The sequence below is a fragment of the Nilaparvata lugens genome, chromosome 4, assembly GCF_014356525.2.
Source record: "Nilaparvata lugens isolate BPH chromosome 4, ASM1435652v1, whole genome shotgun sequence".
In the NCBI taxonomy this organism is placed as follows: Eukaryota; Metazoa; Arthropoda; class Insecta; order Hemiptera; family Delphacidae; genus Nilaparvata; species Nilaparvata lugens.
In genome coordinates this window covers 67485339-67765356 of record NC_052507.1, presented here as the reverse complement: position 1 = coordinate 67765356, position 280018 = coordinate 67485339, and the positions used below count along the sequence as shown (strand labels likewise).

Sequence of the window (280018 nt, the reverse complement as noted above, 5' to 3'; positions counted from 1 at the left end):
AATTGGAACCGTTTTGGGCATGAATCCTGTGATACTTTTCTGTAAGTTGTGTAATTCTGAATGATTAAATGAATAAATAAATAAATCTATTGAAACACGCAATAAAAATTATTCCATCAACATTATCCTCGAAAGAACAATCAACCAAATTCCAATAAGCCTTCCTCCAACCCCTAATGTCTACCAAGTTTACAACTTGATCCTAACAAAATTGCTGTCTTACATGTTTCATCTGTTACGAAAATATTATTGGACAAGTCGTTCTGTGTTCTAGTCTATTGTAAAAACACGGCAAACGCCTGGTTCTTATCCATCGTGGACAACATGGGTTGCGAACATGTTTGTCTTCTGTCGCCTTCATCTTTAGGGAACGAGTGAGTTACCCTACATGATTTCACTTCAAACTGTCACCATTGCTTGAGAGGGGAGCATTGACGATATATGTGAGAAATGCTGACAGTCTGTCTATGCCCTATCAGTCTGTTAGGCTAGCTTCATACACATCGATTTTTGTTCGTACGATATTTCTTCGTCCTTATAAATTCTATTGGATTAAACAGTGATGATGTTTGTCAAGTCTCATTCAATCTGATACAAAAATATCGTACGAAAAAAATCGATGTGTTAGCAGGGCTTGAAGCCTTGTAGTTAGTAGTCAGTAGTAGTTGATAGTCTGCTCTATCATAGTCCTGCGCGTGTGTTTCAGCAGCTATTGAGGGGGCGTAGCTCGGATGATAGCGGCTCTTTATCAAACTAAAATCCAACTGGAATATTTTATAAATTCACATGATAAAACTCAATGTTCAATAGTTTTTTATTATAGATGAAGCGCGAGCTCTGTAACAATCATGTAACATTTTCTTAAAGCTTTACAATAATAATAATAATAATAATAATAATTTCTCTGGATGTTGGACGACACATCCAGAGGAGTTTATTCATAAATTCATACATTACATATTTTTTTTCATATATTTTCAATAATATAACAATATTCAGTGTTTACAAAATGATACCTCACTATATAATATATGTGTCGAGGTTATCATCAAATTAATACTAATTTATGCTACAACAGATAATACAAAAATTCCAAAAATCTAAAACTATATCTATACCCTAAGCATCACCTAGTACAAAGATACTAAACCGAGGTACTATTTTCTACATATAAATTACCTTATTTAAAAGAATACTGCTTAAATCTAAATCCTACTTACTATTAGTTCCTCACTACTTTGTATCCCAATACTGAATAACCAATGTCTAATTTTTCTTTTGAACCTATTGAAATTTTCCTCTCCTTTGATTTCTAATGGTATTCTATTAGATATTGTAGGCCCTAAATATCCTAGTGATCTTTGCCCAAACGCTGTATTCATTCTTGGTACTTCTTGATTGTAACGTTCTCTTATTCTAGTATTATGGCTATGATTTATGATATGGTTCCTATTTTGATGTTTTTTCATATACCCTAATAACAACAATATATACAATTGCCTAACGCTGAGTACTCTATTTTCTATAAATAATTCTACAGTTGAAAACCGGATTTCCCTGTTTCCCATTATTTTCAAAATGCGTTTTTGAGTTTTAAATAATGGATCTATAAAACTGAAGTTAGCTGCACCCCAAACTAACAGACCGTACCTTAAAAGAGATTCAACTAATGTTAAGTATACAGTTTTTAACATTTCTTTGTCTATGATACGCCTTAATTGATAGAATTTGTATATAAGCTTCCTTATTTTGGCAGTTGTATATGTTATGTGTTTGTTCCATTTCAATGAATCATCTACTATTATTCCTAAATACTTTATATTGTCAGAGCGTTCTATTAGTGGGCAATTACAATTATTGTTACAATTTCTATCACAATTATGGAGCTTCATTGTTGTCATGTGTGGTTTTGTGTTATTTGTTAAAGAAAAAGCTAAAAATTTTGTTTTTTCTGAATTCAATGACAATAAGTTATTTCTTAACCAACTAGTGATTTTTGTGAGTTCTATCTCTGCTGTTTGGAACACTTCTTCCCAGTTTTTTCCTTGAAAAAGGAGTGCTGTATCGTCAGCAAAGGCTATAACTCTACCTTGAATTTGAATGGAGCACAACTCATTTGCAAAGATCGAATACAAAATTGGTCCTAAAACTGTTCCTTGAGGTATTCCAAACTTCATGGAACCCTCTGCACTCACATGGTTCTCAACCTTTGTTTTTTGCTGTCGATTGCTGAGGTAGGATTTTATCCAGAGTTCAATTTTGTCATTCCAGCATTAAAACTATCTCATCATTCATCTAGTTTCATTTAATCAATTTCAACATAGGAAACCAACAAATTAAATTCCTATAAGTATAAAGATAGTTTCAAGAACTATTAAGTTTTTTGTTGAATATTCCCACGTAGTAAGAGTTTATCTAACCGTGGGCAATGCCCAATGAAAATGAACACTGCCATGGACTTGACACAACTCGAACCCACGGCTGTTCCAACAGCAGTTAACCAAAGTTGATCGAAGCAGTAATTTATCCAAGTAACCTTATAGTTTTTCTCAAAGTTTGGAATTTTCTGAATATTTGTAATTGATTTAATTCGATTTAGAAGTATTTTTTGATTAAAGAATGATTTTTGTGTGTTTTGAATTGTAAATTGAGTGTGTAACTGAAGAATGTTAAAGTGATACACTTAACCTTGCTCCATTTGGACTTTTGTATAAAAAATACAGAATTTATGAAAAAAATAGAATTGGAACCTTTTTGGGCATGAATCCTGTGGTACTTTTCTGTAAGCTGTGTAATTCTGAATGATTAAATGAATAAATAAATAAATCTATTGAAACACGCAATAAAAATTATTCCATTAACATTATACTGGAAAAAACGATCAACCAAATTTCAATGAATCTTCCTCCAACCCCTAATGTCTACCAAGTTTACAACTTGATCCTAACAAAATTGCTGTCTTACATGTTTCATCTGTTACGAAAATATTATTGGACAAGTCGTTCTGTGCTCTAGTCTATTGTAAAAACACGGCAAACGCCTGGTTCTTATCCATCGTGGGCAACATGGGTTGCGAACATGTTTGTCTTCTGTCGCCTTCATCTTTAGGGTACGAGTGAGTTACCCTACATGATTTCACTTCAAACTGTCAGCATTGCTTGAGAGGGGAGCATTGACGATATATGTGAGAAATGCTGACAGTCTTTCTATGCCCTGTCAGTCTGTTAGGCTAGCTTCATACACATCGATTTTTGTTCGTACGATATTTTTCCGTCCTTATAAATTCTATTGGATTAAACAGTGATGATGTTTGTCAAGTCTCATTCAATCTGATACAAAAATATCGTAAGAACAAAAATCGATGTGTTAGCAGGGCTTGAAGCCTTGTAGTTAGTAGTCAGTAGTAGTTGATAGTCTGCTCTATCAGTAGTCCTGCGCGTGTGTTTCAACAGCTATTGAGGGGGCGTAGCTCGGATGATAGCGGCTCTTTATCAAACTAAAATCCAACTGAAAATTTTTATCACTTCCAAATAAAACTCCTGATGAAACTCCATGTTCAATAGTTTTTTTTTATAGATGAAGCGCGAGCTCTGTAACAATCATGTAACATTTTCTTAAAGCTTTACAATGTGAGCACACGGGAAATCTCGAACTCTACGTTCAGATACAATGACATTAGCTAATTCACAATCGATTCTTATACAAATTCCAAGCTCACAGATTTCCTGAGACTCCAATCAATACTAAGTATACTGAATATAATTATATTTTGTCATTGATGTTCATAGGAATAACTGCATTCATGAAATGAAATCATCACAGTCAATGACGTAGATGTTCATTTTACTGTACATAAGATCACAAATTCATCATTGATTGGAAGCTATTTTCATTTTTAACACAAACTTAAATTGTTTTGAGCTTGAAAGCAGTCATTGAGAGTAGAGTGAAAGCATATGAGCATCAATTCAGGCCCACAGTAATAAGTGAGATATCAGCAATATAAATAATAAATTAAATTGAATCCTACTAACTCCATTTGATGAATTATGATTTTCATATGTCTTTATTGTTATGTAAATCAAATATAGCATCACATTATTATCGAGTGATCTTGTGATAGAAATCTCACAAAATATTTACTTTTGTTTCTTATTATTCAACCAAACCAATTTTCCTAATAATAGATACATAATCATCTATGGGGTTTTCAATATTTATGTAACTGTCATCTATTCGCATCTGAGAATAACCGAGATATGTTTTATTCATTTGATAATGGTTTCTCTATAGAGTCAGAGAGTATATTTACATTATTTTATCTATTCATTGTCATAATACACCAATTTTGAATTGCACTCATCTGATTGGCGACTTTACCATCGCTATAACTACATACATAAATGGTTATTTTAGATTAAAGCAATAATTATACTTAACTTACCGATTAACTAGATTCTACCAATCACAGTTTAGATTTGTTTCAATCCAAAAATAGAAGTTGAGAGATCAATTCATAATCTACTATACAATCATAGTCTTGGACTGTGTCATCGCCCGAAAAATAGCACAAGGACTATCGAGCCTTCTAACTATCGAGCACAAATCTACCTTATTATTTTATCTACCAATGTTATTACATCAGTGTCATTTGTATCGTAAATACAATAATAATAATAATAATAATAATAATATAATAATAATAATAATAATAATAATAATTTCAATTTATTTTTCAATTTATTCAATTTATTCATTCCTTCAAATTACATTACAATCATAATACACTCAGTGCTTTTAGTTACTCCTCTAGCTTATAGCTAATTGAGGAGTGTCAAAATCATTTACATAATAATAATAATATATTCACATTCAATCATTACTGTATTTATTCTACAATGAGGAAATTCTTGAGAGTTTGACATACAGTAAGTTCCGATTTTCACCACTTGAGTCGCTCTTTAATTCTTTGACTGTTCATACACAAGTAACGAAATTCAGATGGCCGTAGCCGTCAGCCTAGAGATTACACAAACGAACACAACACAGAAGCACAATCAAATAACCTTCAAAATTTATAAACATCAGTAATAATTCATTACAATATTTTTTATAATCTTAAACCTATCAGCATATTACATTTTACATACAATACTTTCTTTCTATTTTCCATATTAAAATCAATCTAGCCTATTGGAATTTTTATTTTTATGTTTCCTTTTCTTCTCTGTTCACTAACTTTAGTATGCTACTAACTTTACATATTTATAACTTGACTACTTACTAACCTGACTAAATATTAAATATTAAATATTATAATAATAATAATAATAATAATAATAATAATAATAATAATAATAATAATAATAATAATAAAGACTGCTGAGTCCAGACTCCTGTTGCAGCAACATAAGGACAAGTCATTGCATGGTGTTTTCTACAGGCATGTTGAGGAGCAAGGCTTGTCCAAACCACTGACTTTTGCTTTTCTGAAGTCAGCAGCCCTGAAATCTGAGACTGAGGGTTTCATACTGGCATGTCAAGATGGTGTCATCAACACATTGTCATACCGCAGCAGAGTAATGCACATGGATGTTGCTGATATCAGTTGCAGGGTATGTCATAGAGCACCAGAGACGATCATGCACATCCTGTCTTCTTGTTCTGTGCATGCGACTGCAGGCTACATCCATCGACATAATGCTGCTCTGCGAGTGCTCTATCACCATCTTAGACACTCATATGGTATCGACAAAACACCAGTGCCGCCTTATGCCCCAGGGGAGATTGAATCTGTTGTGGGGAATGAGAGGTGCCGAATTTATTGGAATTACTCATTCTCCACCACCAGGCTTTTAAGAGCCACAAAGCCTGATGTTGTCCTCCTTGACATCACTTCGAAGACAATGTATGTCATTGAGTTTTCAGCACCAGCTGAGAGTAACATTGTCACCAAAGAGGAGGAAAAACAGACGAAATATCATGACCTACTAATGGAGCTGCGCAGGCAAAACCCAGGCTACTCTGTGAGAATGGTGGTGTTGATTGTAGGTGTACTGGGAGGCATGAGACCCTCATTTTTGGCCAGCCTTAGAACGATTCCAGCCTGTGAGAGACCTGCTGCTGTGCTTGCAGGTCAGATGCAGAAGGCTGTCATCCTTGGCTCATTACGTCTACTCAGAGCGAACGATTTAATGGTAACGGACCCAGTATGATTGTTTACCACATGGACATGTGGAGCAGTCACTCTGGAAAAATCGCTTGTCACTCTTCCTTGGGGGTCGGAGCCCAGGGAAAGGGTGGTCAAGCAAAACCTCAAACAGGGAATAAATAATAATAATAATTACATAAGTTATATTGGAAACGGTCGGTGCTGACAGACAGAACAGTTGCTCATAATAGGCCAGATATCATCCTCATGGATAAGGTAGCCAAGGAAACAACACTAATAGATGTTGGCATATCATGCTGCCACAACTTGGACCAGTATTATAATGGAAAGGTCTCCAAGTACCTTCCCTTGGTTACTGAGATCAAGGATGTCTGGATGCAAGAAAAGGTCACAATTGTTCCTGTCATTATCTCCACGGTTGGAGTTGTAACTAGAAAAGTGTCAGCAAATCTTTGTCAGATGGGAATATCGAAAAGTGCAAAATATGCCATGGAGAAATCAGTTGTTCTCAGCACAGCATCCATTGTGAGATCATTTTTGAACATTTCAGTTTAGTAATGCACCAAACTCTTGCAAAAGGCCGACTTTGACTGCAATAAACACTCACTTGTCATGTGATGAATGAAATGAATAATAATAATAATAATAATGATAATAATTTTTTCCTTCTTCCTTCGTCCTGGTACTCCCAGAAGAAGGGAGTTTATTATAGAAAATATAACAAACAAAAATGAAAAATACACTTATAAAAAGAAATCTTACAAACAAAAAAAGAAGAATAATAGAAAAAAAACCAAGAATGACAAATGATAAGAAAATTCCATTTCAGTGGAAAATTTCAAAAATTATAAACCAGACAAAAATATATTATTAATAATATAAATTTTAATAATAATAAAGATAATATGGAATTTTGCATTCAATGTTCTCTGGATAGAGTAGGTGTGATAGTTGATGGAGTGAGCCTAGTTTATGGGTTGAACTGTTGAAGGAAAGGTGCATTGATAGGTGAGCATAGCATAGCATAGCTAGCAGGATATTCCCGGTGGGTGGCGGCCGGGCGACACTCACTTCATTCCATCTCATTTCTTTGCTCTGGCTGTGCACTTCTTTCAGTTTCGTTCCGTTCTGTCAAATGTTTTATTTCTCGGGAGGCGTGAAGCGGCTCGGGTTACAACCGCGAGAGCGAAACGACAACAGTAGAGGGTTAACCCCGGGGTTGTGGGGGGAGGGGTGGTAGGAGGAGGAAGTGAGCACCTTGCTCGCAAACGCGTCTCGTGTTGTCTTAAGCGCATTAGGGGAGAAGAGAAAAGAACTGGTGTAAAAGAGACAGCCACAGGGAGATAAACCAAAAAGGTCTTGCGAGTTCCGAGTTCTTCTTCACCCGTCGCGAATAAAAATTCAAATCTAATCGGATTTGTTCTCGACGCATATACAAGATCTACCGTGCCACCGAGTCTCTCCTCACTTCTAATCCTCTTCGCTCCATTGTCGCTGTTATTATTTTGTCGGTCGATAATTATTATACGAGCCGGCTCGAACATTCTCTGTCATCTGCGAACGCTGTTGCTTTTCGGTGATCTTTCTAGTCTTCAAAGGGAGATGATTTCACGCCTGCTTCACACTTCTTGTTAAGACCTGTACGATAAAGACCCTCCTTGAGACGGTTAGTATTTAAACTCCTGAATCTATAATTGTCGTGCCCAGATCGATATTATTCGGTCGCTTGATCTTACGTGAATTGGATTCGAAAAAGTTCAACCGAGAATCTTAGATTTATTTATTTTATAGATTTCGAATGGATATGTTCAATGGGAGCAGATAGATATGATACCTGTAGAACAAATAAATCTACGTTTCTCGGTTGAACAGTTTCGAATTTAATTCACAAAAGATCAAGCAACCGAATAATATCGATCTGGGATGAAAATGATAGATTCAAATAATTATATTTGAGTTCATTTACAGATTTATAACTTTATTTCCAAGAGAGTACGTCATGGAATGGTTGTTTATTTCTTGTCATATATGATGAGGAATCTTATTACTGTGAGATTATCTCCTATTATAATATTTTATAACTAGAAATGCGTACCTTAAGGTGCGTGCAGTCTTGAGCACCACGAACATTATCTCCTATTATAATATTTTATAACTAAAGATGCGTACCTTAAGGTGCGTGCAGTCTTGAGCACCACGAACACTCGCATTTCATTTTCAGCAGCTGATCCTAAGCGTATTATATCTGTATTTGTACAGAAAAAGTAAGATACAGATATAATGAACTTTCATAGCATCAGCTGATGAAAAGTGAATTGCGCGTGCTCGTGGCATGAATATGAGTCTGCAAGCACCCTTAAACCGGAAGTTTGATTGATAAACGAACTACAGTATTGTGGACTGATGAGATTCATTTATTGCTGTTGTTCACAAGTATCTATGAGAGGAAAAATTATTGAAAACTGTTAACATGGTATATGATCGAATACTCCATTGTGTGAATCAAATACAAGTAATTAGATTCCGAATCGTACAAACCTATTACCATCAATCTTGCCATATTCACTATTACTCCATTAACACATATTGTAAATTCATTCACCAATTCACATCCTATTATATTAAGCGAGCGATTCATGTATATCTGTTTATATTTTTATATCTTTGTGTCTGGTTATCTGGTTATTTATGTTCAACGTATCTCGAAAACGGCTCTAACGATTTTCACGAAATTTGGAATATAGTAGGTTTTTATGATATAAAAATTCGATTGCACTAGGTCCCATCCCTAAGCAAACTCGCTGAAGGGCATGAAAAGGATAATATTCATCCTTCGAAAAACAGATAATTTCGTTGTCTGTCGATAACAGAAGATGCGTGTGCCTGTGTAGGAGATCAGCTGTGTAATAAATTACCTTACCGTATCTCGCGAGAAATCTAGAAATTTTAATTGGCTCGATCAAAATAATCTGATTTGTTGACATGAGATGGTATATATCATAATATTCAAAGTCAATCTTTATTTTTCAGTTCTAAGTGATTAGTGAGTGTTATTTTGTTATTCAATTTGGTATGTAAACAATCTAAATTAGAACTTTTATGTTTTCAAATATTTGGACTGAAAATTTTACCTGAATTCAAGTGTATGGGTTCCTACTTTTTGGAATATGTATAGTGTATAAATCAAAATTCAGGGAAGAAACAGTTTTGGGCTGTGCATGATTGCCTTTCCCAATCATTTTAAAGAATTGAGTTCTGTTTATTAATAAATTAATAACGAACGAAGCTCGGTGCCCCAATATTGATATGTAATTAGGGAAACTAATCCACACATGAGATGTGAAATGCGTATTAGGTCTATATGCTCCCTCATCAATTATGATTTAATCATGCATGATTTGAGATGGGTTTCTTTCTGTTAGCCAAAAACCAATCATATTCCTGAATGAATTTGAGTGAAATTGATTTGTCGACTGAATTGAATATTGTCTTCAGATAACACAACCGAGTATTTTCTGGGTAGATAGGAAGCCAGACTGCACGGCTGTATTTTGTTGGAAAAGACGTGTCAAGTGTTGCCAATCTTTGTTGAAGCATGTAATTTAAGTTGGCAATTGCAGGTCGGACTAGCCTCGCGCCATCCGACCGGAACCCGAAGAGAAGGTGGCACAAGCGCCTTGCAATTTCAGCGAATTACAAAGCGCGCCGGTAATGACGTTTTTAACGCAAGAGCGGTTGATTACTTTGCGGCGGTCGGCAGTCAGAAACCGCACAAAACACAAGTGTTACCATAGTCTGCCATTACCACCGCCGATTCAATTCCGATATTTTTATGTGATCTCATTAAGCGCCGCGCTAAACGATTGTTGCAGCGAATTCGCCAAACCGCAGTTCTACTGCAAAACTAATAAGATTAATGCAATTTCAAAATTCGACTCCCCTTTCCAACACCTCGCATTCAGTAATATCGATCAGGAAACTGTTATATAAATTGCTGTACACATTGATAAACCATGAATCGTGTGTGTTGATTATCTTAGCTACTGAAAATTCTGTACTCAAATCCTCATAAACTCAAGATATTCCTTCAGATTCAAAATACTATACCTCCAATATGAATATTACTGAAAATCGTGATTTAGCAACTGCAAGGCGAAGGATTAGATAGAAATATGTAAATAAATTAATAGATAAATGCGGTCTGATCATTGTGGACTGAATTTGAGATATAGAAAAAACATAAAGAAGTAAACAAGAAATTCATTCACAACTTCAAAATTATCGAATCTATTGCAGTTGTATTTCAAGGTGATATTAGTATTGTAATGCAGAAATGCATGCATTGAATGCATGATAATTCAGTGTTGTTCTGTATAACAGACCTCTGTTGTTCTGAAAATTCATCAGTTGTGAATGAATTTATTGTTTACTTCTTTATGTTTCTTCTATATCTCAAATTCAGTCCACAATGATCAGACACCGTTTAAAGGCTGTAACAACTTTGGTGGGACACCCTGTATAATATGTGGGTCTCTTTATAACCTATATCCAGTAATAAATATTATTTATTGTAGATGTACTTTAAAAAAATAACTTGATACATGAAATGTATTATTTGAAGGTCATTTATTTCACAGATACAGATTTGGTAAGGGAATTCTATCTTTTCCGTGACAGCTTTTCTCCTCAGTATAGCTATTCAGGGCCCAGCCACACAGAGAGTGATCTGCGATCCCCCATAGCTTTCTATATATCTATAGATTCCATATATTAGATACATATATTGAAACCTATAGGATCGCAGATATGGATTGTATCCATATAAGTAGATAAAAATATAGAAACCTATGATATTTTAGATATAACTTAGCTCCCTGTATGTCCTAGCACTGAAAGAGTTCTTCGCAACATGCTGCATTATCCAAGTTGGAAGTAAACGTTGCTAGGGCATCGTTGATTCTACACTCTTGAAAATCTCAATGAACTCTAGAGAGCAGTTTGATCGAAAGCGTCATAACAACAGAACTGTGAGCTCGCTGCCCAAGTCTGAAGAAGGTTTTCAAGCAGGGTAATATCGGGAGGAAGATGTTTTTGGTGTGGCCAGTGGCATGTTTGGCTTGTAACCGGACACCATTCTGCTTTTAGCTTGCAGCACCCTCCTGGTTGCACCCTCCTCCCCCCTCTACCATCACTGCACCCTATCATTGTGCACCCCATCAACCCGCCAGCTCTCATTATGCAATAAACACATTGTTCCTTCCTTCTCTACCGTCGAGTGCTTCTAGGGACCCTCCCCACTTCAATTTATTAATCGTAATGAAGCCTGTTATTCGACATTAGAAGTAACTGTTATTTGCGCCAAATCGAACATACATGAAACTCCCCTGGGGTCGAAGTACTTGCGGTTTGGTGTCCCATCACTGCTAAACTCGTTGACAAGATCATATGCAATGATAACACACATCAATGTCAGCTTAGCATTCAATTATTGAATTTTTAGGAAGGAAGTACCACTTGCGCTCAGGTTTGTCCGAGCCATGCAGAGACTTCCCGTTCAATATATTTATATTTTATCCTATTTGATGTTATTTCATTTTTTATTGTGTTTTATTATTTTGTATAGCCATTATCATGTAATTAATTTTTTTGGGAAAAATGTAGGTTCGATATGAATTATTGGTTTTTCAATTCAATCATTGGGATGGACGATTTGGTCCTGTATAATTTTGAATCTTGACTCCTAATCAATTTTGACTCCATCAATTTTCCATTTTCAAATAGAAGAGGACTTCCTGGATTGGTTTTCTTTCAATTTTCGATCACTGGAATTTTTCTTGGAACACTGATATGCTGGCCTTTTTTCAACAGTAAAATAACAGAAGGATGTGCCAGTGTGAATTTGGAGGAGCATTTACCAGGAGGGTGTCGTCCAATGAGCGATTTTCAATGAGCGTTCATGGTTATACGCTACATCGAAAATTGACAGTTCTGGATGTAGAATTAATAGTTCTACAATTCCTGGTGAGTTATAACAAAAATTCCATGGAAATATTCGAAATAATAAATGGGGTTCAAAAACTCCCTTCCAATATCTACTAAGAAAATGTATTTTCGTTAGAAGAACACAAAAGAATGCTTATAGATGTTAAATTATGAGAGTTCCAGGAAGAGGAGGTCATTCTGGACTCAAAACCAGTGAGTTTTAATTGAAAAATTGAATACGACATTTTTCCTTTTGATCGGCTATTTGAAACTTGGAAATCGAGATAATTCACGTTTGCACCAGAAGATCACAACATTCGAATATTTGAAAGGTGAAAACCACAGTTCTAGGCAGAAGAGATCATCCTGATTAAAGAACTGGTGAGTTCCGAACGATAAATTCATTGAAAACGTTTATGGCTATTTGAAACTCGGAAATCGAGATAATTCACGTTTTTGATATCATAGATACAACAGGAGAGTTATTCTAACTTTGCAAATGAAGATTATGAAAAGTGGAAGTGATATAATTTATTGTAATTTTCTCTCCATTCCTATTTTCAACAAATGGTATATGAGAATATTGAATTTTTCCTTTTGATCGGCTATTTGAAACTTGGAAATCGAGATAATTCACGTTTGCACCAGAAGATCACAAAATTTGAATATTTGAAAGGTGAAAACCACAGTTCTAGGCAGAAGAGATCATCCTGATTAAAGAATCAGGTGAGTTTCAAACGATAAATTCATTGAAAACGTTTATGGCTATTTGAAACTCGGAAATCGAGATAATTCACGTTTTTGATATCATAGATACAACAGGAGAGTTATTCTAACTTTGCAAATGAAGATTATGAAAAGTGGAAGTGATATAATTTATTGTAATTTTCTCTCCATTCCTATTTTCAACAAATGGTATATGAGAATATTGAATTTTTCCTTTTGATCGGCTATTTGAAACTTGGAAATCGAGATAATTCACGTTTGCACCAGAAGATCACAAAATTTGAATATTTGAAAGGTGAAAACCACAGTTCTAGGCAGGAGAGATCATCCTGATTAAAGAATCAGGTGAGTTTCAAACGATAAATTCATTTAGAACTTTTATGGCTATTTGAAACTCGGAAATCGAGATAATTCACGTTTTTGATATCATAGATACAACAGGAGGAGAGCTATTCTAACTTTGCAAATGAAGATTATGAAAAGTGGAAGTGATATAATTTATTGTAATTTTCTCTCCATTCCTATTTTCAACAAATGGTATATGAGAATATTGAATTTTTCCTTTTGATCGGCTATTTGAAACTTGGAAATCGAGATAATTCACGTTTGCACCAGAAGATCACAAAATTTGAATATTTGAAAGGTGAAAACCACAGTTCTAGGCAGGAGAGATCATCCTGATTAAAGAATCAGGTGAGTTTCAAACGATAAATTCATTTAGAACTTTTATGGCTATTTGAAACTCGGAAATCGAGATAATTCACGTTTGCACCAGAAGATCACAAAATTTGAATATTTGAAAGGTGAAAACCACAGTTCTAGGCAGGAGAGATCATCCTGATTAAAGAATCAGGTGAGTTTCAAACGATAAATTCATTTAGAACTTTTATGGCTATTTGAAACTCGGAAATCGAGATAATTCACGTTTGCACCAGAAGATCACAAAATTTGAATATTTGAAAGGTGAAAACCACAGTTCTAGGCAGGAGAGATCATCCTGATTAAAGAATCAGGTGAGTTTCAAACGATAAATTCATTTAGAACTTTTATGGCTATTTGAAACTCGGAAATCGAGATAATTCACGTTTGCACCAGAAGATCACAAAATTTGAATATTTGAAAGGTGAAAACCACAGTTCTAGGCAGGAGAGATCATCCTGATTAAAGAATCAGGTGAGTTTCAAACGATAAATTCATTTAGAACTTTTATGGCTATTTGAAACTCGGAAATCGAGATAATTCACGTTTGCACCAGAAGATCACAAAATTTGAATATTTGAAAGGTGAAAACCACAGTTCTAGGCAGGAGAGATCATCCTGATTAAAGAATCAGGTGAGTTTCAAACGATAAATTCATTTAGAACTTTTATGGCTATTTGAAACTCGGAAATCGAGATAATTCACGTTTTTGATATCATAGATACAACAGGAGGAGAGCTATTCTAACTTTGCAAATGAAGATTATGAAAAGTGAAAGTAATATAATTTATCGTAATTCCCTCTCCATTCCTACTTTCAACAAATGGTACACGAGAATATTGCATAGACAATATTGTATTATTATTTTGAAATATTCATTCATTTGCTTTGGAAGGGAAGGAAGTTCTTTATATTAGTGTTAACCTGTTTGTCGTTGAAAGCTGTATTATTTATATGAATGAGTCAAACGTAACCTTCTATGTGGAAACTGGATCCCCAAAAACAAAGAGGGTTTAAGAACCCTCAAAGAGGAATTGAGAACTGAGTTGGCTGAGTCACCAATTTTGGCAATATAACTTATTTATGGAAGACTACGGTTGAGTAGTTTTATATTCGTCAAGTCAATTGAATACATTTGCTAGATTGCATGATATGAATGCAAATGAATGCATTGATAGATTATACTTATTTATTATTGTGTAAAAATTATAAAAACTCAGCAATTATTTTTTCTGTGCATTTATTTTTTGTTTATCAAGTACTTGGATTATTGATCAAATTCAACATAAATAGATCATCATCCATCAACAGAATTGTTCCATTTTTTCTGCTGTTATTAGATTAAAAAATGTATTTCTTATTTTTAGAACTCGTGACTGGAGCTCAAGGCTTCTTTTTCCAGTCACGCCTTAAACTATTGTATTTTCATGATCATTTCATGAAATATTTCTTGTATTTGGCAATAAATTCAATTTACTTACTTACTTTTCAGAGGTTCAAACGTATTTCATAACAAAACCTTTCCTTGCTAAAAACTCTTTTCGGAAGAAACATGGTGCTTTTCTTACAACATGGTATTTCTTACAAATAGGAGGACTTATTGTCTTCCCAGTCTGCAATCTGGAAGGTGTCGAATATTCCTAACAATAAGAATATCTACAACAATAGCTGACCCCCATACTATAGTAAAGCTATTTTCTCCGGATTTTGGAAGTGCAGATGGGACTATTGTTTCCCTAGGCAGTCTGCGAAAATTCATTTCAACTTTTCCATTTATTGAGAAGTTTTGATTTGTAATAATAGGCAACATCAAAGTCCTATTGATATGAATACATTGAATACTAGAAAAGTCTCTTATAATGAACCATGAAAATGAGGCGCCAATATAAAGACAAGTAAACTCCAAAACTTCACTAATGTATGGTCTGTTCCATACTATGGTCACTATATACTATAGTGCTCTGATGTTTCCGAGTTTCAAATTGCAATAAGAAAATTTGTAAGAAGTTTATCGATTGGAACTCATCAGTTCTGTGAGCAATGTGATCTCCCATGCCTAGAACTGCGGTTCTCACATCCAAAATATCTGAATTCGATGTTCTTCTTATGAAAACGTTAATTATCTCGATTTTTTAATTTCGAATAGCCATGGAAAATTTCGTATCACATTTTTCGATTAGAACTCACTTGTTCTGGGTCCAGGATGACCTCCTCTTCGTAGAACTCTCATAAGGATCTATAAACACTTATCTGTGTTCTTCTCACATAAAAAATTATTTAGTAGAACTTAGATGAACACTTTTTCAAATCCATCTATTTCGAATATATAGAACTATTGATATAACTCAACAGGAACTGTAGAACTATTGATTCTGCATCCCAGAACTGTCAATTTTCAATTAACTTCTGGAAAATGCTCTTCTAACTTCACACTGAAAGTCGCTATATTTTATTTAAAAACTTTGGAGCGTACTTGTAGATATTTGACAGGATTGTGATACCTAACGAGTATTCCAACTACAGTATCTTAGTAACTCCTTCACACTCCTTTCCAACATCTGAACTAATCGGAATGTAAGCTTGAAGAGGATGGAAGAAAAAAGACCAAATAGCTTATCGATGCTCATCCAATTTGTTAAGGTAATTGTAGAATGTTACTATAAAAGAAAAAAAGGAATGAAATGTGACGTTTTTTAGTGACATTTTTTAAATTATTGACATTTCCTTTTTTGAGTTGTTGTCTTTTGTCTTTTTGCTAATGGTCGAAATTCACATCCATGATCATTTATTTCTTTTCAATCATGAAAATTCCTTCTCAATCTTCTCTAGGCTATTCACTTTTCTTATTAAGTTATTAGTAGTTATAGTTCTTACTCATTTCAAATTATACCATCTGTCCCTTTTAAATAAATCCCGTTTATGATTCATCAACCAATTACTCTCCCTCATGCTCTTCCATCAGAACTTTATCATAAAATCCATTTATTTTTTTATTAATTTATTATCAATGCCCTCTTTTCGTCATCACTGGTCTATTTTGCTGAATGTTCACAGATATTTTTATTGTTCATTGCTATGTCAATAATTATGAAAATGATTGAATGACAGTTATGGAGCTATCTAAACACTACAATATAGATATTATTTCATCCATTGGCTCAAGAAAGCACAAATTTAGAATCTACTGATTGCACTATAAAATATAGATTCCGAAAATTTTCTATAAAATGTTAATGCAGTTTTTGACTGCTTGATACAATATTGTGCTCATAAATTTCAATCATCATGGAGGAAATATTGTTCAGATGTAGCCTAATAAACTAACTGTATGATTGTATCTGTAGAACTACTGTACTTGTGTTTGGATTTATTCGTATTCTTTCTTAGTCAAAGTTATAACACAGACATGTAAGGAATAATCTTGTAAATTATGCTGATATAACCTCTGTTCATCCAGAAATTCTCAACACAAGATAGTTCAATTGCTTTTTCCAAGTTAATGTGATAAGTTAATGGTGCACTTCATTTCGTCTCATGAATAGTTTTGTGTGCCGGTTTTAGCTGACTATTTTTACGATGAGCAGACAGAGAAACAGAGTCTATTTATCAGAGTTATTGAATAATGGTCATTGCCACTTTCCATTCATAACGAATAACAAGGAAGGGATGAACCCCATACAGAAAAAGGGTTGTAATCATGAAATTCAATCCTCCCTATTCACTATCAAATTCTAATGACCTTGCCAAATGGAGTCATTATCATATCTCCATGGGGCATCCTACACTCGAGGAGAACTCTCAATTGGTGATGAGGAGATTTAATAACTATTCGGTTGGATCCGTCATCGATATTCAACAACCAATCTTGTTAAAAACGATCACTTACATTCTATAAGTCAATAAAATATATTTTTAATGTTTTAATAATGAATTTTTATAATTGAGATTGAATTTTTTGTTAGTTAGTCATATTTCTACGTTATTGCAAAGCGATCTGACAACGTGGTGGAGGTAGAAAGGATAACACTAACTGCTTTATCAAATGAAAGACAAGGATAGCATCACTGATGTTAATCAAATGCTGCCATTACCAGTATATAAATTTTATAAAATAAATAGGTTGGACCTAACAAAGGTAATTTTTCAAAGATAGTAGCCTATGACAAAAAATCAAATCACAGCACTATATTCCACTTCAATCCTGAGTGGCAGAATAGGATTCTTTAGTCATTTTTTCAACAAGTTTGGCAAAAGACTGAATCCCAACAATTCTACTTCAATCCTAGGTGGCGAACTGAAATCTTTCTAGTCATTTTTTCAGCTAGTTCGGCGAAAGACTGAATCCTCTCGAGCAGTTGTATGCATCCTGTTCCCCCATTGCCTTCGGGACCCCACTAGTGCTATTTGTTCAGCAGCCGGCTTGTTTATCTTCGAAATGCGCTCTGCTCGGCCTTATTTGACTAAGTTTTTCATTTGTTTCAGCACGGGCAGTCGTAGTCCCGGTGACGTCACGGACAAGGGAAGCTCGGCTCCTGCTCTCGACTCCAGTTCGTCAGAGTCGGTTGATGGCGTCGAACTCAACCACAAAACGCCCTCCATTGGAGTCCCTCACACCCTCCTACCACAGGTCAGCAATCAATTGAAAATTCATTCACAGATAATTCAGAAAACATTACAAAGAGACAAAATGATTCAATACACAAATTATTCACAAACTAGCATGTAAACCATGCTCTGCACTGAGGAAAATTTGGTGTTGTAAAATGCAATCTCCTTATGTCTAGGAAAAATTTAAAAAATAGAATAATTATCTACTATTTTGTTCAAAATTATGTGGATAATCTTTATAATAGTTTAAAAAATCCATCAAAAGAAACATTGATTTGATATGTCTCGAACCCGCAACTATTGATTCATCAACCGCGCTTGCTACCAACTAAGATACGGAGTCACTATCTTGGAGAAAACCCTGCTTGATTAGATGAAATTGTTTTAATTATCAAATTAGAATTGATTAATAGTAATAAAAATAAGACTATGTCAATCCTTGATAAATTCAGAATCTTTATGCAAAATTTCAAGATAATCAGTTCAGTAGCTCAGACATGATGATGCGTCATTCGTGAATCTCCTGTCCGGTACATGTTTAAGACGATTCTCTCCTTTATTATATTATAGATAATTCAGCTACTTTACAAAGAAACAGATAAAAATACATAATAATTAATAAATAATTATTATTTCCATAGGTAAAAATGTATTCCATACATACAGTAATTCGCATATTTCAGTAAAAAACTGACAAGAAAGCAGCCGGAACGTCTGTTTAGTTGGAAGAGAAGTCAAAATCATTACATTAGCTTTGTGTACACTCCACTGCGATTTGCATGATGGCCACGTGATCGGGACAATTTTTAAGCCGTGGTTGGAATTGCCTCCGCTGTCGCCGCATGCGAATCATAGAGGTGTGCACACTGGATCCTATAACAGGAAAAAAACAGAATATGGAATCATCTGTCCAATGTACTGAAAAAACTTGAGATGATTGAATATCAGAACATTTTAATCGATGAAAAGCATTGAAGTTGAAGAAGTCAGTTGATTATAATTTCCAAATATATTCATTTTCCAACACTGTAGTTTATGTTAAATTCTGGATACTTGCCCTAGCTAATCTTTACAACTAGATTTTGGTTGAAGATTTTTTCTATTCGTTGAAAACAAGAATTGTATATTATTTGTTTTTTTTGGAATGTATTTTTTATTCATTCATTTGAATGAAGAAAAGAAAGAAAGAAGGAAAAATTGATAGAGGATGTGAGTAGTCTAATTACTTGAGAATCATTTTAATTTCAAAGGGTATTATATTAAAATGTTAATTCCATTAAATTCTGTAGATGATTTTCTCAGAACCACTCTTCTATATTCGAAAGTTTATAATATACAAATGTAACAGAATAAATTTTTCTACAAAGGTTAATTCAATTTCGAAATATAACTCAAATGAGTGGATCAGGGAATAAACACCTCCTCTAGAACTGCAAATAGCCTGCTTTGCAGGAAGATTTATAAAGCTATATAAAGATTAGTAGAATCTAAATTTTTATTCGTGTTTAATTCAAGAAAAAATGATCAAACTCCAAACATTGCATGAGAGTCTTCGTAAGAAATCCTCAATTGTTTGACAAACTTTTTCAATATTCAAGGTTTTTTGTATAATTTTGGTCTTTAATGAATTCAAATAATGATGTGAACAGAACAGAGCACAATATATTCAAATAAGAGCATGAGTGAGAAATGGAGTGAGTATCAGATTACACGAGAGAGTTCATTGTAATTAACTGATAAATCATGATAATGAGTTCCAACTGCAATTTGAATTTTTTCATTAAGAGTGATAGAGCAACACTAAATTGTAGTGCTATGCGGGTGTCGTTTCACTCATAAGTAAAATTCATGCATATTATAATTCATTCAATTATAATGATTTTTTGCATACCTATTTCGTGAATTGAAATTTGTTTAAATTCACAAAAAGGCAAAGAAAAATATTGGTTGAGTAAGTTGAGCTATAAAATTAATATTACCTATTGATTCTTGAGAATATACAATGAAATTGGATGAATGGCAAACTTGAATTAGAAGTCAATTCGTGGTTTGGTTTCTCGCTTCACAACAAGAAGTATGATCAATGTATTATTCACACGGTTATGTTTACAGAACAAATATCGAATATTCTATAACTCCTATGATATTAGGTTTTTTGATAGATGGTATTCATTCTAGTCAAGTGACAATAATTCAGTCACATGTTATCGGATGGACACATTACATTTTTATGCTGTGGAGGTGATGTAGGTAACTAGGTATCCGTATTGAATGGAATGGGACTGATTTTATACTTTCAAAACCATTAATTCATTAAAACAATGCGCAATACTAGTTTTTTGTTACACGGTTATCAACCTCCAGCAAACTGAAAGCTTAAACATTGAACAGCAGAATATTTGTAGTGCGGTCGATTGGTCATTAACTGTGGACCAATGAAGGTTGAGTTCTACTGTCATTGGCCAAACTAGAAATACGTAGGTGTATCCAGTTTCAGCTAATGACAGTCGAGCTCAACCTCCATTGTTCCACAGTTAATGGCTGATCGTAGAGCTTCATCATCACTCAATATTCTGGTGCTCTATGTTTAAGCTTTTAGTTCACTGGAGATTGATAATGATGTAACAACAGAGACCAGTATCTCAAATTGTTCCAATAAATTGGTGGTTTTGACCACATCAAGACATTTTTATCCAATATGAAGTCCATCCTGATAGCTAGCAGTCGTTGAATAACGTGAAAATAATAATTACAAATAATAGTGAATAATTCAGCTGCCACCTGACTAACATTGACATAGACATGGTCTGAAATGGCAGCTGACAATTCATTCACAAATTTATTCAATTCATCAGCCTATCATTCACTCTATTGCATATTTAAGGCCATATTATCCATTTTAATAATTTACCAAGTTTTCAACTTTGCTTGTTGATAAAATAAAAATTGATTTTTCAAGCCTCACGTTTCAAGCTAGCTTTCAATAGCATTTATCAGAACATTTCTCAAGTATTGCAATTGTTGAGGGACTTGTTATAACAAGGTTTGTTTGAATGAGTTTTTTAAACAAACGACGCTATCTCAACAATATCCACTTGAAAAATATGGGATATTTACTGATTTCCGGACGTGATTTTAAGTGAGCTAGAATAAGCTTCAATTATTCATAAATAAGAATTCCTAATAAACAACCATTTTTTGTCGTTCACAGAAACATGCAAGAACTGTGAAAAACCACTACAAATGTTTAACGTTCTGGAGAAATGAAGGTTCTGCTTCATTTCATATTATTCTCAAGTGAACATTGTCGGCAGTTTATCTTTTTTAAATATAATATTGCTTCCCAACTCGGTCAGGATCCGTTTCAACAGTCATTACTTTTTTCATCGTTTGAATATCATTTACATTTTCGCTGTTCACAATGAAACATGTTGAGCAATTCGAAAGTATGTCTCACAATTAGTGAGACTACATTTATATACGTATTTTAAAAAAAATGTCAATTACTTTTTCTTCTCCTACTATAGCAGAATTAAAGGTTTTACTTTAGCGGCTTAGATGGTTGGACATATCTGTAGAATGAACGAAAACAGAATACCTAAAATAATATTCAAGGAGAGGCTACATTCAAGAAGAAAGATAGGAAGGCTGAAAATAAGATGGGAAGATGAAGTGAGAGACGATCTGCAAAAAGTGGTATATGGAGAATGGAGACAATTAACAGAGGACCGAGAAGTGTGGAGAGCTGTAGTGGAGGCGGCCAAAGATCATATTGGGCTGTAGTGCTGAAGAAAAAAAAACTTTAGAGAATTTGATAGCTTTACTTTTGAGGTCGATTCAATTCAATTCAAAAAGTTATTTATTTCAACAAGAAATTACAGTAGTACATCATAAAATAAGAATACAGTTTACAATAAAAATAAGACAATGTCAGCATCACAGAAATGACAGCAGTTATATAACTATATATTAAGAAATATTTACTCTCGCAGAGGCATTACTGCCTGTGTGCGAGAATGAGGCTTAATGTGCGTACAGATATACGCGCCGCGAACATGAGCAATTCACTTTTAATCAGCTGATTATATCTGTATTTTTACAGAAACGGTAAGATACAGATATGAAAAACTTGGCATCAGCTGATTAAAAGTGAATTGCTCATGTTCGCGGCGCGTAAATCTGTATGCACCTTAAGGTAGGAATAGGCACATATATATCTTGCTGTACAAAAAAGGTTGAGTGGCAGAGAGGACTAAAAAGTCCTAACTCGGCCAAATAAAAATTTTTCCATTTTCAGAATGTCCTTCTTCATTTACAATAATCTTGCATGATTGCAATCTTCATCATAATCATTCATCTTACGAATCATACTATTTATGATTGCATTGATCATACTAATCGAAGACATTTTTGTTTGCAGGACCCTCTCTCAGCACACCACGATCTGTTCGCGAGCGGAGTGGCTGGAGGCGGCGGCCTCGGAGTGGGAGGCGGAGGAGGGATGCTGGGAGGTGCCACGGCGGGAGGGATGGGCAGCATGCTACCCGGACTCGAGATGAAGCCGAGCGTAGCGAGCCTGCAGGCGACCGTCATGTCCAATGCAGCTGCCGCTGCTGCAGCTGCAGCCTACCCCGACACAAGTTTGCTGCACGACTATCACTCCTTGTGACAGTGGGCCGCTGGCTATAACTATGGCCAGTGACAACGCTTATCTAATCATCTGTCTCCTCTTGGACAATCCTAACTCTAGTGCTACTGCTCTCTTGATCGATTCAAGTCACAACCTCATCATCCTTACATTACAACTCTAACGACTTTGTCATGAGCATCTAAACTTGTTGCATTGAGTATTAATGCTCAAGACATCATCACCTTCAGGTGGAATTCCTACGCGACTACTCTAGCCGCACTAAAGTGCTTGATTACACTACACACTACACTGTATTGTAGCTACAGCCGAGCACTCTAGTGCGTTACAGTCGTCACTTTGGAATTCTACCTTTTAAAGGTCCAATTCCAAAGTGACAGCTCTAGCTGCGCTATAACTGTATCAACAGCTATAGTATATCATTGTATATTATTGCGTAGTCTAAAATAATATTCATTTTTTCGACTATAGCAGTCAGAGCAGCTGATACAGCACTGGTACAGTCGTTGCTTAGGAATTGCACATGAAGATGGCAACTTACGATTTTGTCATGTGCATCTGAACTTGATACACTGTTCTTAATGTATCATTAATTGTAATACTCAAGGCATTATCCTTAGGTGACAAGTTACGATGCTGCTAAGAGCATTTAAACTTGATGTTTGTATAGGTCAAACAATATCAAATAGATTATTCCACGATTTCTGTCGTGACTGAGGTTATGAACTTTGTATTGAACTATGTGATTTGAATTCAATCTTCATTTGAATGTCTTGTTATCTAGAGCCCTGCTTGACAATAAATGTCTACTTTGAGCGAAGTAAGAATAGCATTAGTTCTTATGGGAGTGTTCACACTATGGTAAACTGCAAGCGTGTGAGCACTCCCATATTATAAGAATCAGTGGTATTCTCTTTCTGTATAACAGAACATAAATGTATTGAAAAGCAATTTTCAATTTAAAGATTTAAACTTTACTTCCAATTGAAAAACTTTCCTTTTGTATTGCTGCATAGTGGAATGAAAACACGAAAAATGTCTGGTTCTACTTGCATAGCATGATTTATTGGAATAAGGACATGAGTCTCAGATGACAACTGACAATATGAGCCAAGCCAAATAAACAGTTTTTGCACTGGAGTCGGCAGGGCAGGAAGCTCTCCGATTGGCAGATTATCAGCCAGTTCCAGAGCGCCAACCCCATCAGCCAATTAGAGAGCTTCTTGCCCCTGCGATTTGTCCGCCGCCAGTGCAAAAACGGCTAAAAACGCTTCATGTGGCTTGGAAATTAGTCATGAGTACTGAAACATGATTTTTCATGAAAATTAAACTTTAGTATTAGAGAAATTAAACATAATTTTACAATTGATTCATTTAGAAATCAGAAGAGACAACTTGATATATTGTGATATCAGATTATTGAACTCTCTACTCAAACTTTTCAATTTCTACAACAGCACGAATCTTCAAATCGTCTATATAATTATCAAGAGCTTTACATAGTGTTACAAGTTTTTTTTGTGAGTTTAAAGTAGTTAATGAAAGGAAGGTCTAGCCACAGCGACAGCTGAAAGACTCACTCATTCTATGGTGGAAATTTTATGATTTAATGAATTATTGTAATAGATAAAATATATTCACGGTTCTATTCTAATAATGTAAGTTTTTTTTTAATTCAACTGAGAGAGATTCACATTGTTCTCATCCGAAGACCAATGATGTTTCTATGGTGATTTTGTTTGGGAATTATGAATTCATAAAAAACCGCAAAACATCAACTTGTTTCTTTGTTATATCTACTCGAATCAAGCATGTAATATTGGCCAAATTTCATCAACACATAAGCAAAAATCTCTTTGTAATTTTAGAACAGTAGGATTGGTTCTGAAAAGTAAACTCCTATGGCTTATTGTTGGTGAGGGATCCTTTGCGGGATTCTAAAAAAAATGTTTCTGATAGTATCATTATTATTAGGTAATTTCTGTTACTAGCCAAAAAGATTTCACTCATTTTAAGATGAATCGTTTCAAGTGATTTGGGAGTGAAACTTTCAATTACTAAAGTATTTATAGTATTAATACGAATGGTGTTTTATGCAAGAGGTTCAACTAATCGTTAAACGATGGTTATTTTATTGCTTTAAACGAAATAATATGGAGTGTCTGAAGCCAGAGTAGGTCAAAACCAAAGAGAAGAGGGGACAGAAACCAGTGAATGGACTTTTGGAGTGGAATCTAGTGATTTAGCTTTAGTGAACTTTACCCGTCCTGTGAGATCAAGTTGGAATGCATTTTAGCTTACATGTAAAGTACTAACTCAATTTGTAAACATTGTGATCTTGTTGAAGATTTAGCGAAATAATCGATTGCTATTGTGTTAAGATATATATTTAAACTTCTCTAAGTTAGCTTTGAAGGACAATTTTTCTCAAGGACTCAACCGCTTTAAAGCCCGCTCAACATTCATGACTCAACTGTAACAAGGAATGTAATTTGCCTGTTAAATTATATATGATTATGAGTAACCATAATAGATGTTGATATTTAATTATTTTCATTGATCTTCCAATAAAATTCATAGTCTATTGAATAATATAAACTTTTCGATCTCAACTTCTCCTATATTCTAAGTTCAAAGTACGTTATTGTAAATAGCTTGATAGGTATTTTAAGATTGTATTATAAACCTATGTTCAGCACTTTCGCTGTTATGGATGCAATAAACAAGCTAAAGTGCATTTCGACTTTTGTATACTATTTATAATTTATTCATATTGTAAATACTGTATAGCTTTTAAAAGAGAAATACGAATATATTATTAGTAGAATGTATGAACTGAATGTGTTATTTATATAAAATATAGACGCGTAATAAAGCTTTTCAGACCCTGCTTCTCTACACCTTGGATAATTGGTGATTCGAGCATAATAATGTATTGATTTGAATTCGCTGTAAATATTTTTGAAGAATAATATTATTGTAAATTGATTACTAAATACGAACAGCGTTTTATTTTCATATCCTGAACTTTGAAAAAGTATGCTTAGAATGTGATTCCCACTCACTTCCGAAGACTGGTTCGAATTAAGGAGGATTTGAGTGATTTCAATATAAACGAATTGCTTGTAATCGATTATGACGTGCGTCCAAGGTTTACTCTAGTTTCGACTCTTACGTAATTTGTTGGAGGTGGTAAAAAAGCATTTCATATGTCATGCATGAACCGGCAAAGAAAAACTGGAATGGGAAGGAAAATTTTTCATGATCTTGCATTTCTCATATTTGTCAATAAATAACTGGCATAAACCAGAGACCATTATTATTATTATTATTCTCCACATCTATTATCATATGAGTAATCAGAGTAGATAAAGGCTACTGTGCCAGAGTAAAATTTATATTGTAGCATTGATAACATCAATGTTCGTTTTATTATCTTCTGAAGGATAAGAATTCTCCCTCACTCACAACACTACTCACGATATCGAACGTTGAATCGAATGAAATATATAATACCGTATATAACATTATTTATTTTCAATAATCTTAACTTTTAGACAATAATTTCAGTGCGAGGTCTTCGAAGAGTACCATAGACGGACTACGGTTTTAGAACAGAGTTTTGTAAGAACAAATTTCTCAAATCTTATATCCATTTACCGAAGCACGAACTAAACCAATGAAGAGCAAAATCTGTATTGACAATATGAATAAATGGACGGCAAACTGGTTAATGTTGAACAGTAGATATTATAGATGCTAAAGTTAGATGTAAGGAGTTTTGGAAGCTAGTAGAATAAGTAATTCCTTCGGTTAATATTAGGCTTTTAGTTCTATGAAATCTGCTTTAGTCTATTATTATTATTATTTATTATTATTATTATTCCCCACATCTATTATCATTATGAGTATTCAGAGTAGATAAAGGTTACTGTTCCAGAGTAAAATTTTAATGATGCGCAGTCTTATTTATGAAAAAGAAGTTTCTTCAATAGATTTGGATTTTCAATGTCTTTTTCCGATCAATAAGCACGAAAATCAGACCTCACTAAGATTGTTAGATTGTTAAAGAAGATTTGATAGTGTCTAAAAACTTTGATATACCCACTCAATTTTGGCACTACAACAGTCGATAATGATAGAAATTGAATAAAAATTGACACTTCATGCGAAAATCGTAGGTGATACCTAGTAACTTATTCAAGTAGAGCAGTATTTTCCCACATAGCTCGATTTTTAATCATTTTCTCATTCTGCACCAAAATATATTTTCAATTTTAAATCATTAAAAGCTGAATTGTGGGAAACTATCATCCTAATCAGTGAATTACGATGAACTCGATTTCTAGGACATGCAATAAGAAATCTCCTTGGAAGAAAAACCAATTTGTCTACTTATCATTGCATCCTTATTTCGCAAGGCTCTTGTCTCGTTGTCTGTATAGTAGATTACGATCAGAAAAGGATGAATGGAAGCGACCGGCCAATGAATGGTGCACGAACGAAAAAAGGTATTTAGTAAGGAGAGGAGAAGGAGGACTGAGAAGTATTGAATAACAAAAACAAACAAAAGCTGTCCAACGTGAATTGATGTATAAAGTGAAGAAGGACAGATACAGGCCTATTTCGCCTCCAGATTACAATCTAAAACTAACATACGTGCCGAAGTTTTAACAGGATGGGGTGGAGGGGGGAGTCGACAACAATGGATGTAAAAAACAGGTCAATTTTTGTTCAGTGTAGATATCTGTTGGGATTAGAGTCAAGTGTGCATTGAAAACATTTCGAGTGGAAAGAAGGAGAGAGATTTTGGTGGAGAGAAGGATGGAGCACACAATGGTCCGCCAGAGAGAGGGGGCGCTTTGCCCCGGGGCAGGCTGTGTGGGCCCCAGGACCCATGCCCCATGCACCAGGCCCCAGGGCCCAGGCTTCCGGCTGATTGACCGGACGCTGATTCATGTCACTGCGATCACATCTTCGCCGATCACCCATCCAACAATGCAACACTACAACACTGCTATAGAAATATTTTCGAAATACTAAAAAATAAAGCAGATTACTTAACATATGCCGTGAAAAGCTTCCGTAATCTTTCCCAATCCGGTACCAACAGTCCATCAACCTGTTTCCTTTAGTTTGATTAGCATAATAAGATGTTCACAATTTATTAATAATTTGTTGAATATTTCGGTTTTGGTTGACCTTTTACAGTGTCAAGGCACTTCACGTCTTCCAAAGATTACTCAGGGTACGAACAGAACGGTCAGATCGATGTTCAGCTTCGATATATAATTGTATAATTCTTCTATAGTTTTAGCTTTGGATCTCTGATAAGAACTGATTGATGGTTCCCAATGTGATGAATTTTGAGCATATAGTGTAAAAATAGTTTATAATTCATGAATTTATTTTTGTGTTTGGATGACATTTTTATAAATTTTCATTTATCTGGTAGTTCAAGAATCAAGTGAATGTGTATCCTTTTATTTTTATTATTAAATTTTTTTTAATTGGTAATGAACTGTTATCAAAAGGATTACTTTTTTTGTAGATACTCCCATATGCGGTCAAGCTTTGAAGCTTTGCATATGTGTAATTTAATCAGAAGGATTCATTAACAAAATATTAACTTTTAATTGTTTATTTGTATATTGTATTATTATAAAAATTGTATTATGAGTTTTTTGATCAATAAAACCATTATATGAATGGAAGCTCGTGTAGAGCACATTAAAAATACGGTCAAGTCTCGGATTTGGTTCAGTACGATGACATTCGAATGTTTCTGACATTGCCAGCTGATTAGGCATCGATCGAAGCCGAAATCTACACCGCAACACACTCGTTCTGTTCGCACCTCTAGAGTTGAATGTTTGATGTTTCCTTATCCAGTAGGCTAGTTTGAGATCGATTAATACGTAGTTCATCAAAATATTCCATGGAATTACGACTTCAAAGTAAGAAAACATTAACTCACTGATAGCCTACCTGTAAAATCATCATAGGACTAATCCAGTTGATCAGATTGTGTATCATAAGCGACCAGAAAACTCTATACAAGGTATAAAGTATGAACTGGAGGTATAAGAGGTTTGAAACATACTAAACCTAAACTCTCGCAATAGGGTTATTAAGGATCTTCTGTTAACCAGCAAAATGTATTTGCTAAATGTATTCGTATTCAATGTATAATATATCAAGTAGTATTTATCAAGTAGTAGTATTTTACTAAGTACTATTCAATAGTAGTTTATCACAAAAAAATGTAACAGCTAATTCAAATAGCAAATAACACGACTTTGTGCTGGTTGCACAGAAGCCGGTTAAATTTTAATCGTGAATTATTTCATTAGAACCAATGATGGAAGCATTGTTCTCGAAAAAGCCTTCTCTGATTGATTATCATGAAATGAATAAAATTGGAGTTTACCGGCTTGGGTTTCTTAATATTTATGTAGTTGGTTGGCTATCTCAAAAACCATGAATACCCCAATCAATGAATCTGTTTGAAACTGTAGTATTTGTGTTATTTGAACTCTTTTCCAAATACTGGAATACATTATAGCTTGAGAGATTCATTTTCTTGAATTCTATATTTCAATCTTTATTTTGATAATCAATAATAATACACTATAATAGTATCTATATAAATGATCGCAATATGCACAATATAAATAATCGTAGTATGGAGAAATTCAAGGATTCAGGCTGACTGCTCTATCTCTGAATATTGTTTCATTTGGTAGAAGCCGACTCATTTGTATCGCCTCAGGTCTTCAAAGCACAGAAAGTATCAGCTTACAGTTTCCAAAACAAAGCTTACTGAAACAAATTGCTTGTCTCTACCTTTAACACTTTTTTAAATGATACATGCGAGGCTTCTACGGATTCGCTGCACCCAATATTATTGTGTGCTTCTTTCGAGTGAAAATATATAGTGATCCTTCCGAGTGTTTCTCCTTGAACAAAATCAGATGAGAAATTCATGTTATCAAAATCATCATGGATCAAGCAATTTTTTCGAACAATATTTTTTTAGCTAGTTATTGCAATGTGGAGAAAATTCAGCACTTGGAAAAAATTGATAATATTTCCATTGAGTGTCCCTCCTATTTTTTGTGTTCATGTCCTTGTATAAATATCAAGCATTGGTAATTATCACTCTATCTTGATGATATTGAGATTATTGAGTAGTGATCGCCACATTCATCCAAATGAAGAAGATTGATCTTTTATCTGATTCTGACTTCTCAAAAGGTACATCGCTATTATATATTTTTATAGTTTAGAACTACAGAATGGTAGAGTTTGAGAAACTTCAAGCAGGTATATCATAATAGTCATCTTTATTATCCCATAATGATATTATCCAAATTTAAAATAGAAAGAACTGATTATCATAATGGAGAAAAATTGTAATTATTAACGAATAAACTCATTACTATTGTGTCGATACTCTTTCAAAATAATCTTCCTAACTTTCTTCTAAACTCGAATCGTCTTTGAAAGTTCCAAACTTTTAAACGTACCTGTACAATCCAGAATCATCTCACAACTTCGACATCAATCCCACACATCTCTCAAAAATCTCCAAATGATAATGTATCAATACTGTAATATCTCGGGTAGATTAGATATTATTAACTGCTTTTACCAAAGGGAAGACGTGGTTAAAGAAAGCTAATTTTTCTACTCTATGAAAGTTTGTTATCATTAAACATTTTCTCTACCATTATTTACAACAATTTCGACTCTTCTCTGGCTGCCTAGCTTAATACAAAAAAAGCATTGAAAGAGATCTGGAATGGTACAATAAAACAACCTATCTTTATGCAAATAAAGTTCGATCGCCCCTTGTCATTTGAGTAGGATTGATTTCGGGACTCACCCATAATGAAGACGTTGAAGAAATCCATTAAATGATGATTTGGGTGATCCACACTTCCGAAAAAATTGGTGTCTGAATGCGCTCCGTTCGCTTCAGCGGTTAAAAGAAAAGTGCAATTTTGGAAAGAATGCAATTTTTGTCTCAGGTCCAACCAACTCTTCCTAGGCCTACACGTGGAAAACTAGACTACGGCAGGGGGGAAGAATAGCCGGAATCTGTTGATGAGACGAGTGGATGGAAACTATTTTTTCGCCACACTGCACAGAAAGCAGCTGTTTTCCAGTCCCTACGTAGATCTGAAAGACCTTGTTTGCAGACGACGTCAGAAAAGGGTTTCTTTTCCGGGCTAGGCCAGAAAGTTGTCTCTTTCCAGCCGCTCATGGAAGTAGTTAATAAGTCATCCGCTAGATCGGGCGAGTGGCCACTTTCATCATCAGCTGAAGTAGCCATGATTTCAGTTCCAGTTTCGAATCAAACTAATTCGCTTCGCAACCAGTTTTATTCAATTATTTATTGTTGATTAGTGCATTCCGAATTTTCAAAAATGCTTGAAGATGACTGTGGTATTCCAAGTGAAATTTTAAAAGAATCTGAAATCCGGACTGCAAATCTTCTACCACTAAAATCAAGAGATAGGTACGATAGCTTAACGAGTATTCTTTATTTTGTATTCTTTATTTATTTTGTCAGCAATACCTGTAGTGTGGCGAAAAATATCGTTCGCACCACGGGCAAAAATGTTTTTCCAGCTCTCAATCTTTTCTAGTCCTCGGCCTACGGCCTCGGACTTGAAAACCGATTTCGAGCTGGAAAAATCTCATTTTCTGCTCTAGGTGCGAAATATACTATTCCCAGGCTGGGATGCAAGCTAGGCAGTTCCCAACCCTGAGAAAGATCCTCACCTCGTCCATCTGTTGAAAAAATGCAAGCTTTCCGTAGCCTATGCTAGGCAGCCAGCAAATAAAATATTACGTTCTAATTTTCACTAATTTCATTAACACTACTTCCAATTGCTTCCATTACAATACGATATCAAAAATCAACTCACATCCTACGTCAAAATAAGTAGTATTTCAATAGAAAATGAATTTGTGACGATTGAGAAAGTTGAAAAATATAACAAATGAGGTTCGTCTATTGGAAGATTAAATTTGAAACGAGGATAGAATGAAAAGTTATTTTTTATCGGTTATAAAGTAGTGAATGGTAAAAGAATTGGAAAAGATCAAATCCCTCTACCTCTATTACTGGGATATCCCAATTTATTTTGGATATTTCAATAGCGGCTGCGGTCTTCTACATGAAATTATCCCATTTTCTCATGTAGGTATTCCATTTTTGAAACTACATTCGCATTCAAAACTCCACTTTATTCAACTCAATCTGATTCGCTCTGATTCACATGACAAGGAAACTTCGACTGAACAAGAAGAAAAATGTTGTAGGCGACAGAGTAGTTGGGTTTTTGTTCTTTTTTATGTTCTAAATATGAGGTTCTTCTAAAATTGTCAGCTAGATTTAATTGTGAGTTTATATCAAATGTGAAGTGATTAATCGCCAAATTCTACGTCGGGCAAAGAAAGATTTTGGTTCGTGAATAGCTTTCAACTTATAAAAACAGCCAAGGCTGTAAGAGTGATCTCATGTTCTACCGTCAAAAAAAGGTATTTATCTAAAATTATACATTATAGAAAATAGCCTGTAGAAAATGGTTGAAATTATAGAGAACATTATACATAATAGAACATCAAAGGAAATGGTTGTATAGATACAACTTATATAGAGAGCGAATGGGAAAAAACAATACAGAATATCTTCCTTTGTCAAATTGAAATGCTGCAACATTAAATTTCCACTCCAAACTTCTTATCTCAATAAGTTGTTCAATTTCCAAGGTGGTGAACGTAGACCCTATTTCATTCAGAATGTTTATCAGAATAATTAGATTTGAAATCATGTTTACTTAAAATATCTCCCTCTCCAACACTTTTACCTTCTACTTGTCTATCAAATAATCATGTAAGTGTTTCCCAACGAGATCAGCTTACATTCGTCTAATCTGTTTGAACTCCAAACAGAAGTTCACTTTGATAGAAAAAAAGAGGGCCAGAGTTATTGTTTTTAGAAAAGAACAGCTAAAATAATAGAGAGAGCCTGAGTGGCTCGAGACAAGCGACGGTCGACGGTCGTAGCGAGTCTCGACGTATTTTCGATCTCAAAGACGTTTGTCTGAAAGAGTTGTAGCGTAAGAATAACAAACAAAAGGTCCCTTTTCATCTCTTTTCTCCAGTTTTTTATCGGACAGGGCCGTCGAAAACTATTTTTACAGCCTATATCACCTGAACGCGATGCGATTCTACCGAAAAGAGGGCTGTAATGGTTGTAAATACTCCCACAAAAGATGCGGACCACCTCCCCGCTTCGTCTAATTCTATTATCTATTCATTGGGGGTTGCAGCATAGACGCCGGCTGCTGAATACACTGCTATTATTGCTTCACTACCTTCTCATTGTACCGGCGTGAGTGAGGCCAAAACTGAAAATCTCTCATCTCAATCCCAAACCCTGTAGGCAGCTCTCCCGCTAAGGATTTAGAGGCCGGCTTAAAAAGTCCTTCGGTTATTTTGCTTTATGAAAAAAAATCACAAGGGCTCTTCCACTCTTGTTAAGCCGTCTTTAATAGCTCCCATGTCCTCTTGATAAACACCCGTGCTATTGAGCAGAGACCCGATTCAAGTGAGTCTTGATTTATCGCCTCTCATCATTGTGTGGCTCTGGCTCTCCTACAATGCTTCATCCTCGTTTAATCTTATCAATCAGCTACTTGGAAATATCTTTGATATCTCTTTGAATATCCCGGGTTCTAGACTTAGCTATAATAATCAAATCAATCATAATGCAACCCTTTCCTGATATATTTTTCTCGAAAAACAATTAAATATGAAAACTTTCCATGTAACCTTTCTTTCAGGTTCAAAATTCACTAAAAACTTTTAAACTTTCTTGGTATTCCCCACTAAGCAAAGCGTGATTTTCTCACGGTTTTAAAGAGTGTGTTGAATGATTAAGTCAAGTGTTATTATGGATTGATAATATTATTCAAGTTTTAATTGCTTGTAATACAAAATTCTTAATTCAGTATACTTTCAAGTTCAAACTTCATTAACAACTTTTTGGATCTTCTCCACTGAGTAAACAGTGATTTTCTCGCGCTTTCAAGGGATGAGTATAATTTTAATCCTATTATATATTAAGCGAGCAATTTCTGTATTTATATATCTGGTCATTTCTATATCTGGTTATTTTTATATCGGGCTATTTTTATATCTGGCTATTTATGTTCAACGGATCTCGAAAACGGCTCTAACGATTTTCACGAAATTTGTAACATAGTAGGTTTATGATATAAAGATTCGATTGCACTAGGTATCATCCTTGAGAAAACTCGCTGAACGACATTGAAAGGATAATTCATCCTTGGCTGAAACAGTTGTGGATAGTAAAAAAGTGGGGGCGCGACAGTCGAGACCAACGACATTCGAGGCCTACGAATGTTTTACAGTCCTCTACGGTCGTAGGCCTCGACTGTCGGGAGTGTACGAAAATTAGAGTGGCCTCAACTGTCGCCTAACGCAGGCGACATTTGAGGCCACTTTTTCAGGAATCCTCTCCCGTCGTAGGTCTCGACTGTCGGGGCTGTACAAAAATTAGAGTGGCCTCAACTGTCGCCTAACGCAGGCGACACTTGAGGCCTCTTTTTCAGGAGTCCTCTACCGTCGCTGGCCTCGAATGTCGCTGGTCTCGACTGTCGGGCCTGTACAAAAATTAGAGACTCGCTTGCAGCAGGCGACAGTTGAGGGCACATCCTACTGCGATTCCAGACAAAATACATTTTATAATGATTATAACTTCTGATTTGTTGAAAACTAAATAATGGAAACTTCCTTCATAAAAAAAGCATATGAACTTTATAGTGCTTATCCTTGAAGGATTTTCAGAACGATCATCTTAGTGAAGAATTACCGCTTAATCAGTCAAGTATTTCAAGCGTGATGAGCTCACATACAAACAGACAGAAAGACAGACACCATCTCGTCTTATAGATGGATAGAAGATGGATAAATATTTATATTTGTCAATGAAGGAGGAATAATGCAGTAGTAATGGATTCCCATTACTTAAAAATATGTTTAGGGACCATCATCCAAGTACTGGAATGTATATGACTTGACCACCTTTGTTGACGAAACTCAATTGGAGGAGTCCTCTTTTTCAGGAGTCCTCTGCCGTCGCAGGTCTCGACTGTCGGGGCTGTACAAAAATTAGAGTGGCCTCAACTGTCGCCTAACGCAGGCGACATTTGAGGCCACTTTTTCAGGAGTCCTCTACCGTCGCTGGCCTCGAATGTCGCCGGTCTCTACCGTCGCTGGTATCGACTGTCGCAGGACTCTTCTGTCGTTTGCCTCGTTTGACATCGACCCAAAAAAGTGAGTATGTGAAAAATAAAAATACCATATCCCCGAAATTCATAAGATGACGTATAGCCAGCTGTGAAATATAAACACGATCACTTTTAGAGAATATTGTGTTCTGTTTATCAATAAATAAAAATAACGATCGAAGCTCGGTGCCCCGATATTTTTTTTCAAATGCGAATGCTGAATGATTACTAACCTGATTCTGTAATAATTACTTATAATTTTATAATAGTTCTAATAATGTATATAATAATAATTGTGCTTGTGGATAATCCTGATCACATAAATTGAATAATTATGGGATCTGGATTATCCACAAGCACACACAAAGAGCAATATACTTTGAATTATATCTTGTACTGGAGTTTATATTATGGTAATGGCTCAACGTGGACCACTCGCTTTTGAAAATGACTATCTATTCTGCATTATTCTCATTAAGCATTGATATTCACTTAAACACTAAAACAGTCATTTTTCCACTTCCCACTTTCATTTCAAAGTGATAAAAAATGGAACGTGTGCTTTTTACTTAGAAAAATTTCAACTTTTGATGGATATATTAACTTTTGATTACATCCATCAAATATTTACTTTTGATTATAAGATTAATCTTTAAAACTTTCACAAAAACTCACATAACCTTCCCTTGGCGATTCAGTTGATAAGTTGTATACAAGTAAACGATATGTCATTCTTTGTTGTAAACCGCTGGAAGAGTATGACCAACATTTCTTCTAAATAATTTAGTCAATGGATGTCAACAATGGTATCCTCTGAGGAGGTATAATACTATGGAAAGTTGAGAAACTCCACTTTTTTCAATATTTTTTATTCTCAATAATATATACACTTAAACAGCTTAACTGGTGAATGCCAAAATAATAAATTTGATAAGGTTGAGTTAGAAAACGGAGAATTAGACTGTGAACCGCAAAGCGTAGCTGATAAAGTAAATAATTATCTCATGAATGTTGTACTGCCTGATAATATCGCACCTTCTTCTCTCGGCCTGGGTCTTCATCACCAATGTCAATCTTTCTTTATAGAGCCAACAACTATCGACGAAATATTGATAACAATACGCAGTTTAAAAAATAAAAAGTCATCTGGTTTTGATAGCTTTAACGTGCTTTTGATTAAAAAGATCGCCCCTTTTATTGCACCCGTCCTCACCTATATTTTTAACCTGAGTTTTAACGATGGAATTTCCCTGACTTATTAAAGCAAAGTATTGTCACGCCAATCTATAAGAAAATCAACTCTTTGAAATTGAATAATATTAGACCTATTACTCTACTATCTGTTTTTTCAAAAATTCTAGAAAAATTAATGATCAAGCGTTTAGCTAATTATCTCAATAAATTAAATTTTTTCTCCCAAAGCCAATATGGTTTTCAACGAGGAAAATCGACAGAAGATGCTCTTTTCAATTTTTCCAACTTAATTTATTCTAGTTTTAATAATGGCAATAAAACAACCGGGCTATTTGTAGATTTCACAGAAGCTTTTGATCTTTTTGATCATGAAATTTTATTGATGAAGCTCGAAGCGGCTGGGATAAGGGGATTAGCGTTGCGGTGGTTCCGCAGCTTCCTGACTGGTAGGGAGCAGCGGGTGAGAGTGGGCAACTGCCTCAGCGAGCCTCTTCCAGTCACTGTCGGTGTACCTCAGGGATCCGTATCCTCTGCTATTTTATTCATTTTATTCATCAACGATTTGCTTACAAAAAAACTTTCATGGTCACGTTCAGGCTTTTGCTGACGATATTGCCTTTTTTTATTCCAATAAAAATAAAGAGACTGTACAAAATAATATTATCTATGACTTGAAAATCCTTCAAGAGTGGTGCACATTAAATAGAATGAGAGTAAACTTTGCAAAGACAAAATATATCAATTTCGATTTTAAGGCATTCAATTTTACAGGCCCAATTATATATCATACACAAAATTGTGACAATCGTGATAATTGTGACTGTGAAGAAATTGAAAAGGTCAAGTCATTCAAGTACTTGGGTTTAACTTATGATGAGAAAATGTCATGGAAAACTCATATTCAAAATTTGCATGTAAATGTTAGAAGAGCAATAAGAAAGTTCTATTTCCTGAGAAGCATCTGCGATGAGCAGCTAATGAAAACATTGTATTATGCTCTCATACACTCTCAATTACAGTATGGTTTGGTATGTTGGGGTGGTACTTTTAAAACTATTATTAATAGGTTAAGAATAACCCAGAATCATTATATAAGATTGATAATGTTTAAAAATGTAAGAGAGAGTTCTTTTCCTTTGTATGTAAATTTGAAAATAATGCCTATCCAAAATTATTCGTTTTTTAATGTTTTAAAATTGTTTTATTCGAAAAGCGGAAACTGTGGTACGGGAAATCTTTATTACAATATGAGAAGCGTTAACCAGCTACTATGTAGGACGCCAAAGGTGAGCAGGGAAATTTTTAGGCACTCGTTTATGTACTTAGGACCTTATATTTACAATAAATTGCCAATTGAATTGAGAAGGTGTGATTCCTATATTATCTTTTGTGAGAGAGCAAAGAGCTGGTTATTTACAGTGAACGACGTATGGATGGTTAGAAATGTTGTTAGATAATGGTGCAGGTTGAGCTAGCATTGTTCAACGGCACCATTCTCATAAAAATATTATTATTCAATTGAATCACTATTCTACTAAGGCATGTACGGTATTATATTAATAATTAATTATTACATTTAAATGCTTTTCATTTATTCCAGTTTTTGGTTTTCTGGGCTGTTTCAATTTAATTGTTTTTTTTATCTCATGCGCTACAGGCAGTAGTTTCAGTATTGTTTTAGCAATCTTAATCACCTAGACTAGACTCACAGCTTTTATTTTTATCTTTTTTCTTACAAGTTTATTTTTATTATTTATTATTTAAGTTGATGATGTTTTTACCTTGTTAATTATACTTTGATTATCTGATCACACAACTGGATACATGGTCAGTATAATTTCCAAGATACTATTTAATTTCTACTTTTGTAATTTGTAATTCGAGAAGGAAATAAATTCATTTATTCATTTATTATTCATTCATTCATTCATTTATTCATATAGATAATCTATCATTTTTTGAGAATTCATGCTATATTCCCATAAAATTATTCCAAGTTAATCAGATACAGAGTAGGCCTACTCAACGCAATGAAACTGAAATTGAAACAGAGTGTAGAAAAAACCATAGACTGACTAAACTATATCACATTTACATAAGAACGATATTTTGTGTAGTAGAATCTCCAAAAGGGGGAACTTGGCTCAAAGTAAACTTATATCTTGACGATCGAATATAGAGGTATTGTCACTTATGTTGGGTGATACTCAGTGCGTGTCTGGAGCAACCCTGCTTTTGGCGACATATCCACTATATAAAGAACCTGCACCGAAGACTGCACTTAGCGTTATCCTTTTGCTCTTTCCACGTGCACTTTCCTTTGTGAGGAGGGTAGAACGGGGAGGGGGGGGATCTCGGCAGATCCTATCTGGCCCGTTTAGCGATCTGATAGCGCCCTCATCTATTCCCTCATCAAGCCCTTTGTCATGGGGGGCCAAGGGTCTAGGCCTAGGGTCTACCTCCGACACAGCCTCCGTTCTTATAAGGCACCAGACGTCTTTATCAAATGCCACCTGTCAAGAGCTCTCCATTCTTGGTCGGTTTGTTATAAATGGCGTTTTCAATAATGAAGTGGGCCCGCTGCTACTTCATTTTTTCTCCTGTGTATCTGGGGTCCCCACTTTGTCCATTCATGTGAAACATCAGTGGAACTAGATAATATTATTGAGGCTTCAATCTTAAATTTTCGGGAAACTACAATAATTGAATTTTAATAATATTGAATCTGAAATCTACAAAGTGATTGAATAATTCTCCATTCTAATCTCATGAAAAACCTAAAGTACATCACCTAAAGATGCGTACAGACTCATGCGCCACCAACTCGCGCAGTTCACTTTTCATCAGCTGATGCTACACTTATATATGTATTTGTACAGAAACAGTATGATGCAAATATATAATCAGCGTCAGGTGATGAAAAGTTAATAATGTGGAAAGTGATTATATCTCTATTTGTACAGAAACAGTATGATACAATAGTTATTTGTGCAACTAGTTCTCAAAGTGACAGTTTGCTGCACCGAAAGAAACGTTTACTTTAAAAACGTTAGAATGAAACGTTATGAAAGAAATGAAAGAAACGTTAAATGGTTTCTTGAGTGCAGCAGAGGAACTTTGCTCACTTATTTCACATTAAATTTTTCCTTAAGTTACCATTGAATATGAGAAGTGGTTGATTATGGGTGAAATCCATCAAATGTTTGACTGTATAATTTTGTTATTAATAACAACTTTAATTTATTTTAAACTTGATAGTACAATTGAAAATTAATAATCGATAATTTATTTGAATTAAAAATCAAATTAATTTGAATATTTTGAGTAAATCTTAATTTCCAAATAATTTTTCAACCAATCAATTTATGAATGAAAAAATTATTTTTTGAAATAATTAATAATATTCAAAATGTATAATTCAATGAGTTCTTATTTTTATTCATTTGAAAATCAGAAAAAATATAGATAGAACAAATTCACATTCAAAATACACGCCAACAATGTCAACAGCTGATTGGGATGGCTGCAATATAATACACAAAGTATTAAGAGTACGCAAAGTAATGTTTTGCGCACTAGAGCGGAAAAGTGATTCTTTGCTTTCTGTAAGCAGTGCAGGAATGGTCACTTTTCAAGGTAACTGTAAAAATATGATAAGCACAGCTGATGAAAAGTGAAATGTACATGTTTGTGGCGCATATGTCTGTATGCACCTTAAGGTACGAACAGATCGAGAGGATTATGGTTCAGCTTTTGGCTTCAACCGATGCCAATGGTAAAAAATGATTAAAAAATTTGGATGTCATCGTGCTGAATATCGATTGTCAATAGCCATGAAAATAATACATGGTTAAGAAATAAATGAATAATGTAAGTCTTCCTCCAGGTATTTGCAAAATAACTGCTTTAGACTTGGTTGGAAAATGTTAAGAATTTCTATGTTTGAGGAATATGTAGAAGTAATATGAAGGATGACCGTAACTTGTTAGTCAATTGGAAAGTGTTCGTGACGCTTACATACACATTAATTTCACGATTCCTATTGAACAATTTCCCAATTCAACAATTATTATAAAAAAAATCTCACCCAGGAATGAAATCTTCAGAAAAAAACCTCAATAAAGAACCCAAACTAGATAAGGTACTCAATGTACTAAGGCTTTGCTCTATGAGGAAAAATCTGCTGTTAGAACTCTATGATGACTTATTTACTCTGAAAAACTATTTAGAAAGAGAAGTCTGATAGATTTACTCCGTATTTACAAATAAGTAGTGAATAATTGCAAGCGAAATATATTATTATAGGAGGAAATAAATAGGAATAATAAAAATTGAAGTATTCTAGCAGGATTGATGTGATATACTAGGAAGTTATTGGTTTATATTTTTAGAGTGAAAGGTACAGCATCTGGAACGGGAAGGATAAGGATGCGACTATCTGTGAAGTATACAAACTAGAAACTGGAATGGGAAGAGACTCTGAAGGCGCAGCTCTCCAAACATTCAAGTACGCATAATCACCTTATTAACGTTTGCTGTTGTCTTGTCGACTTATCTCAACTCGTCCGTTTGCCACATGTCATACTATCATAATCGATATTATAATCAGCAATCAAGTAGAAAACAGCCCACACCCGTATCTCGCATGCAACAATATAATAGCATAATAATAATAACAACATGATAACTGCAGTTTGAGAATTTAATCAGAAGCGAGAAATTTATAATTTACTTCCTCTCACTGTTCCAAAGATACGTTCATCCTAGTTTGATAGAATGAGATAGTTAGTGCGCATTCAGAATAACCTGAAAATATTAGTGTATCAGAGTATTGGGTTAGTTGTACGAGAAGAGGATCGCAGTTGGTTGAGTTAGTTAGTATCGTAGTTAGTTGGATTTACTCTGCTGCATGCATGAAAAATAATATAATTGTGCAACCTAGCCTGCTCAAAGCTCAGGTCTGGTATGATAGTTCATCAACAGCACTCGAATAATTTCATATCTAAAGTCTAAAGTGAGTGCAGCTCAAAGTACTTTTTCAATTTAGTCAGGATATCCTACCCGGGATTTCCAGGATACTAAAGAAGTGACAAAACAGTGGGTACATGCATCATATTTCTATAGCTTGAAGAAAACTTCCTTATGACGATGATACAAGACAATTCAATAAATTTAGAGAAACTAAAGCCCGTTTCTCATATTAGCCTACAAAGTGCCCTGTAACCGAATCAGATTCTTGAAAGAAATCGGAGGATCGAATTAAAAAGACTGTATCGTTTTTGTTAATGTTGGAATATGCATGATTAATCTAATTCAATTTAGAAGTATTTCTTTTTAAATTAAAAATTAATTTTGGGTGTTTCGAATTGTAAATTGAGTTTGTAATTGAAGAATTTTGAAGTGACACATAACCTCTAGATACATTTGGACTGTTGTATAAATTAGAATTGGAACCGTTTTGGGAGAAAGTTAACCTGTGGTACTTTACTGTCAGTTGTATAATTCTGAATGATTGAATAAATAAATAAATAATATAGCATTCATATATTTCCAGCAATATGTGGGCTTGAATAAAATGAAGAAGCTCGCTTGTTTCTGCTGAGATATTTAGGATCAGGAAAGAACATTCATATTTTTAGCAATATCTGACCTGAGTTCACTTGTATTCCTTGCCAAATTTCTATAATAGCCATTCCTATGAATAATAATTGAAAAGACTAACTGTGAGCAATGAATATAATCTATGTAATGAACATTCATCAACCTAGCTTGTGTTTCATGAGCATGAAATCTTGATGATGTTTGCCATTCATATTCTTTCATGAGTACTGCATCATTTTTCACTCTAGATAATACCTATTTGAAAACAAAGGCCATCTCCCTCATCAACATATTGAACGATTCCTAACGCACAAGGATGATCAGTCGTATTAGTCTTCACTAAACATGAGCTGTTGAATGAGACGAGATGGAGGAGATAATAGTGTTGTTTTTCAGCTTCTGAGGGACACGAATATTGGTTGAGAAGATTAGCCGAGCTCGAAAGCGCGTGGGTTGAGGATAACATTTTCTAGGCGAAACAATAGGCAATCTTTACACTCCTGACAGACCATCAGGCTACCTGTGATAGTGCCGTCTTCTTCAGGAGCGCTCTCATTTCTTTTCAATCACAAACTATAAAACAAATAATTTGCCGGCAAAGCCTCAGTGAGCGCCGACGGTTAGAAAGATTAGGCCAAATTGAACATTATGATTGCTGATACTTTTATGTTCTTCCCGTTTGAGTTGTACCGTTGCCTGCCAAACCTCTCTATACCTGATGCCAGAATGATGGTGGACTAGAAACTTAATTCTCTGAGATCTATTTGAAATAACGCGCATTCATTCTTTTATTGATAAACTAGCAGGTAACCCGTGCTCCACAAGGGTCCAATATTAAAAACTTATCAAACTGAAAACTTGACGAATTTTAAATAGGCATATAACCATCATATATGTAAATGAAGAATCTATATACAAATTTCTAGTTAATCATTCCAGTAGTACAGATGTGATGATGATAATTCGTGATTTTCCTATCCTGTACTTGTATAAGCCAATTCTTTTCTTTATTATATTATAGATAGATAATCTCTACTAGTAGATACTAATTTACAAGCGAATTATATGCCTGCAATGGATATACATTTATTTATTCATTTATTCATTCATATAGTAATACAATGCAGGTAAAAACATCAGGCATTCGCCCAAAACTGCTCTGAACCTTAATTTGGAGTACACAGTCTAGAGGTTATTCTACATTCTCATATCAAGTAGGATAGTTGCAGTGCTCGTAAGTCACATACATTGTAAGTGAAATCATTATTTATTTACCAATAAATTCACTCTTTATAATAAAATTGAACTTTCGATAAACATTACTTCTTGCTTCAGCAAGCTTTCGAATTGCCGGCCAGTTTGCAAGTTGGAATTTCTTTGATAGCAGTTCACGCACTGAATGTTTTCAAATTATAGGCAGGTCTCATCAATAAATGAGGTGTGTTAATGTTTGCGTTGGGGCTGTCCATATAAACAGACACGTTTAACACGTTGGTGCTATTGATTAAGCAGATACAGTGGTTGCCGGCATGATTGATGATGCAGATAAGATCAGGCAGATGCTATGAGTAATAAGCATGAAATAGGACTTGATGCCATCGCTTACCACCATGACATCCCTCCAGCCTTGCAAGTCATTCACTCACTATATTGACGGTGGAAACACTTTTCATTTCACATTTCACCACCCAATACTCAGCTTGCAGTTATCTAACCACGACTAAATGATCGGAATAATTTATGGCACAGAACATTTTTGTCAGGAGGAAATAATTATTTTTCGCCACACTTGGATGTAATGAGCTGGTTTACGTGCGTCATATGGAGGCCGAAAGTGATTGTTTTCCGACCAGGCCGGTAAAACTTTACGGCCCTAGGGCTGTAAAATGACCTTGAATAACAGCTGATCGTGTCCGATCTCACAAAAATCATAGAGAGATAATCTCATAATGACTGTAATAATCTATATAATTATGTATCGTGAATCGCGGTATTATGTCTATAATAATATATTTTATAAATTACTGTTTCATAATTTAATATTTATTATTGTGTTTTTGATATCAAACAATAGAATACGATGATATATCTCCATAGCCTCAACAATATAATGTTGGCTACATTGTCCATTGTCAGAAAGGTACGTATCGCAAGTATTTAAAAGTGAAGAATCGAATTTGAATTCAAAGTACAATAATAATTGTATCAATATTTAAAAGTGAGGTAGAGTAATAATTGTTTCTTTTTTATTATCGAATTCCACTTCTTAATGCAATACAATCAACAATAATAATAAGCAAATACAGCACAGATCTGAAGTTTAAGGTAAGCCTACTGGTGAAACTCAGCCTTGACTGAAAAATTCCTAGTATTTTTTCCGTAATTCATTATTAAAACTTTTAGATAATTTTTCTTCAATATTAAACCATATAGAGAAACATTAGGCCCACTCAAGATTGAATCTTCGAATGTTTTCTCTATGATTTAACTATTTTCAGAGCAATATTTTGTTGTGAAAATGCCAGCAAACCGGCTTCAAATTTGCGCTATACTCTATTATTATAGTAGCCTACATAGCCTACGTTATCTGACTTAATTCAGAGTGAAAATTTTATTGTGAGACAGATAATAATATTAATTTTAATAATATAAGTCATGAGCCAAAGTCTGTTGTACGGTACGCTTTTTAGGAGTGAAGTAAACTTTTTTAGAAGTCTAGTATTACAGTATTACGTGTATGCTAAGGGTTATCAGTCAGGCCCCAACATTTAACAGTACGGAATGGCCGAGAGCATAAAGGCCTCAGTCAGAACTCAATGCTCAGTGAATAAACAAACATGATCTAGGTTCGGATCTCGGTCAATGACTTTTTTTTTTGTCGATGAATTTCGACTTTTATTACCTATTTTTTATATTAGTTACCGTAATTTAAATTGCAATCAATTTTTTAGATATATTTTGAGACAAAACTGTGAAATATGCAATTATATTAATTTTTTCATCACATTATTTCAAAATAGTAATGGAAATTCTATTCATCCATCTATCCCATGATATTGCACCGGGCGCAAAGCTCGCGCCTAATATTAATAGTATAAAAATATGGTCATTATTGTGAATTATTAATTAGTAATATTGAAATTAATTGACAGTAAAAGTTGTCATAACCAAGATTCAAACTATCAAAATAGGCTGTTTGAATTTTATTTATTTTTTAATTTCTTTTAAATTGGGAAGTTTTTTTTGGGTGTGGCGAAAAATAGCGTTCGCACCATGGGCAAAAATGTATTTCCGGCTCTCAATCTTTTCTAGTCCTCGGCCTATGGCCTCGGACTTAAAAACCGATTTCGAGCCGGAAATATCTCATTTTCGGCCCTAGGTGCGAAATATACTATTATGGAAAGTCCAACCGCTGGATTTCCAAGCTGTCGGAATTTTAGGATTGTCATTGAAAAAATTGGAAAACTGTAGGAATATCGAATAATATTCCCAATCGGTAACGTCCAGATAAATTGAACAAGCAAGGTGATGTATTTCTGCGTACAGTAACTATATAACCATATAGTTACTGGTTAACCATATACAGTAGTTACTGGTTATAGTTACTGTGATTCTGCGGTGTCGTAAGAATTATCACATACTTAGGCCCGCCGCAAAGTAGACCCACGCTAATCCACGAAAAGCAACCCACGTCGTTGGATGTTTTGTAAACCATTGCTAGGCTTCTCCAGACATCTGTATAATGATAATAATACATGCAATTAATAATCCACTTGTCAGCTGATTTATTATGAATAATTCTATAGCAATGGTTTACATAGCGTGCCATTTTTGCACAGTGTCAGTTTAATCTGAATTTCATATTAAACTGGATTAAATTCATATCAAGTCTCATTCGTTATAATGGGGCTCATTTTTAGTTTAAACTCCCAGCTGATTGAATTCCGTTCAAGCTTTGACTGTGCAAACTGCCCTAAATATGCCAAGTGCAAATATTTTTCATCATTTTTTACAAGGGCTTTCCATCTTTTTAATGTACACTGTTGATGAATTAATATGGAGTAATCACATTATTATAAAGTATTGAAGATTGTGGTGATGTGGACCGCTTAGAAAATGTGAGCAATGAATAGTAGAAGAGAATACTTTGAACAAGAAACACTTTGGCCGAGACGAAGTTTCAACCTGATGTTGGTCATCTTCAGACTGAGGAAAACGAAACGTCATCTCTGATAAAAAGTAAATGTTTTCACTTGAATTTTTTTTAATTCAAAGTTTGAATTAACTGTAGAAAATAATGGATTTACAAGACAGAAGAAAATACTTGTTGAGATGTACAGAAATATTGGTATTGGTTTAATTTTGCAAGGTTGAATATTGAATATGCAATCAACAAAATTAAAACTAAAATCTAAACTAAACGTACTCTCACAGACACTGTTTTATCGTATGATGATAATAATTATAATACTATAGAATATGGTGGTGTAAATTACTCTATAGACGTTTGAATATTTTAGGTATTTATAAACAGTGCATACATTATAGTATAGTCTCGTATATCTTTCAACAGGTAAGGTGAAATGCGTACAAGTTTCATGTATGAAAAAAAGAAAGCACTTTTCCCATTATCTCAAACTTTTGAAAATATAAATTGTATTCTTAAATCCTTGTGTAAATATTTTTCCACATTTTTTCGATGACTTTCCATCTCTCATGCTTGATCATCTTGTCGTGAATATTTTATTTGATTTGTCGTAGTATATCATTCCTATTTTCCACAGTAGAGATTCTTCATTTTCCTATCGAAAGCAAATCACTCCATTTCCCAAATTACTGAAGACTCACTCATTCTTCATTTGAAAATTGTATTATTAGAAATGTCGTAGTAAGCCTACAATAGAGAATTTTCAATTGAATCAGAGAATCCAGCTTTGCAGTGAAGTTCATAGAGATTCAGCTACCGTGGATATACAGAGTTATTTTCCCTTGTAGTACAGAAACTTTTCATTTTTCTCTGTAAAATTCAATCGTGACAAGTAATTTGTTTGTTATAAACTTAACACGCTTGATACACAGTTTTACGACAGTATACAAACTGTAAAAGTAATAGGCTGGAAGATTCCAGCCATATCTCAGCTCGCGCTATGGAATGCCGATGTGTTCCTTGGAACAAAACGGTTCGAATTAATTTTGAGTTATTCATTTTGAAATTGTTTGAGCGGTGCGCCGCTACGTTGAGATCTGATAGGATGACCTCCCATGAGACTGTTTGGCTAAACCAGAGAAAACCTATACTAGATTTTTTTATTGTCTGGCTAATCGTAATCTTGTCTGCCGCCTAGAATGAGTGACAGCTGAACACCTCAAACCCATAGGTCACTCCAGCTTCGTGAGTAGCCGAATAATTTCTAGACTGCTGCTCATTACCAAAGCTGTGGACAGGCTCCATTAATAACCCACAGTTGAGAGTTGACCACAATTCATCAGCCTAGGATAACGTCTGCCTCTTGACAACAATCGCTCGCTTTGGTGCGCCTGCGCATTTATTTTGTTGACCATGCGCCAAAGCCATTTAGTAGAATTGAAGCCGGCCTAGACGCCGGTTACCAAGAGACTTTCAAGACTTAGTAATTAATCATATTATAAAAATTTATTTTTATTTCTTCATACTTCTATTCATATACAATAGATACTGAAAAACTTGGAATTTTCAGAATTTAGAAGAGTAGACAACTAAATCGGAATTTAAATAAGAGAAAGGGGAATCGAGAGAGTTATTTTTGTTAAAATGCGATATAGGAACATTTTTGGGAGAAATAGCTTGCCAGAAAATACCCTTATTGGAGTTCAAAATAGACTGAAATTAATTATGGAGAGGGTAAAAGACAAAATCCTGGAGCAAAATTTTATCAGAGAAATAATGAAATAAAGGATGTAACATTACAGTAGTGTTGTGTGTGATTTTTTAGTACTTTTCCATAATGGAAACACAAAATTGAAAGTTTTCATTCAAAATAAAGAATGGATGAACTATTTACTCAATAGTCGAAATCTTGAATGAGACAGAAGTTTTGTTCGGCTATGCTTGAAAGTTTTAAGAATATGTTATCTCTGAAATGAACTACCTTTATGATACTGTAAGCTACGTTTCATTTCATTGCAAAATACCTCAAATTTCAACGTGATTATTATTACTATCATCGATTCTTCATAATAAATTAGAGTCTGAGACAAATTAATAAATTAGGGAAACATGTATGGTGCTATTCTATAGGAGTGGTTTACCAGAGATTGATAACAACCGAGACTGGTATTTTCTATCTTTAATAGATCTGTGGTTGGACATCTAGTCTCTTCAGTCAGTATGGATAGCTACCACAACTTAGAATTGAAAACACTTTGGAAGTGAAAACACTTACAGAGGTGACTTTTCGACCAGTTGTCGGTCATCTTCAGACTGACGATACTGACTCTTGTTTCAAGGTTATTAATGGTATCTACCATTCTAATGCTAAAAGATGAGTGTCTCCACTTTAAAAGTGCTTTTAATTCAAAGTTTTAATTGAAAAGGAAAAGAATGGGCTCACAATACACTATAACTACCATAATATCACCTTCACAACTACTGAGAAAGTGTTACGGTACTCTGAACGTTGTCTGATTGCTGGTTACATTGATAAAAAATAGTGGTTAGCGATGTCTCAGGATCGACCAATAAGCCCAAAAATCATTATAATATTGCCTTCTAATTCTCGATCGAGATGGAAAATCTGAATAAAACATTTTTGGACATCGCTGGTCCCGACTCGAAGAGGATCAGACAGTGAATATGGTCTATCACATACAATCAACACTGAAATGAGTCCATACTATTCGACACGCATCATTGACGAGTTCAACTCCATGTTGTTTATTTTCTGGGCCTCTGAACTCTCAATCTGTCCTCAATATATTACGGCCAGGTAGTGTCGACTGGAACAAAGGAGTTTGGACCAGAGGTCCAAATAATATCGACCGTCAAATGCGCTTAGGACAAAGGTTTGACGTAAATTAGATTCAATATGTAATGCGTGATAATGTCTGTGTAATCGGGGTGGCATGCCTGTCGCATCTTTTCATCCGGCTGAACGATTTTTGTCGTTGTTTCGACTATCCTTCTTCCACGCTGCAGGTTTGTTCTAACCACTGTCATGATTTCAACCTCGTCCTTGCTCTCTTTCTCCTGCACCTCCTCATCCTCCTCCTCTTCCTCCTCCAGCACCAAGACCATGAATGTGTCCCCAGCACAGTCCAACCAGGTGTAGCGTTATTTCCGTAGCCGCCAGCTCGGCAATGACAGGCAAGCACATAACACAAGACATGCCCAAAATCGAGCGACCTGTGGAAGAATCGAGGCTCAAACTTCACTTTCCAGTTAGTCGTCCGCATAACGGAAAGGATTCGCTGGAGGAGACAAGTGATAAAAAATTAAACTGTCAAAATTTGTTCACAGAAGCATCCCCGTTTCAAAAGTCGTTAGACTACCGATATCGTATAAATTGGTTGAATGATGAATGCTCTGAATAGTAACTATTAACTGTTAATAATATTGAAGTATGAATGGAATGGAAGTAACCACAGCTTAAAATTGATAGACTAAAAGATTGATAGTATAAAATGATTGATTAATTAGTATAGATTGATTAATTGGTTGAATGATGAATGCTCTGAATAGTGTGAAGTTGTGCTCCTGGGGGGGTTTATCTCTTATGATAGAGTCCCACGTTATGAAGCTATTGTGAGAAGTTGTGGATTGCAATTCCTTCACAGATAATACGATGTTTCTGGTATTTATAAGAGCAGTCTCTAAATTCCCTCTTTTGCGAATAAATTCACAAAAAATTAAGGCCTTCCGGCTCGCAAAATTACTGGGTTCAAACCTCAGCTCTAGCTCAGTGGTAGAAACATGAATTTTATAAGTACAAATAATCACCATAAGGTTCAGTGATCGGTAATTGGTAATTCTTACCGCTGCTTCTATGAAGTTCTTGAAGAATACCAGTAAGGAAATTAAAAGAATATTTGATGACTGATTATCAGTAACCATGTACCACTAGAGAATAATCAGGATCAACTATAGTTGTTTCTAGTTGATTCTTAAAACGCTCGTCGTGAATACAAGTACTCACCAATATACCCTTTCAAAATTCCTTAGAACTTACAACGCCAGTTCTTGAAGCTCTCTGGATCCTTATATGATATAACTGGAACCTTATTAATATAATTTCTTAATATACTTGTTCTGGCTGATAAAATGAATATCATCAAAGGATGATAAATATTGAGTGCTTTGAATAAGGTTAATATAATTGATTCAATAATTTTAAATGCTGCTAGATATTTGTTGGTACCAAAACAGCTCAAACTATATAACACGAGATGAATTGGGATATAATAAAAAATTCTATAAGTTTGTATGCTGACATAAAACACAAAATATATTCCCACAAAAAAGATGTGCATAAGATATTCGATATAACTATAATTCACTTAAATAATCTACTTTTAAAATCTGAATAATTATCACAGGCTTTGCTAATATTCACAATAATGAGTTTCAAATTCATAAATATATTATATTTAATACTGGTACTTAGACTTCCAATCAATACAAAATTCTACCAATAAAAACCTGTTCGGTCTATAAGTTTGATATGATATGCTTGGTTCAATTACAAAATTAATATTTAATAAATTAATATTCAAACATGAGATCTCAGGGCTTTTAATATGAATTCGGGCAGTGCATGGAAGTAAGCTTCCTACATATAATAAATAAATTTATAAAATGTTCTTGTGAACTATGTGATATTGTTCAACACGTGGTGACTCTTATTTTAATTCTAATTAATTGGAATAGCGCTTTTTTATTAATTATTACCCCACTGAACGTAGAAAAAATGAGCTCATTTGGTTTGACTTATCACTCACTGACTGAAGTTCTGGATGTTCTCGTGGATTGAATTAATTATTTCCAATAATTAATTAGGTAGGCTCCTTTTCGTCACTGCTGGGCTAACGCGTGATCCAGATTTTTATAAGTTTCTTTCGAATTAAAGCTATTTTTATGGGAATCTTTACAATTACGAACTCCTTGACAGCACTGAGTTCACAAACAATTAACATTCAACAAACATACATTACATTTAAAAAAGGGTTTGGCTTAATAATTCATTAAAAAATTTTTAAAAGGAAGAAGAAAAGACCCTAGACTCCATGTGCATCCTCTCGGGTTGGGATCTTAAGCCAGAAGAAGGAGGTTTTTAGAAAAATTTGCTTCTTCCTAGAATAATTCTGTAAGCTACTCTCTGATTGGCCTTCAATTTAATAGACTCAATACAATTGGTTGCCTTGGGAATCAGGGCTTCCTCGGCTTTACAATAGAAAAAATTAAATAAAAGAAGTTTTCATACAAATATATGGAGTGTTTATCTTAAATTGAATTCATAAATAAATCGTAACATACGATTTTAATAGATAATACATTTAGTTTTTATATGAGTTTTGTATACTCTTGATTTATCATGCTTTTTTAGATTATAACAAATGTTTATACAGAAATAATAGTTATTTGTATTTCTACACATCGACTTCCTTTAGTATACATAATATATCCTTTATGAGTGAATTTTATATGATTCAACCGGTCATATGGGTTGATCGAATAATCAGCTGATTCGTTCAGTATTGGTTCTAATAATTATCGATTTATCCAAGATCGACTAATTCTTTTCAAAACGTAAACAAGTAACTCTAACCTCAATGTTCATGCATTTTATTTTATTTTCTTTTTTTTTTTGTAGTCCGCCAATAATAATTATGCCGCTTTATAATTTTTTGATCTTACCAATGGGTTCTCATAATTATTAAATCACAATAATACATGTTTTCTTATCGTTGTTGATAATGCTATTACTCCTAATCGCTAATAATACTTGATTTGAGTTGATTTACTCTTTGGATAGGTCTAGCCTTCTTTCCAATTTTATAGTTCTATTACATTTTATTGGCTCATTTAGAAAGATTTGGTGGTTTCAAATTACCACGTGACAATAGTAACTATTAACTGTTAGTAATATTGAAGTATGAATGGAATGGAAGTAATTACGACTTAAAATTAATTGACTAAAAGATTGATGGTATAAAATGATTGATTAATTAGTATAAAATGGTTGAAAATAATATGAATCTTTGACCTCTGAATAGTGAATAACATATTGAAATATGAATGAAAGTATCCCCGACTTCTATCACTACCTCCGTAAACAAAGCCATAGTGCATTCGTGTGACGTCAGCACAGGTAGGGCTCCTACACCAATAAAAACACTAGCTGATATAGATCAGCTGAAATCAAAGAATTTGTATTGGTGCAGGAGCCCTACCTGTGTTGACGTCACACGAATGCACTACGGCTTTGTTTACGGAGATAGTCTATCCTATAGTTTGGCTGAGTATTCACTTTTCGTTTCAGGGCTCCTGATTATTGAAACACATGGACATGAACTAGCATGGGTCGCCGCCAACCTGTCTCCCCGACAACTTAGCTCCTCGCAATTTTGATCACAGGCGTCAGTAAATTCCCTGGTGAAATATATCATTGTTGTCAAATATAGTCTCCCCGCCGAAGGAGCTCGGTTGTCATCCATTTAATGTTGTTCATTTATTTTATTTACACTCAAAAATGGCTCTTGAAGAGTTGAAACTATAGCTGTGTTGTAATAAAATAGAGGGTACTCTTGAATTGTATTGTGTTTCAGTTTGGCTGAATTATGAATGATCTGAAGATTAATTAACATATTGAAATATGAATGGGAAGTTATCCAATATAAGAATATTACAGTATGAACAAGTGAGTGAATGAATGAAGAAATCGATAGAAGTTCCCAGGCACAGTTTCTAGACCACTTTTAAAAATATAATGAGCATCGAAAATTGAGGATGAATGTGTATGAAAGTAATAGGAAATAGAAAAGAAACATAAAAAGGAAGACTTCATAACATGACGACGTATAACGACCTCTTGCGTCATTCTATCATGTTCATTGTGTCAACCCTGTTTCCTTCACTTTAGGTTATTATATTAGGCCTATCATTATAAGTAATTTTGTATAGTTTTAAAATGTTAAAAATTAATAAATTAGGTTTATCCAATTTTCATTATTTTTATTCATCCTTGTTTTCTTATTCATTTATTTTTTATTTCATTAATTGACCCGAGTGAAGCTGAGCTGTGAAGTTTCGGCTCGATCGGCTTTTGTTTGTTTGTTTGTACCGCAGTTACAGTTGCAGTTATTGTCCGATTTGGATGAAATTTGGTATGCAAGCTCTTTGAAACAAGCCGCAGAAACTTATGTGTAACGATTTTTGATAAGACCTCCGTTTTTTTGTAATTAAAAAAACCGCAGACCAACCTCCTACATGAAAGTAATAATGATACAGCAATTCATGTTCCTACTTTTTCGCCTTCAGTCTCACCAGCCCATAGTGATCGAGAGCTCTGGAGCGTTGTATCTCACACTGTTGGACCCAGGTTCAAATCTCGTTCCGACCAGATTTTTTTGCAGATGAGAGGCATTATTTTATAAGTACGGTGTCCCTGGAAGTAGAAACAATGTCTCTAGCACTTTCAATGGAGAAAATAGTAGATGACATGAATAAATCTTCACAATAATACTGTACTTTCTTAATGCCCTTCTAATTAGTTTGAAAGTTGTAGGCTATACATGAGCGAGGTCTACTGTTCGCAGAACTACTAGTTGAAATACATTCATCAACAATTGTTTGACACTCCTCAACTTTTTGAATTTCAAGCACTTATATTCTAAACTACTGACATCCCACCACTAGTGTAACAAATTTGAGTATTGTGAGACGTAAAGTGAAGCGTACAATTTCAGATGATGGCCGATCGAGGTGGGAAAAGTCAATTGAGAGCGCACTGAGCGGGAAAGCGATGGTGACTTGTGATTGGTCAGTGCGTGTTTCCGGCGTGGCGTGACGTGGCGTGGCGTGGCGTAGTTTCCGTTCTGAATGAGTGTGCCTCGCTTCACTCACCACGCAACGCCTACATAACTATCCTATGGATAATGGATTCTCTCCGTAACTAGCAGCAGTTAATGGATTTTTACCGGCCGTCGTTGGCTTTTGTCGCTGAACAAGGCTGACGGTGACTTGCGTAATGTCCTACCAAACAATACCTTGCCTATTCGGTATAGATATGCGAATCAGTTCAATACAGCGAGGAAGAAGCAACTACTAACAAATCAAAATTCAAACTTATTTTCAGAATAAAGACATGTTAGCCAAATTATAAAAATCGAAATACTTTACAGTTGTGTTGTGTGTGATGTGGTTCTTATCCGTAATGAAAACACAAATTCAATGATCAACCACTTCTATTTTATTTCACTTTACTTGACTAGTAGTTCTGTGAACAGTAGACCTCGCGCTCAGTAAGTTACATTAACATGTTGCTATGTTTCCTCAAAAATTAATAGATAATTTATTAATTTAAAATGTCTAGAAAAAAACCGAAATAAACATAGAGCTTTCTGTCATATCGTACCGTGTCGTGTCATCCCGGAATGTGAGTGTGAGCGCTGTTATTAGGTCTGGCTGCAACTGTCTACAACGTTGATGGAAAAATACATTTCCAAGATGTTCGATGTTTTTGAACGGGTAGTATTATAGTCCACTAAACAGCTGATTTATGATGAATAATTCTATAGTCTGATTTTTTTACTCTAATATTGACGTATGCAGGAGGCTCCTTTTTCCTTTTATATTAACCTTGGAATGAAAAATTTCCAAAAACCTTGTATATACGTCGACGCGCAATTTAAAAATGAACATACCTGTCAAATTTCATGAAAATCTATTATCGCGTTTCGCCGTAAATGCGCAACATATAAACATTTAAACATTCAAACATTAAGAGAAATGCCAAACCGTCGACTTGAATCTTAGACCTCACTTCGCTCGGTCAATAAAAGTGGTTGAAAATTTATTTCAGTTTGTGTTTTCATTTCAAAATCGAAATACATAATCAATTTCTGATAATTTGAGTTGTATTCTCTGACAAAAAGTTGCTATTGATCCTTATTATACATTCACTACTCCAACTAAAGTACTTTCCAATTCAATTTACATAGAGCATAATATAAGCTACGATAATTTACAAATTATTGATACAAAATATTGATTGTTTGCTGATTTGAGAAAATGTGCCATAAAACAATTTTCAAAACAAAACAACTATAGTGAGGTCCACGTTATAATGGAAGAGGAGAAAGACACGACAATAGTGTTGCCCATTCTCAGCCTTGCCACTGCCTTCTATGGAGGATAGCTGATACCAGTATATCTGATGAGTTTTCAAAATTGAGATAAAATATTTTTTAAATTAAGTTAATTGTATTTCTAAATGGTTGAAATACGATCTGCGGTAACGAGCTAGAAAAAGGATAGCGCTATCTTCTTTGTCGAATGATAGAAGGAAAGCAACACCAATGTTAATGAAATACTGTCATTATAACGTGGAACCTACTATATTATAGTTAAAATGATAAAAGTTATACATGAGATCCAATACATTTACTTTAATTATTATTTATTTATTTGAGAAGGGACAGATTTGGGCATAAGCCTACTATGCCTTCTCACTTAAGTGTAATAATTGTACATGACTGAAGGAATAAATAATAATTAGTCTTAAAGTCATCGTCAGCAAAACTGAAGATTCAAGAATTTAATTATACATCAATCTAATGCGCCAAAACATATTAGAGCGGCGAAGGTAGAGGATAGCTTAGAAGGTGTTGAGAGTGTTGAAACGTATTGCAATTCATTCAAATGTGAAGCATAGTGGAGCAGCGAAGGTAGAGTGCAGCTTAGAAGGTGGGAGGTAGCTGTCAATGAAGTGCAGCTCTAGAAAAAAAATGAAGGACTAGCTGGCTGATAGGTGTTTTTATGACATACAGGACTTGTGACGATTGCCATACAACTTTATTGTTGTGAATGCAATGAGAAATAAATTCAAATTCAAGGTAGAAAATTATGTAGAATTTTCTATCTGATTATGATTTTTATGCTTGTATAGAAATAGACTACTGTACCCTCCTAGGACATCAGCACGTCTTCATTGGAAATACTTCTATCCAATCCAAGTTTTATCGCTGTTTGATTTGAACCCTTTAAGTACAGGCCCTACGCTTTTTTAAAAATCATAAAGGGATGGAGAAAGCAGAGGTCTCTAGTTATAAATCCCTCTCGCGGGATTCGTAATCATCCATCAATAACAGCCTGAAGTTGCGACGCTCCGAACCACTAGGGTATACCGGCCGCCCCGCCGATATGCATTCAGTAGGCTATTATCTACATATACTAGGCTATTATCTGTATATACTATAATAAATAATAGAGGAAAGAACTGGCTTATACACGTACAGTATAGGAAATTCACGAATAACGCATCATCAAGTCTGAACTACTGGACTGATTATTGCCTCAAAATAATACACAAAAACAATACATTAAATATTTATTAGAAAAAATATCACCTAAAAATACACAATGATTTAAGTTTCTTAAAATTGATTGGTTTGAAAACTTGATTAACTTGAAAATTTTCAAATAGATTCTCAATTTACCTAGGATGGTTATAGGCCTTTTTTCAATTCTCCAAGATTTCATTACGTAAAGTTTCCAGTTTGTCAAGTTTCCAATTCGTCATGCTTCCAGTTTGTTATACTTTGCTTGAGAGTGGTCACAGATAAAAAGTGTATTCAAGGTTTTTATTTCTATCTTCTCATTCTTCTTCGATCCATATAGCCTCTTTTTCCATATCTGCACTGTGATATATAGAGTTGGATAAAAGTATGGAAATAGCTGAATATTTCTTTTCAAAGGGAAATTTGACGATGGGTGTGATTGTGGATCCTATTCTAGTAAAAATAATTACTTGGCTTCTTGAAGAGAAAATGGACACCCCTACAGTAAGTAAAGCACTTTAGTTGCACCAAGTACATTGAGATATATCTATCTCAAGGGTGTACATGACGGTCACCCATCCAAGCGTAGTCTTCAGTCACTATACAAAGTGCATCATTTAGAAAGTCAATTTTGTGCCGTATTTCGCGTTGTTTGTGATGTGTAACAAGTCTTGGGGAAAACAATAGGAAGCAGTCTATTAGTTTGTCAATTTCCTGTGAGTAATTGCTTTTTTCTCATAGACAGACTAGAGAAGTGGCTGTTTATTGATCTGAGACCGTTACGGGAGCGGGAGAGTGTAGATCCAATATCCGATCGTTTAGTACAGCCTACTCCCTTCCAAATAGACTACCGTATACTTTCCACCTGCTGAAGAACTCTCAAAACCATAAAGATGCTCATTCAGTATCAGTCAACTCCCTCATGCTCAATAAAAATCATAATAATCATGTTGCCGCAATGCTTAGGTACTTATCCAATTAAATGATAATCAAATGCCGGTTATTATACAAATTGTAGTGAAGATAACAGAGTAACAAGGTAGTAGTCCTACTATGCAATTAAGTGTTTATTCACGGAAGAAGGGAATGGGCCATTGACAACCACCCTCTAGCTGTACTATATTATTAGGCTACGAAAACTAATAGACCCAGCCACTAAACGTTGAATGTTCAACACTGTTGTTCAATTTCAGTTTTTTTATATATCACTGCTACATTTCAGCTCAGATCACGGAATATTCAAAAATAAAAACTGACAAAACCGCAAATACAGTAGGCTAAAGCTGGGTTTACACCAAAGTTATTAACAAAATGTTAATAACTTAATTAGGTTAATAACTATACTAACTATACTAACTATACTAAATATTAGGTTAATAACTTAACCTAATCCTTATAGATTCTTTTAGATTGGACGGAACTTTACAAACAAATTAGTTCATCATGTGTATGATAAGTTATGTTCAATAATAGAGAAACGATAGCATAAGATATCCCATGGTATAAGGCGTTTATGTCGCAACTTTTACTGTTATCCCAAGCCGATGGTTCACGTAGTCCTTTCCCATGCAGCTGTGTGACGCTGATAGTCTCTCAAATTGTGCCGTTCATACACTCTCACCCCAACAAAACAGTAAAAATTGACAATAATCGACAGTAATCGGCTTGAGATAACAGTAAAAGTTGCGACATAAATTCCCTATACCATGGGATGTCTACTTACGCTATTGTTTCTCTATGGTTCAATCTAATAGAGTCTATAAGGATTAAGTTATTAACATTTTGTTAATAACTTTGGTGTAAACGCAGCTTAAATAAGCTACAGGGCTCAACACACAAAAAGTAAAATTAAGTACGATATGAGATACTAGCAGGTAACCCGTGCTCCGCAAGGATCTAGTTTAAAACTTGACCTACTGAAATCTTGAAGTATTTAAAATACCCATATAACCATCCTCGATAAATTAAGAATTTTTTAGCAGAGTTTCGAGTCAATTAGTTCAGTAGTTTAGACGTGATTATTCGTTATTAGTGTATTTCCTATTCCGGACGTGTATAAACCAACTCTTTCCTTTAGGCCTATTATATTATAGATAGATGATTATAAATATTAAATAATGATTTTTAGTAGCCTATAGCATAGAGAAACAATAACGTAAGTAGATATCCCATGGTATAGGGCGTTTATGTTGCAACTTTTACTGTTATCTCAAGCCCATAGTCAACATAGTTCTTTCCCGTGATGCTGTGTGACGCTGGTAGTCTCTCATATTGTGCCGTTCATACACTCTCACCCCGCCAAAACATAAAAAGTCAACAGTAATCGACAATAATCGGCTTGAGATAACAGTAAAAGTTGCGACATAAACGCCCTATACCATGGGATATCTATTTATGCTATTGTTTCTCTATGTCTATAGTCTAATTGAATAATAATTTTCTGAAGAGAAAGTGGGACAGCTGGTGACAGGACAATAACGCTGGAGACACACGAGGTCTGCTATCTCCTCATAGTGAATGATTTAATAGAATCAACAGTTTGCAATTGTATAATCACATTTTCTAGAATTTCAAGCTTATTTTCAATTTTAGGTGAAAATGTTACTGGAAATTAATTGCAGAGATTTTCATACTCAATCTTTTCCACTTGAATTTTTCGTTTAAATTGTATCTGAAGCCTGATAATTGGGAATCTAAAATCAAACTTTGCATAGATGAGGCGGAGCTCCTGAAATTTTTACAGATATGGGACTTGTGGCAGTTGATGGAGCTTATCAATTACTTTATTATGTATGAATTTGATCAAAATTGTTGGAGCCGTTTTTGAGAAAATTGCGAAAACCCATGGATAATCACATTTACTCGAATTTGGAGCTTATTTTTAATTTCAGGTGAAAATGTTACTGATCATTAATTGTAGAGATTCTCATGCTCAATCGTTTCCACTCGGAATTTTTTGTTCAAATTGTATCTGAAGCCTGATAATTGAGAATATAAAATCAAACTTTGCTTAGATGGGGCGAAGCTCCTGAAATTTTTACAGATATGGGACTTGTGTTAATTGATAGAGCTTATTAATGACTATTCTAGGCATAAATTTAATCAAAACCGTTGAAGCCGTTTTCAAGAAAATCGCGAAAAGCCTTGTTTTTGACAACATTTTCGTCATTTTAGCCGCCATATTGAATTGCATTTGATCGAAATTGTTCGCGTCGGAGCCTTATATTGTAAGGACCTAAAGTTCCAAATTTCAAGTCATTCCGTTAATTGGGGGATGAGATATAGTGTACACAGAGACACATACACTCATACACACACACACACACACACACACACACACACACACAAACGCAGACCAATACCCAAAAACCACTTTTTGGACTCAGGGGACCTTGAAACGTATAGAAATTGGGGTACATTAATTTTTTTCGGAAAGCAATACTTTCCTTACCTATGGTAATAGGGCAAGGAAAGTAAAACCGAGACCAGTGATCAGAACTGTGAAAATATGCTCCCTAATCAGTTTCAATAAATAGTAAATTGGCCCAAACGAGCGAGTAGCAATAGTTCAATTAGAAATTATGGGAGTAATATTCTTGGGTACATAATTATACATTTCAGTCACTATAATATACATTGGTGCTTGCATATTCTAGTTCTGATTTTCTAATATATTGTTTGGACTCATAAGAGAAGTACAGAACCAATTTCTTCTTGCAAAATTGCTTTGTTCTAAATACAGAGTGCCCCAAAAACCTCGTATTTTCGGTCCATTTTCCACTTCTCAGCTACTTCAGCCAAATCCAGTCATCGGGCAGGAAAATTCACTTCTGCCTTTTCTTAGATTATGAATTTCGGATAAAATGAAATCATTTAGAGCTCTCTATCACCAATGAGTACCGAGTTACAATATTTCAAAAAAGAGTGAAGCCAGTTAGTTACACACATCGATTTTTGAACGTACGATTTTTTAAACTATAAATTCTATTGGATTAAACAGATGATTTCAAACAGATGATGTTTGTCAAGTTCCGTTTAATCTGATAGAATTCATAAGGACAGCAAAATATCGTACAAACAAAAAACTGATCTTTGTCCACTGCTATTATAATTTGGACCTCACTATATTCATCTCATAGTGAGATACCTCACGATGTGCCGGTTGCACAAATGACGGTTAAACTTTAATCGTGATTAATTTTACGAGAACCATTCAGAGAAGGGTTTTTTTTGGAAAGGATGCATCTCTGATTGGTTCTCGTGAAGAAAGATGAAATTATTACAACGTAGTGAGAGATTAAAATACGTTTTATTGGTAAAACAACTTTGTGACAATTAAAAAATATACTGTACTATTTTACATGACTAAAAACAAATTATAAATAAATTTACAGTATTGTCTAATACTGTTTAGCGGCCTACTAATATTGAAATTAGTATCCGCCCAGTGCTCGTCTAATTCATTTTTTATAAAATAACAAGAATATTATGTTCGCGGGCTGAATGATTGATTAATAGAAATAATTTATTCCGAAGCGAATGACATTTGGTGAGTTTAATGAACAAAAAGTTCTTAGATATTCTATAAAGATTCAACTGGGAGATAATTTTATCGAGATTTCCCACATCCTTCATTTTCTCTATACATTATGCAGCATTAAAACATGCCTCTCCGATCACCTACTCTATAAACAAGCATAATCAGTTCTAATCTAACTTACACTAATACTGAGATTTCCGGTTAAAAATTCACCTCTCTTACAATATTAGTTTATTCTATTATTATATAATAGAATATTAAAATATAATATACTGTATTTATATTATGTCAATATTGGTATCTTAGGAATAGACAACTTCAGCTGTTGATCCCAGACATTCGCTTTCTACCACTCATGCATTAAAAATAAAAATGCATTAAAAAATGGTATTAAAATAAAAATGCATTAAAAATGGTATTGAAGAACAATCCCTACTTGCTTCAATATCACTTACTTCAAAATGTGAATAAAAAGCAGATAAATTTCAAGATAGATTTCAGGAGAGAAATGTAAGCAATGAACCAATTCCAATTATCTGTAAAAACCAAGAGAAACCTTAATTGCGCTGATGCAAAAAAATATATAAAATTGTTATTTCCGGGGTGATAACGGCAAGAAAATTGACATACACTGGTGGTAACTCCACTATATTAAATAGTAGGCCTACTTTCAAATAGATTTCTGTTCTAACACACAGTTTATAGCACATAATTATGAAGCAAATTTTTAATATCATTAAATTTATTAGAAGAGGAAATGAAGGATCTCATAAAAATATAAATGACAATTTTTGTCAACACTAATCGACACTAAATTCGGCTTTAACCAAATTACAATCAGAATTTTTCTAGTTTTACAATAATCTGCTCACCATCATGGAGGATTGTGAACCCTGAATTCTATTCAAGTTATATGAACATTCAAATGCCGTTTATAAATCACACTAGACGTTCAACTTTAAAACCATCCGGTTTTTTGTCGGTTTTATACAATAGTGTTACTGCAACCACTGATCAATAATTATAATTTATCAATATAAATAATTTCAAAACAATAATATCACTGATAATCAATACCACTTCACAATAATCAAATTTGAGCTGTACTTAGGGTATAACCACACTGAAAGCGAAGCGGAGCGGAGCGTGGCGTGGCGTGGCCAGAGCGTTCATGATACACACAGGAAGCGTCTGAGCGTCAAGCATCTGGAAAATGGCGTTGTCCAAGTTTGCACGGACATTACTTTGTGAAAACAATTACTTGAAGTATTGGATTTTAGCTAAGCCTGCTAGGACAGAGTGGGTTAATGAAATTAACTTGAATCGTAGATTATTAGGTCAATATCACCATCTATTTAATGTTTTAAGAAAGCAAGAGTCCCGATTTTTCGAGTACCTACATGCGAATGTCAACTTCAACCTTTGATTCCATTTTAACAAGAGTGAAGCCTGATTTTGAAAAACAAGTCACTAATTGGAGAAATCCAATATCTGCTAAAGAAAGACTTGTAATTGAAAATTAATTACAAGGTTTAAAATTTTGTGTTTCTTCAATGGTTCCAAATGGTAAATGGGTGGAAAATGGTAATTGAGTGGAATATTTCTAATAAATTAATGGATTCAAGCCATCAAAGAACTAACCAGCTTGTTCCAAAGTTTGACGACACGCTCTGCGAGTAGACGCTTGCAGTGTGTTTTAGCTCATTACTCAACATTGTTGTGTTAAAGAAACATATTTGGGCCATTACCTGTTGTTTCCGATGTGATATTGTGAATAAATAAATAAACATGATATTGTTCACGACGCTCCTTGACGCCAAGCCAAGCTCCGCTCCGCTACGATTTCAGTGTGGTTGTACCCTTAGAGTTGTCTTTTCAGATCATCTCTAGTATTCAAATCAGAAATTATCAATACAAATACAATATTACACTTATTTTATGTCAATAAACAGGAAAACGGAGATTGGAATTATCGGAGTACCCGTTGAAGATTCAATTTCAATTTTCTGATGTCTGACTGATTAATCTACTACACAATAAGATGAAACATTAATTCTGAAAATAACTCAGACAATATAATATATTACATAGGTAATCAGGTGCATTTCACTATGAAAAACTGCAGAAGAAACCATTTTAAGTAAAAACAATATACTGTATATAAATCACACAATTACTGAATATCACAATAAATTATTCATACACAGAGGTTCAACACTATTGCAGTGTTGGTTGGTTCACAATGTCTTTTAATGATTTCAATCGGCTCCTCATCCATTCCCATTCTTATCGTGCTTCTTTCCAACGAACTGACCAAGCGTATCGAATAAGTAAGCCACCTGAAAAATAAAAAATCATTTATTTATTTCCAAAAAATAACATACAAGACGTACACACTACTAGCCAGGCTGTTACATTATGTTGAGGTACAATTTTATTATAATGTATGTTCAACTATTAAATAAGCAATTTGCGTTTACGTTCAACATTCAATCAATAACCAATAATTCTATACCAATAGAGGAAATTTATCCCAGCAAAGGTTATAACAATATCGTTAACGTCTGTACTCAGCTGTCAATTCATAGCGATTTCTAATCAATTATTAATACATTACAATAAAGTAGCCATTTATAATAAGTTTTTAACATGGACGAAGCCATGTGGCAGATTTATGGAAACAATTTATTACATGATTCCATTGTCAATATTTATGTTATGATCTTGAACGCAATTCCAATCTCAAACCCAAGATGGTTTGTTTTTATTTTCCTTGGTCTACTGTGTGTATAATATTGAACTCGAATGTTTGGTCTGAGATCGGATTTGGATTTTGTTCTTTTATTAGTCGCCAAAACATAAATCCAAGTTTTTATATGTTCAATATTTATTTATAAAAGCTATATAAATGATTTTAACTGGTGATATTGCTGTCAAATGAATGATGCAATGCAATCTATCACAAAGGTTTTAGAGCTAAGCAAAATACTATGCCATGTTGTCTATTATATATAATATGAAGCCATACAATATACAAATACTGTACAGTAAAATGTATTACAGTTCGGAGAATTATATATATTTTATATAAATAAAAATATGAATCTGAGTACGCTTTTAAATATTATTTTGTCATTTTCAAGTCTTGGAAATGGTATTAATGTCCGAAACATGTTGTGACAAAATAGTTTGAAAGTGTACTGAAATTTATATTTTTATTCATAATAAAAGTAGCCCTGAAGAAAAAATACAATATTTTATATAGGTATATAATATTCATACTATATATTTTATACTCTCCTAACTGTACAGCCCGTGAATTTAACTAGTTCAGATATTATTGAAGTTTTTCATGAATATTTTCAACTCAATGAAATATGTATCCGATACTATAGTGAGGTCCACGTTATAGTGGCAGTAAAGAAAAATAGGAGAACAGCGTTGCCAATTCTCTCCCTTGCCACTGTCTTCTATAGAGGACAGCTGATACCGGTAATTTATTAGCTGTTCATTCTTGTTTAAATGGATAAATGGCATTTAATTCGTCGAGAAAATATATTGTTCAATGTTTGAATAGCTAATTTTTATATTTAAGATGAAATATTTTGTTGATTAATAATATTTCTAAATGGTTAAACCCCGATCTGGCGACGTTGCGGAGCAAGTAAAGAATAGAGTCATCTGCTTAGTCATAGGATAAACAAGGATAGCAACACCAATGTTAATTAAATACTGCCATTATAACATGGACCTCACTATAGTATACAGAGTGTTTCAGAAGTAGTGTCGAACATTTTAGGGTATTGTCCTGGATGATAGGAGACTACAAATGTCGTATTTTAAGTGTCCAAAACTCAGCGGTTATCCTTATAGCTGCCATTGTGTTTTTTCCACTTATGAATATTTATCTCAAGAACGAAATGTTGCATTGATCTGAAATTTGGCATGAATATTTATGCAATAAAGGCTCAACTTTAAAAAATGAAATAAAGCATTTTCGATGTACATATTCATAATGGCGGCCATTTTAAATTTGTTATTGCAAATTTCATGAAGACCGTTGGAAGGATACCTCATTTATTAAGATTGGTCAGAGAAATTAATTATTTTTGTACAGCATGCATGATCATGAACGAAAAAGATCATCTGAAAAACATTGTAAAATCAGTTGTATGGCCATATGGAGCCATACCGAGTTTCAAAGCTCCATCTTAAATTAATACAATTGGAATTAAAAATGTAATATTAATGTTTAAATTGTGAGAAGTGGTCATGCATGCAATACGAGAATAATTAATTTCTCTGTTATTCTTTGACCAATCTTAATAAATTAGGTATCCTTGAAATCTTGATAAAATTTTCCTACTTTTTTGTCTCTTGTAAATTTTTTGTAAAGTGAACGGTTTTTGTGAAATTTGCAATCAACAATTTAAAATGGCCGCCCTTTAGAAAATTTACATCGAGAAGTTTTTATTTTATTTTTTTAAGTTGGGTCTTTATAGCATAAATATTCATGCCAAATTTCAGATCAATACATCATTTCGTTCTTGAGATAAAAATTCCTAAGTGGAAAAAACAAAATGGCAGCTATAAGGATAACCGCTGAGTTTTGGACACTTCAAATACGAAATTTATTTTATAGTCTCCTATCATCCAGGAACAAAACCCTAAAATGTTCGACACTACTTCTGAAACATCCTATAGATAAATATGAATGACGTTTTTTTCAAGAATATTTTCAGCATAATGGAATATGTATGTATTCGATAATAATAAATGTCAACTGTAAACTTACATTTTCTTCGTTTTTCAAATCTTCAACAGTGGGCTCCTTATCCTCATCGTCATCATCATCATCGTCGTCGTCTCCTTCTTCTTCCTCTTCTTCTTCCTCGTCATCATCATCGTCATCGTCATCGTCGTCATCATCATCTTCTTCTTCTACTTCTTCATCGGATTCTTCCACATCCTCTTCTTCAATTACCGGTTCCTCAGTGCCCTCCTGCAATTCAATTGACAGTAAACAATTATAAATAATAGATAAATTTTAATTCTTACAATTGAAAGAAATACACAACAATGTTGAACAATAAAAGAGAAAACCATTTTCAATAATGTTAGACAATTCTTAGGGTTTGTGAGAAGTCAAGTTGATAAGTAAAGAAAATAAGTGAAATGGAGATCAACCCATTTCACTATGACGAGCCATTTACTGAAGTAGGTTTCAAATTGTTATTGCCAGACCATAACGTGATGACCTGCAGCTTCTAAATGTTAGCTATGCTTTGATCCACCACATTAAAGTAATTCAATCATTGTTTTGCAATTTTGATGTATACAGAAGCTTGTATGAGCTTAATACTAAGGTTGTACAATACACGAACCAATATAAAATAGAAGAAAAACGGAAATACCAAGTAGAAGCATTAAGAAGACATGAAAACCCCATAACTGATATTTATTGGAAATGACCTACTACATCCAAGAATTAAATGCATCGATCCTGATATCTTTAAATGAATGATCCGTGGTTGCGTAGCAGCGTAGAGATCCCAGGTTCAAACCCACTTATCACCAAAGATTTTAACAAGGTCACTCCCGTGTTGTCTAACGGGCACGTTAACTGTCGGTCCCAGCTGAAGTATGACAGCCGTAAGGCCCATTGACGGCTTGAATTATATATTTAGGCTGGGGGGACCTCCCCGCAAGGTAGTCGCCTCCAACAAAAGCCATAGCAATGTAATTTTTGTCTAAAAGTAATAAATGCGAAATGTGAAACCTCTTTTTTCAAATACTGACAAACATCAAGCAATTTAAAAAAAACCTAAACCGATAGAATCGAATCAAGTCGTGAAAGTTTAATACTGGGGAAATGAAGTACCATCATAACCAATAAGATAATCGAGACTCCACCGTCATTTAGCTTGAAGTAATAGTATATTTCCCACGTAAGGAAGAAATGTGTGTTTGTTTGATAATCAAAGATTACTAAAATCAGCAAACGTACAAGAGCGTACGAAAATTCAGCAACTATGGCAAAAGTATGAAAACAGCTGAATAGAGATGAATACAACTATCTCGATAAGTAAATCGTTTGTTTTACAAGTTAAATGATAGAACAATGATATAAAAATACAAAAATCAATGGAATTGTAGCCCTGTAACTCAGTACTATGAAGTGCAATGATCTTTATAATCCAGGAATTCCGTGGATTAAATGGGATGCAAAACATGAAGAGATCTTACCTCTTCTTCTTCTTCAGTTTTAATTTTATTTTCAGTCTTTACATCAGCAGCCTTTTCTTTCGTCTTAGTCTGCAAAATAATAATTCATATAAGAAAAACGCAAGCAAATAATGTATTATAGGTACAACGGACAAAAAATAAACCTGACCTTCGCTTGTAATATTATCATGAGTACACATGAATATGCAATAATAAAAAGTATTCTCATCAAAAGAACTGATACGACAAAAAATATTGTTTATAATATTCATTTTAGACCTCACAGCATAATTACAACTGGAGGTTTGACAACTGGTTAGCGTCTTCGAAAGTGAAAGCTCTATAAAAATTACAATGATTATGTTCTGAACAATATAAATTATCGAAGATGTGAGTTGATGCAAAATGCTCATTTGATAGAAACTTTCAACTCGACTGAATAAATTCAAATAAATATCCACTAAATAGGCTTCTCCACATCCTCGAAACATACCTTATTGAAAAAGTTAATATAATCATCAATATTGACAAACAATCAACTAAATAATCTTCTTCACATCTTTGCAACATACCACATTGAAAAAAATGATATAATTATTTTTAATATTGACAAAAATAATCACAGATCTTTCAGGGGATCCAAATGTTATGCAATAATCATTTGATCCAAATGGTTATGCAATAATCATTTTTAAATTTATGTGATTTGAAACGTGAATTGAATTGAGATACTTGAGATGCTTACCGATACTTTGGGCTTCTCACCCGGTGGACCAACAGTTCCTTTGTGCCTTCTAAACCTGAGAATAATGGACCTCGATGTTATCGTCATGTCGAGGGCTTTTTTATAAGCTTCAATTGCTTGGTCAACGTTTGTGTACTTTATGAAGGCATACCTAGAAAAACAAGAAATTTCCAATCTCACGTAAAATGTTTCACTTCAAATATTTATTTTAATAGTCATACCTAGAAAAATAAGAAATGACCAATTTCCATGAAAAAAGTTTCACTTCTGATGCTGCAAAAATACATGAATAATAATTTATTTTGTATAATATAGCTCACAAAATATTATATAAATTGAAGAATAATTTGGACAAATTTCACAAATAATTTCTTTAGATATCTGAAAGGTGGATTCCCACACATTAGTATCCGTGTGTACAGTGTCTGGCGCAGTGAAAAATAATTCCCATGAGTTCTAAAGTGACTATTCCCACTCAGTCTAGTGGGAATACGAAAGCTGACTGTACGTCCGTCACCAGCCAGAAGCTGAATCAGTCACATAGTATTGGCAAATAGTAGTGAGTCGCATAGGATTTTCAAACACTGTACACAAAATTAATTACTGTAGTTCTAAAGATGCGTACAGACAAATGCACCACGAACACGCACATTTCACCTTTCATCACATTTCACTTTTCATCAGCTTATTATCATAGCTGATGGGAAGAGAAATGCGTTTGTAGGTGGCGCATGAATCTGTACGCAACTCAAGGGTCAAGCCACAAGAAGCGTTTTTGCACTAACGGCAGACGAGTCGGCAGGGCTGGAAACTCTCCAATTGACTCATTATCAGCTGATTCATGTATGCCAACTCAATCAGCGTATTACCTTATGAGTTGATTGAGTTGGCGTTCGGAAATCAGCTGGTTATCAATCAGCCAATTGGAGAGCTTCCTACCCTGCAGACTCGTCCGCCGCCAGTGCACAAAACGCCAGAAAAACGCTCAATGTGGCTTGGCCCTGAGGGTTGTAAATATTGTCTGGTTTTTCGTAATAATTGATCTGAATGATTTTAAACTAAATTTCCAATAAATGAAGGGAGGGAATTTTACAGAGTACAAGATCTTTGAAAGCAGTCAGTTTAGGCAATACAAAAGTCACATAAACCAGTGAAAACAAGTCTAGGCTATAAAGTATATTCAAGACATATTTAAATAATAGGAAAATAAATCAAATCGAACAATTTTATTGCAGAATGCTCTTGAGATCATTACAATGATCAAAATTCAACAACATTCAAAACATTAAATAGTAAAAAACACAGTCAGTAGATAAATATAAATCAAAATGGACTACATTGAATTGCCATAGTATTAACATTTTTATAAAATTATTTTACCCCATAATAAGGATTCAACAACAGGAAGTTTTCAATTGTTTTCAAAAATGAATGTGGTGCCCTTTTTTAATAGTTGAGAAGTTGATATTGTGGTAATTATTCATATTGAATGAAAAAGACTAAGAAATTGTCAACAAACCACAGATTTATTGATACTTAGAAAGACCGGTTTCGGTTATTACACCATTGTCAATCTCTATTAAACTGTTTATCAGAGATTGACAATGGTTTAATAACCGAAACCGGTTTTTCTTAGTATCAATAAATGTGTGTTTTTTGACAATTTCTCAGTATTTTTCATTCAATATAAATATAGTGTCTAATTCTCCCAGAATAGCATTGAATAGTTTGATAGAGTTATAATATAATGTTTTTTGTGAATTTACAAAGTTACAGAACCTTACCACTAGATCATTTCTCCTTCTGGTGTTGAAATTGTGATTCATAACCTGTTGCATATATATATATATATAATATATATATATATATATATATATTATATATATATATATTATAATTTTGCTTGACATACGCGAACACTGATATACACAAATTGAGGGTAGTGGCATCATGATACGATTGATCTCTCCCTACAATGACCTCTGTAAGGAAGGCCACAAATTAATCACACAGCTTAATGACTAAGTAGGACCTTAATTATAGATTCAACAGGTAATTCAAGATTCCCTCTCATTTTATATCAGCTACACATTCTCAAGTTTCATTTAAGATATTTATCATCTCTATATTGATCCATTCATGAAATCATCACAAATAGGAACGTTTGCACAGTATTACCGGTATCATTCGTCAACACCTTGTCTTAAAATACTTTTGAAGAGTTACCTTTGTAAATAGATAAATAAATAAATGAACTGAACCTATAAATGAACAATTGCTGTATTTTATTCGAAAATATTAATTTTCTTCTGAGATAGAAGCAATGGTGCTTACCGGGTGAATTTCAGTTTCCTGGCATAGCCGATATCGATTCTGTGAGCGTTCGGGAAGAGATCTTTGAAAACCTTACTGGTCAGTGTTGATGGTAGATTTCCGACATATAACCTGAAAATAAATCATTCATTGATTTAAATTCAATTACTAAATTAAATGAAACATTTAAAACAATTAACAATGTTTAAAACATTAAAACAAACTACAACAAACAATAATTAAAGCAAACAAGTTAAAAACTTCAGCAAAATAACTTATTACAAGAGCTACAATTTAATGAACGAATTCGCTTCCATTTTCCCAGTTTACCATTTGTTTCTATTTCCCGAAACATGATACTTAGGTTAAATTCGGTACGAGTATGCATTTGTGGTGCCGTTTCGAGTAGATATCTTCGTTGTTTGATTGATAGTCCTCAATTAACAGTATTGATCTTCATTCAACTGATACAGGCATTTATTTATGTACTGCATCATGAATAAAATAAACGTGCAATTGTCACAGCCGCGTATTATGTAATATTTCTTATTATATGATAAAACAATGTTAAGAAACTAGTTTTAGATTCAATCTGCACCTCTACTACAACACATATAGCATGGATTCAATACGTTCACTAACTACGGACATAGAGAAAAAATAACATACGAGTATATCCCAAATTTCAATGTTAACTCAAGTCGATAGTCCTAGTAGTTCATTTCACACCAGTGTGACGCTGGTAGTCTTTCATACTGTGCCATTCTTACACTCTTGACCAGCCAGAACAATAATAATAGACAGTAGTCGGCTTGAATCACGGTAACAAAAATCTTGAAATTTGGAATATAATACTACCCATACCATGGGATATATTCTTATACTACGGAGTTCTATCTATTAATAAAGTTTGTTATCCTTTCAACGGTTTTAAATTGGTAGACAATCAGTAGTACAAAGTACCAACTACCTCAGTTCACCACCATAGTACCATGTACCAAGATCATGGTTTCATGTACCAAGATCAAGGACCCTTCATAACTTCTGCTCTCCACTTAATAGAGTTTTGAGGCTATTCAATAGCGTTTGTGAAGGTGTTGATGTGCATGGCCCTGTTAGTGAGGTTAGAAGGCGCATTATTGAGGCTATTTATAATTAAATTTTAATTCAGTTTCTGAATTGATTCAATTAATTTGATGTCTGTGATTCTTATTAATTTTATAGTGTTGATGAAACATACAGTTTAAATCCCTTAAATTTTATACTTGAATATCTGTTGTTGTTGAAACTTTTTCTTTTCTTCTCTGCTTTCATCAATTTTCTTCCCACAGTGGCACATGTTTTCCCTTAACCTGTTTCTATGCTCAATTGTAGGCCTATTCTTTTTATAACTTATTAGATAAGTTTTAGATGAGTTTGGATAAGTTAGATTAGTTTTATTCTGTATTTATTATTCATGCTTAGACTATTTACAATTACTTATGCTTTCCTCATACTTATCATCTTTCTTATATATTTGTGAATTGCATGTACTGTATCTCTCATTTTTATTTCTTTTAGTAACTTACTTTATTCGATTGTAAATGGTAGTAAAGACTGTTTTGGGCTTAATGCCTGTAGTCTGTAATAGTTGTTCTGTAACAAATAAATTATAAATTATAGTTAGGCTGGGCGCACAACAGTTAGTCAAGACAAGACAAGACATGATCAGACACGTTTAATCACAATACTTTACATTGTTGCTTATGAAGACATGTCTAATTGCAATGACTAATCAGTGTGAGTTGCGTCATAAGCAGCTATGTGAAGTATTGTGACTAAACGTGTCTGATCATGTCTTGTCTCGTCTTGACTAATTGGTGTGCGCCTAGCCTTAAAGTTACAATATAATTAAACTTCTTCTCGTTTGAAATTCAATAACTATAATAAATTTAAGAAGGTAAGACTAGTTAGAAGATAAGGAAAAGTTAGCTGGAATTGATCTTACGTGTATGGGTCGATAGCTTCCGGTGTGACTATTTCTTCATTCTTGATGACCTTTCGCTCAGCAACCACATGACCGTTGCCGAATTTTATTTTGTTTAGTTCGCTTATGACTTCATCCACATTACTGTCATCCTTCAGTTGAATGAAACAGAACCTGCAACAAAACATTAAACATTATAATTCAATATCTAACAAGGTACAGCATTCTTTATGTTTAAACAGAAAATATTAAATTAGAATTCAATATCTAAAAAGGTACAGCTTTCTTTACACTCTATACATATTTTGCTCCATTTGTTCAGATTAGATTAGGTTAGAGAATCAGGTCTACAGCCGCTGAAACCATACAGTCATAATAACTTATTGACTTGACCATATCATTCACTAACATTATTGACTTGTACTCTATTATGTGAGTAGGTGTTATAATCTTTTGACGTGATCTTATGCATCTATATATATGCTCATGGATCAAGAAAGAAATCTATCTATTTAATCAAAGAGTAATGAATGAATTGTATAGAAAAATGACGAAATACTATGCCTTAAATAATTTATTATACGCTATACATTAGTAATTATCAAATTTTAATTCTAAAGAAATGTCAGTATTGGATCAATCAATAATAAATATTTAATTCTAAAGAAATGTCAGTATTGGATCAATCAATAATAAATATTATAACATAGAATTGTATCCCAATACTTGTAATTATTCATTCCAAAAACCATTGGAATTCAAGAAAATTTATTATTATTTACTTATTGAAATTAATCATGATTCAACTGATAATTTGATAAGCAATGCATTCCATTTATGAAATCATTTGTTGGTGATGGATAGCAAAAATATTGAGCGGAATTGAGCATCGGACATCTAAGACTTGAACACTCTTGGTTTGTGGAGCTGTGTCTATTGAGTCCGTATTGATTTGAAAGACTAATTCAAACAATGAAAATTGATAGAAACTAGTTCCACTTTCACACAATTTCTGGTACCTACCGATAAAACTGAATGTTTCAAGCTATTCATGACAGTATATTACCCGAAACTAGTTCTCTTTATTTTTATTAGTCTTATTTATTCTCTCTTAATTTTATTAGTGGTATTGACAACATTTTAGGTCATTATTCAAGACGGGTCCTACAAAAATATTTTGATAGTCGACAGTCTTGAGAATTACATAATAAAACGAAGTACAAAACACAACTCCATAAATCAAGATGACCCAGACATTACTGTCTGAATTTTGTTTAAACGCCAACGTATGATTTTAATATAATTTATTGAAATCGATTATTTCTCTCTTTATTCAATGTGACATTTCTATCAATCTATTAACCTCACTACTCACCACTACACATAAAGTTATGGGCCTGTATTGTTTACAAATAAATAATATAATTTGTATTGAAATATATTTTATATATGATCGCTGTTTAGGAAACAATGAATTTTCTTAATTGTTTCCACACTCCATTAAACATTTTTTCGATAAAACTTATTCTGTTTAGAAATAAATAATTATATTATATAACTTAAATTGAAATATAAATTATTTATAACTAGCAGGTAACCCGTTCTCTGCAAGGGTCAATTAAAAACTTCACCAACTGGAATCTTGAAGAATTTAAAACAGGCCTATAACCACCCTCGGTAAATTAACAATCAATATTAATAATGCAAAATTTCAAGTTAATCAATCCAGCATTTTAGACCTGATGATGCGTCATTCGTGAATTTCCTATCCCTCACATGTATAAGCCGATTCTTTCCTTAATTTATTAGTTTATACATGGTGGATGAAAAGTCCGAGAACGGCTTAATATCTAATACACAAAAATTATTTGACGGTGGGTGTGATTGGGGATCCTATTCAAATTGAAAATACTACTTTACTATAACTTCAAAAATCTGGTCGCCATCTTGGATCCGCCATATTGAATGCAACTTTATTTTTTAAATAGGAAGGTGGTCATGCGATACATGATTTCGATACAAAATTTCAAGAAAAAAGAATGGCGAAAACCGCATATATTTATATCTCAAATCGTTTAGAAGATATTCAAAGCAGAAAGGAGAGAAAAAAGTCCGAGAACGGCTTAATATCTCATACACAAAGGTAATTTGATGGTGGGTGTGATCGGGATCCTACTAAAATTGAAAATACTACTTTACAATGACATTGAAAATATGGTCCACCATCTTGGATCCGCCATATTGAATGCAACTTTATTTTTTTAAATAGGAAGGTGATCATGCAATACATGATTTCGATACGAAATTTCAAAAAGAAATGAATGGCGAAAACCGCATATCAATATCTTGAACCGTTCAGAAGATATTCACATTATTAATCAATATAATGCATATCAGAAATGAAATACATAAATGGTATTGATAAATAATGTGAATATCTTCTGAATTTGTAGTCATAATAAAGTAGTATTTTCAATTTGAGTAGGATCCGCAATCACACCCACCATCAAATTACCTTTGTGTATGAGATATTAAGCCGTTCTCGGACTTTTCACCCACCCTGTATTATAGATAACTGTCTAGGAAACAATGAAATGCTTTTTCGGATTCCACTGTCAATTCAATTTTTCGATAAAACTTATTCAAAAACAAAAATAATAAATCGAAAACGAAACAGCAAAACAACAGTATTCTACACTTCTACCTTATCTTTCTTTTCATCCTTGTTCTCCGCAATCTTCTCCCTTTTAGTTCTTCATTTTTCTCTACTCAATGATTGCTCCAGTTCCCCCGATTAACAGAGGGGCAACAACTAATATCTGGTAAAAGAAATTGATAAAATTGGTAATAATTGGAAAGTGATGGGACTAATAAGTAATAACTGATCTAGGACTACTTGGCGAATCATGTCAACTTCACTACTGAAAAAAACTAGTAAAACTTTATTCTGTTTAGAAAACAATAAAATGCCAGGCTATTTGAGTTAACTGATTATGGAAATTTATTATTGAATCATTAAAATATATTTTTCTTGACGAATAGGATTTAATTGTTTATTTTAAACGAGAATAAAAAAGATAATATTAATATTACATCATATATACCGGTATCAGCTATCCTCTATAGAAAGCAGTGGCAAGGCCGAGAATCGGCAACGCCGTTCTCTTATCATTCTCCATTTCCATTATAACGTAGACCTCACTATAGTGTTGCAAAAAAGCATTACTTGGCTGATTGGCTTAAAGTAACGGACAAATTTGACACGGCATGCCCTACCTCCCCATGAGAAATAAATCCATCCCTCCCACAACCACAATCGTTGCCAGGTGTTTTATAAAAATATTAATCATCATATATGATCAGCTACTGTAGCTATTCTTTTTAGTATGTTTTTCTCGCTTGGCTGTATACAGAGTTTGTGCTTATTGTTGTCACTAATGTTTTTAAAAGTTGTATCTTATCGGGCACCTGAAAATTGAATTAAAATTGAGGGTTGATTCTCTTTTTGGATTGGCTTAACTTTCTTGGAGGGTCTTTGCTTTTTGGTGACTGAATTATTCCTGTGCCTTCTAATGTTACATTACTGCTATTACTGCGATATTGGAATAAAAATTTCTTTACGCAATTGAGTTTGAAAACGTATTTGTTTTGAAAAAAAAACTGGAATAATAATTTATTATTATTTATATGTTGAATATGACATTGATTAATAACATTCAGATTGGAATATAAATTCCAAGGCAATCCTTGTATTATTTTTCTTGAACATTTTTACGTTGTCACATTCGTAAAATAAGGTTACTTTTTTACGCATAATTCTGATACAATTTTATTGTCACATGTGTATGTGACAATATTCAATGTACTTGTACATTTGATGAATAAATATGATTGATTGACTTGCAAACTATAAATTATGAATTTAGATGGACTAATCCAAATAATTTAGGTATTCCATAACATCTATTTGGCTTTTCATCTACTCCAAAACAATAACTGAATTGTGTTTGCTCAGTTGTCTAGAACTTGAATTTAAAAGTCCGGGGTTTAAAATTACGCTGTTTCAAGTTTTTAACTTAACAATTTTTGATAAATCCTCGACTCTGAAAGAGGCGAGAATCTAATTCAAGTCCTGGACTTATAAGCCCTTCACTCAGAAAGCGAAATTATAAACTCCAGGGTCTAAGGTGATCTCTAAACTCCAGAGTCTATTTAAGTCCTCAACTACGTTAACGCTTTGACTCGGAAAGCCAATTTTCTGACTCCAAAGTTTAAAGCCAGTTAAAGTCTAGAACTTGGTTAAATCCCGAGCTCGGAAACCGGCCCAAAAAGTTTCCGAGCTTTGGAGAAGGAAAGGAGCAATGGCAGTGAATACACAAAGGTTGTGGCTGGCAAATTAAGCATGGCTTTGAATGGATACCATTGGGAGTGTTCACACATTGACAAACTCTTTATTTATCAACGTTGCACTCATCTGTTCCAATTCTCATCTGACTATTTTCGTGCAGTTAACTATAGTAGATATATGTTTTGCCTATATTCTAGCTTACCTAGGACTACTGGGCGATTGAAAGTAGACCGATTCGATGGCGACATTGTACTTGAGCACGATGTCGCGCGATAGGTCGGGATCGGGGAAGCGGAGGATGAGCGACTTGTCTGCCTGCGTCTTCTGGTACTCCAGTTCGACGGCCAACGCCTTCTCGGCGTCCTCGCGGTTCCAGTTGCGCGCCACCTGCCCGTTCTGCTGGTTTCCGCCCCCGCCCTTCGACCCCTTCTTCTTTTTCTTTTTACCACCCTGGTCGAATCTCTGCGCAAAACGAAATCAAACACTTATCTAATCAATCAATCAAAACAAGTACAGTTTTCGTTCGCCTGTCATTTTTCATGTGCCACAAAGAGACCTGAAAGTGTGCAGGAGGCGTTTCGATCAAATATGCCAATATAATCATATAAAATTAATCAATTTTGTTTAATGTTTCAAAAATAATGTTTCCGGAGACAATACTTTTACCTAGCTAATAAATTAATCAATAAAATTCCAGATTACCTTATGGAGCATATTAATCGAAATTCTGTTACATTGCTTAAAAAAAGAACTATTGAATGGATAATTACCAGATAAATCGAGGACTCACTTTTTGAGTGACTCTTATCTTAGTTTCAATAGTACCGTATGTTTGCCATCTCTCTTTCTTTCTCTTTCAACTCTTTCTCTTATCCTTCTTTCTTTCACCCTTATTCTACTTATTCATAATCTTCTTTTATTAAATATTATATTATATAATTTCTCATTCCATCTTAATACAATTGATTATTTTATATGATTATATAGGCATATATGATCGAATCGCCTCCTGCACACATTTAGGTCTCTTTATGGCACATGAAAAATTTATAATGGTAAATAATACAAAAAATCCTTGCTTTGTATGTATGTGCGAGCTTGCACTCAATCATTTTCATTACATCATACTCTAATTGCCAAATCTTTCTTCTTCCCAACTCCTTCTCCTGCTGAATCTTCAATTATATCAAGTTATAAATTGGATAATCTTACTTAGCCACTTTTGGTCTGACTCCTATTCGCGGACAAAGTCCATAAACATACTGTACTTTTTGTTAGTAGTATTATAGAAAAACAATAGCTCGAGTAGATATCCCATGGTATAGAGCGTTTATGTCGCAACTTTTACTGTTATCTCAAGCCCATAGTCAACGTAGTTCTTTCCCGTGATGCTGTGTGATGCTGGTAGTCTCTCATATTGTGCCGTTCATACACTCTCACCCGATCAAAACAGTAAAAATCTACAATAATCGATAGTAATCGACTTGAGATAACAGTAAAAGTTGCGACATAAACGTGCTATACCATGGGATATCTACTTAAGCTGTTGTTTCTCTATGGTAGTATGTTGTTCACTTGTAACTTGTGTTATACTTTTGTATGAATTTCGAGTGAATAAAATTTGATTTGATTTTATTTAAGACCTACGACTTAAATAGTCGTCTTTATGAAAGTTAAGAATGGCTCATCTGTATAATTATGGGGACTGGTTCGTATTATTGAGGAGAAGAAACTAGCCATAATGCTTAATTATTAGAACAATATGTTACAATTCCAAATAATTTGGTCAATGATTAATAATGCTTCTTAAGAACTTCAAAATTAGAATTCCTAAGTGACAGTTTATGAAATAGTGTCTGCAACGGTTTTATTCGGTCTGTAAAGCACTCATGAGGTGTTCAAGACACTCGCTCGCTTCGTTTTCAACTTACACATAACTCGTGCTTTGAAGACCCTCATGAAACATTAATTTAATTGATGTCTGCTTACCTCAGTGACAGTGCAGGGATCGTCCGGGTTGGCTGGTTTGGTGGGATCGCCTCCGACGCACAGCTTGGCCTCGTTGGCGGCGTTTGCGTTGGAGGCGGCTTTGTTCTGGTTCAGCTGACTGCCGCCCCCTTTGCTGCCTCCCAGCTGCAGCTGCTGCTGGCTGGGGGGCGGCAGCTGCATCGGCAGGAAGGTGGGAGGAGGCGGGGGCGGTTCCTCGAAGAAAGGCGGCGCCATGGGCAGGCCCCGCCCAGGTCCGCCCCGCCCGTACGGCTTCTGGTATGGGTGTCTGTACGGCTTACAACAAAAAATCAAATATTTCATTAAAACGCAGTTCAAATTCAAAGTATTTATTCAACATGGCAAGCACATGGTATTTTCATATGGGAGATTTACAATTGAAGGAGTGAGTGGGTAAAGGTGATAAATAACATTTGAAAAGTTCTAAGATGAATGGCTTCAAAGTTTTTCAACTGGAGCTTTTTATTTATAAACTTAATAAAGGTAATAAAAATTGTAAATTGAAATATATTATTCTTCTAGCAATACTTTTAATGATAATAAATTACTTTTATTATATTAACTAGGCTTGGCTTGGCTTGAATACTTTTGAGGTTAGACCTATTTGGATTTACTCATTATTTATTAGGCTATGTTGCACACAACTGTTTTCATTATTTATTGTGGCATTCTTTTTTTCCAAACTCAACCAGTAATTTTCATTCTCAAGCAATTTAAAATAAATACTGCTCTAATGAAAACATCTCAAAAGATACTGACAATAATCTGATAGAAGTAAACAGCGGTTTGAGTGGATGAAGGTTGTTAATACAGGGCATTCAATCAGAAGGAGAAAGGTTTATAATGAATGGATGTGGGTGGTGAGCGCACCACTTACCTCCCTTATCCATCAAATAACATTATTGCTGTTTAGACTGCACTTAACACCAGCATAAGACATGGAATCTCAGCTACTATTCACATAGGAGAATTTTGAACTTGTGGAATGTGTAGAGCGGCTTATAACCTTTATCCATGTGAAAATATCATTCTCCCAAAAAATGTTACTTATCGCTATTATCCATATCCCTTCTTCAATTGTAAATCGCCCATATGGACCCTAAAAGTCTGTATTTGAGTCGACGAATCAGTAGTCGATCATAGACATTTTGACTGATAGATCAGTAATAGAATAGATAAGTTAAATACAAACAATACATATTGTTACATACTGTATTCAATCATGTAAATAATATTATTCTAAAAATATATACTGCATTTGTAGTGATCTCCACTATTGGTGGAGAAAGTGATAATTGAGTCTCTGCAGTCATCCTACAAAAAGAACGATCTTAGTTTAAAGGGCCATGAATAAATAAACATTTGTCAATTTTGAAATGATACCTATTTAGTTCACAGCTATAAAAATAAAATACAATAATTAAAAGTGTGCGGTAGCAATCGGCTTGATCTTTTGAACAAATAGCACCCATAATGATATTTTGGAACAAATAGCACCCATAACTGTATTTATAGTGGGCTGGTAGTGAATGTAGTGAATATTATTGGTGGAGAAAGTGATAATTGAGTTATTCATGCTTCACTACAGTCATCCTACAAAAAAGAACTAGGTGCCAGGTAGTTACAAAACGCTTGTCTTCAATTCCTCACCAACGTTTTTGCAGCAACTGAATCACCAAATTACTCATCCGCAACTCACCAGGTGCCAGGTGGATAGAGAACGCTTGTGTTCCATTCCTCGCCAACGTTTTTGCAGCAGCTAAATCACCAATGTGCCCACACCCACACCCCAACTCACCAGCATTCCTTGTTGAAAGTTGAGGCCCTGCTGATAGTTGTGGCTTTGGAAGTTGTGTAGTCCGCCGCGACTCAAGTTGGGCCGGTAGCCTCCGCGCTGCGGCGGAGTGCGCTGGAAGGGCGGAGGACGCATTCCACTTCCGCCAACGCCTCCACCTCCACCGCGAGGGGGCGGCACATGCGTCACGTGCGGCAGCGGCGGCGGTGGAGGCGGCGGCTGGTTGAGGTTGGGGCCGTTCTGCGCCCAGAACTGCGCCTGCGCCTGGTTGAAGAAGGCCGCGTTGCCCCAGCCGCCGCCTCCGCCTTGCCCCTCCAGGAAGGGCATGCCCGCGAACGGCTGCTTCAGGGGCGGTGGCCCCTCCATCTGCCAGCTGTTGTTTCCGGTCCCCGCCACATTGTGCCCTCCTCCATTCTCCGCCTATTCAATTCAATTTATTAACAGCTGACAATACAAATTGTAAAACAAGGCAGAATCAGAATATAATATGGTCATATAATTTGATCATGGTCATAAATTTTGTACGAGTAGTCGAGATTTTATCATTCAATATAATCATTGTAGGCTAAATTCAATCATTATCATCTTAATTCTTGAATTGAGTTCAAAAATATTTAATTATTTGAAAGTATTAAAAGTCATATTCATTCAATCATTCCACCTATTCAATCACTGTCATCTCAATTACTATTTATACAATACAATACAAATAAATTGTATTTCCATTAATATACAAATAAACAATCTAATCAATAAAATGTACATAATATTCAAAAATACAATAAATGAAATTTACTACAAATATAAATAAATTGCATTTTTTCGGAAATTAACCTACTGAACTATGTGAAACCTATGTTCTAGAGCAGGTGTAGTAGTAATACAATAAAATTTAGAGTGGGGGTGCAAATACATTGGGTAAGTGAGCTCACATATTGTTCGAAATTATGTTTTCTATATTATGTCTTCCAGTTGTTGTGATCCAGTTTTTAACGGAGCATTTAAATTTTCTTGAGTTTTCTATTATCTTGATGTGTACAGGAAGTAAGTTGTGGAGTTTTGGTGCTAGGTGGTTGAAGTGTCGTTGGTATGTTGCCTTCCTAGCCACGTTCGTGATAAGTAGGCTTCTATTCCTAGTGTTATGACAGTGGTTTCTGTTTTGAAAGCTTTCTGGGTTCTTGTGCAGTCTGCAAATAATTTCTAGGGAGTAGAGTTGTCTTGCGTCCATCACACCAAACTCATTGTAGAGCAGGTCTGATGGATAACGAGGTGGCTTCTGCTTGATTATTTTAATTATTAGTTTTTGCACTTTTATAAGGGGGTCGAGGTGAACGTAGTTTGTTCCTCCCCATCCTACAATTCCATAGGTAAGCAAAGACTGAACTAAGGAATAGTAGACCATCTTCAAGCACTTCTCGTCTATAATTGTTCTCAGCATTTTGAACTTGAATATTATTTTTCTTAACTTCTTGCAGAGGCAATCTATATTATGATCCCAGCGTAGAAAAGAATCTAGTATAATGCCGAGGTATTTTATTGTTGGTTTTCTTTGGATAGTGAATGCCGTGGTGTTGGAAAAGATGACTGTTAGAAGGTTTTCTGTGGGCTGTCCATGTTGTGTAGCTGAGAAAGTTAGGAAGTGGGTCTTGTCATAGTTAAGAGTGAGCAGATTCTGATTTAGCCAATGTGAGATTTTCTGTAACCCAGTTTCAGCTTTACTCCATGCTATTGGCCACGTTGGTCCTGAAAACAAAAGAACTGTGTCATCTGCAAAGGTGGTGATATTGCCTTCGATTTCCATACTGCACAGAGGATTTATATAAATCAAGAAGAGTGTTGGACCAAGGACTGTACCTTGCGGTACTCTATATTCAACGTTGAGCTTGCTGCTTCTTTGTCCATTGACTCTGACACTCTGGGTCCGGTTTGACAAGTAGCTTTTCAATAGATCCCATGCCACTCCTCTGATTCAATAGTTGTAGAGTCTCTCCAGCAGAATATCATGTGACACAGTATCAAATGATTTTTTCAGGTCCAGGAAAATTGCCAGTGGTTTCTCCTCACAGTTGATTTTTTCTGTTATTTGTGAAATTACATTGTGGATTGCATCATTGGTACTACAGTTTGATTTGAAGCCATATTGATTTGGTGATAAAATATGTTTCTTTTCAAGGAAGTTAATAAGTCTTGATTTGATACATTTCTCAAAATTTTTGCTAATATATTTAAAAGTGATATTGGTCTATAACAGTTCAAATCTTTCTTGTCCCCTGCTTTAAAAATTGGGCATATAATAGCTTCCTTCAAACACTGAGGAAAGGTACCTTCTCCTAGGATTTTATTGGCAATCAGTGTTAATGGTCAAGCAAGAGCTATACTGTTCTGTTTGAAGAGCTCTGGTCTGAAGTTATCTGGGCCTGGTGCACTGTCTGATTTGAGACTGCTGATTATTTTTATCATTTCTTCTTCATCTGCAGGTGTAAAAAATATTGTCTCACATACTCTAGTGTTTGTAACTGTGGGTTCGTCTGCAGGTTGTTGATTGTTTAATATATTTTGTGCCAGTTCAGATCCAATATTATTTTTGAAGAATTCGTTGAAAACTTTTGCAATGTCTTCATCATTCTCTCCCAGTTTCAATTCTTTTCCTTGTACATCCAGTTTTTTGATTTGTGTTCTTGGTCTCTGAACTTCAGTTATTTCACGTATCACCTTCCATGTCTGCTTTGCATCTCTCAAGTTTCCAAACATGTGGGAAAAATATTGTTTTTTTTTTGCTTCTTCTATAACTCTAGTTAATAGGTTTCTGGATTTCTTGTAATATTGGTGTAGTTGCAAATTTGATGTATTATTTCTACATTGTTTGTGAAGTTTATCTCCTCTCCTTATTGATGTTATTATTCCCACTGATATCCATGGCTTGATTTTCTTCTTTCTATGTGGAACGAAGTAAGCTTTATTACATTCTTTCACATGCTTATTCATTATAGTGACAAACTCTTTCAATGCGCCTTCAGTACTATCCTGCATGTGAATGGAGTCCCATGTTTCTTCCACAAGCAGTGATGAAAACTTGACTTTGTTGAAGACTTCTCTGTTTTGCTTCTTCTCTGCATTATCAATATCTTTGTTGCTTCTTATTCCTAAAATAGTGATGTAGTGGTCTGTTATTGAGTTTTGAAAAACTATTGGCATCAGGTCTTTTTTGAAAGCTGGAAGTATTGATCTCACTTGGGCGTTCTTTGTGCTGATTCCTGGGTAGAATGATTTAAGTGCAAAACAGACATCCACTGAACACCGCTTAGTTACTGTTATATATTCTTCCGGCTCACAGAAATCTGAAATTTTGTTCCACTTGGTAACTACTTGTGATCTATCTATATAAGGAATCTGGTTAGAGTCACCCACAACTATTATTTCCACTGCTCCACTTAATTCTGCAATAAAGCCAATGTAACCCGCATGCATCATTAGCCCCTCATCAATGTATACTTTTTCATATTTCTTGCCTGTATTATTGATAATATATGATGCCTCTGTCCTGTAGTCTGTTCTAAGCTGGATAGGTATGTTATGACTGGCGTATTGTTCTGAGACTGAATCTCTTATATCCTTTATGCTTGCTCTAGTTTGAGTTAAAACTAAATCTTTTCCTGGAGAGTGCTTTCGTATTATATACGTAGATTTTCCACAACCAGGCACTCCTTCTATCCAACTGATTTGTGTGAATCTGGGCTTGTTCATGTGAATTTTATTAATTCTACTTATTAGCTCGCCATCTAGCATAAGCTCTGTATCTCTAGTGACTAATATGTAGTTTTCATTTGTTTTGAACTTATTCTCCTCTTCTAAGAATTTAACATGTTTGCCTCCTTCTTCTAAACTGTATCCCATTCGGTATAGAGTGTTTGATTTTAATAGATTTTTTTTCATTTCATTATCAAATATGTTCATATCTTTTCTTTTTACTCCATCAATTGCTCTACTTGTCACGTAATGACATATACCATTGAGAATCTGCTTGTAGATTTTAGCATTTTCAGCATCAGCCTTTTCAAGGAGGTTACGAAGGTCTATCATTGTATTAACATATCTTTCGTACTTTGACACACCCTCGAAAAATCCAGCATGATACTATGTAGCATTATATATTCCTTGATTGTAAAATACAAAACGTAGGGCTTCATTATCCAATACAGGACTCAACATACTTATTGCCGGCATATCTTGGATTGCATTGTTGAAAATATCAATTCCTACTATTAAGGGGTAATTAACTAAACTCTAACTGTTCAGAAGAGCAAGTGTATTGATGAATCTCTGATGAGCTTGTTCGTTTTTTTCTATAATGAATACTTGACAATTAGATTTTCCAGAGAAAACTTTTATATACTCTGCTTCAGTGTTAGTAAGTTGTTGCAATTCATTCAGATCAATTTTCGAGCATTTTAAAAATTTTGAGAGCCCCTTAGATAACAGCATGTTGTTGCCTTCCTTGCATGCAAAAGAAATAACTAAATCTACATATTCTCCATAATTATAAACAAGATTAGTTCTACTTTCTGGGGTTTTTACAGTCATATTGAAATTTCTCAATTTGTTAAAGCATCTCACATATATTTCTACTAGAGGTATTATTCATATTATTTTGTGCTATAATAGAAACTTTTTGTTTACTGAAGCGTTGCACGGTATTATGAAAAAAGTTTTTAATACCCATAGTCGGTCTTTTTAACTAGTTTCCTCAATGCTTTTTCATATTCTGGACAGCTTTTGTCACTAACTTTGTGGTTTGCTGGATTTTTTGATTTTTTTTTTGCAATTAGCACATTCTTCTTTTTTGTTTTTATTTGGATATGCCTTGATTTGATGACCAGTTTGCGCACAGTAGCTGCATGTGTTTTGTTGGTGATTACAGTGACAGCCAACATGATTTAATCGTTAACTACTAACAGACACGTAGTCCTTAACGTTGCTCCAACACCAATCTATAATATATATACTTTCCTTATATTTTTGAGTCTGTTCCTCATATCTGCTACACATTCCACCACCCAATTAACCTGATTTTTGTCTTTTGGACCAATCTTGAAAATTGTAATGAATGAATTTTTGAATTGCTCGATCTGCATTGAATCTTGCAGATTCCTATTATAAACTTCGTTAACTAATTCTTCCTTACTCAGCTCGGCAGGGACATTATGAATTACTAATCTAGGTCGTATTTTATGTGGCTCACTTACCTCAAATTCAGCATTTCTTAGTGTAGACTCACCAAAAATGTTATTTTTGCCCACATTAGAGTCCATCACTAGAAGCACTCCCCCACCCCACACATTGATCGTTTTTTCATTTTCAATGAGTTCTCATTGGAAACAGTTTTTTTCACAATTTTTTTTCAGGTTGTCACTTATTTCTATCTCTGTGCCCTGGATGTTCTTCGGTTTAATCAAAACAGTTTTTTCCTTGGGTATTGGTCTGCTCTTCTGTTCACTCATCTTCTCGGCAGTTACACCTGGCTTCCTTTCTTCCTTCTTCTTGTGTAGTTGAACCGTTTCGGCGTAGGTTGGCTTATTCTAGATTGGTGTTGGAATTGAGAAGTTTGATTTTAGCTTTTCTCAATTTTTTCCTCAATCTTGCTGAGTCTCATATCTATCCTCGTTTTATCAGCTGCAACTTCACTGCTCTCACTGGTTTTTCGTGCGGTGATTTTAAATTCAAAACACAGCTCCAGAAAATACTCGTAGTCGGCCTTAGATATTTTTTTTCTTCTCAAGATAGTTTTGAGCCCCACACCTTGAAAGATAATATGTAATTTTTATATTAAAATAGGCTATGTAAAGATTATTGTGATTTCTCAAGTTCATTATATTTATCACTCGACTCCATCTGTCCTGAATTATTTATATTTTCACTCGACTCCATTTGTCCTGAGTTATTTATATTTTCACTTTCTTCAAACTCCGATGCTAAAAATTGTGATAGTTTTTCTGGTGATCCCATTTCATATCGAAATCACCGTTCCAAACGTTGACCCAGTTTCACGAATCACTAACGAATACTATTTCACTATTTCACTAACGAAAATTTTGCTGACTGAACTTAAGACTACGACTAACAATGAAAACGATGTTCACTCTACGACTGCTGAACTACTAGGCTACTAAAAAATTTAATTCCTATATTTAGTGTATCTCTTTTCTTACTAAGCGATTGGTCGTTTTTACACTTACCAAGTGTGTGCCGCCACTCAGAATAATTGTTCTCTGATTGGCTGAGAATCAGCTATAGGTAAGAATTAGTCAATCGGAGCTGGAGCTGGATGGAGTTGGCCGATAATTGGTAACTTAAGTGTAAAAACGACCATAAGGTTTTTAATACCAGTGCAACCATGATAGAGCAACAAGAATGAGTTTTGTTTAATTTATAGAGTTTAGTTTATAAATTAAAACCGTTACATGGTACGATAACTTATAGAATTTAGCCCAGAATGTGAAGAATCAGAGTATTGAATGGAAAAGACTAAGAAATTGTCAAAAAAACACTAATTCATTGATAATTAGAAAGACAGGTTTCGGTTATTACACCATTGTAAATCTCTGATAAACTAAAACCAAATACAAGAGCAGCAGAATTTATACTAGTAGGCGATTACTGCTATTGGTCGAGGGCATGATCCTCCCACTCAACGGCCATTTTGTCACACCGTTGAGTGGGAGGAGACTGTCTAGCTAGGCCAATGGCAGGCGTTCATGCCCTCGACTAATAGCAGTACTCGCCTACTAGTATAAATTCTGCTGCTTTTGTATTCAGTTTTAGTTTATCAGAGATTGACAATGGTGTAATAACCGAAACCGGTCTTTCTAATTATCAATAAATCAGCGGTTTTTTGACAATTTCTTAGTCTTTTTCATTCAATATGAATAATTATCACAATATCAACTTTTCAACTACACAAAAAGTGAAACTAGCAAATCAGAGTATCTACGATGAAATAACAGAAAGATGTCTTTTCAACAATGTAGTTTTCAAGCTGCAATGTATAGGACTAAGTTAGGACTGATGCAAGTATGAAATTTATCCACTAGCAATAATACGTTAAAGGTATCTTAGGCTATTGTTAAAATACTACATTTATTTCAAAGCTATTTCTTTACTAATACAAAAGACAATAGTAAAACAAAATTATCCAAAGCTATTGTCAGGCATAAGTTAACCGCTTTCAAAAAGCCTATACTAAAATCTATGTTTCATTTATTTTTCATACAATCGCTTGATTACAACCATAAATTAAATTATAAATAATGATTTAATAATAAATGCAAACCGATGTAGAATCATTATTTTTAGGCTGACAATTTCACTTACCTTTCTTTTTTGCCCGGAATCAATTTTGAAGGATAATAAAAAAGGAGCCTCCTTCATACGCTATATTACCGTAAAAATCAGACTATAGAATTATCCATCATAAATCAGCTGTCTAGTTGACTATAATACTACCCGTTCAAAAACATCGAACATCTTGAAAATAATATTGTATCTTTCCATCAACGTTATAGACAGTTGCAGCCAGACCTGGGATAACAGCGCTCACACTCACATTCCGGGACGACACGTCACGGTACGATATAGGACAGAAAGCTCTATGTTTATTTAGGATTTTTTATATACATCTTTAATTGATAAATTATTTGTTAATTCATGAGGAAAACATAACAACAGGTCAATGTAACGAGTTACTGAGCGCGAGGTTCTACTGTTCACAGAACTACTAGTAAAATAACATATATTATACTAGTAGTTCTGTGAACAGTAGACCTCACGCGTCGACGTATATACAAGATTTTTGGAAATTTTGCATTTCAAGGATAATATAAAAGAAAAAAGGAGGCTCCTTCATACGCCAATATTAGAAATAATAGTAACTAGTAGTACTGTAAACAGTAGACCTCACGCAGTATTCTCATCCACAAGTACCTGATTGAAACTAAAGACCTTATGGAAAAACAGCAATGGACTGGCTTCTCCACACATCTGTGTAATCACTTGTCAGCTGATTTATGATGAATAATTCTATAGTCTGATTTTTACTCTAGTATGAAGGAGGCTCCTTTTTCCTTTTATATTATCCTTGATATGCAAAATTTCCAAAAACCTTGTATATACGTCGACGCGCAATTAAAAAAGGACTATACCTGTCAAATTTCATGAAAATCTATTACCGCGTTTCGCCGTAAATGCGCAACATATAAACATTATTAAACATAATTTAAAAATTAAGAGAAATGCCAAACCGTCGACTTGAATCTTAGACCTCACTTCGCTCGGTCAATTATTCTTTTTTGACATTCATAGAATATTTAGGAAAAGGTACAAATGGGCTATCATAAAGTAGCCTATAAAGAAGGGAACCCACTATGCCGTCACCGTCAGGCGCCGTCTTCACCGTCATTTTTCCGGCGATAACCCACTTGCCCGTCTGGTTAGCTCCGTCAGAAACCGGAGCTAACCAGACTGCATCAGTTGCGATGGAGAGTTCATCAGACGAGGAATTGCTAGTAATAGCCGCAGCATGTGCTGAATTTTAAGACAACTGCTAACTTCTCCCGAGTCCCTGGGATCAAGACCTTTAATTTGAGCCCTTTCCCATCATCGTGTGATTTGACAAACGGCTAAAACTTTCAAATCAAATCAATTTATTGCCATTCTTTTTTTTTTTACAAACAAGTGAAACAAAACATTCTTATAATGTTATAAAAATTATAATCTATACTAATTAAAAAAACATATTCAACGAATGTTTTCTTTTATTTTAATATTGAAATAATGGCTCTCTCCGAAAGCTAATGCTTGAGCTCTGGAAGAGAGTTCAAAAATGTTAAAGGTAATTAGGATGGATGTCTAAGACCTTTAATTAGTACCAGAAGAAACAATATGCAATATAAACACTAGAATATAAATGTATGTACAATATAACACAATGTAAGCACTAGAACAAAAAGTAAATTAATCTTCTGAAATCTCAAGTCCGAAGTAAACGTTCCTACATACCCACTCTTATTTCATAATTAAACACTTAGTAATTCTATTAGAATGAATTTTTCAGGTAGACAATTTATTATTCTATGGCAATAGAAGGACAATTGGTGTTTGCAAAATGTAAGTCTGGTGAATAGGTTATTGTAGGTATTGAAAACATTTGGACGTATAAAGGTGCGTACAGACTCTCGCTCTGCTCCGCAACCGAACGTCACTCCAGCAGAGCGATTGATGATCGACCGGCGAGCAAGAGTGGTTCGACCGGGGAACGCGAGAAGATCTAACATCTTCCGTAACGTTCATGATGGGTGCGTGGGCGAGCGACTGTGGTTCGATGGTGGTACGAGGGAGGAGCGTGCTCGGTGTGGGTTGGAAGCGCGAATATGTGTACGCAGCTTAACATCTTCCGTAACGTTCATGATGGGTGCGTGGGCGGGGCGACTGTGGTTCGATGGTGGTACGAGGGCGGTACGAGGGAGGAGCGTGCTCGGTGCGGGTTGGAAGCGCGAATATGTGTACGCAGCTTTAGATATGGTGTATTACGAGTAGTGAATTTGTCTTTGTTTTTATTAATGTACTTTGATTTCATAATTTCGCTTACAGAATAATATTTGTAAATAACTTACCTGACATGGTATCAAACTTTTCTGAAATTTCCTGCTAAGCATTATCTTTCTTCCTGTTGTCGTGATAACTATTATCACTAGTCTTATACAGGAAGGGATACTCCCTAATAGCCTCTATCAACATTTCGTCTGTACTCATCGCTCACAGACAAAGGCGCACTACAAACAAACACTGGCGATGTGACTTCACGATATAGTGAAGCCCACGTTATAATGGCAGTGAAAAAGGATAGGAGAACAGCGTTGCTGATTCTCTGCCTTGCCAGATTATATTTCTACATTGTTAAATAACGATCTGGTAGCTTTGCGGAGATGGAAAAGTATAGCGCTATCTGCTTTGTCAAATGATAGCAAGTCCAATGTTGATCAAATACTGACATTATAACGTGGACCGCACTGTAGTTGAATGTCGACTGGAAAAATGATAAAAAACGGACCGGCTATCCGGCAAGATTGCCCCAAACAGCAATGGTGGCCGATGGTTACTGACGGACACGGTCGTGGCCGGTGACGGACGGGTATAGTGGGTTGCCGTTCGTTTAAAACGATGCAAAGCAATGTTGCCGGTAGGCCTACGCAACAGTGACGGTCGGTGCCAGACGGCGCCTGACGGTGACGGCATATTGGGTTCCCTGCTTTAACGTTATGACGACTGTATTCTCTACGGTACCGTACCGGTACCTATAATCCCATACCTATCTTATCTTGTTTCCACTTTGATAAGGAATTACTTCTCTGTTATGATGATACAATAGAGTCTGTATTTTTCCAAACTTGTATATTTGAAAAAATCTGGTGTGGCGCACTCACACAACTTTCCTTGCCGTTATGAAAATTGATCAACTGACGCTAGTGTTCCCGCGCATCTCAAGTCTACTATTCAAAGATCTGAGCCAGCTGGTGACAGGACAATAACGCTGGATATACCGTACACGAGATCTGCTATCTCTTCAAAGTGAATGATTTAAAACAATCAACACTTGCCAACAGTTTGCAAATTGAATAATCTTATTTTTTCGAACTTCGAGCTTATTTTCAATTTTAGGTGGAAATGTATACTGAACATTAGTTTAGAGATGTTTATGCTCAATCTTTTCCACTTGAATTTTTTTGTTTAAATTGTTTCTGAAGCCTGATAATTGGGAATCTGAAATCAAACTTTGCATAGATGGGGCGGAGCTTCTGAAATTTTTACAGATATGTGACTTGTGGCAGTTGATAGAGCTTATCAATGACAATTTTAAGTATAAATTTGATCAAAATCGTTGGAGCCGTTTTCGAGAAAATCGGATCCTTATATTGTAAGGCGATTAAAAAAAACTCTTTTTGAATATAGTTTAGTAATAAAAAGGCAGCAGATGTACAGAGCCATAATATATGTCACGTGAAGACTACTGTAGATCTAATGTGGCTAGGTCTAGAGCAATAATGATATCTTTCGCTTAGGTACCTTTGACCTTCCCATTGTTGGCAACCGTCGTCTCTGTTAAGAATAGTAATTGATTTTCTAAGAATGAGTACGATGAAAATTAGACTTTGCAGTATAATTATTAATATATTCTTTTATTATCATTCAATTTTTAACTTTAGTAAAAGTTTTTTAATTGAGTATCAACCACTATTCAAGTTTATAGTGCTTATACATCGAATGTATATTTATAATTAACTGATTAGAGTTAAAACTAATAATAAACATAATTCAATGATTTACCAACTCACATAAAAAATTATAACATTAACTGAATAATCATTTTAAATCTTGAATGTTAACCATTTTACCTCTGGCTACTGCATCCTTATAAAATGTATAAATTCAGGGCTACTTTCTTGTATTTATAAAATATAATTATAGTAGGTACCCTTTAAAATAGTAAATATTAAAAAATAAATTTAATATTTAATACAATTTGTATTCTTGTTTTTTAATATTTTATTAATTTTAAAAGGTACTATATTCTATTTTTAAATGCATGCTTATAATAATGTTGTTATTGCCATTAATCAAATAATAATAAATAAATAAAGAGTATGACATCTCTGATAGAATGTGTATGATAGGTAGTTCAATGGAGTGATTTTATATCATCTTTAGGTCAACCCCATAACAGTAATTTTTGAGTAAATTCACTGTGAGCAAAAAATATATTATGAACGACGGAAATGCTGCTATACTGGTACTGCCTGATATCCGAAGTCGCCATCCAACTTTACTTTCATTTTTCCCGTAATTAAGTTTGTAGACATGTTTTTCTCTTCTTTCTCCATGACTTGAGTGACCACATTTTTGCTGACAACCAGTCATTCTACTTACAATGTTGATGTTATAAGGATCTCTGCATTGCTGATCATCAACCACTTGTGATGGAAATTATGGTGCTTAAGAAGTATAAAGTATGTGAGGATCAAAGTACTGCTGCTGCGTGAGACAATATAGTCAAAATAACTATAACTATTTCCATAGAGAGATTTTTATAACTGATTGGACATCTATTGTAGCTTGTTCTGGGTCATCTGTAGCATTTCATCTCTTCATCACTCATTACCGTACATCAAAAATAAAATTGAATTGTGTTTTCCTCTACAAAATAGACAGAGAACTCCAGGTAAAAGAATTAAGTGGTTTACTGAGGAACTAAGGTCAATCAAGGATCGTGTTCTTCTTTATTACAATCTTTATAGAGTTACTGGTTCTCCACATACAAAGCAAGCATATGTATCCCTTAATAAGATCTATAAGTCAAAAATATTATTGAGGCTAAAAAATCTTCGTTTGGCGAACTTATTGCTAATTCCTCTAATAAATGTGAAACAGTATGGCAGCTTGTCAGACAGGAAACAAGAGTTATAAAGTAAGATGCTAATCCAAATGACTTTTTATATAGACTATAAGTGGCAACAATAGCTGGAAATGCATTACATCCTAATGATGTTCCAGACCCTATGGTGTTCAAGTTGAGTGTCAATTTGAATGGTGCAATGTAAGTGAGAATGACATTATAAGGGGTGTGACTGCATTATCAAATGCTAAAAGTACTAATGTTCATGGTGTCTCCAATTTTTTTCTCAAAAAAATCATTCATTCTATTGTTGAACCACTTACAACTTTATTCAACCAATATATAAATGAAGGTCAATACCCAGATTGTCTGAAAATATCAAAAATAATTCCAGTGCACAAAAAAAGTGATAAGTTCTCAGTTGAGAACTTTAGACCTATCAGTATAGTTCCTATATTTTCAAAACTTTTTGAGTACATTTTGTTTCTTCAGCTGGTTGTCTATTTTGAATGTAATAACTTGTTGTCTAATAGTCAATATGGATTTCGAAGAGGAAAATCAACAACTATGGCTATTGAAGATATTGTAAAGTGTATATTGTTATCTTTTGAGAATAAGGAATACATCCAGTTAACACTGTGTGATCTTAAAAAAGCTTTTGACTGCGTATCACATTGTGTCTTGCTAGCCAAAATCAAGAGATATGGAATCAAGGACGAATCACTGAAGCTGCTGGAATCTTATCGTAAGGGAAGACAACAGTATGTAAGCTGCAACAACAAAATATCCAGCACCAGAGCGGTTGAGTTTGGTGTACTCCAAGGATCTGTCTTAGGACCATTTTTGTTCCTGTGCATCATAAATGATCTGTCTGCAAATGTTTAAGACACAAGCCATGCGGATCTTCACATACTTCAAACAGACTGAGGCTGAAGTTTTCAGTATGGCGGCTGATTGGTTTGCTGCAAATGGGCTGCTGATGAATGCTGAAAAAACTCAAAGGATTGTCTTTGGTCTTAGAGGTGGTATTAGAAATGATGCATCTGCAGTGAAGCTTCTCGGCATTTATTTGGACTCCAAATTGGATGGTACATGTGAGTAATGTCTGTACTAAGCTGTACTATGCTCTAAGAAGATTAAGAAATACGATTCCATTGGATAAACTGAGAACTATTTACTTGGCCTTGTTCCAATGTCATATAGAATATGGTTTAAAATTATGGGGACATGCTCCCTCAGTAAATGACATACTCTTGTGTCAAAAGCGAGCCATAAGAGCTATATATTAGGTAAGCCTCCCAGGGAAACATGTCGTCCTTTATTCGTTGAGTTGAAACTGTTAATTGTGCATAGTCTTTATATTTTGTCAGCTTTAATAAATGTCAAGAGAAGTCTGTTACAACATAATGAGAGAGGTTCACTTCACAGATTTAATGTTAGAACCAGTCATAATATTAATAAATGTTCCTAGGTTCAGACTTATAAAGACTCAGGACCACTGGCTTTCTTGTGGTATAAAATTTTCAACAAACTACCTCTTTGACTTACGAGATGCTCCATTGAATGTGTTCAAGATTAAATTGCATCAGTGGTTTGAAAGAAACTCATTTTATTCAATAAATGAATTTTTATCTGGAGGCTGTGATATCAATGTATAGATTATTTATGTTTTATGCTATTTTTCTGAGATTTGACCTGACTGATTGATTCTTGTTTAATCTCCGTTTGACCTGACTGTGATAAATGTTATCGATTGCTATTGTTTTGATCATTATTAGATATGTTGTTGTTGTTGTTTTTTTTTGTTATAATTAAATTTAATTATGATCTGGACTGATTCAGCAGTGGAACGAATAAGCTTTGATAAGATTTATACTGAATGGACTATTGACATGGAACTAAATTCCTGTATGACGAAACTCCATGTTTGTAAAAGCTCTTGAGTTAATAAAACATTATTATTATTATTACAATTTGTATTCTTGTTTTTTAATGTTATTAATTAAAAAAAAAATTAAAAAAACCATTAAATTTAAAGGGTACTATAATTCTATTTTATGAATCACATTACTTATACATTTCATCGAGATAAAATTAGGACAGCAGTAAATAAAGTATTTTTCACACAAATTTTGAACTGTCTAATCTCAAGCTCTTTTATTTCAACTGGAAACTTTTTGTATATTCTTTTCCAAATTCAACTAACACATTCAACATAATGTGGTACCTAGTTATACTGTGCCATTCTGACTGCAGCTTGTCTAGTATAATGGCTGTGAACATTACTATTAATTGGAAAACTGTGTACATTTTTCTTTGTGTACAACATGCATTCAAAAGCATACAGTACAGTAATTACTTTAATATCTCTCTTTTGTAATATTTAAAAAGCTTCTTCACATTTGAATTTCTCCCCCATGCAACAAAAGATACCTTACTACACATTATAGTTTGTGTAAAATAAGTTGAGTCTTGGCCCTCCATCCCAAGAAATTACAGAGTTGCCAAATCTTGTAAAATTGCAAATTTCCAATTCAACGTCAGAATTGGATGTAGAATATCATCCCCGATATCCTAGTAGTGCTAGAAGAGTTTCAGGGTAAAAAGAAATTTAACTTTTATGATAAAAATGGGAACATCGCGGAAATTTGTTTTTCTTTTGAATATCACTTCTGTCAGAATCACGGGGCGTCGTAATGCGTAGAAATTTATTATCAAATTAACGGGGAGAATATCTCCTTTCTATTGGTGGGTGGATAATTTTTATTCGACCTATAGTTATTTTTTAACCATTTTACCTCTGGCTAATGCATACTTATAATAAGTTGTTATTGCACATATATTGAATAACAGAATAAAATAAAGAAGTATGACAACTCTGATAGAATTTGTATGAAATTTCAATGGAGTGATTTATTATTATATTTAGGTCACACCCTTAACAGTAATTTTTGCATTAAATTCACTGATGAGCACAAAGATATTATGAACGACGGAAATGCTGCTATACTGGTACTGCATGTATCCGAAGTTGCCATCCAAACTTTCACTTTCATTTTTTTCCATAATTAAGTTTGTAGACATGTTTTTCTCTTCTTTCTCCAATGACTTGAGTGACCAGATTTTGCTGGTAATGATTGATTTCACTGAGAACATCGTCATTCCTGCTCGCCTGGAGGTTCTCTGCAGAGGGGCAATGCCAACAATCTGCCTTTCTTTTCTGAAATTTTCCAGCTGAAAAATGTCGGGCAAGAATCAATTATTTCAATTGCAAGTAGTTTATATAAGATCTTCACTGCGTTTATTTCTTTATAAAAATAACTCAACTTTCAATCTCTATTTTTAACTGGGTAGATATTTGGAAAAAATATCGCTGTATAATTAGGCTATTTATCTTATTGATTTGTTATTTGGAACAAATATAAAAATATTTTTCCGTTATAGTTCTGTTCTAGTTGATAAGAAGGTACGCATGTGTTTCGCAACTGAGCTCCTTATTTTCGATAGTAAAACTTTTCCCAAAAAGGATTATTTCCATGCTACCACACATAACAATGAAATAATGTCGTTTATTGAATTATCACTTTAATGCTCATTCTCCAACTTGTTTGTTTTTTTATAAATTTGATCTCATTTCTCATGTAGCCTACAGTACATTTCTTGAATTTATTTTGTATATAAGGTGGTGTGTCATTACATTGGGAAATTGGAATCGTTGGGTTCAGTTACATTGTAGGTGGCCTTTTTACAGCCTCCCTCTCACTCACTATTTTCCTCTCCTAAATCAAAAGAAATACACTATACAGCTTGATCAGCCGCTTAATTATTATTATTAGCGTATGGCTTTCAATGGTGGGAGACCCAAGGGTAGTTCCACCTCGCCGTATATAAAGTCCAAAGTTCCCTAAATAATTTGGGGAGTCCAATACTAGCAAGCATTTAAAAGGCACACCATAGTATAATGTAATGTCGGGCAACTCAAATTATGTCGTGAATTTGTCAAAATCTTTGAATAAAGATGATTTTTAGTAATATAAATCAAAATTTTTCCTCAACTTACACATCCTTTGACCGTATTGGACAACCCTTGAAATTGACCAATAAGCTCAATAGCAGTCTGTGGCCTTTTTTTGAGATTCTCCTCTTGCATATCCATGACTTCTGTCATCCTTCCACCAGTTTCCATGTAAAAAATGACAAATATGGATTATAATTTAGTTAAATGTAAATTAATCGATATCATATATTTTTTATCTCTGCTGTATTAGCAACAAGAAGATTATGCAGAAACAATATTGCATACAATGTAATGAAGTAAGTATATATAGGTACCATACTGGTTTACTCACTACTTGCTTCTTGAGAACTATCCTTTTCACAGACTTGTGACTTTTTAGCTGTTGCTTTTTTTGTTTTAGCGGTCCGGAAAGTCACCATCAAGACTTTGAAGTCCTGCCTTGATTCTATGTAATTCCAGATTCTCTGCATCTTTTCTTTGTCTAATGGATCAGTCTCATCAGGATGAAAAGTCAAAGTAAGTTTTCCTAAATTATTGCTATTGGATTCATCATCAGTACAGTCGTCATCTATCATGACCACATGGGTGCCTGTAATTATCATAAATAAAATATTATAACTTGCCCTTCAAAGCGCGTAATAATTTTACTGTTTCAAGACTGTCTCTTATAAACGTTGAAAATATGAATTTTCCTTATGTTCATCTTGAATTAATTGCATAGTCATAATATTCTTGTATGTATAGACTATTATGCTATAGTATAATAATTATTTTTTCAATGTAAGTGTATTATATCGTTTTTTGTTACTCTACAGTAGGCTACTCAAATTTAAAGGTTTCATGTTGTCACCAAATAAAATCGTGAAGGATGAAAACATTGTATATTTAGAAGATACTTTTGTATACTTCATTTGAAGTACGGTATGTCAACCTTCAAAATTCAAAGTCTTCAAAAAATTATTCCTGGACCAAAAATCAAGCGAAAAAGCAGAGTGTGATATCATAATCTCAGCCTTCGTACAACATTAACTTTTTATCAAAATTTTTGAAAAGTAATAGTACAGGCTCAGCCTAGTTTTTTTTGAATGTCATAATTATTATATTATGATTGTAGTATTTTTCACAAGAAAATAAATGAATCTAAATTTTTATTATATTATTACCTTTTAACAGTACCTACCTATTTTTAACCTGTATTTTAATTTTATATTTTGTAAGGCAGTAAAATCTATTGAATTGAACTGATTTATATTGACTTATTGTTGGCATGAATGTATTATTAAGTCCCAACTCCGCCTAATAAAGGATTTTTTCATTTCATTTCATTGTCCTCATAATTCAGTATTGTTGAGTAGCCTGCCTAAGTACTGAAAGCTCAGTTTTTAAAGTTTTTATTGTTTATTGTGAAAAGTCTGCCGATATTGAATTTTGTGAATAAATTTCACGAATTAACTTATGTAAAGATGAAATATTGTGAGAAATTAAAAAACGCCTAAAAAAATACATCCATCCATTTAAAGAAATCAAGTACTATAATACAGTATTATCTAATCCATAAAACTTACAAACCTTTATATTATTGAGTGTAATTTAGTTTAAGGTTTTTATTATTTTTATATTATTATTAAGTGGAATTACAATAGAAAATATCAATTTATAATTTTTAATGCTGATATTTTTCTTGTATTTTTGAGGAAATAAATTTGGTTTGATTTGAATTTATAATTTGTCTTATCAATTTTATTCAAATAATATTTTTTTCTTTTAGCATGAATAATAATAGACAGCAGTTGCGATAGATAAGTTAATCTCACTTTACAATACCTACTTACATTAATTGTACGGTAGATAATACACATAGTATAAGAGTTTTCCTTAGATACGGTAAAGCTTTTAGAACACTAGAGAAAAAAGTACCTATTATCTACGTTTTTCTTTTATCTGCTACTATAAGTTTCATATTTGCAAGGTCAGTATTGCGCTAGAACTCATAGAGAACGGACGTATGTGGAGTACGGTAGTAATAGTGTAGTGTAGAAGTAGTGAGTCAGCAGTTTGTTCGTGATTAAAAGTGGAACAAAAATAATGCATCGAGTATCGGTTGTCAACCGCGGTATTTTATGCAAGCAAAGCGACCTGCTTTTCGTGGCGGTAAAGCCACGTCCACACTATGTCGATCGACTCTGTCGACCCGGTCGATCGATAAAGTCGCTCGACACCTTCGACTGTGTCAACTCGACAAAATTGCATCAGTACATGTGGACGAGTCGACCGACAACCATCATAAATTTTCATACATAATCGAGTGTTTTATATTTAATCAAGTGCTTTATTTTAAATATAAATCGAGTTTTTATATAAAATGAGTGATGATGAAGATGCTGGAGCAGCGGCTTCTGCTGCAATTCTTATTGCCATCTTGGGAAGCCAAAAAGATCGTCGCCCGCGGAGATTTTGGGTACGGCCTAGCCTTGTTCGAGGCAGAAAAAAGTATAGTACGGAGGAATTTATGGGAGATTTATTGCTGGATGAGGTTGACGAATTAAATCTAGAATGTGGATGTGACGCGGGCTTTAAAAACTTTTTTAGAATGAAAAGTTCCGATTTTGAAAATTCTTTGAAAAATCTTTTGTTCTTATCTGCCAAGAACATCAAAGCTTTGTAGGCAAACCACTTGCTTGTATAGGCGTCATCAGCGCCAGTCTCGGTCTTCCTCTACTCGCTCTCTTTCTTTTTCTCCCTTGCAAATTGACTTTGCAAATTTCTAATTTTTTTTTCCACCTCCACTTTTTCAATGCCAAATGACACCGCAATTTCCACCAAACCATCATGCCGTTTGTTTCTGTTTTTATAGTCAACATCACTTGAATCCCATAAGTAAGAACGATCACGGTACATTTCAATAAAATTCGACGTTTGGGTATCACTCCAATTCATTTTCAATAAAAATGTAAGCACTTGAACAACAGTATAGCACTATTCTATTTTTTAAAATGGCAGTGACAAGATCGACACGTCCACACTGGTGCCTTCGACTCAACTGTCTTTGATCCGGACCGACCTGATTCGGGTTGCATTCGACTCGACTCAACAGCGCTCAACAATGTCTAGCGACACGTCCAGACTTGTTCGACATTGTCGATCGACTTTGTCTATCGGTGTCGATCGACATAGTGTGGACGTGGCTTAATATAGCTCCGTTCGCGTTTCCGTGTGCGTGAGGGTTGATTACGAGTGCTGTTTGAAATGTATGGTAGCGAAATCGCACTATGTGCGACTTAGTGAAGCCATCTAGTTTTCCTGCATCAGAGCAAGAAGATAGGGAAGCCACTAACGAGAGCATGGACACCAACAACATGGCAAATACACCAGAAATCCAGTGTTCACCGGATCAATACATAAAAGCAAATAAACTCAAATCTTCAGCCGAGCAGGTACTTTTCATCACCTGGAAGGAATCTGATGAGAAGAGGAAGGAGCTAGAGAGAAGCAACGCTGAACTCTTGCAAAAAATGCAGGATTTGGGAAAAAGATTTCTCAATATTGAGAAAAAGATCCATAGCCCACAGCCTACCAGCTTAGCAGCCGAGAACTACTCGACAAATGAAGAAGAATTGGCTAAAGAAACTGAATGGATCAGAACTCGTACTAAGCGGGCTACCAAGAAGAGGAAGCTTAGCACCCCATCGCCAGAACTCAAAAATGAGTCTGCAAAAAGAAGCAACCAAATTTGAATAATAAAATCACTCCTGTGGAAAAACCAATCAGTGAGGAGGAGAAGAGGAAGAAGAAAGAAATGCCACCACCGCCAATCATTGTGGATGGTATTAAGAATCTGAATGTACTTCTTACGAGTTTGAAAAAAGTGTCACCAAATTGCTGCCAAAAAGTGCTGACAAATTTGAGATAAAACTGTTAAGTAAGGAAACATTTAAAGTAAATGCAGTTGATTCAGAAACTTATTGGAATATTACCAGAGAATTGATTAAAGATGGGCTCAACTGGCACTCCTATGAAGATAAACTTAGATAGACTAAGTCGAGACCAATAAGAGTGATGATTAAAAAGCTTCATCACTCTTGTAGTACAGAAATGATTCTAGAAGATTTGAAAGTACGAGGATTGAAAGTTCTAGAAGTTGTAAACAAGCTGAGGTGGAAGACAAGAGAACCATTAGATATGTTCATGGTATTAATCAGTGCGGAAGAAGATATAAAAACAGTATTTGAATTGAAAAATATACTTGGCTGTAGAGTGGAAGTTGAAGCATTGAAGAAGGCCAATCTGATACCGCAATGCAAACGTTGCCAAGCATATGGCCACACACAAAAATATTGTAACAAAGAACCTAGGTGTGTTAAGTGTGCAGGTAAACACCAAACAAAGGAATGTTTGAAACCCAACAATGCTCTACCAAAATGTATTAATTGCGGTGAAGCACATCCAGCCAGCTATCAAGGTTGCACTGTTGCAATCAAATTGCGAAAAATCAGGAATTCTACTAAAACAAAAACTATTGCAGATTCACGAAAGAAAATCATTCAAAATATCCCACCAAAAATCACGGAAAATATAGAAGCTCACTGTAAAATCTGGCTTCTATGAAGAGCAGACTGTGTTGTAAATACAGTGCTGAAATAACTGCTAGAAATAATCGAAGCAGATCCTACATAAAGGTACTTAAAAAATGACCAACAATGTGTGTGCATAGTTGATCAAACTGTTGTAAGCAAATTGTTTGAATGCTTAGCATGAATAGTAGCTCTAGGTTATAAGAAATGAAGAAAAACTGAAACAAAGTGATAAACAAATAGTAGGTAAGTATTTATTAAATCAATTGTGCTAATTTGATCTGTGAAATTCATGAATAAAAAAATCATGTAAAAATACCTTGTATACATAATATAAGAATAGTATGTCAATATGAAGTTTATTAATAACACAATAAATGATTTACTAGCACAACAATATTGCAATTCATTCAGCATGAGTGCCTACTCCTAAATTGAAAAATAAGCAGACTACCATTGGCAAAGTCAAGATTATAGAGTAAAGATTCCTAATACAGAAGTGAATAATCAATAATCAAAAATATATTATGACACTGTGGTCACAATTGGTGATGTAGCTGTGTAACACAACAGCATGTTGTAATGTTGACAGTTAATCAAATGAGTACTGAATACCTGACAAGTATTTTCAGTATTATTTCAATTAGGATTGCCAATGCTGATAATAATATTTCAAAGACAATAAAAGAATAAGTGAATTTATCTATTAAACTCTGTCACGTTATTCTTTATATAAAATAACGATTAGCCTCCTGCTTGGCATCAGTCGGTAAAGCATGAGATTTAATATAATAGGGCGTGGTTTTCTAATAGTATTCAGTCTTAAAAAATCTTGATAGGCCTAGATATGGGCTTCTCCAATAACTCTTGTAATTCAATAATAATAAATATATATATATAAATGATACTTATACTATAGAGATGAGGAATATAAAATGAATTGCACACCATGAAAATTTTACACATATATTACATAAATAATGCAAAGATCAGTCGAGGCAAAAAATATATATAGAGCGATAAAAAATATAATATAAAAATAGAACAATATTTGAAATCAATAAAAATATCACAGGCTAACTTTATATTCTAGATTTATGGCACGAATCATTACCATGTGCCTTTATCTTGAAATCATATGCATCTTTGGCATGTAGCTGTGACATGTACTTGCTAATACTTGTCTGCTTGGATAATTCAATCATAAATATGTGCTCTAAGATCAGCTTGATAAATTAGCCACTAATAATCCAAATATATCTATATATTAAAATCTCTAGTATTTAGTAGATTTATTTGTATCGAATATATATTTTTATCTCAGGTGTAAGATTCGGCACCTGACGGAATAGGTAGAGCCATTCATCTAGTGAATTAGAACTATGATAAATTATCGCAAATTGTATTGCAAAAATTAAATATTGTATGCATACGTTTGATAGCCTAGATTTCGTACTTCTTTGATTAAATAGAAATTTCTAAAATATTGATCTATATATTTTTCTTTCAATTAAATACCTTTAATACTAATTTTTACTTGCGCAAGTATTACTCTTATTAATTTCTTAATTTATAATAACCCTTTCGGCGAGCTAGCTTTGATCATCAGATTATTTCGAAGCACTAGGGCGCCCATCACTAAATTCAAATTTAATCACTCACGTGTCGAAAATCTTCTTGTAAGCCGCCGATGTCGATCCAACTCCATGCGGTCCGGGAATATGGTAGCTGGAATCGTCTCCTCCAGGGGTTATAAATTTAATAGAAATGAAAAATGACTTCTGCTTTACAATAGCATCACGAAGTCTTTTGAGAAATTTAATAATTTACTTTAAATTTAAATTTTTACAAAATTATTAATAAGGTACTTCGCTCTAAAATATTTGGGGTCCTCTTATGGTGGCATCTGGCTGGCGAGTCTGGTTCTTCCTTCTCAAGTTTTACAGATCCTCTTTCCGACTTTCAAATTAGCATAAAATTTAAATATCTCAATCCTCCGCCATTAATTCAAATAGATCTTACAAAGAATGCCAAAATATTGCTTAGATTATATGATTAATAATTTCTTTGCATTCGAGCCATATTGATAACATAGATTACACAAATTTTTACACGGAAACTAGTACATTTATATAATATATATAAATATTTTTGAATCGGCCTACAGTTGCCGCCTATTAACTGCCGTTTTACTATTGGTGCATGCAAATTTTATTAGGTATTCATGCGCCTGGTAACTCTTATTTCCTGAATACATTAAAATATTTTTATTCGGTTTTTTATTTATGCCTTTGCATGCTAGTTAATATTCTATGTATTAATATTAATTCCATGCTACCTAATAATTAGCCACGTGGACGGGTGTTTTTTCACATTGCACACCATCCGAATGCAATAAAGCTCTGCCAAGGGGTTTTGGTCAGATTCTACGTTCTTCGGTTTGATCGATCTCTAGGTCACCGATCCGTGAATACATCTACATAACCTCAATCTTCAAATATTTTATAAATAATCTATTTATGAGTAGTAAACTTCCTTTAAATCCTTTTTTAAGTTCTTGTACCATTTAGCCAGAACAAGCTGATGCTATCTAATCTTGTTTATTATCTGCTTGGCGATATTAGCCAATTACTTTATTTTTAGACCTATTACTATATCTGTTAGGGCTTTTTATCTACCCAGATTAAATATGTTACACGCGCCCCTGGGTTTGAATTCAAAATATTTGAGAATCACAATGTTTTTAATGAAAACCCACCCTTCAATACATTGATATACACTATACTTTATTTATAAATTATACTCTCCTACTTCTATCACATTTCGCAGACATATTTGCTGCATCTCCTTTATACTTTTATCAAAAACAATAACAAATTCTCCTCCTCAACACACATAAAAATATCATAAATATAAACTTCTAAACGTATTCCTCCTGACACCACTTAAAACATAGTAATTTTTAAATTCGCCGCTTGCAGGGCCGCCAACTTAACTACACACATTTCATAATTCTCACAAATGATTCCTTTTAGACAATAATTTCGATTCATAAACTTCTGGGCTTATATCTTATAGTATTTCTTAGGTCTTAATATAAATAATTTTCTATACATCAGGTACAATACTTTCTTTTGCTAATGGCTCTTTGGTTTTGGTAACTGGTATTCACTTTAAGTCTTTTCAGGTAACAAACGTGGCATAATTAAAAGTAATAAATATAAAACATATAAATAAATATATCGACATTAATAAATATAATAAATAACAATAATAAATAACTCTTTGGGTACAGTACTTCTTTTTATAAACATATGTTCAACAGACATTACATTCATTTGATTTGGGTGGCTTTGGTCAGCTGTTCGCTGTTCTACAATTCATAGTGTTACATGTTACATCAGAATTTGCTATCGACTTTCATAACTAACCTAACTGCTCAATTTTTTCTCTTAAAAAGGTAATTAACAAATTTTAATTTTATTATCCCCACTTGTGTCCTTTTTTATCTGATGTATATAATTTAATTACATATTTAAAAATTGTTCTTTTCCTTATTGCAGGCTTCTAACGGCTGGAAGGAATTAAAATACTGGATTGTTGCCATGCGGTCCTATGCCAAGATTAAATTTATTAAGGAAGGTCAGTAATCGGTTTGATAATAATGTTTTCCTTGATTTCTTATCATATTTATTTCAAATTCGATGATTTTTCATGTAGAATTGTTGTGGTCTTCCCATATCTTTTGACTTTCTGCTTGTAGCTATACTACTGTAGGCCGTTCGGTTATCTGCTGTCTGGTTGTTTGTTGAGGCTGTCCTAATTGATAATTTTTTCATCATAAATTTAAAACCCTTGTATCTGGTGTATTCCTTTAAATAATTCCAAGCTTCATTTATGATAATTCCTTTTAATCTGTTCTTTTCCGATTCATCCTGCACTCTTAACTCATCCTTCCTTTCATTATTTTCATCTAATATTCTTAATTTCGGCTCATTATAACTCCTTAGGCTTACAACAATAAATATTTTTATAATATTAAATTTCCAACCATCAATAATAGATTCATTTAACAACAACAATACAATATTTTTCGTTCTATCCACAACACAGTCGTTTATCAATATCACAGCCATTATTACAAATATTAAACACCATAACAAAACATTTATCATCTCTTTAATAGTATTATCCCTCATCATATAATATCCAAATACTTTTACTTTCTTAATATTATTTTTTTAATTCTTCCAATCTTCTCAAACACCGTTCATCCTTCATCAATCTCAAATAAGTAGTCCATTTCGTTGTTGCCCATGCATGAATCCATAGTAGTCCTATCAGTAGCTCCAGTTTTAATCCATTCATTCGATCCATTTTGCCGGTCACATCGCTGATTTGCCCTCTTGAAGCGAATGTGCCGCGGATGCATGCCGTCGGTCCGCTCCTGTCTTCCTCGGTGCCGGTCCGGTGTCCTCTTCGGGCGTTTGAACCGTGCATGCGGCCGGTATGCGCGCGCGTGGTTCCTCCTTCGTCGCTTCTTCCGCCTCCGGGCCTTGCGATGGTCGCTCCTCTTGTCCGGTAGTCCGTCCTCCCTGGTGTCATCCTCTTGGTCCTCTATCCTGGGTTCCTTGGGGTGCCTTGGTGTCAAATGATGCGCGGGTGTGGTGGTGTTCAAAACAGGTAGTATGGTGGTGGTCCCTTGATAGGCGGTTGTAGGTTCGATGCGCGGATCTGTTACATTTTTAACCTTTTCTATATTCACTAACTCCTTAATTAGTGCATGATCCTGGTGACTGCTTATATTTAGTAGTGACTCTTTGGTGGCAGGTTGCTCTTCGGTGGGGAACAGGATACTTAAAAAGGGTTGATGTTTGCGGCTGGCTTTAATTGCATGTTTGGCGGCGGTTTTTTGTGGTAGGCTGTCTTGTATGGGCTCCTGTGTGTCTGGTGGTGGGTTATCTTGTATTGGCTTCGGTTCTTCTAATACTATTTTCGGTAAATCATTTCTAAAGGTGGTGTATGATGTTGAAATTTCTTGATTTTCGTTGTTTGTTTCATTGGAGCTTGTAGGTGTTATATCGGGGGTATCATATAGTCCTGGTTTATTAGCTGTAGTTTTCTGTATATCTGGTGGCGGGTTGTTGGGTGTTGGGTTCTGTGTTTTTTGGTGATTTGATCTGGACGCATGCTCTAATGTGTAGTTTGTACTTATTTGATGAGGTGGCGGTTTGTAATTTCTATTATAATTATTCTGAGTGTAATCATTATTTGTGTTAAATCGATCATGGCCATAATAATAATTTCTTTCATAGGTTTGCTGTGGATAATGGTTTGTTTGACGATTCTGAAAACTTCTATTATTCCAGCTGTTATTTTGATTATGATTATAGCGGCGTTTAAATTGAGGGGTAGATCGTGAGCAATCATATGGTACTGATTCATAATTTTGGCTGTTATACTGATTAAATTTTGAGTTATGTTGATTTTGTGCGTATCTCTGGTCTGAACGGTGGTTTGATATTGCCATCACAGACTGTATGCCATATAAATGATTTATCAGCTGTTTGCAATCAGTAATGGGTTGTGTGGCGAGAGCCATTCTAACTTGATACGGTAGCTTCTTTAAAATAATATTTGCTAATGCCGATTCGTTAATGGGCTCGCTCAATTGAGAATTTTTAAACTGTAGAGCAGTGACGAAAGTGGTACATGCACCGTCTAAGTTAGGGTTGAAATCGCATGATATAATGTCCGCTAGCACGTCCAACTGTTTACTTCTGCTCCAATACTGTTCCAGGAAGACAGCGACAAACTCATCCAATGATGTAAATTCATGGGCTCTACTCCGAAAGAACATCAGGGGTTCGCCAATCAATAAACCAGTCAAACGAAGACGCCAAAAATTCCAAGAGGTGGGTGTTAATGATTGAATTAGTTTTATCTGATCTATAAATTCTTTAGGTTGGAGATAGCGGTCTGTATTGTCAAAACGGCCTAATTCATTGAAACTGTGTAGTGAATCAAACGTTGCTATGGGAATAGGCTCTAGATTCTCGTGCGGAAATTGATGTATTTGATTTTCAAGTTGTACTATGTTTTGATTTATATCAGAATTTGGGTGAGCTATTTCATGAATTTGCGAAGTGTTTTGTGCTGGTAGGTTATCTATTCTTTCGTTTAACTCACAAGTGACAGTATCTATTTTTGCTGTTAAATCGGTTGTAATTAGTTCTTGATTTTCAGCGGTAGATGCTGATATTGTGTCCGCAGTTTCCTTACCCGTTCTTACCGATGTATCCTTCAATGATTCCCGCATTTCCTTCATTTCCGCCTTCAAGTCCTTCATTACCATGGTCATTGTTTTTTCTAAACTATTAGAAAATGACTTGATCATCCCCTCTACTAGAACCCTTCTTATTGCTTCTTGGGAGACATTTAACGGTTTATTACTGTTCACAGGATTCTTGGCGGTGATTGAAGAGATCTGGGCGTTGGACTCCATCACGCCCCCCTCAGCGTCGATCTCCGCTACTATCGCCGTCTGCAGTGTGTCTGCTACCTTACTTTGCGTGGACGAAAAGAGACTCATATTTTAAAAATGGATTAAGTGTCAAGTGTTTGTTAAAAAAGTGAAAGTTTTGGCCAACAAGGCATTAATAAGGACACAAATGAGGATAGGCCTATGGACATTACAAGCCAGGTAACCTATTTATTACTTAAGCTCTTATAATATAATAATACTATTCATTGATTTCTGACTAGCAGTTTAGGCCCATAAAATATAATAGCTCTCTCTATAAAATATATTTTCTACAATAATAATAATATAAAATTTTCTTTAAAACATATAATTTCTCTTATTTAAAGCTATTGATTCCCCAAAAAGTAATACAAATTTCCCTTCACCAGTTTTCCTCAAAACTCGTATAAGTTATCTATAATTTTCAATATGGTTATTGACTTAATTTCAAATAATTATTCGATGAGTTTGGCTCTCATCATCAGTCCCACGTTGGTACGACATGTCTTTCTGTCGTATCCGTGGCCTATCACGTTGGGCGACATGTCTTTCTGTCACGTTATTCTTTATATTTAAATAACGATTAGCCTCCTGCTTGGCATCAGTCGGTAAAGCATGAGATTTGATATAATTAGGTCGTGGTTTTCTAATAGTATTCAGTCTTAAAAAATCTTGATAGGCCTAGATATGGGCTTCTCCAATAACTCTTGTAATTCAATAATAATAAATATATATATATAAATGATACTTATACTATAGAGATGAGGAATATAAAATGAATTGCACACCATGAAAATTTTACACATATATTACATAAATAATGCAAAGATCAGTCGAGGCAAAAAATATATATAGAGCGATAAAAAATATAATATAAAAATAGAACAATATTTGAAATCAATAAAAATATCACAGGCTAACTTTATATTCTAGATTTATGGCACGAATCATTACCATGTGCCTTTATCTTGAAATCATATGCATTCTTTGGCATGTAGCTGTGACATGTACTTGCTAATACTTGTCTGCTTGGATAATTCAATCATAAATATGTGCTCTAAGATCAGCTTGATAAATTAGCCACTAATAATCCAAATATATCTATATATTAAAATCTCTAGTATTTAGTAGATTTATTTGTATCGAATATATATTTTTATCTCAGGGTGTAAGATTCGGCACCTGACGGAATAGGTAGAGCCATTCATCTAGTGAATTAGAACTATGATAAATTATCGCAAATTGTATTGCAAAAATTAAATATTGTATGCATACGTTTGATAGCCTAGATTTCGTACTTCTTTGATTAAATAGAAATTTCTAAAAATATTGATCTATATATTTTTCTTTCAATTAAATACCTTAATACTAATTTTTACTTGCGCAAGTATTACTCTTATTAATTTCTTAATTTATAATAACCCTTTCGGCGAGCTAGCTTTGATCATCAGATTATTTCGAAGCACTAGGGCGCCCATCACTAAATTCAAATTTAATCACTCACGTGTCGAAAATCTTCTTGTAAGCCGCCGATGTCGATCCAACTCCATGCGGTCCGGGAATATGGTAGCTGGAATCGTCTCCTCCAGGGGTTATAAATTTAATAGAAATGAAAAATGACTTCTGCTTTACAATAGCATCACGAAGTCTTTTGAGAAATTTAATAATTTACTTTAAATTTAAATTTTTACAAAATTATTAATAAGGTACTTCGCTCTAAAATATTTGGGGTCCTCTTATGGTGGCATCTGGCTGGCGAGTCTGGTTCTTCCTTCTCAAGTTTTACAGATCCTCTTTCCGACTTTCAAATTAGCATAAAATTTAAATATCTCAATCCTCCGCCATTAAATTCAAATAGATCTTACAAAGAATGCCAAAATATTGCTTAGATTATATGATTAATAATTTCTTTGCATTCGAGCCATATTGATAACATAGATTACACAAATTTTTACACGGAAACTAGTACATTTATATAAATATATATAAATATTTTTGAATCGGCCTACAGTTGCCGCCTATTAACTGCCGTTTTACTATTGGTGCATGCAAATTTTTATTAGGTATTCATGCGCCTGGTAACTCTTATTTCCTGAATACATTAAAATATTTTTATTCGGTTTTTTATTTATGCCCTTTGCATGCTAGTTAATATTCTATGTATTAATATTAATTCCATGCTACCTAATAATTAGCCACGTGGACGGGTGTTTTTTCACATTGCACACCATCCGAATGCAATAAAGCTCTGCCAAGGGGTTTTGGTCAGATTCTACGTTCTTCGGTTTGATCGATCTCTAGGTCACCGATCCGTGAATACATCTACATAACCTCAATCTTCAAATATTTTATAAATAATCTATTTATGAGTAGTAAACTTCCTTTAAATCCTTTTTTAAGTTCTTGTACCATTTAGCCAGAACAAGCTGATGCTATCTAATCTTGTTTATTATCTGCTTGGCGATATTAGCCAATTACTTTATTTTTAGACCTATTACTATATCTGTTAGGGCTTTTTATCTACCCAGATTTAAATATGTTACAACTCCCAATACAAGTAACAACAGATAGTGACCTACAAAAGATTCTGGATAGAATTATTAAACAATACAATATGCAATTGAATCAATCAAAATAATGTAGAATATGAGATGATATAATATGTAATACCTTAATGTAATTGTATTCAATTTTTATCAAGGTTGCATTTAATGTAGAAGATTGCAATTAGTACAATTAATGTGTTGTCTGAACTCATAGGTTCTGTTTATACACAATATTCAAATAAAGAACTGTAACTATCATGGTAGCTGAGAAGTGTAGATATAATATAATACAACTAATAGTTTTAAGTCATATCCGACAATATCCAAATGGCCCACAAATTGGGACTCGTTGGTTAAATCACAAAGAACATGATAGGTTAGGCTATCTATGAATAGCAATGAATTGCAGCTATGTGCTATCTTCATTGGAATTATTCAAAGTTATAAATAATTGACCTTGGATAACTTCAAGGTTGACTTGACAGTTGATTTCAGTAATATACATTCGAGTTGTTGCATAAATAAATCTGTTCATGAGTTGAGTAAAGCACTATTGTTGAAAGTGCACGTAAGTAATTCAGTGGGTTCAACATTGACCACTAGAGAATCTTAAAATAATTGACAATAAAATAAAACTTATGATGAAAAAAGGCAAATAATATGACATTTTAAATTTACGATACTCAACTTAGGATTTGAGAGTGCAACCACAGGCAATGAAGTGGGGAGAGACTGAGATGAATGACCAGGATGCCCAAAGACAGTGAAATCGCGCAGGACGGCAATGTAGATGGACCAGTAACCATCACACAGGAAATTGGCATCCAACGATGAGGATCCAGCACAGGACAAAGACGGAGACAGGCGGGCCACAGGACCCAGGAAAAGCAATCCCTGTTCCACCCAAAATGAGTCTGATCAGAAGAGTGAAGGTGATTTCTCGTGGAGATTGCTTGCTTTCGAGAAAGCCCTCCCATCATAGTGTTGGAGATGAGGGGACCTGAAGAATTTGGAATCGTGCCGATAGTTCCAATATGTATATAGACACAAGGAACCCTGGGTAGAGCTGAACAGGAGCTAGCTACTGATTGATCTTGACCAATGATCACAGTGACGTCGAAAAGAAATGTTTATTTTAAACAAGAGTTTATGAATTTACCAAATAGTAATCATTTGAGATTTCTGAAGCAGAAATGGAATAGCAAATAACAAGACAAGTAGAATTAACCTCACTTGAAAACGAGACAATTTGTAACTGCAAGTCCTTTGAAAGCTAACAAACAGAAATTTATGAATTTGTGAAATTTATGAAAAATGATGCAAAATAACAAATATAAATGCCATGACCAAAGATAGCAAGGATAAAGACAAAATTATGATTAAAAACCATGACAAAATAGATGAACAATGTAAAAACAACATGACAATAAAAACTGCTCAACAAGAGCGACAAGTGGCGCAAAATTCAAACTGCAGAAACAGACAGAAATGTGAGGCAATGAAATGGTGGCGATCGAAATTTAACATAAGCTGGGCCCTATTGGGAAATTCAGGAGTTTTCCAACCAAAAAAAAAAAAATATGTTAAATGAGATTGTCGTCCATTGTGTCTTCCAACAGAAGCGGCGCAATACTGGAGAGAGCGTGCTTGAACACACCAGAGTCAGTCAGGACCATGACTACTCTGACTTTACCATCAGCACCACTTATAACTTCAGTGATGCGGCCAAGTTTCCACACAGCAGGCGGAGTGCCGGGGTCTTTCAATAACACCAATGTTCCAATGGTAATGTTGTCTGCTGATGAAGTCCATTTGACCCTCTTCTGTAATGTTACCAGGTATTCTTGAGACCAATGTTCCCAAAGCTGGCAAATCATCTCCGAAATTTTGAGCCAGCGATCAAGATGGTTGACATGTTTGGTCTGAGGTTGCCTGCAAGGAAGTGCATTAAGTGGATGCCCAATAAGAAAGTGATCTGGAGAGAGATAGGCCAAGTCCAGTGGGTTCTCAGAGAGTGGAACTATGGGTCTGGAATTGAGGATGGCTCCATTCTGAGCACTGAGTGTATACATATCCTCAAAGTTGAGAGTTACAATCTTGAAAATATTTTTGAAGCTCTTGATAGAGCGCTCCCAGAGACCTCCAAAATGAGGTGCACAAGGTGGAATAAAATTCCATTGGATGCGCCAGTTGGCAGATGACCTTTGAAGATAATTTTGAATTTGAGTGTCAGAAAGAAATTTGTACAATCCTTGGAGCTCGTTATTAGCACCAGTAAAGGCAGTACCATTATCAGAATAGATAGAGTTTGGAATGCCTCTTATAGAGACAAACCGAGTAAGTGCAGCAAGAAAAGCCTTGGTGGACAGTTCAGTAACTACTTCAAGATGAATGGCCCGAGTGGCCATACAAATAAAAAGAGCTATATGAGCTTTGCTAAATGAACATGACTTGGGACCACCCAAACACAGGTTAAATGGGCCCATATAGTCAATTCCCACATTGAGAAAGGGTGAACTAATGCCTACTCTGACAGCTGGAAGTTGGCCCATCATCTGTTCTGATTTAAGGTGGGAAAACCGGAAGCATTTAATACATGAACATAGAATATTCTTGATAACACGCCTGGTAGAGGGAATCCAGAATCTTTGCCTTATAGCAGCCATGGTGGCTTGTACGCCGGCATGTGCTAAGCGCTGATGAGTGGCTATCACTAGAGCCTTAGTGAATTTGTGCTTTGCTGGCAACAATATTTGATGCTGAAAATCGAATGGCACATCAGCATGCATCAAACGACCTCTTAGCAAATTGTCATCATGAATGAATGGCAATAAGGGGAGAAGATTGCTTCCAGCATCAAGTTCCTTTTTGGAGCAAAGTCGGTTTAATTCCATGCCAAAGGCCTCTTCCTGAATTGACTGTAGTATGCGAATTTCAGCATCTTGAATCTCAGAGACAAGCAATTCGCCTGCATGCTTGTTATCAGGATGGTGCATGTTGTATACAAATCGTAAAAGGTAGGCTGTAACTCTAATCTCTTTGTTTGGGTTAGAGATGTGGTCAATCGAGTTTGAAAATACTGGGTTAGGGATACAATTAACTAAAGCTACATTTGAGGAAGAAGAAACTATCAAATTAGAGGTAAATGAATCCCAGTGAGTTTGAGGGCTAGCCAGCCATGCAGGGCCATGCAACCACAGTTTGTTTTTACAAAGTTCAGAGGGGTTTGCCCCTCTGCTAACAATATCAGCTGGGTTATTTGAGCCTTTAATATGATTCCAATTGAATTGTGAAGTAGTCTCCTGAATTTCAGCAACTCTAACTGCAACAAAAATATCCCCACGGTCAGGAATGGACTGAATCCACTTGCAAACAGTAGTTGAATCAGACCATAGGAAAACTTGTGAATTTTTTATGTTAAGTATTTTAAAAGCATTCGATACACAATTGATTAAGCATGCTAGGAGCAGTGCAGCCTGCAATTCAAGCCTGGGGATTGACAATACTTTAAGAGGTGCTAAGCACGATTTAGAACAAAGCAATCTAGTTTGTACTTCACTGGAAATAGAATGTTCATATACACAGCTTCCATAAGCGGTAGAGCTTGCATCTGAGAAGCCATGTAACTCAATAGTGATTGAGTGTCTATTGTGAGAACACAATGTGGAATTGAGATTTGAGCAATATCCGGCAATTGCTGAAAAATACTTAGCCACTCTACAAGTAAGTCAGAGGGGGGTTTGTCATCCCAATCCAGCTTTAATAGCCATAATTTTTGAAGTAATATTTTGGGAAGCACAACCACTGGACTGACAAGCCCTAATGGGTCATAAATACTTGCAATTACTGACAATAGCTCACGCTTGGTGACTGCAACCTTGTGTACATCTTTGTTCACATTAGAGTCAATGGATAATTCATCTGACTGGGAATGCCAAAATAATCCCAATGCTTTAGTAAGCCAGTTATCAGTGCCTGATACAGGTTTGATATCAGATGTTTCAATTAAATGAGATGGAATTGATTTAATTAATTCTGGGGAGCAGGACCTAAACTTCCTAAGCTCAAAACCTCTGTTGTTCAAAGTTGAAATCAAGTCTTGCGCCAGCTGTGTGGCTTGTTCTACAGTAGGTCCCCCAGAAATGCAATCGTCCATGTAGAAGTCCCTATGTATAGCTTGATAAACAGGGAATTCAGGTTCAGACTCTAATTCTGCAATCCTATTTAGAGTTCTAGTGGCAAGAAAAGCAGCTGGTGCAGTACCATATGTGATTGTGTTTGAACAATATTGTTGGAGTGGGAGTGAGGGATCACTGGGCCAAAATATTCGGTGAAAATTCCTATCATCAGGATGGAGCCTCACTTGCCTATACATCTTTGCCACATCTGCTGTGAATGCAACCTTATGTAGGCAAAATCGTAAAACCGTATCAAATAAATCGGGCTGTACAGTGTGACCTTTGAAAAGTACTTCATTAAGTGAGATGCCAGTGTTCGTTCTTGCACTAGCATCAAAAACAACACAGAGTTTAGTGGTAGTGGAGTCTGGTTTAAAGACCACATGATGCGGGATGTAATAAACCTTTTCATTATCCTTGGGAGCAGAAACAGGACTCATATGACCTAGCTTCTGTTACTCATCCATGAAATCAGTATACTGTGATTTTAAGCTCTGGATGTTTTGCCAATTTGCTTTCTAAAGAACTGAAACGTTTTTGGCTTGAAATTCTGACTGTCCAAGTGTGTAGAAGTTTTATTTGCAAGGTAAAGAGACCATAAAACAACCATCATCCAGCCTAACCACATTTTCCAAATAGTGTTTTTCCATCTTGATTACTTCTGGTGATGGTGGCAATTGTTGATTCAGCTCTTCAATTTGCCAGAATTTTTCTAACTGATTAGAAATGTCCACACTGGAGATGAAATTAGAGTGTGCATCATGTGGGCACACAATAGGCTTCTTAAGCTGCAATGAGCCAAACAAGATCCAACCCAGGACTGTGTTTTGTAAAATGGGTGATTATGATTCAAGTTATTTGACCCTGTAACATTCCCCAAAAACAGATGCCCCAAGCAAGATGTCAATTCCCTTGGATTTGAAGAAGTTAGGATCTGCTAATTTGATATTATCAGGAATTTTGAATGCTGTAATATCCAAATCAAAGGGTGGCAAATTGAGTGATATTTTGCTTACAACTAGACATTCTACTGCAATTGACCACTTTTGATCAAATGACTTAACATTAACTTCATGAATGATTGTTCATTTAGAAGGACTTTCAGACACTGTATGAATTAGAGTGTTCCTATGCAACTGTGGCAGAGATAAACGAGCAGCTAATCCTGGTCATCCAGCCTGGAGGACCAAAACTTCAAGTAAAATCTGGCTTCTATGAAGAGTGGACTGTGTTGTAAATACAGTGCTGAAATAACTGCTAGAAATAATCGAAGCAGATCCTACATAAAGGTACTTAAAAAATGACCAACAATGTGTGTGCATAGTTGATCAAACTGTTGTAAGCAAATTGTTTGAATGCTTAGCATGAATAGTAGCTCTAGGTTATAAGAAATGAAGAAAAACTGAAACAAAGTGATAAACAAATAGTAGGTAAGTATTTATTAAATCAATTGTGCTAATTTGATCTGTGAAATTCATGAATAAAAAAATCAATGTAAAAATACCTTGTATACATAATATAAGAATAGTATGTCAATATGAAGTTTATTAATAACACAATAAATGATTTACTAGCACAACAATATTGCAATTCATTCAGCATGAGTGCCTACTCCTAAATTGAAAAATAAGCAGACTACCATTGGCAAAGTCAAAGATTATAGAGTAAAGATTCCTAATACAGAAGTGAATAATCAATAATCAAAAATATATTATGACACTGTGGTCACAATTGGTGATGTAGCTGTGTAACACAACAGCATGTTGTAATGTTGACAGTTAATCAAATGAGTACTGAATACCTGACAAGTATTTTCAGTATTATTTCAATTAGGATTGCCAATGCTGATAATAATATTTCAAAGACAATAAAAGAATAAGTGAATTTATCTATTAAACTCCCAATACAAGTAACAACAGATAGTGACCTACAAAAGATTCTGGATAGAATTATTAAACAATACAATATGCAATTGAATCAATCAAAATAATGTAGAATATGAGATGATATAATATGTAATACCTTAATGTAATTGTATTCAATTTTTATCAAGGTTGCATTTAATGTAGAAGATTGCAATTAGTACAATTAATGTGTTGTCTGAACTCATAGGTTCTGTTTATACACAATATTCAAATAAAGAACTGTAACTATCATGGTAGCTGAGAAGTGTAGATATAATATAATACAACTAATAGTTTTAAGTCATATCCGACAATATCCAAATGGCCCACAAATTGGGACTCGTTGGATAAATCACAAAGAACATGATAGGTTAGGCTATCTATGAATAGCAATGAATTGCAGCTATGTGCTATCTTCATTAGAATTATTCAAAGTTATAAATAATTGACCTTGGATAACTTCAAGGTTGACTTGACAGTTGATTTCAGTAATATACATTCGAGTCGTTGCATAAATAAATCTGTTCATGAGTTGAGTAAAGCACTATTGTTGAAAGTGCACATAAGTAATTCAGTGGGTTCAACATTGACCACTAGAGAATCTTAAAATAATTGACAATAAAATAAAACTTATGATGAAAAAAGGACAAAGACGGAGACAGGCGGGCGACAGGACCCAGGAAAAGCAATCCTCGTTCCACCCAAAATGAGTCTGAACAGAAGAGTGAAGGTGACTTCTCGTGGAGATCGCTCGCTATCGAGAAAGCCTTCCCAACATAGTGTTGGAGATGAGGGGACCCAAAGAATTCGGAATCGCGCCGATAGTTCCAATATGTATATAGACACAAGGAACCCTGGGTAGAGCTGAACAGGAGCTAGCTACCGATTGATCTTGACCAGTGATCACAGTGACATCGAAAAGAAATGTTTATTTTAAACAAGAGTTTATGAATTTACCAAATAGTAATCATTTGAGATTTCTGAAGCAGAAATGGAATGGCAAATAACAAGACAAGTAGAATTAACCTCACTTGAAAACAAGACAATTTGTAACTGCAAGTCCTTTGAAAGCTAACAAACAGAAATTTATGAATTATTTATCAAAAGAATGAACAATTTCTGCAGATTAACTGAGAGGTTTAACATAGGTAAAGTTAATGAAATACTTGAAAATTTGAGCAATGAAAGGGTTTACTGTCGTAAGTTTCAACATTTTTTGTAAGTAGGTTGGGGAGGAAGGATGAACATGAGTCGATGCCAACTAGAGCCAGCTTGACTAACAAAAACCAAATCAGAAAATGATGCAAAATGACAAATATAAATGCCATGACCAAAGATAGCAAGGATAAAGACAAAATTATGATTAAAAACCATGACAAAATAGATGAACAATGTAAAAACACCATGACAATAGAAACTGCTCAACAAGATTGACAAGTGGTGCAAAATTCAAACTGCAGAAACAGACAGAAATGCGAGGCAATGAAATGGCGGCGATCAAAATTTAACACTCACAATCTAAACAATGGTAGTGCAGTTAAGAAATTGACTTTCGCCCAGATTGTCTCAAAAGAAAATAGATCGAAATTGGAAGAGCCAAAAAGTGATGTAGAAGAAGGTACCTATAATATTTTGCAGCTAATCTTGACAAAACTGGATAGACAAGAGCAAATAATCACCTCACTACAATCCAAATTTCAGAAGTTAGAACAGAGTAGACTACTGAAATCCAAATGATTCATTCTCTAAAAATAATGGAATGGAACGGGAATGGATTGTTACAACGGCAACAGGAGTTAGAAGCAGTTCTACATATAGAAAAAATAGATATATGTCTTATATCTGAAACTCATTTTATAAATCAATCGTTTATCAAATTCAAAGGCTTTAAGATCTATCATGCTTTACATCCCAGCAATGTGGCAAGGGGTGGGAGTGCCATCATTATCAGAGACAATCTACAACATCATGAAGAAGTGAAACATGAAAGTGATAGAATTCAATTGATAGGTGTAGCAGTTCAAGCAGTAAATTATCACTTCATTGTTGCAGCTATTTACTGTACTCCCACATATTCCATCAGAAGAGAGGAGTATTCGACATTGCTTGATATGTTATTAGGAGAAAAATTCATTCTTGGTGGTGATTTCAATGCAAAGCACGTGAATTGGGGATCGCGCTTAACAACTCACAAGGGAAGACAGCTCTTCGAAGCAATGAAAGAGATGAGGTGCGAAGTTCTTTCAACTGGTAAATCAACCTACTGGCCCACCGATACGAGGACAATCCCAGATCTCATAGATTTCTTCCTGACAAAAAATATATCAGTTAATTATTTGCATTTAGAGGATAGTTTCGACTTTAATTCCTACCACTCCCCCATCATTATGACTCTGAGTGATTCAATTCTAGGGAGGGAAAATACTTGTCCAGCGTTAGCAAATAGCAGCACTGATTGGGATGGCTTCCAACAGATGCTGGAGGAAAGAATAGAATTGAACTCACCATTAAGGAACAAAGAACATATTGATCGGGAGTTGGAGAAGTTTGTGACTGATATCCAACAGGCAGCATGGTGTAATATGGTACCCCACAAATTAGAAGAAGAACCACTGGACATAATTACCCTGCGGAAATCAGAGAATTATTGATTGTTGAAAAACGAAGAGCTAGAAGGAGATGGCAGCAATCACGTTCCCCCCAAGACAAAAGAGTTTTGAACAATCTAACTCAAGAACTAAGGAGAGAGATTCAATGTATCAAGGATGAATCAATTAATAGTTACTCGAGAAACTTGACAGCAGAATGCAGTATGGACTACTCACTCTGGAAGGCAGCTGAAAAAATAAAACGAACCATTCAACAATCTCCTCCTCTCAGAAAGCAGGACAATGGGCAAGAAGTAGTGATGAAAAGGCACAGACATTTGCGAATCACCTTGTAAACGTTTTCCAGCCAACAACACAGGTGAAGAGGAAGCTTTAGACGCGGATGAGAATATCTTACAGCCGAATCAAGAAATAATGCGTGTCACAGTAGAAGAGGTGAGAAGAGAAAAAAGAAATTTGAATAACAAAAAAAACCCTGGATTTGACATGATAACTGGCTCAGTCCTCAAGCACCTACCAAGGAAAGCAATAGTGAAATTAACAAACATTTACAATACTCCACTTTTCTTATCATAGATAAGAAAAAACGTATATCTTTATTAAAACAAAGTGAATTGAATAGTTGTCAATTACTTTCCTCTCCCAATTTGGTATATGAAATGATTAAATTAAATTTTGATAGTGCAACAAAACAATCTGAGAAAATTATTTGTATTAAAACCAATCATTCCAATGATTTTAAAAATAATTGGATGACATATGAACTATATAATAAGCTTAAAATAAGAGATATCTTATTCAGGCGTTCCAAAAGCAACCCTACGAATACTGTGTACAAAAATGATTATCAAGTTTATAGGAACAAACTCAATAAAGATATCACACTTGCTAAACGAAGTTATATAATAAAAAGCTTCAATGATTCAAAAAACAAAATCAGGAAGAAATGGAAGTGTATAAATGGTATTTTAGGTCGATCATCTGATGTCTCAGATAGTAGAATCCTTAAAGACTTCTCTCACAAATTCTCAAATCCAGACCAAATTTGCTCAGCCTTCGCAGATTCTTTCATAACAAATATTAGAAATACTTCCCATTTATGTCCAATAATTCTTGATGACTCTGTTTCAATCCCACCTAATCACAACTTTTATCTAAGACAAGCTACTATTCAAGACATTAAACAAATAGTTCATGAAATGGATAAAAACAAATCTCCTGGATTTGATGGTATGGGAGTATTGGAATTGCAAACCCTTGAAGACTATCTTTGCACTCCTCTTTGCCGCATGATCAACCTATCTATTCTAAAAGGCATTTTCCCCGACTCCCTGAAAAATTCAATAGTTAAACCAATTCAAAAATCTGGTGCACGTGATAACTTTAATAACTACAGACCAATCTCTAAATTGTCAGTACCAGAAAAAAATTTTGAAAAATATTTATTAACACAATTAAATAAATACATACTCCAGAACAATATTATATCTAATTATCAGTATGGATTCCAAAAAGGAAAATGCACTGAATCACTTCTAGTAAATTTTACACATAAAATAAATACTCTCCTGAATGACAGATATCATGTTCTTGCGCTATTCATAGATTATTCAAAAGCATTTGATACACTTAATCATAGGATACTTCTTGAAGAATTACTTAATATTGGAATTACTGGCAATGTATTGAAATTGTTTGAGAGCTATTTGAGTGATAGACACTTCATGGTTAACCTAGGGGGCAATCACAGTGGGTTATATAAATGTGACAATTTTGGAGTTCCGCAGGGAAGCATTTTAGGTCCCATTTTGTACAATATTTATGTGAATTCAATTTCCAAAGTAATCAGACATGGAGAAGTATTGATGTATGCTGACAATACTGCTCTGATTGTTGGACATAAGAATTTAAAAGTGGCTGAACAATTAATACAGTTTGATTACAACAGAATTCTGAAATGGTCCCATGACAGAAATCTTATAATCAACAGGAAAAAAACTGTACTAATGCACTTTAAATCTCCACATCTAAGATGCAACGTAAATCCAACTGTATTAAGCCACGACTGTCATTGCCTTCATGCGAATGTTTCTCAGATCTGCACTTGTCCGCCTCTTACTTTAGTAAATAGTACCAGTTACCTTGGCATTATAATCGATAGCAGCCTGAGATGGTGTCCTCACATAGACTACATTTCAAAAAAACTTCAAGCGCTTAACGCAAAAGTAAAAATAAAATAAATAAATAAATAAATAAAGGCCTTTATTGAACAATTGCATGCGTAATAAACATTAGATAGTAATTATTAACAATATTAAACATTATAAATATCAACAATAATAAATATTCATTACATAAAATAAACAGGTACAGACAAAATGTCGGCTTATTCCCCATGGCATATCGCCGTCTGGGGGAGTTGATAAATACTTTATTTGACCACCATAATGTAATCAGAATTTCAATTCAGTTCAGAGTTTTTAAATCAGTTCAATAATTGAACTCCTGAATCATGAAGTATCTGTACTTCCATGCATCCCTACAGTACCTTCCCACAATCCTCCAATTCTTCCCGTCAAGGTGAGTCTTCAATTCGGCGTCGAGCAAGAGACTCCTTCCAAAGTGTTGACGTCGTATCTCCGCCAGAACCGGACACCTGGCGACGAAATGAATTATGTCCTCTTCCTCTTTTAGGCTACACAGAGAGCAAAGCTTCACCGCCTGGCTGTGAGAATATTTATTGAGTTGGACTAACTCCGTCCTTGCCTTCATAAACCATTTAATAAGAGTGAAGTCGGTCAGCTCATGGACGTAGTCTGTGAAGGGTGCCAATTCTGGGTACAATGAACATCTCCTACTTTCCTGCAGTCTTCTCCTAAATCCTGACTGAAGTTCATCGGCCACTCTGGCCAGCACTGATGGTACATGACATGTGATCAGATCCGATGCAGAGACTCCATACATATCCTGTAGACTCAACCAGTCGTTGTATATGAACAGTTTCTTCTCAATGATCTTCTCCAATAAAACACGAGGATATCTGTGGGCAGGCAGCTTCATACTCCTCTGCAAGAACTTGATATGAAGCTTCAATGTATGGACAAGCAGTGGAACCGCCTGGGTCTCAAGATAGAGACAGTAGTTTGGAGTCCACACAGGTAGGCTGAACACTTTCTTGAGGAAGAAACGCTGCACTTTTTCCACCTCTTCAATCATTCTTCCCCCCCAAATCTGTGCTCCGTAGCATACAACCGATCTCGAAACTGCCTCAAAGACCTTGAATTTGGATTTGAAGGGTATATTTTTTTCTGCTAGCAAACCATTGAACATATTTAGTGCCATCTTTCCCGAGGAGGATTTCTCTTTAAAATGTTCTGTCAATGAAAGTTGCGACGTCAAGTTCATTCCCAGATACTTATAGCTTTTAACCACTTCAATTGGTTCGTTTTTATATCGCCAGACATCATGTTTGCTAGTTTTACCCCCCCTTCGGAAAATTATTATTTTAGATTTGTCAAGGTTCACCTGAAGGTTCCACCGTTCACAATACATTTCCAGGTTCGCTATCATCTTCCTCAGCATCAACCTATCCGGTGCGAGCAGGACTATATCATCAGCATATGCTAAAAGCCGGATGCACACGCCACCAACGCTGACTCCTCCCTCCAAATAATCCTCCAGATCGTTGACGAACAATGAGAACAACAAGGGGCTCAATAGGCAACCCTGCTTTACTCCTGTGTGAGTTTCAAACTTTTCTGAAAGCCCTTCTTGTCCCCAAACTCTAGCTGTTGTTCCATTATACAAGTTTTCCAACGCATTTAGCATTTTAAGCGATACTCCAATTCCAGAAAGTTTATAAAACAATGCTTGTCTATCGATCCTATCAAATGCAGCAGAAAAGTCCACAAAGAATGCATATACTTTTTTTCGCTTCTCATGCAGCTTGATGTTGACAATGCTCATCAAGTTGAATATATTATCAATCGTGGAATACGACTTTCTGAACCCGGCCTGAAACTCCTGTAAAATTCTGTGATGTGTAGTCCATCTCTCCATCTTGTCGAGCAGCGTCCCAGTAAAAAGTTTTCCTATGGTGTTGCCAAACGATATTCCTCTGTAATTTTTTGTTTCATTTCTGTCCCCTTTTTTAAATATGGGATATATAATTGTTTCTTTGAAGGTTTCTGGGATCCTGGAAGAGTCATATAGGCCATTGAAAATTACCACCAATTTCTCTAAGAAGGCAGTTGGCGCGTGCTTGAAAAACTCGTAGGTGATTCTGTCTTCTCCTGGTGCTTTGTTCTCTTTGACTTTCCTAAGAACATTGTCCAGATCCTGCAGAACGATTGGTGAGTCCAGAATTCTATCCTTGACATATGGCACAGCATATAAAACTCTATCAGCTACAATGATAGGATTCAGCAGTTGATCAAAGTGTCTCACCCAATCTTCTAAACAAATACTTACTCCAACACAAAACTGTTTTTTCCTGTAACACCTTACAAGCTTCCAGAAATCTCCTGAGTCATTGACCATCTTGAACCTTTCTGTCAATGTACACCAAAATGTCTTTCTCTTCTCTATGCACAGCAACTTTAAAGCTCTATTTGTTTCCAAATACTTGACTCTAATTAATTCAGAGTTTGTTTTTCTGAACAATTCCAACAGACCAAACGATTCTTTCCTCTTTCTTTCACATTCTAAGTCGTACCATAATTGGTTCCCTTTCACCCTTGAATGGCTGTCCATCTGTCCAGCAGAGGCAAACTGACTTATTGCCAACAACAAATACCTCAAATCATCCTCCGGCTCATTCCAGCTCCGACGCGCTCCAATCTTGACACTGAGAACTTGCTGATACCTTATTTTATTCTGTGGCTTCCATCGAAACTTCCCTCTTATTGGGATTGCACAGGTATTTGTCACTCGAGCATGCTCAGACAGGCCAATCGTGGTCACTATCGGCAGGTGGTCAGAAAACATTTCCGGAAGGACCTCAAACGATGAAATGAGGGGCAAGGCATCCATTGATATAGCACATAAGTCAATAACGGATGACCCCTGAGCTCCAATGAACGTAAATTCCCCCTCTGCGTCCGCTTCCGTACGACCGTTCAAGATAACCATACCAAAATCTTCAAACATGGTCAATAATTCCTTTCCATTTGCATTGGTTATCAAATCTTTTGAATTCCTCTCGCCGCTCAGAAAACTAGACAAGCTTGATAGGGTTTCCTCAGCCATTGCTTGCTCTTTACCGATCCTTCCATTAAAATCACCAATCAGCATAAACTCCGCTACTCTTAGGTCTGTCATCAAATCCCTGAGCCTTCTGAAGTCCTCTAACCATTTGTTACAATTAAGGTAAACAGGAACTATAAATACTCTCCGCGCATTGATGTACATCTCGACCAATTGATAGTTGTGGATTGTTCTGAATTTTAGATATTTCTCACATTTCTTTCCCCTTCGAATACCGTAGATTACACCCTCACTGGCCCGACCGCGACATGCCGTTCTAACTGCAGGAATTGATACCAATTCATAATCGTCAAATATCATTTTAAATCTTGAAAGAGTTCTCTCATCTTCAACAAATGTTTCAAATAGAAAGAATACATCATAGTTCTTGAGAAAGGTGATAAATGACATGTTACTCAATTTGTTTATTATTCCCGCCACATTGTAAGCAATAATGTCAAGTTCCAGTATAGAATCGTCCCCACTATTTCTCATTCTTCGATTACAATATTTATTTTGAGAGCAATTAATCTGTATAGTTGGTTCCTTTGTCTGAGGGACGAAAAAACTGGGTGATTTCCGGATTGTTGCATGATTGAGTTGAGATTATCTTCTTAGTATGTTTATGGAGTATTTCTCCTTTTCTTTTTCTATGATTCTCCTCACTCTGACGATCTTCATTCGATTCCATGTACCTCTTCTTTACATCTTCATAATTCATAAACGTTCCATCAATTACCAGGCCATTTCTTCTAATTTTAACAGCATGCTTCTCCTTGAGTCGCCTTTGTACCTCGTTAAGCTCTTTCCGTTTTTCTCTTGATCTCCTGTCTAGGTCGTGAGCAATGAAGATCTTGGAATTTTTCAGCTTACCACTGTTTTTCAAAATACTAGACTTCTTCATTCCTGAGAGGAGAGACAAAATAATCGGACGAGGGCGGCTGGCAGATTTGGATTTATTTCCTAACCTTCTAATAAAATTTATATCGGTATCTTTTATTTCTACTGCCATTACTCGATTACATATGTCCAAGACCTTTTCTATAACCTGATATTCAACTTCATCACTGTGCTCCGTCACACCATAGAATACTACATTGTTCTCCCTTCTTATATTTTCTATCCAATCACTTTGCTTATTAAGTTCTTTTCTTAAATTTTCATTCTCTCTACTCAGCTCTTCAATCCTATTGTTTTGTTCCGTTATAATTGAAGTTAAATTTAGTGCACTAATTTCTTGTTTTATTACACTTTCTGTATTCATGATAATTTCTTTTTTGAATTTCTCCAAAATATTTTCTAAACTATGTGCATCCAGTGCCATCATAAACTATACCTATATTTATAGCAATAATACAGAAAGAATAATAACCCAGACTAATAACGGTAGAATCTTTTTGTTATCAAGTCCTACGGGCCTACAGCTTATCTGGAAACACTCGGAAAGAAATTCGGTGGAGCTCTTGTATTTCTATATAGTTGGACAAGATAGTGTAGCAGTTGAACAGTACTTATCTATAGACAGCTCCCTTCCTCCTCTCCACCATGTATTCCACTGTAACACAGAGAACAGGATCCTTCTCTGTGACTGTAATAATCGACAGCTTTTGCTTCAGGCTCGGTTCTAACCTCAAAGTATTCGCAACAATATTTTAATAAAAACAAATTATTTGATAACTTTGATTGACTTTACAAAGTGTTAATTAAATTTTGGATAACTACTAAACGATATACTGTAAAAAAGTGACTCAAAAACACACTTTAACACACTAGAACAGTGAAATGATTAAGAGCGACAGAAAACACAACAGTCCTGCTCAGCTTATCAAACTCAACTCTAACGCAAAAGTATTTTATTTGCATAAAAATATCACCCCTGATTGCCTATATCTAATTTATAAGTCCTTGATGGAACCAATAATTAGATATGGCATTGAATCATGGGCAGCCGATTATCTTTTATCTAGAGTTGAACGAATATAATCAAGAACATTAAAATGTATAACTACCAGAATTCCTGATGTTAATAATATTGATCCATACAACCCACGTAGCTTACAAATATTCTATCATACCTTATCGCCCAAACATTTCTACCTTTTCAAAATTGTAATACTCCACAAAGAAAATTTATACTATAGACTCCTTGCTCCTCCCTCACCCTACAATTTAAGATCTCCATCGAAATATGTAGTACCCAGATTCAATAATATTTATGGTAGAAGATCCCTACATCATGTAATTCCCTACTTATTTAACAGACTACCTCCAAATATTCGTGATTACTCTAAGAAGGATGTAATGTTGTATCTCAATAATAACAGCACAATCAATTTATAGAACTAATAATATTACAAACGTACACATAATTTTAAGAAACGTCAATTTAAAAAAAATGACAGCTATATGCTTACATTATTAGAATTTTTCAATTTTTGCTGGCAGAAGTTTTGAAATTTTCCTTTTATTGTCACTGCCGCCTGCCTCAACGATAAAAATGTACTATTATTTGTGTACATTTTTTTTCCCTTTTCCTTATTATTTCATTCCTTTCTAATAAATTTTCATTTTTCCCTTTTTTTAATTAATTCTGTATCAAAATCTGATGTATATTTCTTATTTTATTTTTCCATTTTGCATTAGTTTTCTTTCATTATTTACTTAAAATCTTTGAAGTGTAATATTTATTTTGTCTAAGTTTATTTATCTTTTGTAACTAATTTTTTTCCTGTAACTGGGCACCCGCCGAAAATCCTTTGGGTTTGGCAGGACCCTCAACTGTTTGTATTGTGAATAAAAATTTTGATTTGATTTTTTTGAATGCTTCTTTCAGACTAAAATTCGTGCCAGGCATATGGAAAGTAGCAGAGGTTATAATGCTACTAAAGCCAGGTAAAGAGCCACATGAAGTATCATCATTTAGGCCAATATAATATCATTGTTACCGGTCCTATCCAAGTTGTTTGAAAGGATTTTACTGAGTAGGCTAAAACCAATAATTTGAGAGACAGCACATAATAAAAATAACCAATTTGGCTTCAGAGTGAAACACTCAACAATAGATCAAGTGCATGTAATTATAATTGTAATAGAGTAGTGCTTAGAAGAGAAAAAAATTTGTTCAGCAGCTTTCCTTGATATAGGGCAAGCTTTTGATAAAGTATGGCATGAAGGTCTTATTTTCAAGCTCAAAAAAGTGCTACCAAAGCAATATACAGATATATTACAATCCTATCTGACTGACAGATACTTTAGGGTCAGGCATGAAAGTTCATATTCTGATTTGAAGGAAATTAAAGTAGGAATTCCTGAAGGCAGTGTTCTGGGACCAGTTCTTTACCAGCGATATTCCCAGCCTTGATGAGAATACTACAGCAACATTTGCAGACATTACAGCTATATTATCAGTAGACAGTATTATTCAATATTATTATTCAGTATTATTGCAATATTCATATTGCAACAGAGAAACTACAGAGATCCATCAACAAAATTCAAGATTGGACTAGAAAGTGGAGAATGAAATTGAATGAAGCAAAGTCGATTCACATCAATTTCACCAATAAGAAGAACCTGCCTATACCAATAACTATCAACAACCAAGTTGTACCATATGCTAATGATGCCAAGTATCTAGGTATGACCTTGGACGCAAAGCTTCGCTGGAAGGCCCATGTCAAAAAGAAGAGAGAAGAGCTTGGAATCAAATATAAGAGGCTGTATTTGCTGATCGGAAGAAACTCCATCCTTTCAATCTGAAGCAAAGTACTTCTGTACAAACAGATATTAAAGCCAGTATGGACGTATGGTATACAGCTTTGTACCAAAGACAGCAACATCAATGTCATACAACGTTTTCAAAACAAAGTGCTAAGGAACATTGTGGATGCTCCTTGGTATGTCAGAAACAGCGATCTTCATAGAGACCTGCACGTCGGCCTGGTGTCCACCGAGATTCAGAGGCATACGGAGAGGCACGAGGGGCGACTGCACCAACATGACAACGTCGAGGCGATCCAGCTGCTAGACAATGGAGGGTTGGTGCGGAGGCTCAAAAGGAGGAAACCGTTTGAACTAGTGTAGTGCTTGTTCAAGTAGTGTCCAGTGAAAGAGCAGAGCAGTGATTGAGTGAATCTAGCTTCTATAGTGCAGTCAATAAGTGTACATATCAATTAAACAATAGCAGTAAGAGTTCCCAATGAGAAATTCACTGTTCAATTTTTCAAGTAGTAATTTAGGATAGAAAAAAATTAGCTCATTAGTCTTTAAACTAGATGGCTATAGTATTGACCAATAGAAAAAAAATTGCAAGGTTTTCTACTATTTTGTTTGTATCTTGCTTTCAGTTTCTTTCTAAAATCAATAGTATATTAGTTAAATTTATTTTATTTTCATTTTAATGTATTGTTTTTCAAATTGTATGCTCAATTTGAATTATGAGGGCAATAATGGGATTCAGTTCCTGGTGCCCTCAAATATGTAAATTATCAAATAAATAAATTTTCAAGAATGGATTAGTATTAGTATATTCAATATCAATCAATTGTAGCCTATATCCCATAAAATCACGCTTTTATTCTACTTAGCCATAAATTATTTATAATAAATAAGAAAGTACCAAATTTTTCAAAAAGAGCAATACCATATCCAACTTACTTGAATCAATTTTACTCATGTTGAAAATTCTGCAATAAGAAAAAAATTGTTCAATCAATTATTATTTTGAATATCTATTATCTTTGGATATAACTCTCGCTATCGACTTGAGGTATTAGATTAACCTTATAGATCTTATGATGAAATATATATATGGTAACTATATAGACCAACTTCAATATAAATAATTAAAACGAACGATTTTGCCAATTAATCCGATGATTTTATCATGTTTGTTTAGATATAATAACATAGATTGAATAAACAAAATAAATCTTTGATTATATAATTAAACATATAGGCCTAGTAAAGTGTTTACAACTGGGTATGCTATTTATAGAAAGATAATATGGTAATCAGTTAAATTTACATTACGTATGTACCCTACTGAAATTTAGGCCTATATTTTGCAGCTGTATCGTAGCTGTTATAGCCTACTGTTGTGTTACCATACCAGAAGCATACTTTTCATACGGTGCATAAATTTGGAAAGAATTTTCTATGGTCATCACCTTTCAGCATATTATCATAGAGAGTGATTAGATGCTCGGCAAATATTGCTGATTTAATAATGTATAAAAAATAATGAAATATTTTTTTTATGTTTTGTAAAAGAATGGAAAAACGTCTGCCTTTTTAATATAAATAGCCTATATTTGAACTATTTCATTCATGTTGGATATGAAAAATATAGACCTAAAAATAGAACAAATTTGAGTTCAAACAAGTCTTACTTCAATCAATAAGTGAGGATCCTGGACATCAGGTGCTTCAGGTCGTGAATTGAGAAGTGGTTAGTGGAGTCACCAATACAATGTGCAAGAATATTTTGAGGCCAACAAAGGCATCATCTGAACCTATGTGATGCTTTTACTGGCGGGGCCATATTGAAAAAATTGCAAAACAATGGTATATTTACTATTTTTTAACTGTTTAATGTGTTTCATTAAGTATAGTGAACAAACGTAATTAAGTGTTTTTCTGATATAGGTAACTTATGTGTCAATCCTATGACAAGGACCATGTCAGGTCCTCTCCCAGACACAGTCAATCCAGATTTATGGTCATGACTAAGAAGAGAAAAGTGTAAAGTTTCATAATATAACCGTTATTCATGATAATATAATCATAATAACCGTTCTGATTCGTATTATACTAATTTATAGTGTACCGGTATTTACAAAAAAATAAGTGAAAGGAAAATCTATCAACAGACTGGGGTTTTTAGTGTTATAAATTATTGGCAGAACAATACTATACAGATAGATATGATACAGTACATTACCGTATATGCCTATTTTGGTAGGTACATTAATGTATGTTAAAAAATAATTCTTTCTGAAATTAAAAGCCAGTATACCGTACTGCATTTAAAACTAGAGAACAAGTTTTTTTAAATTGGGATTTGTAATTAGGCTACCTTACAATTAATGTGCGGCGTAGGCTTACTTTATTCTTACTAAGTTATCATTATTGAAGGAGATGAAAATTTGATTTTTATAAATAATTAATGGAGTCCATTACCTATACATTATAGGCTGACACATAGTAGAAAGTAAAAATAAGTTAGCCTAAATTGACTAAAAAATCTTTTTTATTCTACCATTGAAAATGTTCATAGTTTAGAATGCTCCCTAGTTCCTACTTGCAATATGATTAATCATTCATATTCCACTCAACTTCATCTCTACTACAAAAGATTGCCAGCAAATTAATAATAATTTATTAATTGGATCATGTTGGAGTAGACTGTTTTGAATATTTGATCATTTCGCGGCTTCGAGCAGTCCTCTCATTCATGCCTTTGCATCTCAAGGGAAAAGGGAATAGTTTCAGGGAAATTAAAATGGTAGCACTGCGCATTCATGCAGCTGGTATATTATTTTGTTCTTTGTTGCTTATATTGGCAGTATTGAGCAATATGACCGATTGTCGAGATGGCGGCGACGTGATGTTTACACTTTTTATAACTTGAATGTGATTGTTTGCAAACATTATTTCCAATGGCTACTCAAAAACCAGTGGAATGGGTGTCATCCCTAATGAGTAGGTTTGAAGAAAGGGTAAGTAGGTGTTTTAACATGATTAGATACCTCTTGACCGAGTTTCTAACTCAGTCAACAATCCGTCTGAAAATCGATAAAGCCTGTGTGCTTTTATGAATGGGAGCTGACCGGATGATGGGGTGTTGGGAGGAGTGTTGTCATTTCAAACAACTTATTACTTCTTGATAATCATTCCTGATTAAAATAATCAACAAAAGAGAAACCTTAGATTAAAATGATAAATGAATTATTAGTTGCCAATTGGATATTTCCATGGCATCACAGAGAAACCAAGTGGAAATCTCAACGCCCAGTTATACCCGGTATCAACAATTTGATAACAAATTACTGAATGAATGAACAGTAGCTATACTAGCTAACAGCAACAGTTTGCTTTCACCACATGATGATATTGAAGTAATCACTTTCAGCCTTAACAAATTTTGAAGATAAACACCTACTTAAAATATTCTAGGTGACTTATTTTTTTAGAGAATAAGTTAGGAAGTGTATCCAACTTTGGACTTGAAGTCCTTGCAGTTGACCTATAATTACTATCCTGCCTTATTAGCCTTTTATTAGATTTAATTATCGATTTATAAGTAACTTATATGAAAAAATGACCATAAAAAAGTAGGTATGACTTTAATAAACTTAATTAGCCTACACCCATAATACAATCCAAATCAGATTGACATAAATTCAATCAAATATTCATCACCCTCACCACAACAACAAATCCGAGTCCAACTGCATTATTTAAAAAACGATAATTTAGAACTGTCTCAACCTTGTTAAAAACTTACTTGAATCCTACACCCAGTGACTACCCACACCTCTTCCACTCTCACTTCCAACACAAAACATCTTGTTTTTGTAATTGTAAAAATAACAAAACTTTTACAATTTGTAATTGTAAAAATAATCAGTGAATCTATAAGTAAAGCGATATCAACTAGAGAGTAAATTTCAGGCAAATATCTATTTCTTTTAGTATGTCCAAAGTTGTTAAAAATTATTAGCCAACATTTGTTGGAATACATTGAAAAGAATAAACTATTCAGTAAAGCTCAACTTGGTTTCAGAAATGTCCGTTCATCGACAAGTGCTCTGACTGTCCTGATTTGTGTATTCTGAAATGCATTTGAGTCAGGTAATTCATTGACCTTTGCAATCGGAGCAAAGCATTCTACTGTGCTCCACTCAAACTGCCCCTTAACAATCTAGAAGAGTATTGAACTATTGCACCAGTTCTGAAACTATCAGTCGGCATGCTACATCGTTATTCAATTCAATAAAATCTTCAATGACCCCATAAAGGACGGCAGAATGCATTTCAGCACAGCATTATCTGACTTGGCAAAACTGGGAAAATATTTTCGCTGATTGCGCCTCCAACCGATGCCAGTAAAACCGAGGTTGCATGCTTCCATCTCAGTAACAGAAATGCAAACAGGAACTTCGCATCCAATTCGATGAGAAGTGGCTCACTCATTGAAAAACTCCTAGATATATGTAGGCGTAGTACTTGACAGGACGCTTCCTTTCAAGGAGCATCTTACAAGAATGGCGGAAAAACACTATCGTACTCATTTCGATATTTCCAATCAGCTGCGAAACGTCAACCATGAATGTTGTCAGCTTGTCACTTATTTCATAGTTTAAGTTTCTGTTACATATTTTTCAACTTCTATACAGTTTAATCTTGGATGATATTATTTTGTAGATATTTCATGAATCCAATTAGGCCTACTTAAATATTCTGTGAATTTGTGACTTAAAAATCTGATGATTATAACTTGACCTTATTAACAGTTATGCTGCTATTTAGGTAGAATAATTGCTGTTATCCTGAAGTCCATAAACAATATCATCCAAAAGCTCTGTGGAACTTCTTGGGGAGCTTCAGCTTCAACATTGCGCTTTTCAGCCCTGAGTCTCGTGTTTTCAACTGCTGAGTTTTGTGCGCCCGTGTGGCTAAATAGCTCACATGTTGATGCTCAGTTTAATAATTTAATGGGAATGGTTGCTGGAGTCATAAAATCGATGCCAATGGAATGGCTCCCGGTGCTGAGTCACATTCCACCCCCCAACCTCCGACGCATAAATGCTCTAACAAGAAAGTTCAACAAGATCCTGCAAAATCAAAACTTTCCAATGCATGGGGATATAGAAGATGCCAATCAAATCCGCCTGACGTCTGGGAAGCCTCCCACCAGAACGGCATTACATGCTCTGGATGGTGGGTTCAGTTTAACAGACGCCTTGCAACAATCTTGTCCCATGTATCACCCAAAAGCCACCAGGTTTTGATTTGCCACGCAAACTGTGGTCGGCTCTTAACAGAATCCGAACTCAGCATGGAAGATGTGCCTATGCGTTGCACAAGTGGGGAAAGGATCCAATGCATTTCTGTGAGTGTGGCGCTGTGCAAACCATATGACACATTGTAGAAGAGTGCACAAGAACAGCTTATGAGGGCAGGCTGGATGATTTCTTGGTAGCTACGCCAGATGCCGGGGCATATTTAAATAGACTAGATATATTAAATGAAAAAGACTAAGAAATTGTCAAAAAACCTACAGATTTATTGATACTTAGAAAGACCGGCTTCGGTTATTACACCATTGTTAATCTCTGATAAACTCTAGATATATGTATATAACTTTTAAAAATTTCCTTTTTATTTGTGTTCGACCCTTTTTTCAAATCTTGTGACTAAGATGACTTCATTGTTTATATGTGTTAGATAACATAGAGATTTGTGTCGTAGCACCATACGCTAAATGATAAATATGTTTCATTTTTCAACCTCCATGATTAGTCTTTTCCTCCTCCTCTTATTTCTCTCTCATCCTCCTCCTCCATAGCCTCTATAGTTTGTACCCTCCATAATTCATAGTAAACGCTTGGTCTTGTCAACTACGAATTATAGATGTTCTTCTGTAAATAATTATGTCCACTGTCTTGGTGAGCTACTCGCACTGTGTAAACAAGGCTACAGTTTTGAAAAAAACTTTTGATAGGCTACCGGTACTATTGTCTCTTTTCTGTTTAGGGAAATCATTCAAAAAGGGTACTGAGATTTGAATTTCTATTTATACCGGTACTATATAATGAGGATTGGTTATAATGAGGTCTACGTTATAATGGCAGTGGAGAAAGATAGGAGAACAGCAATGCCGATTTTCTGCCTTGCCACTACCTTCTGTAGAGGATAGCTGATAACGGTATATCTGATGTAATATTAACTATTCATTATTGTTAAAAATAATCAATTATATTTTATATGATAAGAAAATATATTTTCCAGTGATTCAATAATACATTTTTATAATAATTGAGATTGAATATTTTGTTAATTAATACTATTTCTACACTCATAGAAAACTATCTGGGAACGTTGCGGAGGTACAAAAGAATATCACTATCTGTTTTCTCTCGAATGATAGTCAAGGACCATAGCAATACCAATGTTAATCAAATACTGCCATTATAACGTGGACCTCGCTATAGAACATGTTTGAATTATGAAATATATTTAGGGCCGGTTTCCGGTCCTAAGTTCTAGCTAGACTTAAAACAGCTGGATTCAGAAAATAGGCTTTCCGAAACGGGGCGTTGTCGTAGTCATTGTCATAGTAACGTTTGAATTAAATTTCGAAAAACTAGAATATTGAACACAAAATAAAATAAAGAGAAAATAGTGTAAAGTTTTAGCTATTTTGAATTATTTAGGAATGTTTAATTTCGTCAAGGAAAAACGTTTCCAATTATAGAAATGAGAAAATAAAAACTGCGACTACTGTCATAAAAACTGCAACTACGCCCCGTTTTGGAAAACCAATTTTCTGACTCCAGCTGTTTAAAGTCTAGAACTTGGCTAAATTCCGAGCTCGGAAACCGGCCCTTAGGGTGTAATGAATGTAAATTATTGAAGGATAACAATAATCAGTATTAAGGCAATTTGTTGCGTTTTTGATTGCAGTTACCGAGTCGTGCGGGGCCTCAAACATGTACTACAAGAGTGAACGAAGAAAACTCAAAGGAGTGTCTCATCCAGATCAGTCGATACCGTTTTTCTCTTGTCATTTCTGGCCTAACAAAAATTCTTCAACGAGTCAACGAAACGGTCAGTTGAAAGATTTTGCAAACTGCTGCTTTCAAAGATATTTTGTCTGGAAACACTGTTTTTAAAACATCTTTTATATTAACCTACAGTTTTGGTTAAAGAATTAAAATTAAAATATTCATTGTGTATTAACCTAAAGTTTTGGTTGAAGCATTGAAATATCCATTGTGCTACTAACGTGCTATGTAATTGTTTATGATCAAAATTTGTCTCTATTTTAACTCTGACGATATAGTATCTCAAGTCACAAGGACGGGAAAGAGCCTTTTGCAGGCGAGAATGATGTTTCTAGTCGAGGCGTTAGCCGAGACTAGAATTTCATTCGAGCACTGCAAAAGACATTCACGTCCAAGTAACTTACACTATTTTTGTCATAATAATCTAGAAAAGAATAATTGATAAACAGAAAACATTACCTGCTTGTCCTGACATTACTACATGCATTCTATAAACATAACTTAGTTTACAAGTTTCGAATCAGGAATTTCTTGATTGTAGTTGACAAAACTTCCACCTTGAGCGCTAAAAAGCGTTTTTGTACCAGTTTTGCTGTTCCTAATTCGGAACTAGGAAACATACTCGACTGTAATATTAAAGAAAATGTAGGATTTTATTAACAGTATAGTATGCTGTAATGAGAATCATATGTTTATTTGTTCTACAATCAGCTGTTTACCGGCTTGATTTCATGGATGTAAAACAGCTGACATTGAATGTCACACCATCATCAACTCCAGCATCACTGATGGCACCATCATCAGCGGCGTCATCATTAACATTGTCGTCGGCGGCATCATCATCATCATCAACATCGGGACCAGTGACAGTCTCTTTACCGGATCCAGCATTGTTGACAGCACCATCATCAGCGGCGTCATCATTAACATTGTCGTCGGCGGCATCATCATCATCATCATCAACATCGGGACCAGTGACAGTCTCTTTACCGGATCCAGCATTGTTGACAGCACCATCATCGACTCCGGCATCATCATTGGTGGCATCCTCATTGACAGCATCATCGACATCGGCATCAGTAACAGCCCCTTTGCCAACACCAACATCACCAGTTGAAGGGATGGCTGCATCAGTGGCACTGCCTGTGTGTCATCTTATGCGGGTTCGGCAGCCACCCACAGCTACACTGGTGTGGCACAGTGTCACATGCGAGGATAACCATGGGCCTCAAGTGTTCGGCAAGCAAGGACATTTATTGTATGTCAAGTAATTTCTTAAAACGTATTATTAAGTTTATTTTGATACCTTTGACTCAATGTATAAATGAGTGTCTAGCTCAGAATGTATTCCCAGATGAGTTGAAGTTGGCAAGGGTTGTACCGATTTATAAGAGGGGTTCTCGCCTGGATCCTAACAACTATAGACCAGTCTCAATTTTGCCAGTTCTGTCAAAAATATTTGAGATCATAATAGGTGGCCAATTGCATGAGTTCTGTGAGCTGAATGGTCTGTTTGCTGACACTCAGTTTGGGTTCAGGGCTGGACGGTCGACGGTGGGCGCTGTTGAATGTATAATTAAAGGGATATGTGATAGTTTTGAAGGGGGGTTGCTGGGTTGACGCTATGTGATCTCAGCAAGGCTTTTGACACCCTGGATCATGAAATCTTGCTGTCTAAGTTGATTCTCTATGGTGTGGTCGGTGGACCTCTCCAGCTTCTGCGCTCATACTTGGGTGGACGCAGGCAGGCTGTTCAGGCAGGTGGTGGGCTCTCACGGGTTAGAGCCCTGAGTTATGGGGTGCCCCAGGGATCTGTGCTGGGACCCCTTCTGTTTCTTATTATGATCAATGATGTTGCCCTTTCAGATCATAGGATGGTTGTATGCTACGCCGATGACACCTCTATCATGGATGTTGGCAGGAATATGCATGAGGTCCAGGAATTGATGAATGCATCCAGAGGGGCAGCTGCCGACTGGTTTGCTGCTAACCGGTTTGCCTTAAACAGTGAAAAGATACAAACCATTGTCTTCAGCCTTAGGAATGGGATGCAGTATGAGTTCCCTCCTGTAAAGCTCTTGGGCTTCCATCTTGATAGGAAACTTTCTTGGAGGGAGCATATACAGAGTGTCTGCTGCAGGTTGAACAGAGTCCTGTTTCTGCTGAGGAGCTTGAAGAGCTGTGTTCCCGAGGCATATCTCCGTATGAGCTACCATGGTTTGGGTAGATAGGCAAAAGACGGACGGTTTGATGGAAAAAGATTCCCGGCCGATACATTTTAAGTTTAACGACTTAAGCTTGAAGACCCATCCGTTTTACCGTCCAGATGCAACGACTTACGTGTACCGACTTTTGCTTGAGCAAAAGACTGAAGCTAAACTTGAGCGTCTAGACCGGGCTTAAGGCTGTGCAAAGGCTAAAAATAAACTTTCTACTCGTGATATTTTTCCAAGTTTTTCGATTTGTATATCATCAAGCTATCAAAATGAAAAAGTTTTCTCAGGAAAATATTTTTCCGATCATTACTTTTTGAGATATGAGCGCCTCAAGTTTAAATTTTTGGGACAGAACATTTCAAATTCGGTAAGAGATAAATCCATGAGATTCAGAGGATGAATTCTTCATAGTATTGTTGATCTAGTAAAACAAAAATTTTCTGAAAATATCAATTTTTGAAAAAGTTATTCAATTTACCAAAAATAACTCAACTAAAAGTTATTTTTGGTTATTTTTAGTAAATTGAATAACTATCTTAAAATTGATATTTTCAGAAAATTTTTGTTTTACTAGATCAACAATACCATGAAGAATCTATCCGCTAAATCTCATGGATTTATCTCTTACCGAATTTGAAATGTTCTGTCCCAAAAATTTAACTTTAGGCGCTCATATCTCAAAAAGTAATGATCAGAAAAAATGTTTTCCTGAGAAAACTTTTTCATTTTGATAGCTTGATGATATACAAATCGAAAAACTTGGAAAAATATCACGAGTAGAAAGTTTATTTTTAGCCTTTGCACAGCCTTAACTGCCAACTTTATTTGAGGAAAATTTAAATCATAAAAAATGCAATAAATACAGCTTAATCCGTTGTAGTGTGTTTATTGACTCAACAACTCAAAAACTCTATTTAATTAGCCCTAACATAATATGGTAATGCTAAAAAAGGGAAATTTCGTTATAAAACTGGTAATTAGTTTCTAAACTACTTTTTCAAATATCTATAGTCGTTTTTATTTTTATTGAAAAATCTGGTAGTGGTGTTATTAATAGCATCGTTTAATTAATTATCTGTGTTTTTGTGATCATAACCAGTATTGTACATTACACAAATGTTTATATGCTAAAACTGTACAGTAATTATAATCTAATTTATCCGGCAGTTATGATAAATATATCTGGTGTTAGTTTCAATTTAATGGTGATATTATATTTGATTTTGTTTTGCATGACTGAACACTTTATAATAACTTTGTTGTAGTCTAGACACTGTTGTTTTTCTACGTAGAAAATGTTTTGATTATTCTGAAACGATTTCTTTCTGATTTGTGATGATATTTTCAGTTCTTGGCTATAATGTCTGGATCGAAGCCTCATGGCCCTGAAATGGAGAAGAACTGCTACGAATCCTTGTTAATTGTCCTTGATACACTGGAAAGGTGTCTTTCAAATCAACCGAAAGATACGACAAGATTTGACGAGACAATGAACGTAAAAATACTATTGCGTGAAATTTGTCAATTTCTAGGTAATTTCTTTTCAAATGCAGTATTACCAGTTGTTATTTCATCATGCTTTCACTGTTCGCTATCAAATTGAAACTAATATTTTAGTTACCTCATGGTTTCATCAGAACAAGATACAATGTTCTGTGTATTTAATAGTTGGATTTGTAAAGTCTATGCCACTTATTAGGAAATATGTTCGTAATAACAAAGTTGAAAATCATATCCTAGCTGTAGCACACATATTGTATTTTAATAACTTTCAAAATCCGAAATGAATGACCTTTTCCGTGTTAGATTCCTTGCACACGTTGAATAACTACAATGTGGACTACTATTCCATTAATGCACTTTTACGCTACTATGAGCTATTTGTGAATAATGTGAGTTCATTTTATCATAAACCTCCGTAAATTATAGAATTGGTGACAATTTTATAATTTACGAAACAAAGAAAAAGAATAGAATCTCAATATGTAAAATATTTTTAAATATAAAAATGGTATTGAAAACATTAATGTATTTTTCTTCTAATTATGGAGAAATTCCACATCATCTTTCTCCATTGAAACAATGGGATAAGATTATTGAAATTGCCTACTTACAGTATTGTGCTTTTCACTAGTGATTTGTGATAGCATTTCACTTTGGACAAGATTTTCATAGATACTAGAATCAATATTGCTATCAGCATTAAACCATAAGCATTATCCTATGTTTTACAATTTGAATTGTTTGTTTTCTACAGAAGTCCCCATCCATAATGATTTCACAAATCAGCAACTGAAAACTCTCGCATCAAAAGTATTGTTTGCTCTGAGTATTAATTTTTTCAATGCTGTCTTCAACAGAATATCTGCGAGGTATGTATGTTTTAATAATTCTCCTGATGTGTTGTTAGTTTTTCTTTGTATGAAGGTCATATCATTAATCCTATTAATATAAGGACATTGAAATTAATTTATTGATGTTAATGATGATCGATGATTATATGATATTAAAACTCATTTCTTAATGATGTAAATTGAATTGAAACAAGGGTAAAATATTCTGAAGTCAAAAATCTTGACTATGGTTGCAGCAGAGAGATTGCTACGGTTAACAAATGGAATGAATTGAAAAAATCAAGTTTTTTCATTTATTTCGATAATCTTTAGGCGCTGTTTACCCTTCAACTAAAGACACTTGTCCTACTATCGCTTACTATCTTTGAAGACGAAAACTTTCATCCTACAGAAAGATTGAATGATGAATTCTGAACCAAGATCCTTGATCTGTTGAGCTTGTACAGTTGATATTTTGATTTGTAGAAATTTACTGTTTCATATGGATTAATAGAAGAAACACTCAAGTTGATTGTCTTTTTTCTTCAGGTCTACTTTTAATATAAATCTCAGTTCCCTTAAATTATTTTGCCACAGCATATCTCTGACTTGAAAATGGCTTTAATGTCCGAAACATGTTGTGACAAAATAGTTTAAGAGGTACTGAGATTTATATATTTATTTATAGTCAGGTTGATGTGTGGTTCATTCAGATTCAAGTTGAGGGAATCTTTATTTACTGTTGGTGGACAGGTACGTTTCGAATTCTACAGAACCATTTTATAAAACGTTGAATTATTGTACACATTTTATCTACCCAGTTAGACTTCGGAAAAGTAGAAAAGTAATTATTACATTCTGATTGCAGGCTACAAGAGCTAAGTACAAGCACAGAAGAAAATCCAGATTACAGTGATATAGAACTTATCCATCACATCAATGTTGATATTATCAAACTAGTAAAGCTTCTGAATGGTAACTATTGCTTGCATAATTTATTTTCGATTCATTAAAGCTCTGTGTATGATTTGCCAATGTTTATCGATTTGCGATCTCTCTCGTTGGTGTCTTTGATACTGCCTCTGATAATAGAAATACCAAAGTTGAGTGAATTTCGCACGATACAAGCATTTTAGAATTCTTAATAACTTTGACAAGTCTAGTGGTATTTATTCATCTCAATTCAGCCAATATTTTACTTTACAATACATTTTACCCGCTTCTAATTTTCTTAACTAAGGGCTATCTTTATAAACCTTTCTTATAGTCGCCCAAGCGAAAATGGGTCTCTCAAGGCCACTGCAATGTTGCCACTGTTGTCCACCCCTCATTCAACCAGTCTATCACCCTTTCCTTCTCATACTCCTCTTCCTCTTTTCCATCACTACCTGTCACAAATTCTTTCGAGCACATCAGGCTCAAAAGTTCTATTGTGTCATTCATTCATTCATTCATTCATTCACATTATTTTGTAAAACTGAACTATATTTTCCTTGTCATAGTTAACAATCCAGAGAAGACAAACAATACTCCTCACAAGAACAAAACTTCACTCTCACACCCTCTCGCACACATTCACTTTCTCTCTTACTAGCCACCCTTAGTACAAAGTGGCACCAGTTTTGGTAGAGAAGGGTGGTGGTGTCAAGAGGAAACTTCGACCTTGAGAGACCCATGGGTGACTTTAGTGGAACACGTTTTGGTGGACCAATCAGAAACTATTTCAACGGTTATGATGGGTTGGGTTCCTGTTATTAATTACTCTGCTGGTGTTGGTGTAGAGAAATTGTAGCCTTTTTAGTGTATAAATAATGCAAAGTTGAATTTGGTTGGAAACATTCAAGTAAAAAATGAGTTTACAGAATTTAAAATGAAGAGAATACAGACAAGAGAAAACAATTCATGAAAAGAGTTCAATATAAAATCAATAAATTTACTTTATTACTCTTTGCAAATTATTTTTAACAACTACACAAAACCTAAGTGTAATTGGCGAAGACTGTTCATAGAAATAGTTCACGAATACGGTACCTATTTTTCGAATTACTGCTCCTTTCTTCCATATTGAGTGTTGATTATGTACACTTGAATTAGAAGTGTTTTTATTTGTCAATCTTTCTCCCATTTCAGAATCTATATCAAAGTTCAAACTTCTAAAGAAATCTGCTCACCAAGTGCTCATGGCTGCTTTAGAAAAGGCGATATGGAATTGGATGGATGTGTATCCACACGAGTTTGCTGAAGTTCAGGTTGGTTGATGGCTTCATTCATATATCCACAAGTACTCTTTGTTCAGTACTACTTGTTAGGTATTTCAAGAAACTGTACATTACTCCAGATTATATTCTCCAGGCTTACTGTGACCTATAGTGAGTTTCACGTTGTGGAGAAAGATAAAAGAACAGCGTTGCAAATTCTCTTATCTTGTCACTGTCGTCTATAGAAGTAGCTATAGTAGCTCTGGCCCTGGATCTTGAGCTTCATTGGAGTTCGTTCCTCGCCCCCGTCTCAGGAAGTACTGGATCCCCCAGTTACTGCCGCTGGTCCTCACGGTGAAGGGACAAGGGAGTACACGTGATGACTGTGTGACTCCGCCCCTGGGAGTAGCCTGGCTTATGGTGGTGTGGCTGGGTGAAGGCTCCAGACTATGGGAGGTTCGTGGTTTGACTGAGTCACCTGAACTCACCGTCTCTGAGAGTAGCTGGGCACATTGAAGAATCTCCGGTGGAGTTTCGGGGTTAGCCAGTGAGAGGCCAGACTATATATGGGGATCAGGGTAGGCTATCCCCATATCTGGAAATCAATCATCTGAAACTCCCATAGGTCAGACTGTGGGACTCGGGTAAAGCCTCCGTCTCTGGAAGTAGCATCATAGCATGTCGTAAAACCCCTCTCACGGGTGCTTCTTTCCGAAACGCTAGCGTACCCTTTTGGCCGCCTGTGGTGGACGTGCAAGCGCCAACCCTGGAGACGTATACAATTGGGAACCTCGAGTATTTTTCCTGGCCTGTAGATCAATCAATCAATACATTTATTCAGCCTGACGATACAGTAGTACATAAAGCTATGTCACAATAGTATATTTCGCACCTAGGGCCGAAAATGAGACTTTTCCGGCTCGAAATAGGTTTTCAAGTCCGAGGCCGTAGGCCGAGGACTAGAAAAGATTGAGAGCCGGAAAAACATTTTTGCCTGTGGTGCGAACGCTATTTTTCGCCACACAGAAAAATAAACAATATATATATATGAGAATAATTGTTCATTAAGCACTTCCGAAAGCAAAAGTGGAAGGTCATAGCTCTAGCAAATTTGAGGTAATCTGAATATCAGGAAATTGTTCAAGTATTTTTGTTTTTTATTCTGATTTGTCTAAATAACCTAGAAGATTATGTTCAATTATGTGGGAGGTTGAGTTTATACTTTTTTATTCTTTCAAATGACAATAAAGTAAATTCGTATGGCTTTTTGTTGGTGGGGAGTCCCTTGCGGGAAGGTCCCACCGCCTGAATATATAATTTAAGCCGTCAATGGGCCTTACGACTGTCATACTTCAGCCGGGACCGACAGTTTACCGTGCCCATCCGATAACACGGGAGTGATCTGGTTCAAAAACTTTTGGTTGTGCGAGGGTTTGAACCCGGGATCTCTATGCTGCTACGCAAGCACTCTAACCACTAGACCACGGATCACTCCTTCAAATGACAATAAGATGATATTATTAAAAATGTTTCAATTATTGAATAATAAACACAAATAATGAAAAGTTTTTTGATCAGCTGTTTTAGCACACTTGAAATTTGGCCAATTTGAATGTCGACGTCAACAATGCTTGTTGTCATCGACTTAGGAAGTTTAGGTTAGAGGTTCTATCCTACTCTGAAAATCGAATTTGAATAGTTTATAATATATTATTTGTATTTCATCCATCCAAATAAAATGATAGTATCTTATTGCAAAATACTTTATTCAATTCTAGAAGCATAAACTGATTCCGTTTCATAAACTATTTTGTAAACACGTTCACATCAAATCAGAATCAGCTGACTTCAAGGTTATTTTACAGCCCTAGGGCCGTAAAAATTTTACCGGCCTGGTCAGAAAACAATCATTTTCGGCCTCCATATGACGCACGTAAACCAGCTCATTACATCCAAGTGGGGCGAAAAATATTTTATAAATTTACAATTTATAATGAAATTATAATTAGGTCACAATAAATAAAATCAATAATAATAAATCCTTAAAATGAATAAAGACAACAATATCAATCAATAACATTCAATAGTTCACCCAAAATAAGGCTAAGTTATAATTAACTATTTCATGTAATAGTTGATATTAATAATTTATTCAAGTCTACATACTCCTGTCCTGAATTCTTCTGAAGAGTAGAATGGATTTTCAATAAGCCATTTTCTTAAATGTCTAAGGAATAGAGGCAGGGGAAGGGTACGGAAGGAGGTTGGGAGAAGGTTGAAAAATTTTATCCCCACTACTGGAAAACTCGAAATAGATTTAGTAAATTTGCATCTAGGTACGTGAAGATCTCCACTGGCCCTAGTCGGATAATTGTGAATGTCACTGGTGATGTCACAGATGAGTTAGAGTATACGTCCGGGCCCTGACCAGGCCCACGTACCGCCGGAGCTGTACAGTGGTGGTTCCACTCAATGCAGGCTAAACTCCTCCGTGATACTCGCCTATCGACTTGGCAGTGCCAATGGGTAGTAGCTCGCGTGTCACATCTCACGGGATATTCGAACAGCAGGTGCCCACTTGGAGGTGTGACGTCAACGTGAGGTGTCGCGGCCAAAACCATGTCTCCTATAGAAGATAGCTGATCATCTGTTCATTCTTGTTAGAAATAATCAATTATATTTTCGAAATATAATTCGTCTAATTCGTAATAATTTCTCGAATAATTCAACTAATTCGTATAATTCGTCAAGAAAATATATTTTTGAATAATAGAATAATAAATTTTCATAATTGAGAATGCATATTTTGTTAATTATATCTCTACATTGTAGAAATACGATCTGGCAACGTTGCGGAGCTAGAAAAGGATAGCGCTATCTGCTTTGTCGAATGGCAAAACAAGGATAGCAATACCAATGCATCAAGTACTGCCATTATAACGTGGACCCTACTATAGCTAAGACATGCATATCAAATTGCGTTGATAGATTAATAATAATATTGTCTGGGTAGAAGAGGCTTAATGGTTCATCATTACACAGTTTACAGTTAGCGATTTGAATGTGAACCAAAATATGTATATCTCATCTACCAATATTTATATTATGAATCAAAATAATTGAATGAAAAGGATTCATAATTTATTGAAATTAAATAATCATTCTTCAATGTTGAATCAAAATATATAATAATATCATTCAATATATAATATATTATATCATCTGTGAATTTTATTATAAGGTTTAATAATTTATTGAAATGAAATTATCATTCTTGAATTTTGTAGTTATTAGTATGATCTACCTTATTAAAGTCCTTTGATCTTTTTTGCAGAAATGTCCCAACGAAGACCTTGTGAAATGTTGTGAAGCGCTGTTTGATATATTGGATAGTTTTGCTGATGCGAAGAAAGGCAGAGCCACTCATGCTTGGCCTCTGCAAATGATGGTGCTCATTCTTTCGCCTGTGAGTCATTTTCCGCTCAATATATCAACTTAATAAAATTCTCCCACCGAAACGATTTTACAGTGAATGTAGATCGTACAATATGTATACCTTTGTATGTAATTTTAAAATTTATATTCGTTATTTGTTTTTACTAATTTCGTTTTCCAAATCCACCATTGATTGTATGTTTTCATCTGATTTTAATCATAGTAAACTTCACTGCCTTTATAAAGCTACAATCTTGACCAACACTATCCTAACCTTCAAGTTTCTATGTCCACTGAATATGACACCACTGGTGTCATATAGGTGTACACTTTAGAACAAGTTTGTTTTTCTTCTCCTAATAAATTTGTGTTATTTGACTTCATCATGTTTCTATTTTACTATTTATTGTTTTTCCATGTATTGATTGCGATTTCGATTATTCAAATCTAATTTAATTAATAGTCAGTTACCGATGTATTGAAGATTTTTCAAGTAAAACTATTGATTCATTTTCAACTTATACAGCACTTTGTTCAAAAATATCAATTATTATTATATCGTATGAGATCGAGTACATCACATCATTTTATTTACAAAGTCACACATTTAAAATCAGTGCGTCAAGCCATTGGATGAAATTTGGTGTTGCTTGATGCACCTCGTCAAGGTTTCCATTAAATTTGAAAATTGGACATTCTAACATTAAATGATTCATTGTCTGTGTCTCAGCGCCACATTCACATACAGCAGTGTCAGCAAAGCCCCATTTATACATCAGACCTCCATCTTCCATGGCCAGTGCGCATTCGGTTCAACCGAGTCCATGTTCTTCGTGGCAGTTCAAATCCTGCTGGTTTTATGGTTGGATTCAAATTCCAGGCACTGCCATTCTCAGCAAAATTATGCCAATGTTCTCTCCAGGCATTGGATAAGTCAAAGTTGGAGTCCACGGAATTGCATGGAGCATTCCTGGATTTAAGCCGCTGTCTTGGCATATTTTTAAGGTCTTTATGGATGGGTAGGGTCTGAATTTTATTTATTTCAGCAAACAAGCTTTTAAGAGCTTTATGACGTCTCAGTTGTGGTGGTGGAATATTACTCAACACAGGGAGCCACTCTCTAGGAGTTGACTTGACATATCAATAAGTTTACTTATCAAGCATTGATAATTTTTTAATAGATCTGCATAAATAATATACCTTGAAAATGTAATAATCCATTATGTATGATAAAATAAAGCACACTGCACACAGTGACATTAGTTGTAGGTGCTACTAGCTGCTACAGGTTGCGGAATTAGAAATGTTTGGAGCTGAAATGTACATGACACTTCCGATTCCGTACTCCCGCGACAGCTAGTGTACGCTTGGGGCCAAACCACACAAATGGTTTTATCAGGTGTTTTTTCCGAGTTGGCAGGGCAGGAAGCACTCTGATTAGCTGATGCCCTAATGGCAACCTAATCAGCCAATCGGAGAGCTTCCTACCCTAAGAAAACGCTTCGTGTGGATTGGCCCTAAGTTGACCCTACTATTGTCCCAGTGTAGAGGCTGATTGAGGATTTAAAAATTTTCTTTGAATTTTATTCGATTACCAGAGACAATAATTGTGGCTGTGGCTCTACTCAACTCAAGATTGCATCACATGTTTCTATAATGAGGTCCACATTATAATGGCAGTATTTGATTGACAATAGTGTTGCTATCCTTTTCTATCATTTGAAAAAGCTCTTTCTAGCTTTGCAATGTTGTCAGTTTGCCAGAAATATTTTATTTTTACTTTTGACAGTGACTGTACAGATGTAAACAATTTTTAGCCGTCATGTTTTTTCTTCATTCTAACAAAATACTTGAGTAGATTAAGTCGTATAATTGATTAAAAAATGTTTTTATAAATGAATTAAATAATACCGTCTGAGAAACGCAAATTATACCTTAAATGACACTAGATAACTTGGACTATCCTACACTTTATCCATCCTCACAAATATACTTTTGTTAGCCCGTTAGCCTACCGGTATAGGTTACTGGTACCGGTATAACTAATATTAAAAGGTTATCTCAGAATTATTTCCATTAGAATCATCTCATTATAAATAGGATTTCTATTTTGCTATTATTTTCAAGAGAACTTAGGTACCTACCGAATAACTCATTTCTGTTGCTTTGAAGTTCAGATTGGTGTATCACAGCTTTTTGAATTAGCCGCCAAGATTTCAGGTGTACATGAGAATAAAAATAAAATTATGAAAAAGAATATTTTATTGATGTAAATTTTTTAATTAAATTGATTATTATTTAACAAAGAAAATGAAAACTAATATCAAACCAAATGTAATGGAATAAATTTAGTAACAGCTGTGTACACTTAGTGGCAAAATGGAGTCAAATAAGAAGATTTGTCAACCCTGTTCTGCTATCTTTCTTCACTGTCAACTTGGACACCAATATAGATTTGAAAATTGTTGTAACAAAATTGAAAATTGTGAGGTATATTTTGTTTTGTAGAAAGTGCTGGAAGAAATAGTGAATGCCGACTCGGGTGCCCCCTGCTCGCCACGACATTCCAAGAAGAAACTGTTCATCGACTCTGTGAGAAGGGCTGTCAGCTCACCGAACAACAGCAAACAGCTGACAGAAGCTGCTGTTGTCACGTGTGTCAAACTATGCAAGGCATCCACCTACATCAACAATCTGGACTCGAACAATGTTGTCTTCACTCTTGTGCAGAGCGTCATCAATGATCTCAAGGTATTACATCATTATTTGCCCAAGTGATTAAAAATTCACGTTACTATGCAATCAAGTCGAGGCTCGACCAACATGTCGAGTCGACGCTCGACTCAGTCTCACAGTCGTGAGGTCGCGGAGACTAGAATCGACTGGTCTAAGTGTGCAATGAAAGTAGAATAAAGTACCCTAGTGGAAAGAAGTTTTCACCGGTGTTAGAGTCATCAGTTATTTTCTTATTCAATGATCACAAAACACAAACGAACACGTTTTGACACAATACTTTACTCGTATCAGACTGTGGCCTTTTGTATATTAAAATACAAACTAATAGTAACTATAGTAAACGCAAATTGGTGAGGCGGGTGATGGTAGCACCAACTCTGAGTGAAACTGGTTAATTTCAAGCTTTAAATTACATTGTGTTATTCTAAATATTAGAGATGTGTCAATCATGACAATTTTAAAATCAGGTTTAATTCATCTTTTAGAGAAAAACAAACTAATAATACTCTTCACTTGTCCAATTACAACGGTTCAGTGAAGGCTTGAATTGGTGCTAATCGTTTTTTATTCTTAGTATATTTTTTTACTTGAATGTGAAAATGGAAATTTTACAAACATGTATGACTGAATTTGAAAAATCTTCAATAAACATATTTTTAATGAGAAGTCAAGTTATGATGACATTTCAAATGTAAACAAACACAAAGCAGACGAACTTTTTTACTGCTTGAAATTTCACTCAGAGATGGTGCCTCCATCACCCGCCTCACCAATTTGCGTTTACTATAGTAGTCATCCATCTGGTGATTATAATATGGAATTATTAAAATATTAGCTTGTGTTATTAATTTTTTGGTTAGGGCTACTCTTAGTTATCAAGAAGAAAATATTTTATTAATTTTATTTTTTACTAGCAGGTAACCAGTGCTCCGCAAGGGTCTGATAAAAACTGGAATCTTGACCTACTGAAATCTTGAAGAATTTAAAAAAGGCCTCTATCCATCCTCGGTAAATAAAGAATCTATATGCAAAATTTCATGTTAATCAGTCCAGTAGTTCAGACATGATGATGCTTCATTCGTGAATTTCCTATCCCGTACATGTATAAGCCAGCTCTTTCCTGTATTATATTATAGATTTCTTGATATCTTGTATTGATAAGCTACATTGTGCCCAGGTTGTAAGCATTGTAAGCTCGTTACCTCTCAGGACTGGTTATATGAACTGGTTATGAACTAATAGTAGTAGTGCTTTACATATATGCAAGGCACTGTAGGGCTGGCCACCAACGACAGGACATGCATGATGAACATGTGTGTTTGTCATGAACGAAAGGCTTCAAACAAGAAACCGCTGTTTGTCAGCAGCTTCTAACATAAAATAAACAACCAATAATGAATAAATAAGCTTTATTTGTCATAAAGGCCATGCCCCATACAAAGAGTTGCACACGAACAGTACATAAATTACAATTACAACATCAACACAATTGATCAACTCTTCGACTTTTGGAGATAACACTAATATTGAAATGAAATAGTTTGATATAGAATCCTTGAAAATAACAGGAACACAGATTTTAAGCTATTAAAATATCATTCATTGTATATGGGGGAGTAATTTTACATGTCACCGAGACATAAAAACCTGTACTAGTAAAACAATATAAATAGACGATCTTTCAGATATTGAATATTTTCTAGACATTACACCAACAGAAGATAAAAACAATATAAAAACAATAATCTGCTTCTCAAAAGTACCAACAAACTGTTTACTACAATTTTATAAACAACCTGTGAAACAACTTTTCAGTTCCAACAATATTTTGTGATTATCAATGAACAATTACAACTTGATATAAAAAATAAAAAAAAGATCATCTTAATCTCTAAGATGTAATTTCGCACGTTAGTCGCATTCTCATTTATATTTGTAAATATTTCTTATTTTATCTGGTGTTACATTTAACTTGCCGTGTGAATTATCTTTTATAAAGTTTTTTGACTGTAAATCTTCCTGACGTTATTCAACCGTATAGAAATTTTCTGTATTATTGTTGAATAAAATGAATATTCTATTCTATTCTATTTTATTTTATTTGAAAGGAGTACTATAGCTTTATCTTCGTAATTAACTATGTTTGCTACATATTTATTCAGAAACTGTTGTCTTATTTCTACATACATTGGGCAGCGTACAAGAACATGAGTGGGTGTTTCGTCCTCCCGCATGTTACAAAGTGGGCAGTACTCAGTATTATCATAGAGAAACAATAGCGTAAGTAGATATCCCATGGTATAGGGTGTTTATGTCGCAACTTTTACTGTTATCTCAAGCTGATAGTCCACGCAGTTCTTTACTGTGAAGCTTTATGACGCTGATAGTCTCTCATATTGTACCGCTCACACAATCTCACCCGGTCAAAACAGTAAAAATCGACAATAATCGACAGTAATCGGCTTGAGATAACAGTAAAAGTTGCGACATAAACGCCCTATACCATGGGATATCTACTTACGCTATTGTTTCTCTATGGTATTATCTATGTAAATTACAATAAAATAGACAATCAATAACAATAAATAAATCATTGAAAAATTACAAATTATAATGATTAAAAAATAATTGAACTTCAAACAGAGTAGTAAAGAAAAAAATGGAATAGGAAACTTAACCACGAAAATACTTTCGAAGCCTTTTGCTGTGATAACACAACAATGTATGACGACATGTGTGTACACACATGTCCTGTCGTTAGTGGCCAGCCTACGTTACATTGTGAGAGTTTAAACCATTCCGGAAGAAAATTGACTGACGAAAAGCTCACAACCCGTCCTATTTCTTTCTGTTATAAATGAAATATTGTTTTTTGTTTCAGAATACATTATTCAACCCATTGAAACCGTTCTCACGTGGTCAGAACTGGGTCTCCAATGACATCGAGCTGATGATCGATTGTTTTGTTTCCTGTTTTCGTATCAAACCTCACAACAACGAAGCTCTTAAAGTCTGTCTAAATCCAAACTTTCCCTCCACATATCATTATGTACTCATCATTTCATTGTACAGGTAATTGTTCAATATAACTGTTAATCTGTATTGTTCTCTTGTAATTTATATAGTATTATAGAAGAAAATAAATTGGATGTTGCAATTTTGCAAATGCTAATAGATAAATGAATGAAGTCTTACACACAGTTATTTTTGAGTAGTAGCTCTCATAGAATTTCTTTGTTGCTGTTATCCCTGTTGTAAATATTTGCAAATATATCATCATAAATCTCCCTGAAGTATGATGCTCAACTCACACTTACGCGACTCAGGTCGAGAGGAGACTCGACTACTCGAGAGCATGTGTTTTCTAATGGTGACAGTCGCGGTCACTAGAATCGACTGGTCTGAGTGTCACCATTTGAAAACGCATGCTCTCGACTAGTCGAGTCTCCTCTCGACCTGAGTCGCGTAAGTGTGAGTTGAGCCAAAGTCTTCAGGAGGTTGATAGCAATAAATTACTAAAGATTTTCGTTTAATAATTATAATTTAACCATCCCGGAAAACAATTATTGTATTGTAGCATGTTCAACGGCTATCAACATCCATTTGAGTTTCAAGCAGTTGTAAAATAGCAAGTAATGTTTATCATTGACTTCATTCAAGACTATTAAGAATGAAAATAACTAAGGAGGGAATCTTAGAATATTGGGTTTCGAAACCTTGCTTCACCTTTTACATTTGTCTATGATTCGATATTATTATCATTATTGGAAACCTTCTAGAATCTCTTATGTTTCTTTTGAATTCCATTATTATATCCTATAACTTAGAGTGTTCAGTTATGAGGGACTGCAGCGGCTTCATTTAGATTGAGCTTTTTCTTATTACTAAAAATCTTATGACTATTCAAGCATTATTGTTGGTCTGGAAATTCCGAGTAGATTTTAATTCTGTTTTCAAAGTTGTCAAAGATCTGACGTTTACAAGTACATCTATGGCTATGAAAACCTCTAAGAAATCTTCATTAATTTTTATCTATTTATTCATTCATATACCAATTTTTTCATTATTCAACCGAAATTTTCATTAATCATTTGCAGGATAGTCACTCAACCTAGGCTTCAATGGTGGCCTAACATAGATCTAGTCTACAGTAAATCATCCGAACTGCGTTCCATGTTTACTGATACACTTAACAAAGTTACTCAAGGATATATAGCTCATACACCTCTACGAATGATCCAGGTAAGTTATTACCATAGATAAACAATAGCTTAAGTAGATATCCCATGGTATAGGGCGTTTATGTCGTAACTTCTACTGTTATCCCAAGTCCACGTAGTTCTTTCCCGTGAAGCTGTGTGACGCTGGTAGTCTCTCATACTGTGCTGTTCATACACTCACCCCAACAAAACAGTAAAAATCGACAGTAATCGACTTAACGATGTAATCGACCTAGTCGAGATAACAGTAAAAGTTGCGACATAAACGCCCTATACCTTGGGTTATCTACTATTGTTTCTCTATGCTATTACTATGTATAATGTAAACTATAATTATTAGGTATTCTGTTATGTTTATCAATATGCAAGTTGTATTCATACAACATGTAATATATTTCAATATTATAAAGTAGTAAGGCTGGCTACTAACGGTAGGACATGCATGTTAAACATTTATTCATTTATTGTATAAAACACTATAGTCATAATGCAATTATGACATTGGAGGAAAAACTAGTCTGAGCCGGTACTATTTCTCTCCAAAAGTTTTGATAAAATGTAAAAGTTGTCCAAAAGTTATGGTTATGTAATCACACACTGCTTCGTCACTTGATTTTCGGTCCAGGAATAATGATTTGAAAATTTTGAAGGTTGATGTTATACTCTAAATGAATCACAGAATGTATCATTATAAATTTAAAACTTTAGAAATATTGCACTTTTATTTGAAAAATTCTAATACAAAATCAAAAACCTACTTGCTATTAGTTCTGTTATTTACAGCTGATATTTTTTGTACAAGCACACAAATAATGTTCATCATGTATGTTTTGTCATCAGCGAGAGGCTTTTGACAAGAAATGAACAACCTATAACAATAAATAATAAACCACTGAAATATTACAAATTAGTCCTCTAATGATTGAAGAATAATTTAAATTCAAATAGAGCAGCGAAGAAAAAATATAGAAAAACATAACCCCAAAACTACTTGCTCGAAGCCTTTCGCTGTGATAACTCAACAATGTATGACGACTTGTTTATCATGCATGTCCTACCGTTAGTGGCCAGCCTAATAATAGAGTAGTGATGCGGTTGATGATAGTAGTTGTCCAATAATTTGTTATGTGACTATAATAATATTGGTTGAGGTAGCATTCATAATTTTTTTGACTTTTTATAATGTTGATTCTTTTTCATGATTGAAGTTACATCCATAAATTTGTTATACAATTCATAAATTCAATTTTTTGTTCATTTCAGTCACTCACGTTGAAAAGTAAAGACTCTACTTCAAAATTCAAAGAAAAGGGTGAAGAAGTTCCAGGTTATCGAAATTTGTTGTTTTGGATGGTTCGTCTGATACATGCTGATCCCATGTTGATGCTCAATGTAAGTGTATATAATTTATTTGCTTTATTATGTACTTTCAATTAGATGAAACTCTAGGAAGGCTTCAATAATGCGACTCTAAAGAAGTTCCTCCTAATTTGAAACTCGTGACAATACTCAAAAATGTGTGACACAATCTACTTCATAACTTTTCGAGACAGTTTTTTGTCATCTTATCTATTCTTAGACTCGTTTACACAAAAGCCTATAAAATTTCAATCCTGATTAAATGCCACAAGAACCAATCAGAGAAGGCTTTTTCGAAAAGAAGGCTTCTCTGATTGGTTCTCCTGGAGTAATCACGGTTGAACTTTAACAGGTTTTTGTGCAACCGGCACTTGGTCTGTATGCAAACGATTCTCTTGAACAAAATGTAACCTGCTCCAGATAGTCGAAGATCCCTATCTACTTTGAAGGAGTCATGGGAACTTGAGTAACAACGACTATTGGCTACGTATTTCATTTCTAATTTATTAAGTATAATACATTGAGGGGTCAGAATACAAGGGGTCGAAGTGACATTTTTCATTTTTTTGAGTTAGCTACAGTAATCAATAGCTGAAAGTGGTAAAAATCTAGTATATAAGAGGTATAAGCATAAGTCTAATCAGTGCTAACATCTGGTGTAAAATTTGTAAACTACATTTTCAAACAGCTGTTTATTTGATAAAACAAGGGGTCCAAGTGCCTTGGATCCCTTGTTTACAGGACAACGGTTGCTCGTATCCATCAAATTAAATTCAACATTGATAAGGCCATGTCACCAAGCAAAAGATACCTCAAGAACCAATTGGCGAATCAGATAATATTGCAATGAGATCATTAATCATTGTTCAATTGCTGGTAAATTTGATAGATTTAGGTGTAGCTAGACAATAGAGTTTTGTTTGGTAAACAAGGGGTACAAGTGATACTTCTTATCACCATTTAACTGATAATTGAGAAAGAAGAGCAATTTGAGACATGAAAGTGTACGTTTGATTTGGTAAAATTACACTAAATAGTTATAGGAATTGGTGAATATCATTTCTATATTCATTTCATGAATAAAAAATTAATTAATGTAAGTAAACTTTAGGCTCAATTTTCTTGAAACTAACAATATGTCACTTGGACCCCTTGTATTATAACCCCTTCATTTTGAAGCAAACAAAATACACTGACCATTTAAACAAAAGTTTGATTCTAAAGAAACTATACGACCAATAAGATTTTGCTAACTATAAATTTAACTACAACAAGATCATCTCTAATTAGGGTCTCGGTCGGGTGAAAATGTTTTATAATGAGCTAGAAATTTTGGCACTCACCCACAGCTATCACTCCCACTGGTAATCCCAAAACACAGGACACTCACGTATCTCATGATGCCGGAAAACTAACTTAACTTTTTGCAATATGGATTTTGATCTGTTCGGTATCTCGTCTCGGTTGCTCAACGACTGGAAGTTTTTCGTCCGGGAAACTTGCCCCTCTCCACGTCAGTGTGCCGGAAGGCCTAACTGCTGCTATTGGAAGAGTCGGTTCTCACTTGATTCGGCAAGCGGGTACTTGCTAGGTCTGCAGTATTCCTCTGAGGCTACCAAATCCGCCGTGTCCTTGCCTCGTGGAGCCGCCTCATTCGTGACAACTAGCAAATATCCCTGAATTTGCTGGCTATCAGAGTCGTTCAGACATAAGTTAGCAGAATCTTATTGTCGCTGCAATAATACTATTTACTCACTAAATTATATATTTTCTCACTAAAGTCCAACTACGGAAATTATTATTCTTATATCAGAGTCTTTTCTCCTGAAAAATCATAAATCTAAAACACGAAAAAATCAATCAATAAATAAGTAATCAAATACTACCCATGTCACAAAAACATCACATCTATGCGGAAGATCATCAATTTGACTTGATAATTTTTGATTATACATTTTGGCTTGAAATAGACTTGGAATATAATTAGATTAGAATACTGCAATACTTTTATTAATTTAGAGATAACGTTCAATAAAAACTCGTACTGGGTGAAACATGTAACAGTCTCCTGCAATAACAATTGGGTCTTTGCTGGAGCGCATTCCTTATAGAATTGGAAGAATGAATTGTTAGAAAACATGATTGATAGAATTTGTCAATGAGAAACATCAAGTGACATGGCTGAATCATCTCGTGTCTTGATGGTGAACACCCTAATTTGGTGGGTGATTTAAATCACGGTATTATAGAAGACGGTAGGTGTCACGCGCATGTTTGTGCTAAATTTCCGATGTAGCTGACGTCATTTTATATCCAATCATCTGCTTTTACCGAATAAGTTTCATAAATTGCCTATAGGTGTTGAAAACCTCGGTTGATGGCGATGACGCAATCTAGCTTGCTGGCCACTGCGCACACATTTCGTGGCCCCTACCGTTTTCATCTAAATACTGTGATGTAAATCACTCTATTGAATTGAATTGAATTTTATTGCCAAAATTACAAATAAATATTTGTACAATATTAATTACAAGAGTATACAATACAAATAGACATTGATTTTAACTTGAGTACAACAATATTATCACTGTAATATTGGGCACTGCCTTATGTTGGAAACCTTGTGTGTTGGCAGTGAGTTGCAGGTCACTTATTCTGCTTCAAGTACTTTATATACAATTCAAATTTTATAATGTTAAAGAAAGATAATAATATTTATAATTTCTTACAAATTCAAAAGAATAGCTTATTAGCTCCTAACTAGGTGCTTTAAAAATCTTGAAAGAAAAAAATGATAATGGTTTATAATGATGGCGAATACCGAAATATTCCCAATTTTTCTATTACTGTGATGTGTAACTTATATAACTTTAGAACTCTCTGAAACTAATCTGTGTTTCAAACTACATTTGCTGCAATCAAGTGTAGTATCAACTCATCAGACCTCATTAAGAGCCACTCGGAATTTTGGAGCTATTATGCCTCAATAAATGACTTTATTCCTCGCTACATATTGAAGCATCTACAAATTAGTGCCAGTAAGCAACTTGTCTTGATTATTTTCAGAACCAAGGAAAGACGGGTCATGAAATTCAGATCTCAACATTGGAACTAATAAATGGATTGGTGAGCCTTGTCCATCAGCCCACCATGCCTGATGTCGCTCAAGAAGCTATGGAAGCATTGCTCATTCTTCACCAGCCTGATAAAATTGAAATCTGGAATCCAGAAGCTCCAATCAACACGTTCTGGGACGTGAGGTCTGTGTTGGTGAAGCGAAATATTTGTTTTAATAGTTGATTATAACTCAATGTTGATCAACTTCTGTATTAATTTGTAATGAAATATTAATATGACTTAATCATTGAGCATAATATTTTCATTAAAAACTAGCAGGTAATCCGTGCTCTGCAAGGGCCTAATTAAAAAATTGATAAACTAAAAACTTTACTGAAAGAATTTAAAATAGACCTATAACCATCGTCGGTGAATTGAGAATCTATATGCAAAATTGCAATTTTATTTCTGTGGCTTGGTGCAAGAACTATCTATGTCAAAATATAAACTTTCACACAAATCAGCTTGAAAGTTCACCTTGTATTTTCGAACTACGGCATTTCAATACCGAAATGCTAGTGCTAGAAGTGCAGAAGTCGACATTCGTAGTTCTGGCCCGGAAAATGAATGACAATCTAAAAACATGTCTTCATTGGTAGTTTTCGCACTCTGAGAGTGGAATACTCTCACACTCTGAGAGTGGAACTAAATCATGACATTGGTAGTATACATTTTATAACTTTTTATTGCTTTTAGATAGGACATTGGCACTTCTGGAACTGAAAATAATCGATATTAGTGATGTATCAGTGTATTAAACTCATTTTTGAAAAAAATTGACATTGGTAGTTTGTACCAAGCCACAGATTTATTTATACATTTATAGTTACAATATCATTCTAAACTATGAATGATTGCAACAGGCTTAAAGCCTAATACTGTTTCTTTCCCAAATTTGGATAGAAATCATCCAAAAATAGGTTATGTTTATCACTTTTGTCCAATTTTGAGTCCAAAATTTATATAAACTAGGAATTTAGATAAGTTGAAGACCAAATTAAATAACAATATATCACTAAATCGTCAATGATAACTGAAAATACTCTATTAAATTATTGAAAATTTTAAAACTTGAAAAAACTCAGAAAGTTAATCAGATCAGTACTTCAGACGTGGTGATGCGTGAGATGTCTATCCCGTACGTGTAATAAGCTAACTCTTTCCTTTCTTATATTATAGATGAACAAGCGAAACATTCATATAATGACCAGTAACTTCCGAAATCTCTGTAATGGAATTTCTTCCTATAATGTGCTTCATTTAACTTGAAAAACTTACAAGTTCACATTATCTTCTCATTCAAATCAAATGAATTTTTTATATCAATTCTTCAATTTCTTCCAATAAAAATGTTAGTAGATTATGTTGATTGTTACAGTTCACAAGTATTGTTCTCGATATCGCAAAAGTTGATCCAACACCAAATACTCAATTACACAGATATTCTGAAGTGGCTAAGAGAGATACTGATATGTCGCAATGAATTCCTGTTGCGACATAAGGATTACGCCAATGTTGGCAGCCATATACCAATCTGCAAACAAGCTCATATCAAGTTAGATGTAAGTACTGTATCAAGCTTACTTTCCATTACTTATATTCTCCAAGCAATTTACTAATTTTCATAAACGGCTAAATTGATCTATATGAAACTTCCAGGACATGAAGTTGGCAACCTTGTGATGACATCTGATCAGTTGTTCCACCATATTTCTTTAACATAATCGCAAATTGACTCAGTTAACTATGATGAATCCACTTGAGAATCGCACCGTGAAAGAACAGCGCTCTGTGATCAGTTTTTTGGTCGCAGAAGGTGAGAAAGGTAGTGAACTCCACAAAAGAATGTTGAAAGTGTACGGAGACCATTGTTTGAATCGTTCAAACGTTCACAAATGGGTAGATTAGTTTTAAAGTAGCCATACAAACGTTTGTGCAAGTCAACGCAGTGGACGAGCAGTCAAAGTTGGGACTTCCTCTCTCGAATCTCTACGTTAATTCGGGACAATAGGCGTATCACTGTTGAATTCATAAGTGAAAAAGTAAACGCAAGTGTTGGAACTGTCCATAACATTATTCACAACAAGCTGCAGTACAACAAAACTTGTGCGAGATAGCAAAAAAGAAACCCGACTTCAAATCACTCAACAGTTGACAAATCGGTATACGACTGAAGGAGAATGTTTTTTCAAAAGAATTGTAACGTGTGATGAAATATAGATCCACCATTATGAGCCATCAGAATCAAAACGACAGACAGTCAAATCGGATCACGGCACGTTGTTATTCCACGGTGCGATTCTCAAGTGGACACACCATTGTTAACTGAGTCAATTTGCGATAATGTTTACGGAATGCGGTGGAACAACTGATCAGATGTCATCGCAAGGTTGCCAGTTTCATGTCCTGACAGTTTCATATGGATCAATTTAGCCCTTTTTGAAAATTGATAATTTGTCTCGTTACTTATTGAATGACCCTCGTAATATATTAAATATGGAATGGTATTAATTGCTGGTGTGCTTAATGTTATTTATGTTATCAATGTTGTAAGAGGGGAAAAAAACTATGATAACATTAATTTTATTATAAAAACATGATTGATATGAATTAATGGGGAAAACACTCGCTTGCTGCTAATGCTAATGATGATTCAATGTTTGTGGCTATGAAAATTTAAAGAACAATGATTCAGTAGTCACCTACCTTTTTGAAATGGCTTCCCACTTTGGCATCCACTGGTTTAATCGCGACTTAAGTATTCTAAAAGAACAAATATTAACTGAACCAATGAATAGGCTCAGAACCCGTCTCCCTTAACAATACAATTATTTTTATACTGCCCGATCTGTGACAGAATAACTGTATTATTAAACGAACCGAAATCCAGCCTTTTTCACTGGATCAGCCGGAATTAACTGTCAGTCCTATCGAACGAGCTCACTCTCCCCAAAAGTTAAATTTTGGGTATTAAATATAAACTCAGTCAATGCCAAACATGAAAGCCATTTCAAGTACATATTTTTATCTGTCGCACAAGCGGCACGTTTGTTATTAAAAACAAAAGAGAAGCTACATTAATTTTGACAACAAATGAAATAAACAATCTTTCTGTCGATGACAAAGATTGTTCAAAGACAAAAACACTGTTCATTCAACTTTTTTAATTTGAAACTCTAAAATCCTGATCAATATGAGATAAATATATGATTCATATATATGTCCCATATGACCAGGCGACAATGTTTAGAATCTTATACAAACTTCATACATTTCAATAATACGTTAGTATTTACTTCAGTAATGAATCGTTTATAAAACTATCATCTACAATGTTAAACCTTACCCAGCTTGGAACGAAAAATATGGCTTATAAGTGGATGAACTCCAGCAAGAGATCCAGAAATGAACTATAGTCGATTCATCGAAATCACTATATATGAAAGGAGAACATAGAGCCTGAATTTGTTTGCGTATAAAAGTGATATCTCATATCCATTGTTCTTGTGAATACCAGTTCACAATGCGTACATTTACACTGAATTAGGTAAAGTGGTATTCAGTTCCTAAAGGTGGCTACTGTGAATCGGACTTGCTTTATTCTTGCACGCGCATGTTTTTTTATGCATTTTATATTGGCAGAAAAAATACATCTTTAAAAGCAATACAAATTTGACAATATGGGAAAATACTATTACAAAAGAGGACGAAATGCTAATTGAGTATTTGCATCTCGAGGTACTAGACCTGTTTGAGATGGTAATATAAAAAGAATCCCAGAATCAAGTATAGAATTGAACGTTCAAATTAAGGGGTTGTACCCTCAAACCTTGTCTTGAACCAAGGTTAGTTGACCTTCCGGTAGTCGCGCTGTTGTAAAAAGTATAACAGTGTCAGTTTTTTTTTCCTCAAAAAACTATTGAATGGGGTGGTGTCAGTGAATGAGTTACCTATGCATTTTAAAACTTTCTCCCCATCACTCCACTGAGTTGCAGTATCAACCGAGCAATGGTTTAGTCTTTAGGTGCCATTTAGTCGCGACAGTACATAAGTAGTGCATATGATAGGGAAAGAGACTGCCAACGAACCAATAACACAGAATTGCTGGCTTTGCTTGGTGTACCTTATTGGACTAAGAAAAGGTAATCATGCAAATGTTCATAGGCGTAAAATAATCCAATGAGATGGAAATATTAATTATACTATTAATTGATATGTTTTTCCTACAGGTACCTTGGAAAGTGACCATTTCTGCACTGATTGCAGGCCGCAAAGAATCACTTTTCCGCTCTAGTGCGCAAAGTATTACTTTGCGTACTCTTAATACTTTGCGTATTATCTTGCAGCCATCTCAATCAGCTGTGACATTGTTGGCGTGTATTTTGAATGCGAATTTGTTCTATCTATATTTTCTCTGATTTTCAAATAAATAAAAATGAGAACTCATTAAATTACACATTTTTAATATTATTAATTATTCATTATTTCAAATAATATTTTTTTCATTCATAAATTGATGGTTGAAAATTATTTAGAAATTAAGGTTTACTCAAAATTATTCAAATTTTCAAATTAATTGAATTAATTTAATTTTTAATTTGAATAAATTATCGATTATTAATTTTCAATTGGATTATCAAGTTTAAAATAAATTGAAGTTGTTATTAATAACAAAACTATACAGACAAACATTTGATGGATTTCAGCCATCATTTTACCCATAATCAACCACTTTTCATATTCAATGGTAACTGTAGGAAAAATTTAATGTGAAATACGTGCGCAAAGTTTCTCTGCTGCACTCAAGAAACCATTCCGCCCTCGTCTACGGCTCGTGCGTAAACGTTTCTTTCGGTGCAGCAAACTGTCACTTTGCGCACTAGTTGCACAAATAACTATTGACAGTAAACAGAGTACATAACACATAAAAAATAGTATGTTGTAAAAATTACAATCACTGCTCGTATGATTGAGTAGGGCGCGACTTCCGGAAGGTTGATAGTTGAAATCGCATTATTCGTAACAACTCTCAAACTTTTATTCTTATGTAAATCTACTGTTATGTCGTATTTAGAAACTTGACTGGAGATGCTTGATAAGTTTTACAAAATAACCTGTTGTATTCTTTTCAATTGAACCAATCAGTAAATTTTGAAAGGTCAAGTTTTAACTGGTTTTTTTTCAATGTTCAGGTTGTTTTCTTCATGTACCTATGGAGCATTGACATAGAAGCAGTTATAGTGTCCATGTCCTGCTTCAGCTTGCTATGTGAAGAAGCGGACATCCGGTCCGGCTCAGATGAAGTGACGGTGACATTCCTTCTGCCCAACTATCACCTCTACCAAGAACTTGCTCAAGCATCAACTGTTTTGACAACAGGTAACATGGCGACTCGCTCGTTTGTTTTTCCTTTTCTTTATCTATTTTAACTATCTTCACAGAACAAATAATTTGGATTAAGCTACAAAATTTCAGTTGTATAAAAATAGAGATGAGATATACATTGATTAAAAGTGAAAAAATTGCATGGTTGCCTGTAAAGTTGGTGTACGGGCGAAAGTTTTACGTGACAACGACTTTGAGTGGTAAAATAATTTTAATGTGAATATTCATTCCTATAGTAGGAAGAAGGATGAAATAATAGTAACAATTTAAAACATTTATTTATACAAAGAATTATATTTAAAACATTAATTTATACAAAGAATCTCGCACTGAATTTCATATTAACAAAATTTTAATTTTACCTTCACACATCCTCAACAAAATCACTCTGTCTCTCTCACTCTTAGGCGGGCTAACTGTGCTCGATTCAATTTTTTACATAGCAAGTCGCGCTCATTTTTCAAGTTAAACAAATTATTATTGGCTGAGAAACGATTTATACTACTTTTGTGATTGAAAACTACCACAACATTGTGATTATTACAACATAACCTATTCACTTATACCTATTATACTTACACTTATACCTATTCACTTATACTTATGACTTATTCACATAACCTATTTACTAAGTAGTGGCGCAGTCGCAGGAGATTGCTCCGTTTCACTCTCTCTCCAGGTGAATGCCTTCGGGTTGCTTGCTGCTGCGTTGCTCGCCACTGCTCCTATTCGTGCTCTTTCCAGACGACCGTGAACCGAAACGAACGCTCTCACTCGCTCTCATTGTGAGCGCATAACGTGGGAACGTAACGCAGTTTCTTGAACTGTCACCCGGCAAACCAATTTTTGCCGGGAAGACGTTGTCACGTCAAAAACTTATAAAACTTGAGACGAATAAAAGTAAAATTATTTAGTTATCTCATTGAAATATTATTTGTTATGAAGCAATTAAGGTAAATTATAATTTATTATTCTACCGGGTGACCCAGAATAACGGGAACTTTTAAAAACGCTATAAAACAAAAGTGGGAAGGGCAAAAATGATTTTATCCAAACTAATGTGAAGTTCAAGGCTTGCCATTTAAGAATTATTAATAACATCTATCACTTTTTGACAATTACTTCATTTAAATGGCTTCCTCCTGAACGGATACATTGTTCAAATCTGTAAAGGTAAATTATAATTTATTATTGTACCGGGTGACCCAGAATAACGGGAACTTTGAAAAACGCTATAAAACAAAAGAGGGAAGGGCAAAAATGATTTTATCCAAACTAATGTGAAGTTCAAGACTTGCCATTCGAGAATTTGAAATTAGGGAGAAAAACATTTTTGGGCTTATCCTGTTGATGTCTCTCAATAATTAATTTGATATTGTATTGTGGAATGTAATAAATTAATATTCTTATCTCAAAGGTTTATACTCTTAGTATTTGATCACAAGTTGAGTAATAACAAGTGTATTGTCTATTGAGCAAAGAGCTAAAACAATATCATTATACATGGTGACCTAGAATTTCGGGAACTTTTAAAAACGCCATAAAATACTAGTGGGAAGGACAAAAATGATTTTATTCAAACTAATGTAAAGTTGAAGGCTTGCCATTTAAGAACTATTAATGACATCCATCACTTTTTGACATTATTTCATTAAGATGGCTTCCTCCTGCATGACTATACTCTTTAAATCTGTGTTGAGATTCCTGCAACATTTCAACTGGGACATTGTTAATTTCATTCTGAATAAATTGTCTGTTATAATTATTCAACCACAGTTATTGATTGGTCAAGTTGTGAAAACGTTTGATTTGAGATAGCTCCACAAACAGAAAATCGCAGTTGGACAGATCCATGGGACCAGGAAACTCAACCTAATCGTGAGATTACACGGTTACCAAACAATAAATACTCACTCATTGCCGTGCAGTGTGGATTTCGCTCTCATTTTGATCAATAATTTTTAATTTTTTAAAAATAATAACAAATTCAAAATGAAATCCGCAATATCCCAGATGAGATATTGCAGCGCAGCGATCAATTAGGAATCGTCAACACAGATTTTAACAATGTATTTTTTCAGGAGGAAGCCATTTAAAATAAAATGATATTCAAAAAGTGATAGATGTTATTAATAATTCTAGAATGGCAAGCCTTGAACTTAACTTCACATTAGTTTGAATAAAATCATTTTTGCCCTTCCTACTAATTTTTTATGGCGTTTTTAAAAGTATTCTGGGTCACCGTGTATAATGTTAAAGTTTTAGCACTCTGCTCAATAGACAATACACTTGTTATTACTTAACTTGTGATCAAGTACTAAGAGTATAAACATTTGAAATAAGAATATTAATTTATTTATTACATTCCACATTACAATATCAAATTAATCCAAGTTTCAAGTTTTTATTGGGCCAGTTGAACATAGAAGTTACATATAGCCAAGTCACATTGAAGAAACATACAATAAATTGCACAGGTACAACAAATACAATCGACAATAATAAATAAAACAGATCAGTTAAAGCAAATTTACAATGATTACAGTATAATGATTGGGAGATAATCAACAGGATAAACCCAAAACTGTTTCTCTCCCTAATTTTGATAAAAATAGACCAAATGAGATTATGAAATACTTTAAGATATATTCACCAATATAACTATTTCAAAACATTCCAATGATTGAATTAGCAGTTTCCAAAGACGATTAATTTCTTATGTGAGCGTAATTTGATCTACAGCCAGCACGGAATCCAAACCGTTCTACCGTGAACAGTGCGAGGAGAAGTGTGAGTATCTTTTATCATTGAAAGCATAATTTCGAAGATTGCAAACTGATTGAAAAATAGTGTTTAAAAATCCTTCTATAAAGTTTAAGGATAGTGCTAGCGCAGTATTCATATAATCATAAATACATTTTTTTATACTGTATATCAGTAAAACGTGAATGAAAGAGTGCACTACTTAATTTCTTGTAGTTGTGATTAAGAAAACTTGAAATTATCCTTCATTTCAGGCACTTTATTTAGAAAAATTGTCTGTTGCCGTTTGAAGCGCTTTGTATTTTTTCGAAAATTAATTCTTGATGAAATCAGCGTTAAACTTATGTAGTGTACAAACAAGATCTCCCTTCTCATTCATTTGTTCATCATAAACTTCTCTTTAATAGTTATGGTATCCTTTGTTTTATGGCAGGCAAGTGTTTTTGACATAATATCACAGTGTTCTCCCAGACCATCTAAGGCTGGCTTCACACTGTAGATTTACACCGTATATTAGTGGATTAACTGTATATTCGTCGTAGTTAGCTTTTCACTTCAATATAGGCTGTTGAGAACCGTAGAAGGTATGCTCCTTCTTCAAAAACGTTATTTTTAACTTTCTGAACCCTTCATTACCTTTCCACTAATATATAGTATAGCTTCACACTGTATATTACAACTTTTCAATAGTTGTATTCTATAATTATGAACAATAAATGAGAGAAAAAATAGAAAAAGAGAAAATACTACTTGAAATGAAAAAAACTGGAATTATCAATCAATAATTATAGAGATTCTAAATCAATATACATAAGAACTGTATAATATTTAAAGATCTAAGTGGTATAGTATTTCAATTCCATTACAGTGAGATTCTTAACTGTAGATTATTTTCTTGGTAGAGGATTCCATTACAATTTACATTATAATTTTAGGCATGGGAAGAGACTTTCCGCAACTGGGAAGGCTTGACGAAAATGCTCACATCTTATCCGAAAGCCAAACTTGAAGACGGACAAATGGAGCCATTTCATCGCTCTGTCGGCAAAAGGAGAGCGTCTCATCAAAATTCGGACCATGAACTCGAAGTAAGAAATATGTGATATAAAAATTAATTGGAAATTTAATTTATCATGCTCATAAATAATAATATTATTAAACGAAAATTCAAAATAGAAAGTTCTTTGATTGTGTATTTTATCAATGTTGAATAAATAAATAAATGCTGTTAAATAAGTAAAGTATTGGCCACAGGGTTCTTTGCTATCCAGAAATTAATTATCGGTTTGGTGTAATTGGTACCTGACTAGCAACTGGGAGGTACCGAATTCGATTCCCCGGCTGGAAAATAATTTTTGGGGTGTAGCTCTCATAGAATTTCCTTCTAGCTGCTCACCCTGTTGCCAATATTTGCAGTAGCAGAAGTCTGTCTGTCTGTTTGTTTTTAAAAGCTTCCAGAGACTCTTATCTGAGTATAGGAATTGTGAAAATTTATAACACATAAAAATAGAAATAGTACAGGTTCAGCCTAGTTTTTCCTCCAATGTCATAAAAAAAGAAGGAAAGAGTGATTAACAGTATTCAAATCTGGATATTCGTTATTAATAATTAATTAAGAAACAGTTATGAGCTTTAAGCCTGTTGTTCCTTTCCCAATCATTCATAGTTGAGAATGATACTGTATCTATCAATAAATAAATATGGTTTATCATGATTTCATCCCGTCTTTAAAATATCTAAGTGATCCCATCATTAGAATATCTATCTGAATCATATTATTATCCCTTTATAATTATTTTTATGATACCTGTATAATTATTTATATTATACCTGTATATGTGCCAATACAGATATAATCAGCCGTTGAAGAACGCAAGGCGTGTGTTCGCGGCGCATAAGTCTGTAAGCAGCTTCATAATGCAAACTCTGAATGTGTATTCATTGACGACAATGCATTGAAATTATATCGATTACCAGATGATGCACTTTTATTGATTGAATCAAAAACAGCTTCAATCCCAAATATTGAGCTATCAAAAGTATTTATGCACATTGAACCACTAAGCTTTGTTCTGACACAAACCGCCTGTGAATTGGTCCAGTAGAATGTTTAATGTGATTGAGCTGTGTTTTACATAAGTCTTATAGTATTCAAGGATAGTTGTAAAATTACTTTGCTTATATGGGCTACTTGATTCAAATAAAAACAACATAAAAACTAAAAAATATTGTTTTTAAAGGATAGTTGTGTATTTTTTCAGGATCAATTAAACGAATGGGCCAACATGACTGGCTTTTTGTGTGCTCTGGGTGGAGTTCTCCTGCAACGAAAGTCGCCTTCCAAACCACCTACTGGCACAATCGATCCCCGCAAAACAAGTGTTATGCCCAATACCAGCCAAGAAGTCCAGTATTGTCCCGTCACGCAGTATGTATCCATTCTTCAAACATGTCATCGTGTCAACCTATCAAACATTGTGATTCATAAAATATCGATAATTTAAGAATACTTGAATAATTTAAGAATACTTGAATAATTTAAGAATACTTGAATAATTCAAGAATACTTGAATAATTTAATAATACTTAAATAATTTAAGAATACTTAAGGCAAACCCGCTAATTGGGTGGCCGAAGAATAAACTATGGATTCAATGTTATAGCATTCGCGGCTTGTTTGGAACTGATCTTTCCTCACAAATTATGTTCCCTTTTCCCCTCCACCAACGAGACGACTTTTCCGCGTGGAGGCATGATTCTATGGGGAAATTAAGGGCAAGTTTGAAATACTGTATTCCCAAATACTAGTGTATTTCTATAGCTAACGGAATAAGGAAATACAGTTTCGTGAGAATACCTCAACCCTGCATGAAATTGAAAACCGACTTTCTTCCCGGACGCAAGTTAGCGAAATCTTGATGATAGAAAATGATTATTCTACTGAACAATAAATCTCTAAATCTCTAACGATTAAAAATTACAAAGAAAATTCAACTACATGATCAACTCAATGATGGAATCGTAATTCTACACGGTTTTGAATAAATAAATCACAAATAATAATAATTATAATTCCATATTTCCTCTCAATTTTATCACCATCACTGTACGTTTTTATTCCACTCAAATAGTTTTCTCGATACAAAGCTTGAATTTCAATTTCAATTGAGTCTCAACCTACAAAACTGATGATACCTTCTTGAGCATTAAAACTTGAGTTTGGTACCAATAGAACTATGTCAGTAGAAAAGTCAACATATCCTAATGGAATAGTTTTAGGGACAGTTGCACAGTGATGGTTTAATCTCATAATGAACCACATTATAACAAACGTGACTTAGGCCCGGTTGCACAAAAGCCTGTTAAATTTTAACCGTGATTAAATGCGACGAGAACCAATCAGAGAAGCCTTGTTTTTAAGTAAGCCTTCTGTGATTGGTTCTCGAGACATATAATCATGATTGAAATTTAACAGGATTCTGTGCAACTGGGCCTTAAAATTGATTTAATCCAGTTTAAACTAAGAATCTGTTGAGCTCTATCCGTTTTACAAAAGTTTTGTTTGATGGTATAAAATTCAAACTTGAATTGAATTCATAATATTCTTTTTTACAGGTTTGTTGGACAGTTATTGCGGCTACTAGTTTGCAACAACGAAAAATTTGGAAATCCCATTCAGAAGCATGTGAAAGAGCTGGTCGGCCACGAAATGTCTCCGGCTCTCTATCCAATCCTGTTCGATCAGATCAAAGCCATTGTTGAAAAGTTCTTCGACACTCATGGACAGGTAGGTTGAGGCTCATTGATCAATCAGAAACCTGCTATCACTGTAATTAGCTTCTCTTATTGGTTATTGTTCATCATGCCACTTTATCATAACAAAGTCAATTGATAATTTCATGTTTTCTGCTCGAAATGTCTCGACATTGACAAACATAATCATTAATTAAAAAATAACTATAAAAATGATCAAGACACCAATATAAAGGAGACATTCTCCCCGTTAATTTGATATAAAATTATTATTACACATCACGACGCCCCATGATTCTGAGAGAAGTGATATTCTAAAGAAAAACAAATAACCAAGCGTGCAGACGAGAAACAAAATCTGAAAAGAGCAATAGGAACACCCACATTGAAGTGTGCACTTGCTGGTTGCGTTCAGTGTGAGCAGCTACATGCGAGTCACAACGTGTTTCCATGACACTTTCCAGATTCTGTTTTTCGGCTCATGCATGATCTCATGTGCACTTCCACAAAAACGCATTTAATGTGATCACACCCTTAGCTTCATTAGTTTATGAGTTGTTGTAAGCATGCAGGTACTGTTATTCATTGTTCTTGGGATTGCAAATACGTATGTATTAATCATTTTATTATAATCATTCCAATAAATTGTATAATATCGGGGGACCGAGCTTTGCTCGTGGAGCGTAAAAACATAGAAAATTTGTAACGAAAGATTGAATTTATAGTTTATATTTATTTATTCATTTCTCAGTCGTACAATTATTTTTACAGTTATCACAGTCTTATGCTTAAAACTGTCCCTTTTCAAATTTATACTACAGTCCAAATCAAAATCTAGGTTAAGCTACTATCACTCATCAAAATAACAATTTATTCACACTTCAAAAAACAAACAAATCATAATTACAAATAGATATACAATGAATTCGATTTAGAATGATGTACTATGTTTGCTACAATGTTTGTTAATATACTTTGTACTATTCTACACTAACAGAATCTAGTTACTATTTTGAACTTTCTGAAGTAAACATGTTTTCTAAAAAAAAGAGAAATAAACGAAAATAAGTTTTTCTTGCTGAATTTTTCTTCTCGTGAGATCAGCTGGATGATCCCACTCACATGCACTCGTTCACTCTCTTCCATTACGGTATCGACAGACGACAAAATTTCCAGCTGTTTTCCAAGGACGTATTTATCCTTTCAATGTCCTTCAGCGAGTTATCCCAGGGTTGAGACCTAGTGCAATCGAATTTTCATATCATAAACCTACTTTGTTCCAAATTTTGTGAGAATCGTTGAAGCCGTTTTCGAGATCGGGTCACATACAGATTTATATAAACATCTAAACATATAAACAGAAATTTATCGTTTAATAGTATAGGATTTGAATCAATAAAAGATGATACCATAATAGTATTGTCGCTGCAAGTAGTTTTACTTTTAACAGTAGATAATAACAATAATTATTATGTGTTACCAGGTGATTGTTCTAGAAATCAACACCCAGTTCATCGAGCACATAATTTTCATTATGAAAAACGTTCTTGAAAAGAAAATGGAACAGCCTTCCGAATCACTAGGATCAACTAGTATTGAGGGCATGATGTTAGCAATTGTTAGGTGAGTGTAATGTTGGTTGAATCATTTCAAATTAACTAAACTAATTAGATAAAATAATACTACCTTTTTGTTATATTCTTATATAAACAGGAATATAGTGAGGTCCACTTTATAATACAGTGGAGAGAGATAGGAGAACAGTGTTGCCTATTCTCTGCCTTGCCAGAGCTGATATCGGGATCTGATGTAGCATTATGTTCATCCTTTCTAAAAATATTAGATTTTATTTTATTTGTCAAGATAATATATTTTTCAATGTTTAAATAATTTAGATTTAATATTTTGTTTATTACTTATATTTCTACATTTTATAAAACGATCTGGTAACGTTGCAGAGCTAGACAATGATAGCGCTATCTGCTTTGTTCAATGATAGACAAGGATAGCAACACCAATGTTAATCAAATACCATTATAACGTAGACCACACTATGGTATGGAGAACGTATGTCATTTTCAAGTGTCAAAAGGAATTAATATTTTGCAGTAAACAAGTATCAACTTTTTCAGAAGCTGACTTATATGATTTCTTTCTTTGATCTTAGCTTGAAACCAAAAGCTTAGGGATGAAAATTTGGATGTAAACTAACATGTAACTCAATTTAATTTCTATCTAAATTGACAACTTTAGAATTTACTTGTGATCTATCAATATCAATAGGTCTGTCTTGTGTCGTAATAACATCATGAAAGGAAATAGGAGCAGCTGATGGAATATTATTCTTTTCGATTTACTTTTTAGCTGATTTTGGAACATGAAAATATCAGGCCCAGTAGCACAAAAGCATGTTCAATTTCAATCAGGATTAAATTTCATGAGAATTAATCAGAGCAGGGTTTTTCAATAGAAGGCTTCTCTGATTGGTTCTCGTGGTATTTAGTCCGGATTATGAATTAACAGACAGTGCAACTGTCTCTCTCAAGGCCATGGCTGCGTACAAACATAGAGCAACAGAGGAACCAATACAACAGAAGCTGAAGAAATTAGTCGCATTTCTATCACCTCACAATGAACATTACATTCAACTACAATATGTTAGTTTGTCTAGTTCTTATAAATTATTGTGCAAAGTTTCAATTTTAAACCATTATTTAGAAAAAAATAATAAGTGAAAAAAGCAAAATGGCCGCTGCGTGAGTAACTGAAGACTACCGGACAATTTAAATATGATATTTAGATGTATTTTACCCAGGAACAATGCCCTAGAGTATTGGTAGGCAGTTCATAAACACCCTGTATATTCGAATACCTTATTCACTGTTCTTGGGAATGCAAATACTTATGTATTAATCATTTTATTATAATCATCCCAATGAAGTGTATATTTGAATCAATATGCCATAATAGTATTGTCACTTTTAACAGTAGATAATAATAATAATTATTATGTGTTATCAGGTGATTGTTCTAGAAATCAACACCCAGTTCATCGAGCACATAATTTTCATTATGAAAAACGTTCTTGAAAAGAAAATGGAACAGCCTTCCGAATCACTAGGATCAACTAGTATTGAGGGCATGATGTTAGCAATTGTTAGGTGAGTGTAATGTTGGTTGAATCATTTCAAATTAACTTAACTAATTATATAAAATAATAATACCATTTTTTATATTCTTATATAAACAGGAATATAGTGAGGTCCACTTTATAATACAGTGGAGAGAGATAGGAGAACAGTATTGCCTATTCTCTGCCTTGCCAGAGCTGATATCGGGATCTGATGTAGCATTATGTTCATCCTTTCTAAAAATATTAAATTTAATTTTATTCGTCAAAATAATATATTTTTCAATGTTTAAATAATTTAGATTTAATATTTTGTTTATTACTTATATTTCTACATTAGTAAAACGATCTGGTAACGTTGCAGAGCTAGACAATGATAGCGCTATCTGCTTTGTTCAATGATAGACAAGGATAGCAACACCAATGTTAATCAAATACCATTATAACGTAGACCACACTATGGTATGGAGAACGTATGTCATTTTCAAGTGTCAAAAGGAATTAATATTTTGCAGTAAACAAGTATCAACTTTTTCAGAAGCTGACTTATTTTATTTTTTTGATGTCAAATATTAGATTATGATTTACACTAATTAAACAATCAAGTAGAACTATCAAAAAAATTAATTAACTACACTCAATTCGAAAATTATCTGCACATTTTCCCTCATTTATCATATAATACACCTTGAAACCTACTGGAATCAATCTAATATAATCTGAAACGTTTCATCAGGTACGTGAGGCATCTGGATATAACAGTACATGCGATTCACATCAAAACCAAACTGTGTCAGCTGGTTGAAGCTATGATGAAACGGCGAGACGATTTGGCTTTCAGACAGGAGATGAAATTCAGAAACAAATTGGTGGAATACCTTACGGATTGGGTGATGGGCTCATCGCATCAGATTGCACCACCTAGCTCCGGGGATGTCAGCATTATTACTAGGTACAGTTTCAATATTGTTTCTCTTCTTATTGAATTTATTTTTTAACACCAAATGTGTTTGAGGATACAAAAGCGAAAGAGAGGTCGATTCGGCTTTTTTTTAATTCATCCACCATCAATAACTTGTCGTTATTGGCATTTTTGAAATTAGAAGCAATATAATTTATTCCATTTTTTATAGAATAGAATAGAATAGAATAGAATAGAATAGAAAGATGATTTTATTTATAATATAAACAACGCAAAAAACATGTACAAAGAATGTGAAAAAATAGTATGTTGACTTTGTTCGAAAGAATCTTAATAATTTGAAAAACAATCATCATAGACATGGCCGAGGCCGTCAGTCGGGTTGATAGTAATAATTGCAGCTGCCCACTTTTATCTTTCTGTTCTAAAGCTTCCTACAATAATTGACAACTTCAGTTTGATCAGGCTACCGTGATAATACCCTAACCGTGAATAAGTAGATTAATCTTATCTATCAGTTTAGTGAAAATTTTTAATACAAGAACAAGTGATATACAATGATGGAAGATTTTTTATAGAAATTGCATTTTAACCAACTGCTGGGATATTTTTACTTTATAATGATTATTTCAAACATCCAATGAACGTTGTATAAATAGAATTACAGACTTCTGCTACTGAAAATATTGACTGAAAACATTGTGAAGAACCAAATAGAAGAAGATTTGAAGAATGAAAATGTCAAAAATTGCGCCCAGACCGGGAATAAAACCCGGTACCGCTCTGCCAGCAACGGAGAGGTACCGGGTTCGATTCCCGGTCTGGGCTCAATTTTTCGACAGTTTCATTCTTCAAATATCCTTATGCTATTTGGTTCTTTGGACGATATTTGCAGTAGCAGAAGTCCGTAGTTCTATTTATATAGCTTTCATTGGATGTTTGAATTAATAATCATTAATAGCCTGATTAATATTGAATTAATAGCCTACTACGATTGGGTAAGGACAACAGTCTCAACCCAAAACTGTCTGTCTCCCGAATTTCGCTAGATATTTATTTATTTAGCGTATCGCAGATACGATTTCATCCACCATGCATGATGAATGTTTTTCTCATCATTAACTTTCCGTGTATCAACTCATCATTGTTCATTTCTGGAGTGATCCGTGGTGCTGTGGTTAGAGCGCTTTTGTAACAGCCTAGGTAGTGATCCCGGGTTCAAACCCGCTCATCACCAAACTTTTTTTCTAGGTCACTCCCGTGTTATCAGATGGGCACGTTAATATTATGTCGGTCAAAAAAACACAACACATATAAAGCTCATGAATCTCAAATGTCCAAATATATACTATATTTTTTCAATTTCTTCAAGATGTTGTGTAGTTTTTGGTCAGGAGAACATAAGTTTGTCTGATCGCTATTATATGCTAGTCCATTTAGCGTTACCCAATATGCACCATGGAGGCGAACTAGCGTTACACATATTTGAGTAAAAACTGATTGCCGGAACAATTTTGAGGTTGAAGAAGGTTGAAAGTCAATTTTCAATTTTCACAGAAAAAAAAAACATCTTCAAAATTATCTTCACCATCACAAATATTCAAAATTGTTTCAAATTGTAATTTATCACATTAAACAATCCAAATATAGAGTTTCTGTTTCAAATTTGCACCCAACAAAAATTTGCACCTACTTAATGAATCAGGTCGATACTATCGCTCGATAAAATGTTGCATACAGTGCTGCCTACTGTATACTTGAAAATTCTAGTACCAACGTAGTAAAGTGAGTACCTTGATCATACTATGATCATTACCATTATCAACGTATTTATCGATTTCATCCACCATGCATGATGAATGTTTTTCTCATCATTAACTCAATATTTTTCGTGTATCAACTCATCATTGTTCATTTCTGGAGTGATCCGTGGTGCTGTGGTTAGAGCGCTTTTGTAACAGCCTAGGTAGTGATCCCGGGTTCAAACCCGCTCATCACCAAACTATTTACTAGGTCACTCCCGTGTTATCAGATGGGCACGTTAATATTATGTCGGTCCCGGTTGAAGTATGACAGTCTTAAGGCTCATGAATGATATATTTAGGCCCATATGATATATGAGTTTGACGTGATGGATCCAAGACAGCTTTACTCCAAGGAGATACTATGCAGATTACACAAGAACCCAACAACATTTCAAACCAGAAACCACAACCACAACACCAGATACAGGAATCTTCTCATCACTAGTGTTGCAAGGAAGGCACTATACCAGAGACATTTCAATCATTTAGCACCAAAATTATATAATCTACTTCCTGCTAACTTTAAACAGATTAATCATCCTAGAAAGTTCAAAACAATAGTACACAATTGGTTGATGAGCAAAGGAAGACAGAACATAGAAAACATTATTTCAAACAACAACTAACCACCTAATGACTTACTAAACACTAACTAATTAATAATACGCACAAAAAAAACAACAAAAACTACTCTAGAACATGGTACGCCATAGTGGAGTAGGTCAATTTCCACACAGAAAAACTAAACAAGTAGAGGACACATTATAAGAATTTTTTGTAACTAACTATTGTATGTAATATTGTAATTTATCTAATATTTTGTGTAATTGATGTTGTAGTTTTAGTTTTTTTGGGAAATAAACATTTATTTATTTATTTATTTAGACGAGGTAGGACCTTCCCGCTAGGCACCAACCTAATGCATGCCAGTCGCAAGGCCCATTGACGAATTGAATGATATATTTAGACGAAGTGGGACCTTCCCGCTAGGCACCAACCGAATGTATGACAGTCGCAGGCCCATTGACGGCTTGAATGATATATTTAGACGAGGTGGGACCCACCCACCAACAAAATCCGTACGAATTTACTTTCTTATTGTTCTAATGCTTTGTCAGGCATTCAATTTTCTTACCTGTTTTGTTGATTACATATTGTAAAAAAATCTAATCGATGAACAGTTGTGATTTTTTCTTCAGAGACCTGGATCAGGCCTGCATGGAGGCGGTGGCTGCCCTCCTCAGAGGTCTGCCCCTCCAGCCCGAGGAATCAGACCGAGGCGATCTCAAGGAAGCAAAGAGCCAACTCTTTCTCAAGTATGAATTCACAACTCATTGTATTTCATATTTTATCCATTCATTTGATGATACACTATTTATATGAGTAATTAGAGCATCATATTCATCTATTTATTTCATATTTTAAGTAGTGTTCCATTGGCGTTTGTGTCGTGTATACAAAGTGAGTCATATGTATGGGAGCCCTTCAATAAGTTGGAGACTGTTTTAGATATAATACTGTAACTTTCAGATAAGTTATTTGTCAAATTCTCTACCTTTTGACGTACAACTGCATTTCAACTCATAAGGGGATGAATTAGGGGTTGTAACTCGAATATCTTAAATGTAAACACCCATTGTGTGGTACATAGTTTTAAAGGCCCTTTTTAAAACGAGAAAAATGGCATCGATAAAAATTTTCTATGATACTTGTATCCAAAATGGGGCTGATTGAAGTTTTATTTTTTATAGAAATGAGGGGTTGGAACTCAAATATTTTGAATGTGAACACCCATTGTGTGATACATAATTTTGAAAGCCTTTTCAAAACTAGAAATATGACATCAATAAAAATGTTCTATGATACTTTTATTTAAAATGACGGTTGATTGAACTTTATCAATCATTTCTTTTAAAAACTAAAACTTCAATCAGCCGCCATTATGGATAAAAGTATCATGGAACATTCTTATTGATGTCATCTTTCTTGTTTTAGAAAGGCCTTGAAAATGATGTACCACTCAATGGGTGTTACCATTCAAAATACTGTCCACCGCTCGTAACTTGGCCTCTGGAAGGAATGCAGTCGATCTAGTTTTAGGCGTGACATATGGCACTGGAGAGCCAGGTAGCGAGTACACAAACGCTGTGGTCTATTTGCCTTCGCCAAATGTAATTGAGCAATTTCCATCCCACCAAATTTGTAATTTAACCAGCGATCTGTAAGTAAAATCACATCCTAACGTTTTTAGTCGTTACATAAAGTAATAGAGATTAAGATGAATAACTAATTTAATGAAAAAATAACACAACATTTCGACGTTTACTCTGGTCAGCTGCTGAAACAAAACTGAAAGCTGAATGGTGAATAGCTTTATTAGTGAGCCCGGTTTGTAGTCACACTACCGAGTCGTCAACAACATGGCGCCACTCGTTCATTTCCCCCCTACGCCTCAGACCTCAGAAGCCAAGTTACGAGCAGTGGACAGTATTTGAGTTACAACCCCTCATTTCTATAAAATCTAATACTTCAATCAGCCGCCATTCTGGATACAAGTATCATAGAACACATTTTAATTGATGTTATCTTCCTTGTTTTAAAAAGGCCTTTAAAATGATGTACCACACAATGGGTGTTTAAATTTAAAATATTCGAGCTACAAGCCTACAACCGCTAATTCATCCCCTTATGAGGGGTTGAAATTCAGTTGTACGTCAAAAGGTAGAGTATTTAGTTACTCATCCTAAAAGTAACAGTATTATATCTACAACAGTCTCCAATTTATTGAAGGGTTTCCATACATATAACTCACTCTGTATGTATTTAAACATGTCAAATGATCAATTATATTTTATTCGTCAAGAATTCTTTTTTTTTAGTTTTTAAATAATAAATGATAATATGAGATTGAATATTTTGTTGTTTAATTATATATTTCTATATTGTTACAACCGGATCTGGCAACGTTGCAGAGCTAGACAATGATAGCGCTATCTGCTTTATTGAATGATAGACAAGGACAGAAACACCAATGTTAATCAAATACTGCCATTATAACGTGGACCTAACTATAGTGAAGTATCTACGATCGTGAAATTATTTTTCTTCCAGATAGTTCACCCTTTTCATCAATTTCCTCAATGACTGTATGGATATTAAGACACTGACGTTACAATCAAGAAAATACTTGTTCTCGCAGGTATTTACTCTTTTCATTAATCTCCTCAGTGACTTCAGAAATCAGTGAAATCAGACACGTTTAGTCACAATACTTCACATTGTTGCTTATGACGTAACTCACACTGATTTGTCATTGCAATTAGACATGTCTTCATAAGCAGCTATGTGAAGTATTGTGACTAAACGTGACTAGTCTTGTTTGACTAATCGTTGTACGCCCGTTACATACGTGAAACACAATGGCGTTACAATAATGAAAACACTTCTTATCTTAGTTTGATCTTTTCAGTTCAATGAAAGATAATGAATAAGGTAAAATCACTCTCATAGGTGAAGCTTGATTCTTAATGACCTCCTCAATGACCCGCACACTGATACGGACAAAACATGAGAACACGTTACATTCATGAAAATTCTTGTCTTAGCAGGTATTTCACCCGTTACACCAATCTCCTTAATGACTATACGGTTATTACAATTATTATACTACAAGCAAAATAAAGTATAATAAGATGCTTTAAACACTTGTTCTCGTATGTATTTTACCCTTTCCATCAGTCTCCCAAATGACTGTACGGATGTGAAAACACGCACACTGATACGGACAAAACATGAGAACACGTTACAATCATGAAAATTCTTGTTTTAGCAGGTATTTATACTTTTATTCAACCTCTTCAATGACCGTGCGGACATGAAAACACTAATGCTACAATCATGAAACACAATGACGTTAAAACCATAAAAACACTTGTTCTTATGGGACCGGGATAAACTAATCGTATTTATGATTCGATGAACGATTTACCCGTTACACCAATCTCCCAAATGACTGTACGGATATTACAATTATTATATTACATGACAACATGGACGTTTCACAATCATGAAAACACTCTTGTTCTGGCAGGTATTTCACGCTGTTCATCAACCTGCTGAACGACTGCACGGACGCGCAAGACCTGGAGAAGGACGTAGCCAGACAGCGGTCGGCAAGTGGTGGCAAACTGAACACACTGCGCAACGCAACCATCCAAGCCATGTCCAATCTGCTGTCGGCCAACATTGACAGCGGTCTGATGACGTCGATCGAGTTGGCCTACAACCGCGACCTGCAGACGCGTGCCGCCTTCATGGAAGTGCTGACTAAGATACTGCAGCAGGGCACCGAGTTCGACACGCTGGCCGACACAGTTCTGTCTGACCGGTTTGAACAGCTCGTGCAGTTGGTAACCATGATCAGTGACAAGGGAGAGCTGCCAATCGCCATGGCACTCGCCAACGTCGTCACTACTTCTCAAATGGTACGTTACCTTCAATATTATCGTGAGGTGACGCAGCTGTATCACTACCATCTAAATTAAGTTGAATCTAGGTGGTAGTAGATAAATACCATAGATTGAACATGAAATTTGCAAAAAAAAATGTCCAAATTAATAAAAACAATGTAAAAATCTTGAAGTATCCTTCATTTTTTTAAAACTTTAAAATAGTTCAACAACTAGTTTCGACCCTAACTTAGGTCATTTTCAAGTTGAAATGTCAACTAGTTGTTGTACTATTTTAAAGTTTTTAAAAATGAAGGTTACTTCAAGATTTTTATATTGTTTTTATTAATTTGTTGAAAAGTAGCCCATATGAGTGAAGTGTTTTTTAAAAAATGTCCAGTATAATTTTCTTATAACCATCTTAGTTTTCGAGAAATGTAAATTTTTCGATATTTTTGAAAATCGTCGATAACTTGAAAACTCAATCAAAATCCAATTTCAAGGATAAATGATTGTAAAAAGGAAGAAATTTCCAATAATATTCATTTAATTTCTTCCTTCGTTTGACGTTTTTGAAGGTTCTATGAACGCTTAAAGTTGAAAAAAGTGCATTCGTCGAGTTCAAAGCCAAATTTCAAGAATAAGAATGATTTTTATTCATCATGGAGGCTGATGAAGCTCCTCTTCAGGAGTGAAATGCATTCCTCAAGACTTCAATCAAAAGTAAGTGTTTTTTCAAATATTTACTAGTAACACAGTGTCAGAACTTCAACAAAGATTTTTATTCCTTTAGTGCATACAAACAATGCTATCAGAAACGTCACATTAAGTCAATTTTTTTTTAAATTTCCACGTCAAATTATTATTGAGTCAAGTAGTTGAAACGGTCATAGAAAGTTTAAAATCGTCAATCAAACAATTAATTATATGAATCTTATTTCCATCGTTCTCTTATGTAGACTTTTAGTTTTAGTAATAGGCTTATATCAATTTTTCGTTTTTTAGAAAATTGTCGATAACTGGAAAACTATGAGTCTAATTTCAAGGATATGGTTGTAAAGAACAAGAAATTTGCAATAATATTCATATAATTTGTTCCTTTGTTAGACGTTTTTGAACGTTTTATGAGCGCTCGAAGTAAAAAAAATTTATTTGTCAAGTTCAAAGCCAAATTTCAAACAATTTGAACTAGTTTTCTGTTTGATAGTGTAATGTCGGCCTTCTATAGTTGTAGAAATGTTGAAGGGTATAATACAATGTAAAATCTTGTAAAAATTGTTCAATGTTGAACTCTCCATTCGATCATCATCTATCTTTCATATTCACCCATTCAATCATGTGGATAAGGATATATCATACATTTTAGAGAAGAAAATGTTTTGTGTTTTTAGGATGAGTTTGCCAGGGTTTAGACACTATTCTCCATGAAGTGGATATGAATATTTATTTTCCTCCACCTACTGTCTAAAGTACTTACTTTACTCCCTGAAACCTAATACTAAAGTGTCACTTTTTCGCTCTCGGTAGTAAAAAACAGAAAAACTCCCTAGGGAGTAAAAGTGACTCCATTTAAATAACATGGGGAGGATCTCTATTTTGAAACTTACATTGTAATAGGTTAGAAGGTCTAAGCTCAGATGAGAAAGCATAATAGAGTTGTCTGTCATTGAGTCAACTGAATTCAATACCACAACCAGAAATTTGATTAACTCATGAAATATATGTTTGTATGATAATTATTATATTCTTAATATTAGTAGACGATAAAAATTTATACAATTTTTAAAATATGTTATTCTATTCAAAATACCAGCCAACAAATATTTTTGATCTGCAATTCAAATATGAACCGCGTGATCTGGAGTCAGCCATTTTTGGTAGCTGCTCAGCTGATATAATTGTTACAACTTTTGCCGATAGATAGCGCAATCGGCAGTGCCAATCAGACGACCGGTTTTTAGGTTTTAGATTTAGGCTATGTTGTTAGGAATCATTGTCACCAATACGTAAGTTATTAGAATGATTTTATTTGCAGTTTCTATAAAAAAATGTAGATGGAGGAAAGATGTTGTTTACATCACGAGCGAAAAATACTTTTTCTCCCTCAGGAAAATTTGCTGCCCTCGGCTTCGCCTCGGGCTTCAAACTTTTTTTCCACAGGGAGAAAAAGTCGTACTTTTCACTCTAGATATACAAATAACTATTATTTATCATTTACAATCACCTTAAGGACAAAGAAACAGACTACAGTCCAAAACTTCTTTTCATCCCAATTTCATAAAATAAATTGTCCAAATGAAGGCTACGTGCGACTTTTCAATTCTTCACTAATTTCCACATTGAAACAAAACACAAACACTTGAAACAATTAATTTTGAATTTAGATAGATTACAATCCGAATTGATAACAAAATTCCTTCTACAAGCACTCACAACTGTAAAATAAATAATATTTTCATTTTAGAGAAAACTAATTGTTGAATATATTTTGTGTTTTCAGAATGAGTTGGCCAGAGTTTTCATGACACTATTCTCCATCATGTGGATATGATTATTTTTGTTTTAGAGGAAACAAATACAATAGTTGAATATATTTTGTGACATTATTCGACGTCAAACATATGTTGAAAACATTTTGTGTTTCTGGGATGAATTGGCCAGAGTTTTTATGACTTTATTCGACGTCAAACAATTGTTAAATATATTTTATGTTTCTAGGATGAGTTGGCCAGAGTATTTGTGACACTATTCGACGCCAAGCATCTGCTGGCGCCGCTGCTGTGGAACATGTTCTACAGAGAGGTCGAAGTGTCCGATTGCATGCAGACGCTTTTCAGAGGAAACTCGCTAGGATCCAAAATAATGGCGTTCTGCTTCAAGATCTATGGCGCATTGTACTTGCAGACCTTATTACAACCATTGATTCAACCTCTCATCGACGATGAGACGCCTGTGAGCTTCGAAGTAGATCCTGCTAGGTAATTCAGATCAAATCATACTTCTATTAACTATAGTGAGGTCCACGTTATAATGGCAGTGGATAAAAATAGAAGAATAGCCATGCCGATTCTCTGCATTAATTAATTATATTTCTACGATTGTTAGAAAAAGGAGGACCACTGCATTTGTACATAAAATGCAGAAAAATTATTAACATATAAAAGGTTGATAAAGGTAGATAGCTAAGATAAAATAATAGTCTGATAAAGGTTGACAAAAAGGTTTATATACTCTCAAAAGATTTGATACAGTTGTCAAGCAAAATAGATTTGTCAATAACATGAAAATATATCATTAAACCATCAAATTATCAATGGAATCCAAAAATCTTTATTCCAGATAAAGCATAGAATTTGAGAAAAATATTAATTGAATTACTACGTTACCCAACAAGAACGTAGAAGTGCCTGAGAGTGCCACATGATGGAGGTAGAGAGCGCTAAAAGCACACAGCTGACAAAAGCAACACTGGGATTGGTGGAAACAAAAAATAGCACAAAAATACAGATATTCAAAAATCGGCAGAAATGAGATTTCAAACCAGACTGTGAAATTCAACATTAATAAAGGAAAGAACCGTCTCAAACATGTACGGGTTAGGAAATGCACGAATGACGCATCATCACGTTTGAACTACTGAACTGATCAACTTAGAATTTTGTCTATAATATAATAAAGGAAAGAATCGTATTAAACATGTATGGGATAGGAAATACACGAATGACTCATCATCTGAACTACTGCACTGATTAAATTGAAATGTTGCATAACAATTCTGAATTTATCGAGAATGGTCATTGGCTTATTTTTATTGCTATTAATAATCAATTAATGCTTATTTTATAATTAAAACAAATGTATTCAATTTCTTGATTCAAAGTTCACGTATCTATAAAAGCCCAACCAAACAGGGCTTACTCCAAGTAACACCGTAGCTCAGTTGTTAGCGAGCTCGGTTGATGAATCGAATGTTGCATGTTCGATATGTCTCGAACCCAAACACATTCTTTTTGCTGGAACTCTTTCAAAGACTATCCACTTAATAATTTGAACAGAAGAATAAATGGTTTCCTAGACATAAGGAGATTGCATTCTACAATACCAAATTTTACAAAGCATGGGGTAAATGCTAGTTCTAGATAAGTAAAAATTCTTTATAGAACCGAAGCGATCAATTTGGATAATTACTGATAATATTATTACACAAATATGACAATAATTAGTGTTACATTGTGATTTGTTGCAGGCTTGACCCAACCGAGGATATCGAAGAAAATAGGAAGAATCTAATCGCGCTCACAGAAAAAGTATTTGTAGCTATTGTTTCTTCTGCAGATAAGTGAGTAGCTAAATAATTTTCATGCTAATATTAGATATTGGAGATTGTACAGAGCCCTGCATTAAAATCTGACGATTTCTGAGGGATTTTTCGTTTAATGACTTCCTTCAGTTCTGTTGGATTATTTGGCTGCTCAATAACGGTAATTTTGTTATTCACAAATCCCGAAAAATGAAAATGTTCCTCGTCACTTGAAAGAATAACGGCATCCTGGTGGAGATTTTTGAGAATGATCTCGCAAGCGGCTTTGCAATGTGCCCAATAATTTGCATTAAGTTGTTACACTAACATTATATTATACGGATGGAATTTCAGGTCGGAATGAAGAATTCGTCGTACACTTCGATCAGAAATGGCTAGCGGAACAGCATGTTTCGCTGCTGAACGTCGACCATGAAGACCGTGTAACAGCACTCAGGCGTTTCTGAGGTGTTCTCACGGTTCGTTTTCGTCCTGTTGGTTTTGTTTTTAAAGCGGACAACGTGTTCCTGGAACTCTTTACCCACAACAAGATCGTATTCCTACTGGGAACAGGCGCGTGTCGATTTAAATTATTGAAATGTCTGCGACATGAACGCTGTGTTAAAATAACTGAGTCATTATTTTAAAAATAAGCTTCGATCACAATCGCTTGATGTTCACTTGACCACGACATACTGGCTACTGAAATGGCAACAATAGACCTGTCGATGTACAACATTCCCGCCTTTTCAATGACAGTGGTTCAAACATAACAATTACTACAAAATCGTCAGCTTAATATGCCGGTCCCTGTATTAAAGTTGGAGATAGTCTTCCCGTAGTCTATTATGTGAAATGCATATTAAATGAAATGTGATAGAGATGCAAAAGTCAATCGAGACGTATGTATACTAATATTATTAATAAACTAAAATAATTAACTGACAGGAACCTTATTGTCTGCTAGATTTGATAGTTGACATTATTTTAATTTCATGTAATTAATAACTTGAGATTGCATCTATTTGATACGTTATTTGCTCAGAATTCAATCCTTGGAACAAAAATCCAATTTTAGAAGTGAAAAATGAGAGATAGAGCTGGACAATCCTTGTTTTGTAACCTACAGTAGTTTGTTGAGAATCAAAGTGAGACAGATTTAGACAATCCCGATTTGCAATCATCATTCTTATGATAATAGTATGATGTAGTGTTTCAATTTCCCTAATTGTTCAGATAACATAAAACTATATTCTTTCTAATTATTTTCAATATTATATTTACCGTATTATAGTATTATTTTTATTATTTTAATAGAAGTGTTTCAATCTCCCTAATTTTTCAGATAATATAAAGCTATACTTCTTTGTAATTATTTTCAATATTATATTTCTTATAATATTATTTTTATTATTTTAATATTATAATTTCTTTGTAATTATTTTCAATATCATGTAATTAATGTTTCAATTTCCCCAATTGTTCATATAACATAAAGCTTTACTTCTTTGTAATTATTTTCAACTTTTTTATTAAAATCTCTTACTTTACAAAAAATTCGATGTCGGCTTCGAGTAATAGTAATCATGGATATTTTTTTGCGAATTGATTGTGAATAGACCCGACTGTTTTCAGATTTCCTCCACAACTGCGAAGTATGTGTCATTGTCTCTACCAAGTTCTTAGTAAACGGTTTCCACAAGTTCCTCAGAATAACATCGGTGCTGTTGGCACAGTTATTTTCCTCCGCTTCATTAATCCTGCTATAGGTGAGTGTGTTCAGATAAAAATACAGTAATTTTGACAACAATATGTTTTCTACGATGTGAGAAACCTGTTTTTCCCTTCATTATAGGTTCTTCCAACAATATGTTTTCTACGATGTGAGAAACCTATTTTTTCCCTTCATTATAGGTTCTTCCATTAGAATTGCCGTCTTTCATTCATTCATTCATTGATTCTAGATACACAATTGTTAATCTTAGTAATTGAGTGATGATCAACAGGTGCAGCCCAATAGTGCTCCCGAATTCTGATTCATATACTAGTTCATATACCACATATACTGACATATCAAATATATCAGCTCAAAGCTCAGCAGAGTAATTCATTTGCTCAGAAGTCTATCCGGTGTAATACCTATGAAATATTCAAGAACGGCCTATTTTTCTCTCTTTCATAGTATAATGTCTTATGGCCTCATCCTTTGGGGTAATGCCTCTCAGATCAATGATGTTCTACTTATTCAAAAAAAACCAACTCATCATATCTTGAGCATTGCAGACCATTGTTCATTAATCAAAAAATTCCAACTGTGATAAACTTGTATGTATATTATCTCCTCTTTTATACCCGTATATCCTGTCTGCAGTTAAGAAGTAATGTTCATTCAATTAACACTAGGTACAGAAATCGCATTGATATACAGCACCAAAGACTGACAAAATCTCTTGAAAGTTTTGAGATCACGGGACAAAAACTGTTCAACAAACTGCCTTCCCATTCACAGTATGTGTCACAAAGGATATTTAAACAAAAGATATATAGTTGGCTAGTATTAAATCCGTTTTATAGATTGACTGAATTTGATGAGTGCCTCGTAAATATATGTTAGTAAATAATTAGTACCTAACTATAAGTGTTGGTTAGTCTGATTATCTTTTTATCTAAATTCAACTTCTCTTCATTGTTCAACTGTGATACAATAGTAGAAATGTCCAGATGTATTTGTTTTTGTTGTTACTCTATTTGTTAATATTAACCATCATTACATAAGCATTGTTTATATACTACTGTAGAAGTGTGTGACTTGAACTTTTTGTTGTTATGTTATATATTGGCGTTGTCTATGCTGTAAAGGCTTTTCGACAGTAAAATTTTATTTATTTATTTTGTTCAGAAAGAAGTTATGTTTTTCATACGACAAAATCATATAATTATTATTGAGAGAGAATTTCTGTCTCATCCCAAAAGACTACTGTATTATTGTCATTATAATGAGTGATTTGAATAAAAAAACTTCCTATCATTACTGCTAAAGAGTTATTAATAAATTATTGTCATTTTTATTTTTGTATTGAATTACTTAATTTTTATCAATCAAAATACTCCACGTTGGTGCTTGCAATAGCTATTTATGTATTAAGAGCGTAATGCGCGACTTTATCGCTCGCTCAAAACAGCTATCACGCGACACGACGCGAAGCGGAACGTGATAATTTTGCAAGAGCGATAAAGAAGCATTACGCGCGAATTAAATACAAATTTTTTTCTACAACTGCCCAAACCTGTTGAATTACTTATATCGGCGGAGTTACAATTACCGACTTTTGTGGTTAAGATCTGACTTTTTGGCGAGCTGCTTACAATCAGCTGATTGGGAAGCGTAAAGAAACTCTTCTGCGCATGCGCGAATAATTTGGGAGCGTAAAGTAAATCTCTTGCGCATGCGCGGATGGTTAGCGAGCGAAAAAGTAGATTCTCCTCAGAAATAAGCTGTTTTACGAGGAGAATTGAGTGTGTAAATTCTTTCTTTACGCACAGTTGTAGAAAAATAAATTTGTGTTAAGTAGTCTACCTGGCTACTGTATTTACATAATGCTTAAATATACCAAAACATTCTATATTTTGAGTTACATTAAGATTAAGCTAGATAAAAATTCAATGACGAATCCCGTGTCTGTTGTAATTTTTGTGGAATTATGAGTAGAAACACATATCTTTCGTTGCTTATTTGATATGAGTATACTGTATTCTTTAATCAGTCATTGGATTGATAACATGATATAATGAAAAAGAAAAAAATTTGGGTGGAGTGGAAGAGGGGTCTCTTATTGCCTCAACTTCGATCACCACACTTGTAATATTCTAAAGTGTGATGAATAAATGCAATCATCTATCTATTGAAAATTTCCACACAATAATTAGGCAAGTCGACTTTAATTACATTCATTTATTTATTAAATAACACAAATTCCATTGTCTTCATTGTTAGTATCCACATTTTTTCAATTCGTTTGAATAGGTACTCTACCAACTACATAATGTTTCTACTAGTTGGTAATCTACCATCTAGAATCTACCATATTTACCAGGTTCAAATTCATTTATTGCATGAAATAAATACACAGTTGAAAACACTTCACTTGAATGGGCTACTTTCATAAATTAATAAAACAATATTGAAATTTGATGTACCCTTAATTTATACCTCAAAATAAACGGTAGTTCAAGTTTCAATATTATTTTATTAATACACAGTTGAATACATCACAATACACATCTCAGATACATTACAATTTTCACTAGTTATCATCAACAGATTCATTATGATATAGCTATATTTTGCGTTCAATACAGTTTCTTCAATGAAAAATGTTTTTTTTTTTTTAATTAGTTTCACCTCAAGAAATGAATATCGTGGAAAAGCCTGTATCTCAGCCTGTGAAAAGAGGACTGATGTTGATGTCGAAGATTCTGCAGAACATTGCCAATCATGTGGAGTTCAGCAAGGAGCAGCACATGATTCCATTCAATGACTTCTTGCGATCTCATTTCGAGATTGGACGCAGGTATGTAACACAACAACTTCGTTTGAAAATCACAGGGAACAACCTAGTAATCGAATCCTATCGTCAGTATAGATAGACAGTATATAGATGTGAAATTACTGAGATATTGCAATTATTCAAATGTTAATGAATTAATAATTATTATTATTAAATGAAAATCCAAATTATATGCTGTAATTCACCCCGAAGACTTCTGCTACTGCAAATATTGACAGCAGGGTGAACAGCTAGATGGAAATTTGATATGGGCTACTATTCAAAAATAATTTCCATCTGTAGACTGGCTGGCCGCTATGGCTTCCTATAAAATGATTGTTGCTATTCAGAGATTGTCAGTTTGGTGTAAGGGTAAGCATTCCTGACCGGCAATTAGGAGGTACTGGGTTCGAATCCCGGGCTGACAAATAGTTTTTGAATACTAGCGCTCATCGAATTTCCATCTAGCTGTTCACTCTGTTGTCAATACTTGCAGTAGCAGAAGTCTTCGGGGTGAATTACAGCATACAATTTGGATTTTCGTTTAATAATAATAATAGGCAGTATATCTTGTAATTTATTGCTTGTGTATTATGAAAATTTACACCATACCGTACACATATATCAAGAAATTCCACCGTATTAGGTAACTTGATGAACCTGATAAGGTGTAATGAATACAATGGAAAGGACAATTTCTTATTCGTTTCACCGTAATATTCATAACTAGTAGTTCTTTGAACTCGCGCAGTTAAAAACCACAGCCTCCTCTAATACTGTCCATCAGAGTGAATTATGTCCTGTCCTGACTTGTCGTTGTCTGCGAGATAGTTATTTATTTATTTATTTGATACAAACTTAGAAAGGCTCACGGACATACTCCAGTTCGAACCTTTATGACATATTTGATGGCATAACTTTACAATTGAAAAGAAAAAACAAAAACAAAAGAAAATAATATTGCAATTCATTAAATATTCACAACGATTCAGTATAACTAAAATGATTAGAAGGGAACGAAATTTGAGTTAGATTGAGGAAAGTTAGTGAAGAGGTATGAAAAATATGCATATATACAAAGAAAGAAGAAACAATTAAAAAAAGAAAAAGTTGTTAGAGCTCAAAAATAATAATCTAATCATCAATTGAGCAGCATAATTCTTCTCAAGATTTTTTGGATGTATTGTAGCGGTCGTAGAAGGGGTCAAGGAATGGGTTCAGTCTATTGTTTTATTTAGGTAGGAATTGAAATGGTGAGCGGTTCTGACAAATGGTATTTGAAATAGCATATTAAGTCTTGGTCTATTGCATGGAACATAGAAATTCAACAAATTGATGAAATCTGGCATGAATATTTTATTATTCAGAATTTCATATAATAACATTCATGCTCTAATGGATCTTCTGCTTTTTTATTTTTGGACTTTGAATGTTGACCTCCAGGTTTCAGTGGAAAAAGCTATTGAACGAAATGTATTAACTTTTTGAAATAAGATACCTAATAACTCATTTTGAATAACCTCCAAATCATTAACGGCAGTGCTTGACGGTATATTGGTGTGTAAACAATTAATGGCTTTTTGGATTGTTGTATAGACAATAATTTGTTGTGAAGAACTATGCTACTATCATCAAAAGCTCACCGAGTAAAAAACAGAGAAAAGTCGGGAGAAAATTATATGCTGTTTCGAGTTATCAATTCCTTTCTTTTTGTATTATCCTTAAAATTCAAAATTTTTAAAAAATCTTATGTATACGTCCACGCGAAATTCAAAAAGGAACATACCTGTCAAATTTAATGAAAATATATTGCTGCGTTTCGCCGTGAATGCGGAACATAAATATAAACATAAATAAAGAGAAATGCAAAACCGTCGACTTGAATCTTAGACCTCACTTCGCTCGGTCAACTATTCAAAATGCAAGTGCGGTAATGCTCGGTGAATGACATTGAGTCGAGACTTGATAATATAACAATATCCAACAATATGTGTTTTATTCCTTCAAGCATTGTTTACATTGCAATTGGAAACGTCAAATAAATACACAGTCAAAACATGTAAAATATTACTAAAACTAGACATAAGTTGAGAATAGGCTAATTGATTTTCAACACAAACATATCAATATAATCGAGTACGGTAAGATCACATAATGTTCTTATCTTCTAAAATCACAGAATATCTTCTAATTGAGGTTCTTCAAAGATTAATAAGGTTTTCATAATTAGGCAAAATCTTCCACTGTTACTTGATAAAAATCAGAAATAGAATATAAGGGGGTTTTCAAAAGGAGAGACTCTAAACAACATTTAAATTTTGATTCGTGTAAAACCCTAACCGAATATGGTAGTGCATTGAAAAGCTTTAATGATATGAGACTTGGACTATTTAATACCTTGCTTAATCTTGAGTAGGGTACATCAATTTTGGATTTGTTCCTAGTATTGTAGCTATGTATTTCATCCCTACAGTGGAACAAGCCTATCTTTCTCTTTACACTCATCAAGAGCCTGAAAACTACCATGCCATGCAAAGTCATGATTTTCTCTCCAACAAATAGAGGCCTACAATGATCCAAATATGCTGCACCAGAAATTATCCTAAGAGCTTTCTTTTGTAGTAAGAATACTTTCTGTGCATCTGGAGCACACCCCCATAGTTCCAGGCCATACAGAAACACACTCTGGAAGAAAGCAAAATAGCAAGTTCTCATGTATTTTTTGGGAACAGAGTCGCTGAGACTGCGTAACAAGTAAATTACCCTGGAGAGTTTTGAACATAAATTATCTATGTGAGAACTCCAGGAAAGCTTTTGGTCCAGTGTAATACCAAGAAGCTTAGCATTTTTTGCACCTTCACTAACCTGTCTCAGTGCAAGCAATAATATCTGGGTTTTATCTTTATTAAGCAGCAAACCATTTGCCTTGAACCAAACTGCAGCCTCATCCTGACACTTGTTCATTTTTTGTTGGAGAGTATTCAGGTCTTTATCTATTGTAATTATGGATGAATCATCAGCATAGCATACAACTTTTGATCCAATGTTGTACTCAATATCATTCATCATAACTATGAAAAGTAGAGGCCCAAGAATGGAACCTTGAGGGACCCCGTGAGGAACAGATAATGGATTTGAGAGATTGGAGTTTATACATACAGACTGACTTCTATTGTTTAAATATGATTTCAAAAGTTTAAGTGCCTTGTTGCGTACACCCAGATGATGGAGATGATGATGGAGGTGGCTATGGCTAGAAAATATGTTGTTAGCAGTGAATACTTCAGAGTCTTTTCTACCACTTTTTCCTTGGTTCTACCTATTGAGGTAGATACTGCCTCCCGCAGTATGCCTCCATTCATCTCGATTTTCTGCTTTTCTTCTCCTTCTCCATCCTCTGATGCCCATCTGCCTCAACTCGACGCCGTCAATCCAGCGCATTCTTGGTCATCCTCTCCCCTTGATTGGATCTTCTTCCCCCTGGATTGGATCTGTATACTTTCCTCGCAGTCTTCACTGCCACACAATCCTGCAATAAACTGTCTATCTATTAAACTATTAATTTGTCCATGTTTGTTTATTGAACTAGCCTACCTATTTAATTAAAATTATTCGCAGTCTTCTCTACCACACAATCTTGCAATATTACCATTATACTGTGTTATACTGTGACTTTCTATTAAACTATCAATAATTTGTCTTAAATTACTAAGGCCGGGTTTCACCAGGAACTAAACGTGTCGTTAGAGGAAGGGTATACTCCAATTAGCCCTTAACTGACAAAATCGGATTTCACCACACGCCGTTAGAGCTAATGAGCCGTTATAAAGTTACACTGGGCTGCCCTGTAATGTTGTTTTAGTTATTTGCTCCGTATTTTTCATCATTTTACAGTGGTTATTTGAAAGAAATAAAAGATTGGAAGAATTTGGATAGTTTATGAAAGTTCTAAGTACCTGTTTCAGTGAATTCCATGACTGCATGACGGGTGAGTGACTAGTAACAGTGATTTAAATACGCGTACCACATACAGTTTTTGAACGTTTTGACTCCATTTTTCTTAACCGGCATAGACCTACACACTACACGTGCTATTTCTTGTTCCTAATTCGACTTTGTGGTTCTATTAGGACTATCGTAACTGAGCAACTACCGGCTTCAGGAGTGATAACGAAAGTGAAAGTCCTACTCTGATAACGGCAACAATCTGAAAAGTTATCTATACTACCGCTGACTGTTTCAAAGCAGATAATCTCCAGCTGGTTTTTGTTTATATTGCTGGTTCTTATCTAGGCTACGTGTTACTATGACAACCTAGCGCGGCAGTTTTTGAACTTTTTTTCGTCAACAATGTTTCACTCTTTTACCTCAAATAAATGAGACTATGATAGTAAACGTAGAAAGTAGAGTGTATAAAGTAGACTCAAAGCTTTTAACCTTTTTCTCTTCCCAATCAGGAGCTTCCGTATTCTGCCTTGACAGCTCTCTTGGCATTTTTCTTCCTATCCTTTTCCTTTTCACTTTTTAATTCCATATTTTTCGCATAATTTTTCATGAACAGTTCGCCATCACTCATTACCTTTTTGAATAATAACAACTGTGCATAATCGCTAGTGATTTTTTCAAATATCATTATGTCTTCAATAATAAAGAAATTCACAACACAGAGGAATAATGTTGCTATTCAGATAGATGGCTTTAATTACCGAAAAGAACGTACAATGTTGGATGGGAGAGTTTCGTTTAGGTGTCTATTCAATGGATGTCCCGCAACTTTGAAAACGAACGCCTTAATGCATAAAGTATTGGAGAAAAGTGGGTTGCATAATCATACTGCACCTGATCAGGATATTGATATTAACGATGACATTTCTATAGAGCAGACAACTCCAGTAGGCAATAAAAAGTTGATGAACATGAAACCAACTACTCCTGGCAGTGGCAAAATAACTCCCCCCTTGACATGTGATATGAGTGTAAACACACCGACTTCAAGAACAATCTCAACAAGTTCTTCTCCAAGCTTGCAAACAGTTGAGCTTCTCCAACAACGCGATGATTTAATAGCTCATTCTCAAGATTTACAAAAGCAAATTGAATCCCTCCAAGAACAAAAGAAGCACATCGAGTCAATGATGATTGAATTTGAAAAAGAGAATTTATCTGTCAAAGATCAGCTTAGATGTATGTCTACGACAATTGAAACTTTGAATGCAGATAACAATGCTCTTAGGAGTGAAGTTAGTTTGTCTAGGGATGATGCCAATAAGTGGAAAAATAAGTATGAAGACTTGTTGAGATCTAAATCTAGGCGATTTGATGTTGGTGGTCAACTAGAATATTCTGGAAAAGCTCGGTCAAAGCGATCAAACATTCCAATTTTTAATGACGATGAATTTCCGGCGCTGGATACAACCAGTTATGAACACAACCGTCGCAAATGGGAATCTACAGGATATCAGGAGAAAAAACGTAGATTTCATGAAAATAAGAATATAGTTTTGGGCGACTCTATGATTAGAAACGTGACTCCTCAAAATTGTATTGTTGATGTTCGTCCTGGAATACGCATCGAGCAGCTAACTAAAGTGATTGAACATAAATATAAAAAATCGTCAGCACAGAATTATAAAAGTGTATTAATTCATGTAGGAACAAATTCAATCCGCAGAGAATCTGAAGAATCCGTGGTGAATGAGATGAGGAACATGATAAGGACAGCCAAGCAATGTTTTAGTACATCAAGATAATAATCAGCGGAATAATACTAAGGCGTTCAGTGAGTGACTCATACATTACGAGGATTAATGACTCCATCAGAAGTGAATGCGCCAAATTGGGTGTACTATTTGTTAACCCCAATAGTTTCATCAACACCAGAGAAGGCTTAGGCAAAGATGGTTTGCATTTGAATAGGTTGGGCTCAACTAGTCTAAGTAAAATGTGTGATAACGTTTTCAAATTATTAAATGATAAGGGAAACTAATAAGCTGTGACAGGGGTGTGGAAGAAAATAATAATAGAAGATACCTTGTCAAAGACACTATTAATAATAGATATTTTAAAGACTCATATAGTCTGAAAATAATACATCAAAACATTGATGGAATAGTTAGTAAGGTAGCTCTTTTAGACATCTTGGTGGAGGATGAACAACCAGACATTTTAATATTGACCGAGCATGGCTTGAAAGATTATGAAATCAATTCCCTACCTATCAATAACATGTCTCTAGTGTGTAGTTACTGCAGAGTTGATATGAGAAAAGGAGGAGTGGTCGTGTATGCCAGTCTTGAATTTTTGAATGCTATTGATCATAAATTTACTGTTATTAATATTTCTGATTTGAGTCACATTAAGGATATTGAAATATGTGGCTTCAATTTTAAGATTGATGGAGATCCGTATGCTATAGTAGGTCTGTATCGATCACCTAGCGGTGATACTAATATATTTCTTGAAAACCTTGAAATTTTATTTAATCGTATTTGCAGTCATGTATCTAATAACGTCATTGTTGCAGGCGATTATAATATTAATGTTTTAGATAGTTCTTCTGAACATAGAAATCTTGTAAATATTCTGAATCTTTTTGATTTACACTACACGATTAAAGAACCAACAAGAATTTCTAGAATAAGCAGAACAGCAATTGATAACATTGTCACTAACATTGAAAAAGGTATATATTCAGTACAGGTTGTTCATACACTGTTATCAGACCATACTGCACAGGTTTTTCGCACACATGGCACACGTGATTCCACCAGATTCAAGTCTAAACAAATTCAACTTGGTATTCCAATGTATACTTGTTCTAATGAAAACATAATAAAAATGAAAACCTCTTTGAGTGGTGAATCATGGGCTTCAGTTTATAATGCAATAGATGTAAACAGCCAATTTGCGAGGTTCCATGAAATTTTACAGTCTCATCTTGGCATAAATTGCCCTTTGAGATGTAGAAGAAAAAAAACTCAGAGCAAAAAGAGATTAAAAGGTGAATGGATTACCGACGAAATTGAGCAAATAAGACATCTTTTGGAAGTGGCTAAAATCAGAATTAATAATGGTTTGAGAATTGATATGGAGCAATTGAAAGCTATTAAAAAAATTTATGATTATGAAGTTGTTCAGGCAAAAAAGCAATATATGAGTAATATAATTTTGAGAGCTTCAAATAAATCAAAAACAAGCTGGAAAATCATTAATGAATTTAGAGGTAAAACAAAACAAACACAGCCTAATATAGAACTAAAAGAAAATGAAAAAATTTTAACTGATTCCAAGCAGGTAGCTGATGCATTTAATAAATTCTTCATATCAATGGCACCCAAATTAAAGGCTCAAAAATCAAATCTACAAATTAATGACTCCTCTTCTTCAAATTCAAATTTTAACAGAAATTTTTTCTTGTTTCCAACTAATAATGATGAGATTATAAAAATAATAAAAAGTATCAAAACGAAAAATAGTGTTGGATTTGATAATATCCCAGTGACAGTGATTAAGGAATGTTGTATTGAAATAGCTCCACCACTAGTATTCATAATGAATAACGCTTTCGAAACGGGTATTTTCCCAGATCTACTTAAAATTGCCAAGGTAAAACCATTGTTTAAACAAGGTGCTAGAACTGATATACAAAATTATAGACCTATTTCTATTCTTCCATCTCTGTCAAAGGTATTTGAGAAACTAATTTATTCCAGGATAATGACTTACCTCGAAAAATTTGATTTAATTTCAGCTTGTCAAAATGGTTTTGTAAAAGGTAGGTCGACAATTACTGCAGCGGTCACTTTTGTTGAGAATGTTATTGAACAGGTCGATAAGGGAAACTTTGTTATCGGTACATTCATGGATCTTTCAAAGGCCTTTGATAGCGTTGATAACGACATACTTCTTGATAGGCTTTCAAATATTGGAATAAGAGGAATCTGTAGTTGTCTAATCAAGTCCTATTTGACAAATAGGTTTCAATTTGTTACAGTTGAATCTCAGTCTCATGTAGCTCAATCGATGCGATTGAGTGTTACAAGAGGGGTGCCACAGGGTTCTATTTTAGGCCCATTGCTCTTTGTCCTTTACACTAACAATGTGCAAGCCTCAGTCCCAGTAGGTTTGAATATTACACTCTACGCTGACGATACATCATTGATGTTCAACAACAAAAACTTGAATGATCTTGAGGTAGAAGCTAATGTTAAAACAAATTTGGTTGCACAATATTATAATGAGTCAAAATTGGCAGTGAACCCGCAAAAGAGTAAGTGTATTCAATTTGGGTCTAAAAATCATCTCTTCCAGCCTATGATTAGTATTGGCGATTCAATGGTTGAAAATGTAACAGAGGCAAACCTACTGGGGTTAATGATAGACAAGGATCTCTCATGGAATGTGCATACTGATGAATTGGCCACTAGAATCAGTAGTAATCTGTTTGTATTAAGGAACATGGTTAGGTATGTGCCCAATGAAACAGCAAAAACATTATATTATGCACTGATTTACTCTCATATTTCATATGGTATAGAGCTCTGGGGTAGCACAACATTACAGAATATTAACAAGATATTTGTACTACAAAAGCGTGCTATTAGGTACTTGGCGGGCCTGGGGTTTAATCATCCTTGTAGAGAATATTTTAAGAAAATGTCTATATTAACAGTACCGTGCATTTTTATTTTTAAAACAATATTGTATGTTGTAAAAAATATTGATAGATTTGTGACTCATGCACAGGTACACTCTCACAATACAAGGAATAGAAATGATTTGACTGTGCAACCTCATAGGCTAGCTATGTTCGACAAAATGGCCACTCTACTCGCCTACCTTGGTCCTCCTGAGCATAAACCTGTCGATTCCAAGTAAGAATTTGCCAATTTTTAGTTTCCGTTGGAGTTTATTCCGTAAAATTGCTAGAGTTTCCTTCATTTTATTAATTTCAGATCATAGATTGATTCTTGGCCTCTGTAACTTTATAGTTTTAATTTCTAGAGTTTCTTCATTTGTTAATTTCAGATCATAGATTTATTTCAGGCCTATGTAACTTAATGGCCGGTTTCGGAGCTCGGGATTTAGCCAAGTTCTAGACTTTCAAAGCTGGATTCACAATTTATGTAAATGGGAACTAAAAACCAAAATAGGGAAATCGACGAGTTTGTTGAATGCTTTATTACACTCTTTCTCGATTTAAAACTATAAGGGCCCGGTTTCCGAGCTCTGGATTTAGCTAATTTCTAGACTTTAATCAGCTGCAGTCAGAAAATTGGCTTTCCAAAACGAGGCGTAGTCGCAGTAAATAGTTGCAGAAAAATAAATATTCTTCTCCTCATTTCTATAATTGGAAACGTTTTTCATTGACGGAATGAACCAATTATTCCTAAATAATTCAAAATAGATGAAAATTTACACTGTTTTCTCTTTATTTTATTCTGTGTACAATTTTTTAGTTTTTCGAAATTTAATTTAAACGTGACTTTGACTGTGATAACGATTATGCCCTGTTTAGGAAAGTCAATTTTCTGACTGCAGGTGTTTTAAGTCTAGAACTTAGCTAAATCCCGACCTCGGAAACCGGTCCTTATAGTTTTAAATCGAGAAAGAGTGTAATAAAGCATTCAACAAACTCGTCGATTTCCCTATTTTGGTTTTTAGTTCCCATTTACATAAATTGTGAACTGGAGTTTTCTTAATATTGATTCTTGGCATATGTACTTTTATAGTTTCAAATCGATAAAGCGTGTAATAAAGCATCCAATCTTTACAGAGATAAGTATTAAATAGTTATTTGTATATCTAGAGTGAAAAGTACGACTTTTTCTCCCTGTGGGAAAAAGTTTGAAGCCCGAGGCGAAGCCGAGGGCAGCAATTTTCCTGAGGGAGAAAAAGTATTTTTCGCCCCACTTGGATGTAATGAGCTGGTTTTCGTGCGTCATATGGAGGCCGAAAATGACTGTTTTCTGACCAGACCGGTAAAACTTTTACGGCCCTAGGGCTGTAAAATAACCTTGAAGTCAGCTGATTCTGATTTGATGTGAACGTGTTTACAAAATGGTTTATGAAACGGAATCAGTTTATGCTTCTAGAGTTGAATAAGTATTCTGCAATAAGATAATATCATTTTATTTGGATGAATAGATTTATATATTATAAATTATTCAAATTCGATTTTCAGAGTAGGATAGAACTTCTAACCTAAACTTCCGAAGTCAACGACAACAAGCATTGTTGACATTGACATTCAGATTGGCCAAATTTCAGTGCTAAAACAGCTGATCAAAAAATTTTTCATTATTTGTGTTTATTATTCAAGAATCAAAACATTTATAATAAAATCATCTTATTGTCAATTGGAAGAATAAAAAGTATAAACTCAACCTCTTACATAATTGAACATAATCTTTTAGGTTATTTAGACAAATCAGAATAAAAAATAAAAATACTTGGACAATTTCCTAATATTCAGATTACCTCAGATTTGCTAGAGCTATGACCTTCCTTTGCTTTCGGAAGTGCCTAATAAACAAGAAATTATTCTCATATTTATATTGTTTATTTTTCTGTGTGGCGAAAAATAACGTTCTCACCATGGGCAAAAATGTGTTTCTGGCTCTCAATCTTTTCTAGTCCTCGGCCTACGGCCTCGGACTTGAAAACCGATTTCGAGCCAGAAAAGTCTCATTTTCGGCCCTAGGTGCGAAATATACTATTTCGCTCGTGATGTACACAACATTTTTCCTCCATCTACATTTTTTATAGAAACTGCAAATAAAATCATTCTAATAACTTACGTATTGGTGACAATGATTCCTAACAACATAACCTAAATCTAAAACCTAAAATCCGGTCGTCTGATTGGCACTGCCGATTGCGCTATCTATCGGCAAAAGTTGTAACAATTATATCAGCTGAGCAGCTAACAAAAATGGCTGACTCAAGATCACGCGGTTCAGATTTGAATTGCAGATCAAAAATATTTTTTGGCTGGTATTTTGAATAGAATAAAATATTTTAAAAATTGTATAAATTTTTATCGTCTACTAATATTAAGAATATAATAATTATCATACAAACATATATTTCATGAGTTGATCAAATTTCTGGTTGTGGTATTGAATTCAGTTGACTCAATGACAGACACCTCTATTATGCTTTCTCATCTGAGCTTAGACCTTCTAACCTATTACAATGTAAGTTTCAAAATAAAGATGCTTCCCATGTTATTTAAATGGAGTCACTTTTACTCCCTAGGGAGTTTTTCTGTTTTTTACTACCGAGAGCGAAAAAGTGACACTTTAGTATTAGGTTTCAGGGAGTAAAGTAAGTACTTTAGACAGTAGGCGGAGGAAAAACTAATTTCCTGTAATCTTGCTTCTTGTATCTGTGTCATTGTTTATTGTTTGAAGAAGAAAAAACATTTTTCCCCACTCATCAGTTGGCCCAAGTATTTACCGAATGTTCAGAATGTAGGTTCATGATTATAATATTTTCAATAATAATAATAAATTGAGCAAAAATCCTAGTTATTATGAGCCTATATCCATTAGCATTTGAACATTTATGTAATCTCTCATCAATTTCCAATAATTTTTTTCTGTTCCATTAAATCTAAAATAAAACTATAATCGATTAGTAAACAGGATCTTGAATTAAATTGGTTTTTAAATTTTGATTATAACATTATCATTTCTCAGACTAATAATTCGAGACATTATTTATCAAACTATTCACATTAAAAGGTGCATTTTCGTTTGTGCGTAAATTTCCGCAGTCGACAACGGCAAGCATTGTTGACATTCATTTTGTCCAAATTTCAAGTGTGCTAAAACAGCTGATCAAATAACTTTTCATTTTTTGTGTTTATTATTCAAGAATAGAAACATTTCTAATAATATCAACAAATTGCCATTTGAAAGTATAAGAATTGTAAACTCAAGATCTCCCATTGTTTATTTTTTTTGAAGGGACGGATTCAAGGATCCAAAGGTTCAAAGAACCCCACAAGTCAACCGAAACTTATTGTGTCCCCAAATAGTATGTTAGTTAGGAGACTGATTAGTCCTCGTGACCTACGTGAGTTCCACTCCTGGCCTTCTTTGAAGGTCCTTCCGCTGAGAAAGGAGTGGCCAAGTTGCCTCTAGGGCGCCCGGCCACCCTTGACTCAGCCTCTTGACCCACATTTGTGCCTGAAGTTTCACCCATCTATGGTCTTCTGGGTTTTTCTTTTTGCCCTTCCGAAACTCTGCAGGGTCAAAGGCTCACCTATCCCAAGTAGCCCTGAATGGCCACCCTTCTTTGAGCAGTGGTGAGTTTTGGCCTCTCCACCCACAAACTCATACCTACTTGAGTTCCACTCCTGGCTTTTTTGTAGGTACTTCCGCTGAAGGAGGGGTCGACAAATTGCCTCTATGGCACCTGGTCACCCTCGACGCAGCCTCTTGACCCGCATTTGTGCCTGAAGTTTCACCCATCTCTGGTCTCTCTGGTTTTTTGGTAGAGAGTTAGTGGGAAGGATACTTCGAATATTCTTTCCGAAGAATGGGCATTGATATGTCCAAAGCTCCGCCAATTTATGTAGATGCATAACAATATTATCTATCTTATCTATAGTTATTACAAATTGCTTTTTTTCATATGATATAATGCAGCTCAATAATTATTTTCTTAGTTTATATTTTGTAAATTCATCTATAATTTTGCTGTATTGTAAGCTATTGTATATAAGTGTATAAGCCAGTATATATTGTAATCTACATAAATAAAGTACTCAATCGTCTCTTGGGTTTTTCTTCTTGCCCCTCCGAAACTGCCCTGATGGTGCAGATCCCGTGGGTTTGAAGGCAAGGCAACTTGTGGAGTTGCTTTGGGGTCCCTTTTAGTCGCCTCCTACGTCAAGCAGGGATACTGTGGGTGAATTCTGGTTTTCAACACATTCTTGAGTACGATGTTCGACTCAAAGTCCCCCCAACCCACAGGGGGTAAGATCCCCCATTAAAACATAATTGAACATAATCTTTTAGGTTATTTAGACAAATTGAAATCTCGATCGAAAAGTCGATGACGGCATTTACGCACAAACGAAAACTCAGATTTAATTGGGTTTCAATAGGTGTTGAATAGGGATTTAGGGTTTTGTAGGTTTTAATTAGATTTTTCCTTTCCATTAATTAAATGCACTTACTTTTCTGAAATGAATGCAACTTTTCTTTAAGTAACCCGTATTATTCCACCATGTATGATTATGAATTTGTATATTTTTCTAGCGTTCTCTTCACACCCTACAATAGATGGAACTCTATCAATATGTCGGGATCGAACTTCGAAGATCTAATGGTGAAGCACAATATGCACGAAAAAGAGGAATTCAAGTGTATCAAGAGTTTGAATATTTTCTATCAGGCTGGAACGTCGAAAGCAGGATATCCTGTATTCTATTATATTGCTCGGCGTTACAAGTAAGTACAGACAATTGATGAATGCAATCAGCATTAATACTTCAAATATGAGTTTGCATTGCTCTGTAAATTTATGAATTATAGGTTTTATAATACCAACTTTCATTTTATGCTCCAATGCACTAGAAATAATTGATCTATGTTGATTAGGTACTACCAGGTAACCTGTGCTCCGCAAGGGTTTAATTAAAATCTTGACCTACTGAAATCATCAAGAATTTAAAATAGGCCTATAACCATCCTCGGTAAATCAAGTACCTATATGCAAAATTTCATGTTAATCAGTCCAGTAGGTCAGACGTGATGATGAGTCATTCGTGAATTTCCTAACCCGTACGTGTATAAGCCGATCTTTCCTTCATTATATTTCATATATTTTCCCATCCTAATCGTAAAATTAGATTGAATATAATACTACAATTCTAGGTTTTTCAAGTGATAATCCTCTCCTGAATCAGTCTGTTCTACGGATATTAAGATACTTTATATGATATAGTCCGGTCTGGGATATGAAAGACGTTTTAATTAAATTTGTGCGCATGAGAGTGTTACTTGAAGCACCAAGGCTGATTGACAGTTGCCATCAAACATTTTTGTCATATACTGAACTGAATAAGAAAAATATGTGATAAGGTATCAATGATACTGAATTGTAAACTGGTTTTACGAGTCCATCAATAAGCAACGAATATGAGTTATCACTTTTATTCGCATACAAGCTCAAACTCGATGTGGTTATTGTCTTCTCTCTCGATATAGTTATACCAAAGAGAAACAATAGCATGAGTAGATATCCCATAGTATAGGGCGTTTATGTCGCAACTTTTACTGTTATCTCAAGCCGATAGTCCACGTAGTGCTTTCCCGTGAAGCTGTGTGACGCTGGTAGTCTCTCATACTGTGCCGTTCATACACTCTCACCCCAACAAAACAGTAAAAACCGACAGTAATCGATAATAATTGGCTTGAGATAACAGTTGCGACATGAACGCCCTATACCATGGGATATCTACTTACGCTATTGTTTATCTATGGTTATACCTACTGTAATTCTTAGTATTCTCATATATTCTAAGATCCCAAGTTCCTAAATAGATCCTAAATTCAATAGTGCAAGTATAGTAATGTATGCTTGGGTTCAAGCATTTATTCAAGTTGAATATTAGCTTTGAATTGGTGTAAAAGTGTAATGTAGTAACTGATTTAGTATGTTTTTAGGATCGGCGATACCAATGGCGACCTTCTCATTTATCATGTGATATTGACGCTGAAGCCGTTCAGCCATTCTCAGTTTGAGCTGGTTGTCGATTTTACTCACACATGTTCTGACAACCGATTCAGGTAATACATGCAAGATCTACACTATTTTCTTGATCTCAAATTGAGAAACAACATATACTCTCATTCAATTCTGCAAAGGATGAAAATGGATGATTTCTCATTTTTTTCCAAATAGGCTATAATATTGCATTTAAATATATGATCAAACCAAACCGAAAATCTAATAGAATATCAATTATGAGAAAATAGGAAATTATCCCTTATTTTATAAATTTGAACACTCTTGAACGACATGGGCCCGGATGCAGAAAAGCCGGTTAAATTTTAATCGTGATTAAATTCACGAGAACCAATCAGAGAATGCTTTTTCGAGAAGAAGGTTTCTCTGTTTGTTTCTGGAGAAATAAATCATGATTACAATTTAAACGGCTTTTCTGCAACCTACACATAGTAGTATAATCGTTATAATAGCAAAACTACTATGTACGTGGTGGAGCGCTGTGAGACGTCATGGTCATTTTCAACACATTCATTTTATCTTGTCAACTCAATTTTTACAAAAAAAAGGTCAACGAGTTGTGATATTTCATGAAACTTGTATATGAACATGTACTGATAGCAGGGGTCCGAATATTATTCATTTATTTGTAAATACAGTAGACTCCGGTTACAACGCGGTTGAAGGGAGCGCTCAGAACGGGATGGTCCCTTCAACCGCTTTGTAACCGGAGACGCGCTATAACCCGAATTGCCATTAATCAATAGTGGAGATGGGTTCTAAGATAATCAAGCATTAAACAGCTATTTAAATTACTATGTCATACTTATTTTATATACTGTAAACTCTGCAACATTTCTGATGAACATTTTATGACTTCCAAAAATAAATAAGCTTTTGAATTTTTGTAGAATTTAGGAATTCCATGTCTATGCTATTTGAAATCTTATACATCACTCATATGCATCATAAATATCATGTTATCACTCTCATTCTCTCTCATGAAAAGAAATAAATTGTTTTACTTGCTTAAAAGCCTGAGAAAGAGTTGGAGGCTCAAAAATTCCTCTTCCACTTCACAATCTGCTTCAAAATCATCATTATTAGTTTCATTTTCTCCTAAAACTAGACCGATTAATTCTTCATCTGTTCCAATCCCATTAGTTATAACATTTTCGTCGAAAGAAATGAATGAATGTAGCTATCCAGGAATGTTGTGCTGCTGAAGCCATTGGCTTAATGGTAATGTTATCTTCGTCATCCTCGTCATCACTCGACACACATTAATTTTGTTCCTCACCTTTTTCCAAATACTCAATCACTTCAAGTTTCAGTCCAAATGTTAATGCTTTACGCTTTACCATAATGTAGACGATCACAGAACAAAACCCACAACAGTACGAAAATAAACGGTACGAGAATTCACACGTTGCGCACAACCACTATCAGTCTACTGACAATGTCCAGTTCACAAAGTCTTTTCAGTATAGTAACAGAGAGGGAATGAGTAGGGGTGATTGACTCCATACAAACTGGTTATAATAGGAAATTCCAAGAGTTGGGAGAGGCTCACAACTATTACATAACTAGAACTTTTGTCCAGTCACTGGTGAATTGTTTAAGAATAGACTATTTTGTGGAATTTCACTCACTGAGAGCAACAATAAAGCTATGGGACATGTGAAAACAGCGCTTTATCCGGAGATACACCGCGTTATAAAAGGATCTGAAATACACGTAATTATATGGGATATCGGCTGGACCTGTCAATATAAGAGCACTATAACCGGATTAGCGCTGTAACCGAAGGCGTTGTAACCGGAGTCAACTGAATGTACATATTTGAGGGTACCAGGAACTCATCCCTTTATTGCCCTCATTTAATCTTTCCTATATTTCCACGATCTTTTATTTGGAATAGTATGATAAAATGTGTTTGCTAGTACTTATTACACTGATTCATTTTTGTGAAAGTAATTTTTCGAACGTATGTATCTGGTTATTTACAGGACAGAGTATTTGCAAAAATGGTTCCAGATTCTGCCTCCGTTTGCTTACAACAATATTCATGCGGCTTACATCTACAACTGCAATAGCTGGGTTAGAGAGTATACAAAGTTTCATGATCGGATATTCGCTCCCATCAAGGTTAGTTGAATCACTTGTTTGAAATTATCATGCTTGGTGGTTTTTAAAGCTCTTCTACTTTGAATTTCAATCAGTGAAAAATAACATTCCTTATTGGAAAAAGCTAGAAGTAAAAACAGATTCACTTTTGTTCTAGCCTACAATAATTGTGAGGTCTCCGTTGTAATGACAGTATAGAAGAACAGCGTTGTCGATTCTCTGCCTCGCCACTGCCTTCTACAGAGGATACCGGTATATCTGATGCAATATTAACTGTTCATTCTTGTTTAAAATAATAAATTATATTTTATTCATTAAGAAAACAATTGTTCAATAATAAGTTTTCATGATTGATATTTTTTAATACTTTGTCTAATAATCTTTCAATAATGTCTCATAATCTATTATACTCCATTCGTTGATAAAAATATTTGTTAATGATTAAATAATATATTTTCATAATTGAGATAAAATATTTTTCAATTGTTTATATGTCTACATTGTTAAAAACAATCTGGAACATAACGGTGCTAGAGAAGGATAGCTCTATCTGCTTTGTCGAGTGATAGACAAGAATGGCAAAATCAATGTTAATAAAATAATACTGCCTTTATAACGTGGACCTCACTGTAGAGCAAATCAATCTAATGGATAAGTAGAACCGATGCATGTTTGAAAATACATACACAAACTGTAATAAATGTTTTTCTAAGGTTGAGTCATTGATGCATGTCTTTTACAGTGTTCTTGGGAAATTATCAAAATAATATTTAATAAATATTATTCGTGTGATAATTGATTTGTAAGTCTTCTAATGAATAATGAAATGAAGCTCGAGCTCGTTTCATTTCAGTAACTATGTCATAACTATGTCATATTCTTAATCGGGTTTAACATAAGTTTTTTGTCGTTATTGTCCTTCTGCATTGAAAAATCAGTTGAAGTTCCTTTTCGATAAAAATGCATTCATCACTATTACCGTCATTCCATTTAAGCCTATTTCGATTAAGGTATGCGCACACAGATCGTCATCGGACGGACGGCACGCATCGGACGATTAGATTTGATGAATTGTTCTCAATTGGAGTGCACATACCTATTCGCATCGTATAGGTATCCGCACTCCAATTGCAAACAATTCATCAAATCTAATCGTCCGATGCGTGCCGTCCGTTCGATGACGATCTGTGTGCGCCTATCGTTATGAAGCTAAGATAGCTGCCAACGAATCTGACATTTATTCTCCACTCAAAAACGGAATTTGTGGGAGCATTTGTTTTGAACTGTGTTGCTCAAAATTGGTTTCAAATGCAAATCTTATCAACCCTACTAGGGTTAACCTAGGTTGGGTCGTATCCGACTCCAGGCGCCATTGCTTATTAGTTTGTTGTGGGCTTGTTGATGGGGAAAACGCCAGCCCCTTCCAGGTAACCTATCTTTCAGTTTTTTTCCTCCAGGCACAGACCTAAGCCCACGTTTGTGGTAAATAAACTTTTCACAATATCATTAATTTGAAGGTTAGGTATCAAGAACTGCGTCGCAGACGAACCCACACGGCCTTTCTCGTTCAACTTTATCCGATTCTTATTGTTTGAATTTGACCATTCAAGCTGCTTCCTTGTCTACTAAAATAGCTATTACATGCTATCAGCTTGTACTCAAGCGTGGGTTATGGGGTAGATGGTGATGGTAATGTTTAATACTTATTGGTAATGTGTTATACGTTTAGGTGAATTTATAACCACTGGAAAGTGAATAACCTATATAGCTGATAACAATATCATTCCATTATCTGCATAAATGGTAACAATATGTTTTTTTTTATTAATACTATGCCCCCATTGTGCTTGTGCATGATCGATTGAACAATAATTATCGAGTGAAATATTAAGAAAAAGTTGGTGTTTTCCAATGATATGATGCTGTTTTTATTTCACTTTACTTATATTATGAGTTTTCATATTTTTGAGTGTATTTTAAATGTATAAACGTACAAATAAATTATATTTGCAGTCGAATTTAAATGAGATTTTGTGAGGAAAAAATTATAATTTGAGACTGGATCGGAAATGACCCCACCTGGTCTTCTATGTCTCATGCTACCACCTGGTACTACCGGGGCTGCGTAAATCTTCTGCTCTTGTTCATGAATACAAAAAGATAAAGAGTAACAGGGCACTTCCAATCCTTGGAGATCTTCTGGATATGGGTGATCGATTAAAGTCAATGCATCCTCCCATGCGCATGGCAGAGCAACTGAGCGATGAAAATTTTTCCATGAGAGCAAGCTGGGAGGAAGAGTGGATGGAAAAATACCCCCTCAGCATCTGCTTTGGGTACACAGTTGTTGTAAATGTGGCTGGATTCGAACTGCGAAGACAGACGTGGGCGGCCCTCAACAGGGTTAGGACTGGCCACGGGAGATGCGGGGCTTCTCTTAATGACTGGGGCAGTTTACCTGTGATTGTGATTGTGGAGAGGCTAGACAGACGATGAAGCACATCATCAGAAATTTTAATATACGTGCCTACCAAGGCGATTTAAATGATTTTATCTCGGCTTCTCCACAATCACTACACTACATTGACAACCTCGACATCAAAATTTAATATATTTACAATATTTTATTAACCTGACAACGGTCTCATGACCAGATTTTTCTTTGACTACCTATGTGTTTGTGTGCGTCTATATATATGTACCATACGCTAATAATAAATAATAATAATAATAATAACCTGGTATTAGTAGGGTTTATCAATATTCTCCTTTCACTTGCCTAGGGGAATCGCAAGTTGATCTTCATAGAAGCACCTGCCAAACTGAACGAGTTCATTGACCCTGATCAGCAGAAGCTACCAGGCGCCACTCTGTCGCTCGATGAAGACCTCAAAGTGTTCAACAATGCATTGAAGCTGTCACATAAAGATACCAAAGTTGCAATCAAGGTAAACATAAATTCCTTCATTCTGTTATAAGGTATCTGTATTTTTGAATGTCCGGTTATTTCTCTCTAATGATTATGAGAGTTGATTGAAAGTATTGCGCCGTAAGTTTTTCAATTATTAGATATGTAAAGCTATGAAAGTGATTAACTATTTATGTTCAAGTTGTTTAAAAGTTCAATTGTGGTACCTTTTGTGAATATCCAAGTTACAAGATCCGTAAGTTGCTATCATATTAGTGTTGGAAACTTTGAAACTTTTGCACAGATACGCCATTTTTAGAGCTGGCATTCAATTGAGTTTCAGTAACAGCGACTGTGGGCACCGTTATAGATAAGGCTATCACTGGTAGTGAAGTGTGCGGTTGACCTTCAAGCAGCCAGCTGACTCAAGTGTCGTCTGTAATAGGAGCTTCAAACAGTTGATCTGCTATTGACATTCGAATCGACTTCCATAATAAACAAGTAACACTGCATCCAAGCCTGGGTTGTAACGGCTCGACCCTCGGGAGAGGGCGGCGTAATTGGGTGTCGTACATCTTTAGTCCAACTGTTCCGTTGGATCGGCAGCTCATCCCCAGGTAGGACTGAGGTGTGCAATAAGCAAAACATCGCGCTGTTGGAATATTAAATTGGTGACTTAATAACTTAATTAAAACTGAGCATTGTGCAACATTGAATAATAAATAAAAATAAAATAATCGATAATTTGAAAAAAATTGAATTAATAAATAGAATATAATTAAAACAAGTAAATAATTTGATTAAGTCTAGTCATTGTTTAGCAATATAATTGCAATGGATGAAGAAACTTTGAAAGGATTATTAAAAGGTTTTAAAGATGAGCTGAAAGAAGAGATAAAAGAGTTGAATAGTAAATTTGAAAAACTGTCAGAGCATGTATCAGAACAAGTTAAAAACTCTTTGGGAGAGGTTTCAGGAAAAATAAAAGAACATGGAGTGAAACTACATCAAATAGAGAGAGAGCTCAGAAGAAAAAATATAGTTATTCATGGTATTGAGGACAGGAACGAGAGAACAAGAGAACTGGAGGCCACTGTTTTCCGTTTTAAAAGAGAAAAACTGAAGTTAACAATAGAGGACTTTGAGTTGGATTTTGCAAGAAGATTGGGTTCCTTCCAAAATCAGAAACACAGGCCAATTGTAATAGGATTGACTACCTGGATGAAAAAAATGTCTATTTTGGAAAATAAAAAACTTCTCAAAGGCTCTAAAATATACATTTCAGATGATCTTCCAAGAGAAATTGTTGAAATGAGGAGAGAGTTGATGCCCGAATTGAGAAAAGCGAGAGAGGAGGGAAAATATGCAGTAATAAAATATGATAAACTAATCATCAGAGAGGACAAGATAAAGAACAAAAAGCGAGGATTGAGCAAATCGCCACAAGCTGGCAGCATAAATACGGCAAAGGGTTCTCAGGTGGAAAAGAAGAGGAAAACCTGGAATTAAAGAAAAGTTCACTCGATGATTATTTCAAAGGAAAGGATGTAGCTAGTAACTTAGGGCAACCGAAAGACAAACAAACCTAGGAAAAAGTGGAAACCAGGATACCAACTAACAGGAAGCAAGGATTTAATAAGGCAGAATTAAAAAACTTTAATACCAACCATTCCCCAGAAAGACTGGTCATCAAGGGGAAGACCAAAACCTCCCAGGTTTAATTATTGGAACGCTGAATGTAAGAACACTCAAAACAGAAGATAGAGTAGTAGAGCTTGAGGAAGCATTAAAAGAATCCAACATTGATATTTAGAGTAGTAGAGCTTGAGGAAGCATTAAAAGAATCCAACATTGATTTTTTATTAAATTATTTTTAATTGATTAATTATTATTCTTTCAATTAGATCGTCCCTTACGGGCAAGATGTATTTCTTTATTTTTTGGATGATTGAGTGTGCGTGTGTGAGTATGAATGGTCCATGGAGTTGTTTTTTTTTGTATGGTTTCTAAATTACAATGGTGTTTTAGGATACGAGATTATTATTTGCATTGAAAATGGGTAATGATTTTAGATTTTATAGCAACATAAATGAAGTGAATAATAGTTATTAACAGATGTAAATGATTTTATAATTTTTCACCAGAATATTCGAAGTTTACATTGTAATTATGACGTTTTTATGTCCTACTTGAGTTGTTGGAAGTATATGCCGGATATAATTGTATTGTCTGAAGTCTGGTTGCAGTCACCTGAGGAAGCGTCTATGTATTCTTTAGATGGCTATAGCACCTATATAGCCTGTAGCAACTATTCTAGGGCATCTGGAATCTTGGTTTTTGTTAATACAAAAAATGTTAATGTGAAGAGGTGGATTGCGATATCATGGGGTCAGACACAGTTTTAATTAGGGCTACACTTGGTAACTATTCCTTATCAATACTCTGTTTGTATAGATGGCATGGCTATGACTTTGATTCATTTTTGGATAATCTCAACAATGCTCTAAATTCTCTCCCAGCAGGGGACACAGTTTTGATTGGAGATATAAATATCAATTTGTTGGATAATATTAGTATTAAAACAGATAAATATTTAGAGGTAATGTATAGTTATGGCTTTGAATCTATGGTAAATTTCGAAACTAGAGTTACAAACGAGAGTGCAACTTGTATAGATCATGTCTTTTTGAAGTCATCTGGTACCCATAATGTAAAAAGTGGTGTCTTTGAGACTCATGTCAGCGACCACAGGGCTGTGTCATTATCTATTTCAAGAGTTGCCAGCAAGAATTATGTTAGGACGGGAACCAAGGAAATAATTAATTATGAATATCTTAGAGCTTTATTATTCGATTATGACTGGAGCAGTGTTTTTGCAAGTAACGATGTGGACTTCAAGTTTAAATCATTTATTAACGTACTAAATGTCTCAGTTGATAATGCTAAGACAGTTATAAATTACAAGTATAAAAATCAGAAGTTCAAAAAGCTCAAACCTTGGATGACTGATGGACTATGTGTTGCAATACATGATAGAGACAAATTATACAATAAATTTCGTAGGAACCCACATAATATACAAATTAAAAATCATTTAAAGGTTTACAGTAGTAAAATTAAAAAGTGGATTGAAATAGCTAAGCAAGACTATTATCAAAATATAAATCAGATGCCAGCTAAAAGGCAATGGAAAGTTATAAATGATGTAACAGGTATGTCCTCAGCGAGGAAAAAATCCATAACTTTTATTAAAAGGGATGGCATTGAGTTTAGGGACTTGCCCTCCATTGCTAATATTTTCAATGAATATTTTGTAAATGTACCTAAAGATGTAATTGATGCTATCTGTAATCCCAGTGAAGATGCTACAGCTTTATATTATGATATTTTCAAAAATAACACACCTAGTAAATCCTTCTTCTTTGAGCCCATTCACTACTATGAAGTCTGTTCTTTGATCAATTCCTTAGCTGATCATAAGTCCCCTGGAATAGATAAATTTTCGACACGTCTCATCAAGGAAATATGTGTGCCTATTATTCCAGTTCTAGTCGATATATTTAATTATTGTAGCATCATGAATGGTAGGTTTCCCTCTGATTTGAAATTTGCAAAGGTTGTACCTATATACAAAAGTGGTGATGAATATGATGTAGGTAACTTTAGACCAGTCTCTCTTCTCTCAGTTTTTTCAAAGATTTTTGAAAAACTGGTAAAGAAACGCCTTATTAGATTTTTCGATAAGACAAAACTTATTCATGAATGTCAGTTTGGATTTCAGGAAGGTTTAAGCACCGAAATGGCATTGAACTACTTTTTGATGGGTATTTATACAGGTTTGAATAGTCCAGAAGGCTGCAGGGTCTCAGGCCTTTTCTTGGATATTAGAAAAGCCTTTGACACAGTCTGTCACTCTATATTGCTGGAGAAACTGCGTAGGGCTGGAATTAGAGGAAACATTCTCCAGTGGTTCCATTCTTACCTGAGTGGAAGAAAGCAATGTGTTACAGTGCAAGGAGTAAAAAGTAATACTTTGACTTTGTTGAATTGTGGTGTTCCCCAAGGATCTGTACTGGGCCCGGTTCTATTTCTGGTTTATATTAATGACTTGTTCAACCATAAATTCAAGGGATGTGTTACATCATTTGCTGATGACACAGCCCTGGTTTATGTTGCTAAGGATTCTCATATTTTGTGCAATATGATGCAGAGAGATCTAAATGATCTTAGCTTGTGGTTTGGAATGAACAGGTTGGCTCTGAATTCGAACAAAACTAAGTATATGTGCTTTTCCTTGTCTACCTCGGTTGACCTCCCTACCCCGCTCAGGTATCATGATATGGATTGCTTGATGGGGCAGCGGAATTGTAATTGTGATGTTGTCTGCCGGACCAATTCTATCAAGTACCTAGGGTTAATTTTAGATGATACTCTAACTTGGAGGCTCCATATCAAGAAGCTGAAGCGGGTTCTCTTTCTGATGCTGCGGAAATTCTATCACATAAGGCATCTGTTTCCCGGTAATGTTGTCTCTAATATGTACTATGCATTTGTGCAGTCCAGACTTGGGTATGGTATTTCGTGCTGGGCATCCACTTATATATCTCATTTCTTGCCTTTGATTAGGCTGCAGAAGGCAATTATCCGTGTTATTGCGGTGAGGGTGGGCGAGTCCACTCATTCCCACTTTTTAAAGCAAGATCCATCCTGCCGTTGAGATATCTGTATGTCTTCAAGGTTCTGGCACTATTTTATAAGAAAAGTGGTAACCATGGACCTGATGTAGGCCTACCCTATTACACTAGGAATGCTGAGAGGGGGTTCATAACATTGCCTCGTTCTCATTGTACTTTGTTTCAGAAGAGCTTCGTTTTTTTGGGCCCGAAATTTTTCAACTGTCTTCCCACTGAAGTCAAAAATGTAGCTAGTATTGCTTCTTTTAAATCTAGATTAAGATTGTGGTTGATGAATCGTTCACCGGGAGAGATTGAGGATCTTTTTGGAATTTTAATCTGAACTTTATTCACTCGTTCTTCTTTTTTTTTGATACACCATTGGAAGGTGTAAGCTATGATTTAACAAAATCAGCTCCATGTTGTATGAGTGTGTGTGTGTGTGTGTGGTTTTAATTATTTATTATATTTACTATTTGGTATCATTCATGTTCATTGTCATTATTATTTTATTCCAATTATTTTCAGTTTATAATATCTCATGTGTGTACGCTAAGCGAATTCCCTATTTTATTTTCAATTGTGAGATATGCTCCTGTTTGCAGACAAAGTTCACTCTTTAGCAAACAGTATTGTATTATTTGACTGTACACTAAGCATTTTTGTTGAATTTAATATTTGATTATTGTTATTCTGTAATGTACTTGTCATAGAATAAAGATTTATTTATTATTTATTTATGATATTTTGGGTATCGCGGAAGTAAGAAGACACTCCGAAAAATGATTGAAAGAAGCAGTGGGTTCATCTTCTACCACTTTGGAGAAACTGTAGGGCATAAAGGTGTTGGATTTCTTGTTAGGAAGGATTTGAAGATGAAAATTGTGGAAAAAATTGTTTGAAGGAAAATATACTATACATTTACCAAGTGTATGCAACTACGTCAATGGCCGAGGAAGCAGAGATCGAGTCTTTCTACAGTTCACTTACTGCAGCTATAAACGAGGAAAGAAGAAATTGGAAGAATATATTATTGATTCTTGGTGACTTCAACAGCCAAGTGGGAAAACAAGAGGAAGGAGAGAGATTTATAGTTGGTGAATATGGCTATGGGACAAGGAACGAGGCAGGACAAAGGCTGGTGGATTTCTGTCAAGAACAAGGATTAAGAATAGTCAATACATTTTTTAAGAAGCGAGCCGGTAGGAAATGGACTTGGATTTCACCCAATCAATTGTATAAAAATGAAATTGATTATGTGCTGTCGGGACACAAGGGAATTGTAAAACAGTTCGAGATTACAGGGAGTCTGAATTTCGTTACGGATCACAGACTTATAACCATCGAGTTGGCAAAAGAATGCTTCAATAGGAGACCGAGGAATGAACAATAAATAGGGAGAAATATTTTCAAAGCAAATGAACAAAGACAGTTTGAAATAGAATTACAGAATTGGTGTGAACGATGAAGGTCTGAAGATCAGAATTGATGAAGGTCTGCAAGAAAGCTACAATAGATTGGAAACTATCATTAAAAACTTTTTTGTACCTGAAATCAATATAAAAGTGAGGAAAATATCTAATGAAACAAGAGAATTGATTTTAAAAACGGAAAGAATGAAAAAGAGAAAGAATGCAAAAGTATGCACTTTATTGATTCTTGGTGACTTCAACAGGCAAGTGGGTATCTTCTTGTGGTAAGAACAAAAGTATCCAAGAAAAAATTGAGTTTAATATGCTTTGTAAATTAACAAGATACAGTATTAGGAAGGATATTATGATATTTGAAGACAGACTGATAAAAAAGGTACTAGACAATAACGGATCATTGAAAAAATTAAGAAGACAGTTATTTGATGGCAGAGAATGGAAAGTTGGAGTGAAGGATAGACACGGCAAAATAGTGAGAGATAGGAAGGGTATAAGTAAAAATGTTACGGATTTCTTCAGAAATCTATATCGGGGGGGGGGGGGGGCATGTCTGAGGGCGCTGATGCTGTATTTGATCTGGCTGTTGAGCGGGGAGATGTACGACTAATTCAAGACAGCGACCTCAAGGCAGTGGTAAAGCCTTTGAAGAGTACCACTATGGCAGGAAACGATAGGATAACAAACGAGATGCTGAAAAAGGTGTGCTCTATCTCTTCAGAGACTGTACTCAGGTTGTTTAATAGAATAATCAATGAGCGGTCAGTACCATTGCAGTGGAAAACATCAGATATAGTCTTGTTGTTCAAAAAGGGTGATCAGTATGATATCAATAATTTTCGGCCTATAAGTATATCTTCTTGATTTGGAAAATTCTTCATGAAAATTCTGCAATATCGTTTACAACCAATCATGAATGAAAGCCAGCCGGTCGAACAGGCGGGATTTCGAAGTGGGTTCTCAACAGTCGACCATCTTCAAGCAGTCAGTCAGCTATTAGAAAAGTGTGAAGAATTCAATATAGGAGTTTACTTAGCCTTTATTGATTACAAAAAGGCTTTTGATAGTTTAAAACATTCATTCCTATTCGCGTCTCTTGAAATGATTCCAGCAGCCTTCTTGAATTTGATTAAGGACGTATATTGCAATAGTACAGCACGAGTAGTATCAGATCCACTGGGAGAAGTCTTCAGCGTGCAGAAAGGGGTAAGGCAGGGTGACCCGCTATCTCAGTCTCTCTTCAATGCCGCTTTACAAAAAAATTTCGAGAATCTAAAATGGGATAGGTATGGTTTACGTATCCAAGGAGAGTATCTGAGCCACTCACGTTTCGCTGACGACATTGTTCTGATTGCGAAATCCCCATTGGAACTGAAATATATGATACGCAGTCTGGCAGCAGAAAGTGAGAAAGCTGGCCCTATCATAAATCCAGGGAAAACCCATCTTATGACTAATAGGGAAAGAGTAGACATAGCATTGGATGGCTGTTTATTGAATTGGTCAGGAGAGATTATTTACCTGGGTCAACTGATTACGTTTACAGACAGAACGGATAAAGAAGTGAAACGTAGGTGTGGTATTGCATGGAGTAAGTTCTGGTCATTAAAATGTATACTCAAGAATAAAGAGATCAATATTGGGAAGAAGATAAAAATATTGAAATCCTGTCTCTTTCCCGCGCTTGTTTATGGATGCCAAACCTGGACTTTGAAGAAAGGAGTATTAAGAAAAATAGCATGAACTCAAATGGCAATGGAGAGGAGTGTACTAAACATCAGAAGATTGGATAGAATTAAAAACAAATCCCTAAAAGAAAAAAACAAAAGCGGAAGATTTGCTGAGGACAGTTAAGAACCTAAAGTGGAAGTGGGCCGGACATATTGCTAGATTGGAAGATGGCAGATGGACGAAGACTCTAACCGTGTGGAAGCCAAGCTGGAGGAAAAGGAAAATTGGAAGGCAACGACTTCGGTAGGAGGATGACATTGTGAAGGTGGCAGGTGATGAATGGACAATGCGCGCGAAATATAGAGATAGGTGGAGGACCCTGGGAGAGGCCTATATATAGAGGACCTGGTTTCCAAAAACGAACAATTAACAGAAAATATAAACATATTAATTTATATTGGATATTGTACATATTAAAAGATTCTATTTTATTTAGTTGGATCGATTTTGTAATCATCTTAGCGAAGTTGTATTTTTTGATTTCAATTCATTTTCGTTGTACAGTGTTGGGAACCAATAAAGGCTTCATTTATTATTATTATTAATGATTATGAATGATTGACAGAATCCAAGGGCAGGGCAGTGGACTGTGGATGATAGTTGTTATAAATACCTACAAATAAATCTTTGAATTCTGTGCATAAAAATACTGATAGCTTGAAGTGTGGTAAGTACGCCAATAAAAGACTAAATAAATCAACAAGATAAGATTTAATAATAATAAGATAATAATAGGCAGATGGCCACATACAAAAACAATTGTGTCAAATATTTTGGGATCAATAAAATAATAATAGGCAGATGGCCACATACAAGAACAATTGTGTCAAATATTTTAAGATCAATAAAATAATAATAGGCAGATGGCCACATACAAGAACAATTGTGTCAAATATTTTGGGATCAATAAAATAATAATAGGCAGATGGCCACATACAAGAACAATTGTGTAGATTAAGTTAAATGTCTTAAGTCTTCAAGTCCTTGAATCTTTAAATAATGATAGGCAGATGGCCGCATACAAAAACAATTAGTCAAATATCTTGGGAAAATTACAACATGTGAAATAATGTAGAGAAATATAAAAAAGAGAAGATGCGGCCAGGCAGACAGGCAATGACTCCGCAATACCAACAGGAACAGGACATCAGCAAGCGATGAAGTGATCTGGCCATGCGATGACAAGCATGGAAACGTCCACTACAGCAGGCGAATCCCCCAATGGAAATGTAGGCTGGAGCAAGTAGAATTCCAAACGAATAATCCGATCTTCAAGTTGTGGAGTTTTTGGATTGATTTCCAAACGGTAGAGATGATGCACTTGAAAGTTTGAGTTTCACGAGGTGAAGCCAATTGTAGAAAAAGCAATATGCAAGCAATCGATGAATAATTTAATCACAATTGAAGAATAGAACAAACGAATTAATTTGAAGAATAATTCACACTTTAAAAAAGTTCTGTAGGTCCGATGAATTCAGATGAAAAGTTTAGACCGGGCGCGAGATGCATACCCGATGACCTCCATGAAAAGACAAAGAGACGCTGCAAGCTACAATGAAAAGAGGCAAGATGCCAGATGTGTTAGAAACGTAGGCAAAGCGCTCGCAACCGAATGGTGAAAAAGTAACAAATATCTAAAAGGTAAGATGCCTAAAGACAAGATTAAATTCTAAAAAAATCGAAAGCACAAATATTAAAATTGCAACGGCAAACAATCCGACGAAAAAATACGAATAGAAGTATAGAAAACCAGCTGACTAGAGTAGCAACGTGAACCTTGACTGTGACGTCACTGGTCAGCGCAGACGCACAATGACGACATGATGTCTACGTAGTAGCGGAACTAGTAACAAGTGGAACCGTTCCAATAAATGCTTTGTCAGATTTTACAATGATTGACCAATCAAGAAAGATTTCTATTAGTAATGTAATTACTAAATAACATGTATAAGCTTAATATATGCTTTTTTATATAAAGGTGCGTACAAAGACCTTAAAGATGCAAAGAGACCTTAAAGACCAAAGAGACCTTATCTCTTTAAGGTCTTTGGGTACGTACAGATTCACACGCCGCGAACATAAGCAATTCACTTTTAATCAGCTGATGCCAAGATTTTTATAACTGTATCTTACCGTTTCTGTAAAAATACAGATATAGTCAGCTGATTAAAAGTGAATTGCTCATGTTCGCGTTGCGTATATCTGTACACAGCTTTATGTGTTGCTAATTCATCATTTTTTAAATTATTACAATTGCCGATATAGTATGTATCACTCACTTTTCATGAAAATAAATAAATATGAAATATTTCTCACTATGGGTTTCCTTCTTTCACAACTAAAAAGGGGGAAAATTGCTTAAATATTTAATTGAAACTTTTTGGCCCGGTTTCCGAGTTCGGGATTTAGGTAAGTTTTAAGGTGCGTACAGACTTTCGTTCCGCTCCAAGACTGAACGTCACTCCAGCAGAGCGATTGATGATCGACCGGCGAGCAACAATGGTTCGACCGGGGAACGCGAGAACATCTACCATCTTCCGTAACGTTCATGATCGGTGCGAGTAGAGAGCGGAGGCGGAGCGATTGCTGTGCGATGGTGGTACGTGGGCGGTACGAGGGGAGGAGCGTGCTCGGTGCGGGTTGGAAGCACGAGTATGTGTACGCAGCTCTAGACTTCAAACAGCTGGAGTCAGAAAATTGACTTTCCAAAACGGGGCGTAGTCGCAGTAAATAGTTGCAGCAAAATAAATCTTCATTTTCTCATTTCTATAATTGGAAACGTTTTTCCTTGACGAAATGAAACATTCCTAAATAATTCAAAATGGCTGAAAACTTTTCACTATTTTCTCTTTATTTTGTGTTCAATTTTCTATTTTTTCGAAATTTAATTAAAACGTGACTGACTATGACTACGACTACGCCCATAGCTACCTCTCAAGGTCCTGGTCTACAATATTACAACGTCGCAGTGTAGGTCTGGAATCTAATACATGATTGGTGAAAAAGATCAGCTGGATTTTTAAAAATCTTTCTCACCAATCATGTTTAGATTCTAGGCCTTCAATGCGACGTTGCAATATCGTAGGCCAGGGCCTTGTATTAGAGGTGGCTATGCCACGCCCCGTTTCGGAAAGCCAATTTTCTGACTCCAGCTGTTTAAAGTCTAGAACTTGGCTAAATTCCGAGCTCGGAAACCGGCCCTTTGTATTGTGTGAGTCACGTCAAAAAAAAGCCTTTTAATAAAAAAGCCTTACACATGTAGGTACGTGATAGAAAATTAGGGATTGACGCATTATCTCTTATGAACTAATGAACTGATTAACTTGTAATTTTACATCATGATTCTGAATTTATCGAGGATACTTATAGGTAGGCTATATTTTAATTCTTATGAATCAATCAAGTCCATTCAATAATTAAAACAAATTTAATGAATTGATGATTCAATTTTTCTCAACGATAAAAGCCCAACCAAACAGTGCTTTCTTAAAGTGAATCCATAGCGCTATTGTTAGCACGCGTTACTCATGAATGAGAGTTTGTGGGTTAGAGACCAATCAAACTTTTTCTTTTGTTAAAAATTTTCAACTGTAATGAAGATTATCCACGTAATTTTGACAAAATACTTACTGCCATGGCCATACATATCTAAGTAGATATTTAGCCGCACCAACAAAGCCCCTCCACCTCTCTCGATTCTCCGCGTTCTCCTCGGTTGCTCCAATTCTCTCCATATCGGCCTCCACTTAACTCCACTATTTCCGTCGTGGTCTTCCTCTCGGTCGTCGTCCTTTATTTATTATCTTATTTCTATTATTTATTCATTTTATTATTTTTTATTATCTTGTATCTTATTTATTATTTTGACAGAATAATAAATAATTATTCTATTTTTTATGTTTCCTGGACATGAGGAGACTGCATTATGTAACACAAAACTTTACCCAGTGTAAAGCACGGGATACGTGCAAGTAATAAATGAAATATTTTATTCCTATTCCGATTTAGACTTCTCTATTATTATAAATGTTCAATAGCCTACTCCAACAACTGTAACCTCTACTTTCGATGTTGCAGTGTTTTTCTGGTTTCAAATTTTTCTATTCTCCCCTTTCCAGGTTGGACCTACAGCTATGCAAATCACCTCATCGGAAAAAACCAAAGTGCTTTCACATTCTGTGCTGCTCAACGACATCTACTATGCATCGGAAATCGAAGAAGTTTGCCTAGTTGACGACAACCAATTCACTTTGACTATAGCCAACGAATCCGGGCCTCTCTCATTCATTCACAACGACTGTGACTGTATTGTCCAAGCTATCATTCACATACGAAATCGATGGGAACTATCTCAACCAGTAAGTAACTAAAACATAAATTAAAAATCTTTAAATCATTATTCCTGGACCAAATATCAAGTGAAGAAGCAGTGTGTGATATCATAACAATTAGTGAATTTTGTGAATTTAAAGTTTGTTTCATGTTTTTACGAAAGTTTTACTATCAATCTATCCAAAATTTAGATTGTTTGTTTCATTCTAATCTATATTCTCAGATTGTGATTTGGTGTAGAAAATTGAAATGGACATAATAACCTATGTATAATAATTGGACAATTTGAAACTAAATTAGGAAATTGAAAAAGTTTTGGGCAATAGCCTGTTTTTTGTTTTTCGATCATTGTATTGTTTGTGCTAACCTAATAAATAAATAACCTCAACCTTTGGATATCATTAACAAAATTATTTATTATATTTATCAAACTTTTTGGAGAGAAATAGTACAGGCTCAGCCTAGTTTTTTCTCCAATGTCATAATTATATTATGATTGTAGTATTTTGTACAATGAATGAATAAATATATATTCTTGAAATCTCATAAAAGTTTCAGAGAATTGAGTCATAATGGGGAAATTTTAAACGAGTTTGTTTACATTTTTTGAATAGGAATTGATATTGTGGAATCTCTCCATAATTGAAAAAACACAGTTATATTTTTGTCACATCCATATTCATTATGTTTTTACATAGAATTGAAGTTTCTCATGTACAAATCTAAATCTAATCTGTGGACCTAACAAGAATAAAACTTTTTTCAAATTGTGTAAATTATTGTGTGGATTTGTTCTGCAATTTATGATTATCGATTTGTACAAATTGTTATGTTTTCAAGCAGATAAAGTGATTAAAGTCATTGTGTAGGTATATTATGTATTGGTGCTTGCATATCTTACGATTTTTTTGTAGAATAATGTATGTAATTTGAATTCTAGATCCACTGATACACGAAAAGTCATGTTGATCATGCTTAGTTGTATACATGTCTGTAACCCAAAAAAATTCAAGAAATAATAACCTTGAAGGAGATAAAAAAAATTTGCATTGTCATACTATGAGCTTTTGAGTTATTTTTGTATTTTTTATAAACTTGTTGAAATTGAAAATTATGATAAGTATGCCTATATTATAATAGAGTATATCCGTAGTTTTTCAAGTGAAATTCTTTGGTGTAATACTGAAAATAACCCCACTTCTTGGAATTTTTAAAAATAAATCTATGGATAGAAATTTTGAGCTAGCGTCTGCTTTTTCATTCCAATGCTTGTGATTCAATTAAAAAGAATGAATTTAAAAAGGTAAAATGAGAAAATACAGTATTGGAACAGACCAAAGAATGAGAAATTTGTTTTCTCATATTGTTTTGAATAATTGATAACCAAACAAAGCTCTATTTGTGTGAAAATGATATTAATTGTATTTGTTTGAAATACATTTCATCTTTCATTTACCACATACTTTTGAAATGATAATTGATTACTTATGTGCTATCTTCAAGGAACCATTCCTATATGGAATGAAATTAATCTGTGAATCACCATATATTGAAATATTGACTATTTTCTGTTTTCTTCAAGGAATCAGTGACTGTGCACAAAAAGATTCGACCCAAGGACGTACCTGGAACTTTGCTCAACATGGCGCTACTGAACCTTGGGTCCTCCGACCCAAATTTGAGGACAGCTGCTTATAATCAGCTCTGCGCTTTGACACAATTCTTCGATCTCCGAATCGAAGGACAACTGCTCGAAACATCTGGTTAGTTATGAAGTCTTCAAGTTTAGAGTCTATGTGCCTCTGTGTTAGAGGTACATCTTTATTAAATAACAGATGCATCATTTATCTCTCGGTATAGTTGAGTCAATTTTCACTAATCCTGCTATTTTTCAGTGAATATTTTGATAACTTGTTCCTATTTGTTTAATAATTAGTTAACTCGATATAAACTCGAGGTGTAGTTTCTCTATATTCAATGTCTTAAATACTCTAGTCTCTAGATTCAATGGCCTCTAACTTCTGTGATTCTGTGATCTCTGAATACTTATTAGGCCTATAATGCAAAAATATATTGATAGCCGAGTACATTCTCTACCTAAAATATAATAACATTTTTATAAGATTGTGTAAATTTTTCAATATTCATAAACCTTTGACTGACTTGAGTAGAATCAAATCTTATCACGCCTACACGCTCACTCTAAAAAAATCTTATAATATTCATCTTCTCCACAGGATTGTGTATACCGTCCAATAACACAATTTTCATCAAGTCTGTGAGTGAGAAACTCGCTACTAACGAGCCTCATCTGACCTTGGAATTCTTGGAAGAATGTATTGGAGGTTTTCGTATGTCAACAATTGAATTGAAGCATTTATGCTTGGAATATATGACTCCCTGGCTTCCCAACTTAGTCAAGTGAGTACTTCAAATCTTATATTAATCCTTTGACTTTCTAATGTGAAAATCAAGATTGTTCACTGTTGTGTTTCTTTATTGAACTGATTAACAAAGACATTCTATTTGAGTGGATTGTATACTCTCAAGTAACAAATATTTTCGTTAATTTTTTACTTGATGAGAACTTAAAAAACAGTTGTTAGGTCATGTTAGAGGCCCTGAAATTGATCAGGTGCCACCTGAAAACTCTGACACCAGACCTGAGCCAGCCAGGTCACTAGATAATATTATTATTAGGTACCTTGATTTTCTCAAGAAGAATTGAAGCTATGATTGCTTCTGTGTTTTCTACAGGTTTTGTAAGCCATCGGATGACAATAAACGGCAACAAAAAGCTGAGAAAGTTGGCCAAATTCTAGAAAAACTGATCACTCTGACGGTTGAAGAGGTTGAGATGTATCCATCCATTCAAGCTAAAATATGGGGTTCCATTGGTCAGGTAAATTATTTTCCATATCATAACTCATTCTCATCTTTGAGTTATCATATTTCAACTTCAACTAGTACCATGGTTACTTATTTTAATTATAATTATGATTGTATTAGGTTAAAATTGATACGTGTGTCCAAAAGTGAAACATGGAGTTGCGTACAGACTGATGCGCCATGAACACACGCATTTCACTTTTCATCAGTTGATGCTATGCTTATTATTTATGTATTTGTACAGAAACAGTTCGATACGGATATAATAAGCACAGCATCAACCGACGAAAAGTGAAATAAACGTGTTCGTGGCTCATAAGTCTGCACGCACCTTTAGATTGAAAAGATCACACTTTCTTCAATTTCAGAGTATACTGGAGGGCCACAGTAGATTTTTTTCCGAACTTTTAAAGGATGATACAAAAAGCATTGACTGAATTGGAATATGGGGATCGATTGTATTGAATAATTTTATATTAACAATATCAATTATCCATTCTAAAAGTGAGTTTCTGTGGAGATTCATAATATATTGAGGAGCTGTCGTAAGTGAATGCACAAATGAGTGACCACTCATTTAATTCTTCGTAGAATCTAGTATTCCTCCACCAACTATTTGAAGTCTTACTTTACTCTGGACTACAATAATAATTCCTAATTTGAATGAATAACTCAAGTCTTATTTCACACTCTGGACTAAAATAATAAAGTACTATCAATTCATAAAAAGTAGCCTCATTTGAATGAATAACAAAGACAACACCGCGGTAGATACGCCAGAAATATTGTAAGAGAAGATCGTGTACACAGTATTTCGTATGTTTTGAAGACAATATGAAGAGTATTGTGAAATTGTATGTGATTTGTTGCAGGTTCCTGATTTGGTCTTACACTGTAGCCTGGTGCAAAAACTACCAATGTCATTTTTTTCAAAAATGAGTTTAATACACTAATACATCACTAATATCGATTATTTTCAGTTCCAGAAGTGCCAATGTCCTATCTAAAAGCATTAAAAAGTTATAGAATGTATACTACCAATGTCATGATTTAGTTACACTCTCAGTGTGCGAAAACTACCAATTAGGACTTATGTTTTTAGATTGTCATTCATATTCCGTGCCAAAACTACTAATGTCGACTTCTGCACTTCTAGCACTCGCAATTCCGTATCGAAATGCCGTAGTTCGAAAATACCAGGTGAACTTTCAAGCTGATTTGTGAGAAAGTTGATATTTTGACATAGGTAGATCTTGCACCAAGCCACAGCGTTTGTTATAAAGAAGAAGAAGAAGAAGAAATCTTTATTAGTCATAAGGGCCATAACCTATACAAAGAGTTGCACACGAACATCAATAACAAGTACATAAATTACAAAAAACAGAGCTGACTAGAAAGAAAAATTGATAATCACAGAAGCACAATTTGCAACATCAACACAATAAAGACTAGGTATAACAAACAGAATAAATGATCCAGGATCAATAGCATCATCAGATAACGATACTACTTGTACACTAAAAATGGCACATTGCAAATTCATCATTGCACACCACAGCATATCCTCTTCTATTTATTGATTCCACAGTGTATGAATAAATATCTAATATTTTTGCCTTGAGAGATTTGAAAGTAAAACTATAATCTTATCTCTATCGTCCACAGTATTATATACATACGTCGCAATGTACCGTTCTCTTACATCCTGATATACTCCACAGCTCAATAGAAAATGGCTCAAAGACTCATTCTGAGTGTTGCAAGATGGGCAGGCTTTATTAATGTCAAGTAAATATCTTCTACTACCAAAGTTGAGTATAGTTCCCAGCGTTTGTTATAAAGACAATATGAAATGCAATGTGGAATTTTGTGATTTCTTGTAGGTTTATAAGTTGTTTTCACAGTATTTCTTTTGTTTTGAAGGCAATATGAAATGCAATGTGAAATTCTGCGATCTCTTGTAGGTTTATGAGTTGTTTCCACATTATTTTGTATGTTTTAAAGACAATATGAAGAGTATTGTGAAATCGTATGTGATTTGTTGTAGGTTCCTGAGTTGATCGATATGGTGTTGGATTGCTTCATCAAGAGATCGACAGAAGGCGGTGTCGGTTCGCAAGTTGTTGAGATAATGGCCGACACGGCTGTTGCTTTGGCATCCGCCAATGTTCAACTGGTTGCCAAAAAAATAATTGGTAGATTGTGTAGGGTAAGTTTACTTCATCAAATCTAACAATATACCTTCTAAACTAATTTGAAATATTTGCCTTTTTGTTTGTAAGGTTTCCTCACCTAATCTGATATACAGAGTGAGGCATATGGCAACAGATTAATATTTCTTTTACAAGGATAATCCATTGGTGATTCTATTTGAATTGAATGTCGTGGATGTCGAATCTACTTTTCTGTCGCTTCAAAATTGCAGATAATTTTCTTTTTTTAGTATATTTTATTCAAATCAAATCAAACATATAAAAGAAAAGCTATTCATTATTCGATTATATTCTATTCAAGTATTGTATTGCATTCTATTCTATTTTATTCTATTCTGGTTCATTCTATTCTATTCTGTTCTATTCCCCACCCAACATTTATTACTTCTACTATTTGCAGCTCTAGTACATGGGTTTCCCCATAGTTAAGAAGGTTAATTTACAAAAAAATAGATTTTCTCTATATCTGCAGTAAATTTAATATGGTGTATTATTTTAAATATTATGTACACTTAATAATGTGATTGCTCTATTGTATTTGAAGGAAATGAAAGCTATTCATTATTCGATTATATTCTATTCAAGTATTGTATTGCATTCTATTCTATTTTATTCTAAGCTAAGCTATGCTATTCTACTCCACTCTACTCTATTCTATTCTACTCTACTCTACTTTATTCTTCTCTAATCTATTATTATTTTATCTATTAATCTATTATTATTTTATTATTAATATACTCTTTTCTGTTAATTGATTTAACTCTGAACGATTTATCATTTCTATGATTTGGTTTTTACTTATTGATATTTTTAGTCTTAATTTTTCACGCTTAGACATAGGTAATATATCGTTTGAATTTTCAACATTCTTCATCTACGGTTGAGTGGTGAAGGGAAAGGTAACCTCGATACCCTTTCTGAGAATGGACTTCTTAGGTCCAAACTTCACTGTTTCATGTGAAAACATTACAGTAGTACCTTAACTTTCGCATATTTCATAATTTTTCTAGCTCAATATTATTGTAGATCTCTCTAGTTTAATATGATTCACCATGCTATTTTACTGCTACTGGTATTCATTCATAACGCTAGAACGTAAGTTGAATTTTGTTTTGTTAAGCACATGAATAAAGGAATCTGAATCTGAATATACTTTATTCTATTCTACTAATATTCACTAAAGTGAAAGTGTTATTATAATCTAGAACATTTGGACTGTTGTATAAATTAGAATTGGAACCGATTTGGGCTTCAGCCTGTGGAAATTGTCTGAATGATCGAATAATTCTGAATAAATAGGTATTGTTGTTTGTTGTGGTTTGCCAGGTGCTGGACAAGACAGGAGCGTCGCCGACGCCCCTGCTGGAGCAACACGTGTTGTGGGATGACATCGCCATCCTGGCCCGCTACCTGCTCATGTTGTCGTTCAACAACTGCCTGGATGTGGTGCGTCATCTGCCCTACCTCTTCCACGCGGTCACCTTCCTCGTCTGCTCCGGCTCACTGAGCATGCGCGCCTCCACGCATGGACTCGCCATCAACGTCATCCACTCGCTCTGTACCTGCACCAAACCGTCCTTTGAAAGTGAGTGTCATTTCGCCACAAACTCAATTGTCAATAATTATTGTTCAAGGCACAATAAACAATAATTGCCCACCCCTTTATTGCCCACTGCTAACATATATATGTTACATATCACATCAATATTGAATGTTTAAGGAGGCAGTTGATCTACTAAAATAATAAACCTTATTCCGGACCACTCTCTCAAAGACAGGGCCGGTTTCCGAGCTCGGGATTTAGGTAAGTTCTAGAATTTAAACAGCTGGATTCAGAAAATTGGCTTTCTAAAATTGAGCGTAGTCGCAGTAAGTAGTTGCAAAAAAAGCAAAACTTTATTTTCTCATCTCTATAATTGGAAACGCTTTTCCTTGACGAAATTAAACATTCCTAAATAATTCAAAATAACTACTGAAACTTTACTCCATCTCATTTTGTGTTCAAATTTCTAGTTTTTCGAAATTTAATTTTAACGTGACTTCGACTATGACCACGACTACGCCCCGTTTCTGAAAGCCAATTTTCTGGCTCCAGCTGTTTAAAGTCTAGAACTTGGCCAAATCCCAAGCTCGGAAACCGGCCCTTAGAGCTGTTGTATCAGTGCGGTCTGCGGTGGCCTATTCAGATAATATGTGTTATCACACTTTGATACTGTTAAGGAGGGTTCGAATCCCGCCATAACTATGAATTTTAGATCATCTCATCATATTTCATACTTCACATAATCTACATCATAATAGCTATTTATGTATTAAGAGCGTAATGCGCGACTTTATCGCTCGCGCAAAACAGTTATAACGCGACGCGAAGCGGAGCGTAATAATTTTGCAAGAGCGATAAAGAAGCATTACGCGCGAATTACATACAAAATTTTTTCTACAACTGCCCAAACCTGTTAAATTACTTATATCGGCGGAGTTACAATTACCGACTTTTTAGGTTAAGATCTGGCCTTTTGGCGAGCTGTTTACCATCAGCTGATTGGCGAGCGTGAAGAAACTCTTCTGCGCATGCGCAAATGATTTGCGAGCGTAAAGAAAATTTACTGCGCATGCGCGGATGGTTAGCGAGCGAAAAAGTAGATTCTCCTCAGAAATAAGCTGTTTTACGAGGAGAATTGAGTATGTAAATTCTTTTTTTACGCGCAGTTGTAGAAAAATTATATTATCTACTAGTTACGGATACTTCACATAATCTACATAATAAATTATATTATGTACTAGTCACGGAATCAATTCAATCAAAATAGTTCAATTTTCTAGTTTTTCAAAATTTAATTTTAACGTGACTTTGACTATGACTACGACTACGCCCCGTTTCGGAAAGCCAATTTTCTGACTAGCTTTTTAAAGTCTAGAACTTAGCTAAATCCCGAGCTCGGAAACCAGCTCTGAAATTAGTAGAAAAATGAAACTAGATTTTGTATTAATGATTTGAAGTATTTCAAGTGATTTTGTATTTTGTATTTTTGTATTTTGGCAAATAAAGATATAAAAAAAACTTTTCGCCACACTTGGATGTAATGAGCTGGTTTACGTGCGTCATATGGAGGCCGAAAGTGATTGTTTTCCGACCAGGCCGGTAAAACTTTACAGCCCTAGGGCTGTAAAATGACCTTGAATAACAGCTGATCGTGTCCGATCTCACAAAAATCATGGAGAGATAATCTCATAATGACTGTAATAATCTATATAATTATGTATCGTGAATCGCGGTATTATGTCTATAATAATATATTTTATAAATTACTGTTTCATAATTTAATATTATTATTGTGTTTTTGATATCAAACAATAGAATACGATGATATATCCATAGCCTCAACAATATAATGTTGGCTACATTGTCCATTGTCAGAAAGGTACGTATCGCAAGTCTTTAAAAGTGAAGAATCGAATTTGAAATCAAAGTACAATAATTGTATCGATATTTAAAAGTGAGGTAGAGTAATAATTGTTTCTTTTTTATTATCGAATTCCACTTCTTAATGCAATACAATCAACAATAATAATAGGAAAATACAGCAGAGATCTAAAGTTTAAGGTAAGCCTACTGGTGAAACTCAGCCTTGACTAAAAAATTCCTAGTAATTTTTCCGTAATTCATTATTAAAACTTTTAGATAATTTTTCTTCAATATCAAACCATATAGAGAAAACATTAGGCCCACTCAAGATTGAATCTTCGAATGTTTTCTCTATGATTTAACTATTTTCAGAGCAATATTTTGTTGTGAAAATGCCGGCAAACCGGCTTAAAGTTTGCCGCTATAGGCTACACTATATAGTAGCCTACATACGTTACCTGACTTACAGGCCAGTTCAAAAGGAGCAATGGCCGAGAGTGTAAAGGCGTGTACTCAAAAGCTCTAAGCTCAGTGAATTACAAACATGATCTAGGTTCGAACCTCGGTCAGTGACATTTTTTTTGTCGATGAATTTCGACTTTTATTAGCTATTTTTTATATTAGTTACCGTAATTTAAATTTCAATCAATTTTTTAGATATATTTTGAGACAAAACTGTGAAATATGCAATTATATTAATTTTTTAATCACATTATTTCACAATAGTAATGAAAATTCTATTCATCCATCTATCCATGAGATATTGCACCAGGCGCAAAGCGCGAGCTATAAAAATTCAAACAATTATTCGAAATATTAATAGTATAAAAATATTGTCACTATTGTAAATCATTAATTAGTAATATTGAAATTAATTGACAGTGAAAGTTGTCATAACCAAGATTCAAACTATCAAAATAGGCTGTTTGAATTTTATTTATTTTTTAATTTCTCATATATTGGGAAGTTTTTTTTTGGTGTGGCGAAAAATAGCGTTCGCACCATGGGCAAAAATGTATTTCCGGCTCTCAATCTTTTCTAGTCCTCGGCCTACGGCCTCGGACTTAAAAACCGATTTCGAGCCGGAAATATCTCATTTTCGGCCCTAGGTGCGAAATATACTATTACCCACAGTAACTTTTCATCCATATCGTGGCATGAGGCTAAAGATTTCTGCTCAAACTTTTGAATACAAAATCATTCCCTTAACCTATATTTTTTAGAAGTGGGCTCGCAACTAGATATAAAAAAACTTGACCCCTAGTAACTTCTCATCTATATCGAGGCTTGAGGCTAAAGATTTCTGCTCAAACTATTGAATACAATGTCATTTCCTTGACCTATATTTTTTAGAAGTGGGCTCGCTCTCAATTTTTTTTGTCTTTTTCTCTTTTTTCCTCTCTCATCCTTTCCTTTTTCACTTTTCGTTCATTACTTTTAATAAACCCCTAAACCAGCCTATCACTGCTTTATGACTAGCTTTTCCAAATAAAATGTAACATCCGATGATAGCTCTGTTAAGCTAATTTATAGTCAAATTTATTTATTTGAATAAATAAATCAAGTAAATTTTTAGAACAAGTACAATAATGTGAAAGAATACAAAAGTGAATGTGAAAGTAATACAGATGCAATATAATGTAAAGGCACACATTCAATTAAGCAAAGCAATATAGCAATCAAATCAATAGTAAAAAATATAATAGAAATACAAGTTTTATTCAAAGTCATGTATCCGTTTCTCGAATATTTCACATTACTAAAATTATATTTATTTGATGTATGTGTGAAAAATAACTTGTACAGTGACATTCAAATACATGCTTTCGTTATTCGAATATTTCACATGACATTAATTCGATTTATGTGTGGAATTTCAGATGAGACTAAGCAAGTGATGCGTCTCAGTCTTGATGCATTTTCGTTGACCAAGTATTATAACCTTTTCGGCATCAGCAAAGTGAAATCGGCTGCAGTCACCGCTTTCCGATCAAGCTACCGGCATCCCAATGATCGGTTGTAAGTGTCAACTTCAAATCATAAATATTTATAAAATATAGTGAGCAGTAGACTATATTTATAGGAAACATTCTATTGAAATAGGAAAATATGGTAAATGGAAACTCACATCATTCTATATCAGTGCAAACGTCTAAATTCTTCTTAAAATAACAATTTTGTGTTATGAAATGTTTCGAAAACCAAATTATCAGAACAGTATGTTGAAGCTAAACTTTTTCCATCTGTTTTCCATTTCAGGCTCGGATCTGAGCGCTATTTCAGTGCCATTTCTGCAGATAGGGAAATATTGTCATTGTCTTCTCTAGAACTCATAACAGATGCTCTTCTGGAAATAATGGAGGTAAGATATCACGCTTATAATTATGATTCATTCAATTTTAAGTTCATCTTCAGTACCCGCAACACAGAACAGCAAGCTTAGAGAAAGGGCCACATTATAGCGGATTAAGAGCTTATAACTCTCTTCCTATTGAAATTAAATTTATTGAGAGCCCAAAAAGGTTTAAAATGCAATAAAAGCTAAATTGATCGATGCATCTCCGTACAGTGTAGAGGAAAGCTTCAACTATTGGCGCGTGTAGGTATTTTTTTGCTAGCATATATATTTTCAACTGCTTTGTATGTTCTGATTTTCTTCTTTTTTTCTTTATTTTATGATTACTTTTTTGAGTACTGTACTCAATACTTTTTGACGTGTCATATACTACCAAGCTTTGCTTGATTATGTAGTGTTACATGACGAAAATTAAACTAAACTAAACTAAGATAATTCGTTTATTCATACATTCATGGATACAATATCATTCTTGACTCATAGTAATAGGATATGTTGATAGGATTGATATTTGTGTAAACGATTCTAAGGAAAAAGAGATGGTACTTATTGCAGTCAGGAAGCAGTTGTTTCAGCTGCACTTCAATTTTTCAAATATTCAACAAGTGATAAAGTTTTTTAAAAAGTTTTCAAATGATAATTGTATTTCCTTATTTCGCTGTCAATCGAATTAGGAAATTCAACCTACAAATGATCACAATCACATAGAAGAAAGATTGCCATTTTCAAATGTAAATAAAATGAAGTATAAATCATTAAATTATCAATAGATAAACATAAACATAAACTAGTACTTATAAAAACACTCAACTCACATGGGTTATTTTTAACAAATTAATAAAAACAAAATAAGAATCTTGCAGTCCCCTTTATTTTTTTAATTTTTTTTGAATAAAGGGTATTAAAAGATTTTTATTTTTTTATTAACTATTATTTATTTATTCAATGTTGTTGAAAATGGCTCTCACGAGTCAAAACACTCGAAACATGTTATGCATTGATAAAATATAAAAGGGTTTATAATTTTGTTTCAATAATTTGAGGTATAATCTTAACAAATGTTGTACTATTCTTGTGGATAATTTCATGAATATCACATGAGACACACTAAATGATGTTCATTTCATAATTTGAAGTGAGGAATATGTTGTAATTTTGTACGTGTTTTGTCTTTTGCAGGCATGCATGCGTGATATACCAGACTGTGATTGGCTGCAGACATGGACTGCTCTTGCAAAGAATTTTGCATTCTGCTACAACCCCGCCCTCCAACCACGTGCATTGATAGTTCTAGGATGTATTTGTAAGTTCGATTTGTCATTAATTCTTCCCCAACTTTAGATATTTCACGCGTAGTTACTTTAACATTCTAGATTCTATCTAAACAAAGATTCGATCTACGCAAGATTAGAGATGGTACATTTCATTTCATCTGAATACATTAAGCTTATATGCAGAAATTTCTGAGATTTTTTATCCTATCCAAGGGATACTTACTACTTGGTCCTGCAGTGTATTGTGAAGTTTTTCTCAATCTCCAAGTGTCTTTGCCAATCTCTATTATTCTGCACCCTTCAACTTCATATCTTATTTCTCATTATGTGATTATCTTTTCACATGTTATCACCTTCTCGTCATAAGTTATATCTTCTCACTTTCTTTTGTATTCTTGAAAAATATTTTCTTTATGACTTCTTGAACAGTCTTGTACTTACAATCCTCTTAAACCTGAGTCCCTTATCCACTTAGGGCCGGTTTCCGAGCTCGGGATTTAGCTAAATTATAGACTTTAACTGGCTTTAAACTCTGGAGTCAGAAAATTGGATTTCCGAGTCAGAGCGTTAACTTAGTTGAGGACTTAAATAGACTCTGGAGTTTAGAGATCATGTTAGACCCTGGAGTTTATAATTTCGCTTTCTGAGTGAAGGGCTTATAAGTCCAGGACTTTAATTAGATTCTCGCCTCTTTCCGAGTCAAGGATTTATCAAAAATCGTCAAGTCCAGGACTTGAAACAGCGTGATTTCAAACCCTCGACTGGGGTAGGGTTTAAATTCAAGTTCTAGACTTAACTGAGCAAACACAATTCAGTTATTGTTTTGGAGTAGATAAAAAGCCAAATAGATGTCATGGAATACCTAAATTATTTGGATTAGTCCATCTAAATTCATAATTTATAGTTTGGAAGTTCATTTTGGAATAAAATTGTATCAGAATTATGCGTAAAAAACTAACCTCATTTTACGACTGTGACATAACCTAAAAATGTTCAAGCAAAATAATACAAGGATTGCATGGAATTTATATTCCAATTTGAATGTTATTAATCAATGTCATACTCAACATATCAATAATAAATTATTACTCCAGTTTTTTTTCAAAACAAATACGTTTTCAAACTCAATAGCCTAATGAAATTTTTATTCCGAAATCACTGGTTAGGATCAATGATCAATAATAGCATAACGTAAAATGAAATGTTTATTCATTCACCTTTCAAAGGTTTTGCTTTGAATAGGCCTACAAAGAAATCGAAACGTATTTTCACAAAATAGTTGGGAGAGCATGCTCATTTGAATTGTCCTGCTGTAATCAGCTGTTTCCGTTTTGCTATAATGCCAACAATACAACAGCAAAATATTGTGAATTTCCCTCATGTGTACTGCGTTAAAGACCTGGACTCAAATACGTCGAGAACTTGAAAGACTCCGGAGTTTAGAAGATAAAATCTTGACTCAGAAAGTCAATTTAGACCAGAGAGCTTATTTTAGTCCTTGACTCTATAAGTCCAGAACTTATAGATCCCGTGCTCGGAAACCGGCCCTAAATGAATCTTACAATGGTACAATTTTCCAAGCATTTTTCTATCTCACCGTTATCACGTCTTTGCCATCCACGAAAACCCCTACTGGTCTCAAAATGTATGGGTTGATTTCTCTTCATGCAATTTCCAATATATACAGCATCACTGTATAATAATTATCCCAAACATCCAATGAAACAATCTAGCAGTTGCTTAGCTACAATTTCTAATAAAATCTTCCATTTTCAGAGATATTATGAGATGTATCATTATTATTAACCTATTTTGGAAATTTTAAACGTTCAAGAGCTCAGTACAATTTAGAACAATAAAATTACAAATTTTGATATACAAATTAACTACATATCATAGATCTACATATCTACATCTATCTATCATATCTACAATATAGATATGGCCTAGTTCAGAACTGGCCCACTCCCAAATTTTATAAACAGTAAAATTTAAAAAACGATAAGTTATATTTTAGGTTAAAGAGTTTGGTAGTCTGGAAATCAGCACGCTGATAATTATTGATAATATATATTTCAGTTTTGCTCTTTTATTACTCCTAATTTTGACCCAGGACATGATTTTCTAACTCATCATCACCACATTCACGTAAATCAAGAGTGATAATGCATTGAAAATAATAAATTATTGTTGATGAAATTAAAAAAATCATTTATGGTTTACTAGAGTTTTGTTTTATATTAATCTTATGTATTTTTTTCAGGTAAAAGTGTAACCGATCATGATATCAAACAAATCTTGAGAATACTCGTGAAAGCTCTGGAAAGTTTCAATGATATAGTGCTTTTGGAAGCTTTGGTGATGTGTCTGACAAGGCTGCAACCCCTACTCAGATCGGTCAGTATACTACTTTTTACTCGAAAAATCACAAAACTATAATGTAGCTCATCGTTTTAAAATAAGTAATCACAGTGTGGTGAACAGCCTAGCTATTTTTACTTTCCTTGCCCTATTACCATAGGTAAGGAAAGTATTGCTTTCCGAAAAAAAAATCAGGTACCCCAATTCCTGAATTTATAATATACGTTTCAAGGTCCCCTGAGTCCAAAAAAGTGGTTTTTGGGTATTGGTCTGTGTGTGTGTGTGTGTGTGTGTGTGTGTGTGTGTGTGTGTGTGTGTGTGTGTGTGTGTGTGTATGAGTGTATGTGCGTCTGTGTACACGATATCTCATCTCCCAATCAACGGAATGACTTGAAATTTGGAACTTGAGGTCCTTACAATATAAGGATCCGACACGAACAATTTCGATCAAATGCAATCCAAGATGGCGGCTAAAATGGCGAAAATGTTGTCAAAAACAGGGTTTTTCGCGGTTTTCTCGGAAACGGCTCCAACGATCTTGATCAAATTTATATCTAGAATAGTCATTGATAAGCTCTATCAACTGCCACAAGTCCCATATCTGTAAAAAATTCAGGAGCTCCGTCTCATCTATGCAAAGTTTGATTTTAGATTCCCATTTATCAGGCTTCAGATACAATTTAAACAAAAAGTTTTGAGTGGAAAAGATTGAGCATGAGAATCTGTACAATTGATGTTCAGTAACATTTTCACCTAGAATTGAAAATAAGCTTGAAATTCGAGAAAATGTGATTATCCAATTGCAAACTGTTGGCAACTGTTGATTCTATTATATGATTCACTATGAAGAGATAGCAGACCTCGTATGTTCCCAGCGTTATTGTCCTGTCACCAGCTGACTCAGATCTTTGTTTTTAAGTAGACTTGAGATGTGAACACTAGCGTCAGGTGATCGATTTTCATAACGGCAAGGAAATTATGTGAGTGCGCCACACCAGATTTTTTTCACTTGAAAATTATAATACAGCTCATTATTTCAAAATAAGTACATACAGTTCGGTGAGTAGCCTATTGTTTACTTGAAAAATTACAAAAATATAATGAAGCTTATCATTTTGGAATATTCACACACACTTGACTCCCTGCTTGATTATTTTGTATCCTACTTCAAAATCAATGTAGCTAAATATACTTATGAGATGCTCTGCCTGGTTCTACCTGCTATCGGCACTAGTGGATCAAGTTATGTCTCATAGGCAATTTCTTATTTATAGTAAAGGTAGCCACTAAAGACAGGACAAATGTGTCGAGCATGTATGAACGGATATGTCTTCGAACGAGAAAGATATTTACGCAAAAGGCTTCGAACGAAAAACAGCTGTTTTACAGTAGCTTTTAAAATAAAATAAACAACCAGTAACAACTAAAAAATTACACTTTATAATGATGCAATAGTTATTTGTGCAACTAGTGCGCAAAGTGACAGTTTGCTGCACCGAAAGAAACGTTTACGCCCGAGCCGTAGGCGAGGGCGGAATGGCTTCTTGAGTGCAGCAGAGGAACTTTGCTCACGTATTTCACATTAAACTTTTCCTACAGTTACCATTGATTATGAGAAGTGGCTGATTAAATGATTATGGGTAAAATGATGGCTGAAATCCATCAAATGTTTGTGTGTGTGATGCTGTTATTAATAACAACCTTAATTAATTTAAAAATTAATAATCCAATTGAAGTTGAAATTCTCAGCCAAAGTTCTCATTTTTATTCATTCAAGAATCAGAAAAAATACAGATAGAGCAAAAAATTCGCATTCAAAATACACGCCAACAAGATGGCTGAACCGACAAGCGCGCGACCTAGCGGGAAGAATCGTACCTAAGTTTGTTTCATCCAGCTACTGAAACAGGATTCAGAAATTTAGACTTTTGCTCAAATCACTGAGAAAAATGCTCAAAGTAAACTGAAAAATATTTATAAAAATAACATAGACAACAGAGAATATATTTTATTGTAGTATTGTTATGTTTTTTATTATTTTTATTTATATGAACATCGAATGGTAATCATTTAACCTCAAAATTCGAATTTTATAATGTATATTTGCTACTTTTCTCATTTCTTGCAGTTGAAATAATAATTATCAATAGGAAAGAACTATTATTTATTATTAAATGATGAGAATTCGTAAATGATGATTATTTAATTATGATTTAGATGAACATTATTCTTGTTTTGGATTTATAGATTGGGATTTTATCATAAATGTAGGGTAGCCATTGAAATGATTCTTATCTAAATCTAACCACAGTCATTGTTACCAACTTAATTTTTTTTCGTGCACTAATCCCCCATATAACCCACCAACTATTTTGAGTTGCCATGTTGCAAATCTGGAGTGCAGAAAAAACATTTTCCCGCACTAGAGCGGAAAAGTGAATCTTTGGGTATTGTAATCAGTACAGGAACAGCAACTTTCCGAGGTAGCTGTAGGAAAAAAATAATTTAACCTCAAATAGAGCAGCGAAGAAGAAAAATTAACATTAGAAAATTTAAAATTTAAAACAACGTATATGACAAACATGTGTGTTCACACATGTTCAACACACTCGATGTCCTGTCGTTAGTGGCCACCCTGAACAAATTCAAATATTTATTGCTATGCTCCACTCCTTTGGATGTACCTTACTGTTTGATTTGCTCTTCCAATTATTATTCTTCTCGAGCTCTAATATACTAAGGTCCGGATGCACAGAAGTCTGTTAAATTGTAATCGTAATTAATTTTACGAAAACAACAATTAGAGAAGGCTTTTTCGAAAAATAGGCTTCTCTGTCTAGTTCTTATGAAATTAATCACGATTAAAATTCAGCTTTTGTGCAACCGGCACTAATACGCTTATTAGTTTTCTAACATACTCCTCTCCGTCGAGAGTAAGTGATTATTGATGAGATTATCGTTTCATTCATTATTGCTAATGAGAATTATGCTAGAGAATAAGTTAGAAGTTGGAGAATAAGTGATTATTGATAACTTTCGTTTTATTCATTATTGTTGCTACTTTATTATTATAATTTTAATTTTAATTGCAAATCTTTGACAGGAATCTCCAATCCATCGAGCTCTTTTCTGGGTGGCTGTCTCTGTCCTGCAACTGGATCAGGTGTCGCTCTACGCAGCTGGACTAGCATTGCTCGAACAAAATCTCCACACTCTAGATTCGCAAGGAGTCTTTGAAAACAAGGTCAGCCAATTATGAAAAGTTTCATCAGTATTCATTCACCGATTGTGACATTCAAAACAGAATCCTCCATTCATATGAACATTATTTATAGAAAATTTAGATCATTGTTGTGTTTTGCATCTTTATCTGTAATAATGAAGTATTGGTTATTGATTGTGAAATTCAAAACGAAATCTTCCTTCCATACCAAATTATTCATGACAATTTCTAATGATTATCGTGTCTTGCATCCTTTGTTACCTCTTATTTCTCAATGAAGTATTGGTTATTGATTGTGAATTTAAAACGGAATTTTCTCTTTACACCAAATTATTCATGACAATTTTTAATGACTCGTGTATTGCATCCTTTGTTACCTCATATGTCTCAATGAAGAATTGGTTATTGATTGTGAATTTAAAACTGAATTTTCTTTTTATTCCAAATTATTCATGACAATTTTCAATGATTCTCGTGTATTGCATCCTTTGTCACCTCATCATGTCTCAACGAAGTATTCGTTACTTTATTAAAGTGAGGTTGATGTTTGAAACTATTCAGAAAGAATTTGATAAATCTATGATGACTACATTGATTTATATTTTGGGAAGTGACTGTCTCATTCTATCTTGAATCATCGAAATATCTTTCTCCTTCACTTGAGAGCTTTGTCTGCTGTTATACAACAAGCTTAAAGTAATCAGCTGCTGAAACAGCAGATATAAAAGTAATTGTTCAGATTTGAACAATTGTCCACCTCTATATCACAATTTTTCAGGACAAATTTGGTTGTTTACCAAAATCACTGCATGTTGTAGAAGTAATTGTAAGGATTCCAACTCAATTCCATCAACATAAAAACACTGATTAACTCAGTTGAACCCTCTGCTGTTTCTTACTTGTATAATTGAGAAAATGTGTTAATTTTTCAATTATAAATAAAAAACGAATTTTTCTTTATTCTTTAGTTAGTGGTGGAAATGGCTTCATTCTCTGTTAAATCGACTTATTCGAATTAGTTCAAACTTTTTGTTATGTGTTGGTGTGTGCTTTCTATGAATGTGATACTATCTGTTACTTGTAGTCTTTGGAAAGTGTTTTGATGGCCACCCGAGAGCCTCTTGAATGGCACTTCAAACAGCTGGACCATGCAGTTGGACTCAGCTTCAAAGGTGAACACCTTTTTCCCTCTTATTAATCTATAACTACTTATCTATTACTATTATTTAACTCAGCTTTAAAGGTGAGCACCTTCTTCCCTCTCGTAAATCGATAACTGATTATTTATTACTATTATCTAACTATTATTTAACCATTTATTTAATTATTATTTATCAGCTTCTACTATTTAGTGGTCCCATACCATTAGAATACAGTTACTATATAATCATATGGTTATACTGTATATTTACTGTACACTGGACCAACCTTATTGGTCATGATCAAGAAAGAGTTATCAATAACCTGGCAGTCGTCTGAGTTATCGATCAAACTATCGGAAAGAAACTAAAATTGTGCCAGTGGACAACCATTTGTTCCAGTAGAGGTTCTCAATAAACGAGATACCAAATTAGAAAATAATAATGCATAAGAAAATGAATTATTCGATTCTTTATTGTTCAATTCGTTTAGACTTTACTTTGAGTGAACCAGTGATCACTTGTATCGATATTAAAATATCAATAGTATAGAGGTCCAGTATCGAAATTTATTTATATAAATTTCATTTTCAATTTGTGATAGTGTACGCAGACTATATAATTTTTACTGCTCTCATAATTTTAGAATTACTTGGGCCATCAATGGATGAACTGAAGTTTTATAGTTTTTCATAGTGTAAGATTTATAGTGAAATGAAAGTTAATGGTTAGTCTCTGAGACTAGTTTTAATGAAAATCGACATAAAAAAATTCATTTTCGATAGTATCGATTCTAACATTTGATACTATCGATATTACTGGTTCAGTCAAAGTAGAGTTTCTCGTTCAATTTCCTTATAATTAATAGGTATCGGGGACCTAGCTCTGGAGTACAAAAGCAAAAAAAAAATATTACGAAAGAAGAAATTATAATAACATTCATACAGAAATGTTCTATCTAATCACAGTAAATTGAGATTAGTTCCCAGAAGAATGCAAAAATTTCCCTCACAAAGGCCCAGTTGCACAAAAGCCGGTTAAATTTTAATCCTGATTAACTTCACGTGAACCAAATCAGAGAAGACCATTTCAAAAAGATGGATCTACTGCAATTAATCAAGATTGAAAATAACGCGGCTCTTTTGCAACCGGCACTGAGTACCTGATTGAATGATTAAAAAAGTTCAACAGCTGAGTCATAATTTTGACACAGTCCCACTCACATGAACTCGCTCACTCACTTCCATCACCAACAGACGACGAAATAATTATTATCAGTTGTTTTTCCAAGGATGAATAATAATTATCCTTTTAATGTCCTTCAGCGAGTTTTCTCAGGGATGAGACCTAGTGCAATCGAATCTTTATATTATAAACCTACTATGTTCTGAATTTAATGAGAATCGTTAGAGCCGTTTTTGAGATCCGGTGAAATACAAACATATAAACATCCAAACATCTTAACATATAAATAGAAGTTGCTCGTTTGATAGTACAGGATTTGCAGTGATTCTAGCTTGGTCTTTCATTTTCGATAGTATTGATTATAAAATTTGATACTATCGATATTACTGTTTCAGTCAAAGTAGATATTCTCGTTCAATTCCTTATAATTATTATTTGCAGTGATTCTAGTTTGGTCTCTATATTATATACTAGCAGGTAACTCGTGCTCCGCAAGAGTCTAATTAAAAACTTGACAAACTGAAAACTTGACCTACTGAAATCTTTAAGAATTTAAAATAGGCCTATAACCATGCTCGGTAAATAAAGAATCTCTATGCAATATTTCAAGGTAATCATTCCAGTATTTCAGATGTGATGATGCGTCATTCGTGAATTTCCTATCCTGTACATGTATAACCCAATTCTTTATTATATTATAGATAAATTGTGGTTTTCATAATAAATTAATTTATCCGATCCACTGCAGGCCGGATATTATAAAGTGGTTGTAAGATGAGTTTGGTATGATGTTGACAGCCAACTTCCACTTTGCACTTGTCGGCCACCTGCTGAAAGGCTTCCGACACTCGAGTCCGACGACCGTTGGCCGCGCGCAGCGAGTTCTCAACTCGATGCTCGGCATCATTGCCAAGCCGACCAAACGAGACAAGTTCGAAGTGACTCCGGACAGTGTCGCCTATCTAGCCGGTAAACAATCACAATAGAGCATGTAATCACTCAATCTGCCTGCCTGCAAGGTAACTCATTCCCACAAACTGCATTACTGATTTCACCTTCACTTACACAAACTGTATAGGTGCGTACAGATTTACGCGCCGCAAACATGAGCAATTCACTTCTAATCAGCTGATGACAAGGTTTTTATATTTGTATCTTACCGTTTCTATAAAAATACAGATATAGTCAGCTGATTAAAAGTGAATTGCTCATGTTCGCGGCGCGTATATCTGTTCGCACCTTAAGGCTGGTCACACACCGATTAGTCAAGACAAGACTAGTCACGTTTAGTCACAATACTTCACATTGTTGCTTATGACTTATGACGTAACACACACTGATTAGTCATTGTAATTAGACATTACTCCATAAGCAACAATGTGAAGTATTGTGACTAAACGTGACTAGTCCTGTCTTGACTAATCGGTGTGTGACCAGTCTAAAGGTGCGTACAGATATACGCGCCGCGAACATGAGCAATTCACTTTTAATCAGCTGATGCTAAGCTTCTTATATCTATATCTTATACCGTTTCTGTAAAAATACAGATATAGTCAGCTGATGCCAAGCTTCTTATATCTATATCTTATACCATTTCTGTAAAAATACAGATATAGTCAGTTGATTAAAAGTGAATTGCTCATGTTCGCGGCGCGTATATCTGTACGCACCTTAAGGTTTTACAGTCCGGGTCCTGTAGCTTTGCCTATCGGCGGAGGCCCGCTAGACTACAATACTACCCATTCAAAAACATCGAACATTTTTTAATCTTTCCATAAGCAACAGATGCTCTTTCGTATCTTCTCAAAAGCAACGTGTTGCATCCGAAAAGATACGCAAGGAAAGCGTTTTGGAGTTACGCTCTTTTAGCACAACACAGTTGACAGTGCTGGTCCTGTAGCTTTGCCCATCTTCTTATACTTGGAAATTTTCAGCTTGGAAGCCTGTCAGCTGACATTTGTTCAACATGCTCTTTCCATTGTTCTGTAGGTCGCTTCCTCCATCTAGGGATATAGGGTCTCTGAAGCCTGATGTTAATGCAAAGCCGTGAATATTACCCCGCGAACCATACCTTGCCTATATGCCGTTGCAAAGTCACGGAGGCAAAGCTACGGGTCGCGTACTGTATCATCATTTAATTTGCTTACTCTTGCTTCTAGGAATACCGAAAGTATTGGAACATAATGGAAAATAATAAAGCACCCTTTTACTTATCACAACTCGACTAGCTTCAACTCTTCAAGAGCCAATATAGGGGGGACCGAGCTTCGCTCTGGAGTACAAAAGCATACAAATTTTATAACAAAAGAGGAAATAATATATTTATAATTTATAGAATGATATACTATGTTTGTTACAATATTTGTTAATTTATCATTTACTATTCTACACTTATAGCATCTAGTTACTATTTTGGGTTTTTTAGAGTAAAAATTTAGCTCAACATTCATAACTATATTATGAAGTTTTCACTGAGAACTACTTCTAATTCTACTATCCAAAAAATGAATGTTATTCATACACTATGAACACTGAAAATGTATAGTCACTGCTAATACTATGTATCATCACTTCATAAACAAAATACTACACATGCAAAGGCCAACCAACAGCTGTGTGCATCTGCTAAAAAAAGTTTTAGTGTTGAAGAATTAAAAGAAAATTTAACTATTTGATGAATTTGGGAACATCACGAAAATATGTTTTTATTTTGAATATGATTATTATCTTTTATTAATTTTAATTAATTTCACCTTTCAAACCCTCAAGGCTCCTTCATCGTTTAGGTCGTGTTTATATTTTACAGTTTTGCATACGTCAGTTTGTGAATTTCGGGGATGAGATATTTTGATTTTCCACTGATGCACTCGCTCACTCATTATCATATCTAAAAACTACGAAAATCTCAGCTGTTTTTCCAAGGATGAATTATCCTTTTAATGTCGTTCAGCGAATTTTCCTAGGGATGAGACCTAGTGCAATCTAATTTTTATATCATAAACCTACTATGTTCCAAATTTCTTGAGAATCGTTAGAGCCGTTTTCGAGATCCGGTCACATACAGATATATATATAAACATAAAAATAATATATAAACAGAAATTGCTCGTTTAATAGTATAGGATTTCAAGTGTAAGTGCAGTGCAGTGTAAATGCCACTTGAAAATGGCTCTTGATGAGTTGAAACAAGTAGTGTTGTGATAAATAAAAGGGTACTTGATATATTATATTGTTTTACAATATCATTTCATACTTTGTTCTATGTTTGTTTATATCATTGAATCCGCTTTCATATGCTTTTTTTCATGTGCTTTCAAATATCACTTCTAGTTTTTATCTTTGAAGGACGCTGCACACAGGGATGACCTACTATAAAGAGGACCACGTTATGTTCTCTGATTGCTTCTGTGATGAATAGTTAATCTCTTTTCTGTGATAAATAAATTATACGTATATGCCAGTTCTCCAATTTTCATTGAAAGCTTCCATACATTCAATTGCTTTGTTGAATCAATGAGGGAATTATTGTTTGGGAATGAGGAATGCATAGAAGAAACAGCGCATTATAATGCTTAATACTTTAACCCTCGCTTGATATGTTTGAAGAGTTGTGTCTAATTTTCTAATTCAAGTTCAAATACTTGCAAATTCAAATTTCTGACAAAAATCTAGAAAGACATCTTCTTTGCCTTCATTTTTTTGGAAAGGGAGAAGAAATACTTTTCATGGAAATTATAGAAAACAATTTTTAATAATCATAATAATAATAGCATTTTATTGCAAGAGTTATGAATGATTGTGGTTGAAAAGAACATTTCTCTGTTTGACTACTTGTCTTACTTATGCCATCAACAAAATAATAATTTTATTATTCTGCTCCTGAAACGAATGCAGGGGGGCCCTCAGGGAGCGTTGGTGGGGGTTTGGACGCAAACCTTGTCTTTAAATTCTTGGCCAGCAGTGTAGCAATAACTAAAATGCTGAAATTATTCTGTATAGGGGGGAAGAAGTTGAATTTTCCCCAATAATTTAAGGTGTTTGGTGCTTTCATGGGCTTGCACATGTTCTACTCACGCTTGGCTTCAATTTTTTTTTTGTATATTGTGAGCTATTACTTTTTGTTACGGTATAATTATTATGTTTTGTTGAATGGAAGAATTAATTTCAATTTTTAATATTGACTTTGTCTCTCTCCCCAGCTCTTCTGTCAGTCTCTGAAGAAGTGAGAAGCAGATGTCACGTGAAGCATGCTGTGCAGAGGCTTGAACAAATGGGACCCCTGCAACAGGTAATTTATTATTTTATGCAATATTTTAAATCTCGATGAAATTCCAAGTTTTATGTTAGGTTGAGAACTTTGTTAAACACCACTATGAGATACCTTTTTTCCATCTTTGTAATAGTTCCAATTTACAAATGAATCGTTGAAAAATGAATATCAAACAACCTCCTGGCTGGATTTCGTCTGGTTTCAGAGTTCTTCAAGTCATACCTGATTTTTTTTTTTTTTTTTTTTTTTTAAGATTACGTCCTAAAGACTCCAGTCATGGAGTATAAGACAAGTCATGTTATTACATAATAATTCTAACACTAAGTAGTTCAACCTAGTTTAGGTTTGAAAGGAATTCTTGTACACTATAAAAAGCTTTATCAACTAAATATTTTTTCATTTGTTTTTGAAAATCTTCAAATCATCATTACTTTTCAAGATTTGAGGTAGCTTGTTATAAAATTTCCTACCAATATAATCTGGTTTTTGTTCAAATAACCTACTATTGTGACCCATTATATGATAATCTGCTCTGTTTCGCGTATTATACTCATGAACATCTGAATTCTGGATCACACCACTCTTTTTCACATGCATTACAACTTCATATACATACAAAGATGGCACAGTTAATAGACCAAGCTTTTTAAATAAAGGCCTACAAGAGTCTAACCTATTCACTTTCTCTATACATCTGAGTGCCTTCTTTTGAATCTTAAACACTCTGTCCATATTTTGTTGAGATGAATTACCCCATACTAAAATAGCATACCTAATATGAGATAGTATAAGTCCATGGTAAGCAGTTAACAGTAGTTTTTTATCATTCAGCCTAGCAAGCTGCCGCAGGACAAATACCCCAGATGATATCTTATTACATATCCTCTCAATGTAAGGATGCCATGTTAATTTCCTGTCCAATAAAATTCCCAAGAATGCTACTTTCTCTTCTGGTCTAATTCATTTTCCTCTACAAACACATTTATTTCTCTATCCTCTACTGAATTATATTTACTTTTGAATTGTAGGAATTGACATTTCTTACTATTTATTGTTAATTGCCTTTGCTTCAAGAATTGGACAATTGACTGTACTCCAGTAAAAGCATTTATTTCTAGACTATCTAATAAATAATTGTTAAAGATAAGCGATGTGTCATCAGCAAACAACAGAGCTCTGTGATCTTTTAACTCTTTTGGTAATTGGTTCACATACAACAGAAACAGTAAGGGACCCAGAATTGAGCCTTGAGGTACTCCAGCCTGGACCTCCAGTTTTTGAGATTTAATTTTTACTATTTCATTCCCATCCACCTTGGTAAGCTCAACACACTGGTTTCTACCTATGAGATATGATTCAAACCATTTTAGTTCTATACCATTCACACCTACAGTTTTTAGTATTCCAATAATATTCTATGGTTCACACAATCAAAAGCTTTGGATAAATCAAGAAATATTGCGGCTGCCTTCTCACCTGAATCTATTATATCTATTAGTCTTTCAACAGGGATACTATTGCAGTCTTAGTAGATTTCCCTTTCTGGAACCCATGCTGTTCATCACATATGAAATTAATTTCTTCCAGGTGCATCAATAACCTATTTAAAACTACTCTTTCAAAAATTTTACTTATTACATTTAGAATACTAATGGGTCTATAATTTTCAACTCTTCAGAATCACCGCTCTTGAAAATTGGCAAAATTTTTCCTTGTTTCAGATCATCAGGGAAAATACCCTGCTCTAGTGAAGTATTAAGGAGATGCAATAAAGGGTCCAGTATTCATTTTCACATTCTTTTAAAATTTTGCTTGAGACCCCATCCAATCCTACTGTTTTTTTGTTATTCAAATTTTTTATTATTCTTGACAACTCATCTCTTGATAATGGATGAAATTTAAATACCTTTTCAATTGGCTCAGCATTTAATGTAGTTGTATTATAAGTATTAGTGTTCAGTGACTTTTGAAGATTATATGCAACCTGTTGATAATATTTATTGAAAAAATTACAAATGTCTATACTATCATCCATATAATTCCACGTTCATCGATTATCCTAGGGACATTAGTAACTGTATCCTTTTGAGCTGCTCTCCTATTTCTATTAATTACCTCCCAAACAGCAGAGTTAAAATTGGTACTAGTTGTTAATATTTCAGCTGTTTTCTACACTTAGCTTTCCTCACTTCTTTTGCATAGTTTTTCTTTAGACATTTGTATTTGACCTCACTCGGAACATCCCTCACTAATTTAAATTCCTCATAAGCTTCCCTAACAATATTTCTTTGAGTAAGGATATCTTCAGTTATCCATTCATCTACTTTGTTTAATTTACTTTTTACTTTGACTTTTTTTATCGGACAGCATACACTAATGTGAAATCTTAGAGTATCAATGAATTGCTTATATTTGTAATTTAGGTTACAACTGTTATAAACACTACTCCAATTTTCTTGAAGCAGTTCTGCTTCAAACAATTTATATTTCCTAGCTCATATTGCTGAATTCTTTCACAAAAGTTTTTTTTCTGCTTGGATTCTGGCCCTGCAACTTAACATCTAAAATTTGATAGTTATGATCTGATAGATCTGAGCTACCTAACCTGACATTACAACCTTCTATATTTGTGAGGATATTATCAATAATTGTCTGTGAAGTTCGAGTTACTCTTGTATATTCGTGGACCTTAATTTCTAAATTATTCATATTAATAATATCTCTAATATCCTCTGTCATTTTATCGTGCCTGGCAAAATCGGTATTGAAATCTCCTACTACTATAACATTTGTGAAACGAGCGGTTGTAATTTCCAAAAGTGTATGGAGCAGCTCACAAAATTTTTGCCAGTCTCCATTTGGTGACCTATAGATACCTAACACTACTACCTCAAATTGATCATCAATTTTTAACCTTAGTCCCGTCACCTCTAAATCCATCTCAACAGAAAATCTCTTAACAAAATCCAGTTCATAAGTTTGGGTATGTTTAGCATTGCTAGTGAATATACATACACCACCACTTCTATGAGCTATTCTACAAAATTCTGATCTCAGTGAATAGCCTGGAATCCTAACTTGATTTATTTCCTTTATTTTTAAGCCATGCTCTGTGAAAATAACAATGTCAGGATCCTCCTGTTTAAGAAATACTTCTAATCTGTCAATTTTGTTGCGAAGATACTGAATATTTTGATGATAAATACTAAAAACCTTACCATCTTGTGCTACTCTATCTCTAGCATTTGTAGCTATTTCCCTTTCCCTGTTTTGAGCCAATTTACTAAAAAATCGTTATTTGTTTTTTTGACTGTTTTTGAACCAGAGGATTGCAAACGGCTTTCAATCAGCTCTGCCAATCTATTACAAAAGATTACTTTGCCAGATCGATTTAGATGCAACCCATGATTAGTGAAGTTATGTCTTTTCAGCCTTTCATTTAGAAAACAAATCCCCAGTTGTTTAGAATTCTTATTTTTTAGGCTGTTGATTGTATTATGGATTGATTTGTTTGTCGAATTGATTGCTTCATTTAATTCTGGCCTATCAAACCTATTAGGAATAGTACTTATTATTAAGTTTGTTTTTTTGCTGAGTGGCACAATTTCCTTGATTTTTTCTGTTACTTGAGGAAGATGATTCAAGTTAGGTTCATTTATATTATTTGAGCCACCCAGTACAATTAGATAGTCATTTTCATCAAAATGATATCAGAGACTTTGTTGTGATTTAACGACTAGTCAAGTGCAGCTGGAACCGATATGGTTTGAAATGCTCATTTGAAACACAAAATAATTTATCAATCTCAGTGAATTTTGAAATAGAATTTTGAAAAAATTTCAACTTTCTTGTTATGTGTATTCTTCAAACCAGAGTTGGACTTAGCCTATTCAAATTTATACAAGTCTTGATAACGTAGTCGCAAACCGCTGAATATTAATAGCCTATTTATTGATTAAAATATGTAAATGTTGCAGTTTGAAATTTTCTTAATCGGAGTTGAAATTTGGTCTATTATTTCGAACTACACAACTTGATAACTCAGTCTTAAACCGCTAAAATAGAGTTGAACATATATGGTTATTTGGCCAATTTGCCTAACTTGAGTTATTCGGAACAATTTTTTTGAAACTACAAAACTTGTCATAGGCCCATATTATGCACACCCTCAGTTTAAACTGAGATGAATAAGCTGATCGTTCAAACCCGGAATGTTACAAAATTTGAACTCAAATTCTAGGTCAAAACATCAGCTGATTCAATTGGAACATAAATAATAAGGCCCGCCGCAAAGTAGACCCACGTTAATCCACGAAAAGCAACCCACGCCGTGGTATGTTTTGTAAACCATTGCTATAGAATTATTCATAATCAATCAGCCGACAAGTGGATTATTCATTGCATAAATTACACAGATGTCTAGAGAAGCCTAGCAATGGTTTACAAAACATCCCACGGCGTGGGTTGCTTTTCGTGGATTAGCGTGGGTCTACTTAGCGGCGGGCCTAAATGAGACTAAACAATGATTAAACGGGCTTATTAGTTGAAACAACTTATGTCTCTTCTATTTGTCTGTGTGTACAAATTGAGATCGTGCTTCGCCAGCGCTTGCCTTCACCTGCCTGTATGTCAGCAATAGTGTTGTTCATTAGGCAAGCCACTTGACGAGAGTGTAGCGCCGGTATTAGAATGAATGCCACCATATCAACAATTAATCGTGGTTTAGTGTTCAACGTGAATGGTGTATATGACGCTTAGGGTTTCTTCACACTTAGCTATACTGAAATATACGTCCTATCTCCCAATGTTAAATCGAAGCTACTAATGTGAACGGGACAGATTTGTAGCTTGGATTTAAAATTGGGAGATGGGACGTATTTCAGCAAAGTGTGAACCTCTAAATATCGATATTTGTTGTTGGAAATATAATGTGAATGTTGCGTTGCAGTTGGCGGCTGGATTAAGCCAAAGAACTGATTCGGTGCACTCCAACCGTCGCCAAAAATCGTGGGATCTGCTCGATCAGAATGCTCTTGCCCAAGCACGCCAGCACAAACAGCAAACGCAGGTAAAAGGCTACTGCCTCAAATTATCCATTTTCGAAGCTAGTAGTGACTTAACATATTTTGGTTTTTGTTTGTTGACTCCTAACCAACATAGTAACATGTTGATTTTTGCTCATCACTAACTATTTTCTCCAGTCTGGTAGAGAAAGCTGTATATTCGAAGTAAGACTAAATATGCCTGTAGAACCTGTTGGTGTCGATGTATGTTTTATGTGCATCTAAATGTTCCCATCTCCTATTCCATGCTGCAATATTGTTGTGATTTTTTGAACATACATGTCATCAATCACATAATCATTCCATAGTTCACACAATCGAACCAGTCTTCCCTAACTTAATGCCTTTTCTATTGTTAAATAATTGTGTCCTCTTATAGCAGTGTAAACATAAATAAATTGTTTTTTAACCAGAAATAATCATGGATTAAAATATCTCTATTTTTCAGTTTGAGACATTATCATTTAGCAAATGCCTAGACTAAAACTGTGAAAATCTATATAATGGAGTTCTTCAAAAGTTTATTTCCAACAGGTTATGTAACGTAAGCTTTATGATGGGTAGTGAATTTCATACCAATTTTAAAGCCTAGGTTACATAACCTCATGGGAAGATACTTTTGGGCCACTCTGTATCAACGCTTCCTGAGTGTAATATATTCATGTAAATTGAAGTAAATTCAATCATGTTATTTATCAAATAACAGGGATAATTTCTCAATTTATTTGATGAGACTTTGACTTCCCTCATGAATAGATCTCTTAAAAAATGATTATTATTAAGATAATAGATCTCTTGAAAATTGCATTAGTAGCCAAAACATGTCGTGACGAAATAATTGAAAAGGGTACTTTGATTATATTAAAAGTAGCCCTAAAGAAAAAAAACAGACAATCTCTTGAAATGTATGTATCATACCAATAGAGTATCTCTACTAGAATAGTTAATAGCATGATGAGGAAATAATTTACTTAGTCAAGGGGAAATGTATAGACGAATACTATGTGTAGAATTCAACTCATTCTGGTTATTTACCTGGTTATAGGGAAAGTTTCCATTGTCAGCATGCCACGATCAAGACCATGTGTAAATATACTTCTTCATTTTTGTCAGTCAATCATCACCATCTTAAATATTATTCAACGACCTCAATATTTCCATTTCAAGAAAGCACCAAATGTAGTTTCACCAAAAATAATTTGATAGAAACTTTGAACACATCGTTTCTTTTTATAATTGAAATTAAAACAAGACTTGTGTAGTGCAGAAACAGGTTTTCTTGAATAGCAATTACCTGATGTTTCATGATTTATTATATTCTTGATGGAATTTTGTATTGTTATGAAGAACTTGCTACACAATTGAAGCCAATATAATTATCCTTCTCTACTCATAGCATAGAAACATTAATAAATCAGTTATTGTATCGTTTAATGCTTTGAAATATCCAAATCAATCAAACATGTTTTGATATTATTTGTATTTTGATGATTCACTATTTGATACAACATTCAAGTTTTACAACAATGTGTAAATAGAGAATTTGAAGTGATTTGATCCATTAAACGTTATGTCGTCGATTATAAATTTATTTCAAATTATTTTTCTATCAACAACTCTAATACCTGAAGCATTCAGATAATTATCGTGTGCAGATTCTTATCAAATTATTAGCTATCATGTAACATTATCATTACACCTCATTACATTGTAAAACATTCTACTCTTTAAAAATGGACTGCATCTATAAATGTTTTCTAAATGTATTGTCGGCTAACTTTTATCTAAACTTGAACGTATTTCCTTAGAGCTGTTATTCCTGATAAGTGTGATTAGAAAATCAATGGAATTATCTAAGTGTATTGTTGCATGCTTATGAACGCATAATGTGAGAGGGGCTGCTTTCTTGAGCAACGTATAGATGGTCAATTTTATTGCGCTATTTGGAAAAAAACATTCAGCACTCTTCTAACAGTAAGTTTTATAGGAAAATCGCATTTTCGATCGTACAAATTATCAATGAACCAATCAGAGAAGCCCTCTTTCCAAAAAATCTTTTTCTGATTGGTTCTCGTGTCATTCAATCATGATTAAAATTGAACAGGCTTTTGTGCAACCGCTCCTAAGGTTCCTTACGAGCAAACACTCGTGAGGTAAACCAGTGTCACTTGTTGAAGCGAACTTTTTCAAAAAATCAATTACTGTTACTTCCAAACGCTTTACTAAGAATGAATGATTTTCATTAATTATTTTTATAAGCTTATTAAATTCATACAAACTTTTAATTGTTCACAACGAAACTAATTTTCATCTTGAATTTTGAACGAATGTTCATTTGTTGCTACTGATGTCCATTAATGTGTTCAGATACACACGAACAGGACGTACATTATGTTGTGAGAAAATGTGATTTGTAAACTCATTCACACACACTTGATATCAATTAATTCGTTGTTCTATGGTAGTTGAATAGTGAGTAATAACTCAATTGAGACTGATTCCCGAACCCTAACATCTCTTCTATATTATCTATATCTAATTATTATAAACTATCAATGACTCCAAGGGTCGGTTTCAGAGCTCAGGATTTAGCTAAGTTCTAGACTTTAAACAGCTGGAGTCAGAAAATTGGCTCTCTAAAACGAGGTGCAGTCGCAGTTTTTATGCCAGTAGTCGTAGTTTTTATTTTCTTATTTCTATAATTGGAAAGGGTTTTCCTTGACGAAATTAAACATTCCCAAAAATTCAAAATAGCTGATACTTTACATTATTTTCTCTTTATTTTATTTTGTGTTTAATTTTCTAGTTTTTCGAAATTTAATTCAATCGTCACTATGACTACGACTATACCTCGTTTCGGAAAGCCAATTTTCTAAATCCAGCTGTTCAAAGTCTAGAACCTAGCCAAATCCCGAGCTCGGAAACCGGCCCTTAACCTAGCTCCGCAGTGCAGGCTGGATGCTTGTCTGACTCGGACTACGCGCTGAGACAGCAAATAATAGCAGCGTTGTTGGGAATGCGAGCGGCCGCAGTAACGTCTTCCACCCAGCAATGGTCGGCGTAGTTCCGCCTAGCGGACAGACGAAAGATCAATCCAGTCGGTTATTTGATCCCTCCAGCCAGGCTCAGCCAAGCAGCCGAGACAATAGAATAATGGAGTGACGGTCTTATTCGCGTTCATCAGCAGTTTTCTTTCTCACGATTATTTTGATTTTTGTGTGTCAATAATAACTCCAGTCACCAGTAAAAAGTTCACAGAAACGTGGTGTACTACCGTATTAATGACTTTTCATGATGATTTTTAATTATTTAAAAACATTATTGACATTATGAGCCTTCAGGCTAAACTTGGGGTCGCTGAGAACGAATCTGCAATCAGAATTTCTCTATCACGAAAAATAACGAAAAACCCAGCTGTTGATCTTCCGGCAACCGTTAACAGTCATCCTGCAATGCGGCCGAAACACTTCCAAGCCAGACACCCATCTCAAATGACAACAACGCCAAGCTGTGAGAAACCATCCTGCACTGCGGCGCTAGGTTTAGAGCTGTTATAATCAGTGCGGTCTGCGGTGGCCTATTCAGATAAGGTGTGCTATCACACTTTGATACTGTTGTGGGTTCGAATCCCGCCCACAAATATTGAATTTGTCATCATACTTCATACTCCACATAATAAATAATATTATCTACTAATTACAGAATCCACTAGTCACATAATATAGAATTATAAAATAGAATTATAATACCCTTTAAAATTAATGAAATATTAAAAAACAAGAAGGGTTTTTAATTAATATTTTAATTAATTAATTAAATTTTAATTAAATTTTATAAATACAAGAAAGTAGCCCTGAATTCATACATTTTAACTAATTTTGTTTGAAAACGAGCCAATTGGATATTGAGTGGCAAGTTGTGGATAGCAGCGCAATAAGATTGACCGTGTTTGGGTGGGGTGGGGTGAGGTGGACTAGTGACGTCAGAGCTTGATTGGTTGGTTGGTCCAGGTGAGCCCCAACGGAGGTGGGGGAGAAAGTAGTTTTAACAACCCTAGCGCTAGTAGCTCTGGCAAAGGCTGGCGTAGTTTGGACGAGGCCGCCCCCACACCCCCCTCCCAGCCCTCCCGTTCCCTGTTCCGGACCCAGCGATCGTCGTCCGTTCCCGCGCCGGAAACCGAAACGGAACCGAACCGGGAACCCAACCAACCAGAGCCGGCCACCGACTCAGCCATTCCGACCAAAGTAAGGACGAATCATTCCACTTGTCTTTTGCCAGTCTCTGCTAGGCGCATGCTCAGTATTGTCTTGTGAAATTGAATCACACACCGACGGTCTTTGCAGTTTTATCTACTTCTTGCATAGTTTTAGCAGTTGAATAATAGTAATATCGAATGACCTGGCTGACTCAGGTTTGGTGTTAGAGTTTTCAGGTTGCACCTGATCAATTTCGGGGCATCTGACATGACTAAAGGACTGTTATTACTGAATTTTAGCAGTTGAAGAGGATCTAACAGAATGCTGCCGTTTCATAATACTCATAAAGACGGATGATTTCTTACCAATAATTAATCCAGTTAACATAAAATTATAAAGGTAGATTCCCACATATCAGTATCAGTAAGTGACCCGTACAATCAAAATGAGTTTTATACTCGGTGAGTGGGAATAGTCCCATTAAAACTTGATATGTTGTGGGAATCAGCCTTAAAGCTAGATTCCCATTTATCAGTATCATTGAAAGTGACCGGTGCTGTGAAAATATGATTTCCATGAGCTCCAATGGGATTGTTCCCTCTCAGCCAGGCTGATCGAGTCCCATTAGAACTTATGTGAATAATAGCATATTCTCACTGTAACGGACATGTTCACTGTTGATGATATGTGACAATCCGCTTTGATACAGGAAAATTTCTAACCAAAATCGTTCATACCAACATATCAGTTGTTCCTGTATTATTGAAAGTTCTCATTAAAAAGAATTAATCTTGAACAAGAGGCTTGACATACTCAGAATAATATGCTGATTGTTTAGTCTTACCACAGAGTAACACAGAGTTAACTATAAAGGAGAGAGGATTTTTGTTTTCTGTGATTTCACCTACTAAATATCTATTCTCTCTTACCCGTAATCCAAATCTTCCACAATCGATAAATTATTTTTAGTATTAACGAGTATAGGTTAAAGTTGAACCCCCAATTTTCATTAGCTTTCGAAGATTTCATCTATTCTATTATATTTTTCATGAATAAAGACCGTTAGCATTCCGGTTTTATCATTTTACAAATAATAATCAACAATGTTTTAGATAGAGTCTATGTATTTTTTTTTTGTATCCACCAGATTTTTTCACATGAAATAGTCTTATTCAAGTAATTCGGAAATGATCATATTATGACATAGTCTTATCCAAGTAATTCGGAAATGATCATAATATGATCATTTGATAATTCATAATATGATCATTTCCGAATTACTTGGATCAGACTATTTTATATGAAAAAATCTGGTGAATACAAATAAAAAATACATCTATCAAATTCTATCTAAAACATTGTTAATTATTATCTGTAAAATGATAGAACCGGAATGCTAACGGTCTTTATTCATGAAAAATATAATAGAATAGATGAAATATTTCATATTATGAAATAGACCATGAAATGATCTGTATTGTTTCTATTAATGCTAAATTATTACAAAATCACAATCTCATTAAATATAGTGGATAGTGGATTGAAATTCTCAACGATTGACAAAAGTGAGTATAAGTATTTTCCATTTCAATCAATGCACTTTGCATGTTGATTCTAATGCTGATGTGTATTCTTAACCGCCATATATTTCACATTTATTTTTTAATTCATTAACATGTTCGAACTTGGCATTTTCAACTATTGCATGATTCTTGTTTATCAATCTATATAGTAGTTTAATAAAATTCATTCAGCCTGTATGATTTATGACAGAAAATTATGTGATGTATTATAAATATTATTATCATATTAATAGATGTATTATAATCTTGCATTATTTTCATCATGATTACGATCCATGCATTTTTTCCATTTGTTAAACTTTTTATTAAAAAATGGTATCTTCCTTCAATTGGTTGAAGTAATCAGGCTGCTGTGATGACATGTAAATACAATTTAATAAATCAGAAGAATCTCTCATGCTGTGCTTACACATCCTATACTACAGATTATTCATACAGAATACATTACTCATGTCTGTTGCGTATGGAGTTGCATTACTATCCGTGTTGGCAGACAGTAGAAACGAGTCTTCAAGTAAACAAAACTTGACCATTTCCATGAGGAACTCAAGCTTGAAAATGGAGAAGGTTAGTAATTTTTCTTTAACCCCAAAAAAGACGAAGACAACCGTCAGCATCATGGTAGTTTGGATTCCAGGGAGAGGTAAGTGATTCATTGAACATAGAATTTCCCATTCTTATTCTCAAATATTTACACAAATACTTCTCAATATTCTTGCATCGTTTGTGGCTCTTAAAAAGCTATAATTGGAATAGAATATGATTATTGCTTGAAAACAGAACACTTGAAATAGTAAATGTGTGCGATACTGAACACCTGTAGCCTTCAGATTTCATGTTTCATGTCAATTTCATGCCTTCATGAAGGTCTTATTTCGATTCATGATCACTGTGATTGTTCGTGTTGTGGAAATAATATCTTGGTCACGGCATGTAGAATTGGAATCACCCTCTATGTAGGCCTACTGTTGAGCTTGATTTCTTTGTAGTTATTGTTATGTGTATTGATGGATAATATATAGCATGGTTCATTAAATCAGTTGATTGAGTGCTATGTTATGACTTGCATCGTGTTTATTGAAATATTTGCTTATTTTTCATCAGTCAAAATTAATAAGAATACTATTTAATATAGCATGTGAAACAATTTAGTTTTCAAACACTTATTCATCTTCATGCAAGCGATCAATTACTGGAACATTCTCCATCGCAAATAAATTTGATTTTCACTGTAGTGCAGAATTGGAATTTGGGATTGAAATAATGATTACTGAATTACAAATAATGGAGATGGAATGATGTTTGGTGTTTCTTATTATTGAGTAACAGTGGATTAAAATTAAAAAATGTAGATTTGCTTCAACTCAATCTTTTATTGATGCAAAATTGAATGACAGTGTAACTCAATTACACAATTCCTCCCTAAAAGCGTTTCAACTTTGACTTGTATTAACATTTTCTTGTTGATATTTGAGTACCGTACCTAATCCATAACTTGAATAACATGCCCTTACACCAAACTGATAATCTCTGGATAGCAGCGCTCATTTTATACGAAGCCATAGCGGCCAGCCAGTCTAAAGATGGAAATCAATGAGAAATCATATTTATACAATTGCTAAAAAAATAATGAATAATTATTATTAAACGAAAATCCAAATTGAATGCTATAAAATGAGCGCTGCTTTCCAGAGATTGTCAATTTGATGTAAGGGCAAGCATACCTGACTGGCAATTAGGAGATACCGGGTTCGATTTCCAGACTGCCAAATAATTTTTGGATAGTTGCTCTTAACGAATTTCCTTCTAGCTGTTAACCCTATCGTCAATATTTGCAGTAGCAGAAGTCTTCGGGGTGATTTACAGCATTTAATTTGGATTTTCGTTTAATAATAATTATTCTCATAATCTCTTTTGCTAAAATAACTGTCGGTTACTTTTTACAATTATGTTCTTCTCACGTGGATAAAGTATTTGATGAGGTAAGGCAATTAAATGTGCAATGTTCAATCAGGAATCATATCCACTAGTAATCAGTTTAATATGCATTTCATGGTAAAATGCCTTTTTGCAGCTTGTAATACAATCAGCTATAGCTGATAATGGCAATTGCAAGATGTTCAGAGTTTTTGGCCATGAATTGCACTATATTATGACTTGTATATTTGTAAAATAAAAATGACTATAATACTAACCAATTTGATGCCATGATACGCTCGTTATGTATGTTCTTTCTTATCCGATTCTTGAATATCTCCTACTATGTCTAGTTCTATTTCAGATTGAAACTGAATGAATATTTGGATACATCGAATTGTACCATCATATAGATAACATGTACTTGTTCGATACCATCGAACATTGTACATTTTAGTATCAGAGAATAGTCATACCTCTGAATATTTGCTCCTCTCATAAATTTCATTCGTTTTCAAAGATATTAATCTCCTGCATTTATTCAGGCGCTATTTATTTTCTCTTTTTTGTTTAGTCAGTATAATTCAATAAACCATCATGTTTGTATCAAAATAGAAAATTGTTGTGTCGGTTAATTAAAGCTGGATTTGCACATATCATTATCTGTTATTTTATTTATTCATATCCTTTTGGATATCATTATCAGTGTACGTGTATGATACCTACAGTGAATTATTATTCCTATGAGTTCTAATGGAAGTATTCACACTCAGCCTGGTCGAGCGAGTCCCATTCGAACATAACTGAATGATATCATAGTACCGAAAATTTTCTCTTTATATATGTGGTAGTCTTTATTGATTTATACAATAAGTACATCATCAAAATGATAGGTAATAATAATCTGCCGTTATTCAAAAGATAGTTTTATCCATATGAATAATTTCATCCATAATATTGATGGTAACAACATGATTCATGTCCCAAATAATTAATTAAGGTAACATGTAATTTTAAAGGTGGATTTCCACTAATCAGTATCAGTGATCGTACCGGTAAAGCGGAAATAAAATTCCCAAGATTTTTAATAAAAATATTCCCACTCAGCCTGACCGAGCAAGTATGAATAGTCACATTAGAACGTATTTGAATAATAAATATTCTTACTGTAACGGAGTATTGAGTAGGTTTGTGATTTTGTATTCAAATTTTTCAAATAAGTGCAATATTTCTCAAGATTTTAATTTATTGTGTCACATTCTGTAATTTATTTAGAGTATTACGTCAACCTTCAAAATTCAAATTTTCAAATAATTATTTCTGGACCAAAAATCAAGTGACGAAGCAGTGTATGATTACATACCCTCAACTTTTGGTCAACATTAGCATTCTATCAAAATTTTTAGATAGAAATAGTACAGGCTCAGCCTAGTTTTTCCTCCAATGTCATAATAAATTATATATTGTATAATATGCATTATGATTATAGTGATTTATACAATAAATGAAATGATATTGATATGTGCGAATTCGCCTTAAGATTGATACTTGAAGACCTTTCTGTTCTCAGACATCATTTCTGTTATTATCAACTATGAGTGAAACAGCAACAAATAACGTAAAAATGGGAATTTTGGTGAAATTTATAGATGTTTTTCTTTTCTTTCATTTGAAGCAGGACAGGAACGCCCGTGTCTCGGTTTCGAACGAGAACAATGTGATGTTGGACCCGGAAGTACTAACTGACTTTCAAACGCAAGCACTTTTATTGACCGTACTTGCCACCCTTGTCAAGTACACTTCAGATGAAGCCGAAACCAGAGTGCTATATCAGTACTTGGCCGAAGCGTCCATCGTATTTCCAAGAGTCTTTCCTATCATGTGAGTACCGATCTCTCATTTTCATTGTCCACTTATCAATTGAAATGCATATCCAAGAAAACGGTATTCAAATAAAGAAACAATAATAAATACTCTTAAAAAATAATAAGTAATGAATACGGTTTTCGCGGGATTCAAATGCATTTGAGCTACAGTACTATAGTGAAGCTCACGTTATAATGGCAGTGGAGAAAGATAGTAGAACAGCATTGCCGATCTTTTATCTTTAACGTGGTTCGGATAGACACGTTAGGTCGTCGGTCCCGGCTGCCTAGATAGCAGTCGTTAGGTCATTTCAGTGGCCTTGAAATTAATCAGTTGCGACCTGAAAACTCTGGTACCAGACCTGAGCCAGCCAGGTCACTCGATATTATTATTATTATTATTATCTTGGCACTGTCTTCTATAGAGGATAGCTAATAGCGACTTAACTGATGTAATATTTGCTCTTCATTCTCGTTACAAAAAATCAATTATATTTCATCCATCAAGAAAATACAATTTTTAATGATAATGATATATTTTTAATTTCCTTGCCCTATTACCATAGGTAAGGAAAGTTTATTGCTTTCCGAAAAAAATTAAGGTACCCCAATTTCTAAATTTCTATACGTTTCAAGGTCCCCTGAGTCCAAAAAAGTGGTTTTTGGGTATTGGTCCTTCCCCTATAAGGATCCGACACGAACAATTTCGAACAAATCCAATTCAAGATGGCGGCTAAAATAGCAAAAATGATGTCAAAAACAGGGTTTTTCGCGATTTTCTCGAAAACGGCTCCAACGATTTCGATCAAATTTATACCTAAAATAGTCATTGATAAGCTCTATCAACTGCCACAAGTCGCATATCTGTAAAAAATTCCAGGAGCTCCGCCCCATCAATGCAAAGTGTGATTCTAGATTCCCAATTATCAGGCTTCAGATACAATGTAAACAAAAAATTTCAAGTGGAAAAGATTGAGCATAAACATTTCTACAATTAATGTTCAGTGACATTTTCACCTAAGATTGGAAATAAGTTCGAAATTCGAAAAAATGTGTTTATTCAATAATGCGAACTGTTGGCAACTGTTGATTCTATTTAAATCATTCACTATGAAGAGATAGCAGACTTCGTGTGTCTCCAGCGTTATTGTCCTGTCACCAGCTGGCAGATCTTTGGATAGTAGACTTGAGATGCGCGTGTACACTAGCGTCAGGTAATAAATTTTCATAACGGCAAGGAAAGTTGTGTGAGTGCGCCACACCAGATTTTTATAACTGTGATTGAATATTTAGTTGATTAATCATAATTCTACATTGTTAAAAAACGGTCTGAATGTTGCTGAACTAGAAAAAGAAAGCGCTTTGTCGAATGATAAACAAGGATAGCAACACCGATATTAATCAATTACTACCATTATAACGTAGACCTTACTATTAAAAATTGATTTCAATTTTATTCACAAATGATGGAAAATTACACTCCAAAGAAATTTATAATGATTTTTTGTCAGGATCAATAAAAGATATATAAAAATAAATATTTTATTTAATATAACTTATATATATATATATATATATTATATATATATATATATATATATTATATATATATATATAATTATATATTATATTAAATATATTTAAATGCCGGAATATATAATACTAAATAAACAATATTCGATTTTATTAATGACTTCAAGTGATCGTAATAAACTTTCAGGTTTTTATCATAAACTCAAGTAACCATCATGAAGGAAAAGGGCTCTGTTTGGCTGCAAGCAACCAATAAATGGGATGTTAGTATAGGGAAAAACTCCTGGATCTTGTAAAGGACGCAGGTATTGGTTTGCCTAACTAACGTACTTGGGAAGACAATAAGCTCCGGTTGACGTGTGGTTACAGAATAGATATAGAATGTAAACTATCAATCAAACGCTTATCCAACCAATGCTTTTTACATGGCACAAATACTAGACACGTCACGTGACGTTAGAAAGTTCCAATCATTGTCTTTTGATTGGCTCGCGGCAGTGAACGAGATCAATTGATCCGGATCAGTAAAGTGATCCGAACCTCCCATCAATACTATAGTGAGGTCCACGTTATAATGACAGTATTTGATCAACTTTGGTTTTGCTATCCTTGTCTATCATTCGACAGAGCCGGTGGTACTATCCTTTTCTAGGTCCACAACGGTGCCAATTATGTTTTTAACAGTGTAGAAATATGATTAATTAATGCAGAGAATCGGCATCGCTATTCTTCTATCTTTATCCACTTATAACGTGGACCTCACTATATTACAATGCGGAACTTTCTAACAAGATGGCGGATTTTTGTGCCAGGGTACTAGCCGAGTTTCTATACTGTATGTATACTGTGGTGTGGGGCTCTTTGAACCTTTGGATCCTTGAAGCCGCCCCTTCAAAAATAACAATTACCATCATACTTCAAGTGATTACTGTTATAAATCTCTTTTCTTAGTGTAATATAGAGAAAAGATAGCATAAGAAGATACTCCATGGTACATGGAGCGTTTATGTTGCAAATTTCACTGTCAACTCAAGTCGATAGTCCTAGTAGTTCTTTTTGGTGAAGCTATGTGACGCTGGTAGTCTCTCATACTTCACTCTTATCCAGCCGAATCAGTAATAATTTTGACAGTAGACGGCTTGAAATTTCGACAAAGAATCGGCTTGAAATTTGTAACATAAGCTATTATGTGTTATTATTTCTTTCAAACATCTTCTTGTGTTATTTTCGTTTGTTGGTAATACGTTTGTGTATGTGTTGCTTGCAGACATAGCTTGCTGGACGCAAAGCTGCAGGCAGTTATGCAGGTGAGCCAGCCAGGTAACTCGATATTATTATTATTATCTTGGCACTGTCTTCTAACTAGAGGTAGCTAATAGCGACTTAACTGATGTAATATTGCTCTTCATTCTCGTTACAAAAAAAAATCAATTAAATTTTATCCATCAAGAAAATACAATTTTTAATGATAATGATATATTTTTATAACTGTGATTGAATATTTAGTTGATTAATCATAATTCTACATTGTTAAAAAACGGTCTGAATGTTGCGGAACTAGAAAAAGAAAGCGCTTTGTCGAATGATAAACAAGGATAGCAACACCGATATTAATCAATTACTACCATTATAACGTAGACCTTACTATTAAAAATTGATTTCAATTTTATTCACAAATGATGGAAAATTACACTGCAAAGAAATTTGTAATAATTTTTTGTCAGTATCAATAATGAATCATCAGTATTAATAAAAAAATATATAAAAATAAATATTTATTTAATGTAACTTAAATATATATATCGTATTAAATATATTTGAATGCCGGAATATATAATACTAATAATAAACAACATTCGATTTTATTAATGACTTACTTCAAGTGATCGTAATAAACTTTCAGGTTTTTATCATAAACTTAAGTAACCATCATGAAGGAAAAGGGCTCTGTTTGGCTGCAAGCAACCAATAAATGGGATGTTAGTATAGGGAAAAACTCCTGGATCTTGTAAAGGACACAGGTATTAATTGGTTTGCTTAACTAACGTAATTGGGAACACAATAAGCTCCGGTTGACGTGTGGTTACAGAATAGATACAGAATGGAAACTATCAATCAAACGCTTATCCAACCAATGCTTTTTACATGGCACAAATACTAGACACGTCACATGACGTTAGAAAGTTCCAATCATTGTCTTTTGATTGGCTCGCGGCAGTGAACGAGATCAATTGATCCGGATCAGTAAAGTGATCCGAACCTCCCATCAATACTATAGTGAGGTCCACGTTATAATGACAGTATTTGATCAACTTTGGTTTTGCTATCCTTGTCTATCATTCGACAGAGCCGGTGGTACTATCCTTTTCTAGGTCCACAACGGTGCCAATTATGTTTTAACAGTGTAGAAATATGATTAATTAATGCAGAGAATCGGCATCGCTATTCTTCTATCTTTATCCACTTATAACGTGGACCTCACTATATTACAATGCGGAACTTTCTAACAAGATGGCGGATTTTTGTGCCAGGGTACTAGCCGAGTTTCTATACTGTATGTATACTGTGGTGTGGGGCTCTTTGAACCTTTGGATCCTTGAAACCGCCCCTTCAAAAATAACAATAACCATCATACTTCAAGTGATTATTGTTATAAATCTCTTTTCTTAGTGTAATATAGAGAAAAGATAGCATAAGAAGATACTCCATGGTACATGGAGCGTTTATGTTGCAAATTTCAGTCAACTCAAGTTCTTTTTGGTGAACTATGTGACGCTGGTAGTCTCTCATACTACACTGTTATCCAGCCGAATCAGTAATAATTTTGACAGTAGACGGCTTGAAATTTCAACAAAGAATCGGCTTGAAATTTGTAACATAAACTATTATGTGTTATTATTTTTTTCAAACATCTTCTTGTGTTATTTTCGTTTGTTGGTAATACGTTTGTGTATGTGTTGCTTGCAGACATAGCTTGCTGGACGCAAAGCTGCAGGCAGTTATGCAGGTGTGTCAGGACCAGGTGATATTGAGCAGTGTGCAGTGCATCGTTCAGAACATGATTGCCTTTGAGGACTACAGTCAGCAGCAGCTGCATTACCTGCAGTCATGTGGATTCGGCGGCCTCTGGAGGTTTGCTGGACCCTTTCCAAAGGTAACTGCATTCAATTTTCACTCAATTTATATGATTTTCTTCTATACAGTCATTGACAACGTCAATAATTGTGTAGCCTAGTCAGAATTCCCCACCCTGTTGATTATGCAGAATGTCCCACAAAAGGTGGCAGGAATTAGGTGCCTATAGTCAGTTCCACGTTATAATGACAGTATTTGATAAACTTTTGATGTTGCTATGCTTGTCTTTCGTTCGACAAAGCAGGTCGTACTATCCTTTTCTAGCTCCACAACGAAGTCAAATATGTTTTTAACAATGTAGAAATATAATTAATTAAGGCAGATAATAGGCAAAGCTGTTCTTCCATCTCTATTCACTGCCATTATAACGTGGACCTCACCATAAATGCCAAATCATGGTCTATAGAAACCAGGTCAAGACACCCGTGTTCCCTAAGGAGCGGCCATTTTGTGGGGTTTTATAGCGGCACATTTCAAAATCCAATCTGATTCAATGTGCTCGTATTCTGGTTCAGACAAAGACCTTAAAGATGTATAGACTCACATGCAGCGCTAGTGTTGTACTCGGAATTGAAATCGGCCATTGAGGGGACAACCTATAAGATTATTACATGCCTTTGTAATCTATAGTATTACAAATATATAGATATAATATCTCGTGCTAAAATACCCCAATGGCGGCCTTCAATTTCAAGTAAGAGCTATCATTGGGAAGGCATAGGCATTGTGGGTCTATATCTCTTTAAGGTCTTTGGGTTCAGATAATATGTAAAATCAGATTTTCAATTTTTTAATAATGGTTTAAGAATTTATTATTATTAAAAATTGTTCTTATTCTTGTAACATGTTATGTTTCATAAGGCATTGGGACAAGAGGCTAACCTCAAAACCAGTTCCTAATCAATTAAATCCAAAAATCAACAATTCAGTTCCTAGTTGGAATCTATATACTATTATTCTGTTGGAAGAATCTATTTTACAATTCAAAGCTAAGCAATATTTCTTGTAAAAAGTTACAAATAACACATTATTACAGTATACATACAGTATGGAAACTCGGCCAGTACCCTGGCACAAAAATTCTTGTATCGCCCCCAAAACAGGTATGTTCCGCATTGTAATAGTATTGATGGGAGTGATCCGGATCAGTAAAGTGATCCGGATCAATTGATCTCGTTTACTGCCGCGAACCAATCAAAAGACCAGGATTGGAACTTTCTAACATGATGGCGGAGTCACGTGACGTTTCTAGTATTTGTGCCATGTAAAAATCATTGGTTGGATAGGCATATGATTGATAGTTTCCATTCTGTATCTATTCTGTGACATCATGTTTAATCTATATTGATAACAGCTAATAAATTTGAAAATTGGTGAACTAGAATATCCGCAAAATTGCGATTTTGCAATACATCACGGGATTGTGTCATGACCTGTATTATTATAGACATTGCCAAATCGTCTCGCCGTTTCATCATAGATTCAACCAGCTGGCACAGTTTGGTTTGGATGTGAATCTCATGTATAAGAGTACTGTATATCCAGGTGCCTCACATACCTGTTGAAACGTTATAGATTATACAGAGTGTCCCATGAAAGTTGTAACACAGACCATAGAATCTACATGAAAATTGCAACAAAAAATGTCCAGTAAATTTTCTTATATCGACCTTAGTTTTCGAAATATATAGATTTTTCGATATTTTTGTAAAACGTCAATAACTAGAAAACTATCAGTCAAAATCTAATTCTAAGGATATGACTGGAAAGAGGATTGAACTTCCAAAAAAAATATTTTGTTCGTTCCTTTGTTGAACTTTTCATGAGCGCTCAAAGTGGAAAAAAGTACATTTGTCGAGTTCAAAGTCAGTTCGAGCGCTTATAAATAGTTCAAAAATGTCAAACAAAGAAACGAGTTATATAAATCTTTTTGGAAATTTCTTCATCATTTCCTTATCTTTAGAATAAGATTTTGATTTATAGATTTTTTAGCTATTAAAGTTTTTCAGTGGCATTCAATCATGGTTAAAATTTAACAACTGGGCCATATAAATTTAATCAGATGCTCTTTATTTGTACTGATGCAAATATAATAATAATAATATCGAGTGACCTGGCTGGCTCAGGTCTGGTGTCAGAGTTTTCAGGTCGCAACTGATCAATTTCAGGGCCTCTGACATGACTTGACTGATGCAAATTATTCTGCAACATTGATACTAAGTATATAAAAAGCCTGGTTCCAACAATTTGTTTTAACTCTTACAATTTTTCTATTTTGTTTTTACAAGCTACTAAAGTCTGTGAGATATTACTTTTAACACGGCTCTTTCTCGAAGACGGAGAGGTCCGATGATCTATCCTCCACTAATCACTCCCACTACCTAGCAGCATTCTAACGCGTCGTGCCAACACTCCCCTCCAGCTGTTGCCTGGCAATTTTTCACTGGCAGCAGATATATTGGTTTGAGTGATTACGGAGATGTGTTCATCACAAGAACGTAAAGCGAAATGACACGGCGCATCAAAATGTGCGCAGGATGACCGTCTCTGTCTATGCTACAAAATGTGGAAGGAAAAATGGGTTTTTCCTCTTCATGTTAAAAGTAATATCTCACATACTTTAGTTTTATACATCTAGTTTGTGACAGCTTATTCCTTCTGTGTGTCTTAAGAGTGTCAATTACAAACCATTCAATGTGACCTGATGTCAACCTAGCCTTATCATTTTCACCGTCGTGATGATTATGAATAAAGTCAATTACAAACTTTTTTAAAGTAACCTGAAGTCAACACAGCTTAAAAGTTTTACCACCAGTTGCACGTACGTCGGTTAACGTTTAATCACAATCAAATGTTATACTTTAATCGAGATTAGCGCTAACCTATGCATTTTGGTTGCACAAAACACAAATTTCAAGCGATAACGCCGATTGAACTAACCGGCGTAAACATTTTTTAATTCTGATTAGTTGGCACCATTTCAACGGCGATTAGCTGAAATGAAGAAATTTTGGTTGCACAAAGGTAAAAATCGAAAAATAACGCTGGTTAAACTAATCTACGTAACAAATTTTAACAGCCCATTCACGGGGAATTAAATCCAACTAACGCCGATTAGGTAGGTACCCACTGAAAGCTGTCTTTCAATTAGTTTTTGTTGAAAATACCTACAGAATTCAAAGTATGAGCTAAATATATGAGTGAATTTCATCAGTTAATAAAATAGAGAAGTGTATTTAGCTGATATTAGCATTCAAAATTAGATTCTGATTTTTGAGGTTAGTTTTCGATATGGTTCGTCTGCAGATAGCATGACACTGGTGACAGACATAACATTTTTATGGACCATGCGTAATGAATAGTCACCGCTTCAATAACATAACCTCACTTTTGTGCCATTTTTTCAGAATAATTTTAATAACATCTGTCGGTTAAATTACTGTGTTGCCGGATTGTGAAACCGTTAAAGTCTTGGTTAGTTAACCGGAAAACTTAATCGGGATTAAAAACTAACCGATCTTTGTGGAACAGAAATGAATCCGTAAAACTAACGCTGATTTTTTATTTGGCGTTAATGTCCATATTTAACAGACGTACGTGCAACTGGCCCTTATTCTTTTTATTTTCATCGTCGTGATGATTGTAAATAATTATTTTTATTTTCATTTTCGTGATGATTGTGAATAATTATTTTGCAGAGCAATTGCACGGCTGAAAATGCAGAGCTGTTTGTAAATTGTCTGGAAGCGATGGTTGAGACGTGTCTGCCGGTCGAGGAGGGTGAAATCGAAATGCCACAGTATCCCTCCATGCTGAGTGTCTCCTCCAATATGAACCTGTCATCTTCGCTCTCCAGTCTGACTCTTGCATCACCCACTGATAAAGGTTAGTAGCGAAATGCTGCAACATCAATCACTTTCATGAAGCAGAATCTGCAATATTCATGCTAGAGAATGACAGTTTTTTTTATATACAATTTAACATGCTATCATTGAACGGAATTGACAAATCTTATTTTTAAATTACTGTGATCATTTTTCATAAGGAAGATATAATTCATAAATAAGAAAATAACTTCTTCATATTAGAAGTTATAAGTTCTATAGTAGAAAGTAACTTCTAAATGACACTTCTAGGATCAAAACTAGTATCAAACTTTTCTGCTTAACTACTAGATTATATATAATACTTTATACTAGATTTTTACTAAATCTACTACTATAGTTTCGCAGGATGTTTTTGAAGGTTTTTCTTGAATCACATGATTACGAGTACTTTGAAAATTTATTGCTGGGAAAAACAAGTTTTTCGAATTTAGCCTATCACATTTAGGACCGGCTTGTATGACACTTATTAAATCTAATGAACCATTAGATCAATTGACGACCTAAAAAGTAAACCTAAAAGTGTTCTAAAGGTGTAATGACCCAAATGATTCAATAACTTTCCCAGAAACCAGGCCTTTATTTAAATATTTATTATTATTTGAGTGAATATCAAATAGTGACAGTATAGTCGAATGGTTTATAGACGCTGGTTTTGTAATCCAGAGGTCTCAGGTACAAATTCCGATATTTTTATCGGGTCACTCCTGTGTTTCGGGTGACACTTGAAGCCATCGGTCTCGGCTGCCTAAAAATTGTCGTTCAGTCAAATCAGAGATTCTGAAATTGATCAGGTGTGACCTGAAAACTCAGTAAGCAAGGTCACTTCATATTTATTCGATTTATTGTTTTTTTAGAACGGGTTATTGAAATGTTTTATGAGCCTTTTAAAATTCTTATAAAATGAAGGGGATTACCACATATCAATAACAGTGTTTGTGTCTGCTGCAGTAAATATATTAATACCATAATTTTTAATGGGACGGTTCATACTCAGTTGGTCGGGCTGAGTGGAAATGGTTGCATTAGAACTCATAGGAATAATACTGTATTGGAAACGTAGTTAATCTAATTGAATCATGCATTGGTATCATTCTTTGTCTTATATCTAGATTATCTTTATCGACTTAAGGACACAGCCTACAGCCTCAAGTCGGTTGAATCAGGCATTGGAAAAGGATCTTCTTTGTCTTATATCTAGATTATCTTTATCTTTATCGACTCAAGGACATGACCTTAAGTCGGTTGAATCAGGCATTGGTAAAGGATCTTTGTCTGATATCTAGATTATCTTTATCGACTTGAGGACATGGCCTTAAGACGGTTGAATCAGGCATAGGTAAAGGATCTTCTTTGTCTGATATCTAGATCATCTTTATCGACTTGAGGTCATGGCCTTAAGTCAGTTGAATCAGGCATTGGTCAAGGATCTTCTTTGTCTGATATCTAGATTATCTTTATCGACTTGAGGACATGGCCTTAAGACGGTTGAATCAGGCATAGGTAAAGGATCTTCTTTGTCTGATATCTTGATTATCTTTATCTTTATCGACTCAAGGTCACAGCCTTAAGTCGGTTGAATCAGGCATTGGTAAAGGATCTTCTTTGTCTGATATCTAGATTATCTTTATCGACTTGAGGTCATGGTCTTAAGTCAGTTGAATCAGGCATTGGTCAAGGATCTTCTTTGTCTTATATCTAGATCATCTTTATTCGATAATCTAGTCTTGAAAAGTTTGTAAAAATGCACTTTTTTGTAATATGTTGGACAGAGCCAATGATGGATGGGGACGCCGCAAGTGGAACTGTGTCACTGGGCCGAGCGTCTTTTAGCAAATCAAGATCGACGATTAAAAAGACTTCGACAGAATGAGATTCGTTACGCCTGCTTCAGGCAGGATCAACATTTAGTCTAAATTGGCTGTAGAATAGTTCAGATATATGTAAGTACCGTAACAATATTTTTTCTATTTAATTTACTCCTGACAAAAATTGCTCAGTTGAATTTTCACTCAACTCTTAACTAGTGCAATAATTATATCAAACATATAATGTACGTTATGTATTTTCCTCGTACGTTATATAAGTTTAGTAACAATATTTCTATAATATCATTCATAATATTATCAGATTGTATTTTTTTGTAATAATTTCTACTTGTCTGTCCAATATAGAATTTTTCACAATCACTGCAATTGATTTTGTATACTCCTGTTTTTTGAACATATTATCTTGATCATTTATTTTTGAGAACCTTTGTAGCATATTAAATGCATTGTTCCTAGATCTAAAACTTAATTAAAATCAATAATTGCAGCGATTGTAAAAAATTCTATATTGGACAGACACTTAGAAATTTTCAGACAAGATTTAATGAACATTATTATACGGGCACTAAAATCCAATAATTATACAACACAAAAATCAGCATTTGCTGAACACCTTCTAAATTCAAACCATGAATAAAAAAGCATTGAACATAATATGTCAATATTAGAATTTGGACATGATAGTAAAAAATTTAATGTGAAGGAGGAATTCCAAATTTATTTACATTTTAATCTTAATAAAAATAATATACTAAACATCATCCATATGGAGAATCATAACCCAATTTTCGAAAAAAAATAAAACTAAAAAATCTGGTGTGGCGCACTCACACAACTTTCCTTGCCGTTATGAAAATTGATCAACTGACGCTAGTGTTCTCGCGCATCTCTACTATTCTAAGATCTGAGCCAGCTGGTGACAGGACAATAGCGCTGCAGACACACGAAGTCTGCTATCTCTCCATAGTGAATGATTTAATAGAATCAACAGTTGCCAACAGTTTATAATTGAATAATCTTATTTTCTCGAATTTCGAGCTTATTTTCAATTTTAGGTGAAAATGCTACTGCACATTAATTGTAGAGATTTTTATGCTCGATCTTTTCCACTTGAAATTTTTTGTTTACATTGTTTCTGAAGCCTGATAATTGGGAATCTAAAATCAATCTTTGCATACATGGGGCGGTGCTCCTGAAATTTTTACAGATATGGGACTCGTGGCAGTTGATAGAGCTTATCAATGAATTTTTTAGGTATGAATTTGATCAAAATCGTTGGAGCCGTTTTCGAGAAAATCTCGAAAAACCCTGTTTTTGACAACATTTTTGCAATTTTAGCCGCCATCTTGAATTGCATTTGATCGAAATTGTTCGTGTCGGATCCTTATAGTGTAAGGACCTTAAGTTCCAAATTTCAAGTCATTCCGTTGATTGGGAGATGAGATATCGTGTACACAGACGCACATACACTCATACACACACACACACACCACACACACACACACACACCACACACACACACACACACACACACACACACACACACACACACACACACACACACCACACACACACACACACACACACACACACACATACACACATACAGACCAATACCCAAAAACCACTTTTTTTGACTCAGGTGACCTTGAAACGTATAGAAATTTAGAAATCGGGGTACGTTAATTTTTTTCGGAAAGCAATACTTTCCTTACCTATGGTAATAGGGCAAGGAAAGTAAAAATCTCAAATTAACCAGTTGATAGATAGGGGCAGCTGCTAAATAATTTACTTGAAGATGTTTTTAAAAATAACAGAACTATTACTATTTTAATTACATTTATTGGAAATCGATTTTTACTTTCCTTGCCCTATTACCATAGGTAAGGAAAGTATTGCTTTCCGAAAAAAATTAAGGTACCCCAATTTCCAAGTTTCAATACGTTTCAAGGTCCCCTGAGTCCAAAAAAGTGGTTTTTGGGTATTGGTCTGTATGTGTGTGTATGTGTGTGTGTGTGTGTGTGTGTGTGTGTGTGTGTGTGTATATATGAGTGTATGTGCGTCTGTGTACACGATATCTCATCTCCCAATTAACGGAATGACTTGAAATTTGGAACCTAAGGTCCTTACAATTTGAGGATCCGACACGAACAATTTCGATCAAATGCGATTAAAGATGGCGGCTGAAATGGCGAAAATGTTGTCAAAAACAGGGGTTTTCACGATTTTATCGAAAACGGCTCCAACGATTCTGATCAAATTTATACCTGGAATAGTCATTGATAAGCTATATCAACTGCAACAAGTCCCATATCTGTAAAAATTCCAGGAGCTCCGCCCCATCTATGCAAAGTTCGATTTTAGATTCTCAATTATCAGGCTTCAGATACAATTTAAGCAAAAAACTTTCGAGTGGAAAAGATTGAGCATGAAAATCTCTACAATTAATGTTCAGTAACATTTTCACCTAAAATTAAACATAAGCTCGAAATTCGAGAAAATGTGATTATCCAATTGCAAACTGTTGATTCTATTAAATGATTCACTATGAAGAGATAGCAGACCTCGTGTGTCTCCAGCGTTATATTCCTGTCACCAGCTGGCGCAAATCTTTGAATAGTAGGCTTGAGATACGCGGGAACACTAGCGTCACGTGATCAATTTTCATAACGGCAAGGAAGTTGTGTGAGTGCGCCACACCAGATTTTTATAACCTGGCAATGGTGTGATCACCAAAACTAGTAGTTACGTTACAATTTGTTTTCTTTCTTTATTATTTTATTAATTTTTAAGGGTACTATAATTCTATCTTATAAATAAAAGAAAGTAGCCCTGAATTCATATATTAAAAAAAATTCTATTATACAGTATTATATTACTTGTATTGCAGTATCTGATGTGAATTAAATCACTAATATCGGGGCACCGAGCTTCGCTCGTAATTTTTATTTATTGATAAACAGAACACAATTCTCTAAAATGATCGTGTTTTTATATTTCACAGCTGGCTATACGTCATCTTATGAATTTCGGGGATGCGATATTTTGGTTTTTTACATACTCACTTTTTTACTATCCACATTTGTTTGAGCCAAGGATGAATTATCCTTTTAATGTCGTTCAGCGAGTTTTCTCACGGATGATACCTAGAGCAATCGAATCTTTATATCATAAACCTACTATGTTCCAAATTTCGTGAAAATCGTTAGAACCGTTTTCGAGATCCGTTAAACATAAATAACCAGATATAAAAATAACCAGACACATAAATACAGAAATTGCTCGCTTAATATAATAGGATAATTCTCAACTCACCTTGTCTACAACAACTACCTAAATGAAAATAATTCTTTCAAAATCATTGTCTTATAGAACAGATTTTCTCTTTACAGTCTACGCATCACAATTAATAAAAAATAATATAAGATGAAAGTCTCATCAGTTGAACTCTCACCAATTAATAGAATTTTCAATTGATTTTTTTCAGATTTCTATTACCACGGAAGAAAACCATTTGGTGATCTCACACTATTAAGTACAGTATGTAAATTAGTAATTTTATAATAATGACTTGAAAATATCAAGAGCCTAGCTATATGATAAGAGCCTAGCCCTAGTTATGAACTCTAACAATGAATTTACACGATAGATATTTGCAAATGAGAATTGCTATTCTATTCTATGTGAGGAAATCGCAGGGACCAAAATCTCAGTTGCTTTTTCATATCAAATCCATTTTCTATTCCAATTCTTATTTTCTATGTTTTCTTATTGGAAAACTCTGTTCTCAATCCCTAAAGTCAAATTTTTATTTATCTTAATCCAACTATATTCGACACTGCACAAAGAAAGGCGAACAAAATCGAAAGCTCCTAATAACCTTCGAAAATATTGAAATATGTTATTTCATTTTCATCCATTGTATAAGCTTAATATGGTAATAACATATTATACAATAATGTTCAAGTAATTTTGAATTATTTAAATTTTTACATAGTGTTTTCATAGAAATTGCATGGATTTCTTGAAGTTTGACGTGAATTTCTATCTAGCCCCAATATAGATAGAATTACAAGAATGCGTTGTTGATTCAAGATACGCAGTTTTAATGGTATTATTAAAATTCTAAACGGATGTTTAGTTTTTCTTGACTTGATTTGAAAATAAATGACAATTTCGTATCTACTCAGTTGTGAGTAAATGGACAAAGTATTGCTATATAATTATATTTCGAATCTTTTATTATGACTTTTTGAACTGAGAATAAATCCAGCGTTCTCCAAAATATTTATTAATAAGTTCTCTTCAGTTTTTACTTTAGATTGTGAGTGCTTTCTTTGGTTCTCCATTTTATTTTCTTCACTCATAAATTTTTCAAAATCCAAAAAATGAAAGCAATTTCTGAAAAGATAATGAACCAGATCGGTAAAATTAAAACTGGACTATAGTCCAGTTTACAATCCACAGTGCTAGAAACTGCTCTATTGCAAAGAATGTCACTTCTATCAAAGCATCCTTAGCGCTGTTTTGAACGGAAATCGATAGAAATCCATCCACAACAAACCGCATGGCACAAAATATTACAGCAAAAGATTGGGCAACAATTGATTTCAAAGCACAGAACATGTGCACCATGCACTATTTCTCAAATGGATTTGAGAATTAGAAAGATATTAGTCAAGCAATCAATTGTGGAATCGAAAAATCCGTATTTTTGTGGTGAGATTGTGTACTCTTTTTGCTTGCCACAACATTATATGAGATTTATTAATCAACAAGTCAACATGTTGGTCCAACAACCAAGCTGTTGCTTGCCGCACATTAGAGTCCACTTGCCAACATGGCCTCCTTGGTGGGCGAATCGCTGAGTGTCTGCTGTAGACTTTGCAGCAACTATTTTACTACTATAGTGAGGTCCACGTTATAATGGCAGTATTTGATTAATATTGGTGTTCTTGTCTATCATTCGTCAAAGCATATAGCGCTATCCTTTTCTACCTCTACAACATTTCCAGATCGTTTTTGTAGAAATATGATCAATTAACAAAATATTCAATCTCAATTATGAAAATTTGTTGTTTAATCAATGAAAAATATTTTTTCCTGACGAATAAAAATATAATTATTATTTTGAACAAGAATTAACAGTTAGTATTACATCAGATATACCGGTATCAGCTATCCTCTATTGGAAGGCAGTGACAAGGCAGAGAATCGGCAACGCTGTCCTCCTATCTTTCTCCACTGCCATTATAAAGTGAAACACACTACTACAGTGGTGGTTGTCGTCCAAGAGGCTTTAATGTTTCTTATTAAATATTCAATCAACTCTCGATGTTATGTAATTCCTTCTACCACTTTTCTTATTGGAAATTCAGGTTGTGATCGTTTAGTATTCCTAAATTTATTTCATTGTTATTAAATATTGACAATTAGATAATTTATTTTTGTGAATAAGGGAAGGCTCTAAAACATAACTTTGCAATAGTTATTTTACTTAATAAAATGTGCAGGGTCACAAGAACTAGTCTATTTAATAGTTGGCTCAGAAAATTACAACACCAATTTGAATTAGTCTGTACGATAGTACATTATATTCAAGGAATTGTAGAATTTTGTAATGTTCATTCCCTTAAAAGTATTTTAGGACTATTTCAGTTTTGAGAAGTAGGTAATGAAGAAAAGATTCTATTTCAGCGTCAACTAGAATACGTCATATTTTTATTCATTCGATTTTTGACGTTATAATCGCATCTAACTTATTATTCTTAATTAGATGATAATTAATGTACATAGTAAACTTTAAATGTGTGGTTGAAACTTTTTTCAAAGTTTCTTAATTTAAACTTGTCGATCTATCTAATCAATTTTCAGTATCTTTCCAAGTTCAATTTAAATTTTGAATGTCAAAAATGTACAGTAGATAAGTAAGGTCATTTTTCCTGAATAATTGATTGGAACATTATTTAATATTTATAAAAATATGATCATATATCAACAAATAAATTTAATATAAGTTTCATGATAGAGAAGAGTCTAGTGTGTTAAATGGCTGTGAATACGTATGGAGGAATTTGTTATTATATTTGAGATTTTTTTTCAAGATGAATTTACTTATAAATGTTGAAGTTAACAATCTTGTATTACATTACTATTATTCATTAAGGTTTTGGTTTTATGAACGTTTTGGTAATTGCTTTAAATTGATTTCTATGTTATTCAGGTAGGCCTAACTTCATATTTACTTACTCCTCTTACTTCATATTTTCAAAAAATGAAACATAATATAGAATGATTTTTGGAATATATAAAATCTAGTACCAGAAAAATATACATCTTTTACAAGTAACATCTTTATAAAATTAGGTTATTAGACTCAATGACCAGTTAAAAAACTCGTTTTTGAATGCATTCAAAGTTCATATTGAAATCTCATTCAATTTATTTTGAAAATAATGTAAGTTTTATTTATAAATAAATTAGTAGGCCTAATAATTGAATTTAGCTTGATTGTTTTCTATTTTGTTACATTTCAAAATCTCTATGCTGATTAATTTGGTAGAGTGAGAAATTGTTTGAATGTGATCTTATGAAATGGATATCTATCCCGGTGAACTGAATACTGTAGCCTAATAGCGTGTAAACGTTTTTCAATATTATTACTGAATGTTTATTTATTACTAGTACTACAGCTACTTTCAATATTGTGTATTATAATGTGTAAGTTAATTGTGTAGGATCAAAATAACTAATGGACTTTATAAGAAGTTGTCCCAGAAATATCAGTTGCCAAAATAAAGATGATGGAAGATAGCATATTATTGTTCACAACGTTTTACTGGTGACACTGTATATTTATCAGTCTTTATCAATCTTTCATTCTTATTTACAAAGTTTACGAGCCTAATCGTGTTATCTCTCGTTATGATATAACTGTTTACATGTTAGTTTACTGCACAATGTATCTTCATTAATATTCCTCATTTGGCCTTGTATAGGTTTATCATGAAAATTCGTATGCATTGATGAACTACTTCAATAACGATATTTTCATGTTAAATATTGTTAAAATCATAATTTCTTGAGTTTGAAGTTTTTACATTTGATCCCCAAAAGTTGCATTGTTCATTGTTGCTTACAAATGTAATAAAATGATGTACAGTATGTACTTTTATTGTAGCATTTGGCATTCATATAACTAAAGGAGTTTTCTTTAGAAATTCAAAACCTTGAATCATTGAAATCTACTCGTTTTTCCAAGTGAGTTAATATTGTTTCCAATTCCAGTTATCATTTAACGGTACAAGGTAATGGGACTAGAAAATCAAATTAAAAAATCATTTCGAAAAAAATCGATTTAAGAAGTAACATTAAAAAGAAACTCCTAAACAAGTCTCGCTTTTATGTTAAAACACACTCATCAATTTATAAAGTGATCTTTTCATAGTGAAAAGCGTTCAGAACAAACTGTCCCAAGATTGATTTTCAAATGATTTCTACTTTCTTCTGTAATAATAGGAATAAATTTTTACAAGGTTTTGTTGAGACTTAAATTGAGATATAGTCTCATTATAGGCTACTTCATTGTAAAATACAGTTCCTGCCCACTAATTTCATTCTTATTGAGTACTGATTCGACTATTTACAGGCTGCAATCGAAATATTTCTCTTGAGTATTTGGCCAAAATACTCTCTTTGTTTAATCTTGCATTGAAATGAATTTATTACAAATATAAATAATATAAAATAATAATCTATGTCTATTAGATGTTTAATAATGGTTATATTACTCTGTAAGTATGGGCGATATCTATATGCATTTAAAATTTTAACTATGTAATTAATAATTTGATAATATTTCTGTATATCTGTTGATAAAATCCAAAAGATCTAGTCATTATTTTGCAAAATACATCTTTGTTGTTAGTTTTTATTGATCTTATCATTTCCTAACCCATAATCTTATTGACTGCTTATAAAGTATCTCGTAAAATGCGATTCAGAAAGTGAGTCACTCTGTGTGTGGCCGGGCTCTAGTACAACCCTGTATTTTCTACTCTGGAACTCTATATTTTCTGTACTCTGAAGGCTGAATCAAATTATAGTTGAAGATCCGTCTACAAGTCTAAACATTTTCATAACAAGCGAAGAATAGCACAGCATGTATAATAAAAGAGTGAGCGCATCTCAGAGTCAGCTATGTACTTCAAGGTTTGGTCGAGCAGATAACAGGTTCATTCATTCAAATTCCAAATTTTATACAAATTTGGTACAGAAATTCAGCTAGGGTCTAGAAATGTTGTCTTGAGAGTACTCCAGAATTACGCCAGAGATAAGCGGTTTTACTACGGTTTCCTAGCATTCCCTAGCGTTTTCTCATATTTTTCAAGAACTAATGGAGAGAAAATGTTGAAATTTGGTACAGATGTTCAGCTAGGAAATTTTATCTTGAGAGGACTTTGAAACAACGCCGAAAATAGCCCGATATAGGCGATTTTACAGAGTTTTTTCTGCTTTTTCAAGAACTAATTGAGAGAAAATGTTTGAATTTGGTAACTAGGTTCATTTAAGCTGTACAATGTTGTATAAAAGGTGCTATTGTTGAAGGAATTTAATTTACGCCAAAGATAAGCCCAAAATCATCGTTTTCTCAGCTTTACGAAGAACAAATAAACAGAAAATGTTCGAATTTGTTACATATTTTCAGCTAGGTTCTAGAAATTTTATGTTAGAAGGGCTTCAAGTTTTTTCCGAAGATAAGACCAACATTTTCACCGTTTTCCTGCGTGGTCTCAGACAACTGGTGATTGAATCGATCCTAAAAAATGGTATTTGAATCTGCTGTTCTGAACTCTGGATGATTCAGCGGGGGGTCCTGGGCGGAGCCCCCTAGCTAGACGGATAAGCAGGCGTGCGAAGCGAGCCTACCGGCTAGGCCAATATATAGACATTGAAAAATATATTAAACAACAATGATACAAACAGAAAAACAACAAGTTATTTTTACTTGATGGTAAGGGATGAGACTGATGTTGAGGTATTTCTCCATCATAAAAATAGAAATACCCTAGTATTGTCAATAACACTTTTTCTCCCTGCACACGAACAAATCATCCACGCAGGGATTATATCCATTATGTTGTTACACTATTATTTTGTGAAAATGGATGTTTATAAATAGAAAACGATTGAATTCTACAATTTCAGTAGGCCTACCCAGATTTTGAAAATATTTATATAGTGGTATTGACAATATTGGTGTATTTTCTTCATATAATTTCCATACTTCTCCCCATCCATCACTCCGATGCTCCATTATTTTTTTTTCCTTGAAAGGCGGTTGTTTGGCTGGAATAGATTTCGACAACTTGCACGCTCCTTGGATTCGAAATGGAAATTATGCGATTATTAACGCGGCCTGTGGAAATGGCAAGGCAAGGTCAGGCAGCGAGCGCTGAATGTCGTTTGTCAGTATTCCACAGTCACTGTCAGTTTCGTATGGCTACAGTACCGTTGGTTGCAAGGAGCCGTCTACTTGCACTGTGCAGGTGTATGCCTACTGTGTAAGCTTACTGTGTTTGTGTTGTGGTGAAGGGACCGGTCACTGATCAATTTTCCGGGCCTAACAGGAAAATGCTCGACCTACTCACTCTGAAAGGGATATCGAAACAGGTGGAAACATTTTTTTACTTATGTACGTGATCAAATATAGTAATTTATTTTTATTTATGTTAATTATATTAAATATTGGTTAGATTCATTTTATTAGACCACGTTCTTTATCAAAAATAATAGGTGGGTATATCGATAATCTTACTTTGAAGAATTTAATTGAATGCAAATGATAGAGTACCTTACAGTAGGCTACATGTAAATAGTGTACGGGTTATTAAAAAGTTTTTATTTTGTTTAGCAGATATACAAAAAAAAAACATAAGTATAATAATTATGCAATAATAATCAAATATCGGGGCACCGAGCTTCGTTCGTCATTTTTATTTATTGATAAACAGAACACAATTATTTAAATGATCGTGTTAATATTTTACAGCTGGCTATATGTCAGCTTATGAATTTCGGGGATGAGATATTTTGATTTTTCACAGACGCACTCGCCCACTCACTTTTTTATCATCCACAGACGACGACAGTCTCAGCTGTTTCAGCCAAGGATGAATTATCCTTTTAATGTCGTTCAGCAAGTTTTCCCAAGGATGAGACCTAGTGCAATCGAATTTTGATATCATAAACCTGCTATGTTCCAAATTTCGTGAAAATCGTTAGAACCGTTTTTGAGATCCGATGGACATAAATAACCAAATATAAAAATATATACAGATGAACAGAAATTACTCGCTTAATATAATAGGATTGAATAATTATTTAGTTACAAAAGAAGATGACAAAAATAATTGAAATAGACATATGAATTTAATTGAAATTAGACCTGTTCTATTGCAATTTGTCCACTGCTAATAGGAATTTTGTTTTATCAATAATTACCCTAATAATCTGTTGAAAGTTATAGTTTCTCACCGCACTTGATTATTCAGAATCATAATGCTACTCTGTCAATAATCTGAGCATATGGTTTCGATTGAGAATAAACTTTTTTGGAAGAGAATGATCTCATGGTAATAATGGGGAGTGTGTATTACATTTTGATTGCGATCAACAAGTAGGCTACGCCGAGTGATTAATGTCATAAAAATGATTTATGATTCTGTATAGACTGAATGCTACTGATCACCAAAAAAACTTGAAGGAATGTTAGTTTTCAATTGGAAATTGAGTAAATTCGCACCAAACTGAAGGTATATTTTCAAAATTTTCCG

At 34.3% G+C, this 280018-nt stretch overlaps 4 protein-coding genes across 7 annotated transcripts in view; 2 read left to right on the top strand and 2 right to left on the bottom strand.

Annotated features, from left to right (window-relative positions):
- Nucleotides 1-25833, top strand: part of LOC111054376 (homeobox protein six1-like) — a 71836-nt gene extending 46003 nt beyond the window's left edge. The window contains exons 2-3 of the mRNA XM_039426291.1: nt 18062-18206; nt 22608-25833. Of these exons, the coding sequence (XP_039282225.1) occupies nt 18062-18206; nt 22608-22856 (394 nt within the window). The 3' untranslated portion in view covers nt 22857-25833. The remainder of the gene's footprint in view (nt 1-18061; nt 18207-22607) is intronic.
- A 34948-nt stretch (nt 25834-60781) lies between these two features.
- On the bottom strand, nt 60782-87836 carry LOC111054379 (protein painting of fourth). Its single transcript, XM_039426290.1, has 10 exons — nt 87799-87836; nt 80434-80850; nt 78618-78911; nt 76831-77090; nt 72302-72454; nt 70336-70446; nt 68002-68152; nt 67278-67346; nt 65827-66033; nt 60782-63370 (listed from the first exon to the last, which is right to left on the bottom strand). Exons 2-10 carry the CDS (start codon nt 80794-80796, stop codon nt 63302-63304), a joined length of 1677 nt encoding a protein of 558 aa, XP_039282224.1. The 5' UTR covers nt 80797-80850; nt 87799-87836; the 3' UTR covers nt 60782-63301.
- Nucleotides 87837-95765: 7929 nt separating this feature from the next.
- On the bottom strand, nt 95766-130129 carry LOC120350934. 4 transcript variants are annotated; one of them, XM_039426287.1, is made up of 5 exons: nt 129856-130129; nt 129122-129150; nt 97222-97479; nt 96933-97048; nt 95766-96106 (listed from the first exon to the last, which is right to left on the bottom strand). In XM_039426287.1, the coding sequence occupies exons 2-5, from the start codon at nt 129138-129140 to the stop codon at nt 95798-95800; spliced, it is 702 nt and encodes a 233-aa protein (XP_039282221.1). In that variant the 5' UTR covers nt 129141-129150; nt 129856-130129; the 3' UTR covers nt 95766-95797. The 4 variants fall into 4 exon arrangements, with proteins under 4 accessions (XP_039282221.1, XP_039282222.1, XP_039282218.1 ...); XM_039426288.1 differs by lacking the exon at nt 129122-129150 and having other exon boundaries at nt 129856-130128; XM_039426284.1 differs by lacking the exons at nt 129122-129150; nt 129856-130129 and adding an exon at nt 100865-100979.
- Nucleotides 130130-131008: 879 nt separating this feature from the next.
- Nucleotides 131009-276265, top strand: LOC111044527 (neurofibromin). Its single transcript, XM_039427074.1, has 53 exons — nt 131009-131184; nt 135155-135298; nt 138820-139003; nt 139729-139843; nt 140673-140779; nt 141935-142053; nt 145337-145468; nt 147946-148188; nt 151055-151245; nt 152271-152415; nt 153657-153785; nt 156819-157012; nt 158248-158431; nt 162062-162248; nt 164997-165067; nt 165953-166105; nt 167279-167445; nt 168633-168804; nt 170394-170399; nt 171792-171931; nt 172637-172852; nt 175809-175943; nt 178718-179111; nt 181794-182053; nt 183322-183414; nt 185011-185144; nt 187772-188008; nt 193900-196795; nt 201194-201385; nt 202604-202726; nt 204674-204812; nt 207575-207739; nt 219649-219888; nt 221445-221625; nt 222100-222283; nt 222620-222764; nt 224799-224960; nt 226291-226549; nt 230251-230389; nt 230630-230732; nt 231906-232029; nt 234264-234397; nt 237465-237605; nt 238669-238756; nt 240707-240877; nt 244108-244196; nt 249127-249246; nt 253252-253485; nt 258613-258818; nt 263303-263489; nt 267169-267355; nt 269127-269297; nt 272671-276265. Exons 1-52 carry the CDS (start codon nt 131125-131127, stop codon nt 269225-269227), a joined length of 11022 nt encoding a protein of 3673 aa, XP_039283008.1. The 5' UTR covers nt 131009-131124; the 3' UTR covers nt 269228-269297; nt 272671-276265.
- The last annotated feature ends 3753 nt before the right edge of the window (nt 276266-280018 follow it).

Coding starts and splice junctions, on each gene's coding strand:
- LOC111044527 (XM_039427074.1), top strand. CDS start 131,125: ATGGCTACTCAAAAACCAGTGGAATGGGTGTCATCCCTAATGAGTAGG. Junction 166,106..167,278: donor ATTCGGACCATGAACTCGAA/GTAAGAAATATG, acceptor GTATTTTTTCAG/GATCAATTAAACGAATGGGC. Junction 263,490..267,168: donor TTGCTGGACCCTTTCCAAAG/GTAACTGCATTC, acceptor ATTATTTTGCAG/AGCAATTGCACGGCTGAAAA.
- LOC111054379 (XM_039426290.1), bottom strand. CDS start 80,796: ATGGAGGGGCCACCGCCCCTGAAGCAGCCGTTCGCGGGCATGCCCTTC. Junction 68,153..70,335: donor AGGAAACTGAAATTCACCCG/GTAAGCACCATT, acceptor TTGTTTTTCTAG/GTATGCCTTCATAAAGTACA. Junction 66,034..67,277: donor AAACTGAAGAAGAAGAAGAG/GTAAGATCTCTT, acceptor ATTGAATTGCAG/GAGGGCACTGAGGAACCGGT.
- LOC120350934 (XM_039426284.1), bottom strand. CDS start 100,964: ATGAAGCTTTTTAATCATCACTCTTATTGGTCTCGACTTAGTCTATCT. Junction 97,049..97,221: donor TAGTTCTCAAGAAGCAAGTA/GTGAGTAAACCA, acceptor ACATGGAAACTG/GTGGAAGGATGACAGAAGTC. Junction 96,107..96,932: donor CCAATACGGTCAAAGGATGT/GTAAGTTGAGGA, acceptor GACATTTTTCAG/CTGGAAAATTTCAGAAAAGA.